This window comes from Bufo gargarizans, chromosome 2, assembly GCF_014858855.1.
Source record: "Bufo gargarizans isolate SCDJY-AF-19 chromosome 2, ASM1485885v1, whole genome shotgun sequence".
Classification (NCBI taxonomy): domain Eukaryota; kingdom Metazoa; phylum Chordata; class Amphibia; order Anura; family Bufonidae; genus Bufo; species Bufo gargarizans.
Genome location: NC_058081.1, coordinates 497,848,572 through 498,113,540, shown reverse-complemented (window position 1 = coordinate 498,113,540; position 264,969 = coordinate 497,848,572). Strand labels below are relative to the sequence as shown.

Below are 264,969 nucleotides of genomic sequence, written 5' to 3'. Positions count from 1 at the left end.
CCGTTTTTTTTTTTTGCGGACAAGAATAGGACAGGTTATATTTCTTTTTTTGCGGCATGGAACCACGGACTCGGATACCAAACAGTGGTCTCTCCACATTTTTCCCGGCTCCATAGAAATGAATGGGTCTGCATCTGAACCGCTAAATCTGCGGAACCGACCGGAAACAAACAACGGTCGTGTGCATGAGGCCTAAGGTTATATGCAGACAGCAAAGTAGTTTATGCAGATTTGAGTGTGGTTTTTGCTGCATACCCACATCAAAATCAGTACGTGTTACTTGCAGATTTTGATGTGGATTTGCCCCAGAAGGTGAAAGATAAACTGCAAATCTGCACTAACAAAATCCTCACTGCAGATCAATTTCCACATGGAAAATGCCCACACCATGTACATGAGATTTTGAAAATCTCATCTACTTAGCTGGTATTGTATAAGGCCTCTTGCACACGTTTCCGGATTCCATTTGCGGATTCCATTTGCTATCCATATGCGGAACCATTCATTTCAATGGTTCCGCAAAAAAAAAGGAATGTACTCCGTATGCATTCCATTTCCGTATTTCCGTTCCGCTGAAAGATAGAACTTGTCCTATTATTGCCTGCAAATAACGATCCTTGGCTCTATTCAAGTCAATGGTTCCACAAAAAGAATGGAATGCATCGGTATGTCTTCCGTATCCGTTCCTTTTTTGCGGAACCATCTATTGAAAATTTTATACCCAGCCCAATTTTTTAATGTGGCGATATGTCAAGTGGTATGGGGCACTCAACTACCTGGTACCAGATGGACAAGAGTATTGTGACTAGTATAATAGCAAATATTTATTCAGATAAACCGGAAATAGTAGTGGTGTGATCCACTTCAATAGATGACTAAAATCAAACATAAACAGAAATATATAACCAGAAAGCTCAGCGGCTCAACCTCTCACCGCGTGAATAAGGTGCTCACCTACAGGTCCCACCCTCAGGACCAAAAAGAATACGTAAATACCAAAAGCAAAGAAGGGGCACACTCAAAAAGGACACACTTGAAGGATTAATGATGTACAATTTATTCAACCTAAAAACATATCCCCTAAAATCAATAAAACATAAAATGTAGGCTCAATATACATAGATCACCTCTATACTAATAGGAATAAGTCCCGTATATCAATGCACCTGTCTCAGGGTTATTCCTATACCATATGTAACGGCGTACTGCCGTGTTGATCAAAGAATAAATGAGTCCATATATGCCAATGGTATGGTGCTAGGGATATGGCACAATTGTCAATGTGCCGCAGCCAAATTCATGCAGATGTACTAGTTAAAGCTGTAACGGACTTGGTGCCAATAACCTTCTGATCGTCCACAGTGGGAGTTCAACTGATATATGCGGCACTGTTTAACAGCTGGTACATTGAAATACCATAATGTATGCTCCACGGGAGCTGGGTCTTACCCGCTTCACTGCCTCTTGTGCAGCGCTGATTCCAGGCGGCCGCACACCAGCAGTGTCCCACGTGGTGTGCTAAAGCTCGGCGTGGCGTCCCACGTGACCTGGTCCCACGTGACCTTAGGAGACCGGTTAAAGCTGAGATGACGTCACTAGTAGGCGACCGCTTCCTCGGACTCCGGCCCGAGATGATTCTCCTTTCTTTTTCTTATTGCTGATTTCCATGTAACATAAGTAATTTTCCTTTCTTTTCTTGTTACAGGTTTCAATGCAACGCTCACTCCTTACACCAGACACGTTTTGAGGTGCTGTACCTCTTCCTCAGTGGCCAACTGAGTGAGCGTATCCTCACTCTTTATATATGGGACGCCTGCTCCCATAATTCTTCACACTCTCATGCATTTACTAATCTCTGGAGTGGACTAAGATCTTATTACTTCCTCTTATCGTACTCCCTAACTACCTAGTATAGCGATCATCTTATACACAGAGTCGCAATATATCCATAAATAAAACATATATAAAACATAAATAATCCCACATATATAAAATCATGTACATGATTGCATATCAAACATACGATGCTGATTGCATCCATTAAAAACAGGATATGGAGAAAACCGCAAGGTCATGCAGTCACCTATCGAAAAAATGCACCAAAAACGCATAGATGTAAACTTGCGTTTCCTGTGCGATTTGTTCCTTTATCTAACGGGATGCCATGTATGAATGGATGCATGCTTCCTCCTAAATGTGGATACCCTATAGGTAGTGTAGGCTCCTCAATATTCGACCGTCATGTCTGTATAGTGTTAGAGATGTGTGAATTTTATTCTATATTTTTTGTATCTCTAGGACTGTAACTGGTTAATCTTAAGTTGTTAAGAAGAAGTTTGTATTTCAGGAGCCTCCCCCCTCCCCTTTCTGCTGTTGGTCGAGCTCTGTCTATGCAATGCTATGAGGAGAAGAAGGGGGGGGGGGGCAGAGAACTGTGCTGTGGGCAGTGTGAAAGGATGCCAAATCCAATCCCTTGGGTGGATGAATATGATACACACATATTACTCACTGCCTATAGAAGAACACCTCTTTGAAGTGTCATATATGACGTGTGCAGTAGTATTATTATTAGAATAGATGCCATTACAACATGGTGACGATAACCAGATGTTTACATTAGTTCACATTCTAAAGTAGTGCACAGTGCGCAGATGCTAGAGTGTTATCTCCTCTCTCTTATCTCTTCTTCCTTTTGAGCCAATGAAATAATGCCTGGGCCTCAGAAAGTACTGCCCTTTTCTTTAGATGTATATACCGCTTACTTTCTGTAATAAATTAGAAATTGCATTGACCATCTATGTGTCAGCGTCTAGTCTCTCAGCCACGCGTGGATATTAACCCCTGGGAGGTACTTTGATTCGGAGCACCAGAGTGTATCTTAAAGGCTTTAATTAAAAGCCGCTTTGACAATTGGCACCCAATGTGGGGCCCCAAGGCGAAGGGAGCATCAACAGCCGACACACAAGAGGCCCCAGGACTTGACGAACGGCAGAGTGGAGATGGCCAGCTTTAATAGAACGGTAAGAAAACTCTTACCCGCCTTTCTGCCATTTAGTTCGTCACTTCATGTTGGCTTAGCCTGCTGTGAGGTGGTACCCATGTAAGTATAGTAGTCGGCTAATATGCTGCAAGCCTGGGTTCCATAGAACCATAATCTGAATTGATAGATCACTCTGGTGTGTATATGTGTTTATGTGTGTCAGTATGGTCCGAGGAGTGAATTGAACATGGACAGTAAGACCACAGACAAAGGGAGGGGACAGTAATCTCCTGGTTTGGAGGGGGGGAGCTGTAGTGCCGAGGTGTGGGACAAAGTAAACTCCGGCTGACCTGGCAGGAAGACGTGTGGAGCCGTCTGACCCCCCCCCAAGGGGGAAGACTGCGGAGATATTCTCCACCTGACCTGACCCCAGGAAGATGCGTGCGGAGCCGTCTGACCCCCGGAGAGGGGAAGACGTGCGGGGAGTCCCAGCTGACTAGTCAGACGTGATAGTCAGATTTGAGCCAACCAGAGGGGAGGGTGAATCCTTTGTCTGTGGAGGAAAGGGTTAAAGGTGCCTCTTTACTCCTCTGTTTTGTGTGTGTCAGTCTGAAATACTGCTGTTGAAAGGGGCCAGTCCCAGTATTATGAAGGAGGAAAAAATACAGCCCATAGCTAGTAGTGAGGGAAGAGGGAGATTATAGGATGTGATATTAATGGAGAATTGAAAGTTAAAATGTGAAAAAGAATGTTACAGAGCAGGTCGCCTGGTTGGCAACAGGTATGAAAATCTGTAAGAATCTGTGAAGTTAGGGCTTACAGACTGTGGACATCAGAACTCCTGTGATGTTGAGGGGGGGTTCTAATGAGTGTGAAAACAGAGAAGTGTCAGGATGTTAATTGATGGCACTAGCAAGAAAGAAAGTGCCCCAGTGTCTGCAATCAGAAAGGCTCTTGTGTTAAATGTTCAGAAATGAACTGGTTAAGTTTTGTTACGCTAATGATATGTGTGTGTTTAAATAGGGAACATCCATAGCCCTAACATTAGAAATTAGAGCAGTAAAAGATGGTCAGTTAGTGGATAAGTATTGTACCTAGTGTGAGCCACAGAACACAAAGGTGTTAGATATCTCTGAAGTACGGTAGTTCTACTTTCCAGAGTGTGAGAAAACACAGTATTGTCTGGTGCAGTATCTGTAAAAGTTTGAGGAATATTTAAGACGGTTGAACGTCCTGTGATGGACTGATTCACTTTCCCTGCCTTAACAGAGAAACATTCCTAAGATAAGTGAGGCAGGCGAAGAGAAAAGGGGGGAGGGAATCATGCAGAGTAAGTGATGTTATATGTGTAATAACATACAAGACGAAGAATTGTTTAATAATTTTCTTTCTTCTTTCCCAAGCAGTGTAATGTGGGAATCCAGCTTTTAACAAAGTTACTGTATGATTTTAACATGTATATTGTCTTGTTCTAAGATTTGATTAATCACAGAGTGGAGACCAGAAGACATTGGAAAACACAGCACAACAGCGACATAGACCATCAGCAATTCTGGGTGTGGTGGGGCTGTTTCCAGGAAAGCTGTGTTTGTCTGTGCTGCAAGTTTTGGGATGAAACAAAGACAACTATGTGGCTGGGTTGGAAGACAAATGATTCAGTGGAATGTGAATGGGTGTGGCTTTGAGTTGTTGTAGAGGCGAATATGTGTGAAGACTGATGGTTGTTTTTTTTTTAGCAGAGTTGTGTATGCAATTCATATTTTATGTATAAGGGCGTGGTTATGAGCTGTTTGTGAAAAGGAGTACATGAAAATGTAAATGTGTATGGAGTACGATATTTGTTTTTAAATAATATGCGCATTGAGAATTTTATTTTATTTTCCTTGGAAGATTTTTGGTTTTTATTGGTGCCAACAGTGTTGTTTGAAAAGTTTCTTATGGGCCCTTTGTGTGTTCATGTCTGTATTGTCAAATCTGTTTGTTTCAATGTTTGAAGTTACATGTTAGGTGTTGTGCTTCACATCAGAGCTCTATTCTCACTGACAGCTGGGACACTACTGATGAACAGAAGGAGGACCACAGCGTCCGACTGAAAGGGGTGGACTTAGATGACTCAGAGCGGATCGAGGATAGGGGTGGACGTTACAGACAACGACAGCCCTTGTGCCCGTCCCCTAGTTATAAGACACTCCCATGGAAGATGAAAAGTCCTGTTTTCCAGTCTAATAATTCTGCGATAGAAAAAGGTGGATACTTCTGTAAGCTAAAATGCAGAGTAACATCAAGCAGCATTGGTGGTTCAGTGGTGCCAACCATAAGTAGTGTTCCTTTGGCATTGCTTCAGCCCTGATGTCAAACGCCTCATTGAAGTGAGGAAAAAGTAAGTCTGTCATCCTATAATGGTCCTGGGAGATGGGCCTGCAGAAGTCCGTGGGACCCTGATCCCAGAAGAGAGAGTGTTGTGCTGTGTGTGGTACTCCTCGTCCACACCACACGAGAGGATTGTATTCTATGTTGACCATGCCCGGATCACTGTCCGTCCCCACAGACACCCATGTTTTTTGTCATAAGGAGAACACAAAGACAGGTGAGGGGGGCGAGTTAGATCAAGATTAGGAAACAGGAAATCCAGTATCGGCTCTACTTTTCAAAATTTTTAGCAGATTCAGTCTGGCCCAATGATATCCCTCACTCTGGGTGATAAAGAAGTAGTCCCGTTTTTGATTGATACTGGAGCAGCCAAGACAGTTGTGCACAGCAAACATGGCCTCCCCTGATTTACTCTCCAAGGACACCAGTCTTTGGGTAGAAGTGGATGGGAAAGTAGTACACTCCCCTTTTAACAGAAACCATCCATATTAGATTTGCCCCTAACCAAGATGCGCTTGCCCATTTGCTGGTCAGTGTTAACGCCCCTTGTTGCCTCCCTGGTGCAGATTTGCTTGAAAAAGTACATGGTATCTCATATCAGGAGGATGGCACTGAGAAGCTTACAGGTGCCCTCAATGACCAGGAACTTTGTTGGCCATTAGTGATAAAATTCCCTGGTCCATGTTTGTATCAGTACTCCCAGAAGCTGAGAAAAGCAAACCCACTCACCATTGGATGGTACATGACCTACTTGCCGTTAATGAAGCTACAGTTTTTAACACCCACATCGTGCCCAATACACACACAAACACACACACACACACCTTGTTGGCTCAGGTTCCCATTACCTCTACTCACTCCACTGTGATTGATTTGTCCTTTAGTCCCTACCGCCTCACAGATGAGGTGGTAGATGCTTTTTATGCCTAGAGCTGGCAATTTTGTGTTCCCCCACACTGGGCCAATCAGATTATTACATTTAGATTGTATTGTTATGAAGTGAGTGGCCATGACTCAGCTGTCCTCACCCAACTGCATGGCCAGCAATAATGCCCCGTAGCATATTATTCAGCCAGACTTGATCTCGTGGCCAGAGGTGCCCCTTTCTACATCAGAGCTGTAGTAGTTGTACTAGCTATGCTTGATGAAAGCTCTGAGATAGTTCTGAACCACAAAGTGATGGTGATATTACATCTAGCCTCATGAACGTACAATCCAAATGATTGTTTTGTTGCTCGTTATTTGAGAATGCAGTGTTCTATTTTGTTGCCTGACAATGTTGCTCTCCAAAGGTGTAATACTTTGGACCCAGCCACCCTGTTGCCTCTGGACCAAGGGGGGAGGGAAGAGTTAGGGCACCGCACTTTAAACTTTTCTTCCAGATTCGAAGGAAGAGGCTCCTGACTGTTTGCAGATGATGTCACAAGAGGTAGTGGGATTTGGTAAATCAGCCATTAGGTAATCTAGATCATGTGCTCTTTGTGGATGAATCGAGGTATGGCCAGGATGGCAGGTACTACATAGGTTGGGCAGTGGTGATTAAACGTGAACTACCACACATGTCTGCTCAAGAAGTGGAGCTAAAAGACTCTGAAGATGGCTTGCAGATATGCTGATGGTAAATGTTGGCTGTTTTCCACTGATTCCAGGTGTGCTTTTAGGATAGCCCATGACTATGGGCCCATATGGAAAGCCAGAGACTCCTTGATCGCTTCAGGTAAACCCATCGAAAATGGGGAAGCAGTGATGGAAGCCCTCTTGTCACTAACTTGAGGGGTGATGATAGCAATGAAAGGCCACTGTAAACAGATGCAGAGGAGGCTTAGGGGAAAGCCACGGCAGATCAGGCGGCAAAAATGGCTGCCAAATTACCTAAGCAGACCCCTGCCTTAAGTGGCCACAGTTCAGGTCCCTGAAATAACTCCTCCTGTCTCCCGAAAGTTCTTAAGACCTTGCAGAACCAGGTAGGGAAGGAGGAAAAGGACTGGTGGATGGAAAAGGGGGGACTACAAATAAGAAGGGCCTAAAACAGTTCCAAGGGAAACTTTTCCTTCCCAGGTCCCTCTACTCCACGATGGCACAGGCAATGTGTGATTTAGTACGTAGCATATGGCATGCCCCAGGGTTCAGCATTGTAACAGTCAGATATACTCAAGGATAAATGATTTGTGCCCAGAACAATGTGGGCAAGGTGGTCAAGGTACCCAAGAAAGACGTCTTGCTTTTTGTATCTGTTTCAACGTTTGCAGACTACCTTCAACTACCCAAAGTGGGCATGTATGAGTATGTATTGATATGTGATGACTTGTTTTCAGGATGGCCAAAACCATACCCAAAGAAGTAAAGAAGATTATGGCCGAAGTTGTGTGCAGGTACGGGGTACCTTAGATCATTGAAAGTGACACAGGTGTTCACTTCACAGGTGAAGTGATGCAGGAGATGATGAAGGTTTTGGGTGTAGGACAGGCCTTACATGCTTCGTACCATCCACAAAGCAGCAGTAGAGTAGGGAAAAGGAACTGAACGGGACACTAAAGTTAAAGATTCAAAAAGCCTTAATAGAGTGCCTGCTGGTAGCCCTCTTTTAGTAAGGTATATGCCTAACCGTGAGACAGGCCTTTGTCCCTATAAGGTCCTTTTTGGGTCAGCCCCTAGGATAGGATTTTATTTCCCACAGCAGCTCCAGATGCAACATGGTTGTCTGACAGATTATGTGATCAGTTTTGTACAAGCATTTGACTAAAGTAAATTTTTCGAGTTTTTGCTTTACTTCCAGGTTTTGATAAAGTACCAGGAACCCACCCACTTGTGTCTGGAGATTGGGTGGTAGTAAAAGACACGTTATAAAAGTCCTAAAACCCTGGTTTGATGGTCCATTCTGAGTGTTGTTGACCACAAGCACAGTGAAGCTCAAAGAAAAGCATAATTGCATTGATTTCAAGGAAGTGTTGAGACTGGTTTTCCCTTGTGTGACTGTTGATCATGACTCAAAAGAATATGGAAAAATTGTATGAAAACTTTGATCCAGACAAATCAGAAGCACTGATGACCTCCAGTCTTCCCCATATGATGTCAACGCAAATTAGGGAAACATCATCTGACTTCCCCGTGCTCAAATCCAGTGTCATGGGAGGCTGTTCACTAGGAATGGCTTGTCGTGGAAGCTGGTGAAGAGGAGGCGGAGCATTGGGACAGATGTTTAGGTTTAGGGAGATAATTAAAATTCAAGGGGGGACTGTTAGAGATGTGTGAATTTTATTCTATATTTTTTGTATCTCTAGCACTGTAACTGGTTAATCTTAAGTTGTTAAGAAGTTTGTATTTCAGGAGCCTCCCCCCTCCCCTTTCTGCTGTTAGTCGAGCTCTGTCTATGCAATGCTATGAGGAGAAGGGGGGGGCAGAGAACTTTGCTGTGGGCAGTGTGAAAGGATGCCAAATCCAATCCCTTGGGTGGATGAATATGATACACACATATTACTCACTGCCTATAGAAGAACACCTCTTTGAAGTGTCATATATGACGTGTGCAGTATTATTGTTAGAATAGACGCCATTACAACATGGCGACGATAACCAGATGTTTACATTAGTTCACATTCCAAAGTAGTGCACAGTGCGCAGATGCTAGAGTGTTATCTCCTCTCTCTTATCTCTTCTTCCTTTTGAGCCAATTAAATAATGCCTGGGCCTCAGAAAGTACTGCCCTTTTCTGAAGATGTACAGTACAGACCAAAAGTTTGGACACACCTTCTCATTCAAAGAGTTTTCTTTATTTTCATGACTATGAAAATTGTAGATTCACACTGAAGGCATCAAAACTATGAATTAACACATGTGGAATTATATACATAACAAAAAAGTGTGAAACAACTGAAAATATCTCATATTCTAGGTTCTTCAAAGTAGCCACCTTTTGCTTTGATTACTGCTTTGCACACTCTTGGCATTCTCTTGATGAGCTTCAAGAGGTAGTCACCTGAAATGAATTACTTCACAGGTGTGCCCTGTCAGGTTTAATAAGTGGGATTTCTTGGCTTATAAATGGGGTTGGGACCATCAGTTGCGTTGTGGAGAAGTCAGGTGGATACACAGCTGATAGTCCTACTGAATAGACTGTTAGCTGCAGTTTTCTTGCCATAATACAAATTCTAAGTAAAGAAAAACGAGTGGCCATCATTACTTTAAGAAATGAATGTCAGTCAGTCTGAAAAATTGGGAAAACTTTGAAAGTGTCCCCAAGTGCAGTCACAAAAACCATCAAGCGCTACAAAGAAACTGGCTCACATGCGGACCGCCCCAGGAAAGGAAGACCAAGAGTCACCTCTGCTGCGGAGGATAAGTTCATCTGAGTCACCAGCCTCAGAAACAGCAGCTCAGATTAGAGACCAGGTCAATGCCACACAGAGTTCTAGCAGCAGACACATCTCTAGAACAACTGTTAAGAGGAGACTGTGTGAATCAGGCCTTCATGGTAGAATATCTGCTAGGAAACCACTGCTAAGGACAGGCAACAAGCAGAAGAGACTTGTTTGGGCTAAAGAACACAAGGAATGGACATTAGACCAGTGGAAATCTGTCCTTTGGTCTGATGAGTCCAAATTTGAGATCTTTGGTTCCAACCACTGTGTCTTTGTGCGACACAGAAAAGGTGAACGGATGGTCTCTACATGCCTGGTTCCCACCGTGAAGCATGGAGGAGGAGGTGTGATGGTGTGGGGGTGCTTTGCTGGTGACACTGTTGGGGATTTATTCAAAATTGAAGGCATACTGAACCAGCATGACTACCACAGCATCTTGCAGCGGCATGCTATTCCATCTGGTTTGCGTTTAGTTGGACCATCATTTATTTTTTAACAGGACAATGACCCCAAACACACCTCCAGGCTGTGTAAGGGCTATTTGACCACGAAGGAGAGTGATGGGGTGCTGCGCCAGATGACCTGGCCTCCACAGTCACCGGACCTGAACCCAATCGAGATGGTTTGGGGTGAGCTGGACCGCAGAGGGAAGGCAAAAGGGCCAACAAGTGCTAAGCATCTCTGGGAACTCCTTCAAGACTGTTGGAAGACCATTTCAGGTGACTACCTCTTGAAGCTCATCAAGAGAATGCCAAGAGTGTGCAAAGCAGTAATCAAAGCAAAAGGTGGCTACTTTGAAGAACCTAGAATATGACATATTTTCAGTTGTTTCACACTTTTTTGTTATGTATATAATTCCACATGTGTTAATTCATAGTTTTGATGCCTTCAGTGTGAATCTACAATTTTCATAGTCATGAAAATAAAGAAAACTCTTTGAATGAGAAGGTGTGTCCAAACTTTTGGTCTGTACTGTATATACCGCTTACTTTCTGTAATAAATTAGAGATTGCATTGACCATCTATGTGTCAGCGTCTAGTCTCTCAGCCACGCGTGGATATTAACTCCTGGGGGGTACTTTGATTCAGAGCACCATAGTGTATCTTAAAGGCTTTAATTAAAGGCCGCTTTGACAATAGGGGCCCGAGAGTGGACTTTGATCCCAAAAATATGTTGTAAAGTACACTCACCTAAAGAATTATTAGGAACGCCATACTAATACGGTGTTGGACCCCCTTTTGCCTTCAGAACTGCCTTAATTCTACGTGGCATTGATTCAATAAGGTGCTGATAGCATTCTTTAGAAATGTTGGCCCACATTGATAGGATAGAATCTTGCAGTTGATGGAGATTTGAGGGATGCACATCCAGGGCACGAAGCTTCCGTTCCACCACATCCCAAAGATGCTCTATTGGGTGGAGATCTGGTGACTGTGGGGGGCATTTTAGTACAGTGAACTCATTGTCATGTTCAAGAAACCAATTTGAAATGATTCGAGCTTTGTGACATGGTGCATTATCCTGCTGGAAGTAGCCATCAGAGGATGGGTACATGGTGGTCATGAAGGGATGGACATGGTCAGAAACAATGCTCAGGTAGCCCGTGGCATTTAAACGATGGCCAATTGGCACTAAGGGGCCTAAAGTGTGCCCAGAAAACATCCCCCACACCATTACACCACCACCACCAGCCTGCACAGTGGTAACAAGGCATGATGGATACATGTTCTCATTCTGTTTACGCCAAATTCGGACTCTACCATTTGAATGTCTCAACAGAAATCGAGACTCATCAGACCAGGCAACATTTTTCCAGTCTTCAACAGTCCAATTTTGGTGAGCTTGTGCAAATTGTAGCCTCTTTTTCCTATTTGTAGTGGAGATGAGTGGTACCCGGTGGGGTCTTCTGCTGTTGTAGCCCATCCGCCTCAAGGTTGTGCGTGTTGTGGCTTCACAAATGCTTTGCTGCATACCTCGGTTGTAACGAGTGGTTATTTCAGTCAACGTTGCTCTTCTATCAGCTTGAATCAGTCGGCCCATTCTCCTCTGACCTCTAGCATCAACAAGGCATTTTCGCCCACAGGACTGCCGCATACTGGATGTTTTTTCCTTTTCATACCATTCTTTGTAAACCCTAGAAATGGTTGTGCGTGAAAATCCCAGTAACTGAGCAGATTGTGAAATACTCAGACCGGCCCGTCTGGCACCAACAACCATGCCACGCTCAAAATTGCTTAAATAACCTTTCCTTCCCATTCTGACATTCAGTTTGGAGTTCAGGAGATTGTCTTGACCAGGACCACAACCCTACATGCATTGAAGCAACTGCCATGTGATTGGTTGACTAGATAATCGCATTAATGAGAAATAGAACAGGTGTTCCTAATAATTCTTTAGGTGAGTGTATATGTTATTTATCAGGGAGAGCTGTCCGACAGGGAGGGGAGATCGGAGTGTCGATAAACGACCAGACTACGATGTCCCATCCCCACAGGGCAACTTTGGAGGGGTAAAGTACTCATGGCACAAAGTACCTAATATATATGTACCCACGCTAATGTCTTCTTTCCGTTACCGTATGCCTACTACAGCATATGCCCCTTAGCGGATCAACGCATATATAGGAAGCAGGCTGAATTAACCCTTTCCGATATCAGCATTTTCTCACACAAGAGATTGTTGTCTTACCTGGATACCCTGATCACCTGGAGTTCTTATAGTTTACGGTATCACGGACCTATATAGACTCATTTGTCCCAAACAAGAGCCCTTGAGCTCCAACGATCAGGCTCCTATATACATTATTTATCATTAGGAGCATCCAGTGACATTTTACATTTTTTATATTTTTTATTCTTTTATTTTTTTTTATTGGTGCCATTATGTGTGATGTAATGTTCTTTTATGTTTGATTTTAGTCATCTATTGAAGTGGATCACACCACTACTATTTCCGGTTTATCTGAATAAATATTTGGTATTATACTGTTCACAATACTCTTGTCCATCTGGTACCAGGTAGTTGAGTGCCCCATACCACTTGACATATCTCCTATATATTCTCTCTGTGACCAGGGGTAGGCCACAAAGGTTGTGCACCATACCCAGCTGATACGTGAGGTTAGAGCCACTGTACCATATTTTTTCTTTTTGCAATTTTTTTTTATGTGCTTACTGTTTAAACAATATTGTATGCTTCCATTTCCGATCCGCAAAAAAACTGATCACAAACAGAAACCAAACGGAACGGCTAAACGGAACGGAAGCGGAACGTAAATAGAAGCACTACTGAAACAAATAAAACTGAAAAACTGATCCGTTTAAAACGGACTCTGCAGATTTCCCCACACAAAAATCCACATGTAATTCAATACCGCATGCATTTACCCTAAGACCACCTTCACACGTTGCGGAATACGTGCGGGTTTTTTTGCACAGAAAAACTGCAGCATATTAAAGTACTGTCAAAGTGTATGAGATTACACAAATCTCATGTAGACTTAGCAGATTTTTTTCATGCGCAAATTGACCTGCCGTGCGGATTGCAAAATATGCAGCATGTCAATTATGCTGTAATACAGTTTTAGCTGTATATTTCACCTTTTTCAATGGAAGGGTGAGATCTGCGGCAAAACTGCATCAAATCCACGCCAAAAAAATGCTGTTAGACATTGCGGATTTTGCTGTGGATATGTTGCAGAAACAAACATAAATCTGCACGGAAATTGGTGGCGATCTCGCGTGCATTAACCCGCCACTGTGTGCAGGTGGCCTAAAGCTGCTCTTTGCTGCGGATAAATGATGGTCATTATTGAATGAGGAGCACCCCATCTGCTCCCATAAACTCAGGCTGGTTTTTTTGAGCAGTCATAAAAGTATTGGTCTCGCTAAGAACACGCAGGCGGATTACTCTAATCCTGAGAATTATCAAGAGACTTGTTCTGCATCGCACCAGATCACACACAGGAGACGAAGTGGGAATTATAACTCTCTGCTTTGTTTTCTTGGCCAGATTTAAAGAGATTTTACAGTGTGTTTTGCTTTGGAAGTAATCTTATTTATTGGGCGTAATCCAGGATCGGCTCCCAACTCACCAGAAGAGAGACATTCCATTAAAACACCAGAGTAAACCCAAACCCTGATGTTCAAAAATATTCTTAAGGCTACATTCACACGACCGTATGTTAATTGCGTATCCACAAAAAAAAAACTGCTGACGTCCGTATGGCATCCTTATTTTTTTGCGGATCCATTGTAACAATGCCAAAACAGACAAGAATAGCACATGTTCTATTTCTTTTGAGGGGCTACGGAACAGACATACGGATGCTGATAGCACACGGTGTGCTCTCCACATTTTTTGCAGACCCATTGAAATGAATGGGTCTGCATCCTATCCGCAAAAAAAAAAAAAAACGGAACGCACACGGAAACAATATACATTTGTGTGAATGTAGCCTAAAGGGGAAGTCCAAAGAGATACTGATAGGAAACTTAGATTGAGAGGTCCACTGGGGACAGCAAGTGATGATAATGTCTGTAAAATGCTGCAGAGTATGTCAGCGCTATATAAGGGTGGTATAACACTCTCCAATCTTCAAGCAGTGCGAGCGCCGATGACTGATGATCATCAATCAGTGCTCGTTTGTACCGGCTTGATTATACAGGTCGATGAAAACTTTAACTGAGAGAAGATGATCGCTAGTGCAGTCGTTCTTCCCTCATTCTCTTCTATAGATGATCAGCAGCACATCCCTGATTACACAAGGAAATGTGCTGCCGATTGTATCAGGCATTTTCTTACCTTTTAAAGATGCCCATCAGCTGTTTGCTCGTTCATAGGCAGATCAGATGCTCAATGTGAGCCAATTATTGGGAAAAAGCGCTCGTATCCCCGATAATTGGCCTGAAATCGTGCTAAAGGGTACTTTCACACTAGCGTTGTTAGAATCCGGCAGGCAGTTCTATTGCTGGAACTGCCTGCCGGATCCGGAAATCTGTATGCAAACAGATATTTGTTTTTTTACGGATACGGATCCGTTAGACTTATTCATTGAAATACCGGATCTGTCTTTCTGGTATCATCCAGAATAATGGATCCGGTATTAAATTTTTTCAAAGGTAGAAAGAACTGCGCATGTGCAGACCGAAAAACCGGATCCAGCAATGCAGCAATTTCCGGAACACTTGGTACCGGATCCGGCATGAATACATTTCAATGGAATAATGCCAGGTCCGGCAAGTGTGGTAGTGTTCCGGAATTTTGGCCGGAAAAAATACCCTACAAGGGACGGAATGGAAGACACCCTGACGCATACTGAACAAATTGCTTTCCATTCAGAATGCATTGGGACAAAACGGAAGCGTTTTTTTTCCAGTATTGAGACCCTTTACCAGATTTCAATACCGGAAAAGAATAACGCTAGAGTGAAAGTACCCTAATAGGGCATTTTGTGGGTAAAATAAATAATGGATACTGATGTCATCCCTATGATGACACTGCAGTATAGAAATGTATAAATCCCTTATTTGTTTTTACATTATAATTATGTCCTCTGATATCTCTTCTAAGGCTTCTTTCATATCAATGTTATTAGCTCCGGGAGGTCCGGATTTCCAGCCACTACCTGGCAAATATGCTGGGATATACCGACTTCAGCAGGCCGTTTCTCTCTTCAGATGATACGCCACTTTTTACACCACCCTTTACTGAAGTGAGAATGAGACAGTTTTGCAGCCTTTTTAAAAGTCTCAGTTTATAAATCTGGCTTAAAGGGCATCTGAAACTGCCGAGCCCACAGCACCTTGATTAACAGGGCCAGGCAGCGAAAACATCATTGCCTGGTCCTGTCAATCAAAGTGCAGAGGGAGTGGCAGTTGCAGAGAGAGCTGAGCCTCTAGGAGTAATGACAACGCTCCTGATGCTTCCTAGAGGCTCATTTGCATATATTAAAACTTCATTCATTCAAAGTCGTAAAGATGACAAAACACTAATAAGCACATTTATTAAGACCAGCGTTTTAGACGTCTGTCTTAATAAAGCCCCATAGGTGGCAGAGATCCGCTGAAGTTATGAAGAGGCACAGGCCTCTCCATGACTTTGGCGCATCCAGCTCCAGTTCTAAATGTAAGACAGCTTCCGAGCTGTCTTACATTTAGACCATTTTCTATGCTTAAAACAGGCGTAGAAAATGAATGAGACGGGCCTCCTGGCCGGTCCCATTCCCCATCTATTCCATGCCTACAATTTTAGACCTGGGGTGAGCGGGGAGAAGTTGCAGATAGCGTTGCAAATAACCGCTACTTTCACACCAGCATCTTTGCTGGATACATCATGGATCAGCAAAAATGCCTCCGTCATGATAATACAACCATCTGCATCCGTTATGAATGGAACCAGTTGTATTTTCTTTAAAATAGCCATAACGGATCCGTCATGAACACTATTGAAAGTCAATGGGAGACGGATCTGTTTTCTATTGTGTCCGAGTACATTGTGACTCATGACAGAATGGTGGCTCGGTGGTTAGCATTGGACCAAGGACAAAATATGCATGGAGTTTGTATGTCCTCCCCGTGTTTGCGTGGGTTTCCTCCCACACTCCAAAGACATACTAATAGGGAACTTAGCTTGTGAGCCCCATTGCGGAATATAGTAGTGCTATATAAGTGTATAAAATAAATAAATAAAATCCGTCTTGCTCCGCACCACATCGCAGACAGAAAAATGCTGCTTGCAGTGTTTTTATGTCTGCGATGGGGAAGCAACGGAACAGAATGCATTCTGTTGCATTCCATTTTGTTAGTTCAGTTTTGTCCCCATTGACAATGAATGGGGACAAAACGGAAAAGGAAAGCGCAGATGTGAAAGTAATCTTACAAAACCACGACCTAAAGCAACTTGCTCTATTTTTATGCGGTGGGGGCGGATTGCGGACCCATTCCAGTTAAACAGGTTTGCATCTGTCACTTTCGTGTGCATGAGTCCTTATCCTGAGGATAGGTAATCAATATTGTAATCAGACAATGCCTTTAATCCTTCCACAAGCAGCAAAGTCTATAGCCATAAACAAGCAAATATCTTGCTAACAGACACGGCCTTGTGATCCTTGACACTCCTTGGATATTGGTTTCTCCCTTTCAAAGGAATGATGTTTCTCCTGGGGAAATGGTCTTTATTGCCGTTCCTTCAGCTTCAGACAAGCCCAAAGACATCTTGCTTCACAAGCAGAGCCCAGCCAGAACTAGAATCTGCCCTAAATGGCAGGCAGAGCTAGACTGAATTGACTGATACAATCTAGCTAAAAAGCACCGCCCTCAGAGGGAAAAACTATTTTTCTTGCTGAGTCAGGGCATAATTAACTAAACAGTACCACCTACAGACAGCATTTGGGAATACATGCAAAGCATTAATTACCAAATTAAGCCCCTGTTCTGGGGTACTGCATCTGTATTTCAAGCAGCATAAAGTCTTATAAGGTCTTATCGAGTTTTACCCATATTTATGACCAAGATGAATGATCCACTGTGCCCAGATCAGCTGTTTAGGGTTTACAGCTCAACAAGGTGGGGCGTAGCATAGCAGAAAGGGTCGAACATAAGATGCAACAACAGTCCCCAAAATTGTGGTGCAAACTAAGCCAACCAACAGCTGATATAAAGCAAGACGAAGTGTCTTTCCCTGGACCACATTTATTATCCAGCCTGAGCCACATCTTTAGCAATCCTATCTTAAAGGTGTATTAGACAGCCCGATTTAACATGCGATTGTTGGGAAGGAAGCCTTCCTTCCCGCCTGCTAGTGGAGAGGACCGCTGCAATTACATGCAGCAATCTCCTCTCAGTATAGAGAAGCACAATCTGCCGCCTACAAACGATGATTTTTTTAACCTGACAAAAGATCTGTATTGCCTGATGAACGAGCATTTGCTCATTCATCGGGCAATAGTCAGCAGTATTAGGCTGCTAGATGATCACTAATGAGCATTACTTCGAAGTTTAAAGGGTGTGTTACACCTGCCGGCAGATGATTGCTAACAAGCGTTCATAGTAAGGCTCGTTAGTGACCATCTAGCAGTCTAAACACTCGTTTATTGAGCAATCCTGTCTTTTGACAGGTAAAAAAAAAATTATTGCTTGTAGATGTCAGATCGTGGCATCCTATGATCTGCTGCAGGCAAATAATGATTCAGTATAGGGAAGACTGATGGCATAATGATCACTCCTCCCTATACTGAGGAGGAGATCGGTGCATGTTATTGCAGGGACTTCCTCCACTAGTGAGCAGACTTTTGCTGAGAACGAACGCTTCCTTCCCGACAATCGCCAGTTAAATCAGGCTGTCTAATACGCCCTTTACACGCTATTTGTTAAATTTGTCGCAGGAAAGACCTACAGATTTTCCAATCTTAACTCTAATCATATTTATTACAAAGGTTCTGTCAGTTTGTAAGTCACCAGGGGACTTGAGTACATTTGCGATTTTTATATATTTTTTTAAACTTTTTACAAAAAGCTCTTTCCAGAAAGCATTTGTCTGACCCTTAGTAAAAGTAAATGAAAATATGTTGAAAATATTTGGCGCACAAGCCGCAAATGTGTACTCCACTGACAAAACACACAAAACGCATTTAAAGGGATTATCCAACTTTAAACTTTTTTCTAACCGACCCCTTCAGAGTGGTGTACCTGCAGTAGGGTTTATACTTACCTGGTCCCTGCCGCTGAGTTCCGTCTCCATCACTCCACAGCCACCTCCACAGGTCCTGAGTCTCTGGGAATTAACCTCCTGATGAATGAGGGCCAGGTGACCGTTGTAGCCAATCACTGGCCACAGTGCTGGCCTGTCACCCATCTGGCACGTGACCCAGTGATGTACTGCATGGGTGACACATCATGCTGATACCAGTGATTGGCTGCAGCGGTCACGTGGCCCCAATTCAACAGGATGTTGATTCCCAGAGACCCGGCATTTGCGGAGGAAGCCATGGAGCAATGAAGTCGGAATCCAGTTGTGGGGACCACGTAAGTATGAATCCAACCACGGGTCCACCACTCTGAAGGGGTCTCTTAAAAAAATGTAAACTTGGAACACCCCCTTAATAAATTACCCCCTACAGGATTAGTAAATCTACCCCCATGCATCACTTGATTGTAGTGTACATTTTCAATGGTCAGTATTTAACAATAAAGATTACAAAATCTGATAACATGCATCCCTCTCTTTGGACCCATTCCCTTTAGAACAAAAGAAATAAAGTTTTCTGAGTTGTCCTTGATAAAAAACACTAACAGAGGGTCCCACCCTAGTGCCTTGAAGCGCAAGTCTGTGTCCGTAATATTTTTTGAGACTGGTGGTTCCTGACTAGATTATTTTGGTGGTAATTAGAGAAGAGCGAATTTGACAAAGTGGAATTCGATCCGAATTTCAGGAAAAATGTAATTAACACTAAATCCAAATTTCCGTTATGCTTCGTGGTAACGAATCGCATTTTTCCTAAAATGGCTGCTGCACGTGTTAGGACATGGAGCAAAGAACTCTGGGAACAAGGGATCACCCACAATGCCAAGTTTGATTATTTTTTATTTTTTTTGCTGTGTGGAGAAGGTTCCGATTCGTGCCTTCTTTCTTCATCTCCGTTTATTGCGGACCCGTGTGCCTTAGGCCTCTTGCACACGAATGTTGTGTGCCCGTGGCCGTATTGCGTCCCGCATACGGTGGGTCCGCAATACATCCGTGTGCTCTCCGCATAATGCATGTGGACCCATTCACTTGAATGGGTCCGCAATCACAGAGATGCGGAACGGAAGCACAGATCGGAACCCCACGGAAGCACTATGGAGTGCTTCCATGGTGTTTCTGTCCTTGCCTCCACACCGCCAAAAAATAGAACTTGTTCTATTTTTTTGCGGTGCGGATGGATCACGGACCCATTCAAGTTGAATGTGTCTTCATCCGTCCAGGCCGCCGCACGGATGTCCCTCGTACATTGGGGACCGCAAATTGCGGTGCCCAATGCACGGAACGGATGCACAACATTTGTGTGCAAGAGGCCTAAAAGGAAAACAGGGTGCAATAGGGGAGTGCACAGCCTGGGTAATAGGAGCGATTCTATTACACCTTGCTGCACTGACTGGGGATCCAAATTGCCATTATACTGCTGCTTCTAGGTTGTTTGCACTATATGATACATCACTAATTCCAGCAAACCTTGCTTGTGATTGGGGTGCAAGTTCTGTGTGATACAGCCATTTACAGGGTGTATTAATATGATAGATACGTACTTCCTATTAGACATTCTGCGTTGATTTTACATTGTTTAACTTTTTTGGGGGGGTGTATTAACCCCTTAAAGACCCGCACCGTACATGTACGGCGGGCAAATTGTGTGGGCGCAGGTTCTGCGCCCGCCCAATCAGAGGTAGGGGTCCAGACCCCTGCTGCATACGCCGGCATCGGTGAAAACCCCTTGTATGTCGCAGTCAAAGCTGAACATAGCATGCACGGGGTTTGCGGAGGGTACGCGTGCCCCCATCAGGTCCCCGTCACTGCATCGGGGCTTGCCTTCTACGGAAGCCTGTTAGATCCAGCCCTTAGGCTGGGTCTCACAGGCAGGCTGTCAGCATACAAGCTGACATGCAATGCATTACAGTACCTGGCATGCTCAACCTGCGGCCCTCCAGCTGTTGTAAAACTACAACACAATACCCTGCTGTAGGTCTATAGCTGTAGGCTGTTCAGGCATGCTGGGAGTTGTAGTTTTGCAACAGCTGGAGGACCACAGGCTGAGCATGCCTGCAATACACAATGTATTGTTATGCATTTTAGAGGGGATCAGACCCCCAGAAGTTGAAGTCCCAGAGTGGGGCAAAAGTTAAAAAAAAAGCTGTGTTTTCTATGATAAAGAAAATAAAGTTTCAAGTAAAAATAAAAATGCCCCTTTACAAGAAAAACACATAAAATTGTAAAAAGAATAGATTTTTTTTTTTGAAAAACAGACATATTTGGTGTTCACATGACCTTAACCCCTCAGTTGAACACCGTAAAAAAATAAAAATAAAAACTGTGTTAAAAGAAAACATTTTTTGTCACTTTAAATCACTAAAAGTGCAACACCAAGTGATCAAAAAGTCATACGCACCACAAAATAGTACTAATCAAATTGTCATCTCATCCTGCAAAAAATTAGACCCTACCTAACACAATAGCCCAAAAAATAGAAAAACTATGGCTCTAAGAATTTGGAGACACTAAAAGATGTTTTTTTTGTTTCGAAAATGCTTTTACTGTGTAAAACTTAGATAAATAAAAAAAAGTATACATATTAGGTATTGCCACATCCGTAACTACCTGCTCTATAAAAATATCACATGACCTAACTCCTCAGGTGAACTATGGCTTTCAGAATATGTAAAACTAAAACAAACAAAAAAAGTTGTCATATTTGGTATTGTCACGTCCATAACAACCTGCTCTATAAAAATAGCACATAATCTAACCTGTCAGATGAACGTTGTATATAACAAAAAATAAAAACACTACCAAAACAGCTATTTTTTATCTTGCCTCACAAAAAGCATAATATAGAGCAACCAAAAATCATATGTACCCTAAAATAGTACCAACAAAACTGCTACCTTATCCCATAGTTTCCAAAATGGGGTCACTATTTTGGAGTTTCTACTATAGGGGTGCATCAGGGGGTCTGATGGCAACTTAAAATTATCCCAGTGAAATCTGCCCTCCAAAAACCACATGGCGCTCCTTTCCTTCTGCGCCCTGCCATGTGCCCATACAGAAGTTTTACAATCACAAATGGGGTGTTTCTGTAAACTACAGAATCAGGGTAATAAATATTGAGTTTTGTTTGGCTGATAACCCTTGCTTTGTTACTGGAAAAAATGGATTAAAATGGAAAATCTGCCAAAAAAGTGAAATTCAGAAATTTCATCTACATTTTCCTTTAATTCTTGTGGAACACCTAAAGGGTTACCAAAGTTTGTAAAATCAGTTTTGAATACCTTGAGGGGTGTATTTTCCAAAATGGGGTAACTTTTTTGAGTTTCTACTCTAGGGGTGCATCAGGGGGTCTTCAAATGTGACATGGCAACTTAAAAGCCTAAGCCTTCTAACGTCCCCAAAAATAAAATGGCATTCACAAAATGATCCAAATATAAAGTAGACATATGGGAAATGTAAAGTAATAACTATTATATGAGGTATCACTATCTGTTTTAAAAGCAGAGAAATAGAAATTTGGAAAGTTGCAAGTTTTTCAATTTTTTTTAAAATTTGGTATTTTTTTTTATAAAAATGAAAAATATTGACTGAAATTTACCACTATCATGAAGTACAATGTGTCACGAGAAAAACAATTTCAGAATGGCTTTGATAAGTAAAAGCATTTTAAAGTTATTACCACATGAAGTGACACATGTCAAATTTCCCAAAAATGGCCTGGTCCTTAAGGTGAAAAATGGCAAGGTCCTGAAGGGGTTAATAGAAAAAAAATGGGAAAAATACCGGTGAAGTTACATTGTACATTGATTTTACATTGTTTTACTTTGTTTTGGGGGGTGTATTAATAGCAAAAAAAAGGAAAAAAATATATGTCATAATTGCCGTTCAGTGTTGAAGTTACATTGTACTACTGCCATTTATGGGGTGTATTAATAGGATAGATACCTACGCCCTATTAGCCATCCCGCGTTGATTTGACATTGTTTTACTTTTTTTTTGGGGGGGGGGGGGGGGTATATTAATAGGAAAAAAAAAGAAAAAATCCATGTCATATGTGCCGTTCGGTGGTGAAGTTACATTGTACTACAGCCATTTACTAGGTGTATTTAAAGGAAATATATGTATATTCTATTAGCCACTCTGCTGTGAATTGTGATTGTAATATTTCTTTTTTGGGGGTGTAGTAATAGGAAAAAGAATACATCTTAATTGCCGTTCTGCAGTGAATTGTGATTATTGTGAGGGGAGTTTATTAATCAGAAAAAATATATATGTGTTAATTGCTGTTCAGCAGTGAAGTTACATTGTACTACAGCCATTTACGTGGTGCATTAAAAGGAAATATATGTACGTCCCATTAGCCATTCTGCAGTGAATTGTGATTGTTATATTTCTTTTTTTCCCTTTCATCTTCCATGACGGCATACCATGAGAGATGACCCGCCTCCAACCAGGTAGGGACAGGAAGTATAAATTTGACCCTCCTTCAGCTCTTCCTCAGCGTCTTCCTGTCCCTCCAGGTAGGAGAAGAATCATCCTCATGGCACATGCTATGAACCCGTTCTGTTTCAGGCAGGCAGAGCGGTAAGAAGAAAAGAATGCCTTATCTGCACATGAGGGAGCAACAGCACCCGTGCCCTAGCTGGGTATTAAGGTGCTGTGAAGAGGGCCGGGATCGCTGCTCCTTACCTCCCGCTGTGCGCGTCGGGCGCGGAAGTCCATGTGCGACCAGACACTCACGGAGTCCCTCCGGTCTGTTTGCAAAGCTCCTCATGGTGATCCGATAGTTTCGGCTCTCGCGATGACGCCACCGGAAGTAGTAGGCGGCTCACTTTGCGTTCCAAACGGTACTTCCGCTCTGTGGAACGCACGCTGAAGGGGCGGAGCTACAAGTCGGCGCGCTGGATCATGACGGAAAAAAATCTAAAAAGTGGTAACAGAGGTTTCCTATTTACCCCAAGAAATACAGACTCTACCAAACAATGACGCCAGGGAGGTAGGAGGAAGACAAAAGTTTTTCTTAAAAGAATGGAAAGATATCACATTAATCCCTGGGTGTTAAATATTATTTCAAAAGGTTACAACATTACCTTTCGCCTTCCTCCTCCACCAAATGTATTCAGAATAACCCCCATCCAAAGATCGTCTGTCTTACTGAAAAAATTGGAAGAGGGGATTCGGGATCTATTGGCCCAAAAGGCCATTATTCCGGTTCCTCTCTCACAACAAAGGAAAGGTTATTATTCGACTATTTTCCTAGTTAAAAAAAATGGACGGAAAATCTCGACTAATAATAAACTTAAAAAGATTAAACAAATTCATAAAATACGTCAGGTTCAAAATGGAAACGATAAGATCTATAATAAACCAGTTTTTTTAGCATCAATAGACCTAAAAGATGCTTATTTCCATATTCCGGTTTGCGAAGAATCTAAAAAATTTCTCTGCATAGTGTTTTTGGGGGGAAAAACTATGTCATTTCCAGTTTCAAGTACTCCCATTTGAAATTACCTCCGCTCCAAGGGTATTTACCAAGGTAATGCTGGAGGTATTGGCTCACTTAAGAAGACGAAACATCTTGATATTTCCCTAACTAGACGACCTGTTGATCGTAGGCAATTCAGAGACTGCTCTCGAAAACAATCTGTTTCTGACTTGCCAGACACTATATCGAAAAGGGTGGCTAATAAACTGGAAAAAGTAAACTCCCTGCCCATCTCAGAGTTTAACCTTCCTGGGGATTCGTCTAGATACGATTCACCAAGAGACAGTTCTTACAACCCAGAAGGTGATGGGGATAAGCGAAAAGGTGACAAATTTCCAAAATCAATCTGTATGTACAATCAGGGAAGCAATGAAGCTACTGGGCTCCCTGACCTCATACATCCCGGCCGTAAGATGGGCACAGTTCCACACCCGGATCCTGCAACAATGGATTTTAAAGTGTTGGAACAGAAGCCCGGATTTTCTAGAGATAAAAATTCAAATCCCTGCACCAGTGTTTCAGTCCCTGCAGTGGTGGAAACAGTCAGACCATCTGTCAAAAGGAGTTCCTTGGAACCCCGAACATCTGGTTGTTATCTCGACAGACGCAAGCCTTTGGGGATGGGGAGCGCATTGTTCCCATCTCTATTCCCAAGGAGAATGGTCCGTCACTCAAAAATCCCTGTCTTCAAATCAAAGAGAATTGACGGCAGTCTGGGAAGCAATAAAGGTGTTTGCCCATTTCATAGAAAACAAAGACGTTCAGGTAAGAACGGACAATACAACAGTAGTTGCTTACCTAAACCATCAAGGCGGGACAAGAAGATTAGCACTGAGCAAACTAACAGAAAAAATATTTTCCTGGGCGGAGGTTCATTTAAGATCCCTATCATCGATTCATCTAAAAAGGGTCCCTAAACATAAAAGCAGACTTTTTAAGCAGAACTTCCTTAAAATCAACAGAATGGAGCTTAGAAAAACATGTTTTTCTCCAAATCACGGAATTGTGGGGAACTCCACAAGTAGATCTTTTTGCTTTAGCCACAAACGCAAAACCCCAAAAGTTTTTTTCCCTGAATCCGTTCGACGGAAACATAGGGGTAGACGCGCTGTCACAAAAATGGGATTTTCAACTAGTCTATGCCTTTCCCCCTCTTCAATTAATTCCCAGAGTCCTAAAAAAGATTTGGTTAGACAGGGCTCATGTGATACTAATAGCCCCTCTATGGCCGGAAAAAACATGGTTTCCATTACTGAAGACCCTTTGAGTCCAGAGCCCATGGATCCTTCCTTGGCAACAGGATCTTCTGTCCCAGGGCCCGATCTACCATCCCCAAATAAAAAGGTTAAACCTAACAGCCTGGAACCTGAAAGGATGATTTTGACATCAAAGAGTCTATCAGAAGCCATTATTAACACATGCAGTTCTAGGTTTCCTGCAGTCAGGCTTCAAAAAAGGATTACGCCCAAACACTTTAAGAGTGCACATATCAGCCTTAAAGAGGACCTTTCACTAGAATAAAACATCTAAACTAACTATACAGACATGTAGAGCGGCGCCCAGGGATCCCCCTGCACTTACTGTTATATCTGGGCACCGCTCCGTTCTCCCGGTATAGCCTCCGGTATCTTCATAGTTAGGCTCCACCCAGGGGAACCTGCCGTCGGCTCATTCTCTCATGCTGTAGCGCTGGCCAATCGCAGCGCTCAGCTCATAGCCTGAGAGGCTTTTTTTGATCTCAGGCTATGAGCTGAGCCCTGCGATTGGCCAGCGCTACAGCATGGGAGAAGGAGACGCTGGCAGGTTCCCCTGGGTGGAGCCTAACTATGAAGATACCGGAGGCTATACCGGGAGAACGGAGCGGCGCCCAGGTATAACAGTAAGTGCAGGGAGATCCCTGGGCGCCGCTCTCCATGTCTGTATAGTTAGTTTAGATGTTTTATTCTAGTGAAAGACCTACAGTTTCCCCTTGGGATCTCAATTTGGTGCTATTAGGTTTGACAAACGCCCCGTTTGAACCTTTGTCAGAAACCTTGTTGAGATATTTGTCACTAAAGACCTTATTCTTGGTATCAATCACCTCAGCGTGTAGAGTGAGTGAAATTCAAGCTCTAAAAATTGTGGAACCTTTCTGCATCGTGTTCCCCGACAGAATTGTAATCAGATTGGACAATTCTTGTCTTCCTAAAGTGGTATCAAACTTCCACAGACAGGAGGAGATTATTGTCCCATCATTTTGCTCAAACCCAAAAACAGAAGGGGAAGTGAATTTCCACAATTTAGATGTACGTAGGGCAGTGTTACTCTATCTAGAGGTTACAAAAACGCTCAGGAAAACAGGCTATCTATTCGTCCAATTCAGTGGAACACATAAAGGGCAGAAAGCCACAAAAACCTCTTTATCCAGATGGAAAAAAATGGCGATTTCGGAGTCATATAAAGTGTTGGATATTCCTCCACCAAAGTCCTTTACAGCACATTTTACAAGATCTGTGGCTGCATCCTGGGCTGAGAGGGCGAGTGCCTCATTAGAACAGATATGCAAAGCAGCAACATGGTCAAGTCCTCATACATTTATTAAACATTATAGAGTGGATGCTAGAGCTAGTCAGGAGCTCGCTTTCGGCAGGAAGGTGCTTCAGGCCATAGTCCCCCTCTGAATAAGAGTATTAATCTGTTATATCTCATGGTATGCCATCATGGAGGATGAAAATGAAAAACCAAATTACTTACCGGTAATTCCCTTTTCATGAATCCTCCATGACGGCACGGATTTCCCACCCTAAAGTACGTATATGGATAAATATATGTAGGGATATGTATATACAGACACACATATAGGCCAATAAATAGGTGAAGGAGTGTGTGGGTGTGAATGAAAAAATAAATATATATATAAAAATTTGTAGATATATAATAATCCTTTATATGTGAGGATAAGACTCTCTAGGTTGTCGGCCCAGAAAGACACTGAGGAAGAGCTGAAGGAGGGTCAAATTTATACTTCCTGTCCCTACCTGGTTTGAGGCGGGTCATCTCTCATGGTATGCCGTCATGGAGGATTCATGAAAAGGGAATTACCGGTAAGTAATTTGGTTTTTGGAGTGTAGAAATAAGAAAAAGAATAGGCCTTAATTCCCATTCTGTGGTCAAGTTACATTGTACTACAGCCATTTATGGGGTGTATTGAAGGGAAATTAACCTACTTCCTATTATCTGTTCTGCGGAGAATTGTGATTGTTATTTTTCTGGGGGGACGGGATTTATTAATCAGAAATAAATATATATGTCTTAATTGCCGTTCAGCGGTGAAGTTACATTGTACTACAGCCATTTACGTGGTGTATTAAAAGGAAATATATGTACGTCCCATTAGCCGTTTTGCGGTGAATTGTGATTGTTATATTTATTTTTTGGGGATGTAGAAATAGGGAAAAAAAAGGAAAAAATATATGTCATAATTAGTGTTCAGTGGTGAAGTTACATTGTACTACAGCCATTTACGTATTGTATAAAAGAAAATATACATACGTCACATTAGCCGTTCTGCGGTGAATTGTGATTGTTATATTTCTTTTTTTGGGGTGTAGTTGTAGGAAAACAAATACGTCTTAATTGACCTTCTGAGGTGAATTGTGATTATTTTTTTATGGGGGGGAGTTCATTAATCAGAAAGATAAATATATATATATATATATCTTAATTACCGTTCAGTGGTTTAGTAACACTGTACTACAGCCTTTTTTGGGGAGTATTATTTTAATTTTAATTTAATTATTTTATTATACGGTATGTCAGACAGATAGATGACAGGCCCTTCAAAGGGAACAGGCAGTGGCCAAAAGGTTTCTGTTGTAGGCAGCAGAAGAAGGGGGGGGGGGTGGCAGCAGGAGTCGCAGCAAGAGGCCTGAGCTCCCTGTGTCATCTAGCGGTCGTATTTTGACCAGCAACCCAGCAGTGCTTGAATGGTTGACTCGGTCTTCGACTTCATCTCAAGTGACATCAGACACCCCCAGCCAAGAGTCGGTGGGTTCCTCTGACATGACGCTTAGGCTACTTTCACACTCGCGTTTTGGACGGATCCGTCATGGATCTGCAAAAATGGATCCATTTCAATAATATAACCGCATGCATCCGTCATGAACTGATCCGTTTGTATTATCTGTAACATAGCCAATACGGATCCATCATGAACTCCACTGAAAGTCAATGGGAGACGGATTTTCTGTCAGTCGCCATGACTACGGGATGAACAACGTCATTCCATCATTCCACTGATTCATGTCCTGGAATAGATCCTGCTAAAACTGGCTGGCCAGGGGACAGGAGACGTGGTGACTACTATGGGGGCTGAACTACAGAATTAGGAGGACATTCGAGCACAAGCAATACGTAGAGAAATGAGTGGTTTACACAGGTGACAGGAGAGGAGGAGCAGGAGAAGCCTGGGGAGCTACAGGGCAATAAGGAAGACGAGGCAGAAGACCCAGACACACCATGGCAGTATACAGTGGAGATGGAGGCAGGGAGTCCCTCCGAGTCACTTGGGCAAATGGCCCGATGCATGCTCAGTTGCTTGTGTAGTGACAGCCAAATTGTCACCATTCGGCAGAGGGATGACTATTGGCTCTCTACCATGTTAGACCCTCGGTACCGGTCCGAAATGGGGGACTTTTTTTTACACCAGCTGAGAGGGAGGACAAACTGAACTATCAAGTAGTTGGCCGCTGCCTATGTGCGCCATCGCCCATCCTCACACAGGTCTGACCGGGGGGGCCCTCTGCGCTCACGTTCCACTGCAATGGCTGCTGGGGGGATTAGGGGGGCAGGAGCAGTACCAGCTCCATTAGCAGCAACTTAAGTCCTTAGGCAGTTTTCAGGATTTTCAAACATCAGTGCCTGATGCAACATCCATGGTGCCACACCTACACTTTGACAAAAGAGACATGTTTCTTCTGGCTACCTGCTTCAGCTACTATTCCGATGATGCCAGCCGCCTGATGCCACACCTGCTGCCAGGTGTTTCTACAGCCACCCACCATCTTCAGCTGGTACTGGTATTGCCCCCCACCTCCCCACTATGTCACTGGGCCACTCTGTGGTCTCCTCATGCTGCTGCCACCTCACCACTATGTCACAGGGCCACTCTGTGGTCTCCTCATGCTGCTGCCACCTCATCATTTCCCAAACTCGGGTTCGGTTCCAAGTGGTACCTTGGAACCGAACCAAAGTTCAGGAAATGTTTTTTTTACAGTACAAGTTAATTTATGAAGTCATTGTGCGAAGTCTCACGAGACTTTGCAAAGCAATAACTTCATCTCATCAGAGCCAATACATTCTAATACTGTACGAAGCTCCTTCTCCGTAGAATATTAGAGCGACGTTTTATGCGAATCGACTTCGCTCATCCCTATTCTACACCTCTATTCGCTCATCCCTATTCTACACCTCTATACAGGCTCCTTTCTGCCAGGAAATATCTGTTTTTTCAACGCGATTCGCCATGAATAAATTCGGATCGAATCAAATCTTTTCAGAAAATTTGCCGAACCAACCGAATCTCTAGTGGTAATTATCATAATTTTACAGCTCACAGTAAATACTGGTAATAAGTTCTTATTGAGCTATAGACATGGATCTACATAACTCATTACGGTTTTCCAATGTTGGCTGTTGGTGATTTTGGGATAAGTTGTCCAGAAAAAAGAAAAATTCTGGTTGGCAAGTATAGGCATTTCTATAATGGGGACAAAGAAAAGTGCAGGATGCACATGTTTGGTATCTGTATTTTTCAGATCCACAGTTTGCGGACCACTAAATAGATACAGCCATATGCATAATTTGCCATATCAAATGAGGAATGTACACAGCATATGACATGACTACAGTATGGCGCATCATAGCCTGGAGCTAAACATGTCTGACACGTGAAGGCGGATATTGCAGGGCACGAGTCTTCCTGTAGATGAGAAGCATGTGCTATGTAATTACACTCACAAGAGTTTATATCACATGCTCTGAGGCCCTGCACCCTCTAACCTCTGCAATGTGTTAATCCTCAGCTTAACCCCCACACTGCCACTCTAGGTCAACTCTATGAGCCATGCTGGTAAGGGGTTATGATTTTAAATACTGCGGATCCACAAAAAAAAAAAATGGATGACATCCATATGTCATCAGTTTTTCTTGTGGATCTATTGTAACAATGCCTAAAACTGACAAGAATAGGACATGTTCTATTTTTTATTTGCGGGGCTACGGAACAGACACACTGATGCAGACAGCACACGGTGTGCTGTCTGCATTTTTTGCGGACGTATTCAAATGAATGGGTCCGCATCCTATCCGCAAAAAAAAACACGGAATAGACACAGAAACAAAATACGTCTGTGTGCATGTAGCCTTATGGGCATGATGAAAGTGAACAAGGTAACTCAAAGGGTTTTCACACAGTTTTCCCAGAGTCCTGAATGCCAAATCTGCCTGTTATGCAACAATGCAGAGACTGATGGATGTAGCACAGGGTTTGTCCAGTTTCAGACAGAGGCTAAATTGCACTGGAGTTGGGAATAGATGAGTGACAAATGCGGGAAGTAACAGCAACCATACTGGTTGTCACCCCGCTTCCCCAAATACTAATAAACTCCAAAAAGCAAGGGGTTGCAATGCTTCACAGTGACAACTGCACATACAGAGTACATGTACTGCTTCAGAATTTCTGCATCTTAAATATCTGCAAGTTCAGATGAGCTCCTAGGTTAGGTCTTCTCTGTATTCCCCTTTCCATCTTCTGCCTGCCAAGGTGAAGGGACCTGACAGTTATGGTATAACTGATGTCATGAATGTCATCTGACATCACATCCCTCAAGTGATATCACATTCATTACACCATTACACTCTATTGTGACTTTCATTACATGATGTCTTGACTGTCTAAGCAGAGAGCTAAGAATACTTGGTCAATGTCTAGATTTTCTAACACTTGCTCTGCAGTTTCCCTATTGAAGTCAATAATTGAAAACCGCAAAAACTCCATTTTTTTTCTAAATCCCACAGCCACCAGAAGGAGCTCTTAAAGAGTTCAATAATAAATCTGTCTTTAGTGAGCTCTCCCAAGTGCAGTCTGGGTGAAAGGAAAGAGGGGATCTGGTGACTATACAGTAGTCCATAATAATGAATTGCAGGGACTCTGTGTGCCTCTAAATGGTGATTAAAAGGCAAACATTTCCAAGCAGGTAAGGCTAGTCTCACACATGTGCTAAAGCTAAAGAGTTCTATATTTCTGGCAAACCAGGATAGTGGACCCCATTGACTATAATGGGATTCAGCGGAGATACAGACACTCCCCAGCATAAATGCCAACTGTTACGTGCAGAGTTCCCAGGCTATAATAGTGACTGGGGTCCAGTGGGCATGCAGCACTATCCGGCTATGTTGGATCTGAAGAACCCCAGCAGGATGTTAGATTTGCTTTGCCATGTCAAAGTAGCCTTAAAGGGCATCTTTCAGCAGATTTGTACCTATGAAACTGGCTCACCTGTTACATGTGCGTTTGGCAGCTAAAGACATCTATGTTGGTCCCATATGTGCCAAAATTGCTGAGAAAAATGAAATTTTAACAGGGGCATTACCTTTACACCTAGAGGCTCCGCTCTCTCTGCAACAGCCGCACCCTCTGTACTTTGATTGACAGGACCAGGCAGTGTAAATGTGATCATGCCTGACCATGTCAATCAAAGTGGAGAGAGCACAGCAGTTCTTCGGATCCAGCATAGCCACCGGACCCCATTCACTATTTATAGGCTGGGAATTCTGCACACAACAGTTTTTGTCTTACCGAATCCGGCCATTTATGCTGGGGAGTGTCTTTAACTCCGCTGAATCCCATTATATTTAATGGGATCCGGTGGTGCGTGGCACTATCCTGGTTTTTAGTAAGACATCATTTTTCTCAGCAATGTGGGCACATATGAACATGAAACATAGAATGTGTCGGCAGATAAGAACCATTTGGCCCATCTAGTCTGCCCAATATACTGAATACTATGAATAGCCCCTGGCCCTATCTTATATGAAGGATGGCCTTATGCCTATCCCATGCATGCTTAAACTACTTCACTGCAGGAAGGCTATTACATGCATCCACTACTCTCTCAGTAAAGTAATACTTTGCCCCTCTAATTTAAAACTATGTCCTCTTGTAGCAGTTTTTCTTATTTTAAATATTCTCTCCTCTTTTACCGAGTTGATTCCCTTTATCTATTTAAAAGTTTCTATCATATCCCCTCTGTCTCGTCTTTCTTCCAAGCTATACATGTTAAGGTCCTTTAATCTTTCCTGGTAAGTTTTATCCTGCAATTCATGTACCAGTTTAGTAGCTCTTCTCTGAACTCTCTCCAGAGTATCAATATCCTTCTGGAGATATGGTCTCCAGTACTGAGCACAATACTCCAAATGAGGTCTCACTAGTGCTCTGTAGAGCGGCATGAGCACCTCCCTCTTTCTACTGGTAATGCCTCTCCCTATACACCCAAGCATTCTGCTAGCATTTCCTGCTGCTCTATGACATTGTCTGCCTACCTTTAAGTCTTCTCAAATAATGACCCCTAAATCCCTTTCCTCAGACTGTATCACTGATTTTATATTCTGCTCTTGGGTTTTTACGCCCCAGGTGCATTATCTTGCACTTAACATTAAATTTTAGTTGCCAGATTTTTGACCATTCCTCTAGTTTTCCTAAATCCTTCCTCCAGGAACATCAACCCTGTTACAAATCTTTGTGTCATCAGCAAAAAGACACACCTTACCATCGAGGCCTTCTGCAATTTCGCTGATAAAGATATTAAACAATATGGGTCCCAGAACAGATCCCTGAGGTACCCCACTGGTAACAAGACCATGGTCTGAATATACTCCATTGACTACAACCCTCTGTTGCCTGTCTATCAGCCACTGCCTAATCCATTCTACAATAGGGGAGTCCAAATACAAAGACTGCAATTTATTGATAAGCCTTCTATGTGGGACAGTATCAAAAGCCTTACTAAAGTCTAGATAAGCGATGTCTACTGCACCTGCGCCATCTATTATTTTAGTCACCCAATCAAAAAAATTAATAAGATTAGTTTGACATGATCTCCCTGAAGTAAACCCATGCTGTTTTTCATCTTTCAATCCATGGGATTGTAGATGTTCCACAATCCTCTCCTTAAGTATGGTTTCCATTAATTTCCCCACTATTGATGTCAGGCTTACTGGCCTATAGTTACCTTTCTTGTGAATCGGCACAACATTTGCTAATTTCCAATCTTCTGGGACGACTCCTGTTACCAGTGATTGGTTAAATAAATCTGTTATTGGTTTTGCTAGTTCACCGCTAAGCTCTTTTAATAGCTCTGGGTGTATCCCATCAGGCCCCTGTGACTTATTTGCATTAATTTTAGACAGCTGACTTGTTGGGACCAACACAGATGCCTTAAGCTGCCAAGCGCACATGTAACAGGTCAGCCAGCTTCATAGGTACAATACTGCTGACAGATGTCCTTTAAGTAACTAATTAAACATCCTATTTAACACTGATATTGATCTGAGTGGTGGATAAACCCACATACCATATCTAGAGAACACAGACCTTGTGGATTGCTTGGTCCCTATGAAGCGTATCAGAGAAACCCCATGACCCCTGGTAAAATTATTAGATAACGTGCTTATTTCCTGACCTTGTTATGTGTTTTACTGAGTCCATTAGTTCTGTGAAAAGAAGCATGATGACTGTGTGTGATATATCATACGCTTGCATACCTCCCAACTTTTTGTATGGTCAAAGAGGGACACTTATGGTTCATTGTGTAAAAGTTCACTTTTCCTATATATTTATACACTTTAATAGTTGTCAGGGATATAAAGCAAATGGCTTTATATAAAAGAAAGATTCAAATGAAAAATGTCAAAGGCTATTGATCCCCGAGGTGGACAAATAAAACACCTCTAAAAGAGATTGTTGTTAATTTAATCATGTTGCGCAATCAGTAAATCATGATACAAGTGTCGATGCAAAAATATAAATTACTTATTATACAATAAAGGAATTCAAGAGGGGCCTGGATGTATTTCTGGAGTGTAATAATATTACAGGATATAGCTACTAGAGAGGGAGTTATTATAATTGCCTGATTGGAGTCGAGAAGGAATTTTTTATTCCCCCAAAGTGAGGAAAATTGGCCTTCCTCTGGATCAACTTGCAGGATGACAGGCCGAACTGGATGGACAAATGTCTTTTTTCGGCCTTATGGACTATGTTACTATGTTACTATGTAATAACTTAAATACAATCAAAGCTTAATGAATATAAAAGTCAATAAAATGCAATAACAGTACCCAACATTTGCCACTAGATGGCACTAACACCAATGCCAATGTATACACAGTACCTCATAAAATGTAATACGATCAGTCTTGACCACAATCATCAGATATAAAACTCAATAATGTTAATAATACAGTAGATACGAACCCTTCCTCTGCACAAAAACTATGACGGATCTCAGATAATCGGGTAGGATTGTCACACAACTTATAAATTATCAAGCCTGGTATGACTATGGAATGAAATTATTCCAATCATAGAGTTTCCTCTGAAATCAATATTTAGATCTTTTATTCAGTAATATGCATCTTTACTGAATAGTGACAATATTGATGTAGCACTGTTAACACTATACATCCACCCTACAGTGGGGTGTTTTCTAAATATCAGGCTAATTAATTTATATCAACACTACCTTGAATAAAGTTATACGTTACCTGAGAATGCAGATGATGTGCAGAGACTAAGTAAGGGTAGTCAGCTCCAAAGTCTGTACTGGTCATTGTGATTTTTCTCTTGGGCTTTCTTTGTTTCTCTGTGTTTTCCTTGTTCCCCTGTCTCTCTCTTTCCTGTTGCTCTTCTTTTTTCCCCTCTGTGTGTGGTTTATGATCACAAACTTATCAGGTTGACACACCTTCCTAACTTTGAGTTTTCCAATCATTGTCGGCTAGGCGTGTACATATGATAATGGCAGTGATGTCATTGTATTACCCAAAATTCATGTCTGTTGTTGGTGTAATGTTAATCATTTACCATTAGGTGACACTATTACCTAAGCTAGTAGTATCATTTTAGTAAGGGTTAAATATCCAAGTATGACTATCTCACATTCTATACACATGAGATATGAAACTTTAAATCAGAGCTGAGGGATTAATTTTGACACAAAAACTAACTAAAACACAGACTTTAGGGCACCAGTTAGACTTTTTCCATACTCTCAGAATTATATATTGATAAGAATATAATGGACCTTGTTCTCTCACAGAGATTTCTGTGCCTCCTCTGCTACTCCAATGGGTGATTGATGATTAGTTAAAATAAAACATATTTCCCTAGACAGAGACTCATTAACACGGTTTATACTTAAACTGTTTTCATCATACTCTAGGAATGCATGCGTTCCTATTGAGAAATATATATATGATAACATATATAAATGTCCTTAATAATATTCAATATAAAACAATACATAGGTCCTAATGATTTTCTTATACAAAAACTAAGGTTGATTAGACGTGTATATAGATATTACAGATTTTCTGCTTCATTATTAGATACCAAACTGTAGAGATAATTAGCACCAGCTGCGTCTAGAATATATCCTTATCTTAGTAATCTATAAGGAGACAAGATGCCTCTTCTCAGACTGGTACATTCATGAGAAGAAATCTTATGAACAGTGTCCTTTCCATGAACTTCTCTCGGCTGTCTTTAAAATACATATAGGTCTAATCAAATCCACTATAATTGGGATATTTAGATATGTAAGGGACATGTAAGGAGAAAAGAGGGACGGAGGGACTTGTGTCCAAAATAGGGACTGTCCCTCCAAAACAGGGACGCTTGGGAGGTCTTCACTTGTAAGGGGCGGTGTTGTCGTATGTCGTGGTGGTGGCCAGGTCCCCTTATAGGCCCTAAATTAGATGCGTGGCTCCTCACTCTAGCATGTCAGAGGGAAACAGGAGGACACAGTTGTAAATTAAACAAATCAGCGTTTACTTGACTCACGTGGAGTAACAAACTTACTGTTCCAACAGTCTTTGACAGGAGAATTCTTCTTAGTGGGTGGCAACTTCACTATCTGTGTCCTACTAACATGTGACGCCATAGGTCCTCCGGTAAGAAAGCACACTGGTTTACTGCAGACTCTGACTCTCTGCACTTATTTCTCATTGGGGTGCACCATGCCTTACCATCCCCTCTGGAGAGCAGCAACACATGGTGACACATTGATGGTGTCGGGGGACCAAGCACAGTGTTGGCCAAACTGGCCACTGCAGACCCAAAGGCTGAATTTAACACCTGTTTTTTGAGCCACTATATGGACACATCTCATACTCCCCCCACAAATCCCTAATCAACACAATTACCTCTTTTGCACTTGTCAATTTGTAACAAAACCACAGTTTTTATTGCTCTGTCTTATCTTAATTTTCATAGCTTGATGTAACATTCTCTAAAGACTATATTAGACAGCAAGATCAGGCATGGGATTGTCAGGAGGGAAGTCTGACAGGCAGTTGTCGGAATAGAAGCCTGGCTCTTCAGTCACAGGGCTGGTGACCCAGAGTCTGTGACTCAGCATCCCTATCCCAGCATCTTCTTCTGCTCACTCATGCAGTCTGGCAAAGTTTCTCCTAAGTACTGATCCATGACTGCAGAAAGGTAGGGGCTGACTGCTCTCCTTATATACAGTTTCTAGCTGAACTAGAAAATACTAGTGGGAGGGGTGGAGTGGAGAAGCACAACCCAAACAAAAACAATGTTACAATTTTCATCTGTCCTAGACAGTTTTTCCAGAAAAAAACAAGTCTTTATACATAACAACATAGCTTAACCAGACATTCAAATAGTCACTCTGTCTGGTATTGGTAGTAAACAAATCTAGCTTTTTCCATCCAAAATATACTCTTCTTTAACCCTTATGGTAACCATGAAAGATTATTAGCTTCTCATTATTAGCTAGAAACCGCAAAAGTCTCTCAGTATTAATTAACCCTTTCTACAGTGCCTTGCAAATACATGCAAATGAACAGGATATATATCACAACAATCATAAAAAATGCAGTTACACAGTATTAAACAGTATAAGTCAGTGCAAGTTAACCTTTTTAAATGCAATAATAAAGTAAGAAGTTGATGACTGAATAGTGAAACAGGGACAAATGTCCACAAACTTCCAGACTTTAAAGTACCTTTGCTCCAGGGCACTACATAATTATTTAAAGAGAATGTCCTGGTTATACTAGCATGGTCCATATCACTATATACAAGAATAAGTATAACTTATACCAGATTTACATATATAATTATATACAGGAGATGCCCAGTTTATACGAGCATGGCCCATATCACTATATATGAGAACATGTATAACATATACCATCTGTACATATAGAATTACATACAGAAGATACCCAGGTTATACCAGCATGGTCCATATCACTATATACAAGAAGATGTATAACTTATACCAGCTGTACATATATAATTATATACATAAGATACCCAGGTTATACCAGCATTGTCCATATCACTATATACAAGAAGATATATAACTTATACCAGCTGTGTATATATAATTATATACAGGAAATGCACAGGTTATACCAGCATGGTCTATATCACTATACACAAGAAGATGTATGACTTATACCAGCTGTACATATATAATTTTATTACATGACACGGCGGCTTCTATTGCTATCTCTTTCTTTACCGAATCAACCAATAGCAGCAAAGAAAACATATTCATTACAAGTAACCATGGTGACAAGTCCCTTCCTTATGTGACCCAGTATAATAGTCCTGGTCCCTTTAGACTCTTCCTCTTTCTTTGCTGCTGCCACCCAGTTAAGTACTCCTTTCTGTGTGGAATTGTATTTTGTATCTTTGCCAGCTTAATCCTTTTGCCTATTCCTTTCTGTGTGGAATTGTGCTTTTGGTTTGACCTGCGCAGTTTTCCTTACCAAGTTAATCCTTTTTTTTTAGATGTTTATATATATTCTAGGTCTATCTCCTACAGTATATATATATATATATATATATATATATTCTAGCGGCGTTTGCTTCTTAGTGTCTGCCTCTTCTTTAGGCTTCAGGGCTTCATTCCCTTCTTTTCCCCCCCGTCCTCCCGTTTTTCTCCATTACTTGTTCCTCCTTAATCTTGTCCTCTTCACTTACCTTCTGCGCCTGCTGCGGTGCGGCCGCCATCCCTTCTTCATCCTCATAGCAGCGAGATTCTTCTGCTCCCGCCCGCCTCCCACTTCTCACAGCGGCGGCTGAAAGATTGCGAGATTTCTGCCGCCATCTTCCATAGCGCTCCGGCTTCTGTCCTGCTCGGCGTGCTTTGGACCCGGCCCCAGGAGTCTCTGGTCAGTTAGACAGGCCTCCCCGTCCATACCTGCTAGCTTTAGGGGTATTCGCTCTTGTGAGCAGTGTTTTCTTTCCGGGCCTACCCATCATTTTAGGGTCATACTCCCCAATTTAACCTGGGTGATTACCCAGAGTCAGCAGAGATGTCGGAAGATAATATGCCCATTAACCCCCCAATTCCTGAAGACATGGAGGATCTTCCCCATGGCCAGGATTCAGTCTCCATAATGTATGATGCACAGACATTAGTGCTCCAGCGCTCTGTTGCTGTCGCAATTCAAGCGGCTATGGGATCTATGTCCACAGCCATATCCCATTCCATTTCTGAGGCCCCTATGGCCCATCCATCCTCATCCAGGACCCAAGTCCGTCCCAGGTTCTCACACAACTACCTCTGAACTACAAGCCTCCAGAAATAAGGTCGCTGGTGTGAAGTCTTCCACCCAAGATGGCGCACCTCGTTCGCACAAGAGAGCCTATGCTCGTCAGGCAGAAAAGGCGAGCTAGTGGAAATGCGCCAGGGTGCAACATGATACTGATTCGGAGGAGGCTCAGACAAAAACTATAGATAGTTCAGAGGAGGAACTGGAGATAATGGAGGCGGACCCACTTGGGCCATCTTCCGCTCCGGCTATACCCATTGCCACCCCCTGCGGAGGTCCCTTTGGATCCCTTGGTTTCATTATTAGATCCTTCTGGAGAGCCACTCTTCGACCCGGATGCTCTTCACCATCCAAGGTCTGCAGAATGGCTCCCGTCTGATCATATTGCTAAGTACCTGGAGGCCCGTATACGCCAGCCTCTCAGCAAAGAGGCTCTCAATAAATTGAGGGCAGAGTGCCCCAGACCGATAATTCTGAACAAGGTCTGTGAGACCCCGATTGTGGACACCAAATTGTCCCAATTCCTGTCTGGAACCCCGTAAGGGCTTGAATCGGCCTTAAAGGCCTGCCAAGATAAACTCTTAGACATTCTAGATCCATTGACCAAGATTTTTGAAATGGCTGAATCCGCCAGTGCCCAAAATACATTGGTGGACCCAGAGGAGCTCCGTGGTTGGGTTCAGCGCGCAGTATACATTACGGGCAATGTCAACACTTCCCTCTCTATTGAGAGAAGGAAGGCGATCCTTTTAAAAATTGAGCCCAAGCTATCCAATTTGGCTTTAACAGAGGCGGGTAAGGACGCCCAGGGCCTCCTTTTTTTTCGGAGATTCTTTTATAAAAGACCTTAGTCGTTTTGTGGGTGCTTTCACTGCCCTAGACAAGGCTCAATCATCCATGAGACGAGTCTTTCAGGGGTGGGTCTCCACCAGGGCCGGCAGCTCTAGGGGCCGTCTGTCTGGCCAGTCTGCTTACCAGACCCGTGGCTCGGGTCGAGGCTCCTTCTCCTACAGAGCTTTCAAACAGGAATCCAGACAGCCTCCGGCCTTCCCCACCCGTGGTACTTCATAGTGATCCAGAGGAGCCAGAGGATCCTCATGTTCCAGACGCCCATTCGGTAAGTCTACCTCCTCCGTTGTTTTCTTCAGCTTCTTGGGTAGGGGGCAGACTCTGACATTTTTCCCATGTTTGGTCGACCATCACGTCGTATCTGTGGGTTCTCTCTACTGTCCATGGTTTCCACATTGAACTCGTGAGTTCTCCGATCAGCATCCCACACCCCCACCCCATGGTCCTTCCCGGCCCAAAGCAGCACCTTCTACACAGGGAATTGATGGCACTTTTTCGAAAAGATGCAATAGAGCGAGCTCCCGCCTCTTCCAGCGGTATCCTCAGCAATATCTTTCTAGTGGCCAAGAAAGGTGGTCAGATGCGACCAGCGATCAATCTGCGGGCGCTGAATTATTTCGTTCGTTATCGCCACTTCAAAATGGAGGGCATTCACCTCCTCAGGGACATGCTCCTCCACGACGATTGGATGGTCAAATTGGACCTAAAGGATGCCTATCTGACTGTACCGATATCAGAACCATCCAGGGATCTGCTTTGTTTTCTATGGAAGACAGGTGGAGGTTCACATGTCTCTCTTTCGGCCTGTCTTCGGCACCTTGGTGCTTCACCAAGCTGTTAGGCCCCGTCATGTCCTGCCCCTGCAGTCGAGGGATTCATCTGATTATTTATCTGGACGATATCCTTCTCATGGCCCAGGACCGATCGATCCTTCTGAGACATTTGAGCTGGACAATGGATCTTTTGTCTCACCTGGGCTTCCTCCTCAATCTGGAGAAGTCTTGCTTAGTATCATCCCGATCCACGGAGTTCTTAGGGTTCACAATCGACTCGACCACAGAGATACTCAGTCTTCCGCCTTCCAAGGTCCATGCTATATGCAAGGAACTCCGTCACACTCTTTCTCTTCCTCAGATTTCGTTACGTCACTTGGCTCGCATCATAGGTCTTCTCTCCTCCTTGATCCAGGCAGTTTTTCCGGCCCCTTTACACTACCGAGCCATGCAGCGTCTCAAGATCGCTCACCTTCACTCGGGTGCGTCCTATGCAGACTTGATCTCATTGGATACAGAGACCAGGGACGAGTTGACGTGGTGGATCCACAACTTGACGGCCTGGAATGGCAAGGCGATCTTCGGTCCTCGTCCGGATTTCACGGTGGAGTCGGACACCAGCCTGCTAGGTTGGGGCGCCTATTGCAACGGAGTGACCACAGGAGGACGCTGGTCCACGAAGGAGTCCGTTCTACACATCAACTCCTTGGAACTCCTTGCAGGATCTTTCGCGATTCACAGTTTTACATACAGGATGGCCAAAGCCTGCATCAGACTGCGGATGAACAATATCTCGGCGGTGAGGTATGTCAACAAAATGGGGGGGAGGGCACATTCAACTACATTGTCCCATCTGGCAAAGGATTTCTGGAATTTTTATCTGGCCAGAGACATCACCGTGGTCGCAGAGTATCTTCCCGGTCTTCACAACACTCACGCGGTCTGGAGTTCTCGTTTACTTTCCGACACCAGTGATTGGAAATTAGACATGACTGTTTTTTCTACCATATCATCTCTTTGGGGACCGTTTTATATAGATCTCTTCGCGTCCCATTTGAACACCCAGCTTCCCAGATTCTACAGCTGGCGCCCAGACCCAGATGCAGAAGTAGTCAACGCCAAAGGATGCTGACCCGCGGGGCACCCATCAAACCCTCGGTGAGAGGACGAGATGGCTGACCTGAACAAATTGATTGTGCCATATGTTTTCCTGTCCGCAAATATCGAGATGAGAAACAGAAGGATCTCAGTCACAGGTGCCGAAACGGGATCCACATGCCTAGCCAAGCACCAGTCAGTCCAAGATTTCCAGGCTGCCCGATAGGAGCGTCTAGTTCTTCAGGACTGGGCCAGCCATCTCATGTATGCGTTTCCCCCATTCGCAATGATTCCTCGAGTTTTAGCCCAGGTCCACCAGCAGAGGGCCGAACTGGTCTTGTTAGTCCCATTTTGGACCACTCAGTCGTGGTTTCCCCAGTTGTTAGAATGCTTGGTCCTGTATCCGCTCCTTCTCCCAGTCTTCCCAGACCTCTTCCTAGGCCGTTGGGTTTGTAACACCCTCTCGTTCTAGAAGAGTCTCTGCAGCTCTAAGCCTGCAGGGTTTCAGGGAATCCTGGGGCGTCCCGGGAGTTTCGGACTCAACTAGATGCCTTTTGGAGGAAGCATAGGCTCCCGGCACTAGACGCTCCTATCGGGCAGCCTGGAAATCTTGGACTGACTGGTGCTTGGCTAGGCATGTGGATCCCGTTTCGGCACCTGTGACTGAGATCCTTCTGTTTCTCATCTCGATATTTGCGGACAGGAAAACATATGGCACAATCAATTTGTTCAGGTCAGCCATCTCGTCCTCTCACCGAGGGTTTGATGGGTGCCCCGCGGGTCAGCATCCTTTGGTGTGTCGCCTCCTTCAATGCTCCCGTCTTTCTCGACCACCTAGACCCTGTTTTTCCACTATCTGGGACGTTTCTTCGGTCTTGTCTTTGTTTTCATCTTGGCCGTCAAACTCGGACCTTTCCTTGCGGCAACTTTCGGCTAAGTTGGTCTCTCTTTTCTGCTTGATCTCTTGCAAGAGAGTCTCGGACGTCCGAGCATTGGACTACGACGCACGGTCCTTTACCCCAGAGGGAGTTGTGTTCAATATTTTGCGTCGTACCAAAACCAACATTCGTTCTGTGTCGTACGATGTGGCGCAGGGCAAAGGAGAGCATCGGCGCATGAGCTGCTCCGATGCTCAAGTAAGGGGGGCTGCCAGGGTGAAAATGGAGGTATGTCCGGGTTCAGCTCTGAACCCGGACATCCCCTTTAAGTTGCTCTCCCCAAGGAGAGATAGTACCCCCCAAATCCTAACTTAGGCCTCTCAACCAGTTAAGCCAGTATTCTCTACTCTGATGAGGGGCAATCATCCTGAAACAGATGTCTACAGATGAGGTCCTGGCTTATTTAATTCCCAAATCATGTCTCAAGGCCTATTTAAAGGGTCGAACATAGACTTATAGGATAGCTACCTTATATCTTGGTGGCATTAGAGGCAGATCGTGTTAAGAGCTCATTTGCATCCCTTTCTTACCAGCATGGTTAAACACTTTGGTACTATCTACTTCCACACATTAGATTAGTGCACATCCACCCAATCACGAGGTGGAGTCATAGAGATATGTTACACTTGTTACACAAGGACATTAAATATTATTTCCCACATCCATCTTAATTTGCCATATCATTTTATCACTGGGATAAAGAAACATTTGTTCATAAAAGAAACTGTATTTCCTGCAAGACAGACCCGTTCATCTAGTCAAGCAAGCAAGGCACTGCAGTGCCAGCCCTCCCTCGTACAATCGATGATGCTGCTGTTCTGGTGCACACATCACTGTCCACATGCTCTGTCAGACGCAAGAGCCAGAAATAAAATTTGGACCTAGAACAATTATATTTTGCTTTTCATCATCATAATTTGTATCTAAAAAGAAGAAATGCTTATTAAAATGTGACCATGTAGTTAACAAAGAAGCCTTGTGGGCATTCCGTAGAAGTCATTCATAATACATTTCCTAACAGTTTGATATTTAAGGCTGTATGTGACAAAAAGTTTATGTACCATAGGTGTGGCCCCGGACATTGCAATGGAGCGAGTCGAGAGAGGTGGGCTCCACTGCTTTCTGGCCCGAGGCTTCTCTTCACAAGTAGGAGCAACTGGACCAACAGTTATAATGCCCAATTCTACACACATGCGCCACATATGCAGCAAATTTTATAATACTAAGCCACAAGTCTAACTCTACCCAGTGCATATCTATACACACCCAATCCCACCCAGTCCCCTTAGTGCGCTCACATAGAACTTATATCTACATTGTGCCCCCTCACATTTGTTATGCCCACATTGTTCCCCTCACAGTAGTAATACCCACATTTTGCCTCCTGGTAGTAGTAATGTCTACATTGTGTTCCCTCACAGTAGTATTGTCCACATTGTGCCCCCTCACAGTACATATGCCCACATTATGCCCCCCTTTCAGTAGTTATGCCCACATTGTGCCCTCCTTTTGTAGCGGTCCACTGCCAGCGTCTGAAGGATCCCTTGCCCCTTAGGAGGTTTCTAGGAAATATGCCCCTGATATAGAGCAAGTAAACGTGACGTTAAGCAATGAGGACATGGAGTCCCCTTTGTAGATGGTAATGTTGTTACCCAGGGTAGGATTGCCAGCGTGGTGTAGAGTGGCCTACAATCTCTGTAGATGTTGTATACACAGTGTTTCTACCTGGATGTCCTTGGATCCCAGACGTGGTGTAGTCCGAAGCAAGTGCAAAAAGGATAGTTGAACTTGGATGATGAGTAAGTAGAATAAATGGAGTCCAGACTTGTAGTAACGTTGAACACAGCTTTACTTGGCATGAACGGTAATCCAAACAGTATCTTGGTCATCAGCAGGTATTGGATTAATCTGGCAGGCAAATACTTCTCTGCAACAATCTCGGCACTGCTATGCTAGCTGAAGTAAATAGGAACTTTTCTTCTGCTGCTGGAACTGTAGTCTGTCTCTTACTTTAATCTTAGGAACTTCTTCTCCTGGCTTTGTAGTACCTCAAGCTCTAGCTTCAGCTTGGATGAAGGCAATGCAAGCCCAGGAGGGGACAAGCAACGATGTAGACTTTAGAGGCTGGGCCTCTGGCTCTAGCAAAGCCAGCAGTGCTCTGCTAGCCAACACATAACCTCTCCCTAAGGAGGGTGGACTAGACTGACCCCACTAGCTAAACGCCTCCCTCTCTAAAGAGGGCTAGAAGGGAACTAGAAGGTTCCTCTCCAGAGAAACTATCTCTGCTCAGATGTGCTGCGACCCGCTGGTAAACCAGGCACATTACATTTAAACATCAGTTTTGCAAGGAAATTAATACACACATTGCAGGAAATGACAATATCAGAGATGACGCAGGATGCACCAACCAAGATAGTGGGGTACAAAGGAGGTGGTAATGCCCACTCTGGGGTATTACACTTTCAGTAGTTATGCCCACATTGAGCATCTTTTTTAGTACCACTTCTGCTAATAAAAATTTAAAAAATGAAATACTCATCTGGGCATTGCCCAGTGATCGGGGCACATCCTCCACTCCCCAGCAGGCATAATCCACATCACACTTGTTTAGCTGTGTAGGAGGAGACCACAGGCCGGATCCTGGGCCAGCACTCAGGGCCGGACTGCCCGTCTGGCAATTCTGGCAATGCCAGATGGGCCACTGCAGGAAAGGGCCGTCTGCTCCACAGGTGTCACTAGGCCAAACATTCAGTGCTTGGCCCTTGCCCAGGGCACCGAGCATAGTGGCCACTACAGATAGATGTTCTCAGAATAGCAATAAAGTTGCATAATATTGTTGGGCACAAGAGGCAGCTTAGGCTACAGGCAGAAAGGGCCTGCTTTTCGGATGGAAACCTGAGGAGGGAGTCAGGTGAGTAGTTTTTTTTTCCTGTCACTTTGAGGAAACATACTACTGGAGCTTTGCTCTGTAGGAGGGCACTACAGAGAGACATTATACGTACTAGGGCACTATAGTGGGCATTATAACTACTGGGAGCACTACAGGGTACATAACAATTACAGGGGAGCAACAGGATGAATTATAAATCTTGGGGTCACTATAGAGGGCATGATTACTCAGGAACTACAGAGGACATTATAACTACTTAGGGCACTATAGAGGGGCCTTTATTACTACTAGGTCACTATAGAAAGGCATTATTACTACAGGGGGCACTACTGAGGGGTCTTATTACTACTGAAGGCTCTACAGGGGGCTATATGGAGGGGCTTTTTTACTACTTTAGGGAGTCTTATTAGTACTGGGGTCACTTTAGAGAGGCTTATTAGTACCTGAGGCCTTATTACTAGTGGGAACAGTTTAGGGGGTGTTGTCACTACTGAAGTCACAATGAGACATCATTACTTCTGGGCATACTGTGGGGGCATTATTATGGAGCACAATATGAAGGTCACTACTACTAATGAGGGCACTAATAGGGACTCGGGAGCATTATGACTTTAGGGGGCACTAATAGTAATGAGGACACTCTGGAAGAGAATTATTATTGGTGGGACTTTTGGGACCCCTATTAGTATGGGGGGCTATCTGTATGATGCTGTTACATCTTCAGTAGAGAATTTGGGGGCATTGGGACACATAGTATTGGGAGTAGAAGCAGGATAACAGTGAAACGTGAGGAATCTAAGATGTCTGTGTGGCAAACATGCATAGACAAGATATGGCTAAAAAAGGTCGTCATAGCGGTATGGGCACAATGGAAAAGATTAAGAAAGAGTAGTTGCATACTCAAAGGAGACATCACTTGATGTAATAGGTATGTAGTGCTGTATACTCCTATATTTTTGGTACTGCTGAATTTCCATCCAAATATGTCATTAGCACTGGGGGAAGTGGGAGCTGAATATCAGTCCCAGTCCAGCCCTACTCCTCCTACCCAGCCAGCAGAGCCATGTGTGACCCACATTGTACCTGCTGGGTTTACGCAGAAACAGTTGACAGTGACACATACCTCAGTACTCCTGGGACTGCGGGACAGCCACCAAAATCCAGGGCTGTCCTGCCGGATCCGGGACAGTTGGCAGGTATGTAATAGGCCTGTTGGATCCGAACTCAGCTTCGGTTCCGAGGTACCAGTACCAAATTTTAAAGTTGTTTTGGACTTTAAAAAGCAAATACCGAAGGTTTTTCAGCGAAATCTCGTGAGACACCGCAAATCATTAACTTCGCCTCATCGGAGGCCATAAATTTTAATGCTGTACGGAGACAGATCTCCGTACAGCATTAATCTGAAGTTTTGAGCGAAGCGACTTCGGATCTAGGATCCAAAGCTCGCTTCACTTATCACTACTCCTGGGTACCAATACACAATCTAAACCCGACCCACCTAACATGTGCCACAAGATGTCTGCCTATGTAGCAGAGGGATCTGGGTGCTTCTGTTGCACCCCAACACCAGCGGTTCCCTTCAGTTAATAGAATTTTTTTTTATTGCCAGGAAGAGACAGTCCCTCAGCAAATTAGAATCAGATTGGGATAATGCCGCTCACATGAGTCTCAGCTCTTTTCTCCTTAACTTCCAAGCCAAGCGGAGCAGATTTCCACTTCCTTTTCTGCCATATAGCATGATAGAACGGAGCTGAGAGATCACCCTGTGCCTTTCAGGAGGATGATGACTGCCACTGAGGGGTTTAAGGGCTGCAATGGCATGGATAAAACAGTATTTAAGGTAAGCCCTATTACTTCCTACTAGCCAGCTGTATGTGGGTACATCTTCTTCTCTGCTTACTGTTGGTGAATTGAAACAATCAACTGTGAGCATCATCAGCACAAATCGCTAATCTTCTGATAATTTGTTATATTTGTTCATGTATTTTTCTGCAGTGTTTTCCACTGTAGACTCAATTTACCATTGAATCGAATAGAGAGTTCTCATACCGAGAAATCTGCAACATACTTCACACCAAAAAATCTGCAACAATCTTGCAGGTTTTCTTGCAGAATTTTCCGCAAAGTTTGAAGGCACCCTTTAGATCTATAAAGATTTTGCCACAATCAGATCTCTAAAACACAACGATTTAAGAAAGTACTTCCAGTGTGTATGACTCATTGACATAAAATCAGGCAATCCATTTAATCATTAGATAAAGAAATATTGAGCAAACATCACTATTTTCAAGATCCCTGCTTGCTGTCAGGGAACAGGGACATTCTTGTTTACATTTAACAACTGAATACAGATATAGTGCTACACACAGCGGAGGGTTAGTTACAAACCGGATCCGGCATGAAAATCAATGTAAGTCAATAATGCCAGATCCGTGGGGGGGTTTTATTAGTGAAAAAAACGGATCCACACCCATTGACTTACAATGATTTTCATACTAGATCTGATTGGTTCAGTTTCAATTTAATACAACCAGATCGAGCTAAAAGCATGCATCCGGATATATTAAATGGCACAAATCGGTTTGATTCTGGTTTTGAGATCTTCTGCCTGATCTAAAAACTGGAATGCCACAACGCAAGTGTGAAACTGTTGTTTAAAGCTAAAACAAATGTGGAGCTATGGTTTCTACGAGTCTGTAGGCTAAGGGTGCGCTACATGGTCAGATTTCTGCATGCAGTTTGGGAAGCCAAAACCAAGAAAGAGGAGAAGTCCCATATACTTTCTCTCCTTTTATGATTTTGGCACCATGTGGATGCACCCTTAGGCTACGTTCACATGACAGTGAAAAGAAACACTCAACAGTTTTTCATGGCCATTGTGCATCCATGTGTGCATCCATTTTCTGGCTGTTTGTCCGTTTTTAATGGTCGTTTTTGCATCTGTTTTTCATGGCTGTTTAGCAGCCCAAACCTTGCAGTGCCCCCAATATACCCCAGCAGTGCCCCCAGCATCTATAATGGTCCCCCTGTAGTGCCCCCAGTGTCTATAACATAGTAGCCCCAGTATAAATAATGCCCCCACTGTTCCCCCTGTATATAACATACCCCCCAATAATACCACCCTGTATATAAAATCTCTGAAATAGTGCCCCAAGTATAAATAAGTACCCTCATAGTGGCACCAATTTTGCTGGGTACGAAAAAAATTACCTTATCCACTCTGCACTGGAGAGGACTGGAACGACATAGCATTAGGTGTGTCAGGTGGTTCCAGTCCCCTCCACTGCAGAGTGAGTGTCAGCACATTCAAGAAGGTGAGGTGAGTCATTTTTTATTTTTTATTTTAACCATTGAAAGGCACTTTAACCCATTTTAATGGCCTTTAGATGAGTGCATTTCTGTCTATACTGTTGTTAAAAAAATGTGAATATCCCCATAGATTTTGATTGGTTATAAAAACGGCCGCCAAGGCCATTAATAAAACAGACTTCACAAGGTCTTCCTTGTGTTTCTGTGTGCTTCCGGGTCTGTGCCTCTGCTCCGTAAAACATAGGACATGTCCTATCATTCACTGCATCTTGTGGATCACTGACCCATTGAAGTCACACGGCCCCAGTGGCACAGTGGCACCACGGATGCGATGTGTGCAGTGAATACATAGTATCTGGGCAGAATCCTAACCTCATTAATTTCAATGGGTATGTGTACATGAGTGTCATTTACTCTGTATTGTGAGTTTTTCACTCAGACCTGGACCCATAGACACGAATTGGGCTTGTGTGAAAAAATGGATGCAATCCGGACACAATGCGTTTTTCACTGATGGATGCTAGGAGATGTAGACTGCTATTCAGTTTTTCTTCACACACATGAAATACACATCAAAAACTGATTGCATCTGTGCAAAACAATAAATAAATAATAAAAAGGAAACACTGAACACAGTCACAGACAAAACATATTGAATTTGTGTGCAAAACCATCAGTTTTTCCCTGGACAGTCCCTGACTCATTCCATATCACTTGTGTGAAACAAAAACTTTTGCAGCTTTTCAATATACTTTACTGTCAGGGAATGGAGGATGTAGCAGCTGTCTTGAACATGTCATGCTCACACACTATCAAAAAGCTATCAAGAGCACAAATCTCTATATCTATTTTTCATGGCCTAGTCTTGCTGATGATTTGTTATGCTGTATCAGTATAGAAATCTTCAATGATGTGCAGAAAGCCACAAGAACCAGATGGAAGCGGTAGTAGCTCAGTGGTTGTACCCACAAATCACAGTGTCAATTCTCACACGTCCACTTCTATGCCTTTCTGTGACTCTTCCAGTCTCTCTGCATCTCTGTTGCAACCTGCTGATGACACTCTGTGACAATCTAAGCTCAGTGGCCACTTCCATCTGAGAACATCCTGCTTGAAGCCTCGCAATGGCGAGGTACTGCTGAACAATTGTTATGTGTCGTCTTGATCTCATGATGTCAAAATGTGAACAGCATGATGAGGAGGACTGTTTAATAGTGTTGAGCATGAATATTTGAATAGCGAATTTGTATCGCGAATATTTAGAATATAGTGCTATAAATTCGTTATATTGAATATTCATCATTTTCTTCCATCTGAACACATGATTCCTCTCTGCCTTTTGCTTGTGAGCCAATGAGAAGGAAGCAATGTTAAGTTCACAACAATACTTAGTGCACCAATCAGTAATCTGTAGTGAGACCTGCTAAAATGTGATGTTGCAAGTCTATCTGCATATAAAGCTATTCTAATGTTCTGCCGTGCCAACCATTTTCTCCAGTCTCAGGAAACTTATACCAGCTTGAAAAATGTAGCCAAAGTGACCCACGCCCGTATTTCGCATTACGAATTCGCATTACGCAATTTTTACATTGCCGATTTATCGCATTTGATAAAAAAAATCTTGAATTCTTGAAATTCGCTAATATTCTACAAAATATTCATGAAATATCACGAATTCGAATATAGCCCCTGCAGCTAATCACTACTATTTAAATACCAATTCTAACTGAACCAATTTAGTGGGCGATTCAAGGATCAAATACTTTGTTCTGTCTTCATACACATTCACACAGTGTGCAGTCTGACATTCAGTATAAACCATTCATGCCTTACAAATAAGAGGACTGTTTTCTATAGTCTGACTTGTTTATTGGTCAACAGGATAGTGAATTGTTAAAACTACAAGAATACAAATGGCTTGTGTAAGTAAAGCCTAGGATAGCATGTACAGTAAAACATTGACAGAGAAAGCATTTGTACAAAATGGCTGCCTATACATAGAACTGCATGTCTAGCTAACAGGGCATCTAATAGTATTAAACTTTGCAATGCAAGAGCATTGCAAAGTAAAGTACAGCCATCAGCCCCACTGGATCTTCATGATCCAAGAGGGACTTGATAAAAAAAAAGAAAGTGAAAATAATAAAAAATAAAAAAAAATAAAAAAATGTAAATTAAAAAAATAAACTGCCTTTTCCTATAAAAAAAATAATAAAATACACATATTAGGTGTCACCGCGTACGTAACGTCCGTCTCTATAAATATATCACATGATAGACTCCGTCCGATAAACACCATAAAAAAAAAACTGTGCCAAAACAGCTATTTTTGTCACCTTACATCACAAAAAGTGCAACAGCAAGCAATCAAAAAGGCTTATGACCCCCAAAATAGTACCAATCAAACTATCACCTCATCCCGCAAAAAATTATACCCTATTTAAGACAATCGCCCAGAAAATAAAAAAGCTATGGCTCTCAGACTATGGAGACCCTAAAACATAATTTTTTGGGTTTCTGAAATGCTATTATTGTGTAAAACTTAAATAAATAAGAAAAAGTATACATATTAGATATTGCCATGTCCGTAACAATCTGCTCTATAAAACTATCACATGACCTAACTCCTCAGATGAACGCTGTAAAAATAAATAAATGAAAACTGTTCCAAAACAGCCAATTTTTTGGTCACCTTGCCCCATAAAGTGTAATAATGAATGATCAAAAAATCCTATGTACCCAAAATGGTACCAATAAAAACCTCAACTCTTTCTGCAAAAAAAAAGCCCCTGCACAAGACGATCGGCAGAAAAATAAAAAACATATGGCGTTCAGAAAACCAATCCAGCAAAATCTGCCTTCCAAAAACCGTATGGCATTCCTTTCCTTCTGCGCCCTGCCGTGTGCCCGTACAGCAGTTTACGACCACATGTGGGATGTTTCTATAAATCAGGGTAATAAATATTGAGTTTTGTTTGGCTGTTAACACTCAATGTGTTAAAGAAAAAAATGTAATAAAATGCAAAATCTGCCAAAAAAGTGAAATTTAGAAATTGAATCTCCATTTTCCTTTAATTCTTGTGGAACGCCTAACGGGTTAACAAAGTTTGTAAAATCAGTTTTGAATACCTTGAGGGGTGTAGTTTCTACAATGGGGTCATTTATGGGGGTATCCACTATGTAGGCCCCACAAAGTGACTTCAGACCTGAACTGGTCCTTAAAAAGTGGGTTTTGGAAATTTTCTTAAAAATGTTAAGAATTGCTTCTAAACTTCTAAGCCTTCTAACGTCCTAAAAAAATTAAATGACATTTCCAAAATTATGTCACCATAAAGTAGACATATGGAGAATATTAAGTAATAAATATTTTACTAGGTATCACTTTCTGTTTTAGAAGCAGAGAAATAGAAATTTGGAAAATTGTGAATTTTTCAAAATTTTGGGTACATTTTGGATTTTTTCATAAATAAAGGTGAAATATATTGACTCAAATTTATGACTATCATGTACAATGTGTCACGAGAAAACAATCTCAGAATGGCTTGGATAAGTAAAAGTGTTCCAAAGTTATTACCACATAAAGTGACGCATGTCAGATTAGTAAATTTGGACACTAGGGCATCAATGACCCTTGGTCATGAAAGGGTTAAATTCACCTGTAGTGTGTGTCTCTTTGTGTGTGTGTGTGTGTGTGTATAAATATGTATACATTAATTAGGCACTTCCCTCTACACTCATCTTTGGCAGAAGAAGGTTCTGTGCTAAGGAAAGGGCTGAGCTAGCTGTCCATTTCTCTAGGAAGGCTGATACCCTGGCCGAAAGGGTGGTGGTCCAGGATCCAGGGTCTGTGGCTCAGTTGTCTAGCTATCTTTCTGGTCAAAGGGCTAATGACCCAATGTCTGTGGCAGAGTATCCCCGTCTTTGTCTTCTGGTAACTCATGCAGTCTGTTCTACTAAACACTGGTCCCTATGTGCAGACATCTAGGTACTCTAACTGCTTTCCTTATATACAGTAACTGAACTAGAACTTTCTAGTTTGAGGGGAGAAGTGGAAAATCACATCCTAAACAGAAATTGTAATTTCAGTCTGTCATACTCTTTTATAGAGTTTCAAAACAACTCACACTAGCGGCAGCCTTCTCCGGCAGGCTGTTCCGGCAAGTGAACAGCCTGCCGGATCCGTGCTGCAGCTAGTGCACGCGTGCCGCCGGATGTCGGCTCCGGACCCATTGACTATAATGGGGACGGGAGGGAATTTCGGCGGCAGCACAGCAAACATGCCAAGAGGTGGCCGGAATAAAACTACGACATGTCCTTGTTTTATTCCGGCCGCCTCTCGGCATGTTTGCCGTGCTGCAGCCGGAACTCCAGCCCACCCTCATTTCAGTTAATGGGGCTGGAGCTGACCTCCGGCGACACGCGTGCAGTAGCGGCAGCACGGATCTGGTTGGCTGTACACCCGCCGGAACAGCCTGCCAGAGAAGGCTGCTGCTAGTGTAAAAGTAGCCTAAGCAGATTTCCCTCCCACTTCAGACATAAACATCAAAGCTAAACCAGGCAGTGAAAAGGTCAGTACCTGTTTTTTCCCTCCAGAACTATGGCTAGTCCTTTTATAGGTATTGTGCAAAGATTAATAACTTTACACAGTGCCAAAGTCTCTCAGTATTAGTTGGCTGTCCATTAACCTTTTCTGCAGTGCACATATTGTGCAATAATTATGCAAATGAACAGGATATATTGCAATAAACATGTAAAATTCAGTTCAACAATATAAAATAGCATATGTAAACAAGAGCTGGGACAAGTTAACGTTTCCAAGCACAGCATAGTGCAAGTTAACCTTTCCAAGTGTAACAGCGGCTGCTGTCCACCGATGTTCCCATGCTTGTCATCGTGGTCCTGGGCCAGGGGCGTAGCTAGAAATGCATGGGCCCCATAGCAAACAAAATTTATGGGCCCCCCCGCAGCCCCCACATATCTATCGGGCCTCCCACCACCCCTTCCAGAGCTCCCACCCAAACACCCATCCTAGATCTCCCACCGCCATGAGCAGTTTCACACTTGCGGCAGGACAGATCCGACAGGCTGTTCAGCCTGTTGGATCCGTCCTGCCGCTATTTCGCCTTGCTGCCACTCCATCCCCATTGACTATAATGGGAACGGGGACGGAGCTCCGGTGCAGCGTGTCAGTGTGCGTTGAAAGGCTGGCGGCCGAAAAGTACTGCATGTCCGACTTTTTCGTCCGGTGGCCTCTCACCGCGCAGTGCCGTGCTGCGCAGGAGCTCCGCCCCATCCCTATTAGAGTCAATGGGGACGGAGCAGCGTTCCAGCGAAATAGCAGCCGGACGGATCCGACAGGCTGAACAGCCTGCCGGATCCGTCCTGCCGCAAGTGTAAAAGTACCTTTATGTCTGTCATATAAGAGTATGCCCCCCAAAAGAAGGAAGGGGTGCCCTCCTTATCACAGCTGGCATCTCTTTTTAACATCAGATCATCAGACTCTCACTTACTAATTACAGCACACACCCCTGTAGTGTCCACCATCAGACAGGGGAGGGAAGAAAAGAAACCCCAGAAATAGAGTGTCAGTGTGCCCCCCAATGTGTTGGGGGCCACACTCTAGTTCTGGGGTTTCTTCCGTCCCCTGTCTGATGGTGGACACTACAGGCCAGGGCGCAGGGTGTGTGCTGTAATTAGTGTGAGTCTGATGATCTGAATTCTGAAGTTAAAAAGAGCTGCCTGCAGACCTGCAAGGATAAGGAGGGCGCCCCTTGCTTCTCTTGGGCCCCAACTTGAATCCTGAGGACTTGGGGGCCCCACTCTGAGTCTGCAGGCAGCTCTTTTTCACTTAAGAATTTAGATTATCTCAGACATCATAAATGCCATCTCAATAATCTCATTTCAAGTGAATCACATCACTTACTTTTACAGTCACTGTAGTCACACAGACAGCAGGCACAGACTGGAGTGGCACTGGCACGGCAGGACTGTCACTGGACTGGACGGAGACTGGAGTGACGTCTCTTCTGGACTCTGGAGACCACTGACTGAGGACTGGTCTGGACTAGTGACTGTCTGTGACTCGGTAAGGTTCCTCCTCTCTCTCTCACTCCCTCTCTCACTGCGCCTGCTCTGCCTCAGACTGGTTTTAGAGAGGTATGGCAGCAGGCAGCACTCCCTCTCCCTCCCTAGTCCCTCCACAATGGCCAACAGGTAACCTAACCCCCCCCCTCTCCACGGTCTGGCCCGGCCCCGCCCCCTCCACGGTCCGGCCCCGCCCCCTCCACGGTCCGGCCCCGCCCAAGTCCGCCTCCTCCTCCTCCCTCTAGTTACAATACCTACCTCTTCTTCTGCTCGTGCGGCAGTGCGCCCCGGCCGGGCCCGCCTGCTTCAGTCTCCAGGCCCTCCACCACTCCAGTCCTGACTAGTACTACTCCTCCTCCTTGCCTTCCCCCCCAGCTAGGCCCGAGCCTCGGACCTCCCACTACACTGGGCGGGCGGTCGGGCCTGGCTGCCTGTGTCTTTTTACTGTGACTGTAACTTTTAATTAAAAATAATAGTGAATGCGGTCCGGGCGGGCCCCCAGTGGCATAGGGCCCCATAGCCACTGCTATGGTTGCTATGGCGATCCCTACGCCACTGTCCTGGGCTTTGTGTTCAGTGGTGATCTGCTGCCGGTGTTTCCATTCACTGCTGCAGTCCTGGGCTCTGTCTTTGCTGGCATTGTTTGTTCTGGAATCCGCTCCACAGTTTCCTTCCAGCCCCGGCTACAACATGCTTGCTGCTTGTTCCATGTAGCACTTCCTTAAGGGCCGACGCACATCACTTCCTGTGCTTTATGGGTTAGCTCATGGGACCTCTGTGACCAATCCTAGTCCTCCTGCACATATATAAATGGCTCAGCCCCCTTCCCAGGTGCCTGAGAGTCAGAGTTCTTGTGCCTGCAAAGGTTGCTGATAGCTCTGCTTGTGTTCCTGTGTACCTGACTTGTGCTTGTGGTTCTAAACTCCGCTACCTGCTTCATCCCTGACTGCTTGTCTTGACTCTCCTGTTGCCGACCCGGATTGCCTGACCTGTACCTGTGTTGCCTGCCCTGACCTATTGCTTGTTTGACTTTGCCTCTGCCTCCTCCTTCGGTCCTGCACTGTTGCTCCTGGTTACAACTCAGCCTGCTGACTACCTCTACTACCTTGCTCAGGTACCTTCTGGTCCGCCTGGACCAGCTGCCTTGTGTGCCAATCCTCCAGGTAGCAACCTGGTGTTCCCCTCGGGAAAGTCTATCCCCACCATCAGGGATATTGTAAAGAACGAGGGGCTCACTTAGACAATGCCCTTAGAGGAGCCAGTACACATGTTACAGTGGGTTCACACCCGCTGGTTCGTGACAGTACACTCAGGCCATGGACCTCGCCGGTCACCCCAAGCCTGTTGTTCAGGGACTGTTATATGAGATGAGACGTCAGAGCGAACGACAGGACATCCTGATGCAATTCATGTCATCTCCCCTCCAGCTACTGCAGGGTCACCTGTCGCTGCTACCCATGCAGGCTTCCTTGTCTGTGGGTCAGTACGCCATCCAGTTTTGTAGCCTGGCTGCTGAATTTGTATGGAACAATGAAGCTCAACTGGCGGTGTTCTGGGAGGGCCCTTCTTATCGCATTAAGGATGAATTAGCTGGTCGTGACCATCCATCCACTCTAAATGACCTGATCACCTTGGCCACAAGAATAGATATGCATTTCAGGGAACGTTCTAAGGTGCACCAGAAGACTACCTCGCTTGGCTCCATCCTTCCAGAAGCCGGTTCTTCCTCTAGTGTCCACCCCATCTGAAGCTCCCAAGCAAATAGAACCCCTTTGATTGTCTGACCAGAAACGTCTACGCCACAAAGCAGTGAACCTGTGTCTGTATTGTGGAGACAAGGTCCACTTTGTGCGCAATTGTCCACAGAAGCCGGGAAACGCCAATGTCTAGGGTCAGTTGGAGAGATGGTCCTAGACAAGGAGAAGTCCTCTCTGAAAATTTTAGTTCTTGGACTCTGGGTCAGCCGGTAACTTCATTCAGCAAGCTCTGGTCCATCAGTACTGGCTCCCTACCATCCGTCTAGAAAGGCATCTGTCAGTGGCTTCCGTAAATGGACTGCCACTTCCTGAATCTGTTCTTTCTGTTACTATGCCCTTTAAGTTGGAAATAGGGGTTCTGCATTCAGAGATGATCTCCTTCTATGTGCTGCAGCGTCCGTGAATCCAGTTATCCTTGGTCTACCCTGGCCTCGTCAGCACACTCCAGTTCTGGGCTGGCACTCTGGTGAGATTCTGCATTGGGGGATCATCCTGTCAGTCCACCTACTTATTGGAGGTCCTACCTGCTTCCTCGCCTACAGTACCTGAAGACCTGCCTGGACTTCCGCAGCAGTATGCCAGTTTTGCGGATGTCTTCAGTAAGCCGAGACCCTGCCTCCTCACCGCCCACATGATTGTCCAATTGACCTTCTGCCTGGTGCCACTCCTCCTCGTGGCCGAGTCTACCCACTCTCACTTCCCGAGACCCAAGCGATGTCTGATTACATCAAGTAAAATCTTAAGAGGGGGTTTATCCAGAAATCTACTTTGCTAGCAGGTGCCGGATTCTTCTTTGTGCAGAAAAAAGTTGGATCCTCACTGCCCTATATTGACTATCAAGGTCTGAATAAGGTCACGGTCAAGAATCAATATCCTCTACAGCTAATCTCTGAACTCTTTGACAGGATCCAGGGAGCTAAGGTCTTCGCAAAATTAGAACTGCACGGTGCACACAACCTTATCCGCATTCGAAAGGGCGATGAACGGAAGACCACTTTCAACACCTGTGAGTCACTACGAGTATCTCGTCATGCCCTTCAGTCTGTGGAATGCTACCGCAGTATTCCAGGAGTTGGTAAACAACATTTTCTGGGATCTGCTCTGTCTGCGTGACAGTGTACCTGGACGACATACTGTTCTATTCTCCAGATTCGACCTCTCACTGTAGGCATGTACATTTAATATTAGAGTGGTTGAGAGAGAATCGACTTTATGCCCAACTCGAGAAATGCATTTTTTTAAAAGTCTTCTTTACCATTTCTCGGATACCGGCCTGCAGATGGATCCTGAAAAACTGAATGCAGCAGTGGACTGTCTTCGCACCATACAGTGCTTTCTAGGTTTTGATAATTTTTATCGCCAGTTCATTCCTAATTTTTCATCTCTTACATCCCAGATCTCCACCCTTACTAAGAAAGGGGTGAACGCCAGAGTCTGGACTCCTGAGGCTGAAGCTGCTTTCATCCAGTTAAAGGAGTCCTTTGCTTCTGCAACTGTTCTGTATCATTCAGATGTCTCCAGCCAATTCGTTTTAGAAGTGGACGCCTCCTCCACAGAAGCTGGTGCTGTTTTACTACAGAAAGGTTCCAAGGGCAAGATGTTTACCTGTGGATTTTTCTCCTAGCTCTTCTCCCCTGCTGAGAGGAATTACTGCATAGGAGATAGAGAGCTGCTGGCCATAAAACTAGCCTTGGAGGAGTGGTGGAGGGGGCCCTGCATCTGGTGATAATCTTCACCGACAATAAGAATCTTACGTATCTGCAGACGCCCCAGCGTCTGAACCCATGCCAAGCCAGATAGGCACTCTTCTTCTCCCATTTAAATTTTTAGCTTTACTTTTACCTGCCCGAGAAGAACATCAAAGCGGATGCTCTGTCTCGGTTATTTGATTTCTCTGACCAGCAAGAGGAGCCCCAGTACATTGTAGAATGTGCTCGCTTGATCACAGTGGTCCTGGTTAAAGATATCCCTCACGGGAAGACATTTGTGTCATCTGCAAAGAGAAAACATATTCTAGCCAGGGATCCTAAAGACCTTAGAACTCTTGTCTCGCCACTACTGGTGGCCCATGTAGTGCCCTAGAGCAGGGAGTACTTTGACATTTGGACATTTGCCTATATCCCGTATGCAAAGTTAAAAATTCTTATTTTATTTCTCTTGAAGGGGTTTACTTATACTGTTTAATACTGTGTACCTGCATTTTAGATGTTGTGATATATATATCCTGTTCATTATCACTGTATTTACATGGCTCTGTGGAAAGGGTTAATAAATACTGAAAGACTGTTAGGACTTTGATTGAGAAGCTGGAAATTTTCCACAGCTGCCATAGGGTTTAACCCCTTAAGGACCCTGCCATTTTTCACCTTAAGGACCAGCCCATTTTTTGCAAATCTGACGTTACTTTATATGGTGATAACTTTAAAACACTTCTACTTATCCAAGCCATTCTGAGATTGTTTTCTCATCACATATTGTACTTCATGACAGTTGTAAATTTGAGTCAAAATATTTCATTCTTCTTAAATTACCAAATTACCAAAAATGTGGAAAAATTAGCAATTTACAAAATTTCTATTTCTCTGCTTTTTAAACACATAGTGATACCTCCTAAAATAGTTTTTACTTTACATTTCACATATGACTACTTCATGTTTGGATCATTTTGAAAATTACATTTTCTTTTTTTGGGACGTTGACATTTTTCAGAAAATTTCCAAAACTCACTTTTTAAGGACCAGTTCAGGTCTGAAGTCACTTTGTGAGGCTTACATAATAGAAACCACACCCCTCAAGGTATTCATAACTGATTTTACAAACTTTCTTAACCCTTTAGGTGTTCCACAAGAATTAAAGGGAAATGTAGATGAAATTTCAGAATTTAACTTTTTGGGAAGATTTTCCATTTTAATCAATTTTTTCTAGTAACAAAGCAAAGGTTAACAGCCAAACAAAACTTAATATTTATTGCCCTGATTCTGTAGTTTACACCCCATCTGTGGTCATAAACTGCTGCACGGGCACACGGCAGGGGCGCAGAAGGAAAGGAACGCCATATTGTTTTTGTAAGGCAGATTTCACTGGGATAATTTTAAGTTGCCATGTCACATTTGAAGACCCTCTGATGCACCCCTAGAGTAGAAACTCAAAAAAAGTGACCCTGTTTTGGAAAATACACCCCTCAAGTTATTCAAAACTGATATTACAAACTTTGGTAACCCTTTAGGTGTTCCACAAAAATTAAGTAGATGAAATTTCAGAATTTCACTTTTTTGGGCAGATTTTCCATTTTAATCCTTTTTTGTAGTAACAAAGCAAGGGTTAACAGCCAAACAAAACTCAATATTTATTGCCCTGATTATGTAGTTTACAGAAACACCCCATACACGCCAGCTGTACGGGCACACGGCAGGGTGCAGAAGCAAAGAAACGCCATATGGTTTTTGGAAGGCAGATTTCACTGGGATAATTTTAAGTTGCCATGTCATATTTGAAGACCCCCTGATGCACCCCTAGAGTAAAAACTCCAAAAAAAGACCCCATTTTGGAAAATATGGGATAAGGTGGCAGTTTTTTTGGTACTATTTTAGGATACATATGATTTTTGTTTGTATATTACAACAATACCAAATATGACTACTTTTTTGGTTGTTTGTTTCAGATTTACATAATAAAGCATTTTTGAAAATTAAATTGAATTGAAATTATTTTTTAGTGTCTCCATATTCTGAAAGCCATATTTTTTATTTATTTTTTGTGCGATTGTATTATGTAGGGTATCATTTTTGCGGGATGAGATGACGGTTTGATTGGCACTTGTTTGGGTGCATATGACTTTTTGATTACTTGCTATAACACTTTTTGTGATGTAACGTGACAAAAAATGGCCTTTTGACACTGTTTTTATTTATATTTTTTATGGTGTTCACCTGAGGGGTTAGGTCATGTGGTATTTTCATATAGCAGGTTGTTACGTATGCGGCAATACCTAATAGGTCTACTTATTTTTTATTTATTTTTTTACATTTAACACAATAAAAGCATTTTTGAAACAATAAAAAACATGTTTTAGTGTCTCCATAGTCTGAGAACCATAGTTTTTTTTATTTTTTGGGCAATTGTCTTAAAATTAAAGGGGATCATTTTTTGTGGGATGAGGTTACGATTAGATTGGTACTATTTTGGGGGGCATACACCTTTTTGATTGCTTGGTATTGCACTTTTAGTGATGTAAGGTGACCAAAATTTTTTATTTTTATTACCACAGTTTTTTTAATTTATTTTTTTAGGGTGTTTGCCTGAGGGGTTGTTAGGTCATGTGATATTTTTATAGAGCCGGTCGATACAGACCCGGCGATACTTAATAGGTCTACTTTTTTTTCCGTATTCAAAAATATATATATTTTACTTTATTTTGGCTGTAAGTGGCTGACATACTGTAATACACTTACAGCCTGCTTCCTGTGAGATCCAGTGGGGTGAATCTCACAGGCTGTCAGGAAAGGCAGCCACTATGCCTAAGGAAGGCATCGGGCTGCATTCCCTGCCATCGGGTCCCCGTCACAGCAGCGCGGGGACCCGATGGCCACCCCGCACCCGGCACGAACCCACACATGCCGTGGTCAGCGCTGACTGCGGCAGTGCGAGGGTTAATGCGCCGGCATCAGTGCTTTCACCAGTTCTGGCGCATACAGCAGGGGTCTGGGCTATCAGTGACTGCCGGACCCCTGCCACTGATCGGGCGGGCGCAGCTCCTGCACCCGCCCGATCAGCCCGCCGTACATGTGCAGCGCAGGTCCTTAAGGGGTTAAAGGAGACCATGTTTTGGAGGGGAAAAAAACTGACTTGTTTATCGCCAAAAAGCAGACAGCCTGACCTTTTAAATGTCTGGTTTTAGCTGTGTTATGTCTGGAAACTTGTTTTTGTTTGGAAAACCTGCTGTGTCATTGCCATTGAGTATTATTGCAGCTCTAATGTAAGTCTATACCAGACGGGAGCTGAAACAATGTATCTGTTTGTGCTGAGTTTCTCCACTCCACCCCTCCCACTAGAAGGTTCTAGTCTAGCAAAAACTGCATATAAAGAGAGCAGTCATAGCCCCTAGTGTGCTTTAGTTAGGGACCAGTGCTTGGAGGGGAGACTCATGCCAGCCTGCATGAGTGATCAGAAGAAGACGATGAGCCACAGACCATGGGTAACTAGCCCTGTGACCAAGGAGCCACCCGGACTACTGAGCTACAGACCGTGGGCCCTTGACCAGGATGCCAGCCTTCTGAGAGAGAGAGAGGGACAGCTAGCTCAGGCCTTTCCTCAGCATAAAACCCTTCTTCTGCCAGGGAGGAGACTGGAGAAGCTAGCCCAATGCCTCGCTTATATTGTTTTGTACCTAAATTCCTCCAATAAAGTCGCACCCTAGTTTATTGCAGACCCTGACTCTCTGGACTTATTTCCCATTGGGGTGCAAAATGCCTTACCATCCCTTCCGGAGAGCAGCAATACGTGATGACACCTTAACGGTGTCCAGGGGACCCAGGGTAGCGTTGAGGCCAACCCAAACCTAGCCACTGCACCCACACTGCCTAAGGATGTGCATGATTATATGTCTGCCTGCACCGTTTGTGCTCAGAATAAAGTCTTCAGGACCTAACCACCCAGGCAGGCTCTTCCTGTTCCTGATGCCCCATGGAAACACATTGCCATGAACTTTGTTACTGATCTGCCCTCTTCTGCCGGATGTACAGCTATCTGGGTGTTTGTGGACCAGTTCTCCAAGATGGCGCACTTCGTTCCTTTGGCTGGACTGCCCTCGGCTGCTGAACTTGCTAAACTCTTCGTGGAACACATATTCCGGTTGCATGGACTACCTTTGCACAAAGTTTCCGATCGCAAAGTCCAGTTTACATCTAAACTCTGGAGAGTGCTTTGCTGGCTGCTTGAGATTGAGTTAGACTTCTCTTCTGGATATCATCCCCAGACCAGCGGGCAAGTAGACGGATAATTCAAATATTAGTGTCACAGCTGAGGATGGGGAAAATCCTCAGCCGTGCGATGCCCGAAGATGTTACGTGCTGCTTGACCAGGAAGACAGGATTAGGGAGCAGGTCACCTCCTAACGCGTCCCTAACCTGACCCCAACTCCTAGCTGCATGGGCCGACCTTTAAGGTAGGCGGACCCATGCTCCGGAACCTCAGATCCCTAACTCACCCTCCGTCCGGTCCCTGGATTAGGAGTCAGGGTAAGACGACCTACTCCTCCTAGGCACGGAGGAGCAGGAGTCTCAATGGCCAAGCTGCTGGGAAAAGGGGAACACAAACAGACTAACGGAAATGGCAGGCAAACTAAGTAGTTCCACCAACCTGCCACAGCCTTGCTGACTGTATCCCTGAGCACACAGGAATCCAGAACCATTAGCTGCACAAACCAACAAAGGAAGGTCCCAACAGAACATCACATGGACATCACACACAACAAGACATAAACATAACGTGACAATATCTTTATGACCACAGGGGTGGCTCTCACTGGCAGAATGAAAACACAGGAGGCTGCTCCAGCCAAGCATGGCTGAAGCAACCCCCAGACCTGTGCTTACAGTGAGGCTTTATAGGCCAAGAAGCCACACCCCACAGTCGAACACACCCAGTGACACACACACATACTGGGAAGGGAGTTAACCCTTCCAGCACCAGGGAAGGGAAAATACCACTTAAAGGGGAAGTGACCAAATTAAGATCACACTGTGGCTGTTGCCGCAGGCAACGACATGTGTGGCAGCCGTCCTGGGAGACAGCCCGAAGGCCGGGACACTGCCACCACATGTACATCATACCAAACGTTGCCACGGGCAGCCACAGTGAAGGGAAAGTGTCAAAGTGCACACCAGACAGCACAAAGTGCACACCAGACATACAAACACAACACCCACATAAAACACCAAAAACAACGTATCATAAATATCTCGCATGGAGTTATTCGTATAATCACCTATAAAGCTCAAAAAAGCATCCACACACAGAATGATTCTGATTAATTAATTCCTTTATTGGATATCCAGACAACTGGCATATCATTATTAAAACATATACAAAAGACAGTACATTATGGGAACACTACGGTGTTACAATTACTTGTATAAAAACAGAGTAAACTCCAGATCAATAAGTGACTAGTATTAGGTGCAACCGCATGCCATACAACAAGTTGCTCGTGGCAACCACAAGTGAGGCCACACGCAGCAGCCCTCACCTGTGATTGAACATAAAAACCAAACCGCAGGCAACCGCATGCGGTTAAGGAGTCACGACCATAGCCATGGCCGTGACAATTAGAGAACAATCTCCAGCATTTTGTTTCGTCCCAACACAGCAACTGGGTACAATTATTCCCTGAACTGAGCTCTAATATAATACCCACTCCAGTGAGTCTACTGGATCCTCTCCATTCTTTGTCGTTTATGGGCAGCATCCTCGTACTCCTCTCCCTGTTCCTACATCTTCTGGGGTACCAGCTGTGGATTCCTCTTTTAAGGATTTTTTGAAGATTTGGCATGAGACCAAGGACTGCATCAACAAAGTGGTGACTCACATGAAAACTAATGCAGACAAGAGAAGAAGAAAACCGCCTCAGTTATCTTTAGGAGATAAGGTGTGGCTCTCCTCTAAAAATATTTGTTTAAGGGTTCACAGTTACGTCTGCCTCTCTCTCTGCGGATTCCTAATGCCTTCCACGTGTCCTTACTGAAACCAGTAGCTCTACTCCGACTCCGGTATCTGGAGATTCTGACAATGTATTTGAGATCAAAGACATCCTGGACATCAAGAAGCATGGCAAGAAGACTTACTATCTCGTGGACAAAGCCTTTCCAGGCTTTGGCCCGGAGGAGAGGTTTTGGGAACCACAGAACATTCATGAACCGAATTTGGTAAAAAAGTTTCTGTCTCATCTTGGACTCCAGGTGCTGATTAGACATCATGAATATTAACTGCCCACAATAAAAGTCCACTCTGAAATGTGCACAGTTTTGCCTTACTGGGGGTGTCAGAAAACCAGTCAGTATCTGGTGTGGCCACCATTTGCCTCATGCAGTGCAACACATCTCCGTCGCATAGAGTAGATCAGGTTGTTGATTGTGACCTGTGGAATGTTGGTCTAATCCTCTTAAATAGCTGTGCGAAGTTGCAGAATATTGGCAGGAACTGGAACACGCTGTTGTATACGCTGATCCAGAGCATCCCAAACATGCTCAATGGGTGACATGTCCAGTGAGTATGCTGGCCATGCAAGAATTGGGATGTTTTCAGCTTCCAGGAATTGTGTACAGATCCTTGCAATATGGGGCTGTGCATTATCATGCTGCAAAATGAGGTGATGGTCGTGGATGAATGGCACAACAATGGGCCTAAGGATCTCGTCACTGTATCTCTGTGCATTCAAAATGCCATCAATAAAATGCACCTGTGTTCGTTGTCCATAAAATAACCCCATCGCCACCGTGGGCCACTCGATCCACGTTGACGGCAGCAAACCGCTCACCCACACGACGCCACACACGCTGTCTGCCATATGCCTTGAACAGTGAAAACCAGGACTCAGCCGTGAACAGAAAGCCTCTCTAACGTGCCAGACGCCATTGAATGTGAGCATTTGCCCACTCAAGTCGGTTATGACGGCGAACTGCAGTCAGGTCCAGACCCCGATGAGGACGACGAGCATGCAGATGAGTTTCCCTGAGACGGTTTCGGACATTTTGTGCAGAAATTCTTTGGCTATGCAAACCAATTGTTGCTGCAGCTGTCCGGATGGCTGGTCTCAGACGATCATGGAGGTAAACATGCTGGATGTGGAGGTCCTGGGCTGTTGTGGTTACACGTGGTCTGCGATTGGATGTACTGCCAAATTCTCTGAAATGCCTTTTGGAGACGGCTTATGGTAGAGAAATGAACATTCATTGCACGGGCAACAGTTCTGGTAGACATTCCTGCAGTCAGCATGCCAATTGCATGCTCCCTCAAACGTTGCGACATCTATGGCATTGTGCTATGTGATCAAACTGTACATTTCACAGTGGCTTTTTATTGTGAGCACTCTAAGGCACACCTGTGCAATATTCATGGTGTCTAATCAGCACCTTGATATGCCACACCTGTGAGGTGGGATGGATTATCTCGGCAAAGGAGAACTGCTCACTAACACAGATTTGTGAACAATATTTGAGAGTAATGGGTCTTTTGTGTATGTAGAAAATGTTTCAGATCTTTGAGTTCAGCTCATGCAAAATGGGAGCAAAACCGAAAGTGTTGCGTTTATATTTTTGTTCAGTGTAAATTACTATAGTTCCAGTGAGAAATATACTAGTCCTTTATTTTTTACACACATATATATATATATATATTTTTTTTTTTCCCGCCCCATAGCACGCAATTTTAATTCCCCCCCCCCCCCATGTGGAAAAGCGCTCATTATGGAAGCATTCATTAGTACTGGAGGACCGGGAAGCGGTGAATGCAGCGCTCCCCGCGCTCTGTACTCGACGGTTCCTGGTCCTCTGCCGTCGACTGTGCTGTGGCTGTGCACAGCGTAAAGACGCTCTGTGACCTGCGCATCGGCTCACAGCAAAGCTGATGGCAAAAAGAATAGAGAGAGCTCGATCCTGGGAGCCCACAGCGTCAAGAGCAGGAGAGGTAGGTTTATTTTTTTTATTTTTGTATTATTATTTGTGGGGGGTCTTATCTGATATATGGGGGTCTCATCTGAGGTCTGAATGGGGGTCATTCACATTGGGGTCTGAGTGTGGGTCTGATCTGAGGTCTTATTGGGGGTCTGATTGGGACTGTGAGCTGAGGTCTGATTAACATTGGGGGTCTGATTGCTGGTCTGATCTGAGGTCTAATGAAAAATATTTTATTGCCCTCCTCTAAAACCTAGGTGCATCTTATGGGCAGTTGCATCTTGTAGGGTGAAAAATATGGTATATATTTTTTTTCAGTTTTTTAGTATTGCCTCATACCCAAGAATCAGTAGAGAACAGACATACTGTATTTTTTTTTTGTTTAGGGTCTGGGGGTCTTAACATGCTGTCATGGTGGATTCATGTAAGCAGAATTAACAGTAAGATTAATTCCCATTTTCCATTTAACACTAGGACAGCATACATATGGAGATCTATCAGATCACCAATTTAACAGCTTGAAGAACTTTATGTCCAAAGGACAGGTCTGCCGCAGTAGATAAGTCTAATCTATAGTGTTTGACAAAGGTATGCATATTGGACCAGGTCGCAGCCCTGCAGATCGGTTCTAAAGATGCTCCTGCTTTTTCTGCGTAAGAAGAGGATATAGCTCTGGCAGAGTGGGCTTTAATTTTCTCAGGCCTGTTTAGACCCTGAATGTCATAGCAGATAGAAACAGTCCACCTGGCAATGAAAGCTCTGGATACTATCTTCCCTCTATTCTTCCCTGCAAAACGTACTAGTAGATTGTCCCTCTTCCTTAGTGACTTCTAGGTAACTGAGTACTGTTCTCCTTATATCTAATGAATGGAACTCTTTCTCATTTCAGGGGTTATTGCAAAATGAAGGTAGAATTATCTCTTGATTCTGGTGGAAATATTTTACCATCTTAGGTAAGAACCCAGGATCAAGTTTTAGAGTTAGGCTACAGTCACACGAATGTATTTTGTTTCCGTGTCCATTCCGGGGTTTTATTTGTTACAATGGAGCCGCCAAAAAAAACGGATGCCATACGGACGTCATCCGTTATTTTGCGGATCCATTGTAACAAATAAAACCCCGGAATGGACGCGGAAACAAAATACATTCGTGTGAATGAAGCCTAACTCTAAAACTTGATCCTGGGTTCTTACCTAAGATGGTAAAATATTTCCACCAGAATCAAGAGGTAATTCTACCTTCATTTTGCATGGACACGGAAAGAAAATATGTTCATGTGCATGAGCCCTAAGACTGTGAGATATGGTTTTCTAATCGAGAGGGCCTAAATTTCTCCTAGTCTTCTCACGGATGAAATGCCAATAAGAAAGGCAGTTTTATAGGAAAGAAGCTTAACTGAGCTCTATAGGTTCAAAAAGATGCCTTTTAAGTCCATTAAGGACAGTGTTTATTTGGGAAAATACAAAATAACTCCTCTTTGAAATATGACGCCTGCTTTGACTATGCGATTTTGGGAAACTTTCCCAAAGTTGCCAAAGACAAAATGGAGCAACGACTCTGGCTTAGGGGGACTGCCCTTGCTAAGATTTTAATAGCAAAGTATTGGGGCTCAACTAAATATCCCTTCTTCCTGGAATGGAAGGAGTACATGGATAGGGTAAAGGAATATGAATATATCCAGGCCCAGACAGAAGGAAGGAAATTAATCTGGTTAAAGATCTGGGGTAATTGGAATTAGGCTATGGCTGAAATGTGACAGTGGCTCAGTGGAAATGGGGAGGGATTGGGATAGAAAATTGGAGAAATGGTTAGTTGTAGGTGACATAACACTGTATCGTGTTTCCTTTTAAGTATTTTGTGTACTTTGGTATTTTCAATAAATAAATAAAATTGATATAATAAAAAAAAAAAGGGACAGTGTTTAAATCCCAAGAAGGTGCACGTGGTCTAATAAAAAGAGACTGCCCTAACAAACCTTTTGATCCATCCATATGATTTGCTAGGTCAATGTCATAAAAGGCACTAAGTGCTGAGATCTGCACTTTCAATGTACAGTCAGGTCCATAAATATTGGGACATCGACACAATTCTAACATTTTTGGCTCTATACACCACCACAATCGATTTTAAATGAAACAAACAAGATGTGCTTTAACTGCAGACTGTCAGCTTTAATTTGAGGGTATTTACATCCAAATCAGGTGAACGGTGCAGGAATTACAACAGTTTGCATATGTGCCTCCCACTTGTTAAGGGACCAAAAGTAATAGGACAATTGACTTCTCAGCTGTTCAGTGGCCAGATGTGTGTTATTACCTCATTATCCCAAAAACAAAACAAACCCATCAAAGAGATAGCAAAAACATTAGGCATGGCCAAAACAACTGTTTGGAACATTCTTAAAGAAAAGGAACGCATCCGTGAGCTCAGCAACACCAAAAGACCACGGAAAACAACTGTGGTGGATGACCGAAGAATTCTTTCCCTGGTGAAGAAAACACCCTTCACAACAGTTGGCCAGATCAAGAACACTCTCCAGGAGGTAGGTGTATGTGTGTCAAAGTCAACAATCAAGAGAAGACTTCACCAGAGTGAATACAGAGGGTTCAACACAAGATGTAAACCATTGGTGAGCCTCAAAAACAGGAAGGCCAGATTCGAGTTTGCCAAAGGACATCTAAAAAAAATCTTCACAGTTCTGGAACAACATCCTATAGACAGATGAGACCAATATCAACTTGGTACCAAAGTGATGGGAAGAGAAGAGTATGGAGAAGGAAAGGAACTGCTCATGATCCTAAGCATACCACCTTATCAGTGAAGCATGGTGGTGGTAATGTCATGTCGTGGGCATGTATGGCTGCCAATGGAACTGGTTCTCTTGTATTTATTGATGATGTAACTGCTGACAAAAGCAGCAGGATGAATTCTTAAGTGTTTCAGGCAATATTATCTGCTCATATTCAGCCAAATGCTAAGGAACTTATTGGACGGTGCTTCACAGTGCAGATGGACAATGACCCAAAGCATACTGCAAAAGCAACCAAAGAGTTTTTTCAGGGAAAGAAGTGGAATGTTATGCAATGACCAAGTCAATCACTTGACCTGAATCCGATTGAGCATGCATTTCACTTGCTAAAGACAAAACTGAAGGGAAAATGCCCTAAGAACAAGCAGGAACTGAAGACAGTTGCAGTAGAGGCCTGGCAGAGCATCACCAGGGATGAAACCCAGCATCTGGTGATGTCTATGCGTTCCAGACTTCAGGCTGTAATTGACTGCAAAGGATTGAGTGCAAACTCAGGAAGTGAGTGAACAATGGGCCCCTGTACTAGAATATCCTTCCTGTTGGGAAGAATCCATGGTTCCTGTAGTGATATTTTCAGCAGGGGAAACCACTTCTTTGGCCAGAATGGGGTTATCAGTATGAGTGTTGAACTCTTTTGAAGGACTTTTTGTATTAGACCTCTTTCACACGGCCATAGTGCTCCCGTGGCCATATTGCGGGCCGCATACGGCGGTTTCGCAATACACGGGGCACCAGCCGTGTGCATTCCGCATCACAGATGTGGACCCATTCACTTGAATGGGTCTGCAAATCCAGAGATGCGGTGAAGTGCGGAATGGAAGCACTGAACGGAACCCCACGGAAGCACTACGGAGTGCTTCCGGGGGGTTCTGGTCCGTGGTTCTGTTCTGCAAATCTTTTTGTGGAACGGCCAGATCATGGACCCATTCAAGTTGAATGGGTCTGGATCCGTCCCCGCACGGACGTTGCCCATACATTAGGGAAAGCAAATTGCAGTCCCCAATGCATGGAACAGAACCAATACGTTCATGTGAAAGAGGCCTTACTCTTGGGATCAACTGAAAGGGTGGAAAGGCATAAGTCAAATCCCAATCCCATGTCTGTGAGAATGCAGCTATTGCCCAGGGGTTGTCTCTGGGGTTTATGGAGCAGAATTTCTGGACCTTTGTATTTCTTCTTGGTGCAAGTAGGTCCATGGATGGAGAACCTCACTTGTGTTCTATCACCCTGAATATCTCTGTATTTAGGGACCACTCTCTCTAATCCATCTTCTGAGAAAGTCCGCCACTTGGTTCTGAGATCCCTTGAGGTGAACCACTATTATGGAGTTTACTGTTCTTTCTGCCCAAGATTTTTTCTTTAAAGACCTATTCTTTTTTTTTTTACTTTGTCCCTCCTTGGTGTTTGAGGTACAACACTGATGTTATGTTGTCTGACAATATTTTTGTATGGTGACCATCCAGTATTCTTGATGCTGATCTTAGTCTTCCATACTGCTCATAGCTCTCGACCGTTTGATCGGTTGCCTATATTTATAGGCCAAACACCTTGATAGAAATTGTCCCCTAATCTTGCTTCCCAGACTGTTTTGCTTGCATCTGGATTTGTATGGATGGAGATCTTTACAATACCACTCCTATGGTGAGATTTGATGGTCTTGTCCACCAGTAAATGGATGTTATTACATGTCCCGGGATGAAGACCTTTGAGCCCAGGGACGTCTGATGACTGTCCCACTTTCTGAGCAACCATGATTGGAGAATCCAAAAATGAGTCTGGCACCAGGTTATTGAGGCTATGCATGATATTAGGGACCCCAGTAAGCCCATGGCTTCTCTGATAGAGCACAACCTCTTCCTTTCAAATTCTTGAATTATCTGCTGTAATGATTATATATTTTCCTGTGGAAGATGAGACATCTGTGTTTGAGTCCAGAATTATTCCTAAAAATCTTGCTTGCGTTGTTGGATGAAGACAAGATTTCTTTTAGTTTACCAAACATCCTACAGTAGATCTGCTAAAAGGAGTAAAAACCTGGATTGGGACGTGGTAATATGCAAATCAATCGTAAGCATTAACAAATTTCTTTTTATCAGGGGAATACTTGAATTTAGAGTCTCCATCTTGAATTTCCTGTATTCTATGTATTTGGTCAGGTTTATTATTGTACGGTAGGAACCATCCGGTTTCCCTACTAGAAATAGTTTCTCACAAAAGTGAGTACACCCCTCACATTTTTGTAATTATTTTATTATATCTTTTCATTGGACAACCCTGAAGATATGACACTTTGATACAATGTAAAGTAGTCAGTGTACAGCTTGTATAACAGTGTAAATTTGGTGTGCCCTCAAAATAACTCATCACACAGCCATTAATGTCTAAACCACTGGCAACAAAAGTGAGTACACGCCTAAGTGAAAATGGCCAAATTGTGTCCAAAGTGTCAATATTTTGTGTGGCCACCATTATTTTCCAACACTGCCTTAACTATTAGACATGGAGTTCATCAGAGTTTCACAGGTGGCCACTGGAATCCTCTTCCACTCCTCCATGACAACATCACAGAGCTTGTGGATGTTAGAGACCTTGTGCTCCTCCACCTTCTATTTAAGGATGCCCCACAGATGCTCAACAGGGTTTAGGTCTGTAGACATAGCCAGTCCAACACCTTTGCCCTCAGTTTCTTTATCTTGGATATGTGTTTGGGGTCATTATTATAGATAAGCAAATTTCTCGAAAATTGGATTCGTCCGGTTTGCAGAATTTTCCAAAAATATTCAATTCGATCTGAATTTTTTTGCGGCAAATCGCGTTAAACAGCTATTTCCTGGCTGCAGAGAGCCTGTATAGTGGTGTAGAACACTGTGCCTTGCGGTCAGGGCCGGATTAAGAGCATCATGGGCCTGGTGCAGAAGATTTTAATGGGCCTTTTTATAGAAAAAAAAACGCAACGCAGAGCAACTTTTTATAGCACAAATAAAGTGTGAATTTACGCAAAATTACACATGTGAAAATACGCATGCATAAAGTTTGAAGTGTGAACGGGTCTGTGTAATCCTATTCAAGTCTATTGGACTAAAGTTCATGCGTAATTTTGAAGCAGATTTACGCACGGGTTTGCGTGTGAAAAATCTGCTGTGTAAACTTAGCCTAAGCGTACATCTCTGGCCACAGTTTAAATATACAGCCATCTATATAGATGGCTGTATTATGTATAGCCACCCCCCAAGGAGTTAACTAGTGCTGCTGGATATGTCATTAAGGAGCATGAAAAAGCTATTCACGTCTAGCTTTTCCATGCTCCTGAATGGCATATGTGTTTATAAAAGCTAATCTATTATAAGCAGATATGCCATTGAGGAGCTTGGAAAAGATAGGTAGGCAAGAAATAGTCACCTAGCTTTTCCATGCTCCTGAATGGCATATCTGCTTATATGCATACATGTTTATAATAGCCAAGCTATTATATGCAGATCTGTCATTCAGGAGCATGGAAAAGCTAGGTGAGAAACAGTCACCTAGCTTTTCCATGCTCCTGAATGGCAAATCTGCCTTTAGGCATATCTGTTTATAATAGCTGATCTATTATAAGCAGATATACCACTCAGGAGCATTGAAGAGCTAGGTGACTATTTCTCACTTAGCATTTCCATGCTCCTGAATGGCATATCTGTTTATAATAGATCATGCTCAGCTATTATAAAGATATACACTCACCTAAAGAATTATTAGGAACACCTGTTCTATTTCTCATTAATGCGATTATCTAGTCAAACAATCACATGGCAGTTGCTTCGATGCATGTAGGGTTGTGGTCCTGGTCAAGACAATCTCCTGAACTCCAAACTGAATGTCAGAATGGGAAAGAAAGGTGATTTAAGCAATTTTGAGCGTGGCATGGTTGTTGGTGCCAGACGGGCCGGTCTGAGTATTTCACAATCTGCTCAGTTACTGGGATTTTCACGCACAACCATTTCTAGGGTTTACAAAGAATGGTGTGAAAAGGGAAAAACCTCCAGTATGCGGCCGTCCTGTGGGCGAGAATGCCTTGTTGATGCTAGAGGTCAGAGGAGAATGGGCCGACTGATTCAAGCTGATAGAAGAGCAACGTTGACTGAAATAACCACTCGTTACACCCGAGGTCTGCAGCAAAGCATTTGTGAAGCCACAACACGCACAACCTTGAGGCGGATGGGCTACAACAGCAGAAGACCCCACCGGGTACCACTCATCTCCACTACAAATAGGAAAAAGAGGCTACAATTTGCACAAGCTCACCAAAATTGGACTGTTGAAGACTGGAAAAATGGTATCTTGAACATGACAATGAGTTCACTGTACTAAAATGGCCCCCACAGTCACCAGATCTCAACCCAATAGCGCATCTTTGGGATGTGGTGGAACGGGAGCTTCGTGCCCTGGATGTGCATCCCTCAAATCTCCATCAACTGCAAGATGCTATCCTATCAATATGGGCCAACATTTCTAAAGAATGCTATCAGCACCTTGTTAAATCAATGCCACGTAGAATTAAGGCAGTTCTGAAGGCAAAAGGGGGTTCAACACCGTATTAGTATGGTGTTCCCAATAATTCTTTAGGTGAGTGTATATGCCTATAAGCAGATGCAATTCAGGAGCATGGAAAAGCTAGGTGAAAAAAATCATCACCCAGCTTTTCCATGCTCCTGAATGACATGTATAAATTATACAGTACACAGTATAATAGGCGAGGTGAGCCAATGCTGATTTACTTACCGCCTATGAGTTGTTTTCTGGGCAGTACACTGAAGGCTGCTGAACACGACTCACCGCTGGCAGCACCCCGGACTCCACGCAGGAAGAATTTTGAACTTCCCACACGCAGCAGCCGTCAAGGTCTTTCACTTTACGGCATGGCCTACCTAGGCCCCAGGGGAGGAGTCTTACGTGACGACGCAGCGCGGCATGCACAGCTGACCTGTCACCTGACCTGATCTGTCAGCTGTCACTGTCCTGGTGAGTTCTGTAAAGGGCCGGCCTGGGAGATTTCTTCTTGCGTGCTGGCCCTGTCATCATCTGACAGTCGGCACGGTTCGGTCCTACTAAAGGGTTGCGGGCCTAGCTCCGGTCGGCCTATGCGGGCTGCTGGGCCTATTTTCATGCAGGGGCCTGGAGCTGCAGCTCCATCCGCCCCTACGTTAATCCGGCCCTGCTTGCGGTAACACGCATAGGGAGTCTGCTGTGGTAGTGGGACAATACTGTGAGTCAGTATGACACGCAGATGACAGGCGTCACTCTTAGAATCACTGCACACTTCACTTATTTGGGCAGTTACGGGGCCAAATCTGACCAAATAACTCAAGTGTGAACTCAGCCTTACAGATTGATGTTAGGCCCAAGATCCTACTGTAACGTGAAAGAGCGCACTCATTTTACACTGTCGTCAGCTGATTCCACATAGATGTCTACAGAACCTGTTCTATTAAACGCTTATACAAGTAGAGCCCCTCTGAAAGAGTGGAGAGGGTGTCAGCAGTAAGTTTGTGTTGACGTCACTAATTATTTTGCCCGTCCTCTGATCCGTCAGAACAATAACCCCCCAAAAAACTAATCTTGTCTGTTGAGCATCCGGCTTCACTCAGTCAGCATTTGGTCAGTAATCCATCAGTATTGCTAAAGCCTAAAAAAAAAACAGGAGTGGATCCAAAACAGAGATGACACGGGAATGGAATATTTGCATCCTATCTTCTGTGTTTTGTACCTACTCCTGCTTTTGGCTACCAAATCATAAGCCAATTCTGATGGGACCATACAGGCCTTACAGCTGCTACACAGACACCAAATCATAAGCCAATTCTGATGGGACCATACAGGCCTTACAGCTGCTACACAGACAGGATCCGTTGTGCGTCTAATTTTTCCTTCCTTCTGAAAGATCAGAAGAAGGGTCAAATAAATAATGTCAACCAGGCCAAAAAGGCAAAATAGTGGACCAGTCATGGAGTGGTGAGGGTGGGAGAACAGCTTGAAAAGTCCACAGAGTGGCCTAATGGCATAGTGTTGAGGTAGCAGCAGCATAAGGAGACCACAGAGTGGCTCAGTGACATAGTGGGGAGGTGGCATCAGCAGCATGAGGAGACCACAGAGTGGCACTTTACATAGTGTTGAGGTGGCAGCAGCATGAGGAAGCCACAGAGTGGCCCAAGGACATAGTGTTGAGTTACCAGCAGCATGAATGAGGAGGCCACAGACTGGCAAGGTGACTTAGTGTGGAGGTGGCAGCAGCGGCAGCATGAGGATGCCACAGAGTGGCCCAGTGACATAGTGTTGATTTAGCAGCAGCATGAGGAGGCCACAGAGTGGCAAGGTGACTGTCATGGATGCGGTGTGGGTGGGGAAACTCCACACCAAGCACAGGAGGAAAGGGGACAGGAACTAGGCCTGGAAACTAGGGAAAAGGAGAAGGTCATCTCCTAGAACAACCCTAATTCAAGTTCTGACTACCTATCAGTATGAACTGACCTTGATGGTAGGAAAGTTCATACACTGGAACCTAGAGCCCTAACACTCCCTGTAGGGCCCTGGTATAGTGACAGGACTTGAGACAACCTATTCCTCCACCAGAAGGATGAACAGGAGTCTTCCTCAGGCCTAGATACAAAAGACAGGGAAATACAACAAACTAAATACAAATAGGGAAGACGACACTTAACTTCACGTGGAGCAAAGGCAGAACCAGGAGATCAACTGAGGTCCAAAAACCAGCTAGCCCAGAGTCCAGGAACTGAAGTGGTAAGCAGTAATAAATAGGGTAAGTTAAATGACCAAACCAATAACACCTGCAAGAGGTGTGGTCGTGACCAAAACAACACAGACACAAATGATCCACAAGGAACCAGTCAGATCAACCCACATGTTGTCAGTCTCTCTGACCTCCTGGGAGCTGTCACGGGAGTGTTTGTGACAGTGACATAGTGCAGAGGTGGCAGCAGCAGCCGCATGAGGAGGCCACAGACTGGCGAGGTGACATATTGTGGCGGTGGCAGCAGTAGAAGCATGAGGAGACCACAGACTGGCAAGGTGACATAGTATGGAGGTGGTAGCAGCAGCATGAGGAGGCCATAGAGTGGCAAGATGACATAGTGTGGAGATGGCAGCAGCATGAGAGGAAACAGAGTGACCCAGTGACATAGTGTTGATTTAGCAGCAGCATGAGGAGACCACAGAATGGCAAGGTGACATAGTGTGGAGATGGCAGCAGCATGAGGAGACCACAGAGTGGCAAGGTGACATAATAAGGAGATGGCAGCAGCATCATCAGGAGACCACAGAGTGGCAAGATTACAGAGTGTGGAGGTGGCAGCAGCATGAGGAGGCCACAGAGTGACCTAGTGACATAGTGTTGATTTAGCAGCAGCATGAGGATACCACAGAGTGGCAAGGTGACATAGTGTGGAGGTGGCAGCAGCATGAGTAGGCCCAGTAGACCAGCGGGTCTTCAATGTGGGGTGACAGGGTGCTGTCCAAGTATGCCACCACCTGCTGGTTCAGGCTCTGCTTCAGGTCTAGCTGCTGCTGCTGGTGAGTAGTTTCTTCACTATGCGGGTTAAGATAGCTGCTCATCATCGACTCTAGACTCAAGCTAATGCTGATGGAGCTTGTACTGCTCCTACCCCCCCACCCTGCCACAGCAGCCATGGCAGTGGAAAGAGAGCACAGAGGGCCCCACCAGTTAGACCTGCGAGAGGATGGATGATGGCGCAGATAGGCAGCAGCCAACTGACTACATAGGATGTCTCTATAGTAGTTCAGTTTATCCTTCCTCTCAACGGGTGTAAAAAAGGCTCCCATTTTGGACCGGTAGCTGCAGCTCAAGGAGGGTGTCCTTGGCGGTGTACGAGTGTCTGAAGTGCATGCAAGTTTTCTGTCCATTTTTAGGATGTCTTGCAGATGGGTGGAAGACTTCAGACACCGATTGACAACCAGATTGAACACGTGCGCCATGCAGGGCGCATGGTTCAACCCTCCTTGACGCAGCGCCGACACTACGTTTTTCCCTTTGGTTCCAATTTTGAGTTGTCGCGGAGAAAGCAAGGATTCAATTTCTGGAAGAAGGACACGGAGCAGTTTCTCCCCTGTGTGACTCCATTCGCCCAGGCAAACAAGGTGTAGAACAGCGTGACACCGCCGTGCCCTGCACATGTGTTATGCTGGAGGAGCACTGTGAATTGTTCCTGCAGTAGAGGCTGAGGACATGGTGGAGGATGAGGAGGCAGAGGCGGACATTGTCGCAAGACCAACGGCGTGAGAATGTGGAGGCGGAAGCAGCGTCACCTGGCCAAGTTGCTGGTTTGGCTAGGCAGGAACCACATTTACCCAGTGGGCCGCAAAGGACATTTATTGTCCTTGACCGTAGTTACAGCTCCACACGTTGGTGCTGCAGTGCACTTTGGCAGACACCGACAGGCTCAAAGACTGTCCCACCTTCTGTTCTACATATCCTTTTTAGGCAAAGAAATGACGGCTTGGGACTGTCCACCTCGGCTCGGCACAAGCCATAAGTTCTCTGAAAGGTGCAGAGTCCACCACAACTTTGCCAGGAGCACGTTCAGCTTTTGCGCCGTTGGATGAGTGCACTCATACTGTTGTCTCTTGGAAATCGCTTCGGTGATCGATTGCTGACGGAATGACTGACGAGGAGTAGGAGGGCAAGGATCAGGAGCATCAGGACCGGTAGATGATGGGAAGGACAGACAGCTCCCTTCAGCTGAGGTGGTGGAGCCTTGACTGCCTAAAATCAGGTGCGTGCCACTGGGTGATGCAGCGCTTGCCGCGGCAGGCTGGACCACCACATTGGAGCCACGGTCCTCCCAGGCCACTTCATGGTGAATCTGCATATGTTGAAGCAGGGCCGTGGTGCTAACATTTAACATTTGCACCCTGGCCACGCTTCATCTTCTGCCCACAGATTCGGGAAATGGCCATGTTTACCTCCTCCGCCAGCTTAACAAAAAACTGCCACACCGCTGAGTAGGTGATCTTACCCCCAACACTCCACACTGACTAACTGCTGCTGCCGCTGCCACCGTGGACCCCTGCACCACTACTTTCCAGGCAGGTAGGCTCCTGCGAAGCGGGTGGTCTACCCTGGGCACGTTTTGCTCCCGACCTCCCACTGCTGCCACCCTGCTGACTCCCGGCCATGCTACCGACTTGCTGGCTCTGCCACTGCCTCATAAGCAAGCTGCCACCCTCTTCTCCAGATGATTATAATGAAGCCCCTTAGTCACCCGGCTCCCAATTGCGATCGGCTACATCATCATCGAGTACTGTCTGCACGTCACTGATGTCCTCCTCAACGGTCTCTGAGTCAGGAGCCTGACCGCTCGCAACACTAGCTCCCACGCCACTCTCCTCACCACTACTTGCCCACCAACCGGAAGAAGCAGCGGATGTCTCCTCCACATCTTGGCTGGCCAGTAGCTGCTGACTGTCCTCTAGTAGCTTGTCCTCGCTGTATAGTGGAGCTGAGCCCACAGCATATAATACTTCTCTGGCTGAGGGAACAGAAAAGGACAGAGGCAGGTCGAGGACAGGTGAGGGCACAGGGCCTGCTCCCAGGCCATGCCAACTAAGGGTTGTGTCTGACAAACCCACCGACTCTTGACTGGGAATGTCTGATGTCATTTGCGACAAAGTGGAAAATCGAGTCAACCATTCAAGAACCGCTGGGTTGCTGGTCAAAACACGACCGCTAGCTGACACTGAGAGCTCAGGCCTCTGGAAGTGACCCCTGCTGCCACTCCCTCTTACTCTGCTGCAACCTGGGCCTGTGCCAGAAACATTTAGGCATCTGCCCCTCCCCTGTGCAGGGCCTTTCACTTCTCTGTCTGACATACTGTTAGATCAATAAATAAAATAAAAAGGCTGTAATTTTGTTACTTCACCACACAACGGCAAATAATACTTATTTTGCCACTAATACACGCCAAAAAAGGCTTTAGAACAGGCATCTCAATTTGCGGCCCTCCAGCTGTTGCAAAACTACAACTCCCACAATGCCCTGCTGTAGGCTGATACCTGTAGGCTGTCTGGGCATGCTGGGAGTTGTAGTTTTGCAACAGCTGGAGGGCCGCAGTTTGAGATCCCTGCTTTAGATCATAAAACTGCACCTCTGAACGGCAAATAACTTTTTTTTTACACTAATACACCCCAAAAAGAGCATTCATTTTCTCACTTCACCACACAACGGCTAATAAGCCCTTTTTTGTTTCCCCACTTATACACGCCAAAAAAAGGCTTTAGAACATAGAACTGCAACGCACAAGGGCTAATAAGACATAGAAACATTTCCTAGTAATACACCCTGTTATTGGCTGTATCACACAGCACTTGCACCCCAATAAAAAGAACGGTTTGCTGGAATTATAGAGGTATTATCTATTGCAAACCTGAAAGCAGCAGTATAATGGCAATTTGGATCCCCGGCCATATTTGGAACGCACGGCCATATTGGAGCCTCGGCGTGCGTTCCACCGGATTCACTGGACCTCAGCGGCTGTCATCTAATTGGTTATTAAGGAAATGCCAGTGTCAGCAATAAACACCATAATAATAGGTGAGTGGGGGTCCCCATGAACAACATCCGGTGTATGTTTAATACTCGATTGATACCTTTGGATCGCATGTCATTTAGGGGGGTGGAGTGGAGAATATACCACAGGATACCTCTATCCACTCAGTGATTGGAGAGTGAAGTAGGCACCGCCCCCAACTAAGTATTTAAAGCTACTAGGAACCAGCACACAAGTTGGAGCCTCATTTTTAGTGCCCCCTGGAGCAGCCCCATCTACAGGTCGTCACCAAGGACTCATACAGCGTCAAGATAAGTATCAATCTAAATAATCGGTTTTATCTGAACTGTCTGGACGCATTGACAATCTGTTAGTATTGTGAGATTCCTGATTGATTGTTGGTTTGCGACCTTGGGGTTGCTCCAGTCATTATTTATCTATTGTTCTCTTTTTGGTTTATATATGTTAAACGATTGGCGTGTGGCCACCAAATATTGTGGGTGGGCCACCTAAGTACCCTGACTGTCTCCTGATGAGCCTATTAATCATAGGTGAAACGCGTCGAGACTAGAAGGGAGACCAATATTATCTAGATAACTATTCACGCATTGAATGACCCGGGCATCCATATGGGCCAATCTGTGTGACGAGGGCCGTTGTAAGGACAGACAGGCGTAGGCACGGGGACAGAGTGCCTCTACCATCTGGGGGCATCTCTGGGCAGAGAAAGAGACCAGGGACACCCTAGGGTCTACCAGGGACCCCATATGGTTGCCCAGTTCCCACTGCTAACATTAGTACATCCCTGTCTGCTCCACACTGGCTGTTTCTGGTTTTTGTTGTTCGTCTATGTCGTAACAGTCCCCCAGAGTGGGACCTTGTTGATCTTAAAATATATAAAATAAAAGTTAGGTTTTAGGTAGTTGGTTTCTGTGATCCAGTTTTCTTACACAACTACCAATTTAGAATCTCTTCCGTCAATTCAATTTGGATCCCCAGTCAGTGCAGCAAGGTCTAATACGATTGTTCCTATTACCCAGGCTGTACACTCCCCTATTGGACCCTGTCCTGCTTTTATAGTGTAATGATTCCTCCCTATCCTTTCCCTAAACTTCTATTAAGCAAAATAAAAGTTTTAAAGTATTTCCTAGTACTGTCCCTAGCGCCTGCTGACCCCTCTCCCTGCACTAAGTACATTGGAAAATGGCTGAATCCAAGATGGCTGAGGCTATTTATAGGGCTGTGACATCACAGGGCTGGCTGGCTGCTGATTGGCTGCATGCATGGCATTGTGGGTGATCCCTCATTCCTAGAGTTCTTTGCTCCATGTCCTACCATGTACAGCAGCCATTTTGGGAAAAAATGCAATTTGGTACCACAAAGCGTGAGGAAATTTGGATTCGTTGCAAATCAAATTTTTCCTTAAATTTGGATCAAATTCCACTTTGTCAACTTCGATTCGCTTATCTCTAGTCATTATCATGTTGGAATACTGCCCTGTGGCCCAGTTTCTTAAGGGAAGGGATAATGCTCTGGTTCAGTATGTCACAGGACATGTTGGCATCCATGGTTCTGAATGAACTGTAGCTCCAAACAGCCGGCAGCACTCATGCAGCCCCAAACCATGACACTCCCAGCATCATTCTTGACTGTAGGCAGGACACACTTGTCTTTGTACTCCTCATATGGTTCCTGCCACACGCTTTACATCATCTGTACCAAATAAGTTTATCTTGGTCCCATCAGACCACAGGACATGGTTCCAGTAATCCATGTCCTTAGTCTGCTTGTCTTCAGCAAACTGTTTGCGGCTTTCTTGTGCATCATCTTTAGAAGAGGCCTCTTTCTGGGATAACAGCCATGCAGACCAATTTGATGCAGTGTGCGGCATATGGTCTGAGCACTGACAGGCTGACCCCCCCCCACCCCTTTATCTTCTGCAGCAATGCTGGCAGCACTGATACGTCTATTTTGAAAAGACAACCTCTGGATATGACACTGAGCACGTGCACTCAACTTCTTTGGTCGACCATGGCGAGGCCTGTTCTGAGCGGAACCTGTCTTGTTAAACCGCTGTATGGTCTTGGCCACCGTGCTGCATAATTAGGCACAATTTGGCCATTTTCACTCAGGGGTGTACTCAATTTTGTTGCCAGAAGTTTAGACATTAAAGGGTTTCTACCACCAGAAATACCGTTATGTAGCTGACTGACATTAGCAATGCGCTAATGTCAGCACTACATAACAGTATGTTTCTAACATTTGTCCCTGCAGCCGTTTTTGTAAAATAAGTACTTTTATAATATTCTAATGAGCCTCTAGGTGCTATATGGACGTAGAATCAGCACCTAGAGGCTCCGTCTACTCACCCTGTATTCCGCCCAGGTCCCCTGTTCTGCCCGCCCCGCTCCTCTTGATTGATGTCACTGTTCCCTGCATCATTGCCGAAATCCCGCGCCTGCGCTGTTCACTTCTGTATTAGGCGCAGTGAGTGAAGGCCGCTCTCCTGATGCCGGCTTTCTCACTGCGACGTTGTCGGTGCAGGCGCAGTGAGGAATCCGGCACCAGGATCACATCATTCACTCACTGTGCTTGTGTCGAATACAGAAGTGAGCGGCGCAGGCGCGGGATTTCCGCAACGATGCAGGGAACAGTGACCTCAAGCAAGAGGAGCGGGGCGGGAAGAACAGGGGACCTGGGTGGGATAAAGGGTGAGTAGACGGAGCCTCTAGGTGCTGATTTTACGCCACATAGCACATAGAGGCTCATTAGAATATTATAAAAGTGCTTATTTTGCAAAAAACGGCTGCAGGGACAAATGTCATAAACATACTGTTATGTAGTGCTAATGTCAGTCAGCTACATAATGAAAATTCTGGTGGTAGAAACCCTTAAATGGCTGTGTGTTATTTTGAGGGCACACCAAATTTACACTGTTATACAAGCTGTACACTTGTAACATCCCGGAGTTATGTTACCAAACTCTTTTTCCCAGCTACCACATGTTAAGTGTAATTATATTGTCATTATTGTCATTGTATGCATTTTCTAGGCCTGTTCTATACATTTGCTGTAGTTTTCCATGTACACCAGCAGGTGGCAGCAGTATGTAGCAGGACCTTAGCCAGTTTAGTAGTTTAGTATTGCTAGACTGGAATAGTTCATTCCAGTTTAGCTCCCCCCTCTTTGAGGAGGTGTGGAATGTTCCCACATCCTGCCTCATGGGGAGGAGAGGAAGTTAGTTAGTGTACCAGCCACCCCAACTAGGGGAAGGCTGTGTTAGTAGGAGCTCCCAGAAAATAGGGATCCCAAACCAGGACCCTGTCTCGGTTGAGACTAGAGAACATTCCCAGCCTGAGCCATCAAGACAAGTTGGATTACATCACCAGTCTGGATCTCATTCCTTACTACCAAAGTTCCTCAGTTACTCCTACTAACAACACTCATTTATTGCAAGTGAGCCAGGATCCAGGAGTCCAGCCGTACCCAGGTAGGAGACACCGTTGACATTACACAGAGACACTATCCCCACTCTGGCATTCCTCACCTGGTACATGAGTTATTATTTCTTAAAGGGCCCTTCAACAGTACCCTGCACACATTGCAATTGGCATCACAAACAAACCATAGACTTATATACATCTATCCTGACCCACTGCATAGTTGGCCACCGTACCACGCCCCGGCTCACTGCACACTGACTACTTTACATTTTATTAAAGTGTCATATCTTCAGTGTTGTCCCATAAAAAGATAAAATATTTACAAAAATGTGAGTAGTGTAATGACTTTTGTGAGATACTGTAGGTTGAAATAAAAATCCTGGTTTTGCTGTGATAATGGAACCTGTACTACTACTCCTAACTTCTGTAAGTCCTGGACTCCTGGACTCTCTGCCAGATTCTTTCCAGGGAACTTTTTGATCTGTGAGTCGTGATCAAATATCTGGTCTAGGGGACTTAATGAGAATTCTATCATGTCATTTTCTCTGATGTTCAGAGCCCATGAATTTGTTGCTATAGTTTTCCTTTGGGGTAGCCTCTTTTGGGGTAGCTCAGGGGCTTAGCTATAGGGGAAGCAGGGGAATCGGCTGCTTTGGGGCCCAAACTCACAAGGGGCCCCCTCAGGAGGAGGACTAAAATATTTTACTGTTAGGGCCCCCTCAACAATATTATACAATGACATTACACTGTAGGAAACAGACGGAGCGGCTACCGGGCCTCGTCTGAGAGCGCTATCTTTACTAGCCACAGGAGTGGAGGTTGCGAACTTGCTGGGGGGACAGTAAGTTCTAGTTACGCCACCGGGGTAGCTCCAACGTCCTGTCTTTGCTTTTCCCCTAGTACAGTGACGGCTAACCTCCAGAACTCCAGCTGTGGTGAAAATACGACTCCCAGCATGCTCCATTAATTTGTATGGAGTTCTGAGAACAGCCAAGCAACTGTACATCTTGGAAGTCGTAGTTTTACCACAGCTGGAGTGCCAGAGGTTTGCCATCACAGGCCTAGAAGATCTCTTTTGTTAGCCATTAGGATGAAAAGGCACTTTCCTTCTAACTGGTCATTCCTCAGGAAAGCCCTTCTTCTTGTCGTCGTTTTCTCAAGGATTTTGTCCAGATCCAGACCAAAGATGTATTCCCCAGAGAACGCCATGGACACAGTTTCATCTTAGAGCTCTTGTCTTCCAACCATGACTTTATCCAGAGCGCTCTTCTGGCGGCATTAGAGAGTGCCGTATCCTTTGCTAAAAAACCTGACTGTTTCGGCTGATGCATCTGCCAGAAAAGCTGTTGCTGATCTTAGTAAAGGAAATGAATCAATGATCTTTTCTCGTCTTGTTCTTTAAGTGGTTTTCTAGTTCGTTCAGCCAAAGGTACATAGATCTAGCTACTGATGTTGCAGATGAATGCTATAAAAATAAATACATAAAAACTATGCCAGAACAGCCACTGTTTGGTCAATTCACCTTGCAAAAAAAAAAAAAAATATGTACCCCAAAATAGTACCAATAAAATGTCACCTCATCCCCCCCCCCCCCCCAAAAAAAAGCCCTTACAAAAACAAGGCCATTGCCAGAAAAACAGAATGGTGACCCGAAAACTTGATATTTTTTTTTCTTCAGAAATACTTTGATTGTGTAAATGTCACAAAACTTAAAAAACAACAACAAAACTATATAAAATCATCTCTTTAATCATACTGACCAGCAGAATAAAGTAACCCACAATAATAAACCCAAAAAGCAATGGCAGAATTGTTTCCTTTATTCCTTTTTTTTCTAAGAGATCAAAAAGTCATACTGTATGTACCGCAAAAAAGAACCAATTATGATGGCGACTTATCCAGCAAAAAAATAAGCTCTCACACAGCTCCATCGAGAGAGAAGAAGAAAAAAACATGGTTGTCCGAAAATAGCTGTACTGGCATCTCTGGCTGTTTAAAAGCAACATTGCACCTTTAAACCATTCCATAAAAAAAAAATAATAATTCAACCCAAATGGCATTCCTTCCCTTCTAAGCTCTACAGCAGCTTATGTCCACGTGTATGGCATTTCTGTACTGAGTCTCAGCATGTGCTGGGTACAACATATTGGACACTGAAATGCCATATCTGTGGAAAAAACTGCAGTTTTCATTTTGCACAGTCTGCTGCGCGTTCATTTCTGCTAAATACCTGTGGTGTTAAAATGCTCACTCCATCCCTTCATACCTTGAGGGACAGAGTTTCCAAAATGGGGTCACTTTTCAGGAGTTCCATTTATTTTTAGAGTTGTCAGCACCAGATGTGTAAATCACCAAATTGTACCTCTCCCGAGCCCTCATATACTGTATGTTCAGAAAAAATAACAGGGCCACATGTAGGGTGTTTCTAATCCCAGAAAGCACAGCATAATAAGAGGGCTTACTTACACATTGGCACCACCTGGGTACAACATATTGGGCACGGAAATGCCATATCTGTGGAAAAATTGTGATTTTTCATTTTGCACCATCTGTTGTGCATTCATTTAGCAAAACACCTGTGGGGTGAAAAGATGCTCACCCACCCCCTAATAAATACTTTGAGGGGTGCCGTTTCCAAAATGGAGTAACTTCTTGGGGGTTCTGAAGTGAGCCCCTGAGGAGCTGGTGCAAAGGATGGGAGTGGTAGTGGCCTTGATGAGATGTTGTCACCATGTACTCCCTCAGGGGTTGGTGCAATCAACGAGAGGAACCCTGTATTCCCTCTGGGCACTCCCTGAAGCTGTGGGATCCCTGCCTGATGGTAGTTTGGGGGTGCCCTTGATGTTATTGTTCATGTGGTTGCAAAGCAGGGATTAAAAATGATGCAATGTCCAGTGTGTGGTGTTGGGAGAGTCAGCAACCAGGCCAGATTGAACCTGATCCATTCATTTCAATGGGTATGTGTACACGAGCGTTGTTTTACACGCATGAGCCATGCATTCAGGACAAATTGTAGCATGTTCTATAGTCTGAGTTTTTCCATGCTGCTCTGGCTCTAAGTGAATGGGACTTTCATGAAAAGCGGAAGGAATCCAGATGCAATGCCTTTTTCAGTGATGGCTGCTGATTGTATCTGTGCAGAAATTTTTTTAACACTGAACGTAATTGCACACAAAAGTGATTGAACTTGTGTGCAAAACCATCAGTTTTTCCTTGAACAGATCCTGACACAATCTATTAAAGAACTATTAAATCGGTGGGGGTCCTATTGCTGGGACCCCCATCAATCACGAGAACAGGGGCCCCAAACCCCTGAAGCCTCCCCCCAAAAAACGGATTTGTTTCTATGGCAATTCTGAAAAAAGTTGAGTGCTGTATTCGGCTATCTCTGAATTCCTATAGAAATGAATAAAGCAGCCACGCACATGTGCAACTGGCCACTCCGTTTTTTGCAGGGGCTATGGGGTCCCCCTTCTCGTGATCGGTGTGCATCCCAGAGGTGGGACCCCAAGCAATCTACTAATAATAACTTCTAACAACCAGAATATAACTTTAAGCAAATACTTAAACGTTATGGCCCTCAGATTACCCTTTCTTTTGCTATAGTCTTTAGTACTGGGTTTTCTGGCAAAAAAGTGCACCCGCACTGAATCTGGACCCATTCATTTCCATGGGGCTGTTCACATGAGTTGTGATTTTCACGCATCACTTATGCGTTGCGTGAAAATCGCAGCATGTTCTATATTCTGCGTTTTTCACGTAACGCAGGTCCCATAGAAATGAATGGGGTTGCGTGAAAATCGCAAGCATCCGCAAGCAAGTGCGGATGTGGTGCGATTTTCACGCATGGGTTCTAGGTGACATTCTATTCACTGTATTATTTTCCCTTATAACATGGTTATAAGGGAAAATAATAGCATTCTGAATACAGAATGCATAGTATAATAGTGCTGGAGGGGTTAAAAAAAAAAAAAAAAGTTAACTCGCATTCTCCTCTTGATCTCGTAGTTCCCGGTCTCTTTACTTCTTTAATGATGAGCTGTGGGCTAAAGGACCTGTGGTGACGTCAGATCACATGCTCCATCACCACGGTGATGGACCATGTGATTGGAGCATGTGATCTGACGTCACCACAGGTCATTCAGCCCACAGCTCATCATTAAAGAAGTAAAGAGACCGGGAACTACGCGATCAAGAGGAGAAGGCGAGTTAATTTTTTTTTAAAAAATTAACCCCTCCAGCACTATTATACTATGCATTCTGTATTCAGAATGCTATTATTTTCCCTTATAACCATGTTATAAGGGAAAATAATACAATCTTCAGAACATCAATCCCAAGCCCGAACTTCTGTGAAGAAGTTCGGGTTTGGGTACCAAACATGCACGATTTTTCTCACGCGAGTGCAAAACGCATGACAATGTTTTGCACTTGCGCGGAAAAATCGCGCGTGTTACCGCAACGCACCCGCCTCTTATCCGGGCCAAAAATAAGACGCCCGTGTGAAAGAGGCCTTAGTCTCCGAAAGCTTTTAACCTGAATGTCTGGGGGAAAGGAGCGCCTCTACTCCCTCTCTCTTCCAGACCCATCCTCACACACTGTCTATTCCTAGTACACTAGAATCTTCTGGTGTTAGGGGGAAGGACCATCCCTCACCCTGAGCCTCAGAGAGGGCTGGGCCAGGATAGTTAACTCTGTCCTTGCCTGACTTATGCTGGAACATACTGTAGGGTGTTTCTAAAATGAGGAAGCTCTGTATAATAAGTGGGCTTACATTTCACACAACAACATACTGAGCACTGAAATAGCATATCTGTGGAAAAACTGCAATTGCAGAATTGTTTCTTTGTTTTAGTTTTTTTCAAAAGAACCCCACAAATATTTTTTTTTCCAGTTTTCCAATAATAATAATAGACATGGTAATTTAAATGGTGCCCTTAAAAAATAAAACTTATCCCGCAAAAAAATAAGCCTTCATATGGCTATATGAACAGAAAATTTAAAAATATATGGCTATTGGAACATGGGGAGGAAAAAACAAAAATGCAAAACCTTAAATGGGTCCAGTACTTAAGGAGTTAAAGGGTTTATAATTTTTTTTAAATGGGGTAACTTTTGGGATTTTTACACTGTACTGATACCTCAGGGGCTCTACAAATGTGACATGGCACCCGACAACCATTCAAGTGAAATCTACTCACTACACCCCTCAAAAAAAGGGGTGTAGTTTCCAAAATGGGGTAACTTTTCCGGTATTTATAAAGGTGGGGTACATCAGGGTCTCCTCAAATGCAACATGACATCCAAAACCATTCCAGCAATATCTGCCCTCCAAAAGCCATATAGCATTTCTTCCCTTTTTACAGGGGCGGACATATAGCTTTATTATTATTTTTTTCCCCTCCCTTCCTCTGCCAGGGTAACCTGGTCACCTTGGGGGTGGGGCTGATTAGGACTTACTGTGAATCTGCTGCCTGTTCCATCTATACTTCATAGCTGAAGGACCTGCGATGACATCATAGTCATGTGACCTTTTCAACACTGGAAGTGGTGGTAGGACCTGTGATGAGGTCACCGTCATGTGACCAGTGCAGAAAGAGGCAGCGCTCAGCAGTGGAGACCTGTGAGGCCATGGAATGAAAGTAAGTGCCAGAGAAATGCTGGGAGATGTGGTTCTCCCCATTATACCTCCTCTCTGCTTAGTGGGAGCGAAATATGTGATTTAACTAGGACTGCATGTTAGAAGGGCTGAAGGGACGAGATGGCTGTTATTTACATGGGACTGTATGTTATAGAAGATTGGGGGAGATGACTAGTGTTATTTACATGGGACTGGATATTATAGAGGACTGGAGGGTAAGGAGTGATGTTATTTACAAGGGACTATGTGTTCGAGGGGCTGAAGGAGGGGATTTAAGTTTTTTACATGGAACTGTATGTTATAGAAGACTGTAAGGAAGAGAGGTTATTTACATGGGACTATCATATAGAAGACTGGTGTTATTTACATGGGACTGCATGGTATAGAAGACTGTAGGGAGAGGACTGGTGTTATTTACATGGGACTGTATTGTATAGAAGACTGTAGGGAGAGGACTAGTGTTATTTACATGGGACTGTATTGTATAGAAGACTGTAGGGAGAGGATAGGCATTATAATGTATGGGGGCACTACAGAGAAGATTATAACTCAAGTGGGTATGGCAGGAGGTATTGTAATTACAGGAGGCACTGCAGAGAACATTATAAATACTGTGCACAGTGCTCGTGGGCATTACTACTAGGAGTGCCTTATATATTGTCCGTATTTCTATTAGGGGTGCCTTATTAGTACTGAGGGCATTGTAGGGGTACTATGGTAACAGGTCAGCCCTTTAATTGTGCAAGCATATAAGGGAGTCCTGAGGGATAGCTGAAGGCCTAGGGAGCACTTTACCATCAGCTATCTAAAAATTATGGACTTCAGTTGGGGGAGAAAGCTGGGACTAAAGTGCCTAGGGCAGCAGGCAGCATAAAATCTAAATATGGCCCTGGCTCCACAGCAGCAGCAGGATGTAGTGTCACACATCACACTGCTACTGTGAAGGGAGCACATATTTGGGCATAGCTACTGTGAAGGGAGCACATATTTGGGCATAGCTACTTTGAAGGGGGCACATATCTGGGCATAGCTACTGTGAAGGGGGCACATATCTGGGCATAGCTACTGTGAAGGGGCACATATCTGGGCATAGTTACTGTGAAGAGGGCACATATCTGGGCATTACTACTGTGAAGGGGCACATATCTGGGCATAGCTACTGTGAAGGGGGCACATATCTGGGCATAGTTACTGTGAAGGGGCACATATCTGGGCTTAACTACTGTGAAGGGGGCACAGTGTGGGCATTACTACTATGTGCAGGTACAAAGGGGGAATAATTACTATGTGGGGGCATTAAAGGGGTTATCCCATCATAATGATCACTGTTAAATCTGTGAATGATTTGACAGTGATCATTTTTGTAAATATACTTTATTAACAAATCCCCACCGATTAGGATAAAATTCATACCCGCTTACCTGATTGTTGTGACTCGGTCTCCCCTGGTTACGACCACTGTTCTTCTTGAAAAGCCGGAAGGTCGCACTTGCCCAGAAGACGACTCTTTTTCTCCCGGCCGGTCCGCTCGCTGTTCTGAACGCGCACGCTGCCGCGCATGCGCCACAGTGACTTCTTCCCGGCCAGAATAGTACAGAGCTGCGAACGCGCACGCCGGCTCTGTAGGAATAAGTCACCATGGCGCATGCGCGGCGGCGTGCGCATTCAGTCCAGCGCGCGGCACGGCCGGGAGAAGACTTCAATCAAGATGAAGCCCATCCCCAGCCAGAATCCAGGAAGTGAACGCGCGGTGGCAGCAGGTAAGTATAAAAACGCTAAGTGGGATAACCCCTTTAAGGGGACTGGGTGTGTATAGTTATGCTTTGGTCAGAGTTAGAGGCATGGACTAGTATGAAAAAAATATATACTGTATACATATTGTAAACATATTGGCCCATATTAACAAGATGTTTTTTATTTGCGCGTATATGTTTATATCTGTACGTGTGGTTTGGGGGGGGAAGGGGGCGGGCACATTCCTTGCACAGGGGCCCTCTACTGTCTGTGTCCGCCCCTGCCTTCTTAGTCTTGCCGTGTGCCCATACAGCAGTTTTACAACCACATGTGGGGTGTTTCTGTAAAATGCAGAATCAGGGTGATACATATTGAGGTTTGTTTTGCTGTTAACCCTTGCTGTATTACAGGAAAACAATGGAAAATTATGTAACCCCCTCAAAGTTACTTCAAAACTGAACTGGTCCTTTCTGAAGATCGGAAATTATCTTTAACATCTGAAAAATTACTGATAATTTATAAGCATTCCAATGTCCTAAAAAATTAAATGACATTTACAAATTGATGCCTGCATAAAGTAGACAGATGTGCATGTTAATTAATAACTATTTTGTGATGTGTCTCTGGTTTAAAAGCAGAGCAATTCAAATTTAGAAAATTGCAATTAGCCCCCCCCCCCCCCCCCCAAAAAAAAAGAAAAGAAAAAAAAAGAAAATTCCAAAGTTGAAAAAGTATTCACACTCCTTGAACTTTTCCACACTTTTTCACGTTACACCCATAAACTTAAATGTATTTTATTGGGATTTTATGTGATTGACCAACAAAAAGTAGCAAGAATGTGTGATGTGAAAAGAAAATGATACTTTGATCTAAACTACAGGTAGGCAACCTCAGCCACTCCAGTTATTATGAAACTACAACTCCCAGCATGCATACTTGCTCTGCTCTTCTTAGAACTCCCTTAGAAATGAATTGAGCATCCTGGGAATTGTAGTTTCACAACAGCTGGAGTGCGGAAGGTTGGTGACCCCTGATCTAAACCATTCCATTGTAGCTCTGACTGTATGTTTATGGTCGTTGTCCTGCTGGAAGGTGAACCTCTGCCACAGTCTCAAGTCTTTTGCAGCCTCTACCAAGTTTTACTCCAGGATTGCCCTGTATGAAGCTTCAGAAATGAGCCTATATTAAGCGTATTACAGGCACAGATTTCAGCTCAAAAGTTATTTGCGCTGCAATCTGCGACTTTTCCCTGCCCACGCCAGGTCTAAAAAAGTGGGTGGGAAAGGGGACGGGACGGCAGGCTCATCTCAGTCATCATTTTCTACACCTTTTTAGACATAGAAAATGTCTAAATGTAAGACAGCAAGGAAGTTAGCTTACATTTAGACTGGAGCTGGATACACCAAAGTTATCTAGAGGCCGTCGCCACTTCATAACTTCGGCAGATCCACCTCCAGCTATAGGGGTTATTAAGACTGGTGTCTAAAATGCTGGTCTTGATAAATGACCCCCACGGTGTTTTGCATTTAGGCAAAAAGTTCAACTTTGGTCTCATCTGACCAGAGCACCTTTTTTCACATCTTCGCTGTGTCCCCTATATGGCTTGTGGCAAACTGCAAACGGGACATCTTATGACTTGCTTTCAAAAATTGCTTCTTGCAACTCTTCCATAAAGGCCAGATTGGAGGAGTACACAACTAATAATTGTCCTATGGACAGATTTTCTATGAGATGTTCAGAGTTTGGGATATTTTTTATAACCTAACCCTGCTTTACACTTAACCACAACTTTATTCCTGACCTGTCTGGTGTGTTTCTTGGTTTTCATGATGCTGTTTGATCACTAATGTTCACTAACAAACCTCTGAGGCCTTTACAGAACAGCTGTAGATATACAGAGAATAAATTAAACATAGGTGGACTCTATTTACTAATTAGGTGACTTCTAGAGGCAATTGGTGACACTGGATTATATTTTGGTGTATAAGGGGGCTAAATATAAATGCACGCCAAACTTTTCAGATTTTTAATTTTTTTAATTTTGAAAACCATGTATGATTTTCTTTTCACTTCACACATACTTGCTACTTTGTGTTGGTCTATCATATAAAGTGACGCATGTCAGATTAGCAAAAATAGGCTGTGTCAGGAAGGTTACGGGTTAAGATACCGTTAGCAAACAACATATTGTGTTAGACAACTGTTCAGATGGTGCAGTACTGCATGGTGGCCTTTGTTTTTGTGGCGCTCCGCTGGTGGGTCTGTGTGACCCAGTGCCGTGGGTGGCATTGTCAGATAGCAGGGTGCTGTTTAACTCCTGGGTCCTGATGCCTACTAGGCAGTGCCGCGTTGTCACCGCACTGTGCTGCGCCTATTTGTTAGAGTAGGTCCCACTCTAAGAGGCAACCTTGACTTGGTGAGTGGGCTTATGCCTTTTGATCAAAATGTACACTAATGCCTCTTGTACAGCATGCAGTATAGGCGGTTGTACACTTAATATTGAGCTGAGAAGTGAGTTTAATTAGATCTAAGCATAGCATTGTGGATGTGCGATCCAGTTCTGTTTTTCTCCCCTTGATATATTAAGATACCATTGGCCAGACAATTTCTGTGTGGAAAGGTGCATTAGCAATATTCCCTCTCATAGCAGTAAGGTCTCTCTGCCATAAACGAGCACAATCCCTTGCTGATTGACTCCAGTGAATGGCCTTGTTTTGTAGATTCTGGGCCTTCTGCTTTCCCTCTCTTTGGAGCATGAATCCTACTATATCAAGCACTTTTTATGAAAAAGTTGCTTCTTTGGCTGTCTCAGAGATGAAGGTTCTCTGAGCTTGTGTCTAGTTCTGATGATCTTGCACATGTAGGTCCTCAATATTCCTCACGCAGAGTTGACTTTCTACTGACTAATCAGAGGGCAGACCCAAGTCCATATCCTGGCAACCTAAGAGAATGGGCCAATGTGGTTAACCCTAACTGTCCATACAATAATATAAGGCAGACAAATATCATAAATCAGAATACTTAATACAACATTACAGCAATAAACTATGGGGTATTGCAGATGCAGTGTAACAAACCCTCAACTCTCAAGTATGAGAACAGGTCCGATTTCCAGACACTGACAGCAGGCATTCATCAAACTGACCTGCAATATGCTCAATTTACTGTTCTTATATAGAAAATGTTTGTTTGTTTTTGCTTTTTTTGTGGAGCGGTTAAGAAAGAACCAGTTTTCAGGACATTGCACTAAATGCTGTGTAACGTCTGTGAGCAGAACCTTCTAGGAGTATAACTTCTTGTCACCAGCAGGTGTCAGTATTGTACTTTAAGTCTATGCAAAGCTATAGATCAGGGATCAGCACCCTCCAGCACTCCAGCTGTTGTGAAACTACAACCCCCAACATACATACTTGCTCATCTGTTCTTATAACTCCCATAGAAGTGAAAGGAAGATTCTGGGAGTTGCTGGAGGTTGCTGATCCCCACTATGGATGATCCACTTAAAGACTATACCTTTGGGGGATTTTTTTTTTTATTACTGCATTGCAGTTATTTTGATCTAAAAATAATTTTTTTAAATTGGTCTTTGTTAACAATATGGAGTCCTTCTTTTTTGTGTACAGAGCTGACATGCTCTACTAGATGCCTGTGGATTTTTGTGTCCTATCCCTCATCTGAATGGCAGACAGACTTCTTATCTGTGCTATCTCACATCATAACACTCATTAAAGCTACCTTCACACTAGCAGCAGCCTTCTACGGCAGGCTGTGCCGGCGGGTGATCAGCCTGCCAGATCCGTGCTGCCGCTAGTGTACGCGTGCTGCTGGAGGTCCACTCCGACCCCATTGACTCAGCACAAAGTGAAAGTACCAGTCACACAGTTCGAAAAACAGTTAACCCTTTGTTACTGAACAGCTTAATATTTTTAATAATGGGCAATTGAAAATATGATTTTTAGCTAAAAATAAGTTAAATGCAATCATAAAAAAAAAAAAATTGACTCCAAAAGGTGTACATACCCTTTAAGCCTTGTTTGCATTTCCATTTTTCACTGAGGTGTTATCCACATTCTCTATCGACAGCAAACGTACCCATTGACTTTAATCTTTGTCCACATATCAGTGGAAAAATCAGAGACAGGCAGTACTGTCATCTGTGATGCAGACCAATATGCCCACTGAAGTCTATGGGTCAGTGAAAAACCACTGACACAATACGGATGCCATCCGTGCTGTCAGTGTTTCACAGACCATGGGTAGAATAATCTGATGGATTTTTATGTCTGATGGCTTCTATTGTCTTAGGCCCCTTTCACACGGGCGAGTTTTCCGCGCAGGGGCAATGCGTGAGTTGAACGCATTGCACCCGCACTGAATCCGGACCCATTCTTTTCTATGGGGCTGTGCACATGAGCGGTGATTTTCACCCATCACTTATGCGTTGCGTGAAAATCGCAGCATATTCTATATTGTGCGTTTTTCACGCAACGCAAGCCCCATAGAAGTGAATGGGGCTGCGTGAAAATCACAAACATCCGCAAGCAAGTGCAGATGCGGTGTGATTTTCACGCACGGTTGCTAGGAGACGATCGGGATGGGGACCCGATCTTTATTACTTTCCCTTATAACATGGTTATAAGGGAAAATAATACAATCTACATAACCTTGAACCCAAACCTGAACTTCTGGGAAGAAGTTCGGGTCTGGGTACCACATTCAGTTTTTTATCACGCGCGTGCAAAACGCATGGCACCCACGCGATTAAAACGGAACGCAATCAAAACTGACTGCAATTGCGTACCTACTCGCGCGGGTTTGCCGCAACGCATCCGGACACGCTCGCATGTAAGAGGCCTTATTGGCTTGTGTGTGGCTTCTCTCTGCAATCTATATACCCTTGTGTGTTGACCCCTCAGCCTCCTCAGTATATTTTTATATATGTTAAATTATTGTATGTTAAAGACTCTTTCATGTTTATATATACATGTGTTTGGTGCTAATTTTTGGTGTGTTTAGTACATTGAATTGTTTGGGCTGCTCTCAGCACTATATATTCATTATAACCCGGTGATCAAATCTAGTGGGTATTTAAGGGTGCAGCCACATGGTCAGGTTTCTGCATGCAGTTTTGGAAGCCAAAATCAGGAGTGGATTATAAAAGTTTAGAAAATATGTATAAAGGGCAGGTGCAACTTCTCCTCGTTTTTGAATTCACTCTTGGGTTTGGCTTCTAAAACGGCCTGCAGAAACCTGACCATGAGGCCGTACCCTAAAGCAGCATGAAAAACCCAAACATTTTTTAAATGCTAACAAAGTAGCGCGTGACAATGCTCCCTTATTATCCCATGATGATACATTTATGTCCATTCAATCAAACAGGTCATAAAAGTTAGACCAAGTTCACACTTCAGTTATTTGGTCAGGAGTGCTTCCTAGGGTTCCGTTCCGTGCCTCCACACCGCAAAAAGATAGAACTTGCTCTATCTTTTTGCGGAACGGACGGATCGCGGACCCATTCAAGTGAATAGGTCCGCGATCCCCATGCTGCTGGGCCACGGTCGGTGTCCGTGCATTGCGGACCGCAATTTGGGGTCCGCAGCACGGGCTTCACGCAGTTGTGGGAACAAGCCCTTATTGTGAGCCAAAACCAGTAGTGAGGCCTATCCAGAAGTCAGGTATGATGGAAAGATCTGCACCTGTTCTGTGCTTTTGACCTAAACCTGCGTTTGGCTCAATAACTGATGGAAATAACTGATCAAATTACTGAAGTGTGAACCAAGTTAGATTGGGGTGTGGACTCATTGCTCTACATAACTATGGGAAGTGACAGGGCATGCTCATCCTGCTGCTCTCTGGATTGATGGGTCGTATTAGTAAAAAGGGGTTTGGATCAAGCTTCTTGACAACATTTATGGGGTCATTTATCAAACTGGTGTAAAGTAGAACAGACTTAGCTTCATTTTTGTGGCTATATGGACACTGAATGCACACACTGGGGGACATTTCTCAAAACTTTTGTAAAGGAAAACTGGCTTAGTTGCCCATAGCAACCAATCAGATTCCACCTTTCATCTTCCAAGGGAGCTCAGAAAAATGAAAGGTGGAATCTGATTGGTTGCTATGGGCAACTATGTCAGTTTTCATTTACACCAGTTTTGATAAATCTCCCCTAAAGTCATTTTAGTTTTTTCTACCTTTGCAGCCTCATTGAAGTAAATGGTTCCACATACAGGCTGCAAAAAAAACAAACAAAAAAAAACCGGAGAAGACACAGAAACAAAATTACGTACGTGTACATGAGTCCTCAGACTGGTAGTAGACACAGTCTTCACACATTCCCTCAATAGGCCCCTATTACACGAGCGAGTATTCCGCGCGGGTGCAATGCGTGATGTGAACGCATTGCACCCGCATGGAATCCAGACCCATTCATTTCAAGGGGCTGTGTATATGTGTGTTGGTTTTCACTCATCAGTTGTGCGTTGCGTGAAAATCGCAGCATGTTCTATATTCTGCTATTTTCACCCAACGCTGGCCCCATAGAAGTGAGCGTGGCTGCGTGAAAATCGCATCCGCAAGCAAGTGCGGATGCAATGTGTTTTTCATGGATGGTTGCTAAGAGATGTTGTTTGTATACATTCAGTCTTTTATCACGCGCGTGCAAAACGCATCAAAACGCATTGCACCCGCGCGATTAAAACTTAACTGAATGCGATTGCAGGCAAAACTGAATGACTTTGCCTGCAAAATCGCACATTTTTCACTGAACGCATTCGCAATGCATCTGGACCAAATCCGGACATGCTTGTCTGCAAGAGGCCTTAAAGAGGAACACACATCTCCTGTGTAGACCCTCCTGTGGTTAAATAGAGGCTTTGGCTAATGAATCATTGTATTCAAAATTGTATAACAAAAAGTACCTAAAGGGACGCTGTCATATTTGCAGATTCCCTTCGATTAGATTATCAATACAATGCGTTATCAACACTGGGGGGTAATTAGATCAATTCAGTGCTTCAGGATAAGCAAAATGAGCCCAGCCTCCTGAAAGGAAAAGTTTGGGGGGCATCCTATTCAGCAAAATTAGGGATGTAACCATACAGGGTGCAGCGGTAGCAGTTGCACCTGGGCCTTGGACCCTTAGGGCTGTTTCACACGAGCGGATGCCGTGCGTGACATCCGCTGCGTGAATGACAGCCAAGACCCGATGCGGACAGCAGAAGCACTGAGCAGTAACATGATTGATAATGCTCCGTGCCTCTCTGTGATCTCTTTACTACGAAATCACAGTGACAACTTTATCTTACAGTGATTTCGTAGTAAAGAGGTCACAGAGAGGCACGGAGCATTATCAATCATGTTACTGCTCCGTGTCTCTGCTGTCCGCAGCGGGTCTTGGCTGTCATTCACGCAGCGGATGTCACGCACGGCATCCGTTCGTGTGAAACAGCCCTTAGGGTAGCTACTCACGGGTGCGTGTTTTGAACGGATCCGCACCAATATCCACGTTACTTGCATATTTTGTTGTGGATTTCAACAAAAATTTGCATTGCAATGAATTAAAAATCTGCAGAAACCATCGACATGCTGTAGACCTACGGTATTTACTTTGCAGGTAGTCTAAGGGGAACTGCACACAGGTGCAGGTTTAGGCCTCTTTCACACGACCGTTTTTTTTTTCCGTTTTGCGGGCCGTTTTTTGCGGTCCGTATACGGTCCGTATACGGAACCATTCATTTCAATGGTTCCGCAAAAAAAACGGAATGTACTCCGTGTGCATTCCGTTTCCGTTTTTCCGTTTTTCCGTTCCGTTTAAAGATAGAACATGTCCTATATTTGGCCGCAAATCACGTTCCGTGGCTCCATTAAAGTCTATGGGTCCGCAAAAAAACGGAATGCATACGGAAATGCATCCGTATGTCTTCCGTATCCGTTCCGTTTTTTGCGGAACCATCTATTGAAAATGTTATGCCCAGCCCAATTTTTAATATGAAATTACTGTATACTGTATTTGCCATACGGAAAAACGGAACGGAACAACGGAACGGAAACGGAACCACAACGGAAGCAAAAAACGGAACAACGGATCCGTGAAAAACGGACCGCAAAACACTGAAATGGACATACTGTCGTGTGAAAGAGGCCTTACTAACAGAAAATCTGCACAAATTTCTGCTGTGCGTTTCTGCACCAAAAACCGCATGTTACTTGCAGTTTTTATTTTGGTGCAAATTAAAAGCAGTTTTGCTACAGGTCTCACCCTGTGAAATCAGCATAAAAGAACCGCACAGAGAACTGATGTGCTGCAGATTTCAAAATCCGCACAGCAGATCAATTTCTGCCCAGAAGGAAAAAGCAAAGTGAACATGATATTTGTCTAATCTCACACACTTTACATGCGTAAGGGTCCATTCACACGTCCGTATGTGTTTTGCGGATCCGCAAAACACGGACACTGGCAATGTGCATTCAGCAATTGGCGGACCGCATATCGCCGGCACTATAATAGAAAATGCCTAATCTTGTCAGCAATTGCGAACAAGAATAGGACATGTTCTATTTTTTTACGGATGCGGAAGTGCTGATCCGCAATTGTGGATGCGGACAGCACATTCCGGCCCCATTGAAAATTAATGGGTCTGTACCCGTTCCGCAAAATTGCAGAACGGATGCGGACCTGTGAATGGACCCTAATACAGTACCGGTAATGATAAAGGTACCTGCACATGGGTACGGGTGAACATGCAGAAGATACACACAAATTTCTGTGCATTTCTACTTCTAATCGCGGTTTTTAGTGCTGTTCTGCCGCAGTTATCATCATCACCCTTCGTTTGAATAGGGTGAAATCTGCAGCTAAAACCGCAAGTGTAATGGACCTGCAGCAGATGTGCAAATCCACACGTCAGGTCAATTTCTGCGCAGCAAAAATCTGCAAAGTGTTCATGAGATTTTTTTAATCTTATACACTTTGCTGGTACTATAGTATTGGAAATCCCACAAAAAACATGCGCAATCCACAGTGTGAAGACACCCTAAAGCCATAAGCAGAATGCACCCTGTCCTCATTTACAACAAATACAACCGAGCCGAGAGTGCGCGTGTGTGTTGGGGGGACAGTTCAGGTGAGATATGTAGATACAGTCAAGAAAAATCCATATATGATACCACCATTATGCAGTTTCTATAGAACTCCTGGTAGCGGTCACAACCCTGGGAATGGGCAGGGCCCTTAGAAGTGCCTACAGCCATCCTTCCTTGTTCGAATGATTTGACGAATTATCAGGACAAGTATTTTTACCAAAGTCCGCTCCCAATAATTCGTCCTGGTGCCGCCAGTTACCCAACAAACAAGCAAAACGCTCAGATGTCAGGTCATCACATTAGGCACCTAAAATGATCATTTGTCAGCCACTAGAGATGAGCATATGGACTCATACAAATTAATTCATATCATCAATAAGAGTATTTCACTTCTGAGGGGCTGACCCTGCTGCTCAAGAAGCTCCACACGGCTGCTTGATTCACAGGAACGGACATCTTGCCTGGCCCTGACAATGTCACACCTGCGCTACTACTCTGAATAGCAGCGCAAGTGCAGAGGATTGTTCATGCTCATGCGATCGCCTCAGGCAGCACCAGGTAGGGGCATGAGGAGGCAGCGGAAGGGCCATGGGCAATAAGCGCTTTCATTGTCGCAAAGGGTTTAGGTTAAGAAATTGGCATTGGGGGGCTGCCGTTTCAGTTTTTGCCTCATACAGCAGAAAGGCTATGTGCACCCCTGTGTGTAGCGGTGCATGCACAGCCGCTTTTACTCAGAGCAGTGTTGCAGGCGCCCAGGGGGGAGCTTCTTGAGCAGTGGGGACAGCCCCTCGCAGGTGAAGAACTTATTGATGCATACAAATCGATTCATTCATCACTATTGCACATTGTCCTGCATGAACATGGATGTGCTGCCAACAGTATGCAAAGTGAATGGGGGGATGAACAATCAACAGCAATCATTCGTCCCAATTTTTTTTATGAAGGCGCCTTTAAATGAGTGCCAATTGACTTGAATACCATTGGATCAGCAAATGCGCTCTGCAATACTGCAACGGACAGCACACGTGTGCAGGAGGCCTAAGGGCAGGGGCGTAGCTAAAGGTTCATGGGCCCTGGTGCAAGAGTTCAGCTTGTGCCCCCCTTCCATCATTGCTTTGTGGCCAGGGGCAGGGGAGCACATAGCCTTCGTGCTGCCTGAGGCAAAAATTTAAACTGCGGCTGTGCATGCACCGCTACACACAGGGGTGCACATAGCCTTTCTGCTGTATGAGGCAAGAACTGAAACGGCAGCCCCCCAATGGCAATTTCTTAACCTAAACCCTTTGCGACAATGAAAGTGCTTATTGCCCATGGCCCTTCCGCTGCCTCCTCATGCCCCTACCTGGTGCTGCCTGAGGCGATCACATGAGCATGAACAATCCTCTGCACTTGCGCTGCTATTCTTGACCTAACACCTTCCCTCCAGCCAGAGGTGTAACATGACCAGCATGCACCTTCTATAAAACAGGTGTCTTCTCATGTGGTACAAGGGTCTTTGGGGCCCCTCAGGCTCCTGGGCCCGGTAGTGACTGCTACCTCTGCACCCCCTATAGCTACGCCCCTGCCGAAGGGTAATTATGGTAATTCAGTTTTGCTGTGTTCTCCCTTTGCTGGAAGAAAACACACTATAAACATATGTATGATGTTCCTGCCAACGGGACCTCACTATAAAGCCCTTACGTACCAGCACCAGACAATGCACTGACTGACACAAGGTCTCTGTGCCAAGTCACTGTTGCCATAAGGGTTACACTATCATTCAGTTTATTGTACTGGCACTCTCAGGAGGAACTAAGTGCGCGGTTCAGCTCTACTGATTTACATAAGCCACAGATAGTTTCTCAGCTTCATTATTCATTGACTTGTGTTGGGAAACCTGGAGAGGAGCTGCAGGTCTCATACTGGTGCCTCGCATCACCTGGATCTGGCCAGGGAACTCCGTAGTGCTCAGTCTCACTATCCCCTGCAGCGAGAGACATGGCGAAGGAAAGCAACGGTGTGGATAACCCAACATTTGAGGTCAGAGCACATCAAAGATATATATACCTATTATATGTAATAGCATCGTGGTGTATTGGTTGCAACTAAGAGGGGCTGAGACTAAATGACTTGTACTGGTCCAATTGGTAATTAATTCATATGAAAGTTTGTTTTTGGGGAGAGGCAACACCTTTTTATGGAACCAAAGATTGGGGCAAATTTATCAAAATGGTGTAAAGGAAAACTGACTTAGTTGCCCATAGCAACCAGATTTCACCTTTCATTTTTCAGAGCTCCTTTGGGAAATGAAAGATGGAATCTGGGTTACTGTGGACAACTAAGTCAGTTCTACTTTAAAATAGTTTTAATAAATGCCCCTCATTGTCATACCATACCATTGTTTTTGTGTTTTTTTTTTAATAGCGCTATATGGTGGAGTTTCTAGATGCCCCTCTAATGCCCAGGCCCCTGGGACAGCACCTAATTGCACCTGGATCCAAACAGATACAATTATTTATTCCGATATTTAGAATTTGCTCCCTCCATTGAGTATATTAGTAAGGCCTCATGCACACGACCGTTGTTTGCTTCCGCGTCCGTTCCGACGATTTTAGCGTTTCAGGTGCGGACCCATTCATTTCTATGTAGCCGTTGAAAATGCGGATAGTGCACAGTTTCCCATCCGTGTCAGTGATTCGTGGTTCCAGTCCGTAAAAAAAAAATATAACCTGTCCTATTATTTCCGCGGAAAACGGTTCGCGGACCCATTCAAGTCAATGGGACCGCTAAAAAACACGGAGGCACACAAGATTGTTGTCCTCGTCCGTTTTATTCCTATCATTTGCATGGCAAACCTGTCTTAGACGTTTTTTTACATTCCTTTATGGCCTCATGCACACAACCGGTTTTTTTTACGGTCCGCAAAAACGGGGTCCGTAGGTCAGTGACCGTTTTTTCGTCCGTGGGTCTTCCTTGATTTTTGGAGGATCCACGGACATGAAAAAAAAGTCGTCTTGGTGTCCGCCTGGCCGTGCGGAGCCAAACGGATCCGTCCTGAATTACAATGCAAGTCAATGGGGACGGATCCGTTTGACGTTGACACAATATGGTGCAATTGCAAACGGATCTGTCCCCATTGACTTTCAATGTAAAGTCTGGAGTCCCTTTTATACCATCGGATCTGAGTTTTCTCCAATCCGATGGTATATTTTAACTTGAAGCGTCCCCATCACTATGGGAACGCCTCTATGTTAGAATATACTGTTGGATATGAGTTACATCGTGAAAACTCACATCCGACAGAATATTCTAACACAGAGGCGTTCCCATGGTGATGGAGACGCTTCTACTTAGAATATACTACAAACTGTGTACATGACTGCCCCCTGCTGCCTGGCAGCACCCGATCTCTTACAGGGAGCCGTGATCAGCACAATTAACCCCTTAGGTGCCGCACCTGAAGGGGTAAATTGTGCGTATCATAGCCCCTTGTAAGAGATCAGGGCTGCCAGGCAGCAGGGGGCAGACCCCCCTCCCTCCCCAGTTTGAATATCATTGGTGGCCAGTGCGGCCCCCCTCCCTCCCTCTATTGTCAGTGCGGCCCCCCCTCCCTCCCTCTATTGTATTAATAACATTGGTGGCACAGTGTGCCCCCCTGGCCCCCCTCCCTCCCTCTATTGTAATAAGAACATTGGTGGCACAGTGTGGTCCCCCTCCCTCCCTCTATTGTAATAAGAACATTGGTGGCCAGTGTGCGCCCCCCCCCCTCCCTTCCTCTATAGTAATAAGAACAATGGATAGAATATACTGTCGGATCTGAGTTTTCACGAAGTGAAAACTCAGCTCTGAAAAAGCTTTTATGCAGACGGATCTTCGGATCCGTCTGTATGAAAGTAACCTACGGCCACGGATCACAGACACGGATGCCAATCTTGTGTGCATCCGTGTTCTTTCACGGACCCATTGACTTGAATGGGTCCGTGAACCGTTGTCCGTCAAAAAAATAGGACAGGTCATATTTTTTGGACGGACAGGATACACGGATCACGGTCTCGGCTGCAAAACGGTGCATTTTCCGATTTTTCCACGGACCCATTGAAAGTCAATGGGTCCGCGAAAAAAAACGGAAAACGGCAAAACGGCCACGGATGCACACAACGGTCATGTGCATGAGGCCTATGTCTGGTGGTCCTCCAAAAATAAAGGAAGACACATGGAAACAAAAACGGATCACGGAACAACGGAACCCCATTTTGTGGAACGGAACACAACGGTCATGTGCATGAGGCCTATGTCTGGTGGTCCTCCAAAAATAAAGGAAGACACACGGAAACGGAACAACGAAACCCCATTTTGCGGAATGGACCACAACAACGGTCGTGTGCATGAGGCCTAAAGTCCATCTTTCTTTCCCTGGAAGGCACAGGGAGATTTGGAGGAGGAACCAATCAGATTCCCCTTGAGGCTCCTGTTATCAAAACTGGTGCAAAGGAAAGTCGAGAACTTTTTTTTTTTTTTTCTTCATTTAAAATATCCCCATTGTTGAATAGCTGATAAAAAATCTCACCAGTATCGCACCGAGAGGTTCTGGAAAAGTTCTAAAATGGGTGTACTTGACGGTAGTCTGAATCCTATAGAATTTTGGCGCACCTTGCACTATATTTATTACTGTGGTGGAAAGTAAAAAATATATTTGGCACAGCTTAGGATGTACTAGGTAGGATCTCTAGCATCTAGGGGCTTCAAACTGTTCAGGGCCTACCATGTACATGTAAGGCACCATTCTATATGCAGTATATGGCTATATATTGTGAGTGTGTTCAGTTTGGGAAACGTGCGCCGTGTGATGGCCACATTCCTAAACATTGTTCCTCTGCCTGAACTCACAGTATCCTAATGACTTATGATTAGAGATGATGGAATGTAATAATTTGAAATTCGTTCACGCTTCGTTTACTGGTAAAAGGTGATTTGCGTTATGGATTCTGTTACCACGGACCATAACGCAATTCTATGCCTTTAGAGGCATTCCGTTATTCATTCCGTCATAATAGAAGCCTATAGGCTGCAAAACAGATCCGTTATGCAGGGGAATCCAGCAGCATGGGGGCTTCGAACCGTAGCTGGGCAGGCCGCAGGTTGTGCACCCCTGACCTAGACAATGTGGCAGGCTCTGTATGCTGGATGAGTGCAGCTTCTCTGGGTATTACAGTCATGTGAAAAAGTGTCTAAAACGCTTAACAAATGTGGTGTAAAGCCTTATTCACACGTCAGTGATTGTGAGCCAAAACCAGGACTGGAGCCTCCACAGACATAAGGTATAAGGCCTCATGCATATGACCGTGGTGTGTTTTGCGGTCCGCAAATCGCGGATCTTCAAAACACGGATGGCGTCCATGCGCATTCTGCAATTTGCACGGCACGGACAGCCTTTAATACAAATGCCTATTCTTGTCCGCAAAGCGCGGACAAGAATAAGACATGTTACAGTATATTTTTTTAGCGAGGCCACGGAACGGAGCAAGGAATGCGGACAGCACCCGGAGTGCTATCCGCATCTTTTGGGGCCCCATTGAAGTGAATGGGTCCACATCCGAGCCGCCAAAATGGTGGCTCGGATGCAGACCAAAACAACAGCCGTGTGCATTAGGCCTAAGAGAAAGATCTACACCTGTTCTGTGTTTAGAGCCGCACTTAGTTTTGGCTCAAAATCACTGACCAAACACTGACTGTATGAATTAGGCCTCATGTACACGACCGTTCCGTTTTTTGCGGTCTGCAAATTGCGGATCCACAAAAAAAAGAAGCCGCATGTGTGTCTTCCTCAATTTGAAGAACGGAACAGGCGGCCCATTGTAGAAATGCCTATTCTTGTCCGCAAAACACAGGGCGAGTATTCCGCGCGGATGCGATGCGTGAGTTGAACGCATTGCACCCGCACTGAATCCCGACCCATTCATTTCTATGGGGCTGTTCACATGAGCGGTGATTTTCACGCATCACTTGTGCGTTGCATGAAAATCGCAGCATGCTCTATTTTGTGCGTTTTTCACGCAACGCAGGCCCCATAGAAATGAATGGGGTTGTGTGAAAAACGCAAACATCCGCAAGCAAGTGCGGATGCGGTGAGATTTTCACGCACGGTTGCTAGGAGACGATTGGGATAGAGACCCAATCATTATTATTTTTCCTTATAACATGTTATAAGGGAAAATAGTACAATCTACAGAACACCGATCCCAAGCCAGAACTTCTGTGAAGAAGTTCGGGTTTGAGTACCAAACATGCGTGATTTTTCTCACGCGAGTGAAAAACGCATTACAATGTTTTGCACTCGCACGGAAAAATCGCGCGTGTTCCCGCAACGCACCCGCACATTTTCCCGCAACGCCCGTGTGAAAGAGGCCTAAGGCTGGGTTCACACCTGAGCGTTTCTCACCTACGTTTTACGTTTTTATGCGCGTTTTTTGTAATAGTAAACGCGCGTTTGACGCGCGTTTGTGTGATTGACTGCAGTGTCCTATGGCCACAAACGCGCGTCAAAACGCCCAAAAGAAGCTCAAGTACTTGATTATGCGTCAGGCGTTTTACAGCGCGATCGTACGCGCTGTAAAACGCCCAGGTGAGAACCATTCCCATAGGGAAGCATTGGTTTTCATGTGTTGAGCGTTTTACAGCGCGTTTGAACGCGCTGTAAAACGCTCAGGTGTGAACCCAGCCTTAGGGTGCTAAAAGTTACTGTTAAAGTAAAAAAAACTGTTGAAATCACCCCTTTCCCAAATGTACATATACCTATGTTTTATTGTTTATATATTTATATAACAGGTATAGCCGTGTCTGAAAATGTATCAACCATTAAAATAATTTTTCCTGTGCAGTGTACACCGTAGTGGGGGAGAAAAAAAAAACGTGCCATACACCATTTTAGGTCACCTTATGCCCCCCTAAAAATTGAAGAACTTAGCAAAAGTGGTATGCACCCCAAAAATGGTACCAATAAAACCTACAGGTCATCCCGCAAAAGACAAGCCTTCATACAGCTCTATGGACATAAATATAAAAAAATGTATGGCTGTCAGAAAATGGCAATGCAAAGAAAATGTAGCTTTTTTAAAACCTTTTATTTTTTTAAGTAGGAACAAATATATATATATATATATATACAAGTTTGGTATCGCCATAATCGTATTGAGCTGCAGAATAAGGATGTCATGTCCTTTTTTAGAGTGCAGTGAACACCGTAATATCAAAACCTAAAACACCTTAGCGGAATTGAGTTGTCACCGCCTGCTATTTGCAGAAGCGACTCGGTTGCCGGGGAGGGAGGTAAGTACATTGTGTGTGAGGGGTCTGGGCATAAGAGGGGGCATTTCAGGGTTGGATAACCCTTTTTAATAATATATGTGGCATGAGTGTAAGGTGGTTTAAAAGTAGACCAGGGGTTTGCCTGGTGTCTGTCACGAGGGTTTTAAGAACCACGCCTGACTCCGTTATACCCGGGGTCAGGAAGTCGCAGCGGTTGGCTGCGCGCTCTATGTAAGATAGGCCTGTTTCTTTATGGTAGCTTTCTGGGTTTGCTTTGCAACCCTTTTTGGCTTACTCAGGGATCCGTAGCTCCTTCTCCTCAGCTGTTCCTTGTCCAGCACTCCCAACCTCCTTATATTCCCCTCTCCCACTTCTCTGGTTGCCAAATATAGAGCTTTCTGCCTGGACTTCTATACTGACCCACTCTGGGGCTGTGTTGCTGCGTTCCCTGGTTGTTGTTCCAGAACGTTACCCTCCGGATCCCTGTTGGGCCTTTGTGGTCTGCTGTGGTCTCCCACCTGGGATTATATGTTTGTCTGTATTGTCTGTCTTGTCTGTCCTCTCCTTGGTGTTTTCCTCTTAGTGTCAGTAATGCGGACTAGTGATCACACCGCCCCGTTCACTACCTAGGGCTCATCTTAGGGAAAGCCAGGGTTTAGGCACGTGATCGGTGTACGGGTGAGGAACCCGTCTAGGGACGTCAGGGCAGTCAGGTGCCAGCCGCAGGGTGAGTCAGGGGGCACCACCTTTCCCTCTCCCTTGGGCAGGGCCTTCCCTTTTCCCTCCCTTTGCGTGACGCCGGTCATTACAGTGTCATAACGTTTGTCATGAGGAAGGACCCATATTTCTCTGAGGTCTGAAACGCGTTGACTGTTTGTACACCTGTATGGATTTTAAACTTGCTGGATTAAAGTTTCTCATTTTTTCACCGGAGAGAGCTGGATTTTCTTCTCTTTCTTATTGTATATACCGCACCCAGGAGCGGCATCCGTGCACCTCTGGTGATTCTACTGTTGCAGGTGAGAGCTGCCTTACTTTTTCTATTACAGTGTCATTATACTGTGTGAGGGCCCTATGCAGGATAATCGACTGAGCCGCATAGATATTTTTTTTTGCCTTACAAATGATGTTACTATATACCAGGCATGGCCAACCTGCTGCTCTCCAGCTGTTGTAAAACTACAATTCCCACCATGCCCTGCTGTAGGCTGATAGCTGTTGGCAGTCCGGGCATGCTAGGATTTGTAGTTTTGCAACATCTGGAGAGGTTGGCCATCCCTGCTATATACCATATATGCAGAGGAGTTACACTTCTACTATAGTAATCTCAGCTCCAATATAAACAGTAGTTACTAATTCTAGGGTAATTATTTATCAGCACTTGCCAGGATAGCCACACCAGATGTGACTGGAATTCACAGCAGTTTTTTTGCAGATTGATCTTTTAAAGTAAACACACAAAGGCTGGTTTACACAAGCGTACGATCTGGACAATTATCGGGAACAAAGGCTTCTAGGAATATCCGTTCCCGATTATTGCACTGTGTAAGTCTGCCACTGATCACCCGATTCGCACCTTTGCTGAAACACAATAAATCATCATTTGCTGGTAGCAAATTGTCCTGTCTAAAAAAGACTGTCAGCGAACAATAAGGCCACATTCACACGACATTTAAAAAAAACGGATGAACTGTCCATTTTTGATGGACTTTTTTTTTTTTCCCCCTAATGCCTTTCTGAGAAACCAACGTAAAAAAGTGACCCATTCAATTGTATGGGGACAGTGGGTCAGTGAAAAACAGACAAGATAGACAACATGTTCTATCCGTTGATGTCCATTACAGACGTTATTCAATGGCAAAAACTGCCGTGTGAATAACCCCATAGAATACCATTCATCTTAAAACTGATGTGTAATGGCCATGTAGCCTAATTCTGTATGGGGACGATCACTCGTTCCCATAAAGAGGAGATGATAGCTTCATTTATGTGCAGCAATCATCTTAGTTCAATGGTCAAGCAATATTTGGGAACAAATGGATGCTTCCAGATCTCTAGCATCGGTCCGAATAGAGGGGCTTGAAGACAGACAGCCAATGAGCTAAATAGTAAAATGGTATCTCGACCTTTGATCACCAACTTGGTGTGTAACCAGAGAGGACCTCCATGAAAGATTGTCAAGGTCTACATGCAGCGTTTAATCTTATTAGAGGCCCTAGTTGGGACCCTCGGGATAATTTCAACAAAACACCAACCGGTCGACTGACCAAAAAGAGATCCCTTTAGGGGTCCCAACCTATTATATATAAAAATAAATCTACATCCTTTTTTTGTAATTTAAAACCTTGCAAATGTGAAGAAAAGGAAAATCATGTGTGATTCAAACTATCAGAGGGCAGTAGAACAGGGTCACTAATGGTTACTATTGATAACTGCAGGGCTATTTGTGCATAAACTTTTCTTTTTGTGTTTAAAGGGAACCTGTCCCCGGGATCTTGTGTATAGAGCTGAGGACATGGGTTGCTAGATGGCCGCTAGCACATCCGCAATACCCAGTCCCCATAGCTCTGTGTGCTTTTATTGTGTAAAAAAACGATTTGATACATATTCTATTAGGTGGGGGTACACCAGAGATATGTGCTTCCAGTGCTATTAAATGATCATAGTATTTCTCTTCAATATCAGACCTGTGTGAAGTTGGCACCCCATGTTCGCAAAAGATGAAAATAAATACACCGTGCGTTGTTTGTGCCGCTTTGGTTTCCGAGATATTGCGCGCTCCATATGCTGAAAAAAATACACCATTTGTTTGTGCTGAGTTTGTTCCGCAAATCACTGTAACTGATGCATGGATAAAAGGAGAGAAAAAGAATTGAAACCCACTGGCTAGCCATAGCAATTTTATAATAAGAAAAATGTATAAATTGCTCCTTACTAGACCCCATACTTCATTTCCTGCTCCTGATGCCCCTCCCCTATGCTGGGCACTTTCAGCACCACACACTGTACCTTGGGGAAAGGCATAAGCAAATGTATGCTTAACAAATTGACTACTAGCTGAGAGACTCCAGGGAAAATCAAGTGTACCTACTTATTGTAACTAATGGGCTAAACTGTCTTGGTAGATATCTGTAACACTATTACCTGAGCAAAGAAACTTTACTTCAGTCATGTGCTGTGCTTTTAGCTGTCTACAAGGATTGTTACACACAGGTACTGTAGTAGTATGGGGTGAAAGTGCTGTATAGTCTTCTGTGAGATGTTGCAAAACTACAACTCCCAGCATGCCCAAACAGCTGTTGGTGGTCTGGGCGTTTTGCAACATCTGGAGGGCCACAGTTTGGAGATACGGCATACACCCACCACTGTCTCCGTCGCATATTCCCGCTCTGCCCGGACTGGATGGGCGGACAGAGCAGGGGAGGTTCATTTTCAATATCCCGCGCCCTAACCCCCCCCCCCCCCCCCCGTGCGATTAGTCGATTGGAGCAACGGACCAATCGCAGGGGATAGGAGGAGGTGGCACCCCTGCCACCTCCTCCTATCCTGTCCGAGACAGCACTGATCCCTCTTATTTTTCGGGCTATCGGGTCAGCAGAATTGACCGTCCAATCACGACCCCCCATGGACGATGACAGAAAGGCCTTATCGGCCATCACATGATGTCTGACATTTATCATTGTCTTTAGACAGTTTTTTTTTTTTTTGTGTCTAGAAAAAGCGCCAAAAAGGCGCAAACAGGGTATATTTGCGCTTTTTCAAATAGACAATTCTGCAGTTCTTGACCTGCAGTGACCCTTTTCACTTTTGTCGATGCAGCGCTCACAAATTTACTAACAGCGCCTTTTGACAAAACTGCGCAGTTTGGGGCGCAATGGGCCATTTAGAACAAAAATGTACACCAGGTACAGGGAGGTTTTAGTATAAGTTCTACACTTTCTACAACCAGTTTGCCTTCATAAAGTTCCACACTGCGCCAAATTCACCACATAGCCTGCGCCTTTTTGATAAATAAGGTTCAAGAAAGTCACACTTTACACAGAAAAAAAGAGGGTAAAAAACCTCTACAATACAGATACATTGATGGATGTCGGCCTATGTGCTTCTATATTTCAATGCACATAATTATGGATCACATACTATAGGACTAGAATTCCAAAAAACGCCCATTTTGCTGCATGGCGTTTATTCATTGAAAAAACACTGCGGCCAGATGTTAGCTGTTCTTTAACCACCTCCGGACCGCCTAACGCACATGTGCGTTCCGGAGGTGGCAGGCTGGCGCACAGTCACGCATATATGCGTCATCTCGCGAGACGCGAGATTTCCTGTGAACGCGCGCACACAGGAACGGAAGGTAAGCGAGTGGATCTCCAGCATGCCAGCGGCGATCGTTCGCTGGCAGGCTGGAGATCCGAATTTTTTAACCCCTAACAGGTATATTAGACGCTGTTTTCATAACAGCGTCTAATATACCTCCTACCTGGTCCTCTGGTGGTCCCTTTTGTTAGGATCGACCACCAGAGGACTCAGGTTGGTCAGTACCGTCGCACCAAACACCACACTACCCTACACTACACTACACCCCCCCCCCCCGTCACTTATTAACCCCTTATAAACCCCCTGATCACCCATGATCACCCCATATAAACTCCCTGATCACCCCCCTGTCATTGATCACCGCCCTGTCATTGATCACCCCCCTGTCAGGCTCCGTTCAGACGTCCGTATGATTTTTACGGATCCACGGATACATGGATCGGATCCGCAAAACGCATACGGACATCTAAATGGAGCCTTACAGGGGGGTGATCAATGACAGGCGGGTGATCACCCATATACACTCCCTGATCACCCCCTGTCATTGATCACCCCCCTGTCATTGATCACCCCCCTGTAAGGCTCCATTCAGACGTCCGCATGATTTTTACGGATCCATGGATACATGGATCGGATCCGCAAAACGCATACGGACGTCTAAATGGAGCCTTACAGGGGGGTGATCAATGACAGGCGGGTGATCACCCATATACACTCCCTGATCACCCCCTGTCATTGATCACCCCCCTGTCATTGATCACCCCCCTGTAAGGCTCCATTCAGACGTCCGCATGATTTTTACGGATCCATGGATACATGGATCGGATACGCAAAACGCATACGGACGTCTAAATGGAGCCTTACAGGGGGGTGATCAATGACAGGCGGGTGATCACCCATATACACTCCCTGATCACCCCCTGTCATTGATCACCCCCCTGTCATTGATCACCCCCCTGTAAGGCTCCATTCAGACGTCCGCATGATTTTTACGGATCCATGGATACATGGATCGGATCCGCAAAACACATGCGGACGTCTGAATGGAGCCTTACAGGGGGTGATCAATGACAGGCGGGTGATCACCCATATACACTCCCTGATCACCCCCCTGTAAGGCTCCATTCAGACGTCCGCATGTGTTTTGTGGATCCGTAAAAAATCATGCGGATGTCTGAATGGAGCCTTACAGGGGGGGTGATCAGTGACAGGGGGGTGATCACCCTGATCACCCTGATCACCCCCTGTCATTGATAACCCCCCTGTAAGGCTCCATTCAGACGTCCGCATGTCTTTTGTGGATCCGATCCATGTATCCATGGATCCGTAAAAAATCATGCGGATGTCTGAATGGAGCCTTACAGGGGGGGTGATCAGTGACAGGGGGGTGATCACCCTGATCACCCCCTGTCATTGATAACCCCCCTGTAAGGCTCCATTCAGACGTCCGCATGTCTTTTGTGGATCCGATCCATGTATCCATGGATCCGTAAAAAATCATGCGGATGTCTGAATGGAGCCTTACAGGGGGGGTGATCAGTGACAGGGGGGTGATCACCCTGATCACCCCCTGTCATTGATAACCCCCCTGTAAGGCTCCATTCAGACGTCCGCATGTCTTTTGTGGATCCGATCCATGTATCCATGGATCCGTAAAAAATCATGCGGATGTCTGAATGGAGCCTTACAGGGGGGGTGATCAGTGACAGGGGGGTGATCACCCTGATCACCCCCTGTCATTGATAACCCCCCTGTAAGGCTCCATTCAGACGTCCGCATGTCTTTTGTGGATCCGATCCATGTATCCATGGATCCGTAAAAAATCATGCGGATGTCTGAATGGAGCCTTACAGGGGGGGTGATCAGTGACAGGGGGGTGATCACCCTGATCACCCTGATCACCCCCTGTCATTGATAACCCCCCTGTAAGGCTCCATTCAGACGTCCGCATGTGTTTTGCGGATCCGATCCATGGATCCGTAAAAATTATACGGACGTCTGAATGGAGCCTTACCAGGGGCGTGATCAATGACAGGGGGGTGATCCGGGAGTCTATATGGGTGATTACCCCCCTGTCATTGATCACCCCCCTGTCATTGATCACCCCCCCCCCCCCCCTGTAAGGCTCCATTCAGACATTTTTTTTGGCACAAGTTAGCGGAAATTTTTTGTTTGTTTTTGTTTTTTCTTACTAAGTCTCATATTCTACTAACTTGTGTCAAAAAATAAAATCTCCCATGAACTCACCATACCCCTCACGGAATCCAAATGCGTAAACATTTTTAGACATTTATATTCCAGACTTCTTCTCACGCTTTAGGGCCCCTAAAAAGCCAGGGCAGTATAAATACCCCACATGTGACCCCATTTCGGAAAGAAGACACCCCAAGGTATTCCGTGAGGGGCATATTGAGTCCATGAAAGATTGAAATTTTTGTCCTAAGTTAGCGGAAAGTGAGACTTTGTGAGAAAAAAACCAAAAAAATCAATTTCCGCTAACTTATGCAAAAAATAAAAAATTTCTAGGAACTCGCCAGGCCCCTCATTGAATACCTTGGGGTGTCTTCTTTCCAAAGTGGGGTCACATGTGGGGTATTTATACTGCCCTGGCTTTTTAGGCTGAGTTCACACGGGCGAGATTTCCGCGCGGGTGCAATGCGGTAGGTGAACGTATTGCACCCGCACTGAATCCTGACCCATTCATTTCTATGGGGCTGTGCACATGAGCGATTTTTTTCACGCATCACTTCTGCAATGCTTTAAAATCGCAGCATGCTCTATATTCTGCGTTTGTAACGCAGGACAGGCCCCATAGAAATGAATGGGGCTGAGTGAAAATCGCAAGCATCCGCAAGCAAGTGCGGATGCGGTGCGATTTTCACTCATGGTTGCTAGGTGACAGTCTATTCACTGTATTATTTTCCCTTATAACATGGTTATAAGGGAAAATAATAGCATTCTGAATACAGAATGCTTAGTACAAGGTCAATTGAGGGTTAAAAAAAAATAAAAGAAATTAACTCACCTTGTCCTCTTCATCGCGCAGTTCCCGGTCTCTTCTGATGAGCTGTCGGCTAAAGGACCTTTGGTGACGTCAGCAGATCACATGCTCCAATCACATGGTACATCACCACGGTGATGTACCATGTGATTGGAGCATGTGATCTGACGTCACCAAAGGTCCTTTAGCCGACAGCTCATCAGAAGAGACCGGGAACTGCGCGATGAAGAGGACAAGGTGAGTTAATTTCTTTTATTTTTTTTTAACCCTCAATTGACCTTGTACTAAGCATTCTGTATTCAGAATGCTATTATTTTCCCTTATAACCATGTTATAAGGGAAAATAATACAATCTACACTACAACTAACCCAAACCAGAACTTCTGTGAAGAAGTTCGGGTCTGGGTACCACAGTCGGTTTTTATCACGCGAGTGCAAAACACATTGCACCCGCGTGATAAAAACTGAACATCGGAACGCAATCGCAGTCAAAACTGACTGCAATTGCGTACCTAATCGCGCGGGTTTGCCGCAATACACCGGGACGCATCCGGACCTAATCCGGACACGCCCGTGTGAACCCAGCCTTAGGGGCCCGAAAGTGTGAGAAGAAGTCTGGGATCCAAATGTCTAAAAATGCCCTCCTAAAAGGAATTTGGGCCCCTTTGCGCATCTAGGCTGCAAAAAAGTGTCTCACATCTGGTATCGCCGTACTCAGGAGAAGTTGGGGAATGTGTTTTGGGGTGTCATTTTACATATACCCATGCTGGATGAGAGAAATATCTTGGCAAAAGACAACTTTTCCCATTTTTTTATACAAAGTTGGCATTTGACCAAGATATTTTTCTCACCCAGCATGGGTATATGTAAAATGTCACCCCAAAACACATTCCCCAACTTCTCCTGAGTACGGCGATACCAGATGTGTGACACTTTTTTGCTGCCAAGGTGGGCAAAGGGGCACATATTCCAAAGTGCACCTTTTGGATTTCACCGGTCATTTTTTGCACATTTTGATTGCAAAGTTCTTCTCACACATTTGGGCCCCTAAATTGCCAGGGCAGTATAACTACGCCACAAGTGACCCCATTTTGGAAAGAAGACACCCCAAGGTATTCCGTGAGGGGCATGGCGAGTTCCTAGAATTTTTTATTTTTTGTCGCAAGTTAGTGGAATATGAGACTTTGTAAGAAAAAATAAAAAATAAAAAATCATCATCATTTTCCGCTAACTTGTGACAAAAAATAAAAAGTTCTATGAACTCACTATGCCCATCAGCGAATACCTTAGGGTGTCTAGTTTCCGAAATGGGGTCATTTGTGGGGGTTTTCTACTGTTTGGGCATTGTAGAACCTCAGGAATCATGACAGGTGCTCAGAAAGTCAGAGCTGTTTCAAAAAGTGGAAATTCACATTTTTGTACCATAGTTTGTAAATGCTATAACTTTTACCCAAACCATTTTTTTTTTGCCCAAACATTTTTTTTTTATCAAAGACATGTAGAACAATAAATTTGGCGAAAAATTTATATATGGATGTCGTTTTTTTTGCAAAATTTTACAGCTGAAAGTGAAAAATGAAATTTTTTTGCAAAAAAATCGTTACATTTTGATTAATAACAAAAAAAGTAAAAATGTCAGCAGCAATAAAATACCACCAAATGAAAGCTCCATTAGTGAGAAGAAAAGGAGGTAAAATTCATTTGGGTGGTAAGTTGCATGACCGAGCGATAAACGGTGAAAGGAGTGTAGTGCCGAAGTGTAAAAAGTGCTCTGGTCATGAAGGGGGTTTCACCTAGCGGGGCTGAAGTGGTTAAAAGGGAAGCGCAACAAGCCATATCCACACACCGTTTTTTTTTATTTGGTGTTTTTTTTTTATTCTTTTGCAGTTTTTTGGCTTTTTATGCCTCAGTGGCAGTTTTTCAAAAACGACCTCTTGTTGAGACTCGTGTTTTTTCGGGAAAATCTTGGCATTTTTCTCCAATAGAAGTCTATGAGAGTGAAAAAAACGCCATGAAAAACGCCATGTGGGTTTTAACATTGGCATATTATTTTTTTTTTTATTATTTTTTTTTATTCTTCTACTTTTGGACAAAAGTACTACAACTCTATCATAGAAAAGACTCTTCCATGATGGCAGGTGTAGTCCAGAGGCTGAGGGAAAGATCACAGCAGGTCTCACTCCTGAGACCCGCTGCGATCCGAACTTATTAACTGTATAAGCAGGCGGCATTCATTCACTATTCTCTGCTACACTGTACAGACAGCTGATCTCTGTCACAATTCATAATCCCCGTCGGGAGCTCTGATTGGTCAGTACCTATTTCACTAATCATAGCTCCCAGCGGGATATGAATTGTTGACAGTGCAGAGATCAGAGATGGGAGTGAATGCCGATGGCTTATACATTTAATAAGTCTGTTGCAGTGGGTCAGGAGTGAGACCTGCTGTGATCGTTCCTTAGCCCTAGACTACAACTCCCACCATAAAAGAGTCTTCTGAAGCGGGGATTGTAGTACTTTTGTCCCAAAGATTTTAAAAAATAAAGTCTGGCGGCGTTCAGCCTCCGCTCCGCTCGCCTCCGCACGGACAGGCGGACAGCTGTATATTATATATATATAATTTATATTCATACTCTTAGGTCCTTTGGGGAAAAAACTGCCAAATTAGCCCAAAAATGCAATTTCCACACAAAGGCAAAAATGCCAGAAAATACGCCAAAATGCAGGGAAAAACTGTTGCAGCTTTTCTGGCGTTTTTTTTTTCAAGACAAAAAACTCAGTGGAGTCCTAGCTTATAGTAGTTTTCAATGTAAGTGCTACTTCACAACATTGTTTACTATGATTACCATAAAGTAAGCTCATGACTCTATAGCCAATGAGTGGCGGTTGCTTTCAGCAGCTGGCACTAATTTTTAGGGTACGTTCACACATAGTAATATGCTGCTAGAAATCCACAGCATATGCTACTCAATAATTTTCCATATATTACACTTAATGTAAATAATGAAACAAAAAAAAAAACATTTTTGTTTCTATCAGATGCCCAGGAAGCCAGCCTGTGAATATGATGACATTATAAATGTCATCTGTGCTTCAAGGGAAAAAATTATTATAGGAAATGCAATAGCATTTCAAAAATTCAACAACTACATTTCCTCAAAAACCTTTATACGTCCGTACAGACAAACCGACACAATGTATGGCAAGCCCTTTGTACAAAGATGTCACAAACATCCCAAAACAACCTTCCAACAGTCAAAGCTCAGAAGGAACAGAGAGTCATTCATCCGTTCAGTGCTGTGACATTCAATTTGGGTTCAGTCTTTCTTTTCAGAGCTGGATCAAAATTAGGCCTGAAAAAGTCATTTACAATGATCAATCTCTGTATGCTAATAAAAGAGAATACAACCTAGTGCATGGACTCGCATATTGAATGAGGAGATCTGGAAAAATATCAAGTCATCGTGCACACTTAAATTCAGGAGGACAAAGGTTTATCCAAATGTTGTATCTCACTACATAGCCATAATAGGGTGCTGCACGGAGTGCGTTGCACAACTATCCATAAAAGTTGAAGAAATACCAGAGATTGCCAGGCCGGTAGTGCTGAAGTGCATGATCTGCAATATCGATGACCGTCTCCACACAGGAAAAGCAAAATGTAAATTATCAGGAGATTTAAGAAGAAGGGTGTCGAAAGAACTCTGGGAAGAACGAAAACAAGCACATGTATGGCGAGCAGCTGAAGCTTACAAAATTATGGATGTTGGTGACCCTGAGCCTAGCCATCTACCAAATCTAGCAACATTAAGAAAAGCCAAGCAAGAGATTGCCGACAGAGAGTTAATGCACAAGGACCCAATCCTTTCATTACATCTCCTGAAATAAAGTGTTCCTCAGCTTGGAAGCATACACAACATTGGTCTGGATAAGTTTTTTCCATTACTGGACCCCATCTCAGATGCAAGTGTACCAAATGAAGTCAAAGAACTTGGGTTCCTATGTAAGTTTTGATGCAACAGGTTCAGTAGTGAGAAAATGAAAAAGACCTGTTGGCATTTCTGGACACATCTTTTTGTACCAAGGGGTTTTGTGTTCATGTGGAGATCATATCCCAGTAGTACAGATGCTTTCTGAGAGCCATACTATTAATTCCATAGCACAATGGCTGACAGAATGGAAACAAGCAGGTGCTACTGTTCCAAAGGAAGCAGTCTGTGATTTCTTCCTCACTTTGCTTGGAGCTCTAGTTAAGGCTTTCACCCCTTACCCAGACTTGAAGACATATATAAATGAGTGTTGACTAGGAATGTTGTATCAAACCTACCACCATGCTTTATTAGAATCGATGTTGCACACTATATCAAGCTTATTAGCCAATGGGAATGTCTGAGACAAGCTGGAAACAGAGTAAAGGAATTCTATCTCAGAGCAATGGCACAACTTCTACAGTCTGCAGTACGCCAGACCCGCAGGGTATTGCGATTGTGAGGTCACGGTTAACGGGCAAGCGAGGGTTACTCACAGTTTTGTAGGAAAACCCTGGGCAGGCATACGGCAGTGAAGGAGAGGCTAGCACAGGAGACCTCTGGGGCACACTCTGTATTTTGGGACCAGGCCTGATGGTGGATGAGGTGCCCTGGATGTTGCTAGTGTTTAATGTGCCTGGGGCAAGGTCCCTCTAAGAAACGTGACGCCAGTGCCTGTAACGGTGGCACACCGATTTATAGTTGCAGTAAATGAGGAACACAATGGTATAGTGAACCAAACTTTGCTTTACTGGTGAAACAGTTCAACTTTGTACAGTTGGGTGTCAATACAGTTCTATATATCAGGTTCACTTCACAAGCAGGCTTTCACAAATAATGGCAGGTATACGGTTCCTTGCAAGATACTCAGAGGGCAACAACAACACACTCAGATCAGGCTGTACCTTCTCCTCAGAAATAGTGTACACTGTTCATTAGAACTCCTGTCTGCTCTTATCCCAAGGCTAGGATGCCCTAATACTGGCTTTATCTTTGGTAGAAATCTTCCTCCCATATTTATCCTTGCTTTACACTTATAATTCTTCTGCCCTTCAGCTTACTTGGTTAGCTGGTACACTGGCTCTGCTTGGCTTGTGGGAACTGCAGGTTTCTCCCAGGAGGCAAACTCTTCTCATGGGGTGACTCTTCTGAGTTAAACATAGGCTCAGGAAAACTTCAGGCAAGCTAGACTTCTGCACTAGCCTCCTGGTGGCAACTAGAAGCCTGGGCTGTCTAGCTGCATGTCAGGAGGGGGCCCTCAGCATGTCTCTGGCTGGTACCCTCTCACCTCTGTCTTCAGACTCCTGACTACAGACTAACTCCTCCCTGTCTGGGTCTGAACATTTATACTAGGGGCTCTCTATCTCCCTCTAGGGTCTAGGATGCTACACTACACCCCAATAGGCCTGCTGCACACATCACAGGGGAACAATACACATAAATACATTAAAATGGACTGTTAAATATACTGCCACTGTCCCTTAGGAGTAGGAGGACAACGTGGCCCAACTGACCCTTGTGTAGTGCCCACATTTACCTAGTGGGACACTACAAGTCTACTTCACTTGATGCCAGAGAACTCATTTATTCAATTTCAGTTGTTGCTTTTATTGAATCAGAAGAAAGTGATGACAGAGGCACACCAGTTGTATGAGAGACATGCAAAGCTCAACTGAAGAGACTTATTGCAGAGTGATGCGTTTTACCCACTGTCACTGAAGATGACTATTTCGTGGAGATGAAAGAACAGGAGGATAAGCCAATTCAACCCTGCCAAACAGACCTGAAAATATAAGCAACAGAAATTTGGGGGGCCGTGGCCTAACCTGCATGACGTGACGAAGCCGAAGAGCAGTGCTCCATCAGAATCAGATTTGAGCCCCCACAAGAACCAATAGGTCCCCTGAACATTAGGGACGTACCTCACCGACCTAGGCGCCGCGGATCCTGTGAAATCCTGAAGACGCTGACGGCGCAGGAGAGGGAGCAAGACTGCGCTGAGAAGGGAGAGAGTAACGGCGGTGTGACAGGCCTCAGTGGAGCGCTGAGAACACACTGCAGGAGCGGTATCTCTCCAGTGGAACTACCAAAGGCTGCTGAGTGACGGGCGCCATCTTTAATGTGGAGGTAGTGCGCTGAAGAACTCTCCCCTGTTCTGGTAGACGGAGTGTGGCTGAGGGACAGAGTGTGAGAACTTCTCTCCCCTACTAAGGTCGCTAGTGTGAGACTTACTGTGGTCTTCTGACCTAGGAGGTCTTCCCTCTGGATGTTATAGTGGCTGCTGGGGGGCCCTCTTGAAGCCTGCAGAGTTATTTAGTGGTGGGGCTGACACACCTATCCCCCTGTACAGTACAACAGCTATCTGCTATACTGCAGGTATGACACACTTAAGCCGGCCATTCTAGTGTCTGTGGACTGTTTCTATGGGTCGCAAAACCTCTTCTGTGGCTCCATCAACTGTTAATCAATACATGGATGCCATGAGCCAGACTGAGCAAGAAAGTGAGGGGTTTCATATCCCTGTTGCCTCTGCTGAAGCTTTTCAAATTATGAAAGCTATAGCAGCTTGTCAAGCTGCTCTCACATCAAAAATAGATCATCTCCAGTCTGATCTTGGCTGTTTACAACACTACTTTGACAAAATACGCGAGAGAACAGCTGCAGTGGAGCAAAGAGTAAGCGACGTGGAAGATGCCTCTAGAATGGTTGGAAATGACATCAGGCAGCTGTTACAACAGGTCCAGATGCTACAAGCTAGAGCGGAAGACGCTGAAAATTATAGCAGGCGTAATAATATTCGTATCCTGGGCCTGCCGGAGCGAGCGGAGGGGTCTACCCCAGAAATATTCGCAGAACAACTTATAAAAGAGGTGTTGCATCCTACTACTCTCTCCAATTGCTTTGTTGTAGAAAGGGCACCTCGGGTCCCTACTAGGCCTCTACCGCCGGGATCCCCAGCAAGACCTTTCATTATGAGAATCCTGAATTACAGAGATAGAGACGCTATTTTGCTGGCTGCCAGGCAGAAGGGTTACATCACCTATGAAAATGTCCGCTTGTCATTTTACCCAGACTTTACTGCGGAGGTTCAGAAGAAAAGGAAGCAATTTACTGAGGTCCGAGCACGGCTGAACAAGAAGAATGTGAAATATGCAATGATTTGCCCTTCCCGTCTGTGGGTACAGGATGGAGAAACTGTCTGTTTTTTTAATACTCCATAAGAAGCAACAGATTGGATCGACAGGAATCTAAATGTAAGGCCCTATCGCTGACGGACTGTATTCTAGCGGTAACAATTAAAAGAGCTAATAATTGCCTAAATGTTAGATTGCATTACTGACGGGAATGTTTTGCAGGGGGTGGGAATGTTAGGCTTCACTGTTTTACTGTTATTCCTGTTATAATCCCTAATCTTTTGGTTCTGTCTATTAATAGGTTTTAACTCTATATATGTTTGCTGGGTGATAGTACCCTGAATAGGTACACACCGTAATAGGAGAAATTGTTTATTTGCCTTTTCTCATTGACATACCTATATGGTATACATGTTCATTTAGAGGTTAGGGTAGTGATATCATACCCAAAAGGTTGTTAGTTAAGGGATTCGGGCTCAACCATGTTAGGAAGTGTTGGGAAGGACTGGGCGAGGTGGTTGGGGAAGGGCGTTTGTATGGGAATTATCTTTGATATGGTATGTATGTTTGTGTGTGATTGTACCTTCATCGGACCGAGATATTGGGTATGTTTCCAGCAACGCCCTGCATTATTATGGGTGACTACAATGCCACTTTAGATCCAGTACGAGACAGATTGATATCCCAGGCCTTTCACAACAATACGCTTTCGCGTTGGGCTGATGTCTATGGTCTCATAGAGACGTGACGTTATTTTTATCCCACAGATACACAATTCTCGTGTTACTCAGCTTCCACTGGCTCATTGTCACGTATAGACTTGGCCTTTGTTAACAGGGACCTATCTCCTTATATCAGGTCTAGTGATTATCTGCCGAGAGGTGTTTCGGATCATGCCCCCCTCCTTCTGATTCTGTCTCGGCCGTTGGCTTCAGCCGATAAGCAATGGTGGTTAAATCCCATGTGGCTAGAGGTCTTGCCGGTGGTGAGTGATAGCCTAGATGTTATGGGAAACTACTGGATAGAAAATAAAGGATCTACTAATCCTTTGGTAGAATGGGATGCTTTCAAATCAGTAATGAGGGGGGCATTGATTGCTGCAATAGCAACTCACAGAGAGAAATTAAATATTAAGCAGTCGAAACTGGAGATGGAACTAGCAGATAGAGGTTGTTTCGACTAGATCCGTGTAGTGAGAAGCAAAATATGTGGCTGGATGCACAACGTAGGTTAAATCTACATTTGACTGAGTACACTCAGAAGAAACTCTTGAATCGGAGACAAACCATTTTTTCAGATGGTGATAAGTGTGGTAGAGCTTTGGCATATCTAGCTCGATCTGAGACCCAGCAAACGGTAGTGGCAAGAGTGCTAAATGATCAGGGTGTGTTGTTGAGGGAGCCTAAAGATGTCTGCTGTCAGTTTGCCTCCTACTATGCGAACTTGTACGCTTCCAAAACCACATGCTCTCCAGGAGAGATTACCAAGTTCCTAGCAGGTATTAACATTCCCTTACTTGATAGTGATGACAGGGGAGCCCTGGCGGCAGACATATCGGATTCTGAAATTGAAGTAGCCATCAACTCTTTAGCAACCAAAAAAACCCGGGCCCCGATGGATTTCCAGCTGAATGGTATAAGCGGTTTTCTAAGGACCTTGTTACTAGAATGGGGAAGTTGTTGAGATACGCGTTGGAACAAGATTCACTACCTCCATCTTTTTCAGAGGCAAAAATTGTAGTAATTCATAAGCAGGGGAAACCATGTGATCAGTGTAGCTCCTATCGGCCTATCTCGCTTCTGAATCTTGATGTCAAAATCTTTGCGAAGGTACTGGCATTGAGATTCAGGGAGGTAATTCTCTCCTTGGTTGGGGTAGATCAGTCGGGTTTCATGCCAGAGAAGACTACCGATATTAACTTAAGGCGTTTGTTCACTAATCTTCAGGTCAATCATGATAATCGATGTATGAGGGTTCTTGCCTCCTTGGACAATGAAAAGGCTTTCGATTCAGTAGAGTGGGACTTTATGTGGGCGGTGTTAGATCGATTGGGTTCCCTGCGAATTTTCTGCGATGGCTACAGATGCTATATAGATCCCCAACGGCGAGAGTCAGGGTAAATGGGTATACATCGGATTCCTTCTCCTTAGGTAGGGGTACTAGACGGGCTGCCCTCTCTCCTCCATATTATTTGCATTAATAATGGAACCTTTATCGATACTCATTTCCTCTAACTGAGGTCTAGAAGGCTGGGAGATAGCCGGGATTACAGAAAAGCTTTCGTTATATACTGATGATAATGTTGGTATACCTAGCTGATCCGGGGAAGTCCTTAGATACCCTTTTAAATGTAGTGGATTGTTTTGGTAGCTTCTCGGGTCTTCGCGTGAATTGGGCCAAATCAAGTCTTTGCTTAATTGATTGGTTTGATCCAATTCACATTTTATTGAACACTAAGCTTCAAATTGTGGAGCAATTTACATATTTGGGGATAGTTATCCACAGAGGTGGCAAAGTTCTACGACCTAAATGTTGTTCCTACAATGCAGTACATTACCCAAAAATTAGAAGCATGGGAAAACTTACAGTTAAATCTCATTGGGTGTATCAATATTATAAAAATGATTCTTCTCCCAAAATTTCTATACCTATATAGGGCTGCCCCAATACTGCTTCCCAGGAAACACTTTACTACCGTAGATAGAGCAATCACTCCTTTTCTATGGAACAAATCTTTTCCCAGAATAGCAAGATGCACCCTTCAGGCATCTTACCTGCAGGGGGGGCCTTGCTTTGCCCAATCTGTACATGTACTATGTAGCTGTGCAGCTAAGTTATGTGGCGTGGTGGGTACGGGCTGACTCGGGCAATCCAGTGGTAGTGTTGGAGGCAGCGTTGATGGGGTCCTATGAGGAGCTTACGAATTTGGCATATAGGAAAGGGGCTGGTTCTGCAGAATACTATACCCAATCAATAGCTGCGGCAGTAAATATTTGGGTTAAATGGAATCTGATGCGTAATTCCGGTGAGAATAGTGTTACTTGGTCACCATATTTGCCATTGTGGAGGAATAGAGGGTTACCGGAATTGTTCTCATTAACGAAATTAGAATTTTGGCCCCAAAAAGGGGTGCGTTATCTCGCCCAACTGTATGATAGGGGTCTTTTTAGATCCTTTAACAGTCTGAAGCAGGAATTTAATCTGCCCCAACATGGTTTGTACAGATACTTTCAGCTTAGACATGCCTGTCATGTCCAGTTTGGTAGAGAACCATTAAAACTGGAGTGTGGACCTGTAGAAGCAGTGGTCAGGAGGGTTTCTTTGGTCAAACCGGTGTCAGCTCTCTATGCTTCGCTAATGACGTTACAGGATTCTCCCCTTGATATTTCATTTGTCAAGTGGAGAAGAGATGTCGAAAATCTAGAAGATGTACATATTAAAAATTTTTTCCATACATGGAGATCCACAGTGGTAAGCGCTAGAGACCAATTGATTCAAGCTAAGTGGCTTCATAGGATATACTATACCCCTGAGAGATTATTCAAAATGGGTAAATGATCAGATCCTTAGTGTACGCGATGTGGATATAAGAAGGGCTGCCTAATACATATGATTTGGCAATGTCCTGGTCATTTATAGCTTCTGGGAAGAAGTTCACACTTACATTAATGATAAATTGGGTTTTCCCAATGTCTGTACTGCGCTGAAGAGTTTGCTGGGGATAGCTAATGAGGTTGTTCCCACCAAATTCGGTAGGAAATTATACAGAATACTCTTGTTCTATGCCAGGAAGACCATCCTCCTGAATTGGAAACCCCCTAAGAGTCCTACTGTGCAACAATGGATACAACTAGTTAATACTGATCTTGAGCTATATAAGTTTGTATATGAGCATCGAGGAAACTCCAACCAGTTCATGAAGATATAGGATCCTTGGATTGAAGCCCAAACGCTTATAACCTAGGAGGCGGTGGTTTGTATCCAGGCCGATAAGGGTATTGTTTGAATGTGTGTGTATGCAGTACTCTCTATTATTCCATGACATAATATATTGGGTGCTATTCATACTACTAAATTACAATTCGCTTCTGACCTGAGCAAGGGCTAAAGGAAGCTGCTATGATCGATCCCATGAGAATTAATGTACTGGACTTATTTGTAGTTTGCTTGCAAATTTAGTGTTTGTATGCTTTTTGTTAAACTTTAATAAAAAGATACTATTAAAATAAAAAAAGGAGTAAGATGCTTGCAGCAAATCATGGTGACCGTGACAATTTACAATTCCTTACAGAGCTTGTTCCAAACGTTATAAGAATGGTATGTTACCTTCCAGTTTGGACAGCCATGATGGTCCCATACTTTAAAAGTATGAATATGACAGCAAGTTCTGCAAATGTTGAGGCTGAATTTAAAAACATAAAAGATGGCACGAATGTCTCCCTATTAGAACTGATCAATTTGTACTTCGTCATCTTGAGACTTTCCTCTGCCCCCATAAAGAAAACCGAATGCAGTGAAAACATGAGGCAAGAGAATGGGCAAAAAAAACTGCAACTGTGAGGAGAATCCACAAGTTCACATAAAATCAGGTGATGAAAATAGCTTCCAGGAGCAGCCTGTTGAAAAATGGAAAGGTCTCAGTATTCCTCCAAAAAATGAGATTGTCCTACCTAACCCCATGTTCCGAGTGGCTGCATATGGACACACACTGTAAAGGAAAAAATAAATTAAAAAAAAGGTGAGCATTTTGAAAAAAATGGAAACCATCTGGCTAAAAAATAAATAAACTAAAAGTAAACAAATGCTAATAAGTATCATTAATACCTGTGCATTTGATTCATTTTGCCAGAGCCTTTGTTGTGCATTCTGGGACAGTGGATTATTTTGCAAGTATGTCAACAAAGAGAACAACGTTGACATTTTTGAATAGGTGCAGACAATTGTGACAAAGGGAGTTGGAATAAAAGCTTATGCAATGAGGGCAAAAATACTCAGGAGTATTTTAATATGTTCAGCTGAAGTCAGGTGTGAGGCAGGTCAATGCTGAGTGCAATGTTGTACAGATAATCTCAATGACGATGAGACAGGTACCAAGTGCAGTAATGACAACACCGTGTTCTTCTGTGTACTGCATTAGAAATGTAACTTCTTCAAGGACAATCCCTCTTCTGCCAGTCAATGGACATATATTTTAGAAACTAATGGACTGAGTAAACTTCAGCTAGCATTGGAAGATGGACTAAACCTAAATGTCTGAAGCCATTAAAGTCACCATCTTTATTGAAATTTCTTTGGTTCGGTCACACACAGTTGCACCACTGGACAAGTACCTTGTATTGAAATAAGTGGGGAAACACAATATACACTGTCTGAAATACCTGTAAACATACACCTGGACAGTCATTCATTCATGTTACGAGGGGTTGTTGCCTTCATTCCAGGAACTGGCAATAAGTCTCTTGGTCATTAAGTGGCCTATTGTAGAAGAAAATTTAATGGCTGGGAGAAATATGATGACTTGTGTGACTTTATTACAACAGCCCATGCAAAGACCAAGATGCAACCCCATGTTGTAAATATTTACAAAGGAGGAGTGAATATTTTCTAAAAAGGATAACCTAAGCCCCCAAAAACTTTAGCTTTAACCTTTTCCGGACACAGGGTGTACCTGTACGTCTTGAGTAGTTCCGATCACCGTCAGGCGATCACCGGCGCCAATCCCCCCTCCCCCCTGTATCGCAGCAAACCGCAGGTCAATTCACACCTGTGCTTCCGGGTTATTCGGGATCGCCTCTCATTGGTCGGCTGGGCGGGCATTTCAAATTACAGCAGCGCTCCTCTCCTCCTCCTTTTCAGTCCGGGAGCCGAGATAATCAGCCAGCACCCCCATCTGTGCCCCAGCACCACCATCTGTGCCCAGCACCCCCATCTGTACACCACCTGCAAGGTATTTAGGGAAAGGTTAGGCAGGGATATTCAGGGAAAGTTAGTGGAAGTTTTTGATTGCATCACCCTAAATCGGGTGTCTGGGGTGCTGCAGCTTGCCCCCCAGCCCCCCCCCCCAACAACTTTTTTTTGGGGCGCATGCAGTTTTTTTTCAGCGTACGCTGACTGTGGCCGGCACTCTTAGCGTCCAGCCACTGTTAGGGCATCGCACACTACACCGCTGATCAGCTTTGGACAGGTGATTAGAGAGTTAGTGGTTTTTTTTTTTGGTCAACACACACTCACACCAAATAAAGTTTAACACGCACGCACACACTCACTCCCCTATAGCCGAGGAGGCATACGCCCAGCTTGCCTCCGAGTCCGAGAGCCCCAGTGAGGACAAGGATGACCCCACTTTCCTTTTGTCATCCGCCACCAGACGGCGCAAGGGGACAGCCATGCTAGGGACCCAGTGGCCCACACTAGTACGAGCAGCTCTGGGGCTCACCAGTTAAGTGCACCGGAGCCCCCTGCCGGTGAACTTGTCTGGTGTACCCCAGAGCATTTTGAGCCTATTCCTGATTTTGTAGGCCAACCAGGAATCCAGATTTTCACAGTGGGCTTCACTGAATACTACTACTTTAGTCTTTTTTCAGTGACCACTTTGTAAACCTGATGGTGGAGCAGACGAACCTGTACGCCCAACAGTTCGTTGCTCAACATCCGAGCTCCTTTTTGGCTAGGGCCAGTGGCCGTTTTGGGGCCTCGTGCTGCACATGGGCCTAGTCAAAAAACCTAGTGTCAGGCAATACTGGAGTGAGGACGTCCTCTACCAGACCCCACTTTACAGTACGGCCATGACACGTACCCGATTTTAGGGCATCCGGAAATGACTGCACCTGTACAAAACCAGGCCGGTCATCGATCACTTTGGGGCCAAATTTGCACAGGCCTATGTACCTGGAAGGGAGGTCCCGGTTGATGAGTCTCTCATTGCTTTCAAGGAGAGACTCATTTTCCACCAGTATGTTCCCTCAAAGCGGGCTAAGTATGGCGTGAAGCTGTACAAACTTTGTGAGAGTACCTCAGGGTACACTTACAAGTTTCGAGTGTACGAGGGGCGAGATTCCCGTATTCAACCCCCAGAATGTCCCCCCACTCTGGGTGTTAGCGGGAAACTTGTGTGGGACCTTATGCACCCACTGCTAGATAAGGGTTACCACCTGTATGTGGATCACTTTTATACTAGTATCCCCTGTTCAGGTCCCTTGCCACCAGATTCACGTCCGCTTGTGGGACCGTGCAAAAAAATCAACGAGGCCTCCCTTCCCACCCCCACCAGGTACCTATCCCCAGGGGTGCGACCCGTGCCATTTAGCAGTGGAAACCTGTTGCTGGTCAGATATAAGGACAAGAGGGATGTTCTTGTACTGTCATTACTAATTCACAGTAACTGCATCACCCCTGTCCCTGTGCGAGGTACCGCTGCAACGGTCCTCAAGCCCGATTGTATCGTCGACTACAATCGGTATATGGGAGGAGTTGATCTCTCTGATCAAGTCCTCAAGTCATATAATGCCATGCGCAAAACCCGGGCATGGTACAAAAACGTTGCGGTCTACTTGGTACAGGTTGCCTTGTAAAACTCTTTTGTGCTGTCCCGGAGAGCTGGCAACACAGGGACATTCCTTCAGTTCTATGAGGCAGTCCTCAAGGCCCTGATCTTTTCTGACCGGGAAAGAGCAGGCCAGAGTTCCTCGGGAACTGGAGGTGCCCGGATCATCCCTGGCCAACGCTTTCCAGGTGTGGTCCCCTATACTGGAAAGAAGGGACTGACCCCAAAAAAGTGCAGAGTGTGTCACAGGAGGGGGATACGGAAGGACATCACTATTCAGTGTGACGCGTGCCCCGATCATCCGGGCCTCTGCATTGACTGTTGCTTCAGGGAGTACCACACTTCCATGGAGTACTAAATTTATATCCCAATTTAGCCACTGACAATCGGATAAAAAACTATGGTTCTCAGACTTGAGACACTAAAACTAAAAAAAAATATTTTCTAAAATATTATTTAGTAAAACTAAAATAAATAAAAAAGTTGACATATTAGGCATCGCCACGTCCGTAAGAATCTGCTCTATAAAAAATACCCCATGACCTAACCCCTCAGATGAACACTGTCAAAATAATTAAATAAAAACGTTGCCAAAACAGCAATTTTTGGGCAAATTTTCCATTCTAATCCATTTTTTTTCCAGTAGTAAAGAAAGAGTTAACAGCCAAACAAAACTTAATATTTATTACCCTGATTCTGCAGTTTACAGAAACGCCACATATGTGGTCGTAAACTGCTGTATGACCAAACGGCAGGGCGCAGAAGGAAAGGAACGCTGTATGGTTTCTGGAAGGCAGATTTTGATGGCCTTTTTTGGGGGGGGCACCATGTCCCATTTGAAGCTCCCCTGATGCACCCCTAGAGTAGAAACGCCATAAAAGTGACCCCCCCCCCCCCCATCTAAGAAACTACACCCCTCAAGGTATTTAAAACAAATTTTACAAACTTTATTAACCCTTTAGGTGTTGCTCAACAGTTTATGGCACATGGAGATGAAATTTTAGAATTTCTATTTTTGGTAACCTTGCCTCACAAAAATGTAATATAGATAAACCAAAAATCATATGTACCCTAACAATAGTCCCAACAAAACTGCCACCTTATCCCATAGTTTCCAAAACACTAAGTCACAAAAAATATGGATGACATCCGTGTGACGTTCGTTTAGCATCTTATCTTTTTTTTTTTTTTTTGCAGATCCATTGTAACCATGCCTATCCTTGTCTGTAAAACGGACAAGAATAGCACATGGTCTATGTTTTTTGCGGGGCTACGGAAAAGACACACAGATGGACACAGCGCATGTTGTACTATCCACATTTTTTGCAGCACTATTGAAATGATTGGGACAGCATCCGGCCTGCACAAGATGCAGATTGGATGCTGACCAAAAATACAGTCGTGTAAATGGGACCTTGGTGTCAATGTAAAACTGACATTACAGTGCATTACATTAGATGACTATTGCAGTACACTGTACAGCAATCAGACCCACTGGATCTTGAAGATCCAAGTGGGACTTGATTTTAAAAAAAGTGTAAAAATAAAAAAAGTTAAATAAAATAAAAATATTAAATAAAATTGCCTTTTCCCATATCTGCAGGTGTGAATCCACTGTACCACGTGTCCTACCTCCTCTAAGGGCGTTGTATAAGTGAACCCCTCGATTCTTCACAATACCCCTGAAGGTGAAGAAAGACTTTCCCGAGGTGAACACCAGGTCGCTACCTCTTGAGGAGGCAGCTGGTCTAGACAGACCAGGAGGTACCTGAGAAAGGTACCAGAAGTACAGGCGTAGTCAGGCAGCCGGAGTTGTTACCAGGAGCAACAGTGTAGGACAGAAGGATGAGGCAGAGGTGTAGTCAGACAGGCAAAAGGTCAGGGCAGGCGGCACAGGTACAGGTCAGGCAATCTGGTTCGGCAGCAGGAGAGTCAAGGCAAGCTGCAGGGATCAGATGAGTAACAGAATCCAGGGACACAAGTACGAGTCAGGAACACAAGTGGTGATCAGGAACCTAAGCAGAGCACAAGGACCTTGACACTGAGGCATCTGGGAAGGGGGCTGAGCCACTTATATATGTGCATGAGGGCTAAGATTGGTCACGTAACTTGTTCTCTGTCTGAAAGATCCAATCCGGGTCAACATAAATAAGACCCAAGGCTCTAAAAAAATTGATCTACCGACTGGAGAGACTGTGATCCGGTCAGCAGAGAAAAAGCCCAAGACTGTGCATCATCCTTAAGCAAAGAAATGATCATACCCGCACATTGACAATCATCCCAAGAAAAGTATGGACGCAGCTTAAAGTACAATTTACACGATTCCCTGAACCGAATGAAATTGTCACTACCCCCAGAAAATCTGTCAGAGAGGGCAACGTTAGGTTCAGGGCAAGCCTGGTACCCACCATCAGAACCAGCCGCCTGTGGTCTCTGAATCCATAAGACTGTCGCGCGGAGGTCAGCTACATCCAAAGACAGTCCCTGCAGCTGTTTGACCAGTACAGACATAGGATCCATAGCTGCACTGACCTGAACGAAATGGCGGTTTTTGTGGCGGTTGATAATGTCACGATCAGTGTGTGTGTGTGTGTGTGTGTGTGTGTGGGGGGGGGGGGGGGGACGACGACTCTACACTGAACACAGGAGGGAAGGGGAACAGTAACTGGGCCTGGAAACTAGGGAAGAAACAAGTCACCTCCTAGACAACCCTAATCCGGGCCCTGACCACCTATCAATATGAATAGACCTTGAAGGTAGAAATATTCATAAGCAGGATACCTAGGCCCTGATTTTCCTATAAGGCCCTGGAAAAAAGTTTAGGACCAGAGACAACCCATTCCCCAGATGGATGAATGGAAGTCTGTCTCAGGCCCAGATACAACAACAGGGAATATAACAAATACAAACAAATGCGACACTTTACTTCTGTAGAGATAGAAGAACAGGAACACCACAGAGGATCTCACACCAGCTCAGCCAAACCCAAATGAAGCCATCAACCGCATAGTCAGAAGGGTGGGGTGAGACTATAAAGGGTAGAGGCCACTGAGCAACATCTGAGAAAAGGAAAGTGGTCATTAATCCTATCAACACTGAATCAAGAGACATCAAGGAGGCTGTTAGATTCCTCCATGCTCAGCCAATCTCCTTGATTTCCTGACATCAGTCACCTGAGGGACCATGACAATAATTGATTATAAAATAAAAAAATAAAGTAAACGACACATAATTGGTATCGCCGAATCCTTAACAACATGATTTATAAAAGGATCATGTTACTAATCCTGTATGGTGAACACTGTAAAAAAACTAAATTAAAAGACAATGACTAAATTGCTGTCTTTGTCACTTCACCTTCCAAAAAATTTAAGAAAAAGTGATCAAAAAGTCATATGTATCCCAAAATTATTTTAATAAAAACTACAGCCTATCCTCACACAGTTTACATTGGTGAAAAATAAAAATTTTATGGATGTTAGTATATGGCGATGCAAATACAAAAAGTGATTTTGTACTGAAAAAGTTGTAAAACATAAAAAAAAAGTATATACATTTGGTCTCACCATAATCGTATCAACCCACAGAATAAAATTATCATATACTGTATACCGCAAGAGACATATCTACCCCAAAATGATGCCAATAAAAACTGCAGTCCATCCTGCAAAAAAAAAGCCCTGACAAGGCTACATTGGTGAAAAAATTAAAATATTATGGCCCCTAAAACAATTTCAGCAAATTCCATGTTAGAAAATCCCAATGCCACTCTTTCCCTTCTAAACACTGCTATTCCCCCAAACAACAGTTTATCGGGCACAAGTGGGGTGTTGCCATATTAATGAAAAAAATTGTAAAATTGTGGGGTGCATTTTCTCCTGTTATGCCTTGTGAAAATTAAAAATTTGGGGCTAAAGCAACATTTTATTGGAAATAAAATGTAATTTTTCATTTCCACAGCCAAGTGTTTCTAAATTCTATGAAATGCTTGTTGTGTCAAAGCATTTACTTCACCCTCGATCAATTCCTTGAGGGGTGTAGTTTCCAAAATGTTGTCACTTTTTGGGGTTTTCTTTCTAGAGGTACCTCAGGGTCTCTTCAAATGTGCCATGGCACCCAAAAACCATTCCAGCAAAATCTGCCCCCCAAAACAATATTGTGCTCCTTTCCTTCTGAGCCCTGTCGTATGCCCATGAAGAGATTTATGACCACATATGGGGTGTTTCTGCAAACTACAGAATCAGGGTAATAAATATTGAGGTTTGTTTTGCTGTTAACCCTTGCTGGGTTTCAGAAGAAATGGATTAAAATAGAAAATCTGCACACACAAAAATGAAATTTCAAAATTTCACCTCAATTTTGCTTTAAAGGGAACCTGTCACCCAAAAATCGCCTATTAAGCTGTTTACAGTACCTTATAGTGCTGTATAGTCGTTTCCTGATGCACTTTTTGTTAGTTTTGCAGCATGTATGCTCAGTCAGAAATCGATGTTATATTCAGCTGCTGCCCCGTGCTTCAAGTCAGGCTTGAAGTCACGGGGGCAGCGGCCTCGGCGTCTTACATGGCCCTCTCCCCGCCCCCTGCCTCTGTGACTGACAGCCGAAATCCGATTCCGGGACCGCGCTCAACGGCCGCATGCGCAGTAAAGGGCGGCAGGAGCGCGGTCCCGGCTGCCGCGCGTACTACGCGCTGTCTTACTTTCGCCGCACTGCGCATGCGCCCGACATCCTGTATCAAACGCGCCCGCGCCCGGCATCTGGGCGCGGGCGCGTTTGATACAGGATGTCGGGCGCATGCGCAGTGCGGCGAAAGTAAGACGGCGCGTAGTACGCGCGGCAGCCGGGACCGCGCTCCTGCCCCCCTTTACTGCGCATGCGGCCGTTGAGCGCGGTCCCGGAATCGGATTTCGGCTGTCAGTCACAGAGGCAGGGGGCGGGGAGAGGGCCATGTAAGACGCCGAGGCCGCTGCCCCCGTGACTTCAAGCCTGACTTGAAGCACGGGGCAGCAGCTGAATATAACATCGATTTCTGACTGAGCATACATGCTGCAAAACTAACAAAAAGTGCATCAGGAAACGACTATACAGCACTATAAGGTACTGTAAACAGCTTAATAGGCGATTTTTGGGTGACAGGTTCCCTTTAACTCCTGTGGAACACCTAAAGGTTTAAAAAAGGTTGTAAAATCGGTTTTGAATAAATTGAGAGGTGTAATTTCTAAAATGTAGTCATTTTTGGGTGGTTTCTAATATGTAAGCCCGTTAAAGTAACTTCAGAACTGAAATGGTTTTTATTTTATTTTATTTTATTTTTTAAATTTCCAAAATTGTAAGCCTTCTAACATCCTGAAAATTTAAAATGACATTTACAAAATTGTGCCAACATGAAGTAGACATATGGGGAATGTAAATTAATAACTATTTTGCAAGGAATAACTATTTTCTCTTAAAATCTGAGAAATTCAAATTTAGAAAACTGCAAATTTTTCAAAATTTTCCGTTAATTTTTTTATTCTTTTTTTTTTATACATAAAAGGTAAAACGTTTCAACTCAAATTCACCACTAACATGAAGTATGGTGTGTCACGAGAAAAAGGTCTTAGACATCTTCTAATTTGCCCGGGGGATGAACGATCTTTGTGACAATCATTTGTCGATCAGGACAAGTTATTATTACCCCTTATCAGGCTGTCTCAAACCACACTTACATTCCGTATTGTACTCCAGAGTTGCACTCACTGTATACATTCATTATATTACTTATCCTGTACTGATCCTGAGTTACTGCCTACATTATACTTCAAAGCTTCACTTGCTATTCTGCTGGTGGAGTCACTGTGTACACACATTACATTACTTATCCTGTACTGATCCTGAATTGCATCCTGCATTATACTCCAGAGCTGCACTCACTATTCTGCTGGTGGAGTCCACTGTATACATACATTATATTACTTGGGGCCCTTGCACACGACCGCATGCACTCCCCCTATACGGTCAGATATCCCGGAGCGGCATTGATCGTGCGCACTGGAGCACACAGCATCATAGATTACAGTGATGCTGTGCACGTCGGGCTGCCGGCAGGACTATTGTCCCACACTCATAAGATCATATTAGTGAGGGACAATAGCTCCGCGGGCTGCCCGATGTGCACAGCATCATTGAAGTCTATGATGCTGTGTACTCCCTTACGCACAATCAATGCTGCTCCAGGACATATGGCCCGCTCACGGATGTAGGGATGTGGCCATTTTATTTCTCCTAATGATTGCTCCCTAGACAAAACGAGCCATTATAAATAATTAAGGTTTTTTGGGAATATATTTATAATAAAGCAATATTTAAGTATTTTCATTTTCTTAATTCCCAGAAAACCCCTTTAAACTATTATTGTCATGAAGGCCAGTGAAGAACTTGTAGGGGGTGCAGAGATTACAGTCCAAAGGTTACTCGACCACATGTGAGATCAGCTGTGTAATGAAGGGACAGTACTGAGATGAGATCATCATGATTACAAATAATGTGAAAATTGCAAACAGATCTATCATCCTGTGTGAAGTCATTGCACACAATGGCACTTGATTGCCCCATCACTAGCATTTCAGTCCAAAGTCCAGGTGCTGTCTGTCATCCATTACAGTATGGCACTGAATTGAATACTATTGAGGCTAACAGATGGGCCTCTACAGGATGCATGAAAATTGGCCATTTAGATTATGCAGCAACTGTTCTAGACAACCAAAGATAGAAAAAACGATGTGAGATTTATCAGTGACCCTACCAACAAAAAGAAAAATTATACCATCAGACTTCAAACGATGTGCCACAAATGAGACTGGTCATTTTTATCTTTTATACATGTTTATGGGCAATTCACGCCTTCACTTTTGTGGCATACTATTGTTTGAAGTTTGGTGGTATTTTATTTTTTGTCGGTATTGTCACCAATAAATCACTTTTTTTTAAAATATATCTTTGTTTTTTATTGTTGTCTAGAGTGCTTGTTGCTTTAATAATCTAGATGACCCCTCTTCTTGTATCCTGTAGGGGCCTATCTGTTTGCATCATGGGAAATACTGTGGTTACTGTGAGATGTTAAGTAAATTTATTTGATCAGTGATTTGTCAAAAATAAGACTTTTCACTTTGTAATGATTGGAGAGAGGTAAAGGAGTGATCATTAATGTGAACGCTCTTACCCCTCCCTCTTCTCATACACTATACATTATGTCATCAGCATGTCCTCTGATTATATGGAGAGACATGTTGCCAACAACGTCTCCTAATCTTAAAAGGGATATGATTCTGTCTTCTACAGTCCAAAGCCCATTAAACATAATAAAGTTCTTACTGGTGCCAACGGCCTGTTGATTTCTAAGTGAAGTTTCTTCTCTTTGACAGATAGAAGATGTTAATCATTATAAAATCATGTCGTCATTTGATACAAAAGACCCCAGCCTTGAAAAGAAGAAAATGTTGGACAATGCTCGGAACAAGTTGGCGTATACAGTGACAGATGTGCCCCCTTGGTACATGTGTATTTTTTTGGGCATCCAGGTAAGTCTATAAAGTTGGAAGACAAACCATGGCAGCTGTAATGGTGGCCATATTTGTAGACCCTAGAATAGCACCTATTTGGAGAGAGCATTGAATGATTTGTCTCTGAATTCACTTTGCAGCATTACCTGACCGCCCTCGGTGGGATTGTCGCTATTCCATTGATCTTATCCAAAGACCTGTGCATAACCCATGACCCCCTGACACAGAGTCACCTGATCAGCACCATCTTCTTTGTCTCTGGGATTTGCACCCTCCTGCAAGTTTTTTTTGGGGTCAGGTAAGCTCACACTTTTCCATACAATACCACAAAAAATAAGTCATCTAACTGTAGATCCTATAATAGTCTCCAAACAGAAGAAGCAGCACCAAATCTTCAGTGAAATTATGCATCCAATGCACAAGCACAGTTTCAGTTCTTCTATGGTATCTTTGGAGTGTTGCTTCTTCTATTTATAGGCTATTATACACAGTAATTTTAAGGGGTTTGGATACCAATCCTTCTGAGGCCTGCATCCACCATTCCCTGGCATTGACTGTGGTGCTCCACTCCACTACAGATATTGATTTGCATTAACTGGACATTTATATGATATCCTACCTCTGTGACCTGCTCCTATCAGATATTTATGGAGTATGGGCAGCACGGTGGCTCAGTGGTGCCTTGCAGTGCTGGGGTCCTAGGTTTTAATCTGACCAAGGACAACATCTGCATGGAGTTTGTATGTTCTCCCTGTGTTTGCGTGGGTTTCCTCCCACACTCCAAAGACCTACTGATAGGGACCTTAGATTGTGAGCCCCATTGGGGACAGTTGGATGATAATGTCTGTAAAGTGCTGCGAAATACAGTAGCGCTATATACAGTCAGGTCCATAAATATTGGGACATCAACACAATTCTAACATTTTTGGCTCTATACACCACAATGGATTTGAAATGAAACGAACAGGATGTGCTTTAACTGCAGACTGTCAGCTTTAATTTGCAGCTATTTACCTCCAAATCAGGTGAACGGTGTAGGAATTACAGCAGTTTGCATACGTGCCTCCCACTTGTTAAGGGACCAAAAGTAATGGGACAGAATAATAATCATAAATCAAACTTTCACTTTTTAATACTTGGTTGCAAATCCTTTGCAGTCAATTACAGCCGGAAGTCTGGAAAGCATAGACATCACTTTGAGTCATTGTCCATCTGCACTGTGAACCGCCGTCTAATGAGTTCTGAAGCATTTGGCTGAATACTAGCAGATAATATTGCCTGAAACACTTCAGAATTCATCCTGCTGCTTTTGTCAGCAGTCACATCAATAAATACAAGAGAACCAGTTCTAATGGCAGCCATACTTGCCCACGCCATGACACTACCACCACCATGCTTCACTGATGAGGTGGCATGCTTAAGGATCATGAGCAGTTCCTTTCCTTCTCCATACTCTTCTCTTCCCATCACTCTGGTACAAGTTGATCTTGGTCTCATCTGTCCATAGGATGTTGTTCCAGAACTGTGAAGGCTTTTTTTTAGATGTCGTTTGCAAACTCTAATCTGGCCTTCCTGTTTTTGAGGCTCACCAATGGTTTACATCTTGTGGTGAACCCTATGTATTCACTCTGGTGAAGTCTTCTTTTGATTGTTGACTTTGACACACATAAACCTACCTCCTGGAGAGTGTTCTTGATCTAGCCAACTGTTGTGAAGGGTGTTTTCTTCACCAGGGAAATAATTCTTTGGTCATCCACCACAGTTGTTTTCTGTGGTCTTCTGGGTCTTTTGGTGTTGCTGAGCTAACTGATGCGTTCCTTTTTTTTAAGAATGTTCCAAACAGTTATTTTGGCCATGCCGAATGTTTTTGTTATCTCTCTGTTTTGTTTTTTCAGCCTAATGATGACTTGTGATCAACCGTTTCACCCAATGAACAAGCGTTTTGCTCGTTCATCGGGTGATCTGCTGCGCCTTTAGACACGCAGATTGTTGGGACAGCTCTTTGGATCTCATCTTGACAGCAACAGATTCCAAATGCAAATAGCACACTTGAAATGAACTCTGGACCTTTTTATCTGCTCATTGTAATTGGGATAATGAGGGAATAACGCACACCTGGCCATGGAATAGCTGAGAAGCCAATTGTCCCATTACTTTTGGTCCCTTAACAAGTGGGAGGCACATATGCAAACTGTTGTAATTCCTACACCGTTCACCTGATTTGGATGTAAATACCCTCAAATTAAAGCCGACAGTCCGCAGTTAACCGCTTCCCGACAGCCTAACGCAGGGATGTGTCCTGCGGGTGGTCGGGTTGTTCCTCTTAGACGCATCGGCGCGTCATCTCGCGAGACGCGAGATGAAGCGCAAAGCCGGTCCGCACATGCGCAGTGCGGGTCAGAAAAAATTTGCAGGAGATGATCACCGCTGGCAGGCTGGTGACTTAAAAAAATAGAATCACAAGCCATTTAACACATTATATTTATAAATATAATGTGTTAAATGGCTTCTGTGCTCTCTGCTGGTTCCTTTTCATCGGTTGGTCCCAGCAGATGGCACAGATCACTGTGAGTACACCAATCACAACACATTTATCCCCAGATCACCCCCCATCACCTCAATTAACCCCTTGATCACCCCTGTCAATCACCAGTGAAAGGGAAAAAAGTGATCAGTGTAAACTGTCACTTTTTTTTCCCACCAGTATTGACTGTTAGGTTTAGGTTAGTTTAGACCCCTTTGGCAGGTAGTTAGCTTCAGTTAGCGCCCAGCCCACCGCACCACAGTCACTGATTCGCTGATTAGCGTATCGCTAATCAGCATTGGTACTTTTATAGTATCTGTAAGTGATCAGAACTGATCACATTCAAATCTATAATAGTATTAGTGTCACCTTAGCTCGCCCTCCTCCCAAAATGCAGTGTTTGCCCGATCAGGCTTGATCGGTCGCCCACACGTGCATTCACCCCCGCCCGCCCCGCCGCAGTAACAATTTTTTTTATTTTTATCACTGCACAATCACTACACAAGCGCTGCGGCGATGAAAAAAATCAGTTTTGATATTTTTTATCAATCGCAGCGGCTTCCTGTACTTCGGTAGCCTCCCATTTGTAAGACAGGCTTGCTTTTTTTCTTGGGTAGTCTCAGGGAATACCCCTAAATGTAGTTGACCAAATAGCAAGTAAGGGGTATTCTTCTAAAGAGGATTACAGGCTTCTGACCCAGTCGGATGAGGAATGGGAACCCTCATCTGACTAATCCAGCGGGTCAGAATACAAACCTGTAGAAAGCAGTGGCAGTCTGACCCAAAGTTCGGACGATGAGGTTGAGGTCCCTGATACCACCAGGCGTACCCGGCCCCGTGTTGCTAGACCACAGGTTGCGCAGGATCCGCTTCAAGGGCAGCAAAATGGGGCTGGTGCTGTCGGATTATGTGGTGAGGCATACACCAACAGCCCATCCTGGACCTAGTACCAGCACTGCCGTAGAACATGGTGAAGTGGCGAGGACCAGAAGGGTAGTTGAAGCTGGTACGGTGGCACGTGCAGTAGTTTCCCCGTCGCAGCCACCGCACAGACAGGCCCGTAGAGTCCCTGAGGTGCTGGCAAACCCTGATTGGCAGCCCCCATCTTCAGCCGCACCAGTAGTTCCCCCTTTCACCACCCAGTCTGGAGTTCGGGTTGAGACAGCTCAAATCGGATCAGCACTGGTTTTTTTTGAGCTGGTCTTCACTGCGCAGCTCTTTGACTTAGTCGTGGCAGAAACAAACCGGTATGCCACTCAATTTATAGCCGCCAACCCGGGAAGTTTTTATGCCCAGTCTTTCCGGTGGAAACCCATCCAAGTTTCCGAATTTAAAAATTTTCTGGGCCTTCTCCTCAACATGGGCCTGACAAAAAAGCATGAATTGCGGTCATATTGGTCCATGAACCCAATTCATCACATGCCTATGTTCTCTGCTGCCATGTCCAGGACACGATTTGAGACCATCCTTCGTTTCCTGCGCTTTAGTGATAACAGCACCTCTCGTCCCAGAAGCCACCCAGCTTTTGACCGGCTCTACAAAATTCGGCCCCTCATAGACTACTTTAAAACCAAATTTGCAGATTTGTATACCCCTGAGCAAAACATCTGCATAGACGAGTCCCTGATACATTTTACCGGGCGCCTGTACGCACAAATTTGTCTGAGGGTAAAGATCAGACCCTGGAGCCGGTCGGTTGCCCTGACTACCTGGGGAGCAGTGGGAAGACAGTCTGGGACTTGGTGTCATCCTTATTTGGCAAGGGGTACCACCTTTATCTGGACAATTTCTACACAAGTGTGCCCCTCTTCAGGCATTTGTTTCTAGAACAGATTGGCTGCTGTGGCACCGCGTGACCTAGTCGCCGGGGCTTCCCCCAACGGCTCGTTACCACCCGTCTTGCAAGGGGGGAGAGGGCTGCTTTGTGTAACGAAGAACTCCTCGCGGTGAAATGGAGAGACAAGCGTGACGTTTACATGCTCTCCTCCCATTCACGCAGACACGACAATCCAAATTGAACGGGCAACCAGTGTCATTGAAAAGCCCCTCTGTGTCCACAACTATAATTTGCTCATGGGAGGGGTGGACTTCAATAACCAGATGTTGGCTCCTTATTTACTCTCCCGCAGGACCAGACGCTGGTATAAGAAGGTGTCTGTATACCTAATTCAATTGGCTATGTACAATAGTTTTGTTCTCTACAGTAAGGCTGGGAGAACAGGATCCTTCCTCAAATTTCAGGAAGAGATCATTGAGAACCTCCTGTATCCAGGAGGTTCCGTGGCCCCAACCACCAGTGTAGTGAGCCGTCTACATGAGCGACATTTCCCCAATGTCGTTGCTGGTACCTCAAACCAAGCGCCGCCCCGAAAAAGATGTTGTGTCTGTAGCAGGAGTGGAATTAGACGTGACACCCGCTATTTCTGTCCAGACTGCCCTGACCACCGTGCCCTATGCTTAGGGGAGTGTTTCTGGAAGTACCACACACAGGTACACTTAGTATAGGGATTGGTTGACACAGGACAGGCACACAGGGGTCTTAGGGCCCTTTCACACAGAGCTGCTGCAAACCTCTCCTTTCACCTGGGACAAAGTGCATAATGTACTTCGCCACATCTCTGGGCGATTTGCGCTTTGCACATTGTCCCATGGGGAAGGAGAGGTTTGTCCTATAAAGGTAAAAAAAGCAAAAAATAAAATCACAGGTAAGCAAAAAAGTTAATGTTCCAAAAGTTCAATAAAGTTTATAAAAGTTAATGTTCTGTTTCAAATGTTATATAAAGTTAATGTTAATAAATTTTATTTCGTTGCGGCCTGTTTTTTTTACCTTCTAGGTGGACCAACCGATCAACCAGCTGCAGCACTGATGTGCATTCTGACAGAAGCATTGCGCTGCTGTCAGATTACACAAAAGTCGGTGTATGCGGCGCTGCAAGACGAGATTTCTCCTCTGCAGTGTTTGCCGAGGCTTATGAGCTGAGGGGCGGTGTTCATATGCTTTGGCAAATACTTTATATATAAAAAAATAATAATAATAATTCCGGCAATGATTTATTCATCCACATCGATTGATGTGAATGGAGAAATCGGGTTTGCCAGGGCATACGGGCTGAGTGGGTTTGGATGTTTGGTGGAGCTCCTATGTCCTGGCAGACGCCTTTCCCCTCCTTTTTTATTTATTTATTTTTGCACATTTTTGGGCAAAGATTTTTTCATCCACATTGATCGATGCGAATGAAGAAATCTGTGCCGTTCATTTTTTCTTTCAGCCCATGCTCAATATAAGGAGAATAGCAGAAACTCCTAATGCTGGCCATACATGTAATGATTGTGGAGACCCTCAAATGCCAGGGCAGTGCAAACACCCCACAAATGACCCCATTTTGGAAAGAAGACACCCCAAGGTATTCGCTGAGGGGCATATTGAGTCCATGAAAGATTGAACTTTTTGTCCCAAGTTAGCGGAAAGGGAGACTTTGTGAGAAAAAAAATAAAATAAAAAATTTCCGCTAACTTGTGCCAAAAAACAAAATCTTCTATGAACTCGCCATCCCCCTCATAGAATAACTTGGGGTGTCTTCTTTCAAAAATGGGGTCACATGTGGGGTATTTATATTGCCCTGGCATTTTAGGGGCCCTAAAGCGTGAGAAGAAGTCTGGAATCCAAATGTCTAAAAATGCCCTCCTAAAAGGTACTCATTGGAATTTGGGCCCCTTTGCGCACCTATGCTGCAAAAAAGTGTCACACATGTGATATCGCCGTACTCAGGAGAAGTAAGGCAATGTGTTTTGGGGTGTCTTTTTACATATACCCATGCTGGGTGAGAGAAATATCTCTGTAAAATGACAACTTTGTATAAAAAAAATGGGAAAAGTTGTCTTTTACAGAGATATTTATCTCGCCCAGCATGGGTATATGTAAAAATACACCCCAAAACACATTGCCCCACTTCTCCTGAGTACGGCGATATCACATGTGTGACACTTTTTTGCAGCCTAGGTGCGCAAAGGGGCCCAAATTCCAATGAGTACCTTTACGATTTCACAGGGCATTTTTTACGCATTTGGATTCCAAACTGCTTCTCACGCTTTAGGTTCCCTAAAATGCCAGGGCAGTATAAATACCCCACAAGTAACCCCATTTTGGAAAGAAGACACCCCAAGGTATTTTGTGAGGGGCATGGCGAGTTCATGTAAAATTGTATTTTTTGTCACAAGTTAGTGGAATATGAGACTTTGTAAGAAAAAAAAAAAAAACATTTTCCGCTATCTTGTGACAAAAAATAAAAACTTTCATGAACTCACTATGCCCATCAACGAATACCTAGGCTTAGGGTGTCTACTTTCCGAAATGGGGTCATTTGTGTGTTTCTACTGTCTGGGCATTGTAGAACCTCAGGAAACATGACAGGTGCTCAGAAAGTCAAAGTGCGTAAATTAATTTTTTTTGCACCATAGTTTGTAAACGCTATAACTTTTACCCAAACCAATAAATATACACTTATTGCATTATTATTTTTTTTTATCAAAGACATGTAGAACAATAAATTTAGAGAAAAATGTATATAGAAATGTAGTTTTATTTGAAAAATTTTACAACAGAAAGTGAAAAATGTCTTTTTGCAAAAATTTCGGTCAATTTCGATTAATATCAAAAAAAGTAAAAATGTCAGCAGCAATGAAATACCACCAAATGAAAGATCTATTAGTGAGAAGAAAAGGAGGTAAAATTCATTTGGGTGGTAAGTTGTATGACCGAGCAATAAACCATGAAAGTAGTGTAGTGCAGAATTGTAAAAAGTGGCCTGGTCATTAAGGGGGTTTAAGCTAGGGGAGCTGAGGTGGTTAAAGCACATCTTGTTTGTTTAATTTCAAATCCATTGTGGCGGTGTATAGAGCCAAAAATGTGTGTCGATGTCCCAATATTTATGGACCTGACTGTAAGTGCATAAAATAAATAAAATATCCCAACTCTGGGACCTGCTCCTATCAGACATTTATGGAATATGCTATCGATATGCCATAAATGTTCAGATGGGACAGCATATTTAACTTTTCATGTAAAGCAAAGACTACTGACAACCACTATTGAATAGCTAAGTAGTTTTTTCTAGAAAAGCTGTGCATAAACCACTGTGAGATTGACTTTAATAATCATTACTATGAAATAACTTGACAGAAGAGGACATTCCTCTTTCTACAAGTCAGTGATGCCTGTCAGATCAGTCACAATCTTAAAGTGGACTTAAATGGCCTGATATTCAGGCAGATTATCAGGAACAAACATTTCTGTGAACGCTCGTTCCCAACAATCTGCCCGTCTAAAGGTGCAGCAGATCACCCGATGAACGAGCAAAACGCTTGTTCATTGGGTGAAACTGTTGTTTAAGGAGGCAAGTAAATTATTGTTTTTCGGGGAAGCACATAATTTACCTTGTTCTCATACTGTGGAGGTGATTGCTTCATGTAAATACAGCGCTGCACCCCCCACTGAACAAGCATTCAGTTGTTGGGAAGGAACCCCTAATGTTTTACTATTTTACAGCCAGAAATATTTTGCTTTACTCAAGTCATAAAAGAGATTGCTCATTGTGATAATGCAGATAAGTGAGTTATACAAGACCCAAGGACGGAGTCTGGACAAACATCTTACGAAACATAGACCTTGTGTATCAAAAGTATAATAGTAAATAGTCTCCTATAAACCAGAGTGTAAAGGTGCATTTACACTGTATCAGGAAGGAAGAGTTCCTTTCCACAACTCTCCATGCAGCCATGACCTCCACTGTATGAGGACAAGCAACGGCTAATGTCATGTCTCGTCCTCGTACAGATTTATTGTTTCTGGGCAGCAGAATGCCCACCCATAAACGATGATTTAGGTGCCCTCACAAAAGATGAATTCACCCGATAAATGAGCATTTTATACTCATTCAATGAGTGATCCGCAGCACCTTTATATAAGCAGTCTACTGGGGTGGGCTCCCCAGGATACAGTGAAGTCACGAACGAGAAAAGCAACTCTGACACCAGCTTTTGTAAAACAGACTTTTTACTGTAACTGGTTATCAAACACAACCCCAAATGCAGTGAACATAAAATTAGATTACATACACTCAGCCCAGAGGCTGAGACCCCTATGTTGCACAGCACGGCGCCCTCTGATGGTAGCCAGAAAACACTTGTGCAATTTACCTACTGCGAGCAGAGCTAACTCTGTTATTACCCTAAAGAAAATAACTGGGTGCGTAGGATGGGTTAGCCTGCGGTGCAACACAAGAGCTTACAATCTTGCAAATGACACAGAATTCCCCCCTTTCTCTTAACTGATAACATAGCATGTGCCTAAGAATCACTTCTGGGCAACCACATTAAACTGGCTGGAGTTCCTGGTACTAATGATAGCAACACTTTCAGCCTGACACAAGATAGAAGCCCTAACTAGCTAACTACAGGCCGTAACTCAGTCTCTAGGCGCCAAAACTTCTATGAGGTGCATGCACGAATTTACTGACCCGGGTCTGTACTGTATTCGCTGGCGGCTCCGGACCGAACAACAAGTCTCTGCCACAACATGCGATTCTGCAGGGTTTGTAACTTTGCTCCGCCGTTCTCATCAGCTTCCTGAAATCGATGCTCTTTCCTCGGAACAGAATCTAGTTCTGGAACAAACTGTGAAGTCACTCCACTGCACCTCCGATCACTGAAGAATGCTCCAGACCTAGATGCATAGAGATCCTAATTTTCCGGATAGATTCTGGGACTTGGACTGCGATCAGCCTCCTTCAGCTGCAACTCCGGCCACTCCAGGACTCCAGGATGCCTGGATGCGACCGGATTCTGTTCCCCAGCCCCTCTGCCTCTCTTCTAAGATGTATGCTGCTCTGCTTCCTGCTTCTTCTCCAGACCGAGAGAGTCTCCACCTACAATTGAATATTCAAATACTTGCACAATGTTAGCTGTGTTAAGAAACAGCGGCATCTAGTGGCCAAAACACAGAGTGACAGTGCTAGTGAATCAGTATTCAGACAATGGTGACTGTTTCTCCATCTCACATGTACACTGGCAGATTATCGTAAACGAGGGTTTGTAAAACATTCGACAATTGGACAGTCTAAATGAGCCATAAACTTTTGAGGTTTTTTAAAGTGGTTGTCAAGATTAGAAAAAGATGGCTGCTTTTTTCAACGGATCCACGGGTTGTGCGTGTGATATAACGGCACAACCCCATTCAATGGAGCTGACCTGCAACACCAGTCACAACCCATGGACAAGTGTGGAGTTGTTTCTGGAAGATATGAGAAATGTTGTTTTCTAAACCTGGACAACCCCTTTTAGAAATGATAGCTGAGCCCTGATTGGTTTCTATGGATAACTAGGCCAGAAACCCTCAAAATACTACATAGCAGCAAAGTAGTCCTGAAATGTGATACTGGAGTTTCAGAACGATTATACATTCCAAAATTGGATATTTCATAGTCGAAAAATGTAAATAAATGTAATATTAAAAAAAATCTAACACCTGATAAACTGAAATATTCTCATATGCCAGATTAATGAAAATTTTATAGAAATGATGTCAGAATAGGTTTATCCCAGATCTGGCTAATTTCACTTACCAATGATTTTTAACCACATCTGCTGGAAGTTTTTTTTTTACAAGCATTTACTACTCTTTTCAGTAAAATAATATTTCTTACATTGCTTCTGATGCACCCCCCCCCCCCCAACTAATTCCAGATTGCGCCCTCTTGCTCTCACAGTCAGTCATTTTTTTAAAACTGTTATTAAGGCCGAATGCACACTGAACACGGACGTGAGCGGTCCGTGGTATCCCGGACTGGCATCCTGCTGACAGCAGGAGTGCATGACGTCATTGGTTGCTATGACGCCGTGCTCTTCATGCTGCCGCTGCACTACAGTAATACACGCCGTGCTCTCCTGCTGTCAGCAGGATGCCAGGCCGGGATACCACGGACCGCTCACGTTCGTGTTCCACGGCCGTGTGCACTCGGCCTAATACTGCACAATTCCCATAGCCCGTAAACTGCTTTGCCTGAAAAATCAAAATCACACCAATATGGGGCCAAAAAGAAGTAGACTACAATAACTTTTGGTTTGTGGTACAAATCCAGACTTTTTACTCAATTGGGTCACATGTAGAATGTTGATTTTTATCATGCCCAATAGTTACTGCGGCGCTCTAGGCTAAAAGGAATTCACTATAGCCCTAGGTTAGGTTTCCTTTAATGGGGTTGTCCAGGATTAGAAAAACATAGGGGAATATTTGAAGTCAGTTTTGCTCGAGTCTGTGGTGGGAGGAATTTATACCACATTTATCAAATGTCACAGTTTTTTTTATAAATTTGTCTCATCCTTATACCTAACACTTTTTTGTCTAGAAAACCAACTCCAATTTCCCTACTCCACCCTCCTACTGAAGCGAGATTGCAACTTATTTGTGACTTTTTTTTTAATTCTCAGAGATCAATCTGGAATGAAGCTCACTACCATGGCTAACCACATCCACTTTCCCACCCATACTTCAAAACGTGAACGAGTGGTGTAAGGCCCCTTTCACACAAGCAAGTTTTCTGCGTGGGTGCAATGCGTGACATGAACGCATTGCACCTGCACTGAATCCTGACCCATTAATTTCAATGGGTCTGTGTACATGAGCGTTGTTTTTCACACATCACTTCTGCGTTGCGTGAAAAATCGCAGCATGTTCTATATTTTTTCACGCAGCCCTGGCCCCATAGAAGTGAATGGGGTTGCGTGAAAAACGCATTGCATCTGCAAGCAAGTGCGGATAGAATGCATTTTTAACTGATGGTTGCTAAGAGATGTTGTTTGTAAACCTTCCGTTTTTTTAATCACGCACGTTAAAAACGCATCAAAACGCATTGCACCCGCGTGGAAAAACCTGAACAACTGAATGCAATCGCAGACAAAACTGACTGAACTTGCTTGCAAAATGGTGAGAGTTTTACTGAACGCATCCTGTACGCATCCGGACCTAATCCATTACGCTCGTGTGAAAGGGGCCTAAAAATGCAAAAAGTCACAAAATGTTTGTGCAAGTGAGAGGAAAAAGTTGAAAAAGCCAAATTTAGCAACTTTTTTAAGCCAGTATTCTGATGTAAAGGCGTGATAAATCAGGGCCATAGACTCCTGTCCATGGGTTGTGTTTGTTATTGCAGCTCAGATCCGTGGTAGTGAATGGCGCTGAGCTGCAATATTGCACACAACCTGTGGACGGGGTGGTGATGCTTTTGGAAGAAAGCAGCCATGTTTTCCTAATCCTGAACAACACCTTTAGGCCTCTTTCACAGGGGCGGCATGTTTTTTGCCCGGATAAGAGGCGGGTGCGTTGCGGGAAAATGCGTGATTTTTCCGTGCGAGTGCAAAACATTGTAATGCGTTTTGCACTCGCGTGAGAAAAATCGCGCATGTTTGGTACCCAAACCCGAACTTCTTCACAGAAGTTCGGGCTTGGGATTGATGTTCTGAAGATTGTATTATTTTCCCTTATAACATGGTTATAAGGGAAAATAATAGCATTATGACTACAGAATGCATAGTACAATAGTGCTGGAAGGGTTAAAAAAATAAAAAAAGTTAACTCACCTTCTCCTCTTGTTCGCGTAGTTCCCGGTCTGTTCTTTGCTAGCTGTGGGCTGAATGACCTGTGGTGATGTCAGATCACATGCTCCAATCACATGGTCCATCACCGTGGTGATGGAGCATGTGATCTGACATCACCACAGGTCCTTTAGCCCAAGCCCACAGCTAGCAAAGAACAGACCGGGAACTACTCGAACAAGAGGATAAGGTGAGTTAACTTTTTTATTTTTTTAACCCTTCCAGCACTATTTTACTATGCATTCTGTATTCAGAATGCTATTATTTTCCCTTATAACCATGTTATAAGGGAAAATAATACAGTGAATAGACTGTCACCTAGAACCCATGCGTGAAAATCGCACCACATCCGCACTTGCTTGCGGATGCTTGCGATTTTCACGCAACCCCATTCACTTCGATGGGGCCTGCGTTGCGTGGATTATCGCACCGCAACGCACAAAGAGGAGCATGCTGCGATTTTCACGCAACGCATAAGTGATGCGTGAAAATCACCGCTCATGTGAACAGCCCCATAGAAATGAATGGGTCAGGATTCAGTGCGGGTGCAATGCGTTCAACTCACGCATCGCACCCGCGCGGAATACTCGCTCGTGTGAAAGGGGCCTTAGGGTCCATTCACACGTCCGTAGAATGTGTCTGCACCTGTTCCGCAATTATCAGGAACAGGTGCGGACCCATTCATTCTCTATGGGGCAGGAATGGATGCGGACAGCACACAGTGTGCTGTCCGCATCCGCATTTCCAGAGCGCGGCCTGAATAGAACATGCCCTAGGCAGTTCTATGGGGGTGCCGACCAGGTGTATTGCGGATTCGCAATACACTCCGGATGTGTGAATGGAGCCTTAAAATGAAAGAATCCATTAAAAGGTAATGATGGGGATTATCTGGTGCAGAAACCTCATTTTCAAATGTCCTATTAATTACTGCATAATAGAGGACGAGTGAGTTGATGTAAAAAAAAGAAAATCAGACATCAAGTAGTACATGACAATCTCTTTCTAACACAGCTAGAATAGGCTATCTCGCATAAATCCAGGAGCGATTTCCCCAATTGCTTTGTTAAATTTATTTCAAGCTGACAGCTCAAGGGTGTGTACTTTCTGCTGCAGCTCTCTCCTTAAGGGCTCGTTCACACAAATGTTTTTTGCATTCCGTATACGGGCCATTTTTTGCGTTCCGTATACGGTCCGTATACAGAACCGTTCATTTCAATGGTTCCGCAAAAAAAGGTATGCATTCCGTTTACGAATTTCCTTTTTTCCATTCCGTTCAAAGATAGAACATGTCCTATTATTGCCTGCAAATCACATTCCGTGGCTCCATTCAAGTCAATGGGTCCGCAAAAAAAACGGAACACATACAGAATGTACTCCGTATGTCTTCCGTATCTGTTCCGTTTTTGCAGAACCATCTATTGAAAATTTTATGCCCAGCCCATTTTTTTCTATGTAATTACTGTATACTGTATATACCATATGGAAAAACGGAACAGAAAAATGTAACAGAACCTGAAACACTACTGAAACAAAAAACTGAAAATCGGATCCGTTAAAAACGGCCTGCAAAACACTGAAAAAGCCATACTGTCGTGTGAAGGAGCCCTAGGGCCTCATGTACACAAACGTATTTTCATTCCATGTCCATTCAGTTTTTTTTTTGGTGGACCGTATTTAGAACCATTCATTTCAATGGGTCCGCAAAAAAAAGGAAAGGTACTCCGTGTGCATTTAGTTTCCGTATTTCCGTTCCGCATTACAGACAAGGATAGGACTGTTATATTAGGGGCCAGCTGTTCCGTTCTGCAAAATACGGAATGCACACGGATGTTATTCATATTTTTTGCGGATCAGTTTTTTGCAGACTGCAAAATACATACGGTCGTGTGCATGAGGCCTAAGTATTGAACGCAGTATGTGTATGAGCAGGTGGATGTGCACATTACTATACAGGTTAAACACCAGGGGGAGCTATGAGCAATGAAGTAAAGAGAAGATTTTGCAACTGAAACATTTTCATAAAATACAATTACAAAAGTAACTAGCTTTTCATGCTGAATTATGTTTAAACAACATTTAATGGTGGCACAACTTCTTTAGAAAAATATCCCTTGACAGTACATCCACACAGGACAAAATCTGCAACAGATCCAAGGTAAAAAAAAACACATAAATTATGAGTGAATCTGTTTGCTGTGGATTTCATCCACTTTGCTGTTTCTGTTAAACGCTGAGGATTTTCGTACTGCAATTCTATGGCACAGTCTGTATCGAATATGTCCAGTGTGAATGTACCCTTAAATATAAACAGGAGTAGATGGAATGGCAAGTATCACCCAATATTCTATATTTTATAGATTACCAATCTTACAAGGAGGAACTTTTACCTTCTTGACCCCAACCCTTGCAATGCTCTCACTTCCCAAGTGGACATGCCCAGAGTGGACCCAAAATGCCAGCCTGGTCAATGCAACATCGCCAGAATTTGTGGATGTTTGGCAGTCACGGATACGGGAGGTAATATAGTATATTAAGCTGAACACAGAAAGGTTTGTTACTTGATTGGTTGGAACTAATCATTTTCATGTCATTACTTATCCTGTAGAGGATAAGTAATGTTACAGCTGTATTATACTCCAGAGCTGCACTCACTATTCTGCTGGGAGTCACTGTGTACATACATTACATTACTTGTTCTGTACAGATCCTGTATTTCTTAAAGGGTTTCCCCAATACAACACACATAATTTTTTTTTATTATTTATTAATTTTTCTTTTTTTTGGGCACTGAGCTGGTCCCGCATCCCATGCCCCCAGCACATGATAACAGACATCCATGAAGCAGCCCAGTATTTTCTCAAATACCCCCAAAGTCACCAATGTCCCATGGAACCCTAGAACCCTCCCCCCATTTACCCACCATCCAACCTAACACTACACCCAACAACTCAAATTATAAAATATATACATCACTATACAACATAGACATACCAATATATACAAATATACATACAAATATACATATAGACATATAAACTAAAATACATAGCAGACCACCCATACCACCCAGTGAGGCTTTTCACCCACACACAACCATTAAAGCCCAAGTTCGGCACCTGGAAGCCTTATGTCCTCATACAGCCACCAAAAAAAAACAAAAATCTAGAGTGTCAACATCAACCCACCACCAGGAAGGGAGACAACAGGATAGGGTACCCTAAAGGCAAAACCCCTCCAGAGGAGAGAGGCCCTACCTGTGCCCAACCTCTCATACTCCAGAGAGCGCACTTTCACCAGGTCTCCAAGAATGTTCCTAACCATCTCATCCACTGGGAGGATTTTGCGCTGTGTCGAGACTAAACATCGTGCATGCTGCAGGGCTTATTGAGGGCCCTAATATGGAATAAGCAGTCTCCAATAATCTGTTTAGAAACCCTACAAAGGAAGAAAGATACTGGTGGATTGGCGATCCCCTACCCGTGGTTGCATTTGTTGGTGGCACAGGCTCAGCAATGTAAAACATGGGTACAATGGGTACCTTGGGCTCAGTGGGCACGTTGATGTCTCACTTGATGGGAGGGAGGCCCCCAGGTTATATATTAGAACTTGGCTCAGTTATTCGTCCCCCAGACTATTTCCCGAGTGTAAACTTACTTTGTAAAGTATGGAAGAAATTGAAAGATATCACCAAAATTTCAGGGTGCAATGCCCCTACACCTCTTTGGAACAATCCCAATCTCCCTGAACTAATTAAGCTGAAAGGCTTTGGTACTTGGGAAACAAAGGGAATATACTGGGTATTACAACTTTATACTAAGGGGGTTCTCAAAAGCTTTGAGCAATTGAAGGAAGAGTTTAATCTCACCAATGTATATTTTTACCACTATTTACAATTACGGCACTCCTTGACAGTGCAGGGAAAGACAATGGATTTGACTGTACAGGCGTCTATGATAGGGGAACAAATTAGAAGGGGGGGGGGGGAGAAACCACCGGAGTGATTTCAGTATTTTACAAGTTATTGCTCTCATTCTATCATTATTGCTCTCATTCTATGAGGACTGTTTTCCTTTGACTGTTAGGGAGAAGTGGTCCAGAGAGGTAGGCCCCCTAACTGATGCACAGTGGACGGAGGTGCTGTCTAAGAGCCCCATGCTATCATTGTGTGAGATGCATAGACTTTCACAGCTGTACCTAATACATAGGGTATACAGGACACCCATGTTTCTTCATAAGCTAGGTATACGTGCAACATCTAACTGCCCCAAATGTGGTATTCCTGACGCACATATACTCCACATGTTTTGGGATTGCACTGCTATAGGCCCTTTTTGGCAAATGGTACTGGATATTATCTTTGAGGTATATAAAATCAGACTTTCAACAGGACTATTGATATGTATACTGGGCCTATTGCAAGACTATTCCACAGAGGATATTAGTATTGGTATAAGTAGATCATTATATCAGGCTAGGAAATTGATAGCCAAATATTGGATAAGCACTACAGTACCGACTAAAGAGGAGTATATTGCACGTATGAATGTGATAATTGGATTAGAGAGGGGAGTGTACTATAAAAGAGGAACGATTAAGAAGTTTGAGTCTATCTGGGGATCGTGGTTAAGGACGCCTGGATTGCCCTCCAGACACCTTCTAACCATGCAACTGGGGTGACCTGCTAGACAATGAATTAATCAGAACACTATTATATAGCTCTATCGATGGGTAGGACTTGGTGGGGAGCAGGAATATAACACCAGAAATCAAGAAAAAGGGACAGGTGCAATGTCAACATGGCATGGTGCAGGTTAGGGTAGGGAGGGGGGGATGGGGTTATAAAACTATATATGTTTAGTCTTTAACTATTGTTGCACCCAAATTGGGTCTATGTCTGTTCATTCAAATGATTAAATACTAGCTGTTTGTGTGTATAAAATTGGAAAACTCAAAAATGATTTGATTTGATAAAAAAAAAAAAAAACATTGTGCATGCCACGTGTAGTACCTGACCACTGAGCTGACTAGGAATAAAGTGCAGAGGTCCCTACGACCCAGGTGTCTGAATGCTCCATAGGCCCATTCCGCATAGGAAAGAGAGACCAGCCTAGGCCAGCCGATGGAGGTCCCCACCCTGGTGTAAACCTCTGTGTTAAAGGGACAATGAAGCAGGAAGTGGTCCATGCTTTCCAGCACACCACCGCACTCCTCTTGGGGACACCCCCTGTCCTCAGAGCTCCTACACTTCAGATTGTCCCTCACACACAGTTTGCCATGGAAGCAGCGCCAAGTCAAGTCGAAAAACTTCAAAGGGATCCTAATAGAATTCAAAAGCTGTAACCTGACCCCCAGATCCCGACTTGGGCAGTCCCTGAGGGCCAGAGGTTTCTGGAAATGGGTCAACAGAACCCTCTGGTCAACGAGCTTCCTTGACTGGGTCCTAATTTCCCACATCCCCAGACCCCACCGACGTAATGCCTTCAGAACCAGGGCAGCATAAGCCCGGAGATGCCCATGTCGAGTGCGGAGATCCTTCAGTTGCCCCCCTGTCTCCCATTCCTGGAAGAAAGGCTGAAACCGTCCCCGACAGGAGACTACCCACGGAGGCACCTTCTCTTTCCAGAGGCTTGCGAGATTAATCTTAATAGAGGTGTTTAGCAGGAACACCAAAGGGTTGACCATACCCAACCCTCCTAGTCTTCTCGTACGGTAAGTAACCTCCCTCCTGACACGGTTCAGTCTATTTCCCCATAACATCTGTAAGAACAGACTGCAGACCTGAGTCCAGAAAGGTTCTGGCAAGATGCACACATTGCCCAGATATAACGGCAAAGGGATCAGGTAGGTTTTGATAATGTTCACCCTTTCCCTTAAGGGTCAAAGACCAACCTTTCCACTGGTCCAGCCTCTGAGCGGCAAGCTTAAGCCTGCTGTCCCAATTTTGATGGGGGTAATCCCCCTGGCCAAATTAAATGCCGAGGACTTTTGTAGACTCCTGTGGCTCTGGAAGGGTGTCCGGGAGTTCAAAACCAGGATCTCCACCCCCCAGCCAGAGACTATCACACTTATCCTGGTTGATCTTGGACCCAGATGACTCTGAGTAGCGTTCTACCTCCGTCAGCACCCACTCTGCCTCCCCTCTCGAGGACACAAAGATAGTTACGTCCTCAGCATACGCCACCACCCTCAATGTGGTCTCCGTAGCTTCCCGGTCCATCCTGACACTCGCCAACGGCCACGATCAACCCTCAATCGCGAACACGTACAATAGCGGGCTCAAAGGACAACCCTAGCAAACCCCAGATCCCACCTCAAAAGGGCGGCCAATCCAACCGTTCACAAGTGGGAAACTGTCTCCTCCTGCATACAAGGTCTTAAGCCAATCAACAACCCCCCCCCCCCCCCCCCAATAGGCCATACCTCAGAAGGACAGACCAGAGGTACTCATGGTCAATGCGATCAAGCGCTTTTGGCTGATCCAAGGACATCATGTACCCCTTCCAGTGACCTTCTCTGCCCTGCTCCACGGCCTCCTGGTCACTGAGCACAGCACTAAAAGTACTGCGGCCTGGAACACAGCAATGCTGGGCCCCAGAAAGGAGCTGGGGCGCAAACTTCACCAATCGATTAAATAGCCTCTTCGCCAGAATCTCTGTCCACACTGAGGAGCGCTATGGGACGCCAATTCTCAATGTGGAACGGATCTTTACCCTTTGACAGAATGATCAGGGCCGACCTCCTCATTGACTTTGGTAGAGTGCCCGAGGAGAGACACTCATTTAATACCTAAGTCAAGAGGGGAACTAAGGTGTCCTTAAAGGTCTTATAAAACTCAGATGTTAAGCCATCCGGACCTGGTGATTTTTTGGAAGCAAGCCCCTCAATCGCCCGACTGACTTCCTCTTTCTGGATCATTTCAGTCAAAACGTCAAGAGAGGGGTCTACTCCTGGTTCAGGAACAGTTTCAGCCAGGAAAAGCCGATATCTTATCACGATCCTGTATTATACTCCGGGTGGATAAAAATCTATGATTTAAAAAAATAAATTAAAAAATCTGATTTTTGGGGTTTAAATCTGATATATTTTTTTTTTTTTTATAAAATGCTTTTTGAGGAAACTATATTACCATCCAAAGGTTATTCCATCATGAAATAAAGATTTCTTTTTTAATTATGTAGAATAAAGCTGTATATGTTTAATTTTTTTGGGTAAATAAATTCCATTAATTCATTCACAATCAGTGATGGCCAGTTCGCATTGTTCGCTCGCGAACACATGCGGGCTGCCATCTTTTTTCACAAGTCCAGTCATGCACAGTTAAGCCCTTACCTGTGCCTGTGCGCGAGTCGGTCTGAAATCAAATGCGGTCACCGGGAGCAGGCAGTTCCAAGAACAGCCACCGGGGGCCTTCATCGGGCTGTTCTCAGAACTGCCTGCTCCCGGTGACCGCATTTCATTTCAGACTGGCTAACGCACAGGCACAGGTAAGGGCTTACCTGTGCATCGCCGGACTTGTGAAAAAAGATGTCCGCTCCCATGTGTTCGCGGGCGAACAATGCGAACTGGCCATCACTGTTCACAATGTCATGCTCTTGATGATCATTAAGTGTGTCTAGAGGAAGCAAAATATCTGGGCTACATTATTGGTAATGATTCGAACTATGGACTAATTTGGTACGGAGACAGGGTGCCTTTTTAAAAATCACATTAGGTTGTTGTAGGATTTCTTTACCTATCACAGGATCGTTCTTCAAAGTAGCACAATTTTTTCTATCGCATTTTTAATCAGACCGGCTTCGTTTTGGCCTGTTTGCTTTCCTATATCCATGGTTATCTAACTGTTTCTAAAGTGTGGAAAGTCTGTTATTTCTGGAGCAGCGCGATCCAACTGAGAAACGCACTAATATAGTTATGTTCAGCTGACATTAGCACATCACTAATCTCAGCCAGCTTAATACCCATTCTTCAGGTGACAGAAGCCCTTTAAACAAGGGATTCTTTTTCTATAGTACAAGCAGGGGCGTGCACACATAGGGATCAAAGCCCCTGCTCCCTTCTGCCCCTTTAATGCCCTGCGTTTGCCGGGCCGAGCCGATGCGGCGCATCCACGCAGCAGTGTTCATGGAGGGGGGTGGGGAGATGTGCTGCCAGGCCCATGGAGGGGGAGAAATGTCCCATGGGGGGGTAAGATGCGCTGCTGCCAGGCCCATGGAGGGGGAGAAATGTGCCATTGGGGGGGGGGGGGGCGGAGGGAGTGCTGCCATGGAGGGGGGGGGGGAAGAAATGTGACATGGATGGAGGGGGAGTAATGTGACATTAAGGCCGGGGGGCATCATTGGGGGCACTTTTTACTGGCACATTATTAGGTGGCACTATGGGGGCACTTCTTGCCGGTCCCCCTCCTCCCCCCCATCATTGGTGGCAGTTTGCAGTTCCGATCGGTTACCATGGCAGCCAGGAGTCACGCTACTGAAGTCCTGGCTGCCATGGTATGTTAGTGAGCAGAGAGCAGCGCATTATACTCACGTGCGCTGTGGCCGCCGGTCGCTCCTTCTTCTGTCTGTGCGGCGGATTGCTAATGCTTACAGCATTAGCAATGCGCCGCACAGACCTATGAGAAGGAGCGACCGGCGGCCACAGCGCACGTGAGTATAATGCGCTGCTCTCTGCTCACTAACATACCATGGCAGCCAGGACTTCAGTAGCGTGACTCCTGGCTGCCATGGCTCCGATCGGAACTGCAAACTGCCACCAATGATGGGGGGGGGGAGGGGGACCCTGTGGCCACTGCCACCAATGATTAATACTGGGGAGGGAGGGGGGGGGGTTTGCGTTATCAGAGGGGGCAGATCAGAGGCTTTATTTGAAATTTAATTTTTTTTCCTGAAATTTCCCTCTTAAAATGAAGGTGCGTGTTATACGCCGATAAATACGGTAATTTAGTCACAAAATAAGGCTACATTCACATGACTGTATTGTTTTGCGGCCCCATTGAAAAGAGTCCGCATCCGATCCGCAAAATTCATACGGTCGGGTGAATAAGCCCTTAGTCTGCGTGACAAAATTAATTCTGTGGCACAAAATAACATTCTGAGACAAAAAGTTTTCTGTAAAGACAAAATGAATTCTGTGATTACTAATTTCATTTTGTGTCACAAAATACATTGGAAAGTAACAGCACCCCATAGGGCAAACTGCCAAAAGGTTTGCTAGATAACCTAATTATAAGATCAACAGGTGATAGCTGCAGTGGAGGTTATAACACGTACCCACTTGTGCTCCAAAACTTCCCCCCCCCCCAGTAGGACCAGAAGTGATATCATGAGCCTAGTAGCACAATATCTGGGGAGAAAAGTGCTGTTGCTGGGGTTGCCTAGAGATGGAGGTAGCGTCTCCAGACAAGCGAGCACTTGACACTCAAAATAAGCGGTTACTGATATATATATATATATATATATATATATATATTGCAAGGGGTTACACTCTCAGGCAGGGCGGTGATGACTCTGGTTAATACAGTGAAGATCCTAGCTCACCTATTGAACACAGGTCACACAGAGAATTTGGCTTCTCTAGCCAGCGGGGCAGCCATCTTCCCAGACTTTCTCCAGGCATTACTCTCCCCAGACGACAACCTGGACTGTGCTTTATTTCCCCTTGACGATCTCAGCTGGCTTCTAGAGATGTCCCGAACTACTCGCTGGTGAAGAGTTCCCGGCGAACATCGCTTGTTTGCGTTCGCCGCGGCGGGCGAACATATGCAATGTTCGGTCCGCCCCCTATTTGTCATCACTGAGCAAACTTTGACCCTGTACCTCACAGTCAGCAGACACATTCCAGCCAATCGGCAGCATAACCTCCCTCCCAGACCCTCCCACCTCCTATCAAAAAGCAAGGACAGAATCCATCTTAGATTCATTCTGAAGCTGCAGTGTTAGTGAGAGCAGGGAGAGTGCAGCTGCTGCTGATTTTAATAGGGAAATCGTTAGCTAGGCCAGTGTTCTGTGTCCACTGCAGTCCTCAAAGACTCATCTGATCTGCTGTAAGGACAGTGTTCTGGCAGCACCCTAAAAAGCCCTTTTTAGGGCTAGTACATCAGCTTTTTTTTCTCTGTAATATAATTGCAGTTGCCTGCCAGCGTGTGTCAGGCCCACAGAGTGTACTGTGCCCTCTACTGCCAGTGCCCACCACTCATTTTTTTGGGCACAAGTTAGCGGAAATTGATATATTTTTTATTTTTTTCTTACAAAGTCTCATATTCCACTAACTTGTGTCAAAAAACAAAATCTCACATGAACTCACCATACCCCTCACGGAATCCAAATGCGTAAATTTTTTTAGACATTTATATTCCAGACTTCTTCTCACGCATTTGGGCCCCTAAAATGCCAGGGCAGTATAAATACCGCACATGTGACCCCATTTCGGAAAGAAGACACCCGAAGGTATTCCGTGAGGGGCATATTGAGTCCATGAAAGATTTAAATTTTTGTCCCAAGTTAGCGGAAAGGGAGACTTTGTGAGAAAAAACAAAAAAAAATCAATTTCCGCTAACTTGTGCCAAAAAAATAAAAATTCTATGAACTCGCCATGCCCCTCATTGAATACCTTGGGGTGTCTTCTTTCCAAAATGGGGTCACATGTAGAGTATTTATACTGCCCTGGCTTTTTAGGGGCCCTAAAGCGTGAGAAGAAGTCTGGGATCCAAATGTCAAAAAATGCCCTCCTAAAAGGAATTTGGTCCCCTTTGCGCATCTAGGCTGCAAAAAAGTGTCACACATGTGGTATCGCCGTACTCAGGAGAAGTTGGGGAATGTGTTTTGGGGTGTCATTTTACATATACCCATGCTGGGTGAGATAAATAGCTTGGTCAAATGCCAACTTTGTATAAAAAAAATTGGAAAAGTTGTCTTTTGCCGAGATATTTATCTCACCCAGCATGGGTATATGTAAAATAACACCCCAAAACACATTCCCCAACTTCTCCTGAGTAAAGCGATACCAGATGTGTGACCCTTTCTTTTGCAGCCTAGGTGGGCAAAGGGGCCCACATTCCAAAGAGCACCTTTCGGATTTCACAGGGCATTTTTTACAGATTTTGATTTCAAACTACTTCGCACGCATTTGGGTCCCTAAAATGCCAGGGCAGTATAACTACCCCACAAATTACCCCATTTTGGAAAGAAGACACCCCAAGGTATTCCGTGAGGGGCATGGCGAGTTCCTAGAATTTTTTATTTTTTGTCACAAGTTAGCGGAAAATTATGATTTTTTTTTTCTTACAAAGTCTCATATTCCACTAACTTGTGACAAAAAATAAAAACTTCCATGAACTCACTATGCCCATCACAGAAATATCTCGGCAAAAGACAACTTTTCCCATTTTTTTATACAAAGTTGGCATTTGACCAAGATATTTATCTCACCCAGCATGGGTATATGTAAAATGACACCCCAAAACACATTCCCCAACTTCTCCTGAGTATGGCGATACCACATGTGTGACACTTTTTTGCAGCCTAGGTGGGCAAAGGGGCCCACATTCCAAAGAGCACCTTTCAGATTTCACAGGCCATTTTTTACACATTTTGATTTCAAACTACTTTGCACGCATTTGGGACCCTAAAATGCCAGGGCAGTATAACTACCCCACAAGTGACCCCATTTTAGAAAGAAGACACCCCAAGGTATTTCATGATGGGCATAGTGAGTTCATGGAAGTTTTTATTTTTTGTCACAAGTTAGTGGAATATGAGACTTTGTAAGGAAAAAAAAAAAGAAAAAAAAAATAATTTTCCGCTAACTTGTGACAAAAAATAAAAAGTTCTATGAACTCCCTATGCCCATCAGGGAATACCTTAGGGTGTCTCCTTTCCGAAATGGGGTCATTTGTGGGTGTTTGTACTGTCTGGCCATTGTAGAACCTCAGGAAACATGACAGGTGCTCAGAAAGTCAGAGCTGCTTCAAAAAGCGGAAATTCACATTTTTGTACCATAGTTTGTAAACCCTATAACTTTTACCCAAACCATTTTTTTTTACCCAAACTTTTTTTTTAATCAAAGACATGTAGAACAATAAGTTTAGCGAAAAATGTATATATGGATGTCGGTTTTTTTGAAAAATTTTACAAAATGTCATTTTTTTTGCAAACATTTCATTAAATTTCGATTAATAACAAAAAAAGTAAAAATGTCAGCAGCAATGAAATACCACCAAATGAAAGCTCTATTAGTGAGAAGAAAAGGAGGTAAAATCTATTTGGGTGGGAAGTTGCATGACCGAGCAATAAACGGTGAAAGTAGTGTAGTGCAGAAGTGTAAAAAGTGGCCTGGTCATTAAGGGGGGGCTGAAGTGGCTATAGCCTACTAGGCCAACAATGGGCCCACATTGCAGAATCATTGTTTTCTGGGTCACTTAACTGTCCCTGAACTACCTCAGCACGACCATAGGCTTTGAAAAACCGCCATCGCCTGCAATCTCCCAAACGTGCACACGAGCACAGTCATCGCTACACCAAGATTGACGCATAGAGGAATAAAATTTGGCATGAGTGTGTCAACTATTGACAACTCTTTGCGGTTGTCTAAAATCTATTCGATACACGTCCCCTGATAGGGCACGTAACAGGGATTAAACTGATAAGTATAGTACTACTTAACACACCACTCATATAGGGTGGCACAGTACATTGCACGGCGCACGCGCAGTGCCCCAAATTGGAAGTAGGAGGACCAACCAAGCATTTTTCCATCTCCCGGTTCCTAAAATCTATTCCATAGACCGGCCCTTGATAGGGGACGTAACAGGGATTAAACTGATAGGAATAGTACTACTTAACATACCACTCAGATCGGGTAGCACAGTACATTGCACGGCGCACACGCAGTGCCCCAAATTGGAAGTAAGAGGACCGACCAAGCATCTTTTTCCATCTCCCGGTTCCTAAAATCTATTCCATACACCGGCCCCTGATAGGGGACGTAACAGGGATTAAACTGGTAAGAACAGATTTTTTTAATTTAAAAAAAAAGAGGACCGCCTCTGCAGAGCTGGGTATTTTTTGGCCGCGTTACTGAACGCTCATGCACAATGGCTGTAGGCTCATGCGTCCTTTTGCGGAGGTGACAAACCTGGTCAGTCAAACCCAAGGCAACATCATCCCATATGCATTTTTTCTGGAGCGTGCCCTGCGAAGAGTGCTGGATCAGGCCGTAGATGAGCATGAAGAGGAAGAGTTGTGGTCACCATCACCACCAGAAGCAGCCTTGTTGTCGTCGATTGCTGGACCTGCGGCAACGCACAGAGAGGAGTCTGAAGAAGAGGAGTCAGAGGAGGAAGGTGGCTTTGAGGAGGTGGAAGACCAACCACAGCAGGCGTCCCAGGGAGCTTGTTGTAACCTTTCGGGGACCCTTGGTGTTGTACGTGGCTGGGTTGAGGAAGAGACCTTCAATTAAGTTAGTGAGGACAAGGAACGGGACATGGCTAGCTTGGTATCCAACCTTGTGCAAATGGGGAGTTTTCTGTTGTGCAAATGAACTGTTTGCGGTGCGTTAAACGGGGAGTTTGGTCTGTCATAGTTTGGCCTGTCACAGTGAACCCTTACACTACCTGATCGATACAACATCATACCTGATGTTTTAAAGCACGTTATTCCAAACTATTTAGGAATGTTAGGTGATTTATGCCCTTTATGGATTAAAACCCGACTCTGCGTCAACTACGTAATTTTCCATGGGAGTTTTGCCATGGATTCCCCTTCGGCATGCCACAGTCCAGGTGTTGGTCCCCTTGAAACAACTTTTCCAGCACTATTGTGGCCAGAAAGAGTCCCTGTGGGTTTTAAAATTTGCCTGCCAATTTAAGTATATGGCGGTTCGCCCGTTCGCGAACATTCGCGGAAATTCGTGTTTGCCGTTCGCGAACGGAAAATTTTATGTTCGCAACATCTCAACTGGCTTCATCTGGTGATCCCTCAGGCTAGGGGAAAACCTGTCCCGGAATGGGGTGGACTGGGGAAGTCCCTCTACCAATCCTACCTTCTCCCAGTCCAATAAAATCCAGCCCATAAACTTAACAAAACTGTCTCAGCAACTTACACATTGCTGAGACCATTTTAACTTTCTGGATTTTATTTACCTCACCCAGTTGAGGAATCTGGGTGGGATATACACCCCTTCCAGGACTTTACCATACACTTTTCCGTTCACCTTACCACAATATACATATATATTAGTCATATATCAAATGCCTAATACATGGATAACAGCATTATGTCAGTCTTATCCAATACATTCCAGAACTGTAAGGGTTACATAGCATCATAAATCAATATAATGCCATGGACCCCAGCAGTCCTGGAAGGTCAGCACGGGAGATGCCGCATACTAACGCTTCAAGTGCAGACCGTGGAACTCGTTCATCTGAAAGGGGCCTAAAGGGGTATTCCGGTAGGTACTAGTTATTCACAGGATAGGGGATGATTAGCAGATCATTGGGGTCTTACCTCTGGCACCCTCACCGATCACGATAACGAGGGCCCCTTTAACGTTGTCTAGTCTATAGTAACCAGTGAAGGTGTCATTAGTATACCTGTGTACCGAACCTTATCTGTCTACTGATTCTGCTCTTTGCTGCCAGTCTGAACCTTGGAACTCTGACCTGGACTATGCATGTACTCTGCCTGCCCTGACATTTAAAGGGTGACTACCAGGGAACAACTAGGACAACGGCCTTAGGTTTAGCCCAAAGTCGAACTGGTTTTTTGGCTCTTTGAGTCCACACCCATTGCCGGTTTCAATCAATTGTTCACTGAGAACTTGCAGTGTAACAATTTTCACTGTAAAAAACATCCCCAAAAAACTCCCTCTCGAGGATCTTGTCTCAGTCCCCTCCTTCCCCTTCCCCTTCCCCAATAAGGGGTTTGACAAGTTCAAGGGGGACACATTTTAAAGGGAAATCTGTCACAAACCAGCAGTGTAATGCACAGAGAGGTCTCCTTTTTGAGTCCTATCAATTATGACCATTTACTGCTGGTTTGTCGAAGCACAGCAACAGAAGGCAATGTATGAAGATACAAATTACATAATCTGACTCTGTGTTACTTACACAATGCCTCGCTTACTCCAGTTTGTGGGTGTCTCTGATTTGCTGCAGTCAGCGCTGACCGTAGCATAGAAGGGGTTAATCTGCCAGCATCAGCTTTTACAGCGATGCCGGCAAGTACAGCACGGGCCCGGCTGAAACCGCACTGATTGGGCGGGCACCGCTCTCGTGGCAGCCCGATCACCATGACGTAATAGTACATCAAATTACGGAAAGTCACCTCCCGCTATGACGTACTATAACGTCATATGTCAGGAAGGGGTTAGTGGAAAAAATGAAGATCGGACATCATTTAGTACATGGCAATCTAATAAAGCTAGATTCAGTCCTTTACCTCACATGGATCCAGAGATCTCCACATTCACTGCTCAAATTGTTCTGCTAGATTCTCTTCAGGCTGGTAGCTAAGGGGGCGTGACCTTTCTGCTGCTAATCTATCAATGTCACAGCTTCTAGCAGAATATATAAGGCTGGGAGCTGAGCATTTGTGTCCACCTCAGCAATGTTACTGAGGTGGACAGAGAAAAGAACAAACAGCAGATGGCACTATACAGATACATTTTCTTTGGAAAATTCAGAGGATACACCATTTATTTTTATTTTTTTAATTACGATTTTATTATTGATCTTTTGCTTATTGGAAATTGGAGATTTATATTGATCTCCGTACTCTGTCTTTTTCATTCAGTTCCTAGACTGTTGTCTTTGTGTCCTATATATCCCACTTATTCTGTATATTATATACAGCCCCTCCAATCCTTCATACAACCCAGGAGTAACATACAACCCTCGCAGATACTTATATATAAAAATACTTTACTGGTAACATAGAGGTGACAAAGAAATAGACATTACATGAAGATATAAATATTACATGGAATACACCACCACACACAGCTAGCTCCTTTCCTGCCCTCCCTGGAAGCTAAGCAAATGTGGCTAATAAGGCTACTTTCACACTAGCGTTTTTTTGGGGATCCGTCATGGATCTGCAAAAACACTTCCATTACAATAATACAACCGCATGCATCTGTCATGAATGGATCCGGTTGTATTATGTCTTCTATAGCAATGACGGATCCATTTTGAACTCCATTGAATGTCAATGGGGGGGGGGGGGCGGATCCGTTTTCTATTGTGCCAGATAAAACGGATCCGCTCCCATTGACTGACATTGTGTGCCAGGACGGATGTGGTGTCCGCCTTCAGAGCGGAATGGTGACTAAACGGGGAAAAAAACTGATGCATTCTGAGCTGATCCTTTTCCATTCAGAATGCATTGGGGCACAACTGATCTGTTGACGGATCTCACAAACTGAGAGCTAAAACGCTAGTGTGAAAGTAGCCTAATGTATATGTGTGTATATAGATAGATATCCCAATATATATTGTCTACTGGATCTACACAACTAACCAACTCCCATCCAGTACCTGACCATTAGTACATGTGCCGGCCACAGGATCCACAGTCTCACGTGTGAATGGAATACAATTACAGACTACATATATCTATGTGAACACATATACTGGGATAATATACTTACACACATACACAGAAAGCACACATATAATATAACAGCTTGTTCCTGAGATGCTGTTGGTCCAGGGGTTGCAGGGAGTTTCACGTAGCCTACATGTTCCTGTGTCTCAGCCCATCGACTCTACCCTATAACCACCCAAATATCTTCCAATCTGTTGGCTAAGTTCTCCAACTGCATTTACAACGTGCCCTTCCTGTCTTTGATATGCTAACAAAGGACTCTGGGCATATTGATGGCTTGGGGGGGAAATATCGCAGAATAATATCAATATATACTATATCCAATTATTAGGCTTTTTTGTGTGACCATCATACTGAGGGTCTGGTGGGAACCATATTTTTCTGTAACAGATCTCCAGATGTTGGTTTGAAGAACGTAGAATATTTTGCATTTGACAACCTGTAGAAATGACCCAAGTCATTCATTAGTTGCCAAAAAATCATTCACTGTATCATTGTGTCAGTAAAAAAGAGTGTTGCTGATCACCTGTTTTAAAGGGACCTAAAGGTTGTTTAACCCCCAGACTCACCAGAACTGGCCAAATATTAGGGCAGAGTTGTAAATTTCAATTTAAAATGATATCACATTATGGAGACTAATCTGACCCTGATAGATCAGTCATGATACCTACTAACATATCTGCTTGAGTTTGCATGAGCCATTGCCTAGCAGCAGCCCATATTGTTGCTCCTTCATCCTGGACGATCTGCTGTTGTCACTAAAATCTGCTTTAGCAAAAGATTATGGCCATATCCATGCAGTAAGGACAATAATACCATTCAGTGCCACACCAAATACACCTATAGTCGCCATAATTAACAATTTAATAAAAACATTTTTTTTTTTGCATTTTACACTGATTAATTAACCATGTGATCTCCAATCTATATTTCCAGGTTCAAGGAGCCATTATGGTTGCATCCTGCTTTCAGATCATAGTTGGCTTTTCCGGTTTGATTGGCTTCCTTATGCGATTCATTGGTCCCTTAACAATCGCTCCCACTATTACTCTCATCGCTCTTCCCCTCTTCGACTCTGCTGGTCACGAAGCAGGAACCCACTGGGGGATATCTATTATGTACGTAAAAACTGTATGGGATTTCTCAAGCCTTTTTGGGCTTATTTGCACAAATTGTTGCTTTCTTGCAATATGTACAGTCGTGGCCAAAAGTTTTGAGAATGACACAAATATTAGTTTTCACAAAGTTTGCTGCTAAACTGCTTTTAGATCTTTGTTTCAGTTGTTTCTGTGATGTAGTGAAATATAATTACACGCACTTCATACCTTTCAAAGGCTTTTATCGACAATTACATGACATTTCTGCAGAGTCAGTATTTGCAGTGTTGGCCCTTCTTTTTCAGGACCTCTGCAATTCGACTGGGCATGCTCTCAATCAACTTCTGGGCCAATTCCTGACTGATAGCAACCCATTCTTTCATAATCACTTCTTGGAGTTTGTCAGAATTAGTGGGTTTTTGTTTGTCCACCTGCCTCTTGAGGATTGACCACAAGTTCTCAATGGGATTAAGATCTGGGGAGTTTCCAGGCCATGGACGCAAAATGTCAAAGTTTTGGTCCCCGAGCCACTTAGTTATCACTTTTGCCTTATGGCACAGTGCTCCATTGTGCTGGAAAATGCATTGTTCTTCACCAAACTGTTGTTGGATTGTTGGAAGAAGTTGCTGTTGGAGGGTGTTTTGGTACCATTCATTATTCATGGCTGTGTTTTTGGGCAAAATTGTGAGTGGGCCCACTCCCTTGGATGAGAAGCAACCCCACACATGAATGGTCTCAGGATGCTTTACTGTTGGCATGACACAGGACTGATGGTAGCGCTCACCTTTTCTTCTCCGGACAAGCCTTTTTCCTGATGCCCCAAACAATCGGAAAGAGGCTTCATCAGAGAATATGACTTTGCCCCAGTCCTCAGTAGTCCATTCACCATATTTTCTGCAGAATCTGTCTCTGATGGTTTTTTTTGGAGATAAGTGGCTTCTTTGCTGCCCTTCTTGCCACCAGGCCATCTTCCAAAAGTCTTCGCCTCACTGTGCGTGCAGATGCGCTCACACCCGCCTGCTGCCATTCCTGAGCAAGCTCTGCACTGGTGGCACTCCGATCCCGCAGCTGAATCCTCTTTAGGAGACGATCCTGGCGCTTGCTGGACTTTCTTGGACGCCCTGAAGCCTTCTTAACAATAATTGAACCTCTTTCCTTAGTAGCCACAATATCTTTGCCTGTGAAGCCATTTTTATGCAACGCAATGATGGCTGCACGCGTTTCTTTGCAGGTAACCATTGTTAACAATGGAAGAACAATGATTTCAAGCATCACCCTCCTTTTAACAGGTCAAGTCTGTCATTTTAACCCAATCAGCCTGACATAATGATCTCCAGCCTTGTGCTCGTCAACATTCTCACCTGAGTTAACAAGACGATTACTGAAATGATCTCAGCAGGTCCTTTTAATGACAGCAATGAAATGCAGTGGAAAGGATTTTTGGGGATTAAGTTAATTTTCATGGCAAAGAAGGACTATGCAATTCATCTGATCACTCGTCATAACATTCTGGAGTATATGCAAATTGCTATTATAAAAACTTAAGCAGCAACTTTTCTAATTTCCAATATTTATGTAATTCTCAAAACTTTTGGCCATGACTGTAGTATTTTTACATCAGAGAGCCCACATTTGAAAAGTGGGTGGGAAGGTAAGTGCGTTTAATTATGTTAATTGGTTTCACAGATTTATTACTGCAACTTTTTAACAAACTCTAAAAGGGGACTTAGAAAAAGGTTAGCATTTGCTAAAATTGTCTCAAAGTTACCCAATGTAGAATGAAGCAAAATTGACTTCATATTTTACCCTCATTATACATATCTCCTTATACAGGGGAGGACTGAGAACTTAAAGGGGTTGTCCGGGTTCAGAGTTGAACCCAGGCATACCCCCATTTTCACCCAGGTAGCCACCCTGACTTGAGCATCGGAGCAGTTCATGCTCCGATGCTCTCCTTTGCCCTTCGGGATTCTGGAGTTCCGGTTGTTAGCTCTAAACCCGGACAACCCCTTTAAAGTAGCCCTAGAAAAAAAAAAACTAAAAGTGGCTCCATGTTATAGGCAGATCCAGATTGACAGAAGATGGGGCAACACAAGTAGGCAGGGACAACAGAAGTAGGGAAGGGCCAGCAATACTGTAGTACTGCACAAAATATTGCCCCAGCAGAACCAAATACCACAATGTAGCATAGAAAACTGTCCCAGCAGAACCAGATACCACAGTGCAGTGCAAAATACTGTCCCAGCAGAACCAAATACAAGCAGCACAAAATACTGCCCCAGCAGAACCAAATACGTGCAGCACAAAATACTGTCCTAGCAGAACAAAATACCACAGTGCAGTGCAAAATACTGCCCCAGCAGAACCAAATACGTGCAGCACAAAATACTGTCCTAGCCGAACAAAATACCACAGTGTAGCACAAAATACTGCCCCAACAGAACCAAATGCCACAGTGTAGCATAAAACACTGCCCCGGCAGGACCAAATACCACAGTGCAGTCCAAAACACTGCCACCCGTGCCGCAGTATTCAACTGTATCATTGTCCTGAGGATGGTGATACAGTTGAATTCAGGAGGGCACCTGTGGATAAGTAAATGATGCTCCTAGCATATATTAATGCTCAGTCCACCAGATCATTGTGTACTCAGCAGGTGACCATGAGGAGGGCTCGGGCTGCCCCATGGACATCAGTCCACTGGAAAATCTCCCTGTGGGTTCTATGGCCAGTCCGCCCCTGCCCCTATATACTTAATGTTGAAAGGCATCTCCCCAAGTCGTGAGTCATTCCCTTCTATCGAGTTATAAAAAAATTATATTCAGATGTTTCTTAGTTGTATCTGTTCTGGAAAGCTGGCTGGCAATGAGTTCAGCTGCCATATTGGCAATCGGCAAGGACTGTCACTCACGTTTCCCAGATTCCTGAAGAACAAATCTGCCTGGCTGCACCCCAATATTTTGTAAAATTCCCAATTAAAGGGGTTATTTAGGAGTTCATATGGATGACCTATGCTCAATGTAAAGTGTTGTGCTTGGTAAGCTGCTGGGGGGCTGAGAGCACCACAGCTTCCCGAAACAGTTGATAGGCAGGGGTGCCGGGACTGCAAACCCGTCGATGTGATAATGATGATGTATCCGGCTAACCCCTTTAAATTTAAACAAGAACCTGCTATAATATTTTTACTGATCTATTTCTTAATTCACTGCCATCCAGGACGACCTTCTTCATCGTCTTGTTTTCTCAATACCTACGGAATATCCCCTTTATTATCCCGTACTACTCAAAAGATAACAGAAAGTGGCAGTACTCCAGAACATATATCTTCCAGATCTTTCCGGTAATGTGACTTCTTTTAGCTATCCAAGATGATTACTAGAAATGTGATTACTCTTAAATGCTTTTTTACCCATTTGATCATGTGTTAAATTTCTGTCAAATCTAAAGCTGCCTTTAAAATTCTGCTGGTTTCTGCAACCAGTGTATTGTGGGAAATCTGATGACCCTCATACAAGTAGCCACTAGAAACAATTTTACATGGATGTTAACAGAAACAAGATTACAGAATGTTAAATATAAATATCTTTTATATACACTCATTGACTGTCACGACCTTTGGTCATGGTCGTGACTTCTTGTGGCCGCATGCAGTTGCCTGCGGTCTAGGTGTGGTTGCCGCTGGCAACATTGGATATGTGGCAGCAGCGCTGCCTGAGCGGTGTTAGGTAGCTTGCTGCGGTAGGCATGCGGTTGCACCTGGCAACCTCTCCTTTAGTTGTGCCTTTTATTGGTGGGCACAGTGTGTTTGTTGTGTGTGGACACTGTTCCTTTAAGTTGCTGTCTTCCCTTCCCTTCTGTGGTGTTGGAAGGGTTAATTCCCTTCCCAGTGTGTCTGTGAGTCACTGGGTGTGTCTGACCGTGGGGTGTGGCCACTTGGCCTATAAAGCCTCAGTCCCTGGCTGGGTTCAGTAGGTTGCTCTCAGCCATGCTGGCTGGAGCAGCCTCCTGTCTCCTCCATCTGCCTGGTGGGGACCATCCTTCTGGTCATAAATCTCTGTTGTGTACGGTCCAGGTCTGTTGGCGGCAGTTCTGGAGGGAGACACTGGTGGTTATCAGGCATTGCCCTTCCCCCCCCCTCCATGTTGTTTGGTCCCTCCAGCTTCCCTTTTCGGTTGGGGGGGGCTTTGAGGGGAGGGAGTGTCACGACCTTTGGTCATGGTCGTGACTTCTTGTGGCCGCATGCAGTTGCCTGCGGTCTAGGTGTGGTTGCCGCTGGCAACATTGGATATGTGGCAGCAGCGCTGCCTGAGCGGTGTTAGGTAGCTTGCTGCGGTAGGCATGCGGTTGCACCTGGCAACCTCTCCTTTAGTTGTGCCTTTTATTGGTGGGCACAGTGTGTTTGTTGTGTGTGGACACTGTTCCTTTAAGTTGCTGTCTTCCCTTCCCTTCTGTGGTGTTGGAAGGGTTAATTCCCTTCCCAGTGTGTCTGTGAGTCACTGGGTGTGTCTGACCGTGGGGTGTGGCCACTTGGCCTATAAAGCCTCAGTCCCTGGCTGGGTTCAGTAGGTTGCTCTCAGCCATGCTGGCTGGAGCAGCCTCCTGTCTCCTCCATCTGCCTGGTGGGGACCATCCTTCTGGTCATAAATCTCTGTTGGGAATTTCTATGTTTCTGTGGTGTTATCTAGGTGTGTGTGGGGTTTTCTTGTTAGTGCAGCTTGTGGTCCTGGGTTCCTGTGTGATGTCTGGTGTGTGCTGTGTTCGTTGGTGTCTGAACTGCAGCACCTGCACATGGGATCCAGGGTTTGTTGTCTGTGGCAGGTGAGTGATGTGTTGGTCCCATTTGCCTGTCACTGCCATAAGTCTGTTGTTGTATTCCCCTGTGTTGCTTGGCCGTTGAGACTCCTGCTCCCCCGTGCCTAGGAGGAGCAGGTCGTCTCACTCTGTCCCCTAGTACAGGGCCGACTTGAGGGCTCGTAGGGACTTTAAGGTTCCGGCGTATGAGTCCTCCTACCACCAAGGTCGGCTCATACAGATAGGAGACAGGGTCAGCGTTAGGGACGCAATAGGAGGTGACCTGCTCCCTAACTCTGTGGTCCCGGCCAAGGGGTAACCCTACCATCTCCTGGCACCGCACGGCTGGGGGTTTCCCCCACCTCCAGCCGTGACATTGACACACCAAAAAAACATACCGCCCCCAGCCTGGAATATCAGATTGCTGCAAAACTCTGCATGCAGTTATGTCTTGGGCCTCATGCACACTACCGTTGTTGTGTTCTGTTCCGCAAAATGGGGTTCCGTTGTTCCGTGATCCGTTTTTGTTTCCGTGTGTCTTCCTTTATTTTTGGAGGATCACCAGACATGAAGGAAAGTAAAAAAAAGTCTAAGTCAAGTTTGCCATGCAAATGATAGAAAAAAAACTGACGCGGACGCGGATGACAATCTTGTGTGCCTCTGCGTTTTCCGTGAAAAAAATAGGACAGGTTATATTTTTTTACGGACTGGAACCACGGATCACGGACGCGGATGACAAACGGTGCAGTAGCCGAGTTTTCAACAGACTCATTGAAAGTCAATGGGTCCGCAGAAAATCACAAAAAACGGAACAACGGACATGGAATGAAACAACGGTCTTGTGCATGAGGTCTTAAGCAGATATGTAAATGATTACAGGTTTGGTCTGATTAGACACTGGGTCTTGCCACAAGATGGCATAAAAGTGCTTCCCCCACTTTCCTATAAAAAGGCTTGCAGAGGCTACTTTTGGTCAGTGTACCTCTTGGTGAGAAATTGTTGAATGGTAAACATGCCTCTAAAAGGAAATCTAAGACACTTTGCCCAGTTAACATACTTTGAGAGGGGGGGGCATCATTGGACTAAGAAGCAAGATGGTTGTGTTGAATTGGCTGCCATCTAGGCCATTCTGACCTGTTAGGTGTTGGGAGTAATGGTGAGGATGTGCACACAAGACAAACAGGCTCCAGATGGCCCAGACAGACCACCAGTAGAGAGGATTATTTGATCCGCTGACAAACACAGGCAGCATCCACAGTTTAATTCTCCACCATCCAGACACAGGTGGCACATTCACTCATCCCTCTCTCTGCCCAGACCATTTCTAGGTGCTTAGCGGAAGGACATTTGGTGTGACATCACCCATTACGTGTCTTGCCACTGACATCCAGCCACCACTGCCTTTGTTTGCAGTGGCTTCATGAACAAGAAACCTGGACTGCTACATACTGGACCCGTATCGTCTTTGGCGACGAATCTAGGTTCTGTTTGGGATCCGATGACTGTCATTTAGAGTATAGAGGCCTGGTGGTGAGCGCTTCAATACTGCCCCAACTGTTGGCTGATGATCTGGGGAATCATTTTATATGACAGGCAGTCATCCCTAATAGTAATACGAGGGACACTGATAACTTAGCAGGTTTTTTTTTTTTGTTTTGTTTTTATAAGTGTATTTATTTCCATGTTCTAAAAACTGCGATTTTTTTTTTTTAGATGTCCCATTACATCTCTACTAAGCATTTCTCCTAATCCACATTCCTTATTTCTTCTTGTCTTGCTCAGGTGCTTCTTGGTATCTCCATTTCTTGGTTGATCTGCTATGTTTTGACGATCACCAATGTCTTCCCATCCAAGCCTGAGAATTATGGGTATTTTGCTAGGACTGATGTCAAAGGGAATGTCTTATCTCAAGCTCCGTGGTTCCGTTTTCCTTATCCAGGTATAAGTAATACAAGCCTTTTATACACAGTAAAGTGACGTTATTACGACCACCAGCTGATATCCAGTGTAACCACGGTGTGCAGCAAGATAGGCAGCTAGACGGGCTCGGAGTGACTCAATAAGGTCCTGGTAGGTTGTCCCAGGTATCTGGAGCCATGCTTTAAGTTAAAAAAAACTGTCAGATGGCAGTCAACATCTCTGTAAGGGCTCATGCGCATGGCTGTTGCTGTTTTTGCTGTCTGCAAATTGCAGCTCCACAAAACATGGATACCGCCCATTTGCTTTCCGCATTTTGCGGAATGGAACGTCATGCCCTCTATAGAACTGTACTATCCTTGTCTGTAAAATGGACAAGAATAGGAAGTTATATTTTTTTTTGCAGGTGCCGCGGAATAGACATACAACACCGTGTGCTGTCTGCATCTTTTACAGCACCATTAAAGTGAATAGGTCCGCAACCGTCCTGCAAAAAATGTGAATCAGTTGCTGACAAAAACAGTGGTCATGTGCATGACCTTTAAGTCAAACCGAAAACAAGGAGGCGTTAGGCTCTCTGTCCCATCACTGTATCATGTCTGAGAATATAAGGTTTCAAAAATGTACTTTCTTCCCTTGGTAATTGTGGAATCTTTCTTATCTTCCTTCCTTATAAGCCTGAAGAAGGACTTTAAACTGAACAATAAACAACTTCCTACAGAACTATAGTGCACAATAATAGACCTTATAGCAGAAAGGGCCCATTTACATGGGGCAATGATCGACCAAACATATGATCGACCAAATGGATCATTGCGCCAAGGAGATCAGACTGCAAAAAAGTGAATGCCCTTTTGTCATTTATTGCAAATTTTAGGAAGGCTTAAAAATAATTTGTTGGCAGAATATTCTCTTGTGTAAACAATTGTAGGAACTGTTGTTCTTGTAAGTCCTGCACTGACTGTGACTAACACACACTTCTATCATACTCATGTATTCCAACTTATGTACGAGTCTTGGTTCCTTATAAGTTCTATATGAAGTCAGTGCCCATTAACATTATAACCTGACTGACTCCTTGCCAGGTCCTATTTTACAGGACCATGGTTGCATTGATGAGGTCTAACAAGTCTGAAACAAGCCTCCTTGTCATCTATCTATTGTTATATAGGTATATTATTTATATATGTCGCAGGGAAATTATGAAAATGGAGATTTGATCAAATCCCTAAGGGAGATGATCAATTCACGGAAGATGATGTTCCCTAAACTGTTTTAGTGAAAAGTTTAATATTTTTGATAACATAATTATAATATGAAACAATATTGTTTAGATATTTGGATCGGAGTCAGACTTTCTCTTCAAAATCAATATTGTTTAGATATTTGGATCGGAGTCAGACTTTCTCTTCAAAATCAAAGATTTATTAGTACCTACTTCCATAACATTGTATTTTTTTCCATAATAGTACTGTTTATGTGTCCATTGTAGTTTAAAGGGATTCTGTCACCCCACTAAACAGTTTTTTTTTTTTTGTGTGTGTACTTATAATCCCTATACTGCGATTTATCCATACATAATGTGATTAATCATTTTGGTTCAGTAGATTTAGCTAAAAACGTACTTTTATAATATGTAAATTACCTGTCTACCAGCAAGTAGGGCGGCTACTTGCTGGTAGCAGCCACATCCTTCTATCATAATGACACCCCCTCCGCATGTTGATTGACAGGGCCAGGGAACGGGATTGTTCTCTGCTGGCCCTGTTTGCATTCAAAATCTGGCGCCTGCGCCGTACCTGTCTTCAATCGGCGCAGGCGTACTGAGAGGCGGACGCTCGCTCGGCCGCTCCATCCTCAATGCGCCTGCACCAATGAAATCACATCTACACTCGGCGCATTGAGGATGGAGCGGCCGAGCGAGCGTCCGCCTCTCGGTGCGCCTGCGCCGATTGCAGACAGGTACAGCGCAGGCGCAAGTTTTTGAATGCAAACAGGGCCAGTAGAGAACGATCCCGTTCGCTGGCCCTGTCAATCAACATGCGGAGGGGGCGTCATTATGATAGGAGGATGTGGCTGCTACCAGCAAGTAGCCGCCCTACTTGTTGGTAGACAGGTAATTTACATATAATAAAAGTACGTTTTTAGAAAAATCTACTGAACCAAAATGATTAATAACATTATGTATGGATAAATAGCAGTATAGGGATTATAAGTACACAAAAAAAAATAACAGTTTAGTGGGGTGACAGAAGCCCTTTAACCCCTTAAGGACACAGCCTTTTTACACCTTAGGACCAGGCCATTTTTTGCAAATCTGACCAGTGTCACTTTAAGTGCTGATAACTTTAAAACGCTTTGACTTATCCAGGCCGTTCTGAGAGAGTTTTTTTTCGTCACATATTGTACTTCATGACACTGGTAAAATGAAGTCAAAAACATAATTTTTTTTGCACCAAAAAATACCTAATTTAACAAAAATTTGGAAAAATTTGCAAATTTCAAAGTTTCAGTTTCTCTACTTCTGTAATACCCCTAAAAATTGTGATGACTTTACATTCCCCATATGTCTACTTCATGTTTGAATTATTTTGGGAATGATATTTTATTTTTTGGGGATGTTACAAGGCTTAGAAGTTTAGAAGCAAATCTTGAAATTTTTCAGAAATTTACAAAAACCCAATTTTTAGGGACCACTACAGCTCTGAAGTCACTTTGCGAGGCTTACATAATAGAAACCACCCAAAAATGACCCCATTCTTTAAACTACACCCCTCAAGGTATTCAAAACTGATTTTACAAACTTTGTTAACCCTTTAGGTGTTGCACAAGAGTTATTGGCAAATGGGGATGAAATTTGAGAATTTCATTTTTTTGCCTAATTTTCCATTTTAACCAATTTTTTCCGCTAACAAAGCAAGGGTTAACAGCCAAACAAGACTGTATCTTTATTGCCCTGACTCTGCCGTTTACAGAAACACCCCATATGTGGCCGTAAACTACTGTACGGCCACACAGCGGGGCGTAGAGTGAAAGGTGCGCCATATGGTTTTTGAAAGGCAGGTTTTGCTGGACTGTTTTTTTGACACCATGTCCCATTTGAAGCTCCCCTGATGTGCCCCTAGAGTAGAAACTCCCAAAAAGTGACCCCATTTTAGAAACTACGGGATAGGGTGGCAGTTTTGCTGGTACTAGTTTAGGGTACATATGATTTTTGGTTGCTCTATATTACACTTTTTGTGCGGTAAGGTAACAAGAAATAGCTTTTTTGGCACCGTTTTTTTTTTTTGTTATTTACAACATTCATCTGACAGGTTAGATCATGTGGTAATTTTATAGAGCAGGTTGTCACGGACGCGGCGATACCTAATATGTATACAATTTTTTTTATTTATGTAAGTTTTACACAATGAATTAATTTTTAAAACAAAAAAAGTTTTAGTGTCTCCATAGTCTAAGAGCCATAGTTTTTTCAGTTTTTGGGTGATTATCTTAAGTAGGGTCTCATTTTTTGCGGGATGAGATTACGGTTTTATTGGCACTATTTTGGGGTGCATATGACTTTTTGATCGCTTGCTATTACACTTTTTGTGACGTAAGATGACATGCTTTTTTTACACAGTTTTTTTTTTTACGGTGGTCATCTGCGGGGTTAGGTCATGTGATATTTTTATATCTTCATATATATTTATATTATATTTTCAATTCAGAGATCACCGCTGGAATGTCTGGCATGGCATCAGTGAGCAATCTTTGGAGTAAGACTCTTTTGGCTACCAATAAAACAGAGTGTAATATGATCGATATCTGAGACGGGTTTTCCGGACGTATATAATGGAAAATCAGGGTCTGGGATTCCGCAGGCAATTCCACCAACCAGGTAGTCTTGATATACTCAATCACAACGGCCCAAAATTTTACTACCTCAGGACAGGTCCATATGCCATGCCAGAAATCCGTAGCTGCCAATTTGCAATTTGGACAATGTGTGATACAGTCCGGAAACTGAGGCGAGACTGGAAAGTTTAAACCATAGATTGCCCGATGCATAATTTTAAAAAACGTTTCACGCCAAGTCTCACCTATCACGCACTGGCGTACCTTACTCCAACCTTCCAGGATCTTCACCCCAATCTCATCATCCAAGGTGATATGCTCCCACTTCCTAAAAAGTGTGGACACTTTGGCTTTCGTGAAATTGCCTGAAAAAGCCCTATACAACCTAGAGAGAAGCTGTTTGGGGGGGAGAAACTAAGGATCTCGTCAAAGGAATTTGAGGTCGCCTCCCTTGACAGATCACGCAGTCTATATGAGCAGAAACCCCGGACAGAGAACGTTTTTCCCCCGGGTGCATCAGATGCTCCGCCCTGGTCAAGCCTCTAGATACCCACAGCTTCGGGGGTCTCAAACTAGTTCCTGACGGAGATTCCGGATGGCCCCATAGCGGCATCCATTTCGAGATTGCATGAGGCAAATTCATTGCCTTCCTAATCGCCTTCCAGGCTGCCATCGTATCTCTCAATAAAAGCGAGGATTTAATATCCCCAGGTAACGCGGCCAGGTTAGAGTGAAGACACGATACCAAGTTCCAAGGAGCTACCAGATTTTGTTCTAATTCCCTATTAGAGAAAAGATTGGTATTGTGCACCCAATCGGATATGTGGCGCATAAGACATGCTAAATTGTAACCCCGTACATTTGGGAATTTTACCCCTCCTTCTGGTTTCCACAACATAAGCTTCGAAAGAGAGATACGAGGGCGCCTGCCCGACCACAGAAACGTGGTAAACGCTTTATTTAGGGCAGTGACATCAGTATGTTTCAGTAGGATCGGAAGCGTTTGGAGGGGGTAGAGCAACTTAGAAAAACTCATCATTTTAATGAGCTGACACCTTCCTAATAGAGATAAGGGAAGGGAATGCCATTTCTGTAGTTCAGATATTATTTTCACAATGAGAGGAGGGTAATTTAGCAAGTACAGTGACCCCGGGAGCTTCCCTATTTTAACCCCTAAGTAAGTGACATATTTCTTAACCACAGACAGAGAAAAACCTACGTCCAACCAAAACTGCGGTGGGTTAGTGGCATGTAACTCCAGAATCTCACTTTTGGACGAGTTTATTTTATAACCCGAGAAAGACCCCAAAAAACTCAGGAACTCCATTAAGGGGCCTAAGTGTCGCTGAGGGGTTTCCATGAAAATCAGAAGATCATCAGCATATAGGGCTAGTTTGACCTCTTTCTTACCAATAGTGATACCTGAGTATAAGTCAGAGTCCTCTAAAAATGTAGCTAGAGGCTCGATAGCTAGGTCAAAGAGGAGGGGGGAAAGCAGACAACCCTGTCTAGTTCCTCTCTGAAGAGGAAAGACCTGAGACAAGAAACCACCCGTATGAATGCGCGCCGCTGGGCTGGAATAGAGACCCTTCAGAAAAGTACGAATATCTCCAAAAATCCTGAATTTATCGTGCACAGCCCCCAGCCAGTCCCACCGCAATGAATCAAAAGCTTTTTCCGCATCCAAAGCCAGAAAAATAGGGGTCGAGGCTGGCTGAGGGCGGCCTTCCTGATATTGGCCACCCCCGACCTCCCTTTAATGAAACCAACTTGGGAGGGACCTACCAGGGCGGGCATTAGTAGGCTCAGTCTGTCGGCCAAAATTTTAGTCAAGATCTTTAGATCCTGGTTAATGAGTGAGATCGGGCGCTACGAGCCTGGATCTTGTGGGTCTTTATTAGGTTTAAGTATCAATTTAATGTGGGCAACATTCACATGAGCAGGAAAGCTACCTGTGTGTAGTAGGTGATTGAAATATTCAGTTAACGTGGGGGCAAGATTGTCTTGTAGCACTTTATAAAATTCCCCTGAGAATCCATCAGGGCCTGGCGCCTTTCCATTATGCAAGGAGCGTATTATATGGAGTACTTCCTCAGCAGTTATTTCCGCATTTAAAGATCCCTGTTGTTCCTCAGTCAGGGAAGGCAGTTTGACACCAGATAAAAAAACGCACGCCCTTCTCAGGGTCCTCTGGAGTGTCCCTGTAGAGACGCTCATAGTATTTCCCCAGCAAATCATTTATCAACTTAGGATTAGTTTGGACCACTCCCCCCTCCCCTTTCAGAGCTGTTATGACTGTAGGAGCTCTCCTACCCCGTGCTAGGTTAGCCAACATTTTGCCTGACTTATTGCCAAATCTGAACAGATCCGTCTGGAATTCCGACCTATACATTTCCTCCCTTTTATCTACCCACACTTCAAAGGTGTTCCTAGCTGCAATCCAAGCCTCCTTGTGCTGAATGGTAGCCACCCTGAGGAATTGAGTGTATGCCTGCCTGAGGGCCTAGCTAGCCTCCTGATATTGCTTTGCAACCACCTTGCGCAAATTACTGACGTAACTGAGAATTCAACCCCTCAGGACCGCTTTAGCAGTCTCCCAATGGTTCGAAACATCTGATGCACCCCGGGGGATTGTCACCCTGAAACTCCCACCACCAACCTTGTAGTGTATCTTTAAAGTTGTCATCTTTGGCCAGAAAAGAAGGAAAGCGCCACAGAAAATCAGTTCCTCTAGGGTAAGTATCCTGCAGGGAAATGGAGATAGGTGAGTGGTCAGAGATAAGCAAGTCATGAATTTCAGCGGAGACCACCCTAGATGACATATGCAAGGGAAGGAAAAGGTAGTCAATACGAGACCATACATTGTGTGCATGTGAAAAATGTGTGTATTCCCTGTCATCAGGATGTAGAGAGCGCCAGGTATCATATAATCCTGTAGAGGCTAGAAGGGGAGGTATAACCTTGATCAGAGAGCCTTTGTGCTCTGCCCGTCCCCTCATCCCTCTTCCGGTCTTCCAAAACAGATGCGACTGAGTTAAAATCACCACCCACAATTCTATTGTGAGTTCCATCTATATGCAGTCTGTTCTCCAGAAGAGTGTAAAAGGGGGCGTTATTGTCATTTGGGGCATATACATTATGGATACTATAAGATATCCCTCCAATCTCTACTAAAAGCCTGTGCCACCTGCCCTCACTGTCATGAGATTCTGATAGGCATTTTCCCTGAGAAATTTCTATGCAGTAATGTGAGTACTCCAGCTTTGCGTTCTCTGGCCGAGCATCCGTATACAGAACCTACCCAGAATTTTTTCAGACGAAAGAAATCTTTATCTTCCAAGTGCGTCTCTTGCAGGAGAACCACGTCAGGCTGAAGACACTTCAGGTGGCGCAAAATTTTGGAACGCTTCTGTGGGGAGCGTAAACCCTTGACATTCCAGGAGATGATTTTCATTTCAGCTCTGGTGTGCATGGATCCCCGGACAGAGAAAGCCAAGGGAGAAGGGAGGAGGGAAGGAAAGAGGAGGGAGGGAGAAAGAACAAAAAAGCAAAAGACAAAACCAATATAAATACAACCAAATAACACTGCCTAGGTGTGTGGCAGCAATAACCTGCTAGGCAGGATACGACTAGATGGTATCAGTCGTCACTGAATCTAGTTATAGACTTTCCTTTTTTCCACCATGGCAGAGCTCTTGCATACCTAGCCTAAACAATAGCAATCTGTACGACTGAACAATAGAAGGCCCTAACATGGCGCATGGAGCAGAAAAACACATATCCCTGAATTGGAAAGAATGAGCAGCACTAACAGATACTACCCCTCAGGAATGAGTCCCGATCATAATTTGAATTGAGGAGTATCAACGTCCTCTTCTGGAGGGCCTATCTAGGCCATTGCGCGAACGGTCATTCCCTCGGCGAACAGCTGGTTCCAATGAGTCCTTCAGAGTGGGCCGCTGAGGGGATAAGGGAACATCTAGCGGCTCTGAATTTACAATCTCATCTAAGGCCTCCTCTGCCTCAGAAGGGGATCTAAAGGTAATAGTTCCGCCGTGTGCTCTGTGAATCTTTAGAATCGCCGAGAAAAGAAGTTGAAACCTGATGTCCCTTTGGTAAAGTGCAGTGCAGACTGGGCTGAAAGCCTTGCGTTTTTTCGCCACCTCAGCCGAGAAATCCTCAAACAATAAGATTTTGTGACCTCTGATGGTTATCTGGTGCCTTCTCTTACGAAAACTGCGAAATAGAGCCACCTTATCATTAAAGTCCAGCAATTTAAAAATAACTTGGCGAGGCTGTCCATCCCCACCACGGGGAGATTCCGTATTAGAGAGCTTAGTAGCGCCCCTATCCGGGCCAATCCTGTGGGCCCGCTCCACCCGACAGAAAATTTTAAGCCCAGGGCCTCCGGCAAGTCCTTTTCACATATATCCAAAAGGTCCGGTTGTGTTATGGACTCAGGCAGACCCACCAACCTCAGATTGTTGCGGCGGGACCTGTTTTCAAGGTCATCAACTTTAAATCGCAGGTAATCCAGGGACTGCTGTTGGGATTTTAAAACAGATTCAGTGTCCCCTGCTTGCTGCTGCAAGGAACGCAGCTCTTTCTCTAGGGCCCCCACTTGCATGCTGGTCTGATTGACTTCTTCCCTCAGGGAGTTAAAAGAGGCCAGTATTGTCGTTTCCAGGGTTTTCTGGATATCCGGCATTATCCGCATTGCCACTTCAATGGCTAGCTGCTTATAGTCCAATGGGACCGAGCCACCCAGGGGGGACCCCTCACCCTGAGTACTCTGAGAGCCCTCCTCCCGAAATATCAGTGGCTGAGAGTCCGCCATTTTTGCCGCGCTCTGTGAGGCAGCTAGCTGCGCACTTGTAACCTTCTGCCCGCTCCGGAGGAGATATCTTTCCATCAGCTCCTCGATACAGGAAAGCGGTGCCAGTCGGACGTCTCTCAGGGCTGAAAATCAGTTCCCTGCGCTGCAAAATGAATGCGGTGTTCGGCGGTATGCAGGAGCTCCGTGCACTGCGTCCTCACATGGCGGCGCCGGAACCGGAAGTCTTATTTTTTATTTTTATGGCGTTCACCGTTTGGGTAAAGTAACATGACCGTTTTATAGATCAGGTCGTTACGGACGCGGCGATACCAAACATGTGTTTTTTGATTTTTACTTTATTTAAGATCCAGTGGGTCTGATGTCTGTATAATACAGTACAGAACAATATATATTGTACTGTACTGTATTTTACACTTTGAACAGATCTATGCCTTTTAGCACAGATCTGTTCAGCACCATGGACAGCAGGACGCCTGAGAAGGCGTCCTGTTGCCATGGGAACCTTCCCCCGTCTGCTCAGAAGTGGTCAGAACTGCGCAGACGGGGAGGGGTAAGGACGGGGCTTCGGGGGGCTGCCTGGGAGCTCTCTCCCTCTCCATTCGGGGGGCTGCAAAGGCACAGCAGCCCCCAGATGGGAGAGGGAGGGAGCTCCCTGCACTGTTAACCTTTTCCATACAGCAGTCCGTATGGACAGCGGTATGGAAAGGGTTAAACGGCTGACATCGCAGCACAGATGTCAGCCGTTTATACCAGGGTGCTAGCAATGTGTTGGCACCCTGGTATACCCACTAGACGCCAACGATTATTCAAGGGGAGGCGGGTGGGGGATCGCGATCCCGCCTGCCGCACCTCCCGCCTCCTGCACCGCCCGGAACCCTCCCCCTGCACCTCCCTGCAAAAATCACTCAGGGGTGGGATACAGATATATTTTAGGAATACTAAAGTTTCATAGCAATATTACTGGTCACATTACTGGTCACGTGTCTATGAGGTAATCAAAGGTCCTTCGACTGCTTTCTTTTGTTTCCAGGACTCCTTCCTTGTTTGTTTAATCTTTTCACTAAAACAGTTAAGGGATTTGAACCAAATCACATACTTTCTTTAGGGAAATCATCCCACAGAAATGTTATTTTAAACATATTCCGTGAATTGATCATCTCCCTTAGGGATTTGATCAAATCTCCATTTTCATAATTTCCCTGCGGCATATACACACTCAATGACAAAAGAAAATAATGCACCAAGAAGAAGTTGTTGGAATAGAATGAAACTTTCTATGTTTGAATGTAATAATGATATATAATATATGTAAGTCATTACAATATTACAGCGAAATGATAAGTTTATTGGGGAAAACTGTACAACTGAAAGGAGGCTCAAGGAACCCTGTTGGGCCATCTCTTGCCTAGATGCAAAATGAGTTACATTTGGGCATGAAGACATCCAGGCTCCCTTTCGTATCCTGCCCACAGATGTTGCAGCTAGGCCTGTAGGTCCCGCATGCTTGTAGGTTGCTGAAGTTAGCGTCCCAACTGGTCCCATCAATGCTTGAGTGGCGATAAATGTGGGGACCGGGCAGCCCAAGAAAGTGTTGCAATCTGGCAAACATAGTTTATTTTCAAATGGTCCGTAAGATCAACAAAGCCTTTTTTATACCATGTGCTATTATTATATCTTAAAACATAACTTTTACTTGCTCCATGTTATTCATCTACTGTGTTTTTTGTTCTGTGGAAACTTTGTTATTGTCTATATTGTAACCCTGTTTCACTTCACAGTGTACTATGCCAAACATAGGGATACAGCGAGTCATGACAGATCAGCTGCAAGCTCACTGAACTTTGTCCCTGCGCTAAATACTACTGCTTGTACACATTAGTTTCTTGTATCTGTGGACACTGGATGTCTAAAATCCTCAAACACTGCCCCCTGACATGTTTCGCCAGCTAACCTGGCGTCCTCAGGGGTTTAGGGCAGAGTATGTTTGTTAGGGGTGGGGACGGTCATTTAATCCTTCCGATTATGACTTCACTTGCATTGCCAGAAAATCACCACCGGCAATGTTGTGATCTGTTAGATTGAGGTTAGTCACTGGAGACGGTGAATGTACCAGTCCTGTGATTTCTTCCCCTCCCAATTCCTGACGTACTACCTGATGCGCACCTTCTCATCTCCCTAGGATCGCGCGTATGATCTCAGACTTATATGCCACCGATGCTCTTGTTTGTAACTGCGCATGTCTTTAGACTTTGTTTTCCTCCACTTAAAGAGGACCTTTCACCGATTATTATTATTATTATACACTGTGAACTAAGTATACAGACATGTAGAGCGGCGCCCGGGGATCTCACTGCACTTACTATTATCCCTGGGCGCCGCTCCGTTCTCCTGCTATGCCCTCCGGTATCTCCGTTCACTAAGTTATAGTAGGCGAAGTCTGCCCTTGTTCTTCTGTAGCGCTGGCCAATCGCATTGCAGAGCTCACAGCCTGGGAGAAAATCACCTCCCAGGCTGTGAGCTCTGCGCTGCGATTGGCCAGCGCTAGAGCAGAACAAGGGCAAACTCCGCCTACCATAACTTAGTGACTGAAATCTCCGCCTACTATAACTTAGTGAGCGGAGATACCAGAGGGCATAGCAGGAGAACGGTGCGGCGCCCGGGGATAATAGTAAGTGCAGTGAGGTCCCCGGGCGCCGCTCTACATGTCTGTATACTTAGTTCACATTGTAATAATCGGTGAAAGGTCCTCTTTAAGGTTCCTCTCGCTGCGCATATCAGCAGCCCTGCCTACCTGCGCATGTCTTTGCACTTAGTGTTTTTCTCAAAGTGGATCTGGGTTTACCTTTCTTTGATTACTTTGTAACCATCTCAAAGCCATAATGGTCTAAATGAGTAATAGATAGAAATCAACTACTGAATATATATATGTTTTAATGATGTTCTCCATTTATTTATATATTTCTCCAGAAGATTAGATGATCAGAATGATGTAATATGAAGTAGTTTGGTACCTTCAAATTATGATAATATGACACTAGAATAATGCAATAAATCACTATTAATCATGATAAAATATATAAGACATACTACGATGTTATTGGGGGTACTTTCACACTTGCGTTGTTTGATTCCGGCAGGCAGTTCCGTTGCCTGAACTGACTGCCTGATTCAGGCAATCTGTACGCTAAACGCATGTCATTTTTTTCTGACTGATCAGGCATTTTTCTGACTTATCAGGATCCTAATCAGTCAGAAAAATGCATTGCAATACCGGATCCGTTTTTCCGGTGTCATCCAGCAAAACGGATCCGGTATTTATTATTTTCACATTTTTAAAGGTCTGCGCATGCGCAGATCGGAATACCGGATCCGTCAATGAGGCAATTTAAATGCCGGATCCGGCACTAATACATGCTGCGGTATTAGGCTACTTTCACACTTGCGGCAGTGTGATCCGGCGGGATCCGCCGATCTGCCGCTGACTGAAAAGATTTGTGAGACGGATCCGGATGCGGATCCGTCTCACAAATGCATTGCAAGGACGGATCCGTTTCTCCGCTTGTCATGGAGTGAAATCCGTTCAGGATGTCTTCAGTTCCGGAACGGAACTTTTTTTGGCCGGAGAAAATACCGCAGCATGCTGCGCTTTTTGCTCCGGCCAAAAATCCTGAAGACTTGCCGCAAGGCTGGATCCGGAATGAATGCCTATTGAAAGGCATTGATCCGGATCCGGCCTTAAGCTAAACGTCGTTTCGGCGCATTGCCGGATGCGACGTTTAGCTTTTTCTCAATGGTTACCATGGCTGCCGGGACGCTAAAGTCCTGGCAGCCATGGTAAAGTGTAGTGGGGAGCAGGGGAGCAGTATACTTACCATCCGTGCGGCTCCCGGGGCGCTCCAGAGTGACGTCAGGGCGCCCCAAGCGCATGGATCACGTGATCGCATGGCACGTCATCCATGCGCATGGGGCGCTCTGACATCACTCTGGAGCACCCCGGGAGCCGCGCGGACTGTAAGTATACCGCTCCCCCGCTCCTACTATGGCAACCAGGACTTTAATAGCGTCCTGGGTGCCATAGTAACACTGAAAGCATTTTGAAGACGGAATCCGTCTTCAAATGCTTTCAGTACACTTGCGTTTTTCCGGATCCGGCGTGTAATTCCGGCAAGTGGAGTACACGCCGGATCCGGACAACGCAAGTGTGAAAGAGGCCTAACTCTCCATTCAGAATGCATGGGGATGTGCCTGATCAGTTCTTTTCCGGTATAGAGCCCCTGTGACGGAACTCTATGCCGGAAAAGAAAAACGCAAGTGTGAAAGTACCCTTATCTCCGTCCTGAAAAGGAAAAAAGACTGAACTGAAGATATCCTGATGCATCCTGAACGGATTGCTCTCCATTCAGAATGCATTAGGATAAAACTGATCAGTTCTTTTCCGGTATAGAGCCCATAGGATGGAACTATATGCCGGAAAAAAAAAAAGTGAAAGTACCCTTAGGCCTCTTTCACACGACCGTTTTTCTTTTTTCCGTTTACGGGCAGTTTTTTGCTTTCCGTATACGGTACTGTTCATTTTAATGGTTCCGAAAAAAAAAAAAAAAAAAGAATGTACTCCGTATGCATTCCATTTCCGTATTTCTTTTTTTCCGTTCCGTTAAAAGATAGAACATGTCCTATTATTGCCCGCAACTTAAATTCCTTGGCTCCATTCAAGTCAATGGGGCCGCAAAAAAAAATGGAACACATACGGAAATGCATCCGTATGTCTTCCATATCTGTTTTTGCAGAACCATCTATTGAAAATGTTCTGCCCAGACAAATTTTTCTATGTAATTACTGTATACTGTATATGGCATACGGAAAAAACTGAACGGAAAAACCGAACAGAAACGGAAACACAATGGAAACAAAAACGGAACAACGGATCAGTGAAAAACCGACCGCAAAACACTGAAAAAGCCATACGGTCGTGTGAAAAAGAGGCCTTATGGTGCATCTTGATGAAATGCTGCACTAATCATGAATCCATTTCCAATAGTAGCCAGTATATTTATACCGTTTCACAGCTGAGCTGATGATGACTCGCTGTATCCCTATGTTTGGCATAGTACACTGTGAAGTGAAACAGGGTTACAATATAGACAATAACAAAGTATCCACAGAAAAAACACAGCTGATTATTTTAAACAGTTTAATTAGTCAGTAGATAACATGGAGCAAATAAAAGTTATGTTTTAAGATATAATAATAGCACATGGTATAAAAAAGGCTTTATTGGTCTCATGGACCATTTGAAAATAAACTAAGTTTAATAGGTGCCTTGCCAAGTGCACTGGGTCAGTAGTTGGCTAAGCAATCTGGCAAAGACATGCCTGGGAAACCCTTGCTGTGTGTGGGCAAGCATTATGCTGCTGAAAAAAAAGCCCTGCTACGAGAGGCAACACATGTCCTACACATATCGCTGGGCTGTCCCTTGTATCATTGCTAGGGGTGATAGGCTGTTGTATGTGATGGCTCCACAGACCACAGCTTCAGTTGGGGCAGTGTTTTGCTTCACAGCAAAGGCAGGATTGAAGTGCTCACCACCAGGCTTCCATATTCCAACTCAACTGTGATCCGATCCCAAACAGAACAGGATTAGTCACTAAATACAATATGGTTCCTGCCTGTAGCAGCCCAGGTTTCTCATTCATGACACCACTGCACAGGGGCGTAGCTAAAGGTTCATGGGCCCTGGTGCAAGAGTTCAGCTTGGGGGCCCCCCTTCCCTCAAACCTTCGTGCTGCATGAGGCAAAAATTGAAACTGCACCCCCCCTCCTCCATACCAAATTCTTAACCTAACCCCTTCTGTCCAGCCAGAGGTGTAACTTGCATACACTTTCTATAATACCAGTGTCTTCTTATGTGGCACAAGTGTCTTTGGGGCCCCTCAGGCTCCTGGGTCCGGTAGTGACTGCTACCTCTGCACCCCCTATAGCTATACCCCTGCCACTGCAAATGAAGGCAACAGTGGCTATCAATGGCAGGAAATGCAATGGGCGCTGTGACACCAAATTTCCTTCTGCTAAGCGTCTGTAAATGGACCAGGCAGAGACAGGGATGTGTAATGAAGGTGCCACCTGTGTCTGGATGGTGAGTAAGGAAACTGTGGGAGCTGATCGTGTTTGTTAGCAGGTAAAACAATTCTCTCTACTGGTGCTCTGTCTGGAGCCTGTTCGCCGTGTGCACGCCCTCATGTTACTACTGCTCCCTCCTAACAGCTAGCTCAGAACAGTCTAGATAGCCAGGGCCGGTGCAAGGAGTTTTGCCAACACAAGCGAAGCTACATTTTGCGCCCCCCCTCCCCCTCGCAGCTCACCTGGCCCTGGTCCCGTCTGCAGCAGCTGGCTTCTCCTCTGTGTGGTCCTGGTATCTTCTCTCTGCTTCAGACAATCGCTGGTTTGAGGACCGTATTTTTCGCCCTATAAGACGCACCGGCCCATAAGACGCACCTGGGTTTTAGAGGAGGATAATAAGAAAAAAATATTTTCCATTACACCTCAGGTCAGACCAGCAATCGGACCCCCAATGTTAATCAGACCTCAGATCAGACCCCCAATGCCTCAGACCATGCCCCCATGTCAGCAATCATGCCCCCATGTCAGCAATCATGCCCCCATGTCAGCCATTAGCCCCCCATGTCACCCATCATGCCCCCATGTCAGACATCATGCCCCCATGTCAGCCATCAGCCCCCCATGTCACATTTCTCCCCCTCCATGTCAAATCACCCCCCTATGTCACATCAACCCTCCATGTCCCATTTTTTCCCCCCTCCTTTTTACATAATCCTCTCTGTCACATCACCCCCATGTCAGATTTCTCCCCATGTCAGATTTCTCCCCCTTCATGTCAAATCACCTATGTCAGATTTCTCCCCCTCCAAACCATGTCACATCACCCCCTTCATGTCACATCATACCCCCTTTTGTGTCACATTTCAGTCCCCCCCCCCCCCTTCATGGCACATCATCCCCCTCCCGGGCCCTGGCCCCATCCCAATGTCACAGACTACAGACATTGTCCCCCCTCCCATCATGTCACGGTCACCATCCCCCCCCCCCCCCCCTCCATTTATGATTGTTGTTTGTGTAATAATTTTTTTAAAACCCATTTATGCCGTGCACTCTGGTGCTAGTGCGCTCATCAGTGATCACCTACTCACCTGTCCTGCTGCTACAGGCAATCTGACTGTGCGAGTCAGACTCAGACACAGTCAGCTCCAGTCTCTGCTGCCGCCCGCCGCCGCTGCGCCACTCGCCAGTCAGCTGCTTGGTCTGCCTTATAGTAGCGCCGGCCCTGTAGATAGCAGGCAATTCATTGAAACAAACATCCTGCTTCTCTCAGTCCAATGATGCGTCCCCTCTGTCTGTAAACTAGACAAAATGTCTTTGAGTTCTTCATAGCGGCAAGTCTACCAGTCAACGATCTCCCACCAAGATGTACACTACCCAAAAGTAGTCTCTGAGAGCTTTTTATAGGGAAGAAGGGAGAGCATTTTTATGCTGTCTTGTGGCAACACCCAGTATCTACACATATCTGATTAAGGCCTCATGCACATGACCGTTCCGTTTTTTTGTGGTCCGCAAACCGTGGATCCGTAAAAAACGGAAGCCGCCCGTGTGACTCTCGCAATTTGCAATGGAACGGGCGGCCCATTGTAGACATGCCTATTCTTGTCCACAAAACGGACAAGAATAGGACATGTTATATTTTTTTTTTTGCGGAGACACGGAACGGAGCAACGGATGTGGACAGCACACTGAGTGCTGTCCGCATCTCTTGCGGCCCTATTGAAGTGAATGGGTCCTCACCTGAGCCACAAAACCTGCGGCTCGGATGCGGACCCGAACTACGGTCGTGTGCATGAGGCCTAAGATATAACTGCATACAGAGTTTTGCAGCAATGTGAATTTTTATTATTTTTTTTTCAATGAGTGGATGTCAAAATAATAAATCCAGCAGCTAAGGTGCATATCACAATGCCAGCCACAACTATGGCTGCCTCAAGGGATGGGTGAGAGGTGTTATTGCCATGAACACTGTTCCTTATCACTAATGTAGCCGAAGGAGCTACTCCACTCCCAGCTAAGGAGCAGCACCATGGCTGAAAGCAATTCTTCAAGAAAATATGACTCCAGTCCTCACTATAAGTCAACAAGCAATTCAAGTCTTCTGTGTTTATGATTTATTTTACTGACATACTGTCTTTTAGGCCAATGGGGTGTGCCTACCGTTAGTCTGGAGGGTGTGTTTGGAATTTTAGCTGGAGTCATTTCATCCATGGTTGAGTCGGTGGGTGATTACCATGCATGCGCACGTCTTTCTGGAGCACCACCCCCACCAAAGCATGCCATAAACAGAGGAATTGGAATAGAAGGGATCGGTTGCCTATTAGCCGGAGCCTGGGGCACCGGAAATGGGACTACATCTTACAGTGAGAATGTCGGCGCCCTGGGAATCACAAGGGTAAGTGTTCATGTTCACCAATGCTATCCAAATAAAAATGGAAAAATACTCTTAAAGGAAATGTCACCAAAAATGTTATCTGTCAGTTGAAATCATTTAGTAGGGGATACATCCTTTTTTTCTAATGTTTTTCTGATTGCAGATTTTTTTATTCTATTTCCTGAACATGATTATTGGGGCAGGCCATCTTGCCTGAGCTGTTCTTAGCCACATTTAGAATGCATTAAGAAAATTGCTTCAAGGCAGCCCCATGGTCCATAGACACAATGGACAGGAGGGGACCCTATTAACTTACATTGGAAAGTTTTCTAGGCATGCTCTGTGCACTGTGCAGAGGTCATTGTACAAGGAAAGAATAGATAAGCTCTCACAATCACCTGTCTTAGGGTACTTTCACACTAGTGTTTTTCTTTTCCAGCACTGAGTTCCGTCACTAGGGGCTCAATACCTGAAAAGAACTGATCAGGTATATCCCATGCATTCTGAATAGAGAGAAATCCGTTCAGGATGCATCAGGATGTCTTCAGTTCAGTCTTTTTGCCTTTTCAGGCCGTAGATAATACTGCAGCATGAAGGTGCCGGATGCAGCATTCAAATTGCCGCATTGACTGATCCGGTATCCAAAATTCCTGAATTGCCTGAATGCCGGATCCGGCATTAATTTACATTAACTAATTTACATAATTTACATTGAAATGTATTAGTGCTGGATCCGGCATTAAAAATACCGCAATGCCGGATCCGTACTTTCCGATCTGCGCATGCGCAGACCTTTAAACATGTGAAAAAAATAGAAACGGATCCGTTTGTCCGTATGACAAACAGACAGATGGATCTGGTTTTGCAATGCATTTGTGAGACAGTTCCGCATCCGGATTCGTCTACAAATGCTGTCCGTTTGCATGCAGATTGCCGGATCACTCTGCCGCAAGTGTGAAAGTACCCTTATCTATACACAGAGGTGATATCATTACAGGCAGGATTAGAATGGCAATTAACTGCAGATCTGTACAGACCAAGAAATGACACCAAATATTAGGAAAAATAATTTAAACAGCAGGTCATTTTCTAATGACACATTCCCTAAGGCTTCTGAGTTGACCACTCCTAAAGCAATTATGTTATGTGAGGCCAATGTCCTGATGTAGAAGAAATCTGCCTGCAATCTAGTACTATGTAATGTAGAAGAATGTCACAATCTGTCAAATTCAACTACAATTAACCAAAGAATTCATATCTATTTACTGTGCCAAATTTTCCAGAAAGTTGCTACAATCTGACTAATAAAGCCCCTGCGCTGGCGGTGGATCGCTGAAGTTATGTAGAGGCGCCAGCTTCTACATAACTTCGGCGCATCCAGCGCCAGTCTAAATGTAAGCCACTTAGACCATTTTGTACACCTAAACCAGGCCTAGAAAATGATGAATGAAACTGGTCTGCTGGCCCGTTCCCTTCCCCGCCTACTTGACCGACAAGACTTTTGCGCCCCAATCTGCGCCTGAAATACGCCTAATATAGATTTTTTTTGCAAAGGGCTCCTTTTCTGAACCAGTGATGTGTAAAAAAAAAAATTATATAAAAAATCTTTTACAGCACCATTCACCTGAATAGGACAGTATTGCTGAGTCTGGTCTTGTGATTGGTCAGAAGTGACACCATGTCCCATAAAAGCAGAAAGGGCTGTTCCCCTTCATTCTTAGGGGAAGTCTGATCCTCATTGATAGACACATTGAATTACACTATCAAGGTGAGAATGTGGCCTTGTGCAGGTATACAAGAAATAGGTCTGATACTTGTTGTTTTCTAGGTTGGGAGTCGGATGGTGATCATTGCTGGTGGGGCACTGATGCTCCTGTTGGGAATTTTTGGTAAAATTGGTGCTGTTTTTGCCACTATCCCCGCTCCGGTGATCGGTGGAATGTTTCTGGTAATGTTTGGAGTAATATCTGCTGTCGGAATGTCCAATTTGCAGGTAAATGGAAGATGAATGACCAAACATCCTTTCCACTCAATTGGGTTGTTCCCTTGGCATAGAATACTTTTATTAAAAGCACTCAGTCATATATCCTAAAGGATATTCCCATCTCCGCCTTTCATGGCTGAGGTAGGAAAACCTGAGGAAACGGTGGCCCGGGGTAGGCAGTTACTGAAATGGCAGAGTGGGTGGAGCGCCGCTGTTTCCATAACTCCTAAAGCAATGAAAGAGGGCTATGCAAACGGCTTAGCACAGCAAACTACAATGTTTCCACTAGAAGTGTGGCTTGCTGTGCTACCATTCACTGCTATGGGCATTCTGGAAACAGCACAGCACAGCCGGCACGCATGTTTCTTTAAGGCTACTTTCACATCGGTGTTTTGCACTAAAACGCTTGTTTTCTCACTATTCATTTTCAATGGGGACAAAACTGAATGAACTTGAATGGAGTGCATCAGATTGCACCCCGTTCAGTTTTGTTGCGTTACCATGCCGCACACAAAAACACTGCAAGCAACGTTTTTGTGTACGGCATGGGATACTGAGCAAGACTGATCTGACGTGAAACACAATGTAAGTCAATGGTGTCGGATCCCTTTTTTATGGTCTTGTTACTTTTTTCGAGATAATACAACCGGATCCATTCTTAACAGATGCAGACGATTGTATTATTGAATGGAAGTGTTTATGCTGATCCCTGCTGGATCCAGCAAAAATGAAGATGTGACAGTAGCCTAACTCTGACCTCCCCCGGCCAGCGATTTATTCCCATCTCAGTCATGAACAGTAAAGGGGTGATCCCAAGCCAAGAGCCTCTTACCAGAGATGGTTGTGCTGTACAGGCACCACGCTGTTGTAAGTATATAGGAGGAAAGGGCCAGAGAAAATTACAGCAGCTCCCTCCTGCATCAGGAGTCCCAATCGGATCCTGCACAGACAACGGATAAGGCCAGATAAAAAATGTAGATCTGAGGACGCCATTTCCAAAATTTATTGAAGGACTGTTGGAGTCATTTATCAAACTGGTATAAAGTAGAAGTGGCTTAGTTGCCCATAGCAACCAATCTGAAAAAATGAAAGGAGGAATCTGGTTGCTATGGGCAACTAAGTCAGTTCTACTTTACACCAGTTTGATAAATACCCCATAAATTTAAAAACTGAACTTAAAAACTATAATGGAGGATTCGTGCAACCCGTTTCGTCGTCGTACCGTCGGTTTCCTCGTGTTCAGTTTTTAAACTTAGTCCTTCAATACATTTTGGAAATGGCGCCTCTCAATAACCATTTTTTTACCTGACCATGATAACCCAAATGCGGCCTCCGCTACAGGAAATAAAAATCACCTGATCAACTCGATCTACTCCAGCTGTCTGTCAACCTGTAACTGTGACAACCTACTTGGACAGAAGAAAAGGGTATAGTCCTGCACCAGACAAATGTCTTAATACAACATCCTCTATGTCCGTTTGAAATCAAGCAGGACAACAGGATTCCCCAATAGATGACCCAGAAGGGTCATGAATAAGGACTATTAAAAGCCCTTAGTGACCACTAGTAAGCCTTTTTTACTGATGTAAACAACGGGGGTTTTAGCTAAACGGCTGGCTTTAATCAGTCAATACATGTTCCCAAAATGGTGCATTAAAAACTATAACTTATGCAGCAAAAAATAAGACCTCATACAAGTACATTGATGAAAAAACAAAAAAGTTATAGCTCATGGGATGTGATTTTAAAAAAATGTGTGTGGTCACTAAGGGGTTAACAGCTCAAAATGCGTAGACCAGCCTGCTCTATTGTAGGAATCTGGTGGTGTACTGCTGGATTTTAAATGGACATTAGTAAATTGGAGCATGTTTTAGTAAGACCTTTGTCTGGTGCAGGACTATATCCGTTTCTTCCATCTACAGGAAATAGTCCAAGAGTTGTCTGGTAGACCATGCCGGTCACGGTACTACATTTACATTTTTCCTTAATTTTTACAACATAATAAACAGCTTTTGTGTTTTACTCTTACAGTACGCCGACATGAATTCGTCAAGGAACCTATTCATTGTTGGATTCTCCATATTTTCTGGTCTTACTGTTCCAAATTGGGTGAACAAGAATCCAACACTGCTACAGACAGGTGAAGATCCAAACTGGCAATCGAGTTCTGTGGTTTTCTAAAATTGCTAACTTTCCTTACACTTCAATGAATCCAGAATGGAGTTCTTAGTTTCTCTATTAAGAAACAATAGTGTTGTTTTAGTTGTGTCAATTTCTAGAACCTGAAGAGCGATTACAACAAGCAAATTCTGAGACTTTTATTTGGTTTTCCATTTCTGTACAGGTATTATTCAACTAGACCAAGTCATCCTGGTGCTGCTGACCACAGGAATGTTCGTAGGTGGGTTCCTAGGATTCTTCTTGGATAACACTATACCAGGTAATTGTCTGGGGATCATTCTAGACCACAGACCTATATATATCTACTCATGGGCAATTCCGCTATTCTTTTTCTTTTATTCTTTATGCTGGATCCTATAACATTTAGACTTTTAAGGGAACCTGTCACCGGGATTTTGTGTATAGATCTGAGGACATGGGCTGCTAGATGGCCGCTAGCACATCCGCAATATCCAGCCCCCATAGCTCTGTGTGCTTTTATTGTGTAAAAAAACCGATTTGATACATATGCAAATTACCCTAAGATGAGTCCTGTACGTGAGATGAGTCAGGGACAGGACTCATCTCAGGTTAATTTGCATATGCATCAAATCGGTTTTTTTTTACACAATAAAAGCACACAGAGCTATGGGGACTGGGTATTGCGGATGTGCTAGCGGCCATCTAGCAACTCATGTCCTCCACTCTATACAAAAGATCCCGGTGATAGGTTCCCTTTAAGCCTTCACCTTTATTTCTGATCATATGAACCACCATTTAACAAAAATCTGATAAACAAGGTAGTAAGATGGTTTAAGGTCCTGTCAATATTTCTCTCCTTTTTAATTCACTTTAAGGTCCATTCACACGTCCGTTGTTTCTTTCCTGATCTGTTCCGTTTTTTGCGGAACAGATCTGGACCAGTTCTGTACCCATTCATTTTCAATGGGTACAGAAAAAAAATCAGACATTGAGCTGTCCGATTTTTTTTTCAGGACCCACTGAAAATGAATGGGTACAGAACTGGTCCAGATCTGTTCCGCAAAAAACGGAACAGATCAGGAAAGAAACAACGGACATGTGAATGGACCCTAATTCATATGAACTGTAGACCTGACCTACATACTATAGATGTGACGTATTGCAACCGTATATTACAGTTTGTAGCTATGTATAAGGGGTGAACAGCAAAGGTAGGAGCCGGTTAGCTATTAGAATGGACGAAATGCAAGGGGAGAAGCGGGTGGACTATTTGAGTCCCGCTTGTAGACGATAGTTGGCAGGCGCAAAAACATGAATGGAAAGATGACGGACTGTATACCTTTTATTGTTTTTCAAATAGACAATACGTTTCGGGGTACCCAGGACCCCTTTATGAAGTTAAAGTGGTGTGTCTCCTGAACTAACGCTGCTTGAGAACGAGGCTGAACAGAATTGGCACAGAACACGTGCGTCATCTAAGGACCAATTAATAAAAAGTATACAGTCCATCATTTCTCCAGTCGTGTTTTTGTGCCTGCCAACTATCATCTAGAAGTGAGACTCAAATAATCCACCTGCTTCTCCCCTTGCACAACTCCTGATGTTAGCAGCTCCTGAACTGCATTATCAATCAGATTTTTCTTACATACAAAAATGTATATCACAGAAAAAAGTACCCTAAAATTTAACTTTTACTAAATACATTTTAGAATAGAACCCCCAAATCAATTGTACATAGATAATATAAAATCATTTACTCGTGCCCGCACTGAGATATATATTCATATGGTGCACGTGTATAACCACAGATCAGCAGGACAATAAAGCGACAACACCAGCATATAAGATACTGGTAACAATGCAGAGCAACACCGTTAGTTGTGATCCATAACTCATGGTTACTTGTTACTATTCACTTAAGCCCCGCCGGTCTTCGGGGGTAACAGCCAATAAGAGGGGGTGGGGAAGATATTCTATCCCTAGGGTGACCCTACTGCTCTCTCTGCCTAAAAGCGGAGCACCCGCCCCGAAAGGGGTGACCCACTTATCGGTGGCTAAACCCTGAAGCACCCTGGTTGTCCCTGCTGAAATCTTCACCTCCCGACGCGTTTCCCCGCGTGGTTCATCAATGGAATAAGAAAGCAGCAAAGGAAGATGAACCTAAACTACTCAAACATATTGATGATGGTCTGATGAAAAAAGCACATTATACATGTGGGCACCTAGATAAAGAGCGCCGGGAAGTGAGGATTTCAGCAGGGACAACCAGGGTGCTTCAGGGTTTAGCCACCGATAAGTGGGTCACCCCTTTCAGGGCGGGTGCTCTGCTTTTAGGCAGGGAGAGCAGTAGGGTCACCCTAGGGAAAGAAGATCTTCCCCACCCCCTCTTATTGGCTGTTACCCCTAAAGACCGGCTAGGCTTAAGCGAATGGTATCAAGTAACCATGAGTTATGGATCACATTCACAACTAACGGTGTTGCTCTGCATTGTTACCAGTATCTTATATGCTGGTGTCGTCGCTTTATTGTCCTGCTGATTTGTGGTTATACACGTGCACCATATGAATATATATCTCAGTGCGGGCACGAGTAAATGATTTTATATTATCTATGTACAATTGATTTTGGGTTTTTGTTCTATTCTTAAACATATTTAGTAAAAGTTAAATTTTAGGGGTACTTTTTTCTGTGATATAATTTTGATTTTTCCCCTATTGCGAATATTTTTCTATACTCTGTAAGCAATAATTTTGTTTTTTACTTCAAAACCTCTTTTAAGATGAATTGATTCAAACATCATCCTTTCCTTCTGTTTCTTGATAGGTACAAAAGAAGAAAGGGGAATAGCCGCATGGAATGAAGTCAATGAAGCGAATGAGGAGAACTGCTCTGATGTTGGAGAAGTCTATGATCTTCCATTTGGCATTGGGACAAAATTCTGCACTTATTCTTGGCTCCGATATGTTCCTTTCTGTCCAAAACCCAGAGAGTTGCCCTTTGTCACTCACGAAAACAGCAATCTGAATAACTGCACAGAAACTAACCACTGATTGTACACATAGATTTGGGACCAAATGCCAAATTAATAGGATCACTGGAGAAGCCTTGCTCCACGTTTTGAAAGCACGGTGGTGTATAAAAGTTGTTGAAGTCCAAACCAGATATTATCTACATTTCTAACAGTCCATCATCATCATGCTTTTGTGCAGATGAAAGTGGTGATCAGTCTTCCTATTACACATGCAATTAATAATTGTCATTACAGTACTGTCATCTTGTAAGAAGTTTATTAAACCCCATTTGCTGGAAAAAAATCATCATCCAGATATACTGTAATAATTATTAACATGGACAATAGGGACAAGTCATTATGGCCAGACCTGTGGTTTAGGTCAGATGGTGTGCAATTTGCATAAAAACTGGTTTTTGATCCCTCAGCATAAGACCTCATGCACACGACCGTTTTTTCGGGTCCGCATCCGAGTCGCAGTTTTTGCGGCTCGGGTGCGGACCCATTCACTTCAAAGAGGCCGCAAAAGATGCAGACAGCACTCCGTGTGCTGTCTGCATCCGTTGCTCCGTTCCGAGGCCCAGCAAAAAAACCAACCATGTCCTATTCTTGTCCGTTTTGCGGACAAGAATAGGCATGTCTACAATGGGCCGCCAGTTTCGTTCCGCAAATTGCGGAAGGCACACGGGCGGCTTCCGTTTTTTGCGGATCCGCGGTTTGAGGACCGGAAAAAACGGCACGGTTGTGTGCATGTAGCCTAACTGGAAGGTTAATGGTCTTGGGTGCCCCTAAGGGGTGGGCATCTGGTGAGGAACTGAAGGTCTGAAAGGAAGGCCACTAACTAGGCCATGGCAGAACTGATTGCCGCTGACAGCATTTGTAGGCTGCAGTCAAAGTTTCCATGGCACTAGAAGGGATCCAAGATGACCCAATGGCGTTCTATAACTAGTTTGCAGAATTTCTGCTTCTATAGAACCAATACTCTTCACTAAGGCTGGGTCTACAGAGACTATGGCTGTGACAAGTCTTGTGCAACCAACGATCACTGTGTAGCAGTGCAGCCACTGAGCTGAATGAGCTGCAGTACAACTTGCAGGTTGCCGTGACTGACTCCAGAATCGCAAAAAATCCAGCACTGTAGGATTTTCTGTGGACACGGTAAGGCTACCTTCACACTCGCGTTATGCGCGGATCCGTCATGGACGGATCCGTTCAGATAATACAGCCGTCTGCACCCGTTCAGAACAGATTTGTTTGTATTATATTCAACATAGCCAAAACGGATCCATCTTGAACACCATTGAAAGTCAATGGAGGACGGATCCATTTTCTATTGTGCCAGATTGTGTCAGTGAAAACGGATCGGTCCCCATTGACTTACATTGTGTGCCAGGACGGATCCGTTTCGCTCAGTTTTATCAGACTGCAAGCAGCGTTTTTGGTATCCGTCTCTAAAGCGAAATGGAGACTGAACTGAAGCAAACTGATGCATTCTGAGCGGATCCTTTTTCCATTCAGAATGCATTTGAATGCAAACTGATCAGTTTTGGACCGCTGGTGAGAGCCCTGAACGGATCTCGCAAACGGAAAGCCAAAACGCGAGTGTCAAAGTAGACTAACTTGAGCAGCGCTGCAACCCCATTCACTTGTGAGGCTACACTGCTAGCCGTTGATCTTTGCTAACTGGAGCTTAAGGGATATTGCACACGACCATTGTTTTTGTCCGCATCCAATACACATTTTTTGCGGAGCAGATGCCAACTTATTCACTTCAATTGGGCCGTATGTCCATTCCATGGCACCTGCAAAAAAAAAAATGGAACATGTCCTATTCTTGTCCATTTTACAGACAAGGATAGGGACGGTAAGTTCAGCACAATGCAGAATGCACGCAGCCGGTATCTGTGTTTTGCGGATCCACAATTTGCGGTAGCCTAACCACACCAAGCCCTTCGTCCCACAAACACTAGTAATTTGGCAACATGTCTCACCTTAGTAGATTCCACATTCCATAGTTTAAAATCTCATCTTTATGATCCTTTGTGAGCCTCAGCATACCTGAGTTTTCAAAAAAGTTAGCAAAATGGCTGTGCTTCTTTGTACAATCATAACTGTGAAGACATGGGTCTTTTATGGACTTCCCTAATGTCTTTTGCAGCCATATTATTACCTGTTTAAGCTTAACAGCTAGATACATTTCTCTCAGAAGCAGGGGAAGTCTCCCTTATGTGGAATCTGCCAGCACTGTACTGCTCTAACGTCCTTTTCCTTACTTCCCACTATGTTTGTTTTGAGCTCCGGAGCTCACAGAACTGATAAGGAGGGGGAAGTCATGCTTACAGAAAGGCAGGAGGCTACTTCTTTAAAAGCCGTGTGAGAAGCAGTTCTTTTACCAGGCTCAGGATCTCAGCTGGCCCTGACACGCCTTCGCTTCCTCTCAGCCTTCTTCTTTGTCTCTGTTACTAGGGACAGATCTTGCCTGACAACAGACAGTGTACTGCAAATTATGTGGAAGTGAGACCCCTAGTGGCCATGACTTTACAGCTTTATTTCAGGGGGATGCAGGCATATTTTTTAAATGAAGTGATTTAGAAATTTGCTAGTTGCACCATTCTCTATTCAATTTTGTGAAATTGTGTAAAAGTAGGGTTGTGGACAAATTTGTGAAACTTTGTCAGCTGTGAATAGTGAGTCTGTCAGCATCTATTACCTCTGTAGGAACACTGCATAAAAAGTTGAGACTGGGATACATATGAACAGGTCCAGTAAAAGACTAGGTGATGTCCCTCCTGCTTGACGAGTCAGGTAGTGTGATGGGGCCCTGGTTAAAGTGGACCTGTCACCAAAAAATGCTATGCAATCTTGCAGCACCTTGTTGTAGAGCAGGAGAAGCTAAGCAGATTGATATATAGTTTTGTGTTAAAGGATTCAGTAAAACCTGTAATTTATACATGTATATCTCTGCTTTTTATACCTTCTGTGAACAGCATTGGTACAGGAGGGAGGTGTTATCAGTGATTAATGGCATTAGGTATATAAGTGTGCATAGAGAGATAGCTGTCAGTCACTGATAACACCTCCCTTCTATACCGATAACTCTTCACAGGGTTGCCGATATTACAAGTTACTGAATATATCAATCTGCTCAGCTTCTCCTGCTCTATACCATGCTGCTTTCAGATTGCATTGCATTTTTGGTGACCGATCCTCTTTAAATTTCAGTTTACTTTTAATATAGTGTAGGATGTAAAACACTTTTATAATACACTTTATTAGAGAGAGATTGTTCTTTGTACTGGAAAACAGGGTGTAAAAATCTCAGCATTGCTAAGGAGAGGCAGTCTTTAGCATTGTACTAAGCACTAAAGAAGCTCTGCTATTTTAGCTCTCTTCCCTTACCTTCTCTCTTAATTAGTAAGCACAGGGAAGAGAGCAAGGATCGGGGACTTCCCTAGCTATGACAGCAAGTGTACAGTGAACACAGCTCCCCTCTTTATATTTCCAGTGTGTCTCTTAGCAGCAGGGAGATGGGGAGATGAGCAGGGCTGCAGCGTTCTTACTGTAGACTTACTGTCATCACTAAGCACTGGAAGCCCTGATCCCTGCACTTACTAAGAGAGAAGCACAGGGAAAAACTAGCAGAGCTGACAACAGTTGGCACTGGTGGCAAGTCTGGCAAGTCAGACTCTCTCATTAGCAATGCTCAGTTAGAGCGTTGCTAATGAGACTCTTCACACCCTGTTTTCTAGTACAAAGAAACCTGTTTCCCGAACTTCCCTGTACCTAAACTATATATAAAGTGACACAGTTACACTTTAAATCTAGATCAATCTGTATCTTCCAATCTCCAATAACCTGACACCACAGGCTTCCAAACATACTTTTTTTTTTTTTTTCTTTTGGGGCAAATGGCCACCTTTATCAAAATCGGATGCTTTAGGCTCTGTTCATACAGCAAAATTTGCTGGAAGAATTTAGTGTGGATTCTGCACCAGAAATCCAGCTGGTGGTGGCTTTTTGGCATGGAATCCATTCCCTTAGGCCTCATGCACGCGACCGGGCTGTTTTTTGCGGATCTGTTTTTTGCGAAACGGAACGGGCAGCCCATTGTAGACATGCCTATTCTTGTTCGCAAAACTATGCTATATTTTTTTTGCGGGGCCTCTGAACGGCGCAATGGATGTGGACAGCACACGGAGTGCTGTCCGCATCTTTTGCGGCCCGTTGAAGAGGATGGGTCCACACACGAGCCGCAAAACATTTGGCTCGGATGCGGACCCGAAAAACGGTTGTGTGCATGAGGCCTTAGTGTAAGGCCACATGGAGTCACACCAACATGCAGTTTTACCATAAATTGTGCAGTTTGTGATATGACTGATCTCATGATTTTGTAGCCAAATAGTAATTTTACTTGCATGGCCGTTAAAATAAATCTGAACATCACACAGATTTGTGGATTTCATCCATATCTTGGCCATGTCCTTGCCCACCTGACAGCCACTTATATATAATTCTAAAAAAGAAAATCCAATCACATTTCACAGATAAATAATTTTAATATTTTACAGTATTTGCTCAGTAGTATAAACAGTCCAACAACAAGTCATTAGAAATCCTTAAAGGGGTTATCCAATTACTCAACACCCTCCCCCCCACATGTGCCGGGTCCCTCACCGGTGATATACTTACTCCGCTCCTAGCGCTGCTCCTGGTCCACCTACTGCCGCTTCTCCCTGCACAAGGATGAATGGCAGACGGGGACAAGCCTCCCTAGCGTCACCCGTGATGCTAGGGAGGCTCGACCCCGCCTGCCATTGGCTGCTCCCCTGACAGGATGACAGGAGCAGGCTAAGTATATTACCGGGGAGGGGCCCAGCACATGGTGGTGGTGGATGGGTGGAGGGTTTGACTAATTGGATAACCCCTTTAAAGAGGACCTTTCGTGGTTCCAGACATTATCACGTTATGTAAGGCATAAAGCAGGGATCTAATGGCGCTTACTATTTTTCCTGGGCGCCGCTCCGTTCACCCGCTGTGCCCCTGTTAAATTCTTCCACCTAGTATGCTAATAGCATTGGAACAGGGAGGAGGCTGTGATGCTCTCCTTTGGGTTCGGACCGCGCTACAGCCAGGGAAAAGGATTAGCCCATTGGGAAACCATGGCGTCTCCTCCTGCCTGTTCCGATGCTATTAATTAGCATACCAGGCGGGAGAATTCAACAGGGGCACAGCGGGCGAATGGAGTGGCGCCCAGGAAAAATAGTAAGCGCTATTAGATCCCTGCTTGTATGCCCTACATAGATACATGGAGTGGAATATGTATCACAACATAACTGTATGGGGAGAATGATCAAATATAACAAATACTTAACATAAATAGCATATCAGCAGAATATCAAATGAATATAATCTTTTATATATTTCCCTGTTTATAAATACTGGTATTTCCCATAAAAACTTTTTTTTAATATTTATTTGAAATATTTATGCACATAAATATCAACATTTTTCTTTTGATGAATAAAACTCTAAACTGTTTCATATAAATAAGTATAAATTAGAAACAGATGATCTCAGAGGGAAGGGGTGAGGGCATATGTAATAGCCTGAACCGAGACATCTAAATAAAATATATTGTAAATGTCACCTCTCAGTACTGGTGATCAAAAATAAACGTAAAAGCCACTTGTTTCCAAAACACAATGGTGGGCTAATATTTATGGGTAGATGGGGTAAATTTCTGTAAAAGTAGCCACCAAATATAGTGAACTGAGCCAGCAGACTAAGGTCCCTTTCACACGGGCGAGAATTCCACGCGGGTGCAATGCGTGAGGTGAACGCATTGCACCCGCACTGAATCCGGACCCATTCACTTCAATGGGGCTGTGTACATGAGCGGTGATTTTCACGCATCACTTGTGCGTTGCGTGAAAATCACAGCAAGCTCTATATCGCGCGTTTTTTACGCAATGCAGGCCCTATATAAGTGAATGGGGCTGCGTGAAAATTGCAAGCATCCGCAAGTAATTGCGGATGCTGTGCGATTTTCACGCATGGTTGCTAGGAGATGATCGGAATAGGGACCCGATCTTTATTATTTTCCCTTATAACATAGTTATAAGGGAAAAAAATTGCATTCTTAATACAGAATGCTTACTAAAATGTCCAATGAGGGGTTAAAAATAATAAACAAATTTAACTCACCCCATCCACTTGGTCACGTAGCAGATCTCCTCTTCTTTCTACTTTCTTCAGGACCTGGCTAAAGGACCTTTGATGATGTCACTGTGCTCATCACATGGCCCAGTGACGTCATCAAAGGTCCTTTAGCCAGGTCCTGAAGAAAGTAGAAAGAAGAGGAGATCTGCTACGTGACCAAGTGGATGGGGTGAGTTAAATTTGTTTATTATTTTTAACCCCTCAATGGACATTTTAGTAACCATTCTGTATTAAGAATGCTATTATTTTCCCTTATAACCATGTTATAAGGGAAAATAATAAAATCTACAGAACACCTAACTCAAACTTCTGTGAAGAAGTCCGGCTTTGAGTCTGGGTACCAAATATGCTGATTAAAACACTTTGCACTTCAACACAAAAATCGCGCATTTTCACGCAACGCACCCGCATCTTGTCCGCCCCTCACACGTGACGCCCGTGTAAAAGAGGTCTAAGGGCAGTGACCAGGTCCAATAAATGCCCACCGGCAAAAGGTGTATTACTGTCTGGAACTCTGGTCACGAGATCTCGGACAACAATGAGACTTTTTATAGCATTAGAAAGATTTAACTAATAAATAGCTGAACATTATTTGAGGACACAAGGAGTTGTGATTTTGTAGTTTAGGGGGGGGGATGGAGATTTTAGTTGGGGTCCATACAAACTCCTGAGGCGCCTACCACAGACTGTGAATCTTTTCAGGAAAGTTGGTGACCAATCTGGAGGTAGACGTAATAAATACTGTATGTCTAGACAGAGCTTGAGTCCTCAGAAGTCGTCTTCATCATCAAAGGTTTCTGTACACCTCAGAAACACAGTTTCATAGTCACACTGAAGATCAGATGCCTTAAGAATAAAGAAGAAATGTTATATACCTGTATACAGATAGCATAGAGAAGCAATTGCTGTATAGCAGAGAGAACTTTCTACTTCAGTATATGCTGGTCACCCAGTCAGGAAGACAAATGATTGCTAGGAACAAACACTTTACAGTCTACAATAAGGAGCATGCAATAACAAAAATCAATATATCCCCTTAAAAAGGTCGGTGGTACCCAGGGGTAGTTTGGCCATAGACCTTACAGGGAAATTTTTTGGTGGGCCGATGCCCCGGGGCCACCTGGGCCCTCCTCACAGCCGGTCAGTGGAATTTTCTGGGGATGTATTGTGTGTTACTGGCAGTATTCTGTGATGGATGTTGGTATTTGGCTATGTTGGGGTGGTATACTGTACCACAATATGGTATTGCTGGCCCTGCCTTCCATTAATTAGGGCCCGACTACAAAACTGGGGCCACTGGTGGTACTAAATAAACTCTATGGGTCAGATTAAGGCTCCATTCACACGTCCGCAAGTGTGGTCCACATCCGTTCCGCAATTATGCGGAACAGGTGCGAACCTATTCATTCTCTATGGGAACGGAATGGATGCGGAGAGCACACTATGTGCTCTCCGCATCCGCATTTCCGGAGCACAGCCCCGATCTTCCGGTTCGCAGCTCCGCAAGAAAATAGAGCATGTCCTATTCTTGTCCGCAGCTGCGGACAATAGGACTTCTCTATTTAGTGCCGGCCATGTGTAGCCCGGTTTATTGCGGACCCGAAATTTGCAAATCCGCAATACACCATGGACGTGTGAATGGACCCTAACTCACCCTGTAGAGGGCGTAAGCTTAGACAGGCTAGACCTGCACCAGATTTATCACAGACTTACTAGAATTCCAGGCCAGAATTGTGAGGCAAAATTTTGCATCTTAGGTCCTGCTCCTTCTCACTAAGCCCAACCCCAGGTCTGTGCTGTATAGCCTGCAGGAAGGAGGTGTGGGGGATAGAGAGAGGAGAGTTGGACAAGGCAATGAGGGTGGTTGTAGTCCTCTTTCCCGGGCAGCGAGTGCAGTGAATAGCATACACTGGATCTGGAGTCTTCTACCTGGTAGCGGCCACAGTGCCCTTAGTGTTGGATGTGTAGAAGGCAGGAGAACAGGTGCAGGGCCAGCATATAGTGGAGGCAATGACCAGGCAAATTCATAACATCTCTATTTACTGAATAGATGACGGGAGTTACAGTATAAATGCAAGCAGCAGGTACAGTTCTCAGGTATTGCACACAGTAGGCTTTTTTCAAAAGCTGTGCACAGGAGATGGCTGTAATGAGACGAACCCTGAGTTTCTCTCTGTAGGAACTAGAAATCTTTTTAAATTGATCAAAGGTATAGACTTTCTGCAGTAGTCAGTTGCAGGGTGCAGTCCAAGATCGGATGGCCAGTCCTTCTCAAAAGTGTGACTGCCTAGACCAGGCATCCTCAAACTGCGGCCCTCCAGCTGTTGCAAAACTACAACTCCCACAATGCCCTGCTGTAGGCTGATACCTGTAGGCTGTTCAAGCATGCTGGGAGTTGTAGTTTTGCAACAGCTGGAGGGCCGCAGTTTGAGGATGCCTGGCCTAGACCTATGCCATATTTATCACAGTAGCTTAGGCTGGAAGATAAATTGGTTACAGGGGTAGTCCGCTTTCAGTCGAGCATCACGCTCCGGACTCGCAGCGTGTCACTCTTTGCGATCTCGGCAATATCGATTACTGAAGAAATCGCAAATGCATCCTGTTTTAAAATTACAAAAATCACAAGAGCCCTCTCATTCACGCAAAGAGTTAAAACTTTCAGTTACAGGTCACAGAGCAGAGGTAAATTAGCAAATCCTTGCCAAAGATTCTTCCTGACCCCATGCCGGGTTATACATCCATCAATCTGACATGGTCTTGACAAAACCCCATAAAAGTGCCCTCTCTCTAGTCTGAGCGGGCCCCAGGTTTAGGGGTCCTAACACCCTAAACCTGGTCAGAAACTTCAGAGAAGAATGACAGATCCTTATCACATAGCTGGTTGGTACGAGAAGGAAGATGACCTGAAAGTCACCTCCACTCCATAGATTTCATATTTTTCCCATATGTTCTTCATATTTCATAGGTTAGGAATATACAAAATGAACAGTCTCTTCCTGCTTTGAGATATAAAGGTTCTCAGGCACACGGTATTATCTTCCAGTCATATTTGGTATCAGATGATTCGTAAAGTTCTGCTGATTATAAATATGAATTCTATTTCTTGATTTGACTTTCGGGTAGTGAGAAACTGGCAAAGCAAGGATTCTGCCACATTTTCTCTCTCTGGGGCAAGAACTGCCACCTGTTCCAATTACCCAAGGCTGGACTTGTGCGTGTCATAGCCACTCCCAGCTACAGAGTGGGTAAAACACAGCGACCCACTCAGGTCCGGGTCCTTCATCTGAAGTCAAATAACATCACAACCGCCCGCTGGACACGGGCACCCCGCCATCTTGGATTATTCCCTGCAAAGACTTTATCGTTTACTGGACTCTACCATGGTAATTCTGAACTTACAGACATTCTATTACCTTTCATCTCTTACTTATTTCTATCCAACCAATCTGTTCGACTGGCAGGTATATTTACCTGTCAGTTTTAATGTATATTTCTGTGTATAGTTTTTATAATAAAACTATCGATTTAATCGTTCCAGTTTTGCTCTTGTTACTTGATTATCTGGTTTATGCTAAGGGCTCTGTCCTCAGAAGAGACATAATACCGCATTGTCTTATTTTTATAAATTGTTGATTTTTTAGCTAGGTTGCAAATAACCGTTTCTTCCCTTTAGGATTAGCTAGCCGGGGTCTCTTTTTCCCCCGATTCAATCCGAAGAGTGGTGGCAGCAAATTAAGTTGATTTTCCGCGCGAAATCGATAATTTTATTTTACCGATTGTACATACAGTCCTGATCAAAAGTTTAAGACCACTTGAAATATGGCAAAAAATCATATTTAGCATGGCTGGATCTTAACAAGGTTCCAAGTAGAACTTCAACATGCAACAAGAAGAAACGGGAGTGAGACAAAACATTTTTGAGCATTCAATTTAATGAAAACAACGAATAAACAAAAACAGGCTGTTTTTCAGTTGATCAAAAGTTTAGGACCACACCCCCCAAAACAGAAATCCAATTTCCAAACATGAACTCAGTAATGAGTAGCTCCGCCGTTATTGTTTATCACTTCCAAAATTCGTTTCGGCATGCTTGATGCAAGCGTTTCCATGAGGTGAGTAGGAACATTTCTCCAAGTGGTGAAGACGGCCACACGAAGGCCATCTACTGTCTAGAACTGTTGTCCATTTTTTATAAACTTCACTTGCTATCCATCCCCAAAGGTTCTCAATTGGATTTAGATCAGGGGAACACGCAGGATGGGCCAAAAGAATGATGTTATTCTCCTGGAAGAAGTCCCTTGTCCTGCAGGCATTGTGTACTGTAGCATTGTCCTGTTGAAAAACCCAGTCGTTACCACACAGACGAGGGCTCTCAGTCATGAGGAATGCTCTCTGCAACATCTGGACATAGCCAGCGGCCATTTGACGCCCCTGCACATCCTGAAGCTCCATTGATCCACTGAAGGAAAAAGAACCCCAGACCAGTATGGCGCCCGCTCCACTGTGGTGCGTAGAAAACATCTCAGGTGGGATCTACTTGTCATGCCAGTAACGTTGGAAACCATCAGGACCATCAAGGTAAAAAAAATTCTCATCAGAGAATAAAACTTTATTCCACCTTTGAATGTCAAATGTTTGGTGCTCTCTTGCAAAGTCCAAACGAGCAGTTCTGTGGCGTTCAATGAGACGAGGTCTTTGAAGACATTTTTGTTTTTGAAGCCCTAAAGTCTCAGATGCCGTCTGATGGTTATGGGGCTGCAGTCAGCACCAGTAAGGGCCTTAATTTGGGTTGAGGATCGTCCAGTGTCTTGACGGACAGCCAATTGGATCCTCCGGGTCAGTGCGGATGAAATTTTTTGGGGTCTTCCACTTGACTTTTTTGTTCCATAACCCTCAGGTTCATTTAAGAAATTCCAAATGACTGTCTTACTGTGTCCCACCTCAGCAGCGATGGCGCGCTGTGAGAGACCCTGCTTATGCAGTTCAACAACCCGACCACGTTCAAAAAGGGAGAGTTTTTTTGCCTTTGCCATCATAACGTGTGACTACGTGACAGAAAATGACAACGAATCCACATCTTTGCACATATTTGGCCTTTTAAAGGCATGTGGTCCTAAAATTTCGATCAGCTGAAAAACAGCCTGTTTCAGTTTAATCGTTATTTTCAATTAATTGAATGCTCAAAAAATGTTTTGTCTCACTCCCATTTCTTCTTGTTGCATGTTGAAGCTGTACTTGGAACCTTTTTAAGATCCAACAATGTAAAATATGATTTTTTCAAGTGCTCTTAAACTCTTGATCAGGACTGTACAACACTAACCAATCTTAGGCTACTTTCACACTTGCGTTAGGAGCGGATCCGTCTGGTGTCTGCACAGACGGATCCGCTCCTATAATGCAAACGCTTGCATCCGTTCAGAACGGATCCGTTTGCATAACTGTTTATTTCAGATCTGATTTTTCACTTCGGAAAACTCAGATCCGACAGTATATTCTAAACACAGAAGCGTTCCCATGGTGATGGGGACGCTTCATGTTAGAATATACTGAGAACTGTGTACACGACTGCCCCCGGCTGCCTGGCAGATGCTGCCAGGCAGTAGGGGGCAGACCCCCCCCCCTCCCCTCCTGTATTTAACTTATTGGTGGCCAGTGCGGCCCCCCCTCCCTCCCCAGTATTAAATATGACCAGTGCGGCGGCCTCCCCCTCCCTCCCTCCCCAGTATTAAATATGACCAGTGCGGCGGCCTCCCCCTCCCTCCCTCCCCAGTATTAAATATGACCAGTGCGGCCCCCTCCCTCTATATTTATTGGTGGCCGGGCCAGTGCGGATTCCAAGTATTGTGAGCAGTGCGGCCTCCCCTCTCCCCCCCTAATTAAAATCACCCCCCCCCCCCCATCAATGGTGGCAGCGGAGAGTACCGATCGGAGTCCCAGTTTAAATCGCTGGGGCTCCGATCGGTTACCATGGCAACCAAGACGCTATTGCAGTCTTGGCTGCCATGGTTACTTGGCAATAAATACAAGCATTATACTTACCTGAAGAGCTGCGATGTCTGACCGGCCGGGAGCTCCTCCTACTGGTAAGTGAAAGGTCTGTGCGGCGCATTGCTAAAGACCTGACATTTTTTGTGCAATCGGAACAATAGGACAGTGGTTACTTAGTATCCTGTCCTGTGGAACTTGAGTTCAGGGCTCAAAATGGTACACATTGATAGCGGATAGATTGGTATACATTTTCCCACCTTTTCTTTGCTATATCCTATTTGTTTAATTAACCTCCTGATGAAGCTGAGGCGAAACGCGCGTCGGGGTTCCTTCCAGCCCTGTGTTCGGTGCCCTAACCCTTCATCATGTCTGTGGGTATGTTCACGTCTCCAGTGGATATTCTTTGTGTGGAAGTTTGATCCTGCAGCCTGTTATTTTTGATTTATTGTATATGGACATATTGCATCTGTATGTATTTGGTGGATGTTATGTGACTCTGCGCTCTATTGTATTATTATTTTTGGGCTGCATTTTCTCATACATCAATTTTCCGCTGGATTGTGTAGTGAGTTGAATATCACAGACACTTGTAGTGGATATTTACTGATATTTTCTGCTAGTGAATCACCTCACTGCATATTACACTGACATGTATTCCATCTGTTTGGTGGGTGTTTGAGGCACCGACGGGGGGGACTATTGCATCTAGTCTGTTTTGCTGATTATTCTCCATAGCGAATCTGTGTAAAATATTTTATGAATTTTTGTGATCCATTGATGATCTAATAAAGTATTTATATTTCTACTGGGCATTCTATGGTTGTTTTTATAACAGCATTTATAGGTTTATATCCTATTTGTTTACTCTTCTCTTCTGAATGTCTGATTCAGTTCTAAATTACCAAAGTTGGTCTGTCGCTGACTTACAAGCCTTATGTGAGTCGCAAGGCATTTCCATTCTGAACAAAAATCGATCACAGCTGATCAAAGCTTTGACGGAGAGTCCAATCCCAGGCGGGAGGCTTCGCCGCCACTTCGTTTAACGTCACCCAGCACCGTAAGCTCTGTAAGTGCTGATGTTGCTACTTCAGCTCCGGGTGATGTGGATACCCTGGATAACACTACAGTGGGATGCGAAAGTTTGGGCAACCTTGTTAATCGTCATGATTTTCCTGTATAAATCATTGGTTGTTACGATAAAAAATGTCAGTTAAATATATTATATAGGAGACACACACAGTGATATTTAAGAAATGAAGTTTATTGGATTTACAGAAAGTGTGCTATAATTGTTTAAACAAAATTAGGCAGGTGCATAAATTTGGGCACAGTTGTCATTTTATTGATTCCAAAACCTTTAGAACTAATTATTGGAACTCAAATTGGCTTGGTAAGCTCAGTGACCCCTGACCTACATACACAGTTATGCGAAAGAGTATTTATGGGGGTCAATTGTAAGTTTCCCTCCTCTTTTAATTTTGTCTGAAGAGTAGCAAAATGGGGGTCTCAAAACAACTCTCAAATGACCTGAAGACAAAGATTGTTCACCATCATGGTTTAGGGGAAGGATACAGAAAGCTGTCTGTTTCCACAGTTAGGAACATATTGAGGAAATGGAAGACCACAGGCTCAGTTCAAGTTAAGGCTCGAAGTGGCAGACCAAGAAAAATCTCGGATAGACAGAAGCGACGAATGGTGAGAACAGTCAGAGTCAACCCACAGACCAGCACCAAAGACCTACAACATCATCTTGCTGCAGATGGAGTCACTGTGCATCGTTCAACCATTCGGCGCACTTTACACAAGGATATGCTGTATGCAAGAGTGATGCAGAGGAAGCCTTTTCTCCGCCCACAGCACAAAAAGTGCCGCTTGAGGTGGGCTAAAGCACATTTGGACAAGCCAGCTTCATTTTGGAATAAGGTGCTGATGAAACTAAAATTTATTTATTTGGCCATAACAAGGGGCGTTATGCATGGAGGAAAAAGAACACAGAATTCCAAGAAAAACACCTGCTACCTACAGTAAAATATGGTGGTGATTCCAGCATGCTGTGGGGCTGTGTGGCCAGTGCAGGGACTGGGAATCTTGTCAAAGTTGAGGGACACATGGATTCCACTCAGTATCAGCAGATTCTGGAGACCAATGTCCAGGGATCAGTGACAAAGCTGAAGCTGCGCTGGGGCTGGATCTTTCAACAAGACAACGACCCTAAACACTGCTCAAAATCCACTAAGGCATTTATGCAGAGGAACAAGTACAACGTTCTGGAATGGCCATCTCAGTCCCCAGACCTGAATATAATTGAAAATCTGTGGTGTGACTTAAAGAGAGCTGTCCTTGCTCGGAAGCCATCAAACCTGAATGAACTAAATATGTTTTGTAAAGAGGAATGGTCCAAAATACCTTCAACCAGAATCCAGACTCTCATTGGAACCTACAGGAAGCGTTTAGAGGCTGTAATTTCTGCAAAAGGAGGATCTACTAAATATTGATTTCATTTCTTTTTTGTGGTGCCCAAATTTATGCACCTGCCTAATTTTGTTTAAACAATTATAGCACACTTTCTGTAAATCCAATAAACTTCATTTCACTTCTCAAATATCACTGTGTGTGTCTCCTATATGATATATTTAGCTGACATTTTTTATTGTAACAACCAACGATTTATGCAGGAAAATCATGACAATTAACAAGGTTGCTCAAACTTTCGCATCCCACTGTATGTCCCCAGCTCCTGTTAACCCTGAGCAAGGAACGAGCAGCTCTGCACTAAACTTCACTGCCTTGGGCCCTAGGAGCCAGCAGTTGTTACCGGGCCTGACTGGCTTAGATTTGCGTTTATACCTGGAGATGCAGCTCGAACTAGAGGAGCGACAGCTCGAAAGAGAGGAGCGACAGCAGCAGTTCCAGCTTCAGAGAGAGGCGCTACGACACCAGTGTGCACTAGAACTGGCCCAAGTGAGATAGACCAAGCGGTCTTCCTTTCCTAACACTCCTGCGGCAGGAGGCACACCTCTACCCGTGGCCCCCAAAGCAAGGTTTCCACTTATGGAGAAAAACAGGGATATTGACTTGTATTTATGCTCATTCGAGAGAGCGTGCCGCCAGTTCTGCATCCCTGAGGATCAGTGGGCACTCCACCAGACACCTCAGCTGACTGGTAAAGCGCTGGATGCTTTTGCGGAGCTACCCACAGACCAAAACTGCGATTATCAGACTATCAAGGATGCCATAATTGCTAAGTTCCAGTTAACCTCAGAGGTTTACTGGAGAAAGTTCCATACCATCCAGAAAGGGTCCACAGACTCTTACGCGGATGTAGATAGCCGCTTATGCACCACATTCCACCAATGGACTCAAACCCTTAAGGAAAAGACTTATGCTAACCTCGAGGATTTGATTATCCATGACCAGCTCCTCGTTGTATGCCCTACAGACGTGAGACAGTTTGTGCTGGAGCGCAAGCCCCAGTCTGCCAAAGAAGCCGCTGAGCTGGCAGACATGTTTGTCGCAACCCGGGTGCCGGACATTCGCAAACCTGTGGTGGTTGACGCTCGCCGGCCTAATGGTAGCAGACATCGGCAAAACCCCTGGTACCTGACAGCCCTAAACCTACAGGACCCGACAAGGACAGAGCCATGTCCCAGAACTAGAGAGAAGGCAGGCCCGCTGGCCCTGTAAATCGTGAGATAACCAGGCCCTGGTGTGAGCTGTGTCACAGGCCTGGTCACACCAAGCAAACCTGTTTTGCAGGGAAGCCAGCCCAACCACCTAGCCAGGCAGCTAGCATCGCAACGACACCAAGCCCTAAGGGGGCCAACGCCTCCACACCCACCTCATCTGCTGTATTGCTGGTCGGGGGATCCGAGGTAAATGGCGGATCCCAGAATCACCAGTCTGTCACTGTGAATGGCCAGACTGTCATCGGATTCCGAGACACCGGTGCAGATGTCACCTTGGTCACCTTCCAGGAAAATATCTCACTTTGACTGGAGTTAGGGGCACTCGCACTAATGTTGCCCAAGCCCAAGTCATCATCGATTGGGGAATGGGATGTCAAAAGCGGGTTGTTGGGGTCCTGGATGATATTCCTGTCGCCACCGTGCTTGGCACCGATTTGGGCACCCTTGTTTGCCATTACGAGTACCCTGCAAACACGCAGGAGATCCAAGCAGGACTCCCTGACCAAAACTAGGTACTGTACAATTCTTTGGGGAAACAGGGACACTTTACCTGCTATTTCTACCGTATCTAAAGATTCTAGGTGGTAAGTATCACATTTAAATGTGCAAGCAACTGAATGTTATTTGCCTATATCTGCACCTGTCATTGTTGATCAAAATGCATGTGTCAGTGTTAACAATGGTTATATAAATGATTCTGTACCTGTTCTGGCCATTACTCAGAACCAACAGAGGGCGATTCTGACCTTCAGGCGGATGACAATAATGCAAGAAATACCTTGTCAGGTGATATTAATGATGGTGTAACTGTGCTGGCAGACGCTTTCAGTGTCGCCAGTAACCTGGGCTCAGATGGGGCTGCAGGGACAGAACCAACCGTCCCTCCACCTGCATCTGACCCCAGGTAACTCTCCGCAGCTGACATCCTACATCACCGGTCAGCTGGAGGAGACCTGTGGCACTGCATTTGTGCAGGCCTTGAGGAGTGACCCCAGTCTGGAGACGCTTAGGGCTTGAGTCGGCCAGCCTCCAGGCGAGGGCACTCCATATATAGTCTATTGGGAGAACGACCGACTGTACTGCAAAGCGGTACAGCCTACAAAAGGTGACGCAGGTGAGAACACGAGACAGATGGTACTCCCTAGGGAATTTCGAGCACAGGTACTTAACCCCTTAAGGACTTATGACGTACCAGTACGGCATTTTTCCCGAGTCCTTAAGGACCCATGACGTACCAGTACGTCATAACTTTAAAACTAGATTGCGGCACGGCGGGGGTTAACCGCCTCCGGACCGCCTAACGCAGATCTGCGGTCCGGAGGCGGCAGCTCTGCGCAGAGTCACGCATATCTCGCGAGAGCCGTGATTTCCTGTGAACGCGCGCACACAGGCGCGCGCGTTCACAGGATCGGAAGGTAAGCGAGTGGATCTCCAGCCTGCCAGAGGCGATCGCTCGCTGGCAGGCTGTAGATGTGATTTTTTTAACCCCTAACAGGTATATTAGACGCTGTTTTGATAACAGCGTCTAATATACCTGCTACCTGGTCCTCTGGTGGTCCCTTTTGTTTGGATCGACCACCAGAGAACACAGGTAGCTGTGTAAAGTACCACAAAACACTACACTACACCCCCCCGTCACTTATTAACCCCTTATGAACCCCTGATCACCCCATATAGACTCCCTGATCACCCCCCCCCCCCCCTGTCATTGATCACCCCCCTGTCATTGATCACCCCCCTGTCAGGCTCCATTCAGACGTCCGTATGATTTTTACGGATCCACGGATACATGGATCGGATCCGCAAAACACATACAGACGTCTAAATGGAGCCTTAAAGGGGGGTGATCAATGACAGGCGGGTGATCACCCATATAGATTCCCTGATCACCTCCTGTCATTGATCACCCCCCTGTCATTGATCACCCCCCTGTAAGGCTCCATTCAGATGTCCGTATGATTTTTACGGATCCACGGATCGGATCCGCAAAACACATACGGACGTCTGAATGGAGCCTTACAGGGGGGTGATCAATGACAGGCGGGTGATCACCCATACAGATTCCCTGATAACCCCCTGTCATTGATCACCCCCCTGTCATTGATCACCCCCCTGTAAGGCTCCATTCAGATGTCCGTATGATTTTTACGGATCCACGGATACATGGATCGGATCCGCAAAACACATACGGACTGTCTGAATGGAGCCTTACAGGGGGGTGATCAATGACAGGCGGGTGATCACCCATATAGATTCCCTGATCACCCCCTGTCATTGATCACCCCCCTGTCATTGATCACCCACCTGTAAGGCTCCATTCAGATGTCCAAATAATTTTTACGGATCCACGGATACATGGATCGGATCCGCAAAACACATACGGATGTCTGAATGGAGCCTTACAGGGGGGTGATCAATGACAGGCGGGTGATCACCCATATAGATTCCCTGATCACCCCCTGTCATTGATCACCCCCCTATAAGGCTCCATTCAGATGTCCGTATGATTTTTACGGATCCACGGATACATGGATCGGATCCGCAAAATGCATACAGACGTCTGAATGGAGCCTTACAGGGGGGTGATCAATGACAGGGGGGTGATCACCTCATATACACTCCCTGATCACCCCCTGTCATTGATCACCCCCCTGTAAGGCTCCATTCAGACGTCCGTATGCGTTTTGCGGATCCGATCCATGTATCCGTGGATCCGTAAAAATCATACAGAAGTCTGAATGGAGCCTTACAGGGGGGTGATCAATGACAGGGGGGTGATCACCCCATATAGACTCCTTGATCACCCCCCTGTCATTGATCACCCCCTGTAAGGCTCCATTTAGACATTTTTTTGGGCCCAAGTTAGCGGAAATGGTTTTTTTTTTTTTTTTTTGTCTTTTCCTACTCATATTCCACTAACTTGTGTCAAAAAATAAAATCTCACATGAACTCACCATACCCCTCACGGAATCCAAATGCGTAAAATTTTTTAGACATTTATATTCCAGACTTTCTCACGCTTTAGGGCCCCTAAAATGCCGGGGCAGTATAAATACCCCACATGTGACCCCCATTTCGGAAAGAAGACACCCCAAGGTATTCCGTGAGGGGCATATTGAGTCCATGAAAGATTGAAATTTTTGTCCCAAGTTAGCGGAAAGGGAGACTTTGTGAGAAAATACAAAAAAATAATCAATTTCCGCTAACTTGTGCCAAAAAAAAAAATTCTATGAACTCGCCATGCCCCTCATTGAATACCTTGGGTGTCTTCTTTCCAAAATGGGGTCACATGTGGGGTATTTATTCTGCCCTGGCTTTTTAGGGGTCCGAAAGCGTGAGAAGAAGTCTGGGATCCAAATGTCTAAAAATGCCCTCCTAAAAGGAATTTGGGCCGCTTTGCGCATCTAGGCTGCAAAAAAGTGTCACACATCTGGTATCGCGGTACTCAGGAGAAGTTGGGCAATGTGTTTTGGGGTGTCATTTTACATATTCCCATGCTGGGTGAGATAATATCTTGGTCAAAGGCCAACTTAGTATAAAAAAAATTGAAAAGTTGTCTTTTGCCAAGATATTTCTCTCACCCAGCATGGGTATATGTAAAATGACACCCCAAAACACATTCCCCAACTTCTCCTGAGTACGGCGATACCAGATGTGTGACACTTTTTTGCCGCCTAGGTGGGCAAAGGGGCACACATTCCAAAGAGCACCTTTAGGATTTCACAGGTCATTTTTTACACATTTTGATTTCAAACTACTTACCACACATTAGGGCCCCTAGAATGCCAGGGCAGTATAACTACCCGACAAGTGACCCCATTTTGGAAAGAAGACACCCCAAGGTATTCCGTGAGGGGCATGGCGAGTTCCTAGAATTTTTTATTTTCTGTCACAAGTTAGTATAAAAAAATTGGAAAAGTTGTCTTTTGCCAAGATATTTCTCTCACCCAGCATGGGTATATGTAAAATGACACCCAAAAACACATTCCCCAACTTCTCCTGAGTACGGCGATACCAGATATGTCACACTTTTTTGCAGCCAAGGTGGGCAAAGGGGCACACATTCCAAAGAGCACCTTTAGGATTTCACCGGCCATTTTTTACAGATTTTGATTGCAAACTACTTCGCACGCATTAGGGCCCCTAAATTGCCAGGGCAGTATAACTACCCCACAAGTGACCCCATTTTGGAAAGAAGACACCCCAAGGTATTTTGTGATGGGCATAGTGAGTTCATGGAAGTTTTTATTTTTTGTCACAAGTTAGTGGAATATGAGACTTTGTAAGAAAAGAAAATAAAAATAAAAAATCATCATTTTCAGCTAACTTGTGACAAAAAATAAAAAGTTCTATGAACTCACTATGCCCATCAGCGAATACCTTAGGGTGTCTACTTTCCGAAATGGGGTCATTTGTGGGGGTTTTCTACTGTCTGGGCATTGTGGAACCTCAGGAAACATGACAGGTGCTCAGAAAGTCAGAGCTGCTTCAAAAAGCGGAAATTCACATTTTTGTACCATAGTTTGTAAACGCTATAACTTTTACCCAAACCATTTTTTCTTTGCCCAAACATTTTTTTTAAATCAAAGACATGTAGAACAATAAATTTAGCGAAAAATGTATATATGGATGTCGTTTTTTTTGCAAAATTTTACAACTGAAAGTTTTTTGGGCAAAAAAATCATTACATTTTGATTAATAACAAAAAAGCAAAAATGTCAGCAGCAATGAAATACCATCAAATGAAAGCTCTATTAGTGAGAAGAAAAGGAGGTAAAATTCATTTGGGTGGTAAGTTGCATGACCGAGCAATAAACGGTGAAAGTAGTGTAGTGCAAAAGTGTAAAAAGTGGCCTGGTCATTAAGGGGGTTTCAGCTAGCGGGGTTGAAGTGGTTAATAGGAACAGGATGTCCGCTAAAATCATTCAGCGGGCATCCTGTCACAACGCCGGGGGGGGGGGTCATGTGACCCCCAGGTAGCAGCGATCGCAGCAAACAGCAGGTCAATTTAGACCTGCGGTTTGCTGCGACGATCGGCAGTGCCATCGGGTTCCCATACGGCTGTAGAGGGGACACGATGGCATGGAAGGCAGCGCGATGCCTAAGGAAGGTATCGCGCTGCCTTCCGGTGACAAGCCTGTGAGATCCTGCCCCCTGGATCTCACAGGCCGGAAGCTGTATGAGTAATACACACAGTATTACTCATACAGCCAATGCATTACAATACAGAAGTATTGGAATGCATTGTAAAGGATTAGACCCCCAAAAGTTCAAGTTCCAAAGTGGGACAAAAAAATAAAGTGAAAAAAAAGTTGAAAAAATAAAGTTTTCCCACCAAAAAATTAAAAGTTTTAAGTATAAATAAACAAAAACGTCATTTTCCCCAAATAAAGTAAAAAAAAAATTGGTAAAAAATAGGGGAGAAAAAAAAGTACACATATTAGGTATCGCCGCGTCCTTATCAACTGGCTCTATAAACATATCACATGACCTAACCCCTCAGATGAACACAGCAAAAAAATAAAAAAATAAACCTGTGCTAAATAAACAATTTTTTTGTCACCTTACATCACTAAAAGTACAACAGCAAACGATCAAAAAGGCGTTTTCCCACCAAAATAGTACCAATCTAACCGTCACCTCATCCCGCAAAAAATGAGCCCTTACCTGAGACAATCGGCCCAAAAAAAAAAAACTATGGCTCAGAATATGGAGACACTAAAACATGATTTTTTTTTGTTTCAAAAATTATATTATTGTGTAAAACTTACATAAATAAAAAAAGTATACATATTAGGTATCGCCGCGTCCGTATCGACCGGCTCTATAAAAATATCACATGACCTAACCCCTCAGATGAACACCGTAATTTTTAAAAAAATAAACACTGTGCTAAATAAACCATTTTTTGTCACCTTACATCACAAAAAGTGTAATAGCAAGCGATCAAAAAGTCACACGCACCCCAAAATAGTGTCAATAAAACCCGTCATCTCATCCCGCAAAAATCATACTCTACCCAAGGTAATCGGCCAAAAACTGAAAAAATTATGGCTCTCAGACTATGGAAACACTAAAACATGTTTTTTTTGCTTCAAAAATGAAATCATTGTGTAAAACTTACATAAAAAATAAATAAGTATACATATTAGGTATCGCAGCGTCCGTAATAACTTGCTCTATAAAAATATCACATGACCTCCCTCAGGTGAATACCGTAAAAAAAATAATAATTAAAAAACGGTGTAAAAAAAGCCATTTTTTGTCACCTTACATCACAAAAAATGTAATAGGAAGCGATCAAAATGTCACACGCACCCCAAAATAGTGCCAATAAAACGGTCATCTTATCCAGCAAAAATCATACCCTACCCAAGGTAATCGCCCAAAAACTGAAATAATTATGGCTCTCAGACTATGGAAACACTAAAACATGATTTTTTGGGGTTCAAAAATGAAATCATTGTGTAAAACTTACATAAATAAAAAAAAGTATACATATTAGGTATCGCCGCATCCGTGACAAACTGGTCTATAAAAATATCACATGATCTAACCTGTCAGATGAATGTTGTAAATAACAAAAAATAAAAACGGTGCCAAAACAGCTATATCTTGTTACCTTGCCTCACAAAAAGTGTAATATAGAGCAACCAAAAATCATATGTACCCTAAACTAGTACCAACAATACTGCCACCCTATCCCGTAGTTTGTAAAATGGGGTCACTTTTTTGGAGTTTCTAATCTAGGGGTGCATCAGGGGGGCTTCAAATGGGACATGGTGTAAAAAAAAACAGTCCAGAAAAATCTGCCTTCCATAAACCGTATGGCATTCCTTTCCTTCTGCGCCCTGCCGTGTGCCCGCACAGCAGTTTACGACCACATATGGGGTATTTCTCTAAACTACAGAATCAGGGCCATAAATATTGAGTTTTGTTTGGCTGTTAATAACCCTTGCTTTGTTACTGGGAAAAATGGATTAAAATGGAAAATCTGCCAAAAAAGTTAAATTTTGAAATTGTATTTCTTTTTTCCATTAATTCTTGTGGAACACCTAAAGGGTTAACAAAGTTTGTAAAATCAGTTTTGAATACCTTGAGGGGTGTATATTTATAGAATGGGGTCATTTTGGGGTGGTTTCTATTATGTAAGCCTCGCAAAGTGACTTCAGACCTGAACTGGTCCTTAAAAATTGGGTTTTTGAAAATTTCTGAAAAATTTCAAGATTTGCTTCTAAACTTCTAAGCCTTGTAACATCCCCAAAAAATAAAATATAATTCCCAAAATGATCCAAACATGAAGTAGACATATGGGGAATGTAAAGTAATAACTATTTTTTGAGGTATTACTATGTATTATAGAAGTAGAGAAATTGAAACTTGGAAATGTACAATTTTTTAAAAATTCTTGGTAAATTTGGTATTTTTTTATAAATAAAAATATTTTTTTTTAACTTCAGTTTACCAGTGTCATGAAGTACAATATGTGACGAAAAAACAATCCTATAATGGCCTGGATAAGTCAAAGCGTTTTAAAGTTATCAGCACTTAAAGTGACACTGGTCAGATTAGCAAAAAATGGCCAAGTCCTTAAGGTGAAATAGGGCTGAGTCCTTAAGGGGTTAAAAAATCCCACAACATTCCACTAGCAGGAACACAACATTCCATTTAGGTATCAGAAAGACCCACAAACGTGTTCAGAACCATTTTTACTGGCCCACGATGGGAAAGGACATAACCAATTACTGCCGATCGTGTACCACTTGCCAGGGGGTTAAGAAGGCTGGGGGTACCCGCAAAGCTCCTTTGCAGCCACTGCCGGTGATCAGAGGGTGGCAGTGGATAAAATTGGCCCCCTCCCCATTCCTAGCAGTTCTGGCAAGCACTACATCTTAACATTCGTGGACTATGCCACCCGTTATCCAGAGGCGGTAGCACTGTCTTCTCTTAGGTCTGCAATGGTGGCAGACGCCTTAATCGAGATTTTCTCTTGTGTGGTGTTCCCCGCCAAGATAATCTCTGATCATGGCTCCTGCTTCATGTTGGAGCTAATGGAAGCTCTCTGTGAGAGGATGCAATTAAGCACACCACTTCCAGCCCATATCACCCCCAAACCAATGGCTTGTGCGAACAATTCAACGGAACGTTAAAGCAAATGCTGGCAATGTTCGTAGAATCGCAGGGGAAGGACTGGGAGCGGCACCTGTCTCATTTGCTGTTCGCTTACAGAGAAGTGCCAGAGGAGTCCACAGGGTTCTCGCCCTTTGAACTCCTATATGGACGAGACGTCCGCTAAACCGCTGACCGATGCAACGGGTAAGAAACAACCCAACAAGGTCACGTGGAACCCAGAACTAGAAGAGGCGTTTCGGGCCTTGAAGGAAGCGCTGGCTCGTGCTCCTGTCCTTCAAGCTCCCATCTTCTCCCATTAGTTCATCGTACAAACTGACGCCTCAGACCACGGTCTAGGAGCAGTACTTAGTCAGGTGGATGCAACCGGAAATGAGCATCCTGTCCTCTACCTGAGCAGGAAGCTACTTCCACAGGAAGCCGCGTACTCCAGGACAGAGAAAGAGTCTCTAGCGATGGTGTGGGCCCTACAGAAGTTACAATTGTACCTATATGGCCGATCCTTCACGGTCGTCAGAGACCACAACCCCCTCAGCTGGCTGAAACGTACTGCTGGTACCAACGGAAAACTCCCTCGTTGGAGCTTAGCGCTCCAACAGTACGATTTCGCGATCCAATATAAACCGGGAAGTCGCCACCAGAATACTGATGGACTTTCCCGCTGTAACGAACCCAAATAGCGAGTGGAGATTGCTTCAGTCACAGTCTTGCTTACCACTCCTTCCCTAATCTTCCCAAGAGGGGAGCTGTGATGCTTCACAATCTCGGCAATACAGATTACTGAAGAAATCGCAAATGCATCCTGTTTTAAAATTACAAAAATCACAAGAGCCCCCACATTCACACAAAGAGTTAAAACTTTCAGTTACAGCTCACAGAGCAGAGGTATTTTTGTAATTTTAAAACAGGATGCATTCGCGATTTCTACGATAATCGGTATTGCCGAGATCGCAAAGCATCACAAGCATCCTGAACAGCCGGGGTCACATAGTATTATATTGATTTATGATGCTATGTAACCCTTACAATTCTGGAATGCATTGGATAACAGTGACATAATGCTGTCAGTGTGCTCCAATACATTCCAGAACTGTAAGGGGTTACATAGCATCATAAATCAATATAATGCTATGCGACCCCAGCAGTGCTGGAAGTTCAGGACGGATGCTGCGATGTGAGTCCGGAGCGTGACACTCGTTAGTCTGAAAGCAGCCTTAGACACATCTGTTTCGCTCTCTATACCAACTACTGGTTGGCTTAGTTGGAGGCAGAATGTTATGCTACATGAGCAATTTTGTTGCTAAATGGCACATATTAGGCCAATCCCTTTTCTGCACCACTTTACTAGTTAGCAATGCCCCATTTTTGGGTTAAGCACAGATAATTTCTCTAAATCTAGATGTGCCAAATTGAGGCACATGCCAGAGGATGTAAACTCACCCTGACGTAGTCCTACACAGAAATTTGTGCAGTATTTACTTGTCGTGGATTATGTACACCAATACCTTTTAACTAACTCTTACCTACATTGTACCAGTCTGGGAACCAGGGCATCATTTTCTTGCACTGAGACAGTGTAACAAACTGCAGCTGTATGAGAAGGACTAGGTAAGAATGCATAGCTTGCTAGCCTATTTCAGGACATACTGGATCACAGGTTGAAGACAACTGCTGTCTTTACTGTTACAGTTTTGTCATGTAGGACCCCACCATGGCTGCTATTCAACCTTTCTTGACAACTTACCTTGGTGAAGGAAGAGAATTTGGCTCTCAAGAATTCAGAAATGTGTTGGTGAAACTGCTTCTCTCCTGTGGGACTCTGCCACGGGGAACTTTCATTTATGGGAGTTCTGCAAAATCAAGATATTAATTTAGATTGATTTACAGCCCTTATTATACTACAGATCTACACTTTCTTCTTCAGAACTGAAACCTCCCAGCATTGCCCGCTTGTTCAGTGGCTGTACAGAGTTTGTTTTAGCTATCTGCATTTTAGGGAATGTTATGCTTACACCAGCCTCTGTACCGTTATCACATGCCAGAAAAATTAACTGGCACCCTTCTCTAGACAACCCCTTTTTATTGCAGAGCAGATCAAAAGGAGTTCCTGTTCCCCAAACTGTAGGGAGACTATTGGGCAATCTGCAGGTTATTATTAGTGTTGGGCCGAACACATCGGTTTGCTTGTATGTTCTACCGAGCACAATGGAAGACAATGGGAGAACCCCAGGAATCCCCTGCTCGTAAGAGAAGAGGGTGTCTGGTTCACAAAAAAAGGTTAGAAATTGATGAAAACCCCATCAAAATCATTTGGAAACAGCATTAAGAGGATAACTGGATGCGTCTTGGACTCCTATTATCTCACGACATACAATAGACAACCACACAAAGGCTATATGCCAAAAGCCACGTATGTGCAAGCCATCAATCTATCCATGAGACAGATGACAGGCTGAGTCAGCATATCTTACAATGACAGCCTTGTGCACTATGAGACATTCCAAACCAGCTCTCATCTGACTGAGAGCCAATAGGACTCAAAGTTACTTCAGATCTGTTGGATGGCTTGGGTGGACCTGCGCACCTAGATCAATATCATTAGGGAGACAAAAAGTTTTCTAATTGCCCTAACATAATATTCAATAACCTTTCTATACAGTTTTGTCATGTAAAAACTCATTTGCATACACATGGGCATATGGAAAATACATGCAAATGAGCAGAATCTGCCTTGTTTTTTAGCTGAAAAACCATTAGCATGGAAAATTTGCGATCTACACTACTCATGAACAGCGCCATCTTTTGGTTTCATAGTCTTATGACAAGACTATGAAATTCAATCATAAGACTATGAAACCAATAGATGGCGCTGTTCATGAGTCATTACAAGCAGGGCAATAGTCCTCAGATACACCCTAGCAAGCTTATATTACCGCAGATGAAGTGCTAGAAGATGTGTGAATGATAGCAGCAATCCGATATACGGTGTGTGGACTCTGTTGAGCAGTGTGTCTCACTTACTAGCTCCCCAACAAGATAAACAGCGCCATCTATTGGTCTCATAGTCTTATGACAATAGTAATAGTCTTGTCATAAGACTATGAAACCATGAGATGGCGCCGTTCATGAGTAGTGTAGATCGTGAGTATTCTAATTGCGAATATTCCATGCAAAAGGCTACACTAATAGTCTTGTCATCACTCGCATTGATTATAACGCAGTCAAGCAGGAAAAAATGGACACCTCCGGTTGGGACCTGGGCGGACGAGCCTGGAAAGCAGAAATGGCTGCATCAGAGGAGCGAGGGAGGGTAAGTGCCATGTAAAAGAGCTTCCCTCCACAGGTTATTACCATACGATAATAGAAAAAAATATCCAGAGAACCCCTTTAAGATCAACCAAGATACACAGTGGGATAGGTTTACAATTGCAAATTCACCAGAATTCTAATACACTTGCCTTACACTACATGTATTAGAGTGATATTCCGCTAGGTAAAAGTTTTCCCCTAACCACACTATGGCCATTAGTATATCTGCCCAGTGTTTGCAAAGTCACTCCATATTCTATGTAGATACAAACTATGCTTGAAGAAAATTAATTTGTCTCAATATCTGCACAGATGCAGCGTCTTACCCTGGACTAGAAAATGTCTGCTTTGCACTGCAATCTAGAAATCCAGCAGCCAAATCAAATGCATCATCAAGAAGAACCTAGAGGCACAAAAGCAAAGATGTTTTCTGTACAGAAACCAAGGTGACAGATAAAATGCTGCACCCCCAAAACATTAGTAATAATATGCAATAAATCAAACACAATATAGCTAGGCAACTGATTAAAGAGTTATCTGGGACTTGAAAAATTGATGACCTGTTCTTAGGATTATGCGTGAAAAAGGCTATGTTGTAGCCGAAACATTACAGATTTACACATGCTGGTTTGACCCAATAAAGTCAGCTTTTTGGATCTGTCCTTAGGATTAGTCATCAATAGCAGATCAGTGAGGGTCTGACGCTTCCACCCATCAGATGTTTTAGGGAAGACACCAGCCTCAGAAACTATACAGTGGATGGAAAGCTCTGTCCTCTTGTAGTTTCTGGCACTGGCATACTGCAGCTTAGCTTCCATTCACTGGCATATGTATCTGATTACAAAGGAGGAAACTGTTGGAACCAACACAGATCAAGAGAACGAGGTCCCGTGCCCCCAATTGATTAGAATGGACGGCTAGGCATGCTCCATTCATTCTGTATGGAACCACCGGAGATGGCCAAGTACAGCACGTGGCCATTTCTGGCATTCTCACAGCGAATGAATGGAGCAGGAGCAGACAATTCAAACAGGGCATGGGACCCCCTGTCCCTGTGATCAGTAGGGGTCCCAGGTGTCTGATTACAACCTATCAGATACAAATGTCCAATCCTCTGGCTAGGAAATATGTTTTATTTGTCAAAACCCCTTTAAGTAATCATCACTTACATCTTCAGGAGTAGAAGACAGAAATGAGCTAGTGGCCTCTTGACTCTCTGCCCCACTATCTCTTTTAAAGGACCCTGTGTCTGGAACTAATGTGAAGGCGCATGCAGCAGTGTTCCTGGCTTGGGACAAACACTCCTGATAAATATTGGTTTTCCCTTCCTGTAGAAGCTCTTGCCACAGGCTGGAGATGGCCTTGGACACACCAGGATGAGTGACCTGCCCTGTAGACACCACTCTGTTCTCGACTAACACATCCACCGTCTGCTTATAGAAGTGCAGGTACCTGGAGGGGCATATGAAAACCAAAATGATTTAACAGTTTCACTATACACATTTTTAGTTCTTTCATTATCACATTCCAAGATCCATTTATTTTTTATTTCTGTTGACATATTAAGGCTTGTCTTTTGCAGGATGAGTAATATTTTTCAATGGCAATATTTTTGGTACTCATTGACTAACTTTTATTCCTTTTTTATGCCACTTGTATGCTATAAATAACATTTTATCTTTCTTCCACCAGTCAGTATGATTACCCCAACACCAGATGTTAAAGTTTTTTATATATACTGTATTTATCTCTTTATAAGACACACTTTTCCACCCAAAAAGTGTGTGTGTGTGTGTGTGGTAGAGGGGGGGGGGGGGGGTGGGGGGGTGGCAGTGCGTCTTAAAATGGAAGCAATCATTAGTATATGGAAGGTGCAATGACTGTAGTGCTGCTAGCAATGTCTGTGCTCACTCCTCCCTGGTCTTCTTCCAGGCCCCAGTCTGCACTGTGTCCTGACTGCGTATAGCATCAGGAAGTTATGACCTGGCGCTGTGCGTCATCAGGTCCCAGTACAGTGTGGGGCCCAGAAGAGAACCACGGGGAGTGCAGGAAGAGCGCATGGTCTGGAGCAGGACAAGTAAATGTATTTATTTTATGTCTGAACTGGAGGTCTGATGAGGATTGGGGGTCTTATCTGAGGTCTGATACAGATTACCGGTCAGACTAAGGGTTTGATCTGAGTTCTAAATGAGGATTGGGGGTCTGGTCTTAGATCTGATAAAAATAATGGGTCTGAACAGAGGTCTAATAAAGACTGGCAGTCTGGTCAAGTTTGGGGGGGTCTTATCTGAGGTCTGATACAGATTAGAGGTCTGACTGGGGGGTTTTATTGGAATTCTGATGAGGATTGGGGGTCTGATCTGTGGTCTTATACAGATTGTGGAGTCTGATCTAAAGTCTGATAAAATGCCACTAGAACAAGCTCTATACAGACACTGAACAAGCAGGCAATGCTGAGAGATTTCAGCTCTGAAGCCCGTGACTACAGTTTGGAGTAAAATATCCAGCTTTTCACATTCCAACATCAGTGGTTCATAATCAACCTCAGACTGTCCCACAGGTAACTCCACCGGTGTCCCTGCACAAGTGGCACTGGAAAAGTAGCCTGACTGCACTACATATAGATAGGTAGCATTTCAGCCAACCTATGTTCATATAAAACAACTGTGTGCATTATTTAACAAACTACCAGTTTATTATTATTGGTCCATCGGGTGGCTGACATGACTTCTAGGTACAGAGGCAGGCAAGTCAGTATCCTCTTTCATTATGTACCAACTTTCTCAAAGTTGCTGCAGGGACCCCCATAATTACCATTTGTGAGCAGGCAATATTTGCACGTAGCTTTACAGTGGGCCCCCAGAATGAATTTTACTGGTGGGTCCTAGGCACCCCAGTCCGACATGTTCATAATCCAAAATATTATACTTACCGTTCAAATTCCATTAGATCTGGTGAAGACAAAGAATGTGCAGAATTTTCTAACTTTAACTCTTCTACTGATTCTTCAAGGTCTCTCTTAACTTCTGGTTGAAGGTACAATAGCACAGGGTCCATCTCACCCTCGAGAGGGGTAGCAGGCAGGCTACTAACATGAACAAAAAAAATATGGTATTAAAAAAAAAAATTTAACCCCTTCGAGTCACAGCTATTTTCCATTTTTGTTCTTCACTCCGTGCCTTGTAAAATCCACATCTTTTTATTTTTCCATTCACATAGCTGTATGAGAGCTTTTTAATTTTTTTGTGGGACAAGTTTAAGGTTCCTAGACACGCTTGCGCTGGTGGTTTTTACTACTATAAAAAAATGGATTGCAGTTTTTTTTTTGGCCAACTGAGGTTTTTTTCTTTTGCCATCTGTTTCCCCACTAGCTTTTTCTTCATAGCATTTTCCCCCTGTAGAGAAGGTGAGTAAATTAACAAAAATGCCAGTAGCAAATGTTCAGCATTTCATATTGCCAATAAAATGTAAAGAGCCAAAAAACCACAGGTGTAAAGAAAAACACTAAACACCTGTGTGAAAGCATCCAAACTGGTGTATTTATAGCAAAAAGACTTTTGCATACAAATGTATTTTTTATCCGCCTTCGATCTGCATTTTGCTTGGGTCGAATGCGGACCCATTCACTTCAGTGACGTCGCAAAACAAGCGGACAGCACACAGAGTGCTGTGTGCATCCGTACGTTCGTTCCGTGGCACCCGCTAAAATAAACATGTCCTATTCTTGTCCACATTGCGGACACAGATAGGACGGTTCTATTATGGCTCAGACATTTTGTTATGCAAAATGCTGAACACATATGGCGGTTCTCTGTGCTTTGTAGACCGCAATGGTGAGCCCAAAGGCATTTCAAAAAATGCAGGTCCAAAAAACGCCACAAAAACTGCAAAAGGGCAGAAAAACGCCAGCAAACACCTACATGTGAAAGCACCATAAATATTCCAAATGACGTATTGGGAAGCTCGAAAATGATTATTGGGGTGGAATTAGAAAAAAACGCAATAGCATCACGGGGTGGGGCACTGTGGAGCTGTTAAGGTGGTGGGGTGCTATGGAGGTCACTGTTAGACCTCTTTCACACGGGCGTCATGTTTTTTGCCCGGATAAGATGCGTGTGCGTTGCGGGAAAATGCAGGATTTTTCCGCGCGAGTGCAAAACATTGTAATGCATTTTGCACGCGTGTGAGAAAAATCGGCATGTTTGGTACCCAAACCCGAACTTCTTCACAGAAGTTCAGGTTTGGGTTAGGTGTTCTGTAGATTGTATTATTTTCCCTTATAACATGGTTATAAGGGAAAATAATAGCATTCTTAATACAGAATGCATAGTACAATAAGGCTGGAGGGGTTAAAAATAAAAATATTTAACTCACCTTAATCCACTTGATTGCGCAGCCCGGCTTCTCTTCTGTCTTCTTCTTTGCTGTGCACAGGAATAGGACTTTTGATGACATCACTGTGCTCATCACATGGTTCATCACCATGTCACTAGTGGGGTACCTCAGGGGTCAGTATTGGGCCCTATTCTCTTCAATATATTTATTAATGATCTTGTAGAAGGCTTGCATAGTAAAGTATCAATTTTCGCAGATGACACTAAACTGTGTAAAGTAATTTACACTGATGAGGACAGTATACTACTACAGAGGGATCTGGACAGATTGGAGGCTTGGGCAGATACGTGGCAGATGAGGTTTAACACTGATAAATGTAAAGTTATGCACATGGGAAGGAAAAATGCAAGTCACCAGTACATACTAAATGGTAAAACACTCGGTAACACTGACATGGAAAAGGATCTAGGAATTTTAATAAACAGCAAACTAAGCTGCAAAAACCAGTGTCAGGCAGCTGCTGCCAAGGCCAATAAGATAATGGGTTGCATCAGAAGGGGCATAGATTCCCGTGATAAGAACATAGTCCTACCACTTTACAAATCGCTAGTCAGACCACGCATGGAGTACTGTGTACAGTTCTGGGCTCCTGTAAACAAGGCAGACATAGCAGAGCTGGAGAAGGTCCAGAGGAGGGCAACTAAAGTAATAACTGGAATGGGGCAACTACAGTACCCTGAAAGATTATCAAAATTAGGGTAATTCACTTTAGAAAAAAGACGACTGAGGGGAGATCTAATTACTATGTATAAATATATCAGGGGTCAGTACAGAGATCTCTCCCATCAGCTATTCATCCCCAGGACGGTGACTGTGACGAGGGGACATGCTCTGCGTCTAGAGGAAAGAACGTTTGTACACAAACATAGAAGAGGATTCTTTATGGTAAGAGCAGTGAGACTATGGAACTCTCTGCCTGAGGAGGTGGTGATGGGGAGTACAATAACGGAATTCAAGAGGGGCCTGGATATATTTCTGGAGTGTAATAATATTACAGGCTATAGCTACTAGAGAGAGATCGTTGATCCAGGGAGTTATTCTGATTGCCTGATTGGAGTCGGGAAGGAATTTTTTATTTCCCTAAAGTGGGGAAAATTGGCTTCTACCTCACAGGGTTTTTGTTTTTTTCCTTCCTCTGGATCAACTTGCAGGATAACAGGCCGAACTGGATGGACAGATGTTTTTTTTCGGCCTTATGTACTATGTTACTATGTTACCACGGTGAGGGACCATGTGATTTGATCATGTGATGTGACGTCACCAGAGGTCCTTAGCCGGCAGCTCAACATTACAGAAGAAGACAGAGATCCGCAACTACGCGATCAAGTGGACTCGGTGAGTTAATTTTTTAAATTTTTAACCCCTCCATCACTATTTTACTTTGCATTCTGTATTCAGAATGCTATTATTTTTCCTTATAACCATGTTATAAGGGAAAATAATACAGATCGGGTCCCCAGCCCGATCGTCACCTAGCAACCATGCGTGAAAATCACACCGCATCCGCACTTGCTTGCGGATGCTTGCGATTTTCACACGGCCCCATTCACTTCTATGGGGCCTGCGTTGCTTGAAAAACACAGAATATAGAGCATGCTGCGGTTTTCACGCAACGCACAAGTGATGCGTGAAAATCACTGCTCGTGTGCACAGCCCTATAGAAATGAATGGGTCAGGATTCAGTGCGGGTGCAATGCGTTCGACTCACGCATTGCACCCGTGCGGAATACTCGCCCATGTGAAAGGGGCCTTAAGGTGGCGGGGCACTGTGGAGGTCACTGTTACGGGGGCACTGTGGAGTTCACAGTGAAAGGGCCGGGCACTGTGGAGTTCACAGTTAAGGGGCAAGGCGCTGTGGAGGACAGTTAAAAATATAATAAACAGTGTGTAACTGCCAGGTATTGGGCTACTAGTGATTTACCCATAAGAAAAATAACAATTAGGACATGGATTAGCCTCCAGTCCTGGGCACCCTTGGAACTAATCCAACACGCAAACAGACCAACACTTCATACTCAGGCAGCGCCGGGTACTTTTTCTAGTATTTTAATAGTTTGGGCATTTCCAGACATGTGGATCCCAATTCCTTTGTTTTTCATACTTAAATTTTTTTTTTACTTTACATTTTGCTCCACCGTAGATTACTGCAGTCTATGTTAAATAAAACTGTTGCAGCCTATGTTAAAAACGATTAAGACCTTGACCACGGCATCTGGTTAATGTCCTTAATTGGGGTTAGTGTCTGCTGTACAACACAGCTGCTCCATATTTAAATCTACATGTATGGCAAATGTTAGGAAGGGGTTAAAGGGCCAGCCCCCTTTTTCAAAGGTGATGTTAGTGCTCTCACGCACACAGTACAATGCAGGTCTACTGAGTTCAATGTATAGAGTCTAAGAAAAGGTGGAGAACCCTTTTAAAGAAGCATTCATATCCAGGTCACATACCCCTCATCATTATTGATTAGCTGTAGATATTCCAACTTGATGTCCTCCAGGCTACAGGAGTTGTTGTCTTCCAGGAGAATGTTACCTTAGGCACAAAGCAATTACATTATAGAATACAGTTATGTATATACATAGAACGTTTTATTCATTATATAGATGTGCTCACTTTTCATTTTTAGCAGAGAGTCCAGAGTGTTCTCCAGCTGCAGTATGTAGTGCTTAGTCTGCTGAAGAACCTGCTTCTGGAATATGAGAGACATTGGTAAACCCACACATTGTAGGAACGACCCCGGGCATTATACGTAAGAGTTAAACTATCAGCCACATTGACACTCATGCGTACATTTATCTCATTTTATAGAATGTACTGACTAGGGGCTCATGCACACAAACATATTTTTCTTTCTTTTTCGTTCCTTTTTTTATAGGGCCATATACACAACCATTAATTTCAATGGGGCTTGAACAAATACAGAAATTAAGTGTGCAATCCGATTCCATATGTCCGTTCCACAAAAAAAATAGAACATGTCCTATTCTTGTCCGTTTTGCGGACAAGGACAGGCATTGTTACAATGGATTAGCAAAAAAAATGGATGCAACACGGACGTCATCCGATTTTTTTTTTTTTTCCAGATCTGTGTTTTGTGGACCGCAAAATACATACCGTTGTGTACATGAGCCCTAACTGTTTTTGCATGCTGCCTCCATTTTGGTCCTGCACCCTAGCAGCTCATATTCCCCAATGCGGTTTTAATTAGAGCAATATATAGTTGGAGCCTAAGTTCCCTAAATTAATTTGAGGCCTCTTGGCACAAGATGAGGATCATTATAGTACCATATAAAAGAGGCCACCTTTTCATGGTGGATGGGCACAAATGATTTTACTCAAAATATATTTGATAAGACCTCAATTTCTTTATATAGTGAATACAATATTATCAAAATGTATAATTCATATATTCAGCGTTTTCAGAATGCAGAGTGCATAATATAATGCATATAATGAGGCCTGCTCCCTTCATTCCCCCAAGCAGCTGTATAAGGCAACCTTATGGGATGACTGGTATTAGGCCATGTTTATACCATTCCCAGAGATGGAACAGTTTCTTTTTCATTTTTTTTTTTGCTTTTTTTCATCTCTTCATTTCAAAAGCCATAACTTTTTTATTTTTCCATCAACATTTTTAATGGTGTCATTTTGGGATCTAATATATTGTATAACTTAGGGCTCTAATATATATATAGGTCCGATGGAAGATCCAAAAGGATGTCGGCTTCCTAACGCTGATCATAGTTTGGATTCCAGGTTCTGAGAACCCTCTGGCTTTGATCAACAGCCATGCCGTTAGATGTGGTGAAGGTACATTCAGGTGACGTAAAACCTGGGTAAGAAGGTCCTCTCAAACTGGAAGAGGCCAAGGTTCATCTGCCAGAATTACCAGGGAGACGTACGATACTCACTGCAGGTAGTCTAGAGCGGTACAAATGTGTTATGGACAGTGGTTGTGGACCCACTGTGCCAACCAACCGGTTTGACTTAGAACTAGTCCTGGGGACGTTATCCAGGCAGTCCTCTGATTTTCACCTTTTTTTTTTTTTAAATCAGAACATTTTTATTGCAAATAAGTACATCAATAAAGCATTATTACAAATACAAACACATTGTATCACGCAATTTGATATACAATGTTAATTCCACTGGGCAATATGATACAACATCAAATGTCTATGCAGATTATAAACCCCCCCTCCCCCTTCCCCCCAACTCCCACTTCAGCACTTTATGGACTTATCCGAATATAATTCGGTGCTAATCCTCCAGCGACCCCGATTTTCACCGTTTAACCCCTGTACATCAGCAGGGAAGCCACCAGGCCGCTACCTCATGGAGCAGTCCCAGTGTGGTTGGCTGCTGTCCCATGGGGCTCAGAGACACCAGTGTGTGGCACCAATGCATTAGGCAATACACGTTGTCAGGAAACAGGCAGAGGTCAGGGCTGGTAGAGTTTGTACAAATCTGTGAAACTATCCAGGTCAGGGTAGTCGGCACAATATCAATATGGTGAACTGGCATCGGTCAGGTCAGGTGGTTAGGATCCGGGCAGAAGATGGCAGACAGACAAATGGATATAGCTCTTTACAAGTTGTAGCAGGCTAGAGTGACCCGACAGAGTTATAGAGATCAACTGCCTAGGCACAGACTGAAAGAAAACAGCCAGATATATATAAGTGCAGCTGATTAGCAATTGGACATAGCCATGAAGCATCTCCAGCACAAGAGATTAACTCTAGCAGTGCCACAGACAGAGCTTCAATATATACAAGTGCTAATAAATACAGGAAACGGACTGGATCTACAACAGACACAGTATGAGTGGAGCGGCACCTGTGCCGGCCCGGGACAACGGCAGATACGACCCGCCAGTGTAAGAGGATGATGGGCAGATCCTCGACTTGGATTTTCTGGAGTAGCTGGGGTAAGAGAGGACAAGAAAGAAAAATATAAGGGAATGTGAACTGGCTCTACGGAATGACAAGAGCGTCTACTGCCAGAGCTAGATGTTCAGAGCTCATGAGATCAAGCAATAACCGTTTTTAGTTGCTTGTAGAAGAAAGAGGCCATCAAGTCCAAATCTGGATGACCCTATTGGTTGCATATCATCTGAAAGACCTGCAAAATCCGTGATCCAATTGTGCATGTCTGGGATGTGAAGGGTTGAGAATGCTAGTACGTGAACATCCACCCACTGGAAGATGAGAGCGTCTCCACCATGGTTGCCATGCTCAGAGTACCACCCTGGTGACTGAGGCATGCCACCGTTGCAGAGTCGTCTATCTGGACTAGGACAGGATGACCTGCTAAGTGGCCGGTCCAATGCAATAGGGATAACTGTATAACACTCAGTTCCAAAAGGTGGATGGGAAGGGATGACTCCTCGACAGACCACACGCCCTGAACTGTAAGGGAATGGAGAACATTGTGACTACTATCCGGCAGAGAGGAATAAAGGAGCGGCCCGTCGCTAGCATGGGAGACGACAACCACCACTGGAGAGACCAACAGACCGAGCCTGGAAAACTGATCATGCAGTTGTCTAGCTTAGGCCTCACTGCTCATCAATCATAGATAGAACCTTATATAGGAGATATCCACCTTTCTGATGCAGATTAGATGATAAAATGTATATGGGATCTGGAAGGAAAGAAATCTGATTGGCTGATCCTACTGGCTCCACCCTTTCCCTTCAAACCACCCCTCCTCCATACATTAGCGTTCCCTCATTTTCATAAGCTGTATGTATATATATATATATATATATATATATATAGGGCAAGACCCTCCAACTCTGGCACTGATTCTCAGGCAGGAATTAGACAGGCCAAATATTTTATGCTGCTGGCCGATCCTATTGTTACCCCCCTCAAACTCTTCCAGTCATCCGCGCCCTACACCCAGCTCTATGGCAAGGTACATCTGCACCCTACCCTTGTGGCTCGTGTATCGGGCTCTGGGAACACGGTTTCCCGCAGTTGCTTGATAAGCTGTGAGACTGATGAGCTCTTCGGAGGTCTCCCTTTCCGCTTCCTCACTGGTCTTTTGCTACCGTCCTGTCTATTTCTTCCTTTTTTGCTGCTGCCTTCACCGGCCGGGTCCATTCAGAATGCGCACACTTCATGTACACCTGTAATTAATGTTTTATATATATTAGATAAAGATATATTAGTATAAATGTATATTTGTGTTACTTCAGGGTCAAAAACATGTATGGTCTTCCATGGACACCTGGTCACCAATTCTCCTCCCTTCAGTGTGTCATGCTCTATCCCCTCAGGACCTACCACAGGGTGGCGAGGTGTTCCTTTAGTGAGGTTGCTCCCCTGGCACACTAACCATTTATATAACTTCCCCCCAGTAAGCTGGGAATACTGGTGTGTAAGGTGGTTCTCCACAGGCACTTACACCTTCTCTCTGAGACAAGTCTTACGATGGGAAACTGAAGCTCTCTACTCTCAAGACACAGTTTATTACACGTGAGCTTCCCCTTTAAGAGTGCTTGACTATGAGCTTGAAAGTGAGCTATGCCTTTTTGAGAGCTTCACTGGGAGTTCTACGTTAAAGTCGTGAGCTTATTAACTCTACTGGATGTCAATGTACATACAGACAAAGGATTTTACGTGACAACCTAAAACACACAATCCATATGGCGCCGTACGCACTCATACTACTAGTAACATACAGCACTGTACACAAGCGCTTCACCACGCAGAGCGAAACTTACTGCGCTAGGACCTGCCCGTCAGACCAGAAGATTAGACTAGCAATAAACCTGCGGAAAGTCACTACGTCATCAGCAGCGACCAATCACGTAAAGCTCCAGTCCCGGGGAGCAACGCACTGTCCAGAAACTAAAAGAACCAATCACCGCCCAGTAAGATGAAGTTCTGCAGCCAATCAGATGAGCGGAGGATAGTTACAATGTATCAAGTTATGCACAAGTCAAGAGAGTAGAAAAAAAGGCGGGAGAATGTTGTGCGCTGAGGTTAGAATGCCAGCTGGTGACAGGACCTTATCATTCTATAGCGCTGTATGTGTGAAGTATGAAGTAAAGTGACGCAAACCCCATGCACAAAAACGTGAACACTGACAGCCATTGCCCAATAAGTGCCAGCTACGGCCTGCATAAATGCCAGGCTCAATGCTGGAGTCAATGGTCATAGGGTTCTGCTTGATTTGAGCAGTATAGACCAGCTAGGAGGTACTGTACTCCCACTCAGGGCTGGAGTATACACTGAGGATGCTATAATACGCATTGGGGCAGAGAAATCAATGTCACTGGGCCTGGAAGGGGTCATTATTTGCTCCAGGATGTATTTTGTTTAATTTCCACACACTAAACACAAGGGCACATTTATTAAGACTGGCGTTTTAGACACCGGTCCTAATAAACCCCCAAGCTGGTGGTGGTTTTGCCGCAGTTCGCAGTTATGTAGAGGCACCGGCCTCTACATAACTTTGGCGGATCCACCGCCGCTTTGAAATGTAAGACAGCTTCCTAGCCTGGCGTAGAAAATGGTAAATGAAACAGACCTGCCGGCTCTTCACTGTTGCGCCAACTTATTTAGACCTGGCGTGAGCGGGGAGAAGTTGCAGATTGTGGCGCAACTAGTAGCTGTGCTGCAATCTGCGCGTTAAATACACCTAGTGTAGGCGTATTTCAGATTAGTAAATAATCCCCAAGGTTGTTGTTTTTACACATCTTTTGCACCAAGTTTTTGTCTAGTGATATTTTGCACTTTTTAGGGTACTTTCACATTAGCGGCAGGGGAGTCGGGCAAACTGTTCCAAACTGTGACTAAATACTATAATCGGTAAGGACCTGGTCCCTACCAGTGTTAGGAAATAGCTGACTCTACAGGAGTTGTCTATTTCCCATTACTGGTAAGGACTAATGTTGAGCGAGCATGCTCGGCTGAACTGCTGTTCGGCTCGAGCATCGCTATGCTCGGCACATGGTGGTACTCGGACAAGTACCGCATGTGCTCGAGCGCCATGCTCAAGTCTCCTACCCGCACGTTTCCTGGCTGCTATGCAGCCAATAAATGTGCAGGTAAGTACTGCCCTCACTGTAATGCCAGTAGCCATGTTGGCTACTGGCATTACAGTGATTGGCTGGCCGAAACACGTCATCGGGTGCTATATAGCACCTGATGACACATGTTCAGCTCATTTGCAGCCAGGTAGAGCTGCGCTTCGGAAGGGACAGAGAGTGCAGGGAGTCTGATCGCAATCAATTCAGTAGAAAAACTTTTCAAAGAACCAAAAGTCCTTTTAAGGACTATTGTGTGTAGTGGCAGCAGTGGCGTCGCTACAGGGGGGCAATTGGCCCCCCCAGGTCATTCCTTGCCCCCCCCTGGGTGCCAACCCTGCTGATTCGCTGCTGCGCCCGCACTACTGATTCACAACAACAGACAACATACACATGACAGATGGGAGTGGGGGCGGCGTTCGTACCCAGTGGAGGCAGAGCGTGCAGGGCTGGCGCAGGCTGGGAGTGCGGCAACCGCAGAGTTGACGTCACCACGTAAAGCTGCGTGCCTGTCCGCGCGAACGCTTGCTTCTGCAGCTCTGCTACTGCTAGTGAGCCTGTCTGTGCCCAGGCCCCAGCTTTGGACAGGAGAGGAGGACTGTGTGTGGCAGCACTGCACTGGCATTGCTGCGCCTGCACCAGAGGGCGAGGCACTCTCCCAAGAACTCTGCCTGGCCCTGCCCTGGCCGGCCCCTAGGCAAGCTAAGAAAAGTAAGAATAAAAAGTTTTAAAAAAAGTATGTACCCCCACTACCTCGCCTCATGGCCTGCTTGCTTGCGCCCAGCCCCTCCTCGACCCTGATACCCCTATAACTTAGGGGTATCAGGGTACATTATACAGGGGTAATATAACTGAGAACCCCTGTATAATGTCCCCTGATAGCACTGAGTCCTCCTCAGTTATATTACCCTTGTATAATGTACCTTGATACCCCTTAGTTATAATATTACCTATAATGTCCCCTGATACCCCTCAGTTATATAACTGAGGGTAATCAGGGTACATTATACAGGGGGTAATATAACTTATGTTACCACCGTATAATGCCTGATAGGCCTCCTGAGTTATATTACCCTTGTATAATTATATACCCGTATACCCCTTAGTTATATGATCCCGGCGGGGTCATATAACTAAGGGGTATCAGGGTACATTATTATACAGGGGTACTATAACTCAGGAGGCCTACCAGGCATTATACGGTGGTAATATAGCTTACATTACCCCTGTATAATGTCCCATGATAGCCCTTCTCAGTTATATTAACCTTGTATAATGTACCCTGATACCCCTCAGTTATATTACCCCTGTGTAATGTACCCTGATATCCCTTAGTTATATAATATAACTAAGGGGTATCAGGGTGCATTATACAGGGGTAACATGTGACATAAGTAAGTGTGCAGTGTGTGCGATAGTAACAGACGAGAGCACTGCAAATAGGGAGCAGCAGAGGACTAGGGGGTAGGCTGTCTCCTGTTTCTCACAGGGTATGGGTATCAGGAGTCCTGGTGGCACACTGCAGGATGGCATAGCCTGCTACAGGTGCCAGTCAGCGACAGCACCAGTGTGTGTAACAGATCTGAGGGCCCCAATGACAACAAATCATTTACTGCCCCGTGCGGTCAAACGTCAAAGACTATTGTCAGGGACTCACAAGGGCACAGAACCATCTTTACAGAAGACCCTACCAGTACTTCAGACAGTCTACTAGATTATATGTAATGTGATTAACTAGCCATGGGGACTGGGACATTTCAGTCCGTCCCTCGGTTTGGCTGGACAGGCATCTGGTTGTTATGGGGCAACATACATTCACCATGCTGTTTGCCTCAGCATCTGCAATTTGTGTAGAAACCTATACTACATTCCTGATCAAAAGTTTAAGACCACTTGAAATGGCAAAAAATCATATTTAGCATGGCTGGATCTTAACAAGGTTCCAAGTAGAGCTTCAACATGCAACAAGAAGAAATGGGAGTGAGACAAAACATTTTTTGAGCATTCAATTTAATGAAAACAACGAACTGAAACAGGCTGTTTTTCAGCTGATCAAAAGTTTAGGACCACACCTCCAAAAAAATAAATAAACCCCCCCAAAACAGAACTCCAACTTCCAAACATGAACTCAGTAATGAGTAGTGCCGCCGTTATTGTTTATCACTTCAAAAATTCGTTTCGGCATGCTTGATGCAAGCGTTTCCATGAGGTGAGTGGGAACATTTCTCCAAGTGGTGAAGACGGCCGCACGAAGGCCATCTACTGTCTGGAACTGTTGTCCATTTTTGTAAACTTCCCTTGCCATCCATCCCAAAGGTTCTCAATTGGATTTAGATCAGGGGAACATATAGGATGGGCCAAAAGAGTGATGTTATTCTCCTGGAAGAAGTCCCTTGTCCTGTGGGCATTGTGTACTGTAGCGTTGTCCTGTTGAAAAACCCAGTTGTTACCACACAGACGAGGGCCCGCAGTCATGAGGAATGCTCTCTGCAACATCTGGACATAGCCAGCGACCGTTTGACACCCCTGCACTTGCTGAATCTCCATTGTTCCACTGAAGGAAAAAGCACCCCAGACCAATATGGCTCCCCCTAAACTGTGGCGTGTAGAAAACATCTCAGGTGGGATCTGCTTGTCATGCCAGTAACGTTGGAAACCATCAGGACCATCAAGGTTACATCAAGGAGACGAGGTCTTTGAAAACTTTTTTGTTTTTGAAGCCCTTCGGTCACAGATGCCGTCTGATGGTTATGAGGCTGCAGTCAGCACCAGTAAGAGCCTTAATTTGGGTCGAGGATCGTCCAGTGTCTTGACGGACAGCCAATTGGATCCTCCGGCTCAGTGCTGATGACATTTTTTGGGGTCTTCCACTTGACTTTTTTGTTCCATAATCCTCAGGATCATTGAAGAATTTAAGAAATTCCAAATGACTGTCCCAGCAGCGATGGCGCGCTGTGAGAGACCCTGCTTATGCAGTTCAACAACCCGACCACGTTCAAAAAGGGAGAGTTTTTTTGCCTTTGCCATCACAACGTGTGACTACCTGACAGAAAATGACAATGAATCCACATCTTTGCACAGATTTGGCCTTTTAAAGGCATGTGGTCCTAAACTTTTGATCAGCTGAAAAACAGCCTGTTTCAGTTTATTCGTTGTTTTCATTAAATTGAATGCTCAAAAAATGTTTTGTCTCACTTCCATTTCTTCTTGTTGCATGTTGAAGCTCTACTTGGAACCTTGTTAAGATCCAGCCATGCTAAACATGATTTTTTGCCATTTTTCAAGTGGTCTTAAACTTTTGATCAGGACTGTATATTGTTTCCATAGTTTTCCATGAAGCGAATATAGATGTGAGCAGATGGATCTAGATGTGTAACATCCTTTCTTATGTGTTACAGCTTGTACAGAGTATTTTGTTATCTTATTTATATATACTTATTTAGTATTTTTCAGTAGTAGTATTAGCTGGTGAAAATTACCTTTTCTATAGAGGGTGTCTGACTAGTGACATCTGTCCAATACCTTCTGTGTGTCAGGGCCAGAGATTGGAGTAATATAAGTGAAAATTTATATATTTTTTCCATCATTTTCAATACTTTTTCTATAGAGGGTGTCAGCAGTGACTTGTGACATCTGTCCAATACCTTTTGTGTGTCAGGGCCAAAGATTTGAGAAATATAAGTGAAAATTACTATATTTTTTTCCATATTTTGTAATACTTTTTATATAGAGGGTGTCAGCAGTGACTTGTGACATCTGTCCAATACCTTTTGTGTGTCAGGGCCAAAGATTTGAGAAATATAAGTGAAAATTACTATATTTTTTTCCATATTTTGTAATACTTTTTATATAGAGGGTGTCAGCAGTGACTTGTGACATCTTTCCAATACCTTCTGTGTGTCAGGGCCAGAAATTGGAGAAATATAAGTGAAAACTACCATATTTTTTCCATCATTTTCAATACTTTTTATATAGAGAGTGTCTGCAGTGACTTGTGACATCTGTCCAATACCTTCTGTATGTCAGGGACAGAGATTGGAGAAATATAAGTGAAAATTACTCTATTTTGTTTCATCATTTTTTATACTTTTTATATAGAGGGTGTCAGCAGTGACTTGTGCCATCTGTCCAAAACCTTTTGTGTGTCAGGGCTAGAGAGTGGAGAAATATAAGTGAAAATTACTATATTTTTTGCATCATTTTTAATAATTTTTATATAGAGGGTGTGACAGTGACTTGTGACATCTGTGTAATACCTTCTGTGTGTCAAGGCCAGAAATTGGAGAAATATAAGTGAAAATTACTATATTTTTTCCATCATTTTCAATCATTTTTATATAGCGGGTGTCAGCAGTGACTTGTGACATCTGTCCAATACCTTCTGTGTGTCAGGGACAGAAATTGGAGAAATATAAGTGAAAATTACTATATTTTTTCCATAATTTTCAATACTTTTTATATAGAGTGTGTCTGCAGTGACTTGTGACATCTGTCCAATACCTTCTGTGTGTCAGGGCCAGAGATTTGAGAAATATAAGTGAAAACGATTTTCCTTTTTCCATTTTTTTACGTACTTTTTCAATATACTGTGCTTGCTGTGAACTGTGACATCTGTGCCACATCTTGTGTGTCAAGCGTGCATATAACATTTAATATGAAGAAGGCAAGCAGTAAGGGATGGGGAAGTGGCCGTGATGCTGATGGTTCACGTTGAAACTGTGCCTGCTGCCAGAGCACAAAAAAAAAACAATCACCCCCGATACCTAGCTTCATGTCCCAGTTTGCAGGGCATCGCAGGACAAAATTCTTGAAGTCAGACCAGTGCGACCATGTGGTCGGTTGGAATGCAGCAGATAATGCTTCCATTTGATTAAGCACCACCCCGTCTTCCACAAAGTCCAGTCTCAGTAGCCAAGATTCTGGTCAACAGAATCCTCTCCCTGATCCTCCTTCCTCCCACTATGAACAGTCTGGCCAAACAAGTGATCCCCCACTCGGAAATTCCGAGGAGCTCTTTTCATCGCCATTATTTTATTTGGCCCTCTCACCAAGCACGCTTGGAGAGGGACACGAGATCTTGTGCCCTGATTCCCAACCTCTTGAGCATCCACAGTCACAAGAACATGATAGTGGGGAACGGCAATTAGTGTTTTAATGAGGTGGATGATAATGAGACTTCATGTTAGGCTGACTTTCCCGCGACCCGTGCGTTATACACATTTTACACAACACGGATAACTAGGTGTTCACCCTTCTCGATCCCTGCTACAAAGAGAACTTCTCATCTCTCATTCCTCAGGTGGAGAGGACGAGCAAAACAGTGCAATACCAGAAGGTCCTTGTTGAAAAATTGCTCCAAAAATTTCCATCTGACAACGCTGGCGGAAGAGTCCGTACTTCCTTGGGCAACCGAGTAGGGGAGACAAGGGAAACACACAGCAGTACCAACAGAGGCAGGGCAACACTCTCCAAGGCCTGGGACAGTTTCATGACACCCCGCCAGCACCCTCACACTGATGCACGGCCTAGTGTCACGAGGAGGGAAAAGTTTTGGTAGATGGTGAAGGAGTACATAGCAGACTGTGTCAGCGTCCTCAGTGATCCTTCAGTGCCTTACAACTACTGGGTGTCCAAGCTGGACACGTGGCACGAACTGGCGCTCTATGCCTGTGAAGGTGCTGGCCTGCCCTGCCGCCAGCGTTTTGTCTGAGCGGGTATTTAGTGCTGCTGGTGGCATCATAACATATAAGTGTATCCACCTGTCAACTGAAAATGCTGACAGGTTGACTCTTATAAAAATTAACAAGGCCTGGATTGCCCTTGACTTCTCGACTCGTACTCAATATACTGTATTCCCATGCACCCCTTCCACCACAAAAAAGGGTATATGGTTAAATCTTCCTTTCCTGGGGGCGTGGCCAGAAGCTGATATGAGCGGACGCGGTTAGCAGAAGCTCCGGACCTCATACCCTAATTTTTGCCTTATCCTGAACGTAAAAAGAACGCCAACATTTCAGTATCGGTGGGTAAGGGACCGGGCAGACCCCGCGCTCCGAAAATGTCCCCAAATAAGGCTCTAACGGCAGCAGAAAAGCTTAAAGAATTCGCCCGTCTGAATAACCAAGATGGCGGCGGTGCGGGAGCGCCATCACGCGCCTCATCTGCCTCCAGTTAATCGCTGGTGGAAGCGGAAGACTCGACTCAGGGAGCCGAACCATCGCTTAAGCAAGTGACGGAGCAGCTTTTACTGGCTATTACAAACTGTCGCTCCTCTCTGTCTGGGGAGATGGAAGAGGTGAAGGTGGATATAGGCCTTTTAAGAGCTGATATGCAAAACATACGAGAGCATATAAAAGAGTCTGAACAGAGACTTTCTGATATGGAAAACAGAGTGAGTCCGATACCTGCACAAATATCTGAATTGGAGAAGAAAGTGGAATTCTGGCAACAGAAATGCGACGACTATGAGAATCGCACTCGGCGCAACAATCTGCGCATAATAGGACTACCAGAACGAGCATAAGGTAATGATCCTTGCACCTTCGTTACTACATAGCTCAAGTCTACTTTCCCTGATGCAAATTTCTCCACTGCATTCATTGTGGAGAGAGCTCATAGAGTTCCCGCCAAAGCATTGCCGCCGGGAGCTCCCCCACGACCGATGTTAGCGCGTTTGCTGAACTCTACTGATAGAGATCATATCCTTCAGCTAGCATGGCGCAAACAGAATTTGTGCTGTGAGAATGCCACAATTATGCTCTTTCTGGATTTCTCTGCGGAATTACAAAAACGCAGGGCCGTGTTTATGGCGGTGAAAAGGCGCCTCCGTGATTTGAATATACCATACTCTATGGCGTATCCAGCCCGGCTGAGAATTACGGATGGACAGAGCAGCAAATTCTTCAATTCGCCAGTGGAAGCTGTCAATTGGTTGGACAGCAGGTTCCGTTCTGCCAGAGAACACAGATGACTCTATCTTTAGGGACATTTGTCGCCTGCTACTCTACTATGTGAAGTGGACGCTCACTCCAGATCTATGGCCACACCACTGGGACTTACACCTATTCATAACTATAACTTTTCGTTTACAGATATTGACTTAGCAGGTAAAGTGTCCTCTTTAATCATCTGTCTCTTGCCTTATACCGTACTTCTACTTGCTGTCATAGTTTATTATTATCCAATTCTGTCTGATCTTCTGACATGGTACTGCTAGGTGGCGACCATGTAATACAAACCGGATTCCCAAAAAGTTGGGACACTATACAAATCGTGAATAAAAACTGAATGCAATGCTGTGGAGGTGCCAACTTCTAATATTTTATTCAGAATAGAACATAAATCACGGAACAAAAGTTTAAATGAGAAAATGTACCATTTTAAGGGAAAAATATGTTGAATCAGAATTTCATGGTGTCAACAAATCCCCAAAAAGTTGGAACAAGGCCATTTTCACCACTGTGTGGCATCTCTCCTTCTTCTTACAACACTCAACAGACGTCTGGGGACCGAGGAGACCAGTTTCTCAAGTTTAGAAATAGGAATGCTCTCCCATTCTTGCCTAATACATGCCTCTAACTGTTCAATCGTCTTGGGCCTTCCTTGTTGCACCTTCCTCTTTATGATGCGCCAAATGTTCTCTATAGGTGAAAGATCTGGACTGCAGACTGGCCATTTCAGTACCCGGATCCTTCTCCTACGCAGCCATGATGTTGTGATTGATGCAGAATGTGGTCTGGCATTATCTTGTTGAAAAATGCAGGGTCTTCCCTGAAAGAGATGACGTCTGGATGGGAGCATATGTTGTTCTAGAACCTGAATATATTTTTCTGCATTGATGGTGCCTTTCCAGACATGCAAGCTGCCCATGCCACACGCACTCAGGCAACCCCATACCATCAGAGATGCAGGCTTCTGAACTGAGCGTTGATAACAACTTGGGTTGTCCTTGTCCTCTTTGGTCCGGATGACATGGCGTCCCAGATTTCCAAAAAGAACTTTGAATCGTGACTCGTCTGACCACAGAACAGTCTACCATTTTGCCACACTCCATTTTAAATGATCCCTGGCCCAGTGAAAACACCTGAGCTTGTGGATCTTGCTTAGAAATGGCTTCTTCTTTGCACTGTAGAGTTTCAGCTGGCAACGGCGGATGGCACGGTGGATTGTGTTCACTGACAATGGTTTCTGGAAGTATTCCTGAGCCCATTCTGTGATTTCCTTTACAGTAGCATTCCTGTTTGTGGTGCAGTGTCGTTTAAGGGCCCGGAGATCACGGGCATCCAGTATGGTTTTACGGCCTTGACCCTTACGCACAGAGATTGTTCCAGATTCTCTGAATCTTCGGATGATGTTATGCACAGTTGATGATGATAGATGCAAAGTCTTTGCAATTTTTCGCTGGGTAACACCTTTCTGATATTGCTCCACTATCTTTCTGCGCAACATTGTGGGAATTGGTGATCCTCTACCCATCTTGGCTTATGAGAGGCACTGCCACTCTGAGAAGCTCTATTTATACCCAATCATGTTGCCAATTGACCTAATTAGTGTTAATTGGTCTTCCAGCTCTTCGTTATGCTCAAATTTACTTTTTCCAGCCTCTTGTCCCAACTTTTTGGGGATTTGTTGACACCGTGAAAATTTGAATCAACGCATTTTTCCTTTAAAATGATACATTTACTCGGATTAAACGTTTGATCTGTCATCTACGTTCTATTACAAATAAAATATTGACATTTGCCATCTCCACATCATTGCATTCAGTTTTTATTCACAATTTGTTTATTGTCCCAACTTTTTTGGAATCCGGTTTGTATAATGTCATCCTGTGCCTTATAATGATAATAATGGCTGCCGTATATATATACAGTGGGATGCGAAAGTTTGGGCAACCTTGTTAATCGGCATGATTTTCTTGTATAAATCGTTGGTTGTTACGATTAAAAATGTCAGTTAAATATATCATATAGGAGACACACATAGTGATATTTGAGAAGTTAAATGAAGTTTATTGGATTTACAGAAAGTGTGCTATAATTGTTTAAACACAATTAGGCAGGTGCATCAATTTGGGCACCACAAAAAAGAAATGAAATCAATATTTAGTAGATCCTCCTTTTGCTGAAATTACAGCTCTAAACGCTTCCTGTAGGTTCCAATGAGAGTCTGGATTCTGGTTGAAGGTATTTTGGACCATTCCTCTTTACAAAACATCCTTAGTTCATTCGGGTTTGATGGCTTCCAAGCATGGACAGCTCTTTTTAAGTCACACCACAGATTTTCAATTATATTCAGGTCTGGGGACTGAGATGGCCATTCCAGAACGTTGTACTTGTTCCTCTGCATAAGTGCCTTAGTGGATCTTTAGCAGTGTTTAGGGCCGTTGTCTTGTTGAAAGATCCAGCCCCGACGCAGCTTCAGCTTTGTCACTGATTCCTGGACATTGGTCTCCAGAATCTGCGGATACTGAGCGGAATCCATGCGTCCCTCAACTTTGACAAGATTCCCAGTCCCTGCACTGGCCACAGAGCCCCACAGCATGATGGAACCATGCTGTGTTCTTTTTCCTCCATGCATAACGCCCCTTGTTATGGCCAAATAACTAAATTTTAGTTTCATCAGTCCACAGCACCTTATTCCAAAATGAAGCTGGCTTGTCCAAATGTGCTTTAGCCCACCTCACTTTTTGTGCTGTGGGCGGAGAAAAGGCTTCCTCTGCATCACTCTCGCATACAGCATCTCCTTGTGTAAAGTGCGCCAAATGGTTGAACGATGCACAGCGACTCCATCTGCAGCAAGATGATGTTGTAGGTCTTTGGTGCTGGTCTGTGGGTTGACTCTCACTGTTCTCACCATTCGTCGCTTCTGTCTATCCGAGATCTTTCTTGGTCTGCCACTTCGAGCCTAAACTTGAACTGAGCCTGTGGTCTTCCATTTCCTCAATATGTTCCTAACTGTGGAAACAGACAGCTGAAATCTCTGAGACAGCTTTCTGCATCCTTCCCCTAAACCATGATGGTGAACAATCTTTGTCTTCAGGTCATTTAAGAGTTGTTTTGAGACCCCCATGTTGCTACTCTTCAGAGAAAATTAAAAGAGGAGGGAAACTTACAATTGACCCCCTTAAATACTCTTTTTATAATTGGATTCACCTGTGTATATAGGTCAGGGGTCACTGAGCTTACCAAGCCAATTTGAGTTCTAATAATTAGTTCTAAAGGTTTTGGAATCAATAAAATGACAACAGTGCCCAAATGTATGCACCTGCCTAATTTTGCTTAAACAATTATAGCACACTTTCTGTAAATCCAATAAACTTCATTTCACTTCTCAAATATCACTGTGTGTGTCTCCTATATGATATATTTAACTGACATTTTTCATCGTAACAACCAACTATTTATACAGGAAAATCATGACAATTAACAAGGTTGCACAAACGTTTGCATCCCACTGTATATACAGACGTGGACAAAATTGTTGGTACCCTTTGGTCAATGAAAGAAAAAGTCACAATGGTCACAGAAATAACTTTAATCTGACAAAAGTAATAATAAATTAAAATTCTATAAATGTTAACCAATGAAAGTCAGACATTGTTTTTCAACCATGCTTCAACAGAATTATGTAAAAAAATAAACTCATGAAACAGGCATGGACAAAAATGATGGTACCCCTAACTTAATATTTTGTTGCGCAACCTTTTGAGGCAATCACTGCAATCAAACGCTTCCTGTAACTGTCAATGAGACATCTGCACCTCTCAGCAGGTATTTTGGCCCACTCCTCATGAGCAAACTGCTCCAGTTGTGTCCGGTTTGAAGGGTGCCTTTTCCAGACTGCATGTTTCAGCTCCTTCCAAAGATGCTCAATAGGATTGAGGTCAGGGCTCATAGAAGGCCACTTTAGAATAGTCCAATTTTTTCCTCTTAGCCATTCTTGGGTGTTTTTAGCGGTGTGTTTTGGGTCATTGTCCTGTTGCAAGACCCATGACCTGCGACTGAGACCAAGCTTTCTGACACTGGCTAGTACATTTCTCTCTAGAATTCCTTGATAGTCTTGAGATTTCATTGTACCCTGCACAGATTCAAGACACCCTGTGCCAGACGCAGCAAAGCAGCCCCAGAACATAACAGAGCCTCCTCCATGTTTCACAGTAGGGACAGTGTTCTTTTCTTGATATGCTTCATTTTTTCGTCTGTGAACATACAGCTGATGTGCCTTGGCAAAAACTTCGATTTTTGTCTCATCTGTCCACAGGACATTCTCCCAGAAGCTTTGTGGCTTGTCAACATGTAGTTTGGCATATTCCAGTCTTGCTTTTTTATGATTCGTTTTCAACAATGGTGTCCTCCTTGGTCGTCTCCCATGTAGTCCACTTTGGCTCAAACAACGACGGATGGTGCGATCTGACACTGATGTTCCTTGAGCATGAAGTTCACCTTGAATCTCTTTAGAAGTCTTTCTAGGCTCTTTTGTTACCATTCGGATTATCCGTCTCTTAGATTTGTCATCAATTTTCCTCCTGCGGCCACGTCCAGGGAGGTTGGCTACAGTCCCATGGATCTTAAACTTATGAATAATATGTGCAACTGTACTCACAGGAACATCTAGTTGCTTGGAGATGGTCTTATAGCCTTTACCTTTAACATGCTTGTCTATAATTTTCTTTCTGATCTCTTGAGACAGCTCTTTCCTTTGCTTCCTCTGGTCCATGTCGAGTGTGGTACACACCATATCACCAAACAACACAGTGATTACCTGGAGCCATATATATAGGCCCAATGGCTGATTACAAGGTTGTAGACACCTGTGATGCTAATTAGTGGACACACCTTGAATTAACATGTCCCTTTGGTCACATTATGTTCTGTGTTTTCTAGGGGTACCATCATTTTTGTCCATGCCTGTTTCATGAGTTTATTTTTTTACATAATTCTGTTGAAGCATGGTTGAAAAACAATGTCTGACTTTCATTGGTTAACATTTATAGAATTTTAATTTATTATTACTTTTGTCAGATTAAAGTTATTTCTGTGACCATTGTGACTTTTTCTTTCATTGACCAAAGGGTACCAACAATTTTGTCCACGTCTGTATATATATATATATATATATATATATTTATGTGGGGGGGGGGGGGTTAGTAAGTACACCTTATCAAGTTTCAGCACACGTAAAGGTAATACCGCCGTATATACTAGTGTTTCTAAGTTGAGCGTTTATACATTACTCACTTGTAAGTTAGGGTATGTGTAATTGTTTGTTACAGCTGACAATTAAGTGTGATTGGTAAAATCTACCATTAGTACACCCCGTCTTATTATTGCCACAGGGACTTTAACCCTGTTGTGTTACTTGCGGGACGGTGGGACACTCGCTTGGAATAAGTTAGGTCTCAGGCCCTGCTAAACTACACTGTTCTATGTTTAACTTGCAAGTGTTAAATGTTATGTACTATGATGTTTCTATACTATGGAGCTCGATGAGATATGAGATAGCCGTTGAATTGAATATGGAGAATCCGATATTTAGGTATTTAATGTGGATCCGAATTAATTGGTCACATACACATGCGCGTAATGTCGTGGAATATTCGAGGTCTGGGAAGTGTTAAGAAACGAGCTATGGTATTCTCTGAGATTAGAAAGTTTAACCCTCACATCCTTTGTTTACAGGAGACTCACTTAACCGCAGAGACTACTAGAAGGCTTCGGAAACCATGGCAACAGTGGGCAAAACACTAATGCTATACAAATATGTCTCGAGGTGTATCGTTAATGGTACATAAGTCACTGCGTTGAGAGCTTGAGAAAACACAGATTGATCCTGCCGGTCGATACATATTTGTGGCAGCATACATTCAAGGCACCCTATATGTTCTCCTAGGCATATTATATACCCTCTCCTTCTTCTCTACAAACTATTGACCAAGCCATAAGTTTTGCTGCTTCATATCCTTCAGCTAGGGTGTTGTGCATGGGGAATTATAATATTACAATGTCTAACGCCATGGAAAGGTTTTACCCAAGAGGGATCCCAGATGGTATTGATGCTTCTGGATCATCTCTGGCTAAATTAATGGAAGAGATTGGGTGGACAGATATGTGGCGGCTTAAATATCCTGAAGGCAAGACTTATTCCTGCCAGTCTGCCAGTCACAATAGTCTATCCAGAATAGATTACGCTATGGGGAATCCTGCTCTATGCTCTACTGACTATCAGATTGAATACGGAGTGAGAGGAGTTCACTGTTACGCCTGACTTTTTTACCCGGGCATAGGAAGGCTGGTCACTCAATGTATCAAGGGATACATCCCTTCTGGCTTACCCTTTTTTCTTCCAATGATCGCATTCTAGACCAAATGTCAGTATTCTTAGAGGTTGACAATGTTGATCCTTTGCTGAGGTGGGACACGTTGAAGGCTTATTTAAGGGGATGCTTAAAATCTTCCATCTCCTTTGTTAAACGAGCTTCGGCCAGGTTAGAAGAGGAAGTGGCATCTGAATGCTCTAATTTAGAGAGGTTATACACTGATGACCCTACTGACCAGAACAAACAGAATTGGCTTTTAAAGGGTAGCCAATACCTGAACCTCCTGAAGGAGAAGGCCCAGCGCAAGCTATTTTTTACTAGGCAATTTTACTTCGAAATGGGGAACCAATCTAGTAAACTATTAGCTCGTATAATTCAGCAAAATCAAGCTTCTCCAGCGATACTTCGAATAAGGGATGTACATGGTGGTCTCTTAACAGAACCTGAGGCCATTACCTGCAGATTTAGGGATTATTACCAAGCGCTTTATACTGGTAGGGCAGAGAACACATTGGATGGTGTTAGGAGTTACTTGTCAGAAATAGAGATTCCCAAACTTTTGCAAGAATCAAGGAATTTACTGGAGGCCCAGATAACAGCTCAGGAGATCTCAGATGCCATTTCTACACTTGCAAAAGGGAAATCCCCTGGCCCGGATGGGCTGCCAGTGGAAATATATTCCAAATATGCAGCTTCTCTGACTCCACTTCTATTACACATGTATACTGAGTCATTTTCTCAGGGTAGTTTGCCACCATCTTTGTATGAAGCAACTATTGTGATTTTATTGAAGTCAGGAAAGGATCCTACGGAGTGTGGCTCTTCCAGGCCAATATCTCTGCTGAATCTGGATTATAAAATACAGACCAAAATTCTAGCATCCAGATTGGGCAAGGTCGTTAGCCCGTTGATAGACCCAGATCAGTCGGGCTTCTTACCTGGCAGATCCACTTCTGACAATATTAGAAGGGTCCAAGTAATTACCCAGATAGGCTTGTCTAAAAAACTTAAATGGATATTGGCCTCATTAGATGCGGCCAAGACCTTTGACTCGATAGAGTGGCCGTTTTTATTAGCTACTTTGGAACATTTTGGATTTGGTCCTAAATTTATTAAATGGATTTCCATTTTATATAAAGACCCAAAATCTAATATTATGGTGAATGGTACGTGTTCAAGCAGTTTTAGCCTTGGTAGAGGCACCCGGCAGGGCTGCCCACTCTCCCCCTTGCTTTTCGCCCTGGCCATAGAGCCCCTGGCTATACGTATTAGAGGTGATACAATTTTCAAGGGTGTGAGTCTGGGACAAGGTGAAGACAGAACAGGTGTCACCACCAGATCTTTGAGAAGTTCTGATAGACGTTCTTCAGTAACTCCTGCTTGATCTTCTTTTGTTTTGCTTTCATTTTGACATCTCTCCTCCCTCTCCCAGCTGTCATCTATTAGCAGTGATTGCCTCCCTATATATCTCCTCCCCATACTGCCTCACCTTGCAGTTTATACAACTTCCTGGAGTGTGCTCATGCTGCAAGCTGCAACTGATGCTTCTACAGATAAGTCTGTTCATTTATTTGTGTTTTCCTGTTGCCTTGATCCTAGATGACCCTGACTCCCTCCGTATTAAGTGTAGGGAGCCGGTGGTCGTGTCCCCACACTATTATAGGGTGTTCAGGTGTCATACAGTCGAGGCACGAGGGCATGCAATTATCTATCATAGAGATCTTTGCATGGGCTGAGAAGACAGGGAGAGCTTCAGGGCTTTAATAGGGGTCACCCTTTTGTACCTTAGTTTCGGATCAAGCCAGTCGGATCCTTATTTATAACTTCTTGTTTTCTGTTACAACATCCGTGACAACTGGTCTGTATGCAGACGACATGGTGCTCTTTATGTCAGAGGTTGAAACCACTCTTCCTAGGGCTGTATCACTAATTGAAGGATTCAGTATCTTCTCTGGTCTCCAAATCAACTGGTCTAAGTCAATACTTTTTCCATTATACCCTATGGACTCAGTACCTCTCAATGGAGAATTACCTATAGTATACAGCTTTAAATATTTGGGCATCACTATCACCAAGGATGCAGACACTTTTCATGTCTCCAATGTTAGACCTCTCTTGGATTACTGCAGAGATAAATTCAAATCTGGGGGGGCCTACCATTGTCGGTGGCAGGTCGCATTAATCTGGTTAAATTGGTTGTTCCGCGCATTTTAGACAACACGGATTACTGGTTGTTCACCCTTCTCGACCCCCGCTACAAAGAGAACTTCTTATCTCTCATTCCGCTGGTGGGGAGGACAAGCAAAACGGTGCTATACCAGAAGGTCCTTGTTGAAAAATTGCTCCAAAGTTAATAGGGCAGACATCCAAATGGATCGTCGCCGTCACTGGGACATGTAATCGCCTAGAAGTTATCTAGCGTCAACAAAGCGGCAGCAGGCCCTTACCTATAAGTCCAGTCTCAGTTGCCAAGAGTCTGGTCAACACAATCCTCATCATGATGGCACACTGGGTTAACGTTATGGAGGCTGGGAGCAAGTTGGCTGCTGGCACCAGACTTGCCCTCCAATAGATCCTCGTTGACAGAAAGTGTACTTATTCCAATAACAGGGCCGCTTAGGAGTACTGTATTGTTATTATATCCGAGTCGGGAGTGGGTGATTGCTGCGCTGCTTGTGCTTTAATAAATTGACCCACCCTCTCTGGGTGGTTCACAATTAGGAAAAAAAAAGGGGCAAGGCAACAACAGCCAATCAGATTTTAGCCATTGACCTCCCTTGGGTGTGCTAGCCCTTTCTCAGGCTCCCTCTCCGGCATAGAACCCTGATTGCCCGTTACCCGTGATCACCATGGTAGGCGCAGAAAAGAACACCGAAAGTTCATAGGGCAGACATCAAATGGACCGTCGCCGTCACGGGGACGTGCAATCACATTTAGGTTATCTAGAGTCACCAATGCGGCAGCAGGCCGTCCCCCCCTAATGTTTTTGATGGTCAGATCAGCAGGCCCTTTCTCCAAATGTTTTTGAGGTTCACCAGCAGGCCATTGATCATAATTTTTCAAGGGTGTGTATAATGCCCTCCTTTATGTGTAACAAAAGGTGTTTTGGAGTGCCAGTTCCTTGTAATTTTTGGCAACCCTTTCACTTAGTGCATAGTCTTCATGAGTGTAGGAGTCCCACTACCTGAACTATTGTTTCACAATGTGAATGAGGCCCTCCATTATGTGATATACAGGTTGTATAGGAGTACCTCTTCCTTGTAATTTTTGGCAGCACTTGCACTTTATATACAAGTAAATATACAGGAAAGAATGTTTCTTAACAATTTTTCCTCTTTTTTTCGGTTTTGTGCATATTATTGTCAGTCTGTAAAAGTAGCATACTACTTGGACAACATGGTTCCCAGCAGTGACCTGGGAGTCCAAGATGCATCGAGACATCCTCCTCATACTGTTCCCAAACCATTTTGGTTGTGTTTCCATCAATTTTTGACCTTTTCCTATGAACGAGGCACCCTCCCCTCTTCAGAGCAGGGGGTGCCTGGTTTAATGCTTGAATTCTCCCATTGACTTCCATTATACTCCCAATACATCCCAATGTGTTCGTCCAGAGCACCCAAGCACTTTGGTGCTTGATCATCACTAGTAAGGACCCTTTTGCCCCCTAGTGGTCAGGTCCTGAACTGAAAGACTGTATAGCCATTTCACAGGGTGATCCATAAATCACGAAATAAATTTCCTGGTTCAATAAGAATTGGTATTTAAACAGATCTCCTCATCATGCTGTTCACATTTTACCATCATGAGACCAAGACGACGCCTAACAATTGATCAGCAGTACCTCGCCATTGCGAGTCTTCAAGCAGGATGTTCTTAGATGGAACTGGCCATTGAGCTTAGAGTGTCACAGAGAGTCATCATCAGGTTGTATCAGAGAGACTGGAAGAGTCAAAGAAAGGCAGAGAAGTGGACGTCCTTTGGCCACATCCCATACTAATGACCACTTTATTGTGAGCAATGCTCTGTGGAACAGGATGATGAATGCCACATGTCTCCAGGCACAAGGGAGGTGAGAGGCACCCAAGTGTCACGTCAGACCATTGGAAACAGTTTACATAAAGGGAGGTGAGAGGCACCCAAGTGTCACGTCAGACCATTGGAAACCGTTTACATCAGCACGGTCTGCGTGCTAGATGACCCGCAAGGGTACCTGACCACACCATCAGGCACAGGCATCATTGTCTTGCATGGGCCAGGGAGCATCTTCGCTGGACGAGGGATCAGTGGGCGTCAACGCTGTTCACTGATGGAAGTTGATTCACGCTGAGCAGAAATGATGGCTGCCAACGTTGTTGGAGACGTCAAGGAGAGTGCTATGCATCAGTCACTGTCATTCTCAAGCTGTGATTGATGCTTAAGGCCACATGACAAGTTCTGGAGACACTAACATTTTGTGGGGGTATACTGACCACTAGTGTTGGCTTTTGTTTCAATAAATTGTCTGACATGAAGGAATCACCATTGCATGCTTCTACTTAACCCCTTCAGGACCCTGCCATTTTTCACCTTAAGGACCAGGCAATTTTTTGCAAATCTGACATGTATCACTTTATGTGGTGATAACTTTAAACGCTTTTACTTATCCAAGCCATTCTGAGATTGTTTTCTTGTCACATATTGTACTTCATGACAGTGGTAAATTTGAGTCAAAGTATTTCATTTTTATTTATAAAAAGATATCAAATTTACCAGAAATTTGGAAACATTTGCAACTTTCCAAATTTCTATTTTTATACTTTTAAAATAAATAATAATACCTCCTAAAATAGTTATTACTTTATATTTCCCATATATCTACCTTATATTTGGATCATTTTGTAAATTACATTTTCTTTTTTTGGGACATTAGAAGGCTTGGAAGTTTAGAAGCAAATTTTAAAATTTAAAGAAAATCTCCAAAACCCAATTTGTTAAGGACCAGTTCAGTTATAGTTATATAACTTATATAGCTATATAAGTAACTTTGTGGGGCTTACATATTAGAAACCACCCATAAATCACCACATTTTAGAAACTACACTCCTCAAGCTATTAAAAATAGATTTTACAAACTTAGTTAACCCTTTAGGTGTCCCACAAGAATTAAAGGAAAATGGGAATTACATTTCTAAATTTTACTCTTTTTGTTAAGCAGATTTTCCATTTTAATCTATTTTTCCTGCAACACATCAAGGGCTAACAGCCAAACAAAACTCAAAATCTATTACCCTGGTTCTGGAGTTTACAGAAACTGTGCTCAAAAACTGATGTATGGGCGCACAGCAGGCTTCAGAGTGGAAGAAGCACCATATAGCTTTTGGAGAGTGGATTTAGCTGGAATGATAAATGGGAGCTATGTCACATATGAAGACACCCTGAGGTGACCCTACAGTAGAAACCCCCAAAAAGTGACCCCATTTTAGAAACTACACCCCTCAAGGAATCTTTCATGGTGTGTAGTGAGCACTTTGACTTCAAAGGTGTTTCCTAGAATTAGGAAACAATTGGCAGTGAAAATGAAAAATTGCAGGGGCGTGGCCGGAAGCTGATATGAGCGGACGCGTTTAGCAGAGCTCCGGACCTTATGCCCTAACTTCTACCTTATCCTGAATGTTACCGATCGCCAACATTTCAGTACCGGCAGGGAAAGGATCAGGGAGACCCTGAGCTACGAAAATGTCCCAAAATAAAGCCTTATCGGCGGCTGAAAAGCTCCGGGAATTTGCACGCTCAGATGGTCAAGCTGGCGGCGGCGCGGGAGCACATTCGTGCCTTCATCACCTCAAGTGAGCCGTTGGCTGCTGTGGAGGATGCGACTCAAGGAACCGAACTCTCGCTCAAACAAGTTACGGAACAGCTGTTGCAGGCTATTACAACCTGCCGCTCTTCTCTGTCCGGGAAGTTGGAGGAGGTGAAGGTGGACATATGCCTTCTAAGAGCGGATATGCAGAATATGCGGGAGCGCATCAAGGAATCAGAGCAAAGGCTATCTGATATAGAAGACCGGGTTAACCCTATACCTGCACAAATATCCGAGCTGGAAAAGTAAGTGGAGTTCTGGCAACAGAAATGTGATGACTACGAGAATCGTATACGTCGCAATAACTTGCGCAGATTAGGATTACCAGAACGGGCGGAAGGTACTGACCCCTGAGCTTTAATTACAACATGGCTCACTTCCACTTTCCCTGATGCTAACTTCTCACCTGCCTTCATCGTGGAGAGGGCTCACAGAGTCCCCGCCAAATTACTACTGCCGGGAGCTCCTCCGCGACCAATGTTAGCCCGTCTGCTGAATTCCACCGACAGAGATCTTATCCTACAGCTGGCGCGGCGCAAACAAAACCTGAGCTTCGAAAATGCAGCGATTATGCTTTTCCCGGATTTCTCTGCAGAATAACAAAAACGCAGGGCTACGTTCACCGCAGTGAAAAAGTGCCTCCGCGATCTGAATATACCTTATTCCATGACATACCCAGCACGGCTAAGAATAAGAGATGGAGAAAGCAGCAAGTTCTTCAATTCGCCAGTGGAAGCCGTCAACTGGTTAGACAGCAAAAACCGTCCTGCCAGAGCCCCGAGATGAAGACTTCTATTAGAATAGACATTGTCCACTGCCCTATTGTGAGAAGTCGACGTTAGCTCAAGGTTTCCGGTCACATCACTGGGACTTCCACTTTTCCGTAACCTTATATCTCTTTCTTTCTGTTTCTTACAGTTATCTGCTTATCTTGAGATGCTCCCTCATCTACCTCCTGCCCTTGTGTCTCATGCTTGCTGTCATCATCTCCTTCTACCCTCCTTCCTGTTTGCTCCTCTGTTTCTTTGCCATCCTGGTTTATATTCTCCTGTCTCATCACCATGCAGTGTTCCTTAATGGTTGTTGGTGTGTGGTGATGTGAGGGGGTTCATCTTATTGATCATTAACACTCCATTCAAGGGCCTTATCACCTTTCATATGCCTAGGTTGAGCGTTTACATAGTGCTCACTTTACTGTGTAGAGGTTGGGGTATGTGTGTTCATTATTCACACTTGTTAGTTAAGTGTGACTGGTAAATTCTAACATTAGCACACCTCGTTCTATTATTAGCCACGGGAATACCAACACTGTTCATGTTTTCAGTGGGGACTGTTGAGACACCTACCGAAACTCGGTTTAGGTCCAGGGTCCTTCTACACTACATTATGTTTGATGTTTATGTGTTAATTGTTCTGTAGTATGGTATTGCCATGCAACAGAGGTCGTTGAGATGTGGGATGGTAACCGGGTGGGGCAGTGAGGCATTGTTACCCCAGTATTTAGGCTGGATCTGAGATAATTGGTTATATATGCTGAAATGGCTGACATACGTGTGATGTTGTGGAACATACGGGGTTTGGGGAGTGTTAGGAAACGTGCCATGGTGTTCTCTGAAGTTAGAAAATTCAATCCCCACATCCTGTGCTTACAGGAGACTCATCTGACTGCAGAGACCACCAAAAGGCTTCAAAAACCCTGGACACAACATTCATGTCACACCAGGGGCGGACTGGGCCGGGGGGCAATTGCCCCCCGGGCCTCTCTGTCAGCTCATTGTCCCGGCCGGCTGGGCCGGAATGATATGTGACTGCAGCCTGCGGAGGGAGACGGGTAGCGGGGGAGGCGTGCGGCCGGCAGCCTATCAGAGAGGCCGCCGGACCGGCGCAGGCGACGCGATGACGTCATCGCACTGCCTGACTGAGCCGCTGCCGTAAAGTAAGGACATCGACAGCAGCGCTGGAGGCGGGACGGGAGTATTTCAGTGAAGGTGCTGGAGGTAGGAGGTAAGTATAAGTCTGACTGGCTTTTTTTTCCTTCTTCTCATTTCTGTCACTGATAGGGGGGCCTATCTGGCTACTGGCACATTATAGGGGGGCCCTCTCTGGCTACTGGAACATTATAGTGGGGGGGCCTATGGGCTACTGCCACATTATAGGGGGGCCCTCTCTGGCTACTGGCACATTATAGTGGGGGGCCTATGGGCTACTGGCACATCATAGGGGGGCCCTATATGGCTACTGGCACATTATAGGGGGCCCTATATGGCTACTGGCACATTATAGGGGGGTCTCTATATGGCTACTGGCACATTATAGGGGGGCCCTATATGGCTACTGGCACATTATAGGGGGGCCCTATCTGGCTACTGGCAAACTATAGGGGGGCTATGGCTACTGGCACATTAGGGGGGGTATGGCTACTGGCACATTATAGGGGGGGCTATGACTACTGGCACATTATAGGGGGGCCCTATCTGGCTACTGGCACATTATAGGGGGGCCCTATATGGCTACTGGCACATTATAGGGGCGCCCTATATGGCTACTGGCACATTATAGGGGGGCCCTATCTGGCTACTGGCACATTATAGGGGGGCTATGGCTACTGGCACATTATGGGGGGGTATGGTTACTGGCACATTATATGGGGGGCTATGGGTACTGGCACATTATATGGGGGGCTATGGCTACTGGCACATTATAGGGGGGCCTATGGCTACTGGCACATTATAGGGGGGCCTATGGCTACTGGCACATTATAGGGGGGCATATGGCTACTGGCAGATTATAGGGTGCCTATTGGCTACTGGCAGATTATATGGGGCCTATTGGCTACTGGCACATTATAGGGGGCACTATGGGGACATTAGCTCAACTGGGGACATTACAAGGGTGTATTTTTGGCACTATTATAAGGAGAATTATTACTACTGGGAAGGGGGCATTATGGTGGGCTTTATTACTCCCCCATGGTATGAGCCCCTAGTAGCAGCACCAGCCTCTCCCTGCTCTGCTATCCCTCTGCCCCTTCTCCAAATCCTTATGATATTTTTCTCATTAGGATAAAACACATCAGCTCCGCCCCGAGCCCCCGGCCAAAGTGTGGAGGTGTCCGAGATCCCCAAGGGCCAAGCCAAGTAATTGTAAGTTTTCATATGAAATATGTTTATGTTATACACACATAGCATATACCGTGCCCCACAATATACAGTTTCTTCTGCAAAAGTCATCAGGTGTCATGGAGGAGGGGGGGGGGGGAGACAGAGCAGCGCCCAGCGGGGAGGAGAGAATACACGGATGCAACACTGTATCAGCCAGAAAATGACACTTTCGGCATTATACCAAAAATGCAATTTTCGGCTGATATGTTTCGGCGACTGATATATCGGAGCATCCTTAGTTTATTTTGTTTTCCTGTGTTGTAATTTACATGGCTGACGAAAGTGTCAAGGGGGGGTCAGGAGGAGGCAGGGGAAATGGGTAAGCAGGAGGGGGGCTCAGTGGGCCTCTGCGTGTTACTTGCCCCCTGGGCCAAAAGTTGCCAGTCAGCCCCTGTGTCACACCAATATGTCCCAGGGTGTATCCTTACTGGTACATAAATCCTTACGTTGGGAACTTGAGAAACTGCAGGTAGATCCTGACGGACGATACATATTTGTGGCAGCATACATCCACTGTATCTTATATGTACTTCTTGGCGTGTATATACCTCCTCCTTCCTCTCTACAAATTATCCATCAAGCCATAAGCTTTGCTGCTTTAAACCCAATGGCTAGAGTGTTGTGTATGGGGGATTACAACATGACGATGTCTAACATTCTTGACAGGTTTCATCCGGGGGGGATCTCAGATGGTACTGATTCGCCCGACTCCCCGCTAGCTAAATTAATGGAAGAGATCAGGTGGACAGATTTGTGGCGGCTTAAATACCCTGATGGTAAGACATACTCTTGCCACTCTGCCAGCCACTACACCCTCTCTCTAGCAGATTATGCCATGGGGAATTGAATATGGAGTGAGAGGAGTTTCTGATCACTCGCCATTGAACTTGACTCTTCTATCTGGTTGCATGAAGGATGTCACCAAATGGAAGACGTTAATACCAGATCTCACTGATGATGATACTGAGGAGATTTTGGAATCAGCCTTGCTTGTATCTCTGGCTATAAATAACAGGTTCATTCAGCATTGTATAATACATCAGGGATACCTCTCCCCTTTGCTTCTATTTAAAATCGGTACACTGTCGCATTCTCTGGCTATAAATAACAGGTTCATTCAGCATTGTATAATACATCAGGGATACCTCTCCCCTTTGCTTCTATTTAAAATCGGTACACTGTCGCATTCTCGATGTCATAGATGTACCATGGAGGGAGCTGACTTTTGGCACCTAATGTGGGCATGCCCAAGCATTCAGGGGTTTTGGACAAAGGTCACTGATTTCCTGTCTGTTCTCTTGGGACATACAGTCCCTATGAATCCCAAATTCTGTCTTTTTGGTATTATAGATGAAGAAACCTGTGACCATTATGTCAGAATATTCTTGAGAGAAACCTTAATTTTGGCCCGCAAAGCAGTCGCAATTAGATGGATGGGGGAGAGAGGTCCTTCGCTAACTCAATGGAAGATACCGGTGAACACTATCATTCCATATGCAAATATAGTGTATAAGAATAGGGGTTGTGTCTCCAATTCCTCGAAAATATGGGGAAGGTGGTGCTCTTCAGCGCAATCAATGTACTCACATCAAGTGTTAACTGACTCGCTTGCTACCATATCTCGGCGAATGTGATCTTGTATAATAATACAATACAAATATTATGTATAACATTGTTTATCTGTAACATAAACATGGCTTGACATAGTACGGCTTGTTTAAGTTGTGAATACTATTCTGTGTGTACTTTTGTATACCTTGTGTACTTTATTCGTTCAATAAAACAAATTTAAAAAATAAAATAAAAAATTGCTATTTTTTCAAGACAAAGTTGCTTTACACCCACATTTTTCACTTTCCCAAGGGGTAATGCACCCCACATTTTGTTTCCCATTTTCCTCCAAATACGACAACACCCCATATGTGCTCAAAAACTGATGTATGGGCGCACAGCAGGCTGGAAGGAGCACCATATGGCATTTGGAGAGCGAATTTAGCTGGGATGGTAATTGGGAGCTGCGTTGCATATGCCCTGAGGTGGCCCTACAGTGGAAACCCCCAAAAAGTGACCCCATTTTGGAAACTACACCCCTCAAGGAATCTTTCAAGGTGTGTAGTGAGCACTTTGACCTCAAAGGTGTTTCCTAGAATTAGGAAACACTTGGCAGTGAAAATAAAAAAAATTGCTATTTTTTTAAGCAAACTTTGCTTTACACCCACATTTTTCACTTTCCCAAAGGGTAGGTAACAGGACAAAATTCTCCCCACATTTTGCTCCCCATTTCCCCCTGAATACGGCAACACCCCGGCAATATGTGCTCAAAAACTGATGTATGGATGCACAGCAGGGCTCTAGAGGCAAACAGCAAAATATGGATTTTGCTGGCCTGAATTGGCAGACATGGATTTTAGGTGCCATGTCGCATTAAAAAAATGCCTGAGGTCCCCAGAAATAAAAAAAAAACAAGAAATGACCCCATTTGGAAAGTGCTCCCCCGTTCGAACATTTTAAGGTGTGAAAATTTTATTTTTCAGCAAACAGGCAAAAACCTGTTAAAGGATTTAAAAGCACACGTCTGTGAAAATAAAAAATTACTAGCAGACCCCAATTTTTCACTTTCAGAAAGGGTTAAAGGAGAAAATGCACGCCCATTTTTTCCCCATTCAGGAAACACCCCCATATGTGCTTGTAGCCTACTGTATGGGCACACAGCAGGCAAACAGCAAATTGGCAGGTCTGAATTGGCAGACATGGATTTTAGGTGCCATATCGCATTTAAAAAATTGAGGTCCCCAGAAATTGAAAACCCCAAGAAATGACCCCATTTGGAAAGTGCACCCCCGTTTGAACATTTCAAGGGGTGGAAAGGGTATTTTTCAGCAAATAGGTGTTCCACAGAAGGCAGAATCCTTATTAAAGGATTTAAAAGCACACGGCTGTGAAAATGAAAAATTACTAGCAGACCCCAATTTTTCACTTTCACAAGGGGTTAATTAAAGGAGAAAATTCACCCCAAATTTTCTTCCCCATTTTCTCCCCATTCAGGAAACGCCCCATATGTGCTTGTAGCCTAATGTATGTGCGCACAGCAGGCTAACAGCAAAATATGGATTTTGCTGGCAGGCCTGGATTGGCAGACATGGATTTTAGGTGCCATGTCGCATTAAAAAAATTCCTGAAGTCCCCAGAAATTAAAAACCCCCAAGAAGTGACCCCATTTTTTTTAAGGGGTGGAAAAGGCACTTTTGACCTAACAGTTGTCTCACAGAAAAGAATATGTAGTGGTTGTTGGAAAGTGGATATGCAAGCGAGATGGACTAAATCAGAGATATAAAGTGAAAATATTACAGGAAGCATAAAGGATGAAATTAATTTAATACTCCATGGATGAGTGGTAGATTTTAAAACACTCCTGCATGCACAGGCCAGGTTTTGCAGTGGTAAATGGTCTCTTTCCTTATCCCACTTTGGAACACACCCTGCATCTTTTTTGGATCCTTCCCTTCTTTGCTGTCTGGGTGACTTGACCTGCAAAATGTTTCCCTGGTACGACACGGGCACCATGACTTTCAGAAGTACTGGGACCCTCTCCGGCCTGGGTTTGAAAAATTAGGGCCTTGATAACCACCTCTTGGAACTGAAGGAAAGTTCCTGTGTTGCCTGCAGATTCAAAAAGCACATACGCATTGCCATCTGTACAATGTGTACGGCCAGCTTTTTGTACCACACTTTCGTTTTGCGTGTGGCACTGTAGGGCTTCAGAAGTTGATTTGAAAGATCCACCCCTCCCATGTGCCTTTTGTAGTCCAGGATACAAACTAGTGTTTGTGGTACCTCGTACAGGAGCAGGGTACCCTCTTGTTCCTTGTACTTAACCACCAGCATGTTCTCATGGAGGAGAGCCCTACTTTCACCCATTCTCAGTGGTTGCCCTGATTTTTGCGTACTGTGCCGCAAGTCACAGTATCTCTGGCAGTTAGGGACTTGAATAGGGGTATGCTGATATAATAGTTATCCACATAGAGGTGGTAATTCTTATCCAGCAGTGGGTGCAGTAAGTCCCACATGATCTTCCCACTAACATATAAGGCGCATTTTGGGGTTTCTATCCGGGAATCTCTTCCTTCGTAAATGCGGAACTTGTGCAGCGGGCCAGTCCCGTGCCAGGGGTCTCTTCTAAGGTGTAAAGTTTTTAGGTTTTTTGTTTTGACGCCCCCTATGTAGAAGGTGATGGTGCAACCCAGGTTTAAGAATGCCAGAGTGGTGTAAGGGCTGCCTATAGTGTCCCTTTAGGTTCGGCTTTGCACTTGTCATGGTGCTCCTACCTGGATATCCGGAACCCCAAGCGTGGTCGTCCGCAACAGTTAAAATAGAGTGAATAGTTGAAGAATTGGTTGAATAAATTGAGTCCAGACTAGTATTGAAGTAGTTAACAGCTTTACTTGGCATAAACGTCCATCAGCGTGCATGCAGGGAGGTTCTGCCCTTTCCTGTGCAGCTATAGCGCTGCCATTGTTAAAAAAAGAAATAAAAAAATGTGCAGATGTAAATGAGCACACTACTGATCGGTGTTCTGCAGCACGCACGCACACAAATCGTGCGTGTTTACAAAAACTGTAGTATAAAAATTCACTACAGTGTTAAACAAGTGAACACTGGCTAAAAATTAACTTATATCTGTATATATAGAATTCTATATATATTTCTATAACGCCCTAACTACAATTTCTTCTTTTTGAACAAAAAAATGAAAAAAAACACAGATGTGAATTTTTTTTAATTAAAAAAGCGCAAAGAATAATCCTCAGGTGCTGATCAGGCAGGTATGCACTGAACAGCACTTGGCGGTCACAGTCCGGACGCAGAAAAAGTGGTGCAGAGCTGGAAAATTGTAAAAATAAAAAAGACCAAAAAAAAAGGGCACGGACCCAATGGCGTCCATAAAAAAAAGGACGGGGGGAGTGGTATGGGACAGGGACGTAGGGTGGTTTAGTAATCTGGAGCAGCTGCAAATGGAAAAAAAATCAGTGCAGCAATTCCAGATGTTGTTCTTCTTTCAGCAGGAAAGTGTTAAATCGCAGTGGTGGTGCACCACAAGTCCCAGCAATCCAACAGTAGCACAGAACCTCTCTGCATGCAGTCACCAGCTAGAATGGCTGCATGCAGGGAGGTCCTGCCCTTTCCTGTGCAGCTATAGCGATGTTCCAGCCAATCGCAGTGCTGGCAGGGAACTCCAAACATCGGTGTCCCCTGCCTCACCTCGGAGGAGACTGACGCTGACCAGTTCAGCACTGGTCACCTCCCCCTGACCCAACCCTTTTTTGAGCTTTGAGCGCTGCAATGTGTTGGCCTTCACTGACCAGCCAATCGCAGCGCATGGAGCTGCAGGGGGGCGGTGCAGCACCATGCTACCCTTACCCAGCATGGCTTCCCCTAATTCCCCCGCAATCGTTTCCCAGAGCCCAGCGGACCTTGTGCCGTACATGTACGACGCTGGTCCTTAACCCTGGCGCCCGCTTGCACATGCAGCGGGCCCCATAGCCGCCGGGTTTCTGCTATTTTAACTAGCAGAGACCCGCGGCACATGTATGCGATCAGCCGTGATCAAATGTGACCACGGCATCTGCACAGTCCAGAAGCGGAAGTCGCGCACTTCCACTCTGGTAACAGCGTTCCCCGGCTATGAGTATACTAATACGGGCCACTAGGTGGCAGCATTGTATTGGTATATATAGTTCAAATGAAG

The 264,969-nt window shown here is 44.1% G+C and overlaps 2 protein-coding genes across 6 annotated transcripts; one reads left to right on the top strand and one right to left on the bottom strand.

Moving 5' to 3' along the window:
* The first annotated feature begins 47,068 nt into the window (after positions 1-47,068).
* On the top strand, positions 47,069-197,450 carry LOC122926514 (solute carrier family 23 member 2-like). Of its 5 annotated transcripts, none has more exons than XM_044277902.1 (13): positions 101,307-101,432; positions 106,618-106,718; positions 136,127-136,282; positions 136,405-136,562; positions 150,791-150,950; positions 165,974-166,155; positions 169,351-169,474; positions 172,708-172,864; positions 189,772-190,025; positions 191,833-191,997; positions 194,020-194,128; positions 194,333-194,428; positions 196,954-197,450. In XM_044277902.1, exons 3-13 carry the CDS (start codon positions 136,154-136,156, stop codon positions 197,178-197,180), a joined length of 1,761 nt encoding a protein of 586 aa, XP_044133837.1. In that variant the 5' UTR covers positions 101,307-101,432; positions 106,618-106,718; positions 136,127-136,153; the 3' UTR covers positions 197,181-197,450. The 5 variants fall into 5 exon arrangements, with proteins under 5 accessions (XP_044133835.1, XP_044133836.1, XP_044133837.1 ...); XM_044277904.1 differs by lacking the exon at positions 106,618-106,718 and adding an exon at positions 130,327-130,432 and having other exon boundaries at positions 101,355-101,432; XM_044277900.1 differs by lacking the exons at positions 101,307-101,432; positions 106,618-106,718 and adding an exon at positions 47,069-47,168.
* Positions 197,451-221,888: 24,438 nt separating this feature from the next.
* Positions 221,889-234,974, bottom strand: STRA8 (stimulated by retinoic acid 8). The gene is made up of 9 exons (XM_044277470.1): positions 234,804-234,974; positions 231,481-231,556; positions 231,315-231,399; positions 227,405-227,560; positions 225,642-225,924; positions 224,799-224,875; positions 222,908-223,013; positions 222,687-222,753; positions 221,889-221,965 (listed from the first exon to the last, which is right to left on the bottom strand). The coding sequence occupies exons 1-9, from the start codon at positions 234,972-234,974 to the stop codon at positions 221,889-221,891; spliced, it is 1,098 nt and encodes a 365-aa protein (XP_044133405.1).
* Positions 234,975-264,969: the final 29,995 nt, after the last annotated feature.

Coding starts and splice junctions, on each gene's coding strand:
- STRA8 (XM_044277470.1), bottom strand. CDS start 234,974: ATGGACCCGGCCGGTGAAGGCAGCAGCAAAAAAGGAAGAAATAGACAG. Junction 231,557..234,803: donor CCGATACACGAGCCACAAGG/GTAGGGTGCAGA, acceptor CTCATATTCCAG/AAGCAGGTTCTTCAGCAGAC. Junction 225,925..227,404: donor GATCTAATGGAATTTGAACG/GTAAGTATAATA, acceptor ATGCCCCTCCAG/GTACCTGCACTTCTATAAGC.
- LOC122926514 (XM_044277900.1), top strand. CDS start 47,109: ATGATGACTGCCACTGAGGGGTTTAAGGGCTGCAATGGCATGGATAAA. Junction 150,951..165,973: donor GGCAGTCACGGATACGGGAG/GTAATATAGTAT, acceptor CTATATTTCCAG/GTTCAAGGAGCCATTATGGT. Junction 194,129..194,332: donor TCCAACACTGCTACAGACAG/GTGAAGATCCAA, acceptor ATTTCTGTACAG/GTATTATTCAACTAGACCAA.